General features: G+C 41.8%; 12 protein-coding genes across 19 annotated transcripts; 7 read left to right on the forward strand and 5 right to left on the reverse strand.

Annotated features, from left to right (window-relative positions):
- Positions 1–4,647: 4,647 nt before the first annotated feature.
- zgc:110222 (uncharacterized protein LOC550336 homolog) lies at positions 4,648–9,275 on the reverse strand. The gene is made up of 3 exons (XM_038288171.1): positions 9,122–9,275; positions 6,479–6,739; positions 4,648–5,166 (listed from the first exon to the last, which is right to left on the reverse strand). Exons 2-3 carry the CDS (start codon positions 6,735–6,737, stop codon positions 4,958–4,960), a joined length of 468 nt encoding a protein of 155 aa, XP_038144099.1. The 5' UTR covers positions 6,738–6,739; positions 9,122–9,275; the 3' UTR covers positions 4,648–4,957.
- A 16,704-nt stretch (positions 9,276–25,979) lies between these two features.
- Positions 25,980–36,649, reverse strand: LOC119785526 (wiskott-Aldrich syndrome protein family member 3-like). Of its 4 annotated transcripts, none has more exons than XM_038288246.1 (11): positions 36,500–36,649; positions 35,419–35,558; positions 33,483–33,617; positions 33,221–33,374; positions 33,007–33,124; positions 32,137–32,181; positions 31,933–32,057; positions 31,605–31,859; positions 31,397–31,527; positions 30,348–30,563; positions 25,980–26,573 (listed from the first exon to the last, which is right to left on the reverse strand). In XM_038288246.1, exons 2-11 carry the CDS (start codon positions 35,549–35,551, stop codon positions 26,410–26,412), a joined length of 1,476 nt encoding a protein of 491 aa, XP_038144174.1. In that variant the 5' UTR covers positions 35,552–35,558; positions 36,500–36,649; the 3' UTR covers positions 25,980–26,409. The 4 variants fall into 4 exon arrangements, with proteins under 4 accessions (XP_038144174.1, XP_038144171.1, XP_038144172.1 ...); XM_038288243.1 differs by having other exon boundaries at positions 31,388–31,527; XM_038288244.1 differs by lacking the exon at positions 36,500–36,649 and adding an exon at positions 35,821–36,189 and having other exon boundaries at positions 31,388–31,527.
- Positions 36,650–39,372: 2,723 nt separating this feature from the next.
- Positions 39,373–44,420, reverse strand: opn6a (opsin 6, group member a). Its single transcript, XM_038288169.1, has 6 exons — positions 43,871–44,420; positions 43,397–43,602; positions 41,133–41,232; positions 40,933–41,037; positions 40,630–40,853; positions 39,373–40,556 (listed from the first exon to the last, which is right to left on the reverse strand). Exons 1-6 carry the CDS (start codon positions 44,010–44,012, stop codon positions 40,053–40,055), a joined length of 1,281 nt encoding a protein of 426 aa, XP_038144097.1. The 5' UTR covers positions 44,013–44,420; the 3' UTR covers positions 39,373–40,052.
- A 1,440-nt stretch (positions 44,421–45,860) lies between these two features.
- LOC119785537 (serum response factor-like) lies at positions 45,861–52,437 on the forward strand. 2 transcript variants are annotated; one of them, XM_038288259.1, is made up of 8 exons: positions 45,861–46,635; positions 46,878–47,147; positions 47,222–47,408; positions 47,567–47,716; positions 49,081–49,191; positions 49,325–49,453; positions 49,537–49,616; positions 51,765–52,437. In XM_038288259.1, exons 1-8 carry the CDS (start codon positions 46,243–46,245, stop codon positions 51,849–51,851), a joined length of 1,407 nt encoding a protein of 468 aa, XP_038144187.1. In that variant the 5' UTR covers positions 45,861–46,242; the 3' UTR covers positions 51,852–52,437. The 2 variants fall into 2 exon arrangements, with proteins under 2 accessions (XP_038144187.1, XP_038144186.1); XM_038288258.1 differs by having other exon boundaries at positions 46,243–46,635; positions 49,268–49,453.
- A 4,569-nt stretch (positions 52,438–57,006) lies between these two features.
- eif4a3 (eukaryotic translation initiation factor 4A3) lies at positions 57,007–68,724 on the forward strand. Its single transcript, XM_038288287.1, has 12 exons — positions 57,007–57,266; positions 59,644–59,716; positions 59,798–59,864; positions 59,991–60,053; positions 60,137–60,269; positions 62,324–62,404; positions 62,493–62,634; positions 64,566–64,704; positions 67,499–67,614; positions 67,722–67,829; positions 68,325–68,452; positions 68,572–68,724. Exons 1-12 carry the CDS (start codon positions 57,113–57,115, stop codon positions 68,586–68,588), a joined length of 1,221 nt encoding a protein of 406 aa, XP_038144215.1. The 5' UTR covers positions 57,007–57,112; the 3' UTR covers positions 68,589–68,724.
- Positions 68,725–75,065: 6,341 nt separating this feature from the next.
- On the reverse strand, positions 75,066–80,359 carry soul4 (heme-binding protein soul4). 2 transcript variants are annotated; one of them, XM_038288283.1, is made up of 6 exons: positions 80,210–80,359; positions 76,593–76,791; positions 76,432–76,517; positions 76,083–76,224; positions 75,828–76,008; positions 75,066–75,741 (listed from the first exon to the last, which is right to left on the reverse strand). In XM_038288283.1, exons 2-6 carry the CDS (start codon positions 76,750–76,752, stop codon positions 75,567–75,569), a joined length of 744 nt encoding a protein of 247 aa, XP_038144211.1. In that variant the 5' UTR covers positions 76,753–76,791; positions 80,210–80,359; the 3' UTR covers positions 75,066–75,566. The 2 variants fall into 2 exon arrangements, with proteins under 2 accessions (XP_038144211.1, XP_038144210.1); XM_038288282.1 differs by lacking the exon at positions 80,210–80,359 and having other exon boundaries at positions 76,593–76,818.
- Positions 80,360–96,519: 16,160 nt separating this feature from the next.
- Positions 96,520–106,962, forward strand: tmem178 (transmembrane protein 178). Its single transcript, XM_038288251.1, has 4 exons — positions 96,520–97,145; positions 99,153–99,266; positions 99,663–99,800; positions 104,466–106,962. The coding sequence occupies exons 1-4, from the start codon at positions 96,632–96,634 to the stop codon at positions 104,705–104,707; spliced, it is 1,008 nt and encodes a 335-aa protein (XP_038144179.1). The 5' UTR covers positions 96,520–96,631; the 3' UTR covers positions 104,708–106,962.
- A 3,821-nt stretch (positions 106,963–110,783) lies between these two features.
- On the forward strand, positions 110,784–160,873 carry LOC119785500 (son of sevenless homolog 1-like). 2 transcript variants are annotated; one of them, XM_038288205.1, is made up of 23 exons: positions 110,784–111,467; positions 115,778–115,903; positions 120,770–120,901; positions 120,981–121,145; positions 121,240–121,449; positions 121,525–121,668; positions 121,737–121,847; positions 121,936–122,034; positions 122,934–123,061; positions 132,433–133,091; positions 133,223–133,304; positions 141,876–141,992; positions 142,168–142,271; positions 146,498–146,720; positions 146,795–146,914; positions 146,995–147,157; positions 149,562–149,679; positions 149,753–149,925; positions 150,015–150,131; positions 150,206–150,479; positions 152,682–152,726; positions 159,563–159,684; positions 159,993–160,873. In XM_038288205.1, exons 1-23 carry the CDS (start codon positions 111,381–111,383, stop codon positions 160,467–160,469), a joined length of 3,996 nt encoding a protein of 1,331 aa, XP_038144133.1. In that variant the 5' UTR covers positions 110,784–111,380; the 3' UTR covers positions 160,470–160,873. The 2 variants fall into 2 exon arrangements, with proteins under 2 accessions (XP_038144133.1, XP_038144134.1); XM_038288206.1 differs by lacking the exon at positions 152,682–152,726.
- Positions 160,874–166,597: 5,724 nt separating this feature from the next.
- gemin6 (gem (nuclear organelle) associated protein 6) lies at positions 166,598–168,037 on the reverse strand. Its single transcript, XM_038288226.1, has 2 exons — positions 167,811–168,037; positions 166,598–167,144 (listed from the first exon to the last, which is right to left on the reverse strand). Exons 1-2 carry the CDS (start codon positions 167,936–167,938, stop codon positions 166,742–166,744), a joined length of 531 nt encoding a protein of 176 aa, XP_038144154.1. The 5' UTR covers positions 167,939–168,037; the 3' UTR covers positions 166,598–166,741.
- A 1,869-nt stretch (positions 168,038–169,906) lies between these two features.
- Positions 169,907–176,698, forward strand: LOC119785510 (serine/arginine-rich splicing factor 7-like). Of its 2 annotated transcripts, none has more exons than XM_038288224.1 (8): positions 169,907–170,045; positions 171,386–171,566; positions 171,643–171,822; positions 171,891–171,959; positions 172,027–172,197; positions 172,281–172,310; positions 172,386–172,430; positions 176,495–176,698. In XM_038288224.1, exons 1-8 carry the CDS (start codon positions 170,018–170,020, stop codon positions 176,526–176,528), a joined length of 738 nt encoding a protein of 245 aa, XP_038144152.1. In that variant the 5' UTR covers positions 169,907–170,017; the 3' UTR covers positions 176,529–176,698. The 2 variants fall into 2 exon arrangements, with proteins under 2 accessions (XP_038144152.1, XP_038144151.1); XM_038288223.1 differs by having other exon boundaries at positions 172,027–172,191; positions 172,275–172,310.
- An 81-nt stretch (positions 176,699–176,779) lies between these two features.
- Positions 176,780–181,295, forward strand: LOC119785511 (reticulon-3-like). Its single transcript, XM_038288225.1, has 8 exons — positions 176,780–176,907; positions 178,450–178,600; positions 178,687–178,743; positions 178,811–178,949; positions 179,025–179,094; positions 179,390–179,436; positions 180,813–180,871; positions 181,169–181,295. The coding sequence occupies exons 1-8, from the start codon at positions 176,853–176,855 to the stop codon at positions 181,215–181,217; spliced, it is 627 nt and encodes a 208-aa protein (XP_038144153.1). The 5' UTR covers positions 176,780–176,852; the 3' UTR covers positions 181,218–181,295.
- A 3,853-nt stretch (positions 181,296–185,148) lies between these two features.
- cdk15 (cyclin-dependent kinase 15) lies at positions 185,149–197,826 on the forward strand. The gene is made up of 13 exons (XM_038288174.1): positions 185,149–185,371; positions 188,923–189,054; positions 189,142–189,236; positions 191,152–191,231; positions 191,320–191,414; positions 192,964–193,026; positions 193,110–193,233; positions 193,346–193,466; positions 193,547–193,640; positions 196,426–196,489; positions 196,565–196,613; positions 197,068–197,210; positions 197,633–197,826. The coding sequence occupies exons 1-13, from the start codon at positions 185,150–185,152 to the stop codon at positions 197,743–197,745; spliced, it is 1,395 nt and encodes a 464-aa protein (XP_038144102.1). The 5' UTR covers position 185,149; the 3' UTR covers positions 197,746–197,826.
- The last annotated feature ends 17,568 nt before the right edge of the window (positions 197,827–215,394 follow it).

Here is a 215,394-nt window from a genome sequence, read left to right on the forward strand (position 1 = left end):
AGGCTGTGGCTAGTCCCTTAACTTTATCAAGGGGTCTCTTTGTGTTTTCATCAAATTGGTGTCTAATTGTTTGGGTTAATAAAATTTGTTCCACCAGCAGATAATCTTTTTTTGAGTGGTTTCTGTGATCAGTTCTGGGACCTTATTACTAGAATTTATCCTGAAGTCGATTGAGCTGCTGGACGATGACTTCTGGGCCTTAATAATCTTAGGTCGGTCCCTGATATCAGGAAAGGGGTGGGCAGGTCTTTGAAACATAAAATGCAGGAATCCACATCTTTTTAACAATTTTCTAGCAATATATCTAAATGTAATATTAAACTGTAAATTTCTAAATTTTCAATGTTATTTGAAAGTCCTTTACAAAATGTTAATATTTTTGTGAAAATAGTCACATGTTAATCTAGTTTCAGTCAGGAAATCTTAGTTTTAGTCCCAATAACTGCTTTTAATTCATATTTAGTCAGAATTGAAAAAATTAAGCTTTTACAGGGTTTCCCAGGTCATTAAAAATCAAGTCATTAAATAATTATTTTTTTAATTAAGGCCTGAATTGGCATTATAATTCATTAAATGTCATTATTTTGGCATTTGAAATGCTTTATTTAAAAAAAAATAATTTTATAAAAACAATTTCTTATATGATATATATATATATATATGCAAATATATTGCAATATATTTGCGCAGAACTGCTTCCTGCTGATCGTCAAGCCGTATGTTCGGTAAAAGAAGCTCAAGGTGGAGAAAAAGCTGTAGAATGGGGGGGAAAATGCAAATTTCAACAAAAGTGGCTGGAAAGCGAGGGATTGCAGCCTGCTGACAGTAAAGATGAAGGAATTTGCTGTGTATACGGTATATGAGAGTCATCAGAGATGGGAAGTAATGAAGTACAAATACTTTGTTACTGTACTCAAGTAGATTTTTCTGATATTTTTACTTTACTACTTATTTTTATGGCGACTTTTTACTTCTACTCCTTACATTTTTACACAAATATCTGTACTTTCTACTCACATTTTTAAAAATTGGCTCGTTTAGTTTTGAATCATTTCAATGGAGTTACCGTTATAATTTTTCACGTCATCAATACCAAATTCAATCTAATTGGATGGGAATCTACAGGTGCTGGTCATAAAATTAGAATATCATGAAAAAGATTGATTTCAGTAATTCCATTTAAAAAGTGAAACTTGTATATTATATTCATACATTACATACAAACTCATATATTTCAGATGTTTATTTTGTTTAATTTTGATGATTACAAATGACAACAAATGAAAATCTCAAATTCATCATATCAGAAAATTAGAATATTACTGAAGACCAATAAAAACAAAGGATTTATAGAAATGTTGGCCAACTGAAAAGTATGAACATGAAAAGTATGAGCATGTACAGCACTCAGTATTTAGTTGGGCCTCCTTTGGCCTGTATTACTGCAGCAATGCGGCGTGGCATGGAGTCGATCAGTCTGTGGCACTGCTCAGGTGTTATGATAGCCCAGGTTGCTCTAATAGTGGCTTTTAGCTCTTCTGAATTGTTGGGTCTGGTGTATTGCATCTTCTTCTTCACAATACCCCATAGATTTTCTATGGGGTTAAGGTCAGGAGAGTTTGCTGGCCAATTAAGAACAGGGATACCATGGTCCTTCAACCAGGTACTGGTAGCTTTGGCACTGTGTGCAGGTGCCAAGTCCTGTTGGAAAATGAAATCTGCATCTCCAAAAAGTTGGTCAGCTGCAGGAAGCATGAAGTGCTCTAAAACTTCCTGGTATGTGGCTGCGTTGACCCTGGACCTCAGAAAACACAATGGACCAACACCAGCAGATGACATGGCACCCCAAACCATCACTGACTGTGGAAACTTTACACTGGACTTCAAGCAACGTGGATGAAGTGCCTCTCTTCTTTTCCTCCAGACTCTGGGACCTTGATTTCCAAAGGAAATGCAAAATTTACTTTCATCAGAGAACATGACTTTGGACCACTCACCAGCAGTCCAGTCCTGTTTCTCTTTAGCCCAGGCAAGACGCTTCTGACGCTGTCTGTGGTTCAAGAGTGGCTTGACACAAGGAATGCGACAGCAGAAACCCATGTCTTTCATACGTCTGTGTGTGGTGGTTCTTGAAGCACTCACTCCAGCTGCAGTCCACTCTTTGTGAATCTCCCCCACATTTTTGAAGGGGTTTTGTTTCACAATCCTCTCCAGGGTGCGGTTATCTCTCTTGCTTGTACACTTTTTTCGACCACATCTTTTCCTTCCCTTCGCCTCTCTATTAATGTGCTTGGACACTGAGCTCTGTGAACAGCCAGCCTCTTTAGCGATGACCTTTTGTGTCTTGCCCTCCTTGTGCAAGGTGTCGATGGTCGTCTTTTGGACAACTGTCAAGTCAGCAGTCTTCCCCATGATTGTGTAGCCTATAGAACTAGACTGGAAGACCATTTAAAGGCTTTTGCAGGTGGTTTGAGTTAATTAGCTGATTAGAGTGTGGCACCAGGGGCCATCAATTTTGAACCTTTTCACAATATTCTAATTTTCTGATATGATGAATTTGAGATTTTCATTTGTTGTCATTTGTAATCATCAAAATTAAACAAAATAAACATCTGAAATATATGAGTTTGTATGTAATGTATGAATATAATATACAAGTTTCACTTTTTAAATGGAATTACTGAAATCAATCTACTTTTTCATGATATTCTAATTTTATGACCAGCACCTGTATGTTGCATTTGAAGCACCACTACAAGATGAATCGACAGATTCGGCGGTATTCATTCGCGGCAAATCATTGCAGCTTGGTGGCGGTGGCGTTAGCATAGTAGTATGGACAACGAGATGATTGAAAATGAACACAACGGAGATCTAGTCCTATTGGCAGACATCCATTTAAAATGTAGGCAACGGCATGAAAAAAGTGGTTTCTACTTTTATACTTTAAGTAAATTTACAAGCCTGTACTTTGTAACTTTTACTTGAGTAAAGAAGTTTAATCAGCACTTCCACTTTTACCAGAGTATTTTTTAACACAAGTATCTGTACTTTTACTCAAGTACGGAAAGTGAGTACTTTTGACATCTCTGAGAGTCATGGATACTTGTTGCATTAAAAAGCATTAAATTAGAGTTGCTCATTCCTTTATAAACCCTGTTTTACAACAAGACATGGTGGTCCATTATATCAACCAATTTTTTAGCCTTTCAGTAAACACCAGTGTTGTGATATTTGCCTGGTAACGGGTGTAAACTAAGTACAGAAAGCTCTGATCTGGGCCAGGTTTTTATATGCTTACTCTTTATATAAATTGAACCGGAGCTGCACAAAACATGATGTAGCAAAGATTGGGGGGAGGACTGCCTGACGACTCTAATGGCAAAAATGGGCAGGACTATGAAGATTGATCGGGGAACAGTTGGGGCATGATGGGAGCTGTTCTGTTTGAAAGATGAGGTCCAACTTAGCCAGGTTTATAGACTAAGCTAGTTTTATGAAACATCCCTCTGGTTATTGCAGAAAAGTCCAAACCCTGACCTACCAGGAGAGGGTGTAGAGGTTGGTTCAGTGGCAGCTATAATTTTTAAATAGACATACAAAAAAAAACAAATGTATACTAAGTTATCACAGCAGGACATTTTTATGAATGGAAAAAACAAAACATACACTTTATAAAAAAAAAAAAAAAAAAAACTATTTCATGTACAGGTTTACTTTTTACACATAATTTTGCCCTTCTGGGGCTTTGTGAACGCAAATTTGTGTTTTGCATGGTCCAGTGTGGTGTCACAAACCTAATATAATAATGTACCAGCTGTTAGTCAGCCTTATATTTTGAGAATTTGTTTAAGAGCATCTACACAAATTACCAAACTAGAAAAGGTACACTTATTTTCCATGTGAATGCCAGATTGTTCATTCTTTGTCTTTTCTAAAAGGTGCTTTAAATCAGTCCTACCTGTCTTTATCTATCCTGGGTCAGATCCTGATGGTTTGAAAAAGATGACAGGCAGTCAAGGCAGCAGAATAAAGCGTTAGCCTTGCTGCATGCAGTTAGCCAAGCCTTGTAGCTAAAGATGGTGTATTGTCTTAAACTGTTTTTGGACTGCTGATTAATTTTGACGTTCGGCTGATCAGGTCCGAGCAATTTCACTTCCAGCTTCTCTTGGTAAGTTTGATTTAAGGGATTTCACTTCCACGACTGGACCTGTCAATCACCCGCCCTACGAATGTGAGGACAGTTCCTTCTAGCTCGGGCTGCAGCTCTCCTGCGCCCCCAGCCGTCTCATACTTCTGTATTGCAAAGGAGCCACTGTGCATGTACAACTTTTAATGAGAGTCTATGGCCAAAGATTTCTGCGACCTAGTTTGGAAATACGTCACCAATCTATCGAAAAACGAAACAGCTTTACTTGCAATTAAAGATTAAACATTAGTCTTGCACATCTAAAAATATTCATCAATACATTTCGAAATATTTTAACTTTAACATTTTTTTTATGTCTTAAGTTTGGGTGGGTGGGTCGGCTCCGTAGCGCCCTCTATTGGCCAGCTGCCACTAACCTTGCCTCTAATCTGGAGCGTCAAACTAGTCCTTGAAGGACATGTCAAGCAGCGTTCTTATGTGTAGAAATGATTCCAGTGTCCTCAACTACAATTTATTACAACCAGTTGACTATTTACATTTCTTAGAAAATAGAAGTTGTATACAATATAAAAAGAACAAAAACCCATTTCATTTAAAATACACATTAGATTAGAACATGTCGCAGAGACGGTAAGGTTGAAGCTTCTAGGCTCGAAAGTTTTAAACCAGTCTGCAGAATAAATCTTCCAGGGTTTACCCAACCCCATCTGTGTCCAAAGTGCAGTCCGGCCAGGTCCACTTCCTTAAGAACCAACTGTTCCTGCGGCGGAGCTTTGACAGGAAACCTGGCCTCCATGAACCGAGTTGTCATGGTAACAGCTCATTGGGGATTTCCACGGTCCAGAGGTCACGATTCCCTCGAGTTTTCAAAGGCCCCTTCAGCCAGCGGGGATTAGACAGCTGCGTCAGGTGTTTATCCTGTAGACCGATTAGAACGGCAGACCGCTCTAGATCCTGTAGCTCCGCCTCTGGCAAGGAAGCAGGACACACCCAGGTCTCGCCCACATCCACCAGTCCTTACAAAAACAGAAAAAAACAAAAACAGGTGATGCCTTCAGGGCCTAAATTTAGAAATGTAAATTTAATTGAAAACCGGACATCCTGGGTATCTGCTTGCAGCGAGCCAGGTTTCAGTTATCTTGAGTAGGATTGTTTGAGCTAACTCTGCGTTTGTTCTACCTCCTTAAGCATTACAATTTTTCTCTACAGTCAATTTTGTCAGACATTCTCACCCAGAACATCACTTTGTGTTTCTGCGATAGCCGAATGTCAAGGATGCTACTGTAGCATTTAGCCAGTTAGTTATAGTTGAGGCGCAAAGTGAGCTCCTTCGCAATCTTCTGGTCGTTCACAGCTTGGTGAGGTCTGGTTTTCATGTAAGTGGAGAATTTCCCCTGCTAGTCATGCAGTCATACTAAATAAAGGAGATGGTTTTATGTCGTTTTACATTTTTAAATCTGTTCAAGTAGGCCCGAAACTTTAATCTATAATTAATAATTGATTACAGCAGCCAAGCTGATATTTCACTCCAGGATGGAGTCACAGCCAAACAGGAACAGCCCAGATGAAGCTACTATGATGAGAAAAAGCAGATAAAATAAAGTTAGAGATTGAACTAACAGATTCTGCAGAATTGGAGAATAAAGACAGAATGAAGCAGAATGTCCTATGTCCTCCAGCAGTCTAAGCCTATAGCAGCATAACTATAGAGATAGCTCAGGATAACCTGAGCCACTCTAACTATAAGCTTTATCAAAAAGGAAAGTTTTAAGCCTAGCCTTAAAAGTAGACAGGGTGTCTGCCTCACGGACTAAAACTAGTAGTTAGTTCCACATGAGAGAAGCCTGACAACTAAAAGATCTGCCTCCCGTCTTACTTTTAGAAATTCTAGGAACCACTAGTAAAACTCCAGTAAATGTACTCTTTTAGGAACAATTGCATCCCTGATATAGGATGGAGCTTGGTTATTTAAGGCTTTATATGTGTGGTTTTAAATCTATTCTGGATTAGAAATAAATAATGGATCAACAGTAGTACAGTTTAAATAATATTTTATCAAATAAACTGATAATTTCATGATGATTAAAAGTTTTCTAAGTTTAATTTCTGTATTGCTGAAATTAAAGTTACCGGTGCTGTTTGCAACAATGCTGGAACAAAATTGACTCCATATATTTCCTGTTTCTCCTGGTTGGTTCTGACATGTTTTAGTGTGGCAGCTTCTTCTATCGTTTTACATAATATGAGGCATGTATGTTGTGCCAGCTTCCTGAAACAGGGATGAGGGGCACTGTGTAAGCTTCAACCAAGTTTGAGTTCATCACCTACCTGCCACCACACCACGACCAAACCGCTCCCCGGAGTCCAGCAGCTCCTGAATCCGAGCGTCACTGATCCCCAACACCCCACTCAGCACTGCCCGCCAGTCATCTCCCTCCCAGTCCCGCCAGGCGATGTGGATCGCAAGAGTCTGGTTCTCCAGAGGTGCCAGCAGAGGTCGCCAGCGGCTCTCAACAGTCTTTATTCCGTCCAGAACCAGACCGGCGTATGGCATCCGGAACGACAAGCACCACAGCTGGGTGGACATGCCTGCAGAGGAGCATCAGGGTAGGTCTTAGATGTCACACTTCAGCTGACCCATCCCCATCTTCCTGACTAATCCCAGGATGATCTGGTTCTGCCTCTGCAGGTTTTTCCTATTTTGGAATCTTAACAGATTTTAACTCACATGTGGCGATCCCCAAGGGTCCACCTTAGGGTCCGTCCTATTTAATATCTACATGCCCCCCCAACCCCAAACTAAAATTTTAATTAACAGTTCAGGAGCTACAGCAGGATCACAGTGACCTCCTGCCATAAGACCCAAAACTGTTTCCCAGTGTAACAACAAAACAAACTTAAGTAAGATTTATATTAAGAAATTGTATTTATTTGATATTCATTTCATGAATTAATTTAGCAGGTGAGAAGAGCTGTTTTGGTCATGAAAGCAAGCTGGTGTTATATGATCAGCACAGACTTAGGAGTCCTACAGTGTTTGTTACCTTGGAGCATTCAGAAAACAAACGTGTGTTCTCTGTAATACTAGCCTTTGTAAACATAACTTTGTGTCATTTATGTGAGTTATAATTTAATAATTTTTCTTCACATTGGATTTGATGCTTAAATATGAACTTAAAGCTTTCAGTAAACCTGTATGAAACCGCATGTGTCTGCTGATGCCTTCAGGGACGGACCCCCAACTGTGAAGCTCTATGAGGAGGAATAATAGTTACATACTAATATAATACTACTAATATAATATACTAATAACTTTTTTCCTGTTTTTCAGATTGATTTTTACACATATTACTCTTTTCCAGTTAGTTTTTTCAGATCATATCCTCTTCACTTCTGGGGGAGGGCTTTCCCTGGAGTGACATCCTCACTCGACATGTTATTGGTCAGTGAGCGTCAAAAGCGAGAGATTAAACTGAAGAGAAACGTGATTTATAACACGCAATTTGAAAAGAAAGCAATTTGTAAAACTTCATGTGAAAAAATTTTATTTGACATAAAAGTGAAGAAAAAAAAAAAATTGAAATATAAAAGCTGTAAAAACACATTCTTGAAATAATAGAATGTGGAAAATTCATTTGAAAAAAATCTAAGAAACCACTAAAGTTACTCTCAAAACCTGCTTTTTTTTATGCTTTTTTTTATTTTCATATGTAGATTGCATTTTTTCAGCTTCAATTTACAAAATAGATTTTTTACTAAACTTGATTTCTGTGCTTGCCACAATGTTGGAACATAATTCACTCCATACATTGTTAGTGTTTGGTTTGTCAATAAATGTTTCCTGTTGTTTAAACTTCAGATTTAGATGGCAATTTTTCTTATCAATGCGTCATTTTTAGAATCAACATGGAAAGAAAAAGTCATATCAGCCCAAAGAGTCGTTACTGGGGATCAGTTAGAGGGTCACAGGTGCAATGGCAGAGCACCAAGGGGCCCTCAGGGGCCACACTGGTGCCCTCTGCATCTTCTGAAAACAGCAGAACTTACTAGTGGACTAAGTTTGAACTGTTATTTCATTCTTAACCCTTCTTAAACCCCAGTCGGCCTCTGCAGATGGCCACTCACACTGAGTCTGGTTCTGCTGGAGGTTAATTCCTGTTAAAAGGGAGTTTTTCCTCTCCACTGTCGCTACAAGCGTGCTTAGTGTGAGGGATTGCATTGGAGTCAATGAGTCGATGCAATCAACTGGTTTTCCTTAGATTTGAATCAATCTGACTTGATGATCTGGTGATCTGTAAAGTGCATTTAGATTACACATCTTGTGAATTGGCGCTATAGAAATAAACTGAATTGAATTCTGTTGCTGTTCTTTTTAAATCATACCGCCATTTATAGAGATTTTATAACATCTAAAAGAAACATTAAAAATATGTTTATTATACATGAATTGAATGTGAAGGCTGACTCATCCAGTTCATAGGAAATTCTACCAATAATGTCCTATGAGTCAGAATCCATGAAGCCATTCTAAGTCTAAAATAGGTTGGTTTTCCCTAAACTGATGTCAAAATGATCCTCTATGGAATAATGTATCGGCTGATCTTTACCCAGTTTTAGGACCGATACTTTATGACCATCCATCTGTCCCCGAAGACGCCTTTTACTTAACACTTTAAAAAATTGTAAAATGACAGCTTCAGAACATTTTTAGGACTTATTATTTATCACCGAGACCATTTTTTAAAGTAAAGGTTCTGTAAAAAAAAAAAAAAAAAAAAAAAAAAAAAAAAAAAAAAAAATCTGGTTTCGTTTTCAGGTGTTTTACACTGAGATGGGTCCAGACTGGGTTAATTTAGATCATGCATTAAATTAGAACACCAACATCACCAGAACCGCCTGTAGGTTCAAGATCAACCAACCTGAGATGCTGCGGAACACCTGGACTGGTTCCGAACAGCGATAATAACTCACCTGGCCCAGACTTCCTGTGAGATTCCCACTAATGGTTCCAAACCAGCTCCAAAACAACGCGGAGGAAGAACCCAATACGAAACTTTAGGTTCAAACCGTTTAATTCTGTATGGCCTCTTTCAGCGGGTCTTCTTCTGGACCCGAGGTGCTGGATCAGCAGAACGGAGTCGCCCCCTGCTGGTCAAAGTGAGGAAACGCTTTCTCTGTGGTGAAAGCCATAGGGACGTTTTTGTTGGCGGTTGACAACAAACATTTAGTAGCATTACCGCTGTAGGTACCAGATTGACTCGGGATGCCAGATTGACTCGGGGGCCTGCGCCTTTTGAGATGCGTCAGAGCGTCCGCCATCTTAAATGTGGCAAATCTGCAGTTTCTCAGTCACTTAAACAGTATCAGAGGGACTTTAATCTCTGAATATACTTTGTATTCGTAGTATTTTTGGTTTTGTAATATTACAAGTTTATTTTTTGTATCCCTTTAGCTTCATTCTCCTGAATTTATTCTCGTTACAAATGCAGACCGCGGGCTCAATGTAGTTTGTTTGAGTGGCATTGCCATAATGTCACGTCATCGGGAGGCGCAAGGCCCATGGCGAATTCGGTGACGTCATCAGAAGGCGCAGGGACCATGGAGAATGTCTTCGTAAAATTGTCCGTTTACAAACAGCAATCCCGCTTTCGAATAAAACCTACACCCCGCTATAATTACTTTAGTAAGCTGTCCAGACCAATCAAAATGTTTTGCGCAATTGTGCAAACGTTAAAACAATTATGTATTGTGACGTCATCAAAAGGCGCAGGCCCCCGAGTCAATCTGGCAGCCCGAGTCAATCTGGTACCTACACCGCCACTTACTGGTATGGAGTGTGGTTCGTGATGGACTATCTACTAATAAAAACATATATAATTTCTAAGGAAAATAAATAAATAAAAAAATAAAAAAAAACGACATACTTTACATAACTTTGTACTCTACCCATCTATATCATACACACATTCACCCTCTCTATGATCAAATTCTATAAAATAATTTAGTTTTCTTTAAAAATCGAATAATTATTTGTATATGTTTACTCCCCAAATTTTTCCCTAAAATATCTAATAAAATAATATTTTCCTTAATACATTCAAACTCTCTCCTCATATATCTTCTCTCGCTTTCATATTTATGACATTCCAGTATAAAATGTTCTATTGTTTCATATTTTCCATAGTAATCACATTTGCCAGTAGTATGCGTTTGAATTTGCAAAAGTTTATAAGTAAGTCCTGTTTGCCCAAATCTTAACCTTGTAATCTCTATCCTCTTTTCTATTTCATCTTCCATTTCTTCTTTTCTTACTATCTTCTGAATTTCTTTAATAATAATACTCTTTCCCTCCGATTTACATGTTTTAACTGTAAAACTAATAGGATTTTGAATTGCCCTCTTTGCCATTTTATCTGCCCTCTGGTTTCCTTCTACTCCAATATGTGCTGGAACCCACACAGATACAACTATCAAACCCATATTCTTTATTCTAAATAATATATGAAATATTTCTAATAGAATGTCCATCCTACTATCTGACTGGTTATATTTTAAACCTAATAAATGCAGAGCTTGAATCTGAACAAATTACTGTTTTTAATGGTTTTATGTCTTCTACTCATTGTAAAGCAAATAATATTAGAGCTGGTCTTGTCTTGTTGCGTTTAATGGCTGTTGGCAAACAACTTTTCTTTTGTGCATTACCGCTACCAACTGGTGAGGAGTGTTAATCAGAATGGCCGTATTCATACAGATACTTATATTTATCTATATATCTATTTCTATAATATTACCTTACAATAATTAATCCTCCTAATTATTCCTATTATTAAATATTTAAATAAATATTGATAAAAAAAATTTGACTTTTTTTTGCAGAATATCTATAAAATCAAATTTACCTTTCTACTTATTTAAGTCTCTAACCAAATTTCTTCTTCCGGCTTCTTACAACACATCACCACATGTTCTACTGCTTCAGCTTGTCCATAATATTCACATTTGCCAGACACATGTTTCCCTATTTTGAATAGTGTATTATTTAATCCTGCATGCCCAAATCTAAGTCTTGAAATAATTGTTTCCTCTCTTCTGCTTCCTTCTGCTATCCTCATTTCTCCGACTTTCTGCTGAATCCTATAAAAACATCTTCCTCTCCTTTCTTCCCATTGTTTTTGCCACCTTTCCTTCATCCTTTGTTTAATGATTCTTTTAATTTCTGTCTTGCTTAAGTTAATCATCATATCAGTGATTTTATTTTTTGATGCTTCCTTACAATCTTAGCTGCAATTTCATTTCCTTTAATCCCTATACACTACCGTTCAAAAGTTTGGGGTCACATTGAAATGTCCTTATTTTTGAAGGAAAAGCACTGTACTTTTCAATGAAGATAACTTTAAACTAGTCTTTGTCATGATGGGTAAACGGAGGCAAGCCCGAGATGCAGAACACACACGGAGGAGGCAGGGAAAAAGTTCAAAATGTTTAATAAAAGTTCAGAAATACACAGTTAGTACTGGGACTGGAATGGGTCGGGGGCTGGTTCACTGGAGTCTTGACTGGGACTGGAGACTGTGGGTTAGCAGAGTTCAAGAGAAGGCTAGCATCTAGCTTCAGGCTTAGCAGGGCAGAACTAGATTTGAGCTTCCAGCTCACAGCAGAGATCAACGGGGGATTAGCACAAAGGGATCTTCTGGCTGAGCTTCCAGCTCATAGCAGGGAACAACGGCGAAAATCCACATATGACTTTTCAAGCTGATTCCACGTAGGTACCTCCAGGGTAAAACCACATAGGAGTCTTAGGAAAAGTCCCCGTAGGAATCTTCGGGTTGGCTCACCAGGGCAGATAGCAGGTTAGCTCACCTAGAGCTTCAGGCTAGAAACAGGATTCCTGTGATGCAGCTCTCCCAGAGCTGCAGGCCAGTGACAGGTTACCAGTGAGGCAGCTCATCCAGAGCTTCACGGGGAGACAGGAGGTTAAGCTCATCCAGAGCTTCACGAAGAGACAGGATTCCAACTAAGATCAACACTGCGGCGTTGAGGCAAGGTCTGAAGTCAGCTTATATAGGAGAGGTCTTCTGATGAGAGGATTAGCAACAGGTGTGCAGGAAGGTTCCAGCTCCAGAAGACCCACGGCGCACTCTGCTGGAGACAGAGGGTAGTCTCCAGATCCCCACAGTAACTCCAACCCTAAGGGAAAAACACAGAGCAGAAGAGGATCCTCGGCGCCCTCTGGAGGGCAAGCCTGAGGATCCTAACAGTACCCCCCCCTCAAGGGCGGATTCCAGATGCCCCCTGAAAAATTCCAACAAAAATAAACAAAAAAAACAACCCACCCAGGGTGGGCGGAGGGGGCACTAAGGCAAGGAGGGCCAGGAACAAAAAACAAAGTCCAGAAAACAAAAAACAACCCATCCAGGGTGGGCAGAGGGGGCACTAAGGCAAGGAGGGCCAGGAACAAAAAACAGAGTCCAGAAAACAAAAAACAATCCACCCAGAGAGGGCGATGGAGGAAACAGGCCAGGAGGGCAAAAACAAAAACAAAGTCCAGAACAAAAAACGATCCACTTACGGTGGACGAAAACAAAAGAAAACCCAGACGATATCTTGGGCAAAGTCTCAGGTGGCCGGCCGGGGAACCGGCAGCGGGACAGAGTCTCAGGTGGCCGGCCGAAGGACCGGCAGCGGGACAGAGTCTCAGGTGGCCGGCCGTGGGGCCGACTGCGGGGCCGGAGGCGTAGTAGATGCTCAGGAGACCGACCGTTGGGACGGAGGCGAGGCCGATTCTCAGGGGGCCTACCGCTGGGCCGGAGGCGAGACAGATGCTCAGGAGGCCGACCACGGGGCTGGGGACGAAGCAGCGTCTTAGGGGAACCACCGCCGGGCCGGAGGCAAGGCAGAGGTCCTGGAGGCCGGCCGAGGATCCGGTAATGGAGCAGAGTCTTAGGTGGCCGGCTGCGGTGTCGGAGGCGAAGCCAACGCTCTGGGGGTCTGCCGCGGGGCCGGAGGCGAAGTCGATGCTCCGGGGATCTGCTGCGGGGCCGGAGGCGAAGTCGACGCTCTGGGGGCCGGCCGCGGGGCCGGAGGCGAAGCAGCTTCTCAGGAGGATGACGCCAAACCTTCAGTAGGTACCCCCATGGGGTACCCCGTCCCCTGTTCGGCGGCTCAGGAACAGACTCTGAGGTGACCGTCGACAGCAGCTCACGGACTGGAACAGGGGAGCCCGCCGATTGTGGCTCCGGGTCTGGAGTAGGGGAGCCCGCCGATAGCGGCTCTGGAGCAGGGGAGCCCGCCGATTGCAGCTCTGGAGCAGGGGAGCCCGCCGATTGCGGCTCTGGAGCAGGGGAGCCCGCCGATTGTGGCTCAGGAGCAGGGGAGCCCGCCGGTCGCGGCTCAGGGGCAGGGGAGCCCGCCGATTGCGGCTCAGGAGCAGGGGAGCCCGCCGATTGCGGCTCTGGGTCAGGAACAGGAGAGCCCGTCGATTGCGGCTCTGGGTCTGGAACAGGGGAGACCACCGACAGTGGCTCCACCTCTGGAACTGGAGGGACCACCGACTGTGGTTCCACCTCTGGAACTGGAGGGACCACCCATGGAGGCTCAAGTTCAGTCTCTGAGGTGGCTTGAGGCGTCTGTAGAGGGCTCTTGGCGATTAGTGGCCTCTGCTGAGGGACTCTTGGAGGCATGTCATCACCAACTCTAGCTTCTGAAGCCCTCTTAATCTTAAGCTCCGGGGTCTCTGGACGGCACAGGGCAGGCTCAGGGGTCTCTAGACGGCACAGAGCTGACTCAGGGGTCTCTAGACGGCACAGAGCTGACCCAGGGGTCTCTGGACGGCACAGAGCTGACTTAAGGCGACGCCTCTTTTTACGCCGAGAGGTCCTTGGAGCTAAGCTAACGGGTTCACTGATTGAATCTGGCGACAAATTAACCGGTTGAAAAGTAAGAGTTCCAGAACGGATTACAAAATCAGTGGCTAGGGAATCGGTCATGGGAACGGGTTCAGGAACGAAAGTGGCTGGTTCAGGATCAGGATCTGACTGCCGTGGAGCTGAGGGTGGTGGCTCGAAAGGGAGGATATCCTCTCTATCCCCATAAAAGTAATGCCAAAGATCAGACTCATGGATGTAGGTAGCTAGATTATCTGGCGAGGAAACAGGTTTAGTTATAATGGTGACGGGTGCAGGTGTCTGATCAGGCTGGCGGGGAACTCTAACTGTTGGACGTGATACTGGTGGGCCAATTTTGAGTCCTTTAACGGATGGAGCTAAATGATGGTCTAGAACATGAGAACTGAGGCTAAACTGGCGCAGAGAGGAACTGAAACTGGTTTGTGATGCAGTGTCTAACCCAATGGCTAATTCTATGAGGTCATCTAGGTTGGCTGGCTCGACGTAAAATGAAAGTTCGTTTCTGATAGATTCGTTTAGAGCTTTGAGATAAGCGGACTTGAGCGCAGACTCGTTCCACCCAGAAACGGCTGCTTTACTCTGGAATTCGGAGGAAAACTCGGCGACGGACCTATTACCCTGTTTGGTATTCAGAAGATTGGAAGAAACGGAGAACTTAGAGACCTGACTAAAGGTTTTTTCAAACTCCTGGATGAATTTTTCAAATGTACAGTTTTCTCTAGTTTTAGGAAATTTGGTCTCCGCCCATTCAAGGGCTTCACCAGACAGAAGAGAAACAACAAAAGCTATCCTATCCTTATTATTAGTAAAACTGGAATCGTGAAAACCAAAAAATAACCGGCACTGAAATATAAATCCTTTGAGCTTACTTGGATTGCCAGAAAATCTCTCAGGCAGAGAAGGACCGGGTGATGAAAACGACGGGCTGTGTTCTGACCAGAAAGGAGGATTACTATCTTGACTTGGAAGTGACGTCTCTGCCGGTGACCCAGGAAACGGAAGTGGATTCGGGCTAGGACGAGGCGCTGACGTGGCGTTAGCATTATAGAAGTGATTAGCGAATGTTTGATTTAACAGTAATTCACGGAGGGTTTGTGTATGTTCATGAATCTGAGCGTCCCGTTTCTCAGTCCAACGACGGAGGTGATCTGCTGGGCTTTGTGTTTGGCCGCAGTGTTCTGTCATGATGGGTAAACGGAGGCAAGCCCAAGATGCAGAACACACACGGAGGAGGCAGGGAAAAAGTTCAAAATGTTTAATAAAAGTTCAGAAATACACAGTTAGTACTGGGACTGGAATGGGTCGGGGGCTGGTTCACTGGAGTCTTGACTGGGACTGGAGACTGTGGGTTAGCAGAGTTCAAGAGAAGGCTAGCATCTAGCTTCAGGCTTAGCAGGGCAGAACTAGATTTGAGCTTCCAGCTCACAGCAGAGATCAACAGGGGATTAGCACAAAGGGATCTTCTGGCTGAGCTTCCAGCTCATAGCAGGGAACAACGGGGAAAATCCACATATGACTTTTCAAGCTGATTCCACGTAGGTACCTCCAGGGTAAATCCACATAGGAGTCTTAGGAAAAGTCCCCGTAGGAATCTTCGGGTTGGCTCACCAGGGCAGATAGCAGGTTAGCTCACCTAGAGCTTCAGGCTAGAAACAGGCTTCCTGTGATGCAGCTCTCCCAGAGCTGCAGGCCAGCGACAGGTTACCAGTGAGGCAGCTCATCCAGAGCTTCACGGGGAGACAGGAGGTTAAGCTCATCCAGAGCTTCACGAAGAGACAGGATTCCAACTAAGATCAACACTGCGGCGTTGAGGCAAGGTCTGAAGTCAGCTTATATAGGAGAGGTCTTCTGATGAGAGGATTAGCAACAGGTGTGCAGGAAGGTTCCAGCTCCAGAAGACCCACGGCGCACTCTGCTGGAGACAGAGGGTAGTCTCCAGATCCCCACAGTAACTCCAACCCTAAGGGAAAAACACAGAGCAGAAGAGGATCCTTGGCGCCCTCTGGAGGGCAAGCCTGAGGATCCTAACAGTCTTAACCTTAAAGAAATACACTCTATACATTGCTAATGAGGTAAATGACATTTCTAGCTGCAAATGTCTGTTTTTTTGGTGCAATATCTACATAGGTGTATAGAGGCCCATTTCCAGCAACTATCACTCCAGTGTTCTAATGGTACAATGTGTTTGCTCATTGGCTCAGAAGGCTAATTGATGATTAGAAAATACTTGTGCAATCATGTTCACACATCTGAAAACAGTTTAGCTTGTTAAGAAGCTACAAAACTGACCTTCCTTTGAGCAGATTGATTTTTTGGAGCATCACATTTGTGGGGTTAATTAAACGTTAAAATGACCAGAAAAAGAGAACTTTCATCTGAAACTCGACAGTCTATTCTTGTTCTTAGAAATGAAGGCTATTCCATGCAAGAAATTGCTAAGAAATTGAAGATTTCCTTCAACGGTGTGCACTACTCCCTTCAGAGGAGTAGTGCATACTTAGGTTTACATGGAGAGGAAAGCGGCTCAGCTTTACAGATGCAAAGGAGGCAGAAAGTTTCGTACAAGAGCACATTGAGAGTGCGGAAAATGGCGGAACCACAACGGGAAGACAGACCGCGGGAGATGGCGAGGGAGCACCTGTTGATATCAACGAGTAGGAAAGCGGAGGAAACACGACATCTGACGGGGCATGGATGGTCACTGCGGTGCGGTCAGGATCAAGACGAAGGGATCAGCAGAGAGATCGTCTCCAGAACCCACACGGACCAGATAAGACTTGACTTTTTCATCAGGAAGGTTTCACTGCCATGTTCTTTTTTAGAGCAGTGTTTTATTTGTCCATTTTCTACTTTTATTTGCTGTTCCATTGTTTTAAAAAAAGTCAGGTAAGAAGTTATGTTATGCTTGCACCAACTTGTTCATATATGCTAAGTAGTGGAATCCAGGACTCAGGTCTGATACTGTTTCTGCTGGAGAATAATGGGTAAATTAAGTATAAATATTGTAACATGGAACATTAACGGCTGTGGTACACCAATCAAAAGAAAAAAGGTTCTTAGCTATTTGAAATCTCATGATACGGATATAGCGTTCATACAAGAAACACACTTTGAAAGCGAAATAGAAGCTTTAAAATTCAAGAAAGGTTGGGTTGGCAAAGTGTTTCACAATTCTGTGTCCAGGAAAAGCAGAGGGGTTATGATTCTTATAAACAAAAATCTTAATTTTGTGTTACTACAGGAGTTTAAAGATATAGAAGGACGTACACTATGCATACAAGCACTTTTGAATGATGTGAAGGTTGTCCTCTGCAATATATATGCCCCAAACAGGGAAGAGCCACTTTTTTTTCACTCCATCCTAAACACAATAAGCAATCTTGAAGGCCACATTATACTGGGAGGAGATATGAACGAAGTCCCAGATATCTTTATTGATAAAAGTATAATTAGTGCCAGTTCTAGTAGTGGTAGTAAATCCCCAACAGCCCTTTTTAAAGAAGAAATTGGGCTGGTGGACATCTGGAGACTAATACACCCTGTGGAGCGGGAATATACGTTTTATTCACATGCCCACAAAAGTTACTCTCGCATCGATTACTTTCTGATTCCCAGTACCAGTGATGACTTAGTAGCGGAGTGTGAAATAGGTGTAATTGCCCTAACAGACCACGCCCCAGTGAAGTTACAGATACATTTGCAGGGTGAAAATAACAGATCGGGCAGATGGAGATTAAACTCTAGTATATTACAGGATGAACAATTTGTAACAACATTAAAAGACGACTTAAACTACTTCTTTGACGTGAATATTGGGTCAACAGATAAATTGGCAACAGTTTGGGATGCTCATAAGGCCTTTGTTAGGGGTAAATGCTTAGGATACAGCTCTAAGAAAGTAAAAGAGGGGAAAGAAAAAGTCAAAACACTGGAAAAACAGATAAGTGAATTGGAAAAACAACTGGCAGAAAATCACGATGAAAACAAATCTAATAGAATATGCAAAATGAAATTTAACCTTCATGAAATCTACAATAAGAAAGCAGAATATGCATTATTCAGGCTCAAAACCAATTTCTATGAAAACGGTGAAAAAACAGGACAGCTATTGGCCAGACAAATGAAGCGGTTAGAGAATCAGAACGTAATCACAGCAATTAAAGAAAATGACAAATTCATAACATCATCCTCTCATATTAATAAAATTTTCCAAAGATTTTACGAAGATCTTTATACATCTGAAAATGTAGCAACTGCAGAAGAATTAGAATCCTTTTTTGACAAAATAAAGATACCCAAAATTACCCAAGATGGGAAAGATAGATTAGAAGCACCCATAGGTGAAGCAGAAGTAAGAAAAGCAATTGCTGGAATGAAGAAAATGAAATCACCTGGCGTAGATGGCTTTACAGTCGAATACTATCATAAATTTGTAGATATACTTGCACCAATTTTAACTGATGTTTATCGAGAAGCGTTTGAATGTGGTTCACTTCCTGAAAGCTTCAATCAGGCTATAATTACTCTCATACCAAAGGGGGATAAAGATCTTACAGACCCAGTCAATTACCGTCCCATAAGTTTGATAAATGTTGATTGCAAAATACTGTCAAAAATTCTAGCCACAAGATTAGAGACTGTGTTACCACAGATTATTCACAAAGACCAGGTGGGCTTTATTAAGCACCGTTCTTCAGCTGATAATATGCGAAGACTTCTGCATCTTTTATGGGGAAATAGAGACAACAAAAAACCCTGTAGTGGCAATATCACTTGATGCCCAAAAAGCCTTCGACAGGGTGGAGTGGGGTTTTTTGTTCGCTGCTCTGTCCAAGTTTGGATTGGGTGAAAATTTTTGTAGGTGGGTTAGTACTTTGTACTCGGGCCCAAAGGCCGCTGTTTTTACTAATGGAATATTGTCCAATTATTTCCGCATCTCCAGATCAACGCGTCAGGGCTACAACCTTAGTCCACTTCTGTTCACTATTTTCCTAGAGCCATTAGCTATTAGAATCAGGGAAGATGCTGGAATCCTGGGGGTGAGCGGGGGGGGGGGGGGGGGGGGGGGGGAACATAAATTATTTATGTATGCCAATGATATTCTGGTATTATGTCAGGAACCTGCTAATTCCATTAAAACATTGTTAGAGGTGATAGATGACTTTTCTAAATTATCAGGTTATAAAATCAATTGGTAAAAACTGCTTACTAGAATTAAATCAAACCTGGACAATTGGAGCAAGTTACATTTAACATTATGGGGTAAGATAAACACAATAAAGATGGTTATAGCACCTTTGATAAATTATTACACTGGAATGATACCAATTGGTATCCCAGCTCAAATTCTTCTGAAATATAATAATATGATTAAACATTTTCTGTGGGACGGTGGTAAACCTAGAATCAAGATTGGCAAACTATGTCAATCCAAAAAGAAGGGGGACTGGCCTTACCTAACATAGAACATTATAGCATTTCATTTGAAATGTCCAAGATGTGCAAACATTGGCCAGAAACTAAATCAGATTTAGACTGGGTTTCAATAGAGCGGGAACTTTCCTCTCCGTTCACCCCTATCGAGGTATTGACTCAAAAGATAGATAATAAACAGAATAAAACTGAAAACCCTATTTTAAAATTCTCAAAAATGGTGTGGCAATTGGTCCACAAAAAACTTGCGCTTTCTCCATATACCCAAAGATATGCGTCCCTGTGGCATAATCCTAAGATCAAAATCGGTAAACAGTCAATTTATTGGTCATATTGGTTAAAGAAAGGTATACGGATAATTGGTGATTTATTTGTAGAAGACACATTTATGTCATATAATGATCTGAAAGAAAAGTTTAAGTTAGAGGGACAAAGCAACTTTTGGAAATACTTACAAATTAGAGATTGTTTGAAGGACAAAACAAAATTTCACTTGGAGAAAAATTTGATAGAGAGTTTTTTACAACTTCCACCTTTACTTAGTAAAGCATCAAAATGGTATAACATATGTCCATGGGTTAAAAACAATACAAGTAAAAGTCTTAAAATAGTGTGGGAAAGAGATCTGGGTTGCACTTTTGAAGATGGAATATGGGACTCTATTGTTTCTGAAAGCGGGCATTATATAAGAGAGGCCCAAGGGAAATTTATTCAATATAAAATTTTGAACAGGTATTATCTTACACCAGTAAGACTGCATAAGATGGGTATTAGCAAAGATGACTTATGCTGGAAATGCCAAGGAGCAAGAGGCACATTGCTGCATGCTTTGTGCGAATGTCCGCTGATTTCTCCAATATGGAATAGTGTTATAAAATACATGGAGGGATGGTTAAAGAGTAAACTGCCTATTTCACCAAGACTGTGCCTGTTTGGGGGACAGAGGTTTGGTCCCAGGTGTCCATAAAGCAGCTTTCAGAGTACTGAACACTGGATTTGTTACCTGTGTCCGTCTCATTTTGACTCTATGGAGGATACCAAAGACTCCAGCTTTCAAAACATGGAGAGAGAAAATGACTGAAAATACAGCCTGTGAGAAAATGCTTGGAAGACTGAACAACTATTCTGAGGCTGTAACAGAAGAATGGGACAGTTTTAGTGCCTATGTTTCTACTACATTGCAACAGTGATAACTTGGAACAACATTTAGGTTGCGTTCGCATTTACACATAAACATATTAAATTAAGGAGTACCAAATTCTGATCTGAATCTGGACAAGACCAGGATCGGTCAAGCTAAACGGGACTTAATTAGGTGTCCAGTCTGTATTTAATTGGGTGGAAACCAGGACAACGTGTGATGGATGTGAATGCGGCTTTACAATCAACAATGTTTACCTGACTGGTTTTGTTTTTGTTTTTTGTTTTTGTTATATGTTCATAAAACAAAATAAAAACTTTAATTACAAAAAAAATATATATATATCTGTACAAAAGGAGCACAAATGGTCTCACCTACATTAACAAAGCAACCATTTAGTCTGTTTGAGTTTTTCCACGTGGATGGGGCGCCAGCTTCACGCAGCTCAAGCTCCACCTATTTTTTGACTTACTTAGTGATGAAAACACTGCAGTGCTTTCAGTACAGAGTATCACGATGCTCACAGACATCTGACCTCTGACACCCCGCTCGGTCTGAATGAACTTTAAAGGAAAAGTCTGGTCAGAAAAGAATAACCAATTATCTCTATCTAAAACTAATACATTCACAGTGTGCTAATGAATTTAATGTTAATCAGTAAAAAAGACTAAGTATTTGCAATTACTGAGTCTTGGAGCGACCGTTTTTGCCGAAATATAGTAACAACTCACTCCTGACATCTTCCAGCAGTGACGTCACGGTGCTGTTAAGCCTAACGCCATTCTCCCTGCTTTATGAGCAAAATCAATGTCGGAGGACGAAGCTGCCAGTATCGAACACAACCACTATTTATTTAAAATTTAAACTTTCTGTATCACTGTGAGGCCCAGACCTTCATGGGTACATTACGTCCACTAAACGGACTCTAGCGATCATAATGCGACATGAAATACAAGTTCCTATCCCAAAAATCAGTTCAAGCCGAAAAGCTCTCAAATAATCGAAATAAAATAAACATTATTCTTCTGTTTATGTCTCCCCAAAAAAAGACCTCTCGTTTTGTGATAAGTTCCAGTATTATAGAGGAACTTCTAACCTCCATTTTCCCGAAGCAAGGAGCTCCTTATGGAGACTACTGAGTCCAGATGTTTATTCCCAGTGGTTCTTGCTGTTCTTTCATTGGATCAATAAAACAAAACTTAAAGGTGAAAGAAGGATTTTTAATTTCCAGCTATCACAGAACAAAAATCGGGGAGCAGCTCCATCCCCTGTGTGGTCCCAGCATGGTTTAATGGTACCGGTAAAGGTTCTCACAGGGAAACAGCAGACATTTAAGAAACATTACAGAAGAACAGCACATTCAATAATGAACTGAGGTGAGAAAGCATTTCAGGAGTTCAGCTGTTTCCTTTTTAGTAGAAGACAAAAACAAAGATTGCATTTGGTTCAAACCTAGAAAAATAAGTAACTGCAACAAATTCATGACAAACTCCCTCTGCTGTTAACCATGAGTCACATATATGACAGGAAGCAACACAATAAAACAATAATCACAGCAAAGAAAGGACACACTGAGTTTTGAAATCAAAACTCCTGGATGATGTCATTACAGGAAGTAACAGACTCCTAGATGATGTCAATACAGGAAATATTAGTCAGACTCCTGGATGATGTCATTACAGGAAGTAAAACTCTTACTCCTGGATGATGTCATTAGAGGAAGTAACATTCTTACTTCTGGATGATGTCATTTCAGGAAGTCACATTCTTACTCCTGGATGATGTCATTACAGGAAGTAACACTCTTACTCCTGGATGATGTCATTACAGGAAGTAACACTCTTACTCCTGGATGATGTCATTACAGGAAGTCACATTCTTACTCCTGGATGATGTCATTACAGGAAGTAACACTCTTACTCCTGGATGATGTCATTACAGGAAGTAACATTCTTACTCCTGGATGATGTCATTACAGGAAGTAACACTCTTACTCCTGGATGATGTCATTACAGGAAGTAACATTCTTACTTCTGGATGATGTCATTTCAGGAAGTCACATTCTTACTCCTGGATGATGTCATTACAGGAAGTAACACTCTTACTCCTTGATTATGTCATTACAGGAAGTAACATTCTTACTCCTTGATGATGTCATTACAGGAAGTAACACGCTTACTCCTGGGTGATGTCATTACAGGAAATAACACTCTTACTCCTGGATGGTGTCATTACAGGAAGTAACAGACCCATTGACAATGTCATTACTGAAAGTAATGCTCTGACTCTTGGACGATGTCATTAAAGTGAAGTAACGGTCAGACTCCTGGATGATGTCAATACAGGAAATATTAGTCAGACTCCTGGATGATGTCATTACAGGAAGTAACACTCACACTCCTGGATGATGTCATTAGAGGAAGTAACATTCTTACTTCTGGATGATGTCATTTCAGGAAGTCACATTCTTACTCCTGGATGATGTCATTACAGGAAGTAACACTCTTACTCCTTGATTATGTCATTACAGGAAGTAACATTCTTACTCCTTGATGATGTCATTACAGGAAGTAACACGCTTACTCCTGGATGATGTCATTACAGGAAATAACACTCTTACTCCTGGATGGTGTCATTATAGGAAGTAACAGACTCATTGACGATGTCATTACTGAAAGTAATGCTCTGACTCTTGGACGATGTCATTAAAGTGAAGTAACGGTCAGACTCCTGGATGATGTCATTGTAGGTAATAATGAATGGATAATCTGAGAGCTGAATTATATATATATACAAGTAACACACCGACTCCTAGATGATGTCATCAAAGTCTCCTGGACTATTTTTTTAGAAAGTAACAAGCTGACATCTGGATGATCACAGGAAGTTACTAAATGACTGATGGACAATGTCATCAAATAAATGATGTCAGCGCACAAAGCACAACAGCAAGCTAAAAGAAGAAGAGATTCATCTGGTTACCTTAGCAACCACTAATAATTACTAAGCAATGCAGCAGCTGCTGAAAGAGACAGAATAATAAATTAACCAACAAGAATTTGATAGAGAGATTACAAATGAAACAAGTAATAAGTTTTTATCCTTAAAATAAATTATATAAAATCAAAAGTAAGTTTTATAACTTTCTATTTTGTACATTTTAGACTTTACTGAGTCCAGGGGCGTTGCTAGGCACAAAGCTTTACTGGGGCACTGGCCCCCTACCGCATATGCCCCTCCTGCCATACACAAATACAGACAAGCACACTGCCCAACCCTGATACATTCCAACCAAAATTACCAGTTGAGATATTAATAACTGTAAGAGCATATTTGTTTTAACAAACATGAACATTTTCAACATTGCAGCTATAAAAAATAAGACATTACCAACTTTAAAAATAAAACGTTTCCTTATACACATTCTGAAGTAATCATTAATTTCTAGGTTTCAGAGTTTTAGTTCGGGGGAAATGTTAACTCATCCTGAACTAAGTTCAGGATGAGTTAATTTTTTGAGCATTAAAGTGTACCTCCTATTTATCATTTTTGCAAAGCAGTCAATCACTTGACTGTGACTCAGCTTAGAAAGTTCTTCCTTTTCAACTGATAAAATAGCAAGATGATGGAGCCTGTCTTGTCCCATTGTGCACCTCAGCCAAGTGTGGAACCTTCTCAACACACTGAATGACCTTTCATAACAACAGCTTTTGACTGGGATTGTGAGGGAGATCTGGATGACCTGTGTTAGTCTTGGGAATATGATGTTATCAAGCAAGTTGAAAACACACTGCATATCCTTGATGACAAGGCTTTCTTTTTCAATCATAAAAAGCTTTCAAACCATTTTGAATTAAACAAACGTTTTTTTTACTCCAAATTTGTGCTGGGGATAGTGGGATAACTTCACTTGTTTAGGACCATCATGCTTTCCCCCTAAGTCACTAATGTCCCCTTCTTATTTGTGGAGGCTGGTTGTTGCTCCCTCATCACCTTCATGGTCCTGTATCTCCTGTCTCTCACCTGTCTCTTGCCTGTCAGTCTCGCCTCATCCTCCCTTTCCTACTCCAGCACCTTCATTCTCATCCTCTACAGCAAACATTAAAAAACGTAAATCTATAATTATGTAAATATCTATCATATTGCTTATAACGTCCCTAATGTAACTGCTTAGCTTAAATCACTAATTCATCACGGGACCTTACCTCCCTCTCTCATCTTGTTTTACTGCTTCCCTGTCTCTGCTTCGTGTGAGGAATTTCCTGATATCCATCTACAAACCAATGCAGTCATTTTCAGTTAGTAGCCTATAAATCATGTGGTTTCACTGGGAAAATAATAAAATTGACAGGTAAGAAACGTTACCAGAACTAAAAATGCGTCGCGGCCGCACAGTGTCCCATCCAAAACAGTTGAGAGCAGTGTGTTAGTTTACCTGCAGTTCATGCAGTGACATGCGCTGACGTGGGGGCGCTAATTCATCCTCAATTTGGAGTTAACAACACACTTGCTGCGCGTTGGAATTATCTAAATTGATGCATTAAAAAATGTAATACTGTTGCAAATATTCATGAGATTTATACTGGGGCACAGCTCATTTATACTGGGGCACGTGCCCCAGTAAATGGGGTCTGGCGACGCCGATGACTGAGTCACTGAATGAGAACAGATTAAAAGAAAACTTTATTCACAGCTGTCTGAAGTGTAACTCACCCCAAAATCTACTTTTTCCCCCCAAATAAACTGTATTAACTTGGTCTATGGGGTGGTATTATATCACCGTTTATTTTTTGCCATTTTCATGTAAACCTCTTTAATTCCACAATATTCAACTTAAAATATCTTAGTGCTGATCTCTTAGGGCTATTGCAGCTGAATTTGACTATCCAGTCAAACTGTACAATCTTACATCATCATATCCAGTGTTCGGGTTCAAAAGCATCTTACTCAAACAGACGCCCCCGTAGTGCATCATCCTGTCCTCCACTACCAAAGCAGCACAAACATCAGGCATTGCTGAGTTAATGACTTGAACAACAGTTCCCACTGATAAGGCTCTGGTCAACTGGACCAGACCTTCAGTAACCAGTTCTTATAATTAGAATAAATGAATTAAAATGAAGGTTTTACAGGTCAAAAGCCTCTCCTGACCTCCTTTGGTGGTGGGAGTGAAAATCCCCCTTAAAATATCCATTCGTGGTGTGACTACCAGCATTCCTCTGCTAACTCTCCTGCAATAATTTAAACTGAGTCAGATGCTACTTTACCTCATCCTGACCACCCTTCATTAACCTACTGCTCATTCCTACAATAAGCCCTGCCCCCCAGCGAGTTTTGGCACTTACCACTTGGGTGGCTTTTTTTTTTTTTTTTGTCTGGGGGCGGGGTTATGCATATAAATCATGGTGAGTTACACTTTAACTATTTTATTCCAGTCTGAAAGGAACAGCACCTCCTGGACCACAAGTAAAATCAAGTCCCCACTTAATGACCCCCAAACACGAAATACCTGAACAGGTGTGAGGCCTCTGCAGGCAGTTATGTTTATTACACCTCTGACATGAGGGCAGCAATTCAGTTTAGAGGTTGTGGAACTGCATTGGGCCTGCTTTGGGTAGAGCATAACAACTAACCAGCTCAATTAACAACAAGGTTAACCAACTAATGAAATAAAAGAAGAATGAAACTATTTCAGGTGTGGTTTATGTCAGTAGAGGTAACTGTTTCAGTTCCTGTAGTAGTCTAGTGCTAGGATTATTCGGTGGGTTAGCGCCACCTTAGTCGGACCACTCCTGGTCCTCCGGTTCAGACTCCTCCTCTGATTCGCTGTACTCCACAGCGATGCGGCGTGACAATATCGTAGCCACATCGTTTCCTGAAGGTTCTCTTTTCTTGGCCTCTTCCTGCTCACGCTGCTCCTGAACCTTCCTCAACTGGATCCCTACAGACCAGAAGACACCAGAAAATGTACGTTTTTTTTATATACATTACATCCCTCTGAAACTGAGCTGCTGCCCCTTTGGCTGCAATCTGAGAACATATCTCCACGTACCTCTACAGCTGTATTTTTAGTTTCACAGACCTCTCTGCAGCTTCTCTGCTACGCTACACACCCATTACTCTATTCAGAAATTGTCTTTTCAACGGCTAAAAACGTATAAAATTAAATCTACAACCAACCTTAGTCCTGAAAAACTCATATAACGGATTTAAGTTCCAACTTAAGAGGAAATTAAAACAATTGAATGTGATTTACTAAACATTAGATCTATCTATTTATATCCTTTTTTTAGTTTATTAATTGTGTGAGGGATTTACCCCCTTACTGAACCCCAGTCGACCTCACACTGAGCCTGGTTCTGCTGGAGGTTTCTTCCTGTTAAAAGGGAGTTTTTCCTCTCCACTGTCGCTACAAGCATGCTTAGTGTGAGGGATTGTATTTGAGTCAATGAGTCAATGCAATCAACTGGTTTTCCTTACATAGAAAACTTTGTATCAATTTGACTGCATGATCTGGTTGAACTGTAAAGTGCCTTGAGATGACATGTGTTGTGAATTTGGCGCTATATAAATAAACTGAATTGAATTGAATTACTAATTGGTTTTGTAAGCAGGCATTTCCTGTCTTTCAGAAAAATTGTGTTATTGGGGGAAGGTTTACGTTTTTGTCTTTATTGGTGTAACTTGTATATATATTTTTGGTTCTCATTACTCTGTTTTTCTTTGAGGTTGCCTGGTCAGGTGTTGCCATGGAAGCACGCCCATGAGCAGTGCTGACAAGGACCTGTGTATCCAATCAGCCTCATAAGGGAAATCCATACTGACTGAGAAGGAGGGGAGATGTTTTGGGTTTTGTTAGGACTTGAAGTATTGTTTAGCTTCAATTTGTTTAAGTTAATTGTAAAGCTGTGTTATTTATTTATTTATTGTTTTTCCTCTAGAGGTTTAATTTAGTTCACTTCTTCCCAAAAAGAAAATGTAAATGTTAAATTGTTTAAATGTGGGTGTGTTTTCTTCTCTGTTTTCCTTTGAATAATTAACTTCAACTTTCCCATATCTAAATTGTAAAGTGCTGAAAACCAGGCATGTTTGTTATTTTATATCATTCAGCCTTTACTGTCAGTGTTTATACCGGTACTCAAACTTCCCTGATTTAATGTTAAGTACTGATAAGATAACTGTCCTGGGGACTTTAATTCATAATAACATGGAAAGTAACAGCTTAAATGTAGCATTTAATGCTATTTAATGCTATTAAGCTCAAAATATCTGTACAGCTATCCATCTTTATGATCATACTTTGAACCTTGTGTTGTTGTATGGCATTCATTTTTAAGAAATAATAGCATCTCTTAATAACTACGTCTAGCCTCACTATCTATTGATAACCTGTATATTAGCTTAACCAAACTCCTCATCACGGAAAAAAAAATTCTATTACAGAGGATCATTTTCAGACATGGGATCTAACAACTTCTAAAGAATCTGCTTTATTCATCTTTATTTTCTCAGTATTGTGGGAAAAACACTGCAGAGGGGCTTATGTCTGTACAGATCTCAGTGTTGCATTAAATACAGTCGAGCAGAATATTCTTTTAGAAAGGTGTGAGTGTGCTGAGGGGATCCAGGTAACAGCATTAGGCTTGTTCAAATAGGATTCTCCAGCAAATTTCAGTGTCTCAATGTTACTGATAAATCTTCAACTCCAGCGATACCTGTGGAATACCACAAGTGCTTGTGATAAATATTTTCACTCTGCATATGTGCTTCCAGTGGGTAAAATTATCACACAGCAACTACTATGCTGATAAAACTTTGCTATGTTTGTCCATAAATTCTGTTGGATCCAATCGGTACCAGCTTGTCTTGAAGACATAAAAACCTGGATGACTTTAGATTTTCTGCTTAAAATAAGACAAGACAGCAATAGTCAGTTTTGACAAGGACAGAAGCATCAATGCTGCCCACCCAGCATTAACCCCACCCAACTTTATCAGCAGATGGGGTGGGACTTGTGGATATGTATATAACTAGCTGAGATCTTGCATCTGCAGATGTACTAGCATTGCTGTGGGTGAACTGCTGGGGAAAATGACGGAACGTGTGTTTGCCTAGCTCAGGGGTCGGAAACCCAAACTGCTCAAAGAGCCATATTGGACCAAAACAAAAAATCTTTCTGGAGCCACAAAAATGTAAAAGCCTTATATAAGCCTTGTATAGCACCACAGGCTCTAAGTGTTTTATCCCACTATAGAAAAGGACAATATGGGCTTAAATATATAATAAGCATTCATGATTAAATGTTTATCCTGAAGCAAATGTCACATAGTAGCCTGAGGTCACAGAGGAACAGTGAACGCTCCCATCGCGCACCGCTTCACCACCTTCACCGCGCGGTTTAAGTTTTCTTGCAGTGATGAAATTATAGAAACACAATAAAGAAATCTTTCTATGGTGGACGTGTTTCTGCTGGGAGGAGTTTATTGAGTCATGAGGAACCAAGCAGGAAGTGACATCAGAGCTGTGCTCTCTAACCCCGAAATCCCACATCCTCCGTCACCATCGTTCCTTTGTCTGATTAATATTTTTAGGATTTGGGGAAAAAATGGAAGAAAGTTCAGATACCTGCATCAAAGCGCTACCTGTTTGATCTGTGGATGGTTTTCCATCCTTGCAACAAAACCAGCAGCAGTAGTGGAGTTGGAAATGCAATCCACTTCTTAAATCTATCTTTGCGCTCCTCTAATTTATACTGCAATTGCACTTTTTATTTTTATTTTTTGACACCCTCTCATTACAAAGCAAAAACGCAGGCAATCCTTCTGCATTGATAATGAAAGAAAATGATTTGGTCTATTTGAATCCTCATTTCTTATCAACTATTTTACTTTTTTCCCTTTGGGATTCATATTCCGAGACACACCCACCACTTTGTTTGCCTGGCACCTTTCTACGGTGGTTCCAAGTTATGACCACTGATCTCTATGGCTATGACACCAATTATTATTTAAATTTATTTATAATACAAATTTTTACAGCATTGGAAAACATTAATTAATTTTTGTTTGACCTCCTGCACACCATATTAAAACAAACACAAAAAAAATAATCGATTTTCATAACACTTTTGAAAAAGCTCCAGGGAGCCACAAGGGGGAGGCTAAAGAGCCGCATGCGGCCTAGCTATATATTTTTATTTCAGGTTAAAACAATTTTTTTAGCAAACTTTATAATCCCAATTTTTCCCTGTAAACCATCTCCATCTATGCTTCTATACTAGAGTGTTTCTCATTTTTACCTAAATATGCTTGTTTTTAAATAATAACTTTTCTGTATTATTATTCCGCTGCACTACTGACTTCTGATGTTTTTTTATTTAATTTGATCTTGCGTGTAACAATGTTTTCTTCTATGTATTTCCTTTTTGCTACCCAGATTTCCTGTTGGATCATTAACAGAAAATTTGACCTGCAGAGGATTCCATTATGGAGATATTTAACCAATGACAATTATCTAGATCTTCCCAGCATGATGCTCCAAATTTAGTTAAAGCTTCGTCCAAAAAGTCCTCCCTCTCTGCCATTTTTACCTCTTTCAGTCTGATTCGATCCTCGTGCCAGACATGGGACAGTGGAAAAGAAAAATACCTGAAAGGCCCCCTGTAGTGTTCCTAAAATTACCAAGGAAAACAGACAATATAGCGGCCAGACTTCACCTCGGCGGATTGCAGCCAGCAGGTCACTCCGGGCGTCGTTCATTGGGATGTTCAGGATGCTCGACGGCTTCCTGTTTTCAGTGGCTTGAGGCAGTGGGGGCGCAGCAGCTGAGGCTGTTGCTTGGCCCCCAGGGTGGGCTGGGGAGGGGACATAGTTGGCAGGAGGAGGAGGGGGAGGAGAGGGGCTGTAAGGGCGGGAACTTGAACCAGTGCCACCTGCAGGTAAATGAAATATGGAAACGTTTCATTGGTTGATTTCTGCCAAGTAGGAGGTTTCGGCTGTTGCTGCCTTTTTGTTTTTGTTAAGCAAAGATATTTTTTATAGAAGCGATGAAGAAAACGTGTTTTGGAAGTGAAACTTTAAAATATCTATGGAAAAAATGTAAACCATATTTTCAGATTACAATTTTTTTCAGATTTTAAATTTTTAGACCTATTTAGACCTTTTTTTTCTCAAAGTATTTCAGATGTTATCTTTCCAATTTTTTTGTAGAATGCTTTTTGATAATTGCCCTCTTTCCAAATCCTGTGTTACAGGTTTCAGCCTCTACACTTCCTAGTGGTCTGTGTGTGGACCAATAAAAAATGCTGTTGCTGTTCACGCAGAGAAGGCCACTTTCTATTGGTCCACGCACAGACCACCTAGAAGTGTGGAGGGGGGAGTGTGTAAAAGCAGATTTAAAAATAATACAATTCATATAAATCCGTCTCTGGAAACATATAAGCAAAATTAAATTTGAAAAAAAAACTGAAAATAAGAATGTTTTTTTGAAAAAATAAAATGTGAAAATAAAAAAAAATAAAAAATCTCGTTTAAAACACTTCAAAAGTAAAATATGCAAAAAATCAAACTAAGTCTGAAAAGATAAAATCTGAAAAAAAATCTAATTTGAAACGAAAAATCTGAACTTTTGCAATACACTTCATAAATTATTCTCACAACCTTTCTTTATTTAGATTTTTTTAATTTCCTTTTTTAAAACATGTTTTCTGCTTTCAGTAACAATGGAACAAAACATCTCTCCATAGATGACTGTTACCTTGATTACCAGCAGCCACTGCAGGATGCTTTTGGGTTGCCACGGCAGCGCTGTGGGTGGAGATGCTGGAAAACACTTTTTGTCCCGCTGATGGCATTGGAGGAGGGGGAGGCGGTGGTGCTGGTGGGATCTGATGGTCACTATAGAGAAAAAAGTCAGCTTACTAGGTGATCCGGTCAAATTCATGTTGATGTTCTGCCTGTGTGCCTTTCTGTACCTGGAATCCCTTGCCATGTTGACCCATGCTCCTTTCTGAGTGGCTGAGCTAGCAGGCGGCACCTGGTGGTGATGATGTGGCTGGTTGCGTCCCAGGGAGTGCTGCCGGACGGAGGTGGCAGCAGCTGCCGAGGATGCTGCTGTGGGCCGCAGGGCACGATCAAGCGACTGAGTTTGGCCGCTGCTGTTTGTCACCATGGAAACAGGGTCCTTCCCCTCATGACAAGGGCTGGAGGGGTCATCGGACATTCTCGACCTGCGTGTATGAAGTCTACCTGTGAGATACGTGTAGATAGTGGGCATTTCGCTCCATTGTGGGCCGTGGTTACCTGTCAGGTGACACTGAGCCATCGGAGGTGTGGTAAGGTGATGGTGTCAGTCGAGCATCTGGACGGAGCTCCTTATCGTACGCCATCAGGTTCCACTCCTGCCGTCGGTTCCGAGCTTTGCGGACCTTCGTGGAAAGAAAGCAGAAAATTACGCCGATAGAGTTCTTAAATGGGCCGGCAGATGGATTCCAGCCAGACAATTACCTTCTTCACTTCCCGTCCTGAAGACTCCTCCACCTGCTTCTGCTCCTAAAAGGAGAAACCAGATGTGAAAAAAAAGGTTTTGGCATGGATGGATGGATGGATGGATGGATGGATGGATGGATGGATGGATGGATGGATGGATGGATGGATGGATGGATGGATGGACGGACGGACGAATGGATGGACGAATGGATGGATGCACAGACAGACAGACGGACGGACGGACGGATGGATGAGTGGATTGGATGGATGGATGGATGGATGGATGGATGGATGGATGGATGGATGGATGGATGGATGGACGGACGGATGGAATGATGCACGGACGGACAGACAGACAGATGTACGGATGGATGGATGGACGGACAAAGGGTAGATGGACGGACGGATGGATTGGTAGATTAATGGATGGACGGACGGTTGGATGGATGGACGGACAGATGGGTGGATGGATGGACAGATGAATGGACGGAAGGATCGATGGATGGACGGATGGATGGATGAAAGGACAAATGGATGGATAGATGGATGGATGGACGAATGGGTGGATTGATGGATGGACGGACGGTTGGATGGATGGACGGACAGATGGGTGGATGGATGGACAGACGAATGAACGGAAGGACAGATGGATGGACAGGTGGACGGATGGATGGATGAAAGGACAAATGGATGGATAGATGGATGGACGGACGAATGGGTAGATGGATGGACAGACGAATGGACGGAAGGATGGATGAAAGGACAAATGGATGGATAAATGGATGGACTAATGGACGGACTGACGGATGGACGGCCGGCCGGATGGATGGGCGGACAGATGGATGGATGGACGGGTGGATGGATGAATGGATGGACGGATGGATGAACCTTGTGTCTTCTCTTCTCCTTGCGTTTGTTCTCTGTTGCCTGCAGCATCTTCTCCTTCCACAGGCTGAAGAAGTAAGACGAGTCGGTGTAGAATTTCAGAGCATCCTTTTTATCATCCCTGAAAAAAAAACAGACCATAAACCCCTTGTTGGCATGGCGATGGTGCAACTTGAAACTGACCAGCAAGGTGTTGAGGGGTGGGGCTAAAACTAACCTGTAAGGTGTGAGGATGTTGAGGGGGGGTGGTTTATCACACCGGTGGTACATCTCCAACACCGGGTTGAGGATAGAGCTCCGGGACACCACCTGCTGGTCCTGGATGGTACTGCTTCTGAAAGCTTTCCGCATGTTGATGTCCTGCAGGGATACTGCGCCGCAAACATCACAAAGATGTTTGAGATGATGTACAAACAGCCAGTAGATGTTGAGATGAAACAGCAGGAGGAGTCTGGGTGACTGGGTGGAGGTTGACTCACCTTCCTCCACGGTGGAGTCCAGCTGAGTCACCTTCATGGCCAGCTGGTCCACTCTCTCCTGCAGGCTGTTCATCCTCAGGCAGAAGCTGTTGGCCTCCATGAAGAGCTCACCAAAGATATCCTCTGCATGACGACCTGGAAATCAGTAGGAGGAGAAACCTTCGCAACAGAACTCACTGATTTATTAGAACCACATCAAGGGTCTGATCAGTGGGGTCTGGTTTAGAGTCATAAGATCTCTTTGCCTGGTCAAAAATAACGGGTTTCTATCTGCAGCAGCTCCATGGACCAATCAGATCTTCTGTCAGGCCTCGTCTCTAATCGTGCATTTGAATCCTTTCAAAAAAAAAAATCTCAGAGGTCTTCCTTCAGTGATTCTCTAACATTTCAGCCTCTGACCCCAAAAATAACAATGCAACAGACTGGAGAGTCCCTAAAAATACTAATAACTACTGTTCATTTATGCCTATACAGTGTAGTAATTATATTTCCTTTTTATCTATGTTTTAATGGCATTTAGTTACTGAATATTATCTAAAATATTAAATGTACAATTAAATCCCTAAAATGCATTAATTAAATTTTTTTTAAAATAATTCATTAAATGTAATTTAAGGAGTATATTTCAACATTAAGTGGAAATTAAAAAGTTAACCAAGCTAAATTATTTAATGAGAGTGTGTCTTACTATTATCAATAATTATATTACAAATGTTAAAAACATAAAGTTAAGTACATGGAGTAAAGGTTCCGCCATGTACTCCATGTACTCCAAACGGTGATGTCACGGGGTTTGTTGATGCTTCAGTTGGGGTTTAAATACATTGGATATACCAGCGATAGATCACAAACATAAAATATTTAAAACATTTGGTATGATGGAAGATGAAGCTGAAAGGACACTCAAGCGATTTTAAATTTTAAATAGAGTTACCTGGTTTTATATGTATAAATTAAGTATAAAGTGAAGTGATTCATTGATTGTATAGCTTATAGATTATATAAGGGGATATATATAGGGGGTCATCAGTCTGCTGCATTGTTTTTGTTTGTTTTTTTGGAGCGATAGTCTGGAATATTTGAATTTATTGTGTATTTTATGATTTATTATTATATATATTGTTTTTATACATAAATACTACATCTACTTATGTCATGGGACACTTACTCCGCAGCCAAAGCACCTACCTGTAAAATCCTTGCAACAAACTAAATTATAATCAAACTAAATGCTTTCTTTAAACCAAACTACGATGGTCCTCTTATAATTGGCGAATTTATGTTCGAATATTTTGCAAAAATATGTTGCGGTGCATGATGGGGTTTTGCATCCAAAGAAGTTTCCCGTCTTACGTGCATTGTTGCCAGGTTGGGATGTTTCCCAATCTGGCAGTTTAGAATGGCCCTTTATGGGTAAAAAATGTTTTTCTTTAGATTTATAGCCTAAGAGATCAATAGACTTTGGTTCAAATTGGGTGAGATTTCATATATCCGGGCGGTTTATGAAAATCTTTTGGGCTGGAAAACGTGAGTCAGTGACATCTGACAACCCTGCTGATGTGGTGAGTGGCGTTAACGTAACCAAAGCCAGTAAAACCGCATTATAGAAGTCTTGGTGATATTTGTCGTGTGATACATGAAGATAGATCGCTTAATCCACAATGTGTATTCGTATTGTGTTTCACATTTGAGACGCACACGTTTGAATGTGCTTCTACTTTTTTTCTTCGGGGGCGGGGGGTCCAGGACCGAAAATCGTTCCCAGTCTGAGCCTTCCCATCGGTTCCCAACCCCCACTATGAGAACCCCTGTCTTACACAGAGAGAAACCAGAAGACATCTGGGTTCTGCCTGTCCTCTCTGTCCTGCTTTCTATTTAACCATGCAGAACCTCTGAGTGTAAGGAACTAGAACAGAACCAAGTCAGGATCACTCACTAAGTCCTCCCAGCTGCTTGATGACAGCAGCCAGTGTGCTGTTGGTGACGCACTCCAGTTCGCTGGCGACCCCATCAGGCAGAGCTCCGCGGCACAGGTACCTGGGCTCGATGATCCTCTTCACCAGCGGCATCCCTCAGCTGCAAAACCAATCAGAACAACAATCAGCCTGCTATTGGACCGGCTATCTACTCTTACTCCTTACGCACCCTAATTACTGCAGTATCAGGAATGTGCCTCTTGGTTGCCCAGGCGATGCCATCATCACCATGGCAACACAGAGCCAGCTTCACACCTTGGGCTGCTCCCCACACACTGAGCTTACTGTTGCTAGGAGACGTTTGGGGGGGGGGGGGGGGATGATGATGCAGCTGTGGAACCTGGAGTAATCAGATTACTTACCAAGTTCTGCTGCTAGGTGGTGCAAGGCCTTGGTCAGAACTCCTTCATGCCAACCAAAGGTCCAGAACCAGGAGTGTCACACCCACCATCAGGACCCCATCCTGCTGACATCCTCCATCATCCCAGTGGGGGTGTCACTCAGTATGGAAGACGTCCGCTGGTTCTCTCTTCTGAGATGTTCTGCTGAGCTGAGATTGTGATTCTGGAAGATCTGATGGATCACAGGCTAATGCAGAGCCTAACCCTCCAGATCGGCTGACTGGGAACCATGAGGGATGATCATCTGCTCCCATCCATGATGTTCCAGTCTGATACTGTTTCTCTAGATGGTTCTGGTCTGATGTATTTCAGATGGTTCTGGTCCTTGGGGTTCCACCGGTCTGACCCCCGCTCCCCTCTAGCTGCAGCCTAAAACATGTGACCTGTTCTGCCCCCACCCCATGATATTCAGAAAGCTGATATTAATGACGCCATAGCTTTTAAAGGTGATGCTTTAAAAATCCCCTCGCGCTCACTCACGCGCAGGATCAGCCATCGTCTTTCAGCTGATGGTTCTGCGGCCCATAAACCGGCGGTGCTGCCGTGGTTCTGATTATACTCTAAGCTGCAAACGGAGTCACGGCCCTAAAATCCACCTCTGCTCATTAGCTGAGCTAATTAGGGGTTACATCCATCTTACCTTGCTCTGAGACCGGCTCGGTTCTGGTTAGTTCTGTTGGATCCTCCAGCGGCAGCAGACTCTCCTCCTCCTCCGACCGGGAGGTGTTTTCCACTCGGTTCCTTTCGGCACCTTTCGTTTTCGGATGTTTCCGGCTCCTGTCGGCAAACCTCGGCAGCTCGAGCCGCTCAGCGATTTAATTCGTTTTTCTTCGTGATTGGATGAACTCTTTAAGCTGAGCTTCAGTTTTCCAGTGTCTCAACTGTGATCTTCTCAGAGGTCCACTTCTCCACCGAACTGTTTTTATTTATTTTTTATTTCAGTTTCCGATCATGTTCTTATCTGCATGATCTGTTTTCAATGCAGACGTTTGTGCTGTTAAACTGACTGTGATGCAGGTATCAGTCAACAGCACCAAAGAAGATGAAGGTTTTAAACTAGGAAACAGTGTTTTTATTTATTTATTCATATATTTATTTATTCATTTTCGAGAATAAAGTCGTTATATTATGAGAATAAAGGCGTAAAATAAAATAAAGTTGTAATAATACCAGCAGTGGCGGATCTAGCGGGTGGCTACTTGGGCTTCAGCCCCGGATGTTTCCCCAAGAGCCCCGGATCTAAGCTTCTAAGCCAGGGGTGCCCAACCTTTTTTAAAGCAAGATCTACTTTTGAAGTTGATGGCATGCCCATATTTACCAAGCCAAACACAAGAGATGGGCAGTATTTGTTTTTTTATTTGCACAGGTGGATAATAAACAGTAAGTCCAACAAACGGGGAAATGATCAATTCAGTCAAAAAATAGGTTGCAAAAACAGAATTTAACAATCTCATAAGAACTTCACACCATATCACTCACTCACTCACTCACTCACTCACTCACTCACTCACTCACTCACTCACTCACTCACTCACTCACTCACTCACTCACTCACTCACCAAAACTACAGAAAAGAGCAGTCAAGATCTCCAGACAACGGCTGTGCTGCAAAAAAATCTAAATACACCAATTGATACACACACAGTCCAGTAGAGAGGAAACAAAAAAACGTCAGAACTGTAAATTTACAGTCATATGTTTATATCACTGATTATGTATATATATATATATATATATATATATATATATATATATATATATATATATATATATATATATATATATATATATATATATATATGCTTATAACAACATATATATATATATATATATATATATATATATATATATATATATATATATATATATATATATATATATATATATATATATATATGATACTGGGATTTATAAGACTGTTGATATAAGCATCCTGCACCTTGTTAGCTTGTTCCCCACTAACATGTGCTGTGTACTTAGCGAGGCGTTCCCGTTATTTTAATGCTGTTTTGTGTTTTCTTAGTATTATAGTTCTATGTTCTGTTAGAAGAAGCACTTGGCAACGACACTGTCAAGGAACTCTATGGACAGCGGAAACATGCAAGAGGAGGAGAGTTTAGTGTCGGAGGTCGTAGATGAGTCTCCTTCATCATGTATTTTTTACTGAGAGGAGGAAAGCGGGGACGAAGATGTTGTGGAAGAGGACGCCAGGGCGGCAGAAGCTTGGTTTGGTGTAGAAGGCTTCCAGCCGTACATGTTTGATCCCTTGCCTCGCAACGCTGCCAGTTCTGTTAGCTCTACGCCTGCCGAAGACACAGACGTCCATCCCCGTGAACACTGGGACGGAACTCAATGGTAAATTAAATGATTCTTAGTTCTTATTTCAACCGTTGCGTATATTAGCTGCGACATATGAATCAAGATGCTATGACCGAAAAAATTTGATTGACAGATGACCGTTAATATATGATTGGCCGAATTTAGGTGTTCAGGGTGGCGTATAACTAACTGGCTTGCATAAGATTTTTTTTAATAGAAATTTTCTAAATTTTGGGACAATATAGTCTGATAAAGAGTACATTTATATGCATGTTTAAAGGAATAGTACACCCAAAACATGATTAGCCTTCATTTTCTACTCACCCCCATGCTGAACAACACCCTGGAGTACTTTTTTGATATCTCAAATTCATCTGGAGATCTGGGAGGCTTCTTGCTGTCTGCTGACATTCAAATAATGGAGGTGCCCGGCGCCCGAGGCAGAAAGGTCCATAAAAGTCCACAAAAAACGTTTCATTATTCCTCCATACTGCTCGTCCAATGTATTCCAAGTGTCCTGAGTGGGTAGCATCCAGAATTTACTCGAAACGAAGTCATTTAGAATGTTTTTAGAGCATAAACAGTAGTGTATAGGATTTACTGAAAGCGCGCACATGCGCGATCACGAGCCTACGGAAGCCGGCAGACCAAACCAGCGCATTCAGCTCGGCAAAGAACTCATGCTCTTCCTCAACACTGAAGTCCTCAGACATTTTTCTTTCGTTGTTTCTTTCTTTGCACAGGTAAACAGCACATTTCTTCTTCTACGCTTGCATTATTGGCAGAGCAGACGCTGAATGCGCACTTTCATCTGGTTTGGTCTGCCGGCTTCCGTAGCCTCGTGATCGCGCAGGTGCGCGCTTTCAGGAAATCCTATACACTACTGTTTATGCTCTAAAAACATTCTAAATGACTTCGTTTCGAGTAAATTCTGGATGCTACCCACTCAGGACACTTGGAATACATTGGACGAGCAGTATGGAGGAATATTGACACGTTTTTTGTGGACTTTTATGGACCTTTCTGCCTCGGGCACTATAGACCTCCATTATTTGAATGTCAGCAGACAGCAAGAAGCCTCCCAGATCTCCAGATACATTTGAGATATCAAAAAAGTACTCCAGGGTGTTGTTCAGCATGGGGGTGAGTAGAAAATGAAGGCTAATCATGTTTTGGGTGTACTATTCCTTTAAGCCAGAAAGATTTTACATTTAAATGTGAATTCCCGAAGACTTTAAGCTAGTTTAGCTCTTTTAACTTAGTAAGATGAGCATAGACACACTGTGAACCTATTTTGAATTTTCAGCTTTGATGTGTTTTTTATCTGTCTGATAATTTCCCAGTTATATTTGAGTTTATTGTTTTCCTTCTGGTTCCTGGCCCACAGGCTGCTGTTCGCTCTCCTCCTCTGATCAATACTAAGCTGTATTGCAATTTTAATTTACAGACCCTATTCTTCCCTTTCAGGGGATTCTGTACTACGGAGGCCACTCCTGAATGATTTCAGCAATACTTGTGAGGATATTTTGTGAAGTGACTGCTCCTTTGAAACCTACACTCTAAAAGACTTTAAAGAATACAACAGCTCTCCTAGAAAAGACAGCAGCACAAACAGAAAATGGAAGTCTCTTTAGAGATTTTGAGAAGTTGTTGAACTGTCTGCCTAGCCATTTTTTGGATATCTAAGTTTTAATTTTATTCTGATTTCTGTTTACAGTGAACTAAAAGACCCAAAATCAACTGCTATGACATATAAAGTTTAATGGGATTACTGAGGAACTTCAGTTTGATTTCACGTTGTGTCACAAGACAGAAAGTATCTTTTTAGAGTTTATAATAATCTGCTTTTAGCAGCAGAGTCTGTGACTTTGCTGTTAGAGTCTGACACATTCAAACTCGGAGCTGGCCTCAGATGGAAGGGGCATGTTGATGAAGTACACCTCCTCTGGGCTGGGTTTTATTGTCCCAGGTAATGGACAAGGCAGTGTGGTTTCCCTTGCAGGGTCTGGGGTAGTAGCCTGAGGGGTCTCCTTCATCGGCGAGTACTTTTTCACTGAGAGATTCAGAGGACCTTTGAGTCTGGCTCTTCCTTCTCCTCCACCACGGTGTCCATGAGCATCGGGCTTTGGCTTGAAGCGCTTGAGCCTAACAGCATCTTTGCCGTTTTGAGTGCAGGGAAGCAGGATGGCTACATCTTTGCGGAATTTGGAACTGAGACCAAAGTAGATCAGAGGGTTGTAGAAGCTGGCAGACTTGGCGAAGAGCCGGGTGAAGATACTGGTCAGGTTAGGCACATGAAAACCACAGGCAGACCACATGGAGACCACTGCATATGGGGACCAGGCCAAGATGAAGGCTGTGCAAATCACAATGGAAACCTGAAGAAGGAACAAGAAAAAGTTCTACCAATCTTTGAAGACTCTGGGCCTGATGAGACAGATAAAAACTCACAATTGTTACGTCTCTCTCAATCTTCCTCTGACGGTCTGTCAGGTCTCCGTCAGCAGAGAGGGCATTGCCTCTCTTCACCGTGTTAATGATAGACACATAGCAAAAGAGCATGATGAGCACAGGCGTGAAGAAGCAGAAAATGAAGATGGAGATGATGTAGGACCTGTAGATGCTTGAATAGCTGGCTTTGGACCAGTCAATCTCACAGGTACCGTACCCCCGATCTGCAGAGCAGCAACCGCAAAGGTAAAAGGCAGGATCAGAGCTCACTGAGTTGTACTGTATTGGAACCAGGTTTCCTACCTGTGTAGCTACCCCAGCCAAGCACTGGAGCTCCAGACCAGAACCCAGCGGCGACCCAGAGGAGGAGCAGACAGATCGATACACTGGTCCGGGTAATATGATGTGCTGAAAAAAACAGATGAAGCTGTAGATTCAGGACTGATATTACCTGCAAGGCGTTGCTTCTAAATGAATGGAGATAAGTTTAGTGTCAATCATACCTCTGTGTGGGTGGCATCCTTTGATGTAGCGGGTGATGCTAATCACTGTCAGTGTAAAGATGCTGCTCAGACCAAACACTAATGTGAAGAAACCATCCACCTGAAGAGACAAACAGTACAGTACAGATTAGTCCCACTGATCTCATTTATTTAATGGATTTCTAATAGGCCGGTGGTAGTACACAGTGCTGTGATGTCACCAGCCGCCATACTGGTACTCTCTAGTTAGACCAATGGGAAGGTAAACAATACGTGGCTACAGCATCAGAAAAAGATAATTTTCTCATTTTTAGGGGGGTTTAAGACTTTTAAAATAAAGTCACACATTTACTGTTTCATAGAATCAGTAGATAACTGTAGTTTATGGTAAAAAAATAGGCACATCACATTTCATATTCAGCATGAAGTCTATAAATCATGTAATATAACATATTATATAAATCCATAACAACAAAATTCATGTTTTAATGGAGCATAATAAGACTGTATCAGATATTAAGAATAGTACACAGACACACTATCTGATGATGTGCCAAAAGTGCTAAATTGAGGATGTATATGTAATATGTTTTGATTACATTGTTATGGTAATTACATTACAGGCATTTTTGTGGCACGAATCTGTGAAAGTGGGGAGTACCAAGATGGCGGCAGGTGACTTCAGTTTTTTCGGCCTATCAGCAATTCAGTAAATAAATAGAGATCAGTGGTGAGTCCCTCTTACTGAGTCTTTTTTTTTTTTAACCAATATATTTTTATTGAGATTTTTCATTTTGAAAATACAAACATGTCATTATCTCAACAAGTTCTCTTTGTAGTTATGACATGGCAGCAATTATTTTACTCAACTCAAAAAAAAACACACACACACACAGCTTCTCAAAAAACGTGGGTAAGTAAGAAAGTACTAATTGGTCAGATATGGATATACATATCTATACAACATCGCACACCACAGGTTCCAGTCAATTATAATTCAAACACACCTACAGTCAAGTTTAAGTCCTTAATAAAATTAATGAAAGGCCCCCATATCCTCTCGAAAAAATACCGTTTGGATTTCCTAATATATGTTATTCTTTCTAGCGGCAAATTAGACGACATCTGTTTTAACCACTGAGTGGCTTAGGTCTACTGATATTCTTACAAGCAAAGCAATGCCTTTTTTTGCAACTAACGAGCTTATATCTATAAAAGCACATTCTGATTTACTAAAGTTATGTTCCCTAGAGTATAAAGCTAACAGGAACAATTTAGGATCCAGTGAGACTTGTTTTAAAATAATTTTTTTTAATTATATCTTTCACCTCTGTCCAAAATGCTTTAAGTTGTTTGCATTCCCACATGCAGTGTATTAGAGTCCCTTTAGAATTAGATTTTACACAAATATCTGGGATGTTATTGTTGTATTTATTTCAATGCACAGGTGTAACATAGACACGCATTAGCCATTTAAATTGTAGAATTCTAAGACGGCTGTTTATGGACATTGTGTGAGTTTTAATGCAAACTTTTTCTCAATCCTGTTCACTAATGTTTGCTGATAGGTCCAATTCCAGTTCAGAAGCTTATTATTTGAGTTCTCTAGTGAGTTAGAGATCAGCACATTGTAAAAGTCTGAGATGATGCCCTTCCTTGATTTATTCTGAGTCATTAACTTTTCAAGTAAGGTAAGAAGGGTCTTTTTTACTCCAGGACAGCGCATGTGAGAACTTTATATTTCAGCATAGTACAGGTGAATTCTTTCTTTGTCAACCCAATACAGACATGTTCTTTCTACTTCAGAGCAGTATAGGCGAATTCCTACTATGGCAGCCCAGTACCGATGAGTTATCTTTACTTTTGCCCACTACAGGCGAGTCCTTTCTACTTCATCAAAAGCACAGATGAATCATTTCAATGTCAGCCCCTTAAAGGTGAGTCTTTTCTAGCTCAGCACAGGTGAATGCTTTTCCACGTCATCCCAGTAGAAGGGAATCTTAGCATGCAGAGATCCAGGTAACTATGTTCTAATTACTTACTTACTGAGGTTTTAGGTCCATAAATACTTGTTCTGTTTATGTATGATAGAACAACAAACCATCAGTTATCATCAAAGTGACTAATGTTTAGTATTATTTGGCGGAACACCAGTGACCTACTTAACAGCACAGAAACAGATGAGCCGTCCTCACCACTGCATTGTACGGATAAGAACCTTTTTCTTTACCATGGTACAGGTAAGTCCTTTCAATTTAAGCCCAGCAAAAACTACCTGTGAGTACCTGGCAGGTCCAAATGGAGGATATGAAGTAGCTGCTGTCCTGGAAAACATTGAAGATCTCTATGATGCCTCTAGAGTAGCCAAAAACAGAAATACTGGCATCAGAAATGGCCAGGTTGAAGGTCAGGTAGTCAGTGGGCTGAAGCGAAGCTCGCTGTCTGTAGAGAACGAAGAGGACGATGCTGTTTCCAAACCAGGAAGTCCATCCTGCAGAGAGAGGACAGTGATGGCTCACTTTTTGATATTCATAGCTCTGCTTCTGAATATGAAGCCGAGCTTACACACAGGGTCATCTGAGGAGGTCTAGAGGAAAAACATAAAGTTTGACAGATGCTGCAGATTTCTCTTCACACTTGAAGGTTATCTTGTAATGAAAGGTTTGGCTTAATCTGTCCCAGAACAAAACAGACAAACTCACAGAGCAGTTTGAGACTACCACCCTGTCCTAATCTATCCCCTACCGTCCTTTACCCACCAAGCAGCAGGAGATAGATTCCAATGATAGTCTCTCCCTGGTCGGAGAGGGGGGGGTCTCTTCCCCCCTCCATGCCGAAGCTTGGATTCTTCCAGGAGGGTCCATGTACCGCGGCGCTAGTCAGAGACATGCTGTTAGTCATGTGGAGTCTGGAGGTTCACTGAGGAACGTTTGACGTCTCCACTGATAATCAGAGGTAAATATAGAGTCTGATCCTGGTTCACAGTCAGATCAGCAGCAGGAGAGCTGGCATGGAACCATCAACCAGCAGGGGCCGGTTATAGGTCAGGTTGCCGTGGAAACTGATCTCTGAGCGACTAAATACTGGTTGTCTTGTTTACTTATTGACCATTGGTGGCTTGGGAGTCTTTGTCCAACAGTGCTTCCTGCACTGTGTCCAGAGGACACACTGTGGCAGATCTGTCCCTCCTGCTGAGCTTGCCTAACTGTGTCCTCTCAGCTGCAGATAAGCTGCTTCTGGCCTCATGCGACTCAATTTGATGGTTTCCACAACAGTTGCTCCACTGATGGCCTTCATATGCATAGAGCTTGCTTGTTAAATCATAATCAGATTTTGGATTTCCTCAGAATGGATTTGATCACAAATAAATAATTTCACTGTCCAGTCCAGCCGGACATCACACTGATGCTGTTTTTATCAGATGATTGGCTCTTTAGTCAACAAATAAAAACTCAACAAAGACGTTTGATTCTGCAGCTGATCTGAAATCAGCTCACTTTCTAAATCCTAAGAACTGGATTCTAATCCAGCTTCCAACTGATGATCTTCAGCTGTCTGACCTCTGACCTCTAAGATTACTGAGCTGGAGTATGGTCAGGTAGAGCTGCTGCTCCTCTGTCAGTAGCTGAGTGGGGGCGCTCTCTGAGGGGGGCTCCAGACCCTTTAAAAGCAGGCAGTGGTCTTATTTAACCTGTACCGAGTCATTGGGTAGAGGTTTGAAGAGGACCCAAACGCAGAGACTGAACCTGAAGTGGTTTCTTAGGGATTTAATAACAAAAAGGGTAATGGGAGCAAAAATCCACAAACATAAATACACAAAATCCCCCCAAAAAATAACTGAGAACCAGGAATATTCACAACAAGGGGGCAAAGAAATGACGACACACCAGCCACAGTGATTGAGCAGGAGGTGCATATATGGGGGAGAGAAACAAAGATCAGGCTGATGATCAGCAGATTGGGAGCAGAGGAGTCTAGAAAGGAGCTAGGGAAAAGGAGAATTACACAGGAGGGCAACAGATATCTAAGAACTCACATACAATCAAAAATAACTAGAATAACACAAAACGGAAATGAAACCAATAAAAACTCAAAGATAAATCTTAAACAAAACCAAAAACACGACAAATATGATACATATTTAAAATTCTTTAGATTGTATTTTCATAATAGTATTTTATTTTCATGTTTTATAAGTTCAGTTTATATTTTTACAAAGAAACTGGAAGTTGACTGAGTTTTTATCTTTAAATGCTTTTAAGTTGAAAGTGAAAGAATTTGAAGCAGCTGTAATGATCTGTAATTGTTTTACTTGATATGTTTTTTATGCACTTGTCTTTTATTTTTATGTATCTCTGTTTATTATGTAACCTTGCTGCCTCCTGGCCAGGACTCCCTTGAAAAAGAGGTTTTTAATTTCAAAGGGGTTTTTCCCCCCTGATTAAATAAAGGTTAAATAAAAATAAAATAAAAAATCTTAAAAGTAGGCCTAGGAAATAAGGGTAATGTATTTTTTTCAAGTAATTTATTATAATAAAAGAATTGTTGGAATCTAATATAAAATACAAGGAATAATTTCACCAAAGATCTTAAAAATTCTGGGTAATTTAACCATAATTTAATTTCCTTGATTTCGAATGACGTGCATACTCCGGTCCGGTAGATGGCGATAAGTGCAGTTTAAGTTGTTTTGCTAACTGGCTGTCAAATTCCAAAAGAAGAGGATAGAGGAGACGAGAAGAAGAAGAAGAGTCGGGGCTTCTGATCGTTGATTGATGCGGCCTCTCTATCGCACTTCTAGCGGCGTTATGTGCGACGTGTGTCCAGTCTGGAAGCCCTGACCGCCGGGAAGCTAACCTCTCTCAGTCCGCTCTCGGTACTCTGACCCCAGGGAAGCTAACCCATCTCTGTCCGGTCTGAGAGCTTCGAGCCCCGGTGAAGCTAGCCCAACCTGTCCGGAATGTGAGTTTTAAAGCCCAGTAGGTCTCCTGACGTCTTTCCGTTCGGAATGCTCTGTAATCCGGGGGAAATCTACTGATATCTGTCCGACCTTGGAGCTCCGGAGGCTACCTGGTCCGTACGCTGCTCCAGGGGTGTTGTGTCTCGGGGAGGAGGGCGGTCGATCGCCGTGATGGCGACCAGAACTGGGTCTGGGAGCGCAGGCAACGGGTTAGGCAGCCTTCCGATCAGCACCGCGGGACCCAAACCGGGCGCTGGGCACGGGACGGAGGCAGACCAGGAGTACAGCACCGAGGTGGTTTACAGCGGCTCGGATCAGGACTCTGACTCCGGTGACGATGAGGACGCCGGAGGGGACAGAAGGGGCGTGAAGCGGGAGAGAAGTGAGGACGGTCAGACCTCCGGGGGGCCGAACCGGGCCTGCAGCGGCGGAAACCCCGCGGTTTCTGGAGCAAAACCCGGGAAGAAGACCCGTGGCAGGGTCAAGATCAAGATGGAGTTCATAGACAACAAACTGAGGAGGTACACGACCTTCAGCAAGAGGAAGACTGGGATCATGAAGAAGGTGAGTGTGATAGGAAGACCTACTGCAGGAAACTGGACCCAGACCGTCCTGGATCACTGAGCTTAGCTCCTGCATGCTGGTCTGAGACAAGCAGACAGGGAAGGTCCGAATAGGGACACCCTCTTTGTGGTTTCAGCTGTGAAGGGATCAGAAAATAGATCTGAGCAGAAGTGGCTCATAGTAGAAAGTTGTGAATAGAAGCAGCAGGTTCCCATCTAAGTGGTTCTGTTCTGGTCCTGCAGGCGTACGAGCTTTCCACGCTGACAGGAACGCAGGTGCTGCTGCTGGTCGCCAGCGAGACGGGCCACGTTTACACATTTGCCACCAGGAAGCTGCAGCCCATGATCACGTCTGAGACGGGAAAGGCTCTGATCCAGACCTGCCTGAACTCTCCGGACTCCCCGCCCCGCTCAGACCCATCCACTGACCAAAGGATGAGCGCCACAGGCTTCGAGGAGACTGACCTCACCTACCAGGTGGTGGAGACGGACAGCAGCCCGGAAGGTCCAAAGGTACCAGTGGGGAGACGGGGTTCTGTTCAGGGCATATCGGGTCTTCTTCATGTCGTCTGCTCTTGTGTCTGCAGGATCTGGCCAAACCGACCTTCAGCCTTCCCGTCTCCATGCAGCCACAGCCAGCCTCCTCTTCATCAGCAACCCTGCAGATGCAGACCAGCACGTCCTCCTGGCAGCCGCCTGCCTCCTCCAGCAACGGGACGGTGCTGAAGACCTCAGCAGGTGTGGTGCTGCCTGGAGGGATCACCTTGATGTCAGGTGGGGTTCCCTGGTCCTCACATGGACGTAGGGTGGTTCAACTTCCTGCTCCACCTGTTGGGAAGAACCTGTCTGCAAAACACTGTTCTTGTTCTGCTCTCTGCTGTTCATATTCTCACTGATCTGTAGCTCCGCCCCCTCCTTCCACCTGTCCACAGGTGCCCAGCTGGCCCCTGGTGCCCACTCCATCCCCCTCAGTCAGCTGCAGGGCCAACCTGTGAACCTGCAGGGCCCCTCGCCGGCCCCCACGGCCACGCTTCAGGCTCCGACCACATTGCTCCGCCTCCCCGCCGCTTTGTCGCTGACAGGTCAGAACAAGCTCCGCCCCCTGCTCCATCTATATGGAGTGAATTTTGTTCCGTTATTAAAATTGAAGAACAGGTTTTATAAATTAAGATAAAAAATAAAAAATTAAAAAACCCGCAATTCATAAACTAAAGTTTTTGATCAAAAAAAGTGGTGTTGGTGTTTTCTTAGATTTTTTATTTTTTTTTTCATTATTATTTTACTTCACATTTTATATCTTAAATGTAATTTTTATAAACTTAAGCTTCTCAATAGTTTTTTTTTTTTGGCAGATTATGTATTTTTAGATAATTTCCACTACACGGGTTGCAGATGCAGAAATACATCTTTGCTTCTCACTCCAGAGGAAAGCCGCTCAGAAGTAAAAAGAATTTGATCTGGAAAAGGCAAATTGAATAGAATCCTCTTTTTGTAATTGAATCTGAAGAAGAAAACATATTAATATATAACACCTGTAAAAAAATAAAATAAAAATAATGATAAAAAAGTTGAAAACTAAAACTTTGAAAAATAAATTTTATTTTTTGAAAATTACAATCTGAGAAGATGCAAAATAAGTCTTAAAAGTTTTATTATTAAGACATTTTTCTAAGTTTAATTACTGGATTCCATTTTTGTTAAAATTGAATAAGATTCACTCCACACCTTCAAAGCGTCTTATATTTCTTGATCTAAACGTAATATCAACCAAAACCTGTTCAGCTGCGATCAGGTGAAGCCATGATGACATTAAGAGGGAAATGAACACGGACCAAGTGTTTCTGAGTTTGGATCAGAGCCACCAACATTATTTCTGCTTCGATTTGGAGAAAACGGAACCAGATTTTTTTTCCTCTGATTAAAATCTGTGGCCCGGTTCAGACCCAAGTCTTGGTTTCTTTCCCAGACTAACTTGGTTCTGTTCTAAACATTATCAGATTCAGGTTTTTAACAACAGTTTTGGTTCTTCACATCCTAACAGAGCAAACTCCACCAGTGTGGATCGACATTTTTCTGAGCTTTCTTTTTTTCCTGTGTTTTAAAGCTGCTTATTTTTTTATTTTATTTTTTCATGCGTGAAACAGATTGGATCATCAAGGTCCAACCAGTCCCAGTTCTGAAGAAGTTGGGTTCAGTTTGTTTGTCAGTTGGTTAAAGTCTGTCCGAGGAAACCTGCTTGATTTTAACCCAGCAGTCACTTTACAGCCATCTCTCCTCCTGACCAGCAGGGGGCAACACTTAAAAAAAAAAAATCTCTGAATGGGCAGAGTATAAATAAAAGTACATTTTATTTGGGATGTTAGAAGAAGACGTAGACTCCTGACCCGTTCAGCCTCTATTGGTTCTGGTCCTTCTGGGCTCAGGTGTGGTTCTGTCCGTTCTGCAGGAGGCGGAGTCTCTCAGCAGCTGCAGACCATCCAGGTTCAGCCCAGCATTCAGCAGGCATCCAATCAGAGCAGCGTGGACACTCTAAGCTCCACCTCCTCGTCCTCCACAGGTGAACCCACTGCCTCCAAAGACGAAGGCTTTTATTTTGACGGCGGCTCTGATCCACTTCCTGTGTCTCTTTGCAGCCAGCATCCCTGTCACCATCGTCTCCTCTTCCTCCCCCTCCTCTTCCTCCTCCGCAGTGGCAGGTCACATGATGTACCCCGGGGGTCACACGGTGATGTACGCCACGTCCGCACCCTCTCTGGGGGACCGCAGTCTGGCTGTCCTCAACGCCTTCCCCCCCGGCCACAGCCAGTCACATGAACCAGGTATCATCATTTGGCATTCGAATTGGATCAGAACCAGAACATCCTCATATTTGATTGCTTTGTTTGTGGTTTCTGTGGAACAGGTTCGGTTCAGCAGGTCTTCCTCACTCCTCTTCCTCCAGTCGCCGGTCAGATTCCAGTTTCTGCTGTCCAGCTGCACCCGGTAGCTAAACCTCGCTTATTCTCCTTCCTCTACATGTAGCGAGGATCGTTTGTTGACTCCTATTGATTATTAGTCATTTTCAACCATTCCTCCAAAGTTAGTGGATCTTATCGATTGGCCAATGATCAATTAATGAGCTGCCATTTTCTTATAACCTGAGTTCTTTTGTATTTAGAAGATATTTTTAGAAAATCAAAGGCTAAACATTTATGTACAATGTTGTGTAATTTGTATTAAATACTTTCTTCTAGAAAAAAAGCAAACTTTTCTTTCACCTTATAAATCTACACATATTTATAAGATAGAGGAGAACCTATTGAGTTTCTGAAGAACAGCCTCCTCAACCTCTGTTGGAGGAAGCACCTGCGCCGCCTCCTGGTGGTAACCTGACTCTGCCAGATGGATTTGCTCCGCATTTCCATCTGGAAACCTTCGGTTGAAGTAATTTTGGGAAAGGGCGAAAATACTGGTTAGCTGATTGGCCTATGTTGGTGATAGACAGGCCAAATAAACCAATCAGATCAACGAAGCATATGACGTACTAACAGCCAGGCTACTCTTGCAGAAACCAGTCGGGAGAAGAGCAAAAACATCTTTTCCTCTGAGAAAAGCCTCCAGAGCAGTGTTTTGCTCTTCTTTCAGTGAAGAAATACTCTGTAATTCCGATAAAACTTGCTCGATAGCCACGCTAACGCTAGTTTCATGGGCTAAAGCCGCCATGTTCTTTAGACTGAACTGTCACGCTTCTCGTTGCGTCACACCTCAACCCGCCTCAAAGCCAACGCTGATTGGACGTTCGTTTGGTGAACGGCTCCAAATTTTCTTCAACGGAGAGTCTCCAGACTGATTAGCGAGTGAAATCTTGAAAGCTTGCGAGATCAGGATGGTCTCACGAGGCTATGCTTGTGGCAGGTGTCCGGAATATCTCCCAAGAGAGGCGTCCAGGGGGCATCCGAAAAAGATGTCCTAGCCTTCTCGGCTGACTCCTCTCGATGTGGAGGAGAAGCGGCTCTACTCTGAGACTCTCCCAGATGACCCAGCTAAGGAAGTGCCCTTCCATCCTGCAGAGAAAGCTCATTACAGCAGCTTTTATTCAGTTTCTCGTTCGGTCATTATCCAGCTTTCAGGACCATAGATGAGTGTAGGAACGTAGACCGACCGTTAAATCGAGAGCTTTGCCTTTGCTCAGCTCTCTCTTCACTACAACAGACCAGTGCAGTCCGCATTATAGCAGCAGCCAAACCGATCGGTCCATCCTTCTCCTGCAAATCACTCATTTATCGTATTGTTTTTCATTTCAGTTTTAGATTTCTAGTCATGATAACAATTTTGATTTGTTGTCTTAACAATAAAACAGAATTATTTTTTTATTTACTGGTGAACATTCGCAGTCATCCAATGTTGTAGTCATTCCAAAAAAGTAAAAGAAAAAGAATCCACTAGACTTTTTTTTTTTACAAGTTTGAAGACGTTTGACTTCCCGTCCAGCAAGCTTTTTCAATTCAAAATGTCAGGGATGGCGTGGAGTTCGAGGCTGTATTGAGAGGACCAAAAACAAAAGCTGGTTTTGGCTCAGAAACATGCAAATTGAACCGGATGAACGGGTCCGCCACTTTGGAATGGGGGTCGTTTGGTTTCTTTGTAAATACCCCATACCTGTCTATGTCTCTGAAAGAGGGGTCTTTAAAGGGAATTGTCTTCTTTATTTTCTTCTCAATTCAAATGTCTGACATTTGAATTGAGAAAGCTTTCTATTTGGGCATGGCAAATTTGAAGAATTTAATTAAATGTGGTTACTACACATGCTTAATATAAATAACTTTATTCATCCTGTGTTCTCAAGATGTCTAGTTTAAATTTGTATATTTATTCAAGAGTAGTGTTTTTTTTATTGTGGAGCTACGATTGCTGTAGCATCTAAGAACGACTTCAAAGGGTCAATGAGGTATTTTTATCATCGATTTTTTTTTTTTTTTTTTTTTTTTTTATCGACATCAGATTGCACCACAAGTATATTGTGATAAGACCTAAGGCCATATTGGCCAGCCCTAAACAGCGGGATAAACCTGCCTAGATAAATGTTCAGTAAACCATGTCTATAACCATATTTGGACCAGAACCAACCCTGCCTGATGTCTGTCTGTCCAGATGGTGATCAGCCAGCCCAGCAGCAGCAGCAGCCTAACAGAGCTCCAGGTCGTCAGTATGGACGTCCACCCATCCAAAGATGATTGACGGTCACATGACCCCACAGACGGTGCCATCACGGGCTGCTGAGACCTGTTGACGTTTCCCGATGCTCTGGACATGTTTAATGAGAAGGAATCTTTTTTGGTGGGACCCAGTATCAATGGACACTTTCAAAATAAAAGCCTCTCGCTTCCTGGAAAGATTCCAGAAGAAAACGTCATTGGGATTACTAGAACTGAACATGAGCTCAACTTTATTCACACACTGCTGATGGACAGACAACAAATCGTTCCAAATGAATGGACCTGGACCCAGCTGGGGCCCAGTTCAAATTAGAACTGAATCAGTGAACTGAACCGGGTCAGTCTTTGCAATCATGGACCGTCTAACTGCCTGATGTGCAGCGGCCTAATAACGGCTGAACTTAACTAGTAGCTGGTATCAGTTTCCGACCCAGTGTCCCCGTTTGGTGACAGACTCCACCTCTGCAGAACGGAGCGCCTGTCAGGATGGTTCTGATGATGAACATGTCTCTAATTCCAGCTGACCGAGTCAGACCCGCGCAACTTTGTTTCTACGAAGACTGTTGGTGTTTGTATAAAAAGAAATAAAGTTTTTATTCAATCTGGAACGTTCATCTTGTGCCTGGTGTATTGTAACCATGGTTACCAGAGGGAAAGAAGTCACAACCTGGAGAGGTGCAACAACCAGCCCAGCCTGTAGAGCCAAAAGCACCCAAAGCGTGGTCTGCTCAGGTCCCAACAGACACTGTGTTCTGAAGCATTTGGCCAAGTTTTACCCAACTTGTTTAACTCTGTAGGTACCGATAGAGGTCAGGGTCACGTCTACAGCGTTTTCACTTTTCCCACGTCTCACGGATTCTCTTATTAGAATAACAGACTTAGAGTTTATGTTGTCATTTTGTACACACAAGTGTATACAAAGATAGATTTCGTTTAGCACTGCTCTCTAGACTTTTTTTCATTTTTTAAAGTGCATGCCTTGATAAAGGTAAGCAGCAGTGATAAAAACACTGATGGAAAAAAAAAAGTGCTGTAAACATACGACTTTATAGTTACAGTTCCAACATTCAGGTTTGTTTGTTTTTATTACCCATCTTTGTAACATCTAGCAGTCTAATGGCAGTGGGGAAGAAACTGTTCTGGAATCTGCTAGAGCTGCGTCGGATGCTTCAAAGTCTCCTTACAGAGGGCAGCAGGGAGAACGGTCGATGGTGGGGGTGTGAGGGGTCATTGACGATGTCACAGACTCGACACTGGGATGAAATATCTTTAATGGAGGGAAGAAAGAGGAGCCCCGATGATCCTCTCTGCTGTTCTCACCACTCTTCTTACCTTCTTCCAATCTGAGGCGCTGCAGCCTCCACCCCACACAGTGAGACAGCTGGTCAGAACGCTCTCTATGGTGCTTCTGTAGAAGGTGGTGAGGAATGGTGGGGGCAGGTGGGCTCTCCTCATCCTCCGCAAGAAGTACAAGCGCTTCTGGGCCTTTTGATCAGTGAGGTGGTGTTTACATTCCAGGTGAGGGTGTCTGTGGTGTGCACCCCCAGGAATTTGCTGCTGACCACCTCTACAGCTGAGCTGTTGATGACAAGTCAACACACCTGTATGATTGCAATATTTAGAGGCTTGATCTGAAGCAAAGTTGAAATTGAGTTTAGTAGATTTATTTATAAAAATTTCAGTTTCATAATTGATTATATTACATTATATGCGAACACTGGAAAAACAGATTCCCAAAGTAGAAGTCAGGACCCCTCAGAGCGTCATAAAACACGAAGTGAGCAGTCGTGAAAAAAATTAATCATTGTTGTGTGATACTTGAGGTATATGGAGGCCAAAATGTATCAAGAAATACATACACTATATTGCCAAAAGTATTTGCTCACCTGCCTTGACTCACATATGAGCTTAAGTGACATCCCGTTCCTAATCCATAGGGTTCAATATGACGTCGGTCCACCCTTTGCAGCTAGAACAGCTTCAACTCTTCTGGGAAGGCTGTCCACAAGGTTTAGGAGTGTGTTTATGGGAATTTTTGACCATTCTTCCAGAAGCGCATTTGTGAGGTCGCACACTGATGTTGGACGAGAAGGCCTGGCTCTCAGTCTCCACTCTAATTCATCCCAAAGGTGTTCTATCGGGTTGAGGTCAGGACTCTGTGCAGGCCAGTCAAGTTCATCCACACCAGACTCTGTCATCCATGTCTTTATGGACCTTGCTTTGTGCACTGGTGCACAGTCATGTTGGAAGAGGAAGGGGCCAGCTCCAAACTGTTCCCACAAAGTTGGGAGCATGGAATTGTCCAAAATGTCTTGGTATGCTGAAGCATTCAGAGTTCCTTTCACTGGAACTAAGGGGCCAAGCCCAGCTCCTGAAAAACAACCCCACACCATAATCCCCCCTCCACCAAACTTTACACTTGGCACAATGCAGTCAGACAAGTACCGTTCTCCTGGCAACCGCCAAACCCAGACCCGTCCATCAGATTGCCAGATGGAGAAGCGCGATTCGTCACTCCAGAGAACGCGTCTCCACTGCTCTAGAGTCCAGTGGCGGCGTGCTTTACACCACCGCATCCGACGCTTTGCATTGCACTTGGTGATGTATGGCTTGGATGCAGCTGCTCGACCATGGAAACCCATTCCATGAAGCTCTCTGCGCACTGTTCTTGAGCTAATCTGAAGGCCACATGAAGTTTGGAGGTCTGTAGTGATTGACTCTGCAGAAAGTTGGCGACCTCTTCGCACTATGCGCGTCAGCATCCGCTGACCCCGCTCCGTCAGTTTACGTGGCCTACCACTTCGTGGCTGAGTTGCTGTCGTTCCCAAACACTTCCATTTTCTTATAATACAGCTGACAGTTGACTGTGGAATATTTAGGAGCGAGGAAATTTCACGACTGGATTTGTTGCACAGGTGGCATCCTATCACAGTTCCACGCTGGAATTCACTGAGCTCCTGAGAGCGACCCATTCTTTCACAAATGTTTGTAAAAACAGTCTGCATGCCTAGGTGCTTGAATTTATACACCTGTGGCCATGGAAGTGATTGGAACACCTGATTCCAATAATTTGGATGGGTGAGCAAATACTTTTGGCAATATAGTGTATATGTAATTGTGCAATCAAATAAATGTATTATGAGATATGTAGATGTTGTTTACAACATTACCAGAGCCTCATGCCATCTGAGTGCGACAGTAGTTTCTTTACTGGAGTTTTTCCACAATGTGTTGAAAGCAAATATATTTAGGAGCTAACTCATGGGATGTCTCTAGATGTTTCCATTTACATAGATGATCGGGCTCCTCACCCTATCTCTCAGGGAGAGCCCAGCCACCCTGCAGAAAAATCTCATTTCCACCGTTTGTATCTAGGATTTCATCTTTGGGTCATGACCCAAATTTCATGATTGTAGGAAAGTAGACCGAATGGTAAATGGAGAGCTTTGCCTTTTCGCTCAAAAGTTTTCACTCCCAGAGAATGCGATCTGTCAAATTCAAATAGCAAAGAATGCAATTCATAAAACATATCTGAAAATTCGAAATTTGAAAATAAATTAAATAAATGAATAACAATTTTGAAAGAAAAAAAAAGAAAAACAAATATCTGGGAAAATAGCCAAGTAACTAACAAACCCATTTTTTAAGTTGAAAAATATTTCAAAGTATCATTACTGGATTGCATTTTTTTCATATTTCTATTTACAAAAGTTGTGATTTGCAAAAATGATGGAACAAAGTTCACTCCATGGAGTCCTGGCTGTTTCATTTAGACCAGAGTGAATCTGAAACCTAAATATCAATCTTATAACACCGATGCTAAGACATTTACCTAGTTTCCTCATCACTTCAATGGTTTCTATTATTAGGCTACTTTTCCCCTAACCTGACTCTGCCAGATGGATTTGCTCTGCATATCCATCTGGAAACCTTCCGTTGAAGTAATTTTGGGAAGGGGCGAAAATACTGGTTAGCTGATTGGCCTATGTTGGTGATAGACGGGCCAAATAAACCAATCAGATCAACGAAGCATATGACGTAACAGAGCGACGACGAAGAGGAGCCAATTGATAGATCAAACTCTTGCCGAAACCAGTCGGGAGAAGAGCAAAAACATCTTTTCCTCTGAGAAAAGCCTCCAGAGCAGTGTTTTGCTCTTCTTTCACTGAAGAAATACTCTGTAATTCCGATAAAACTTGCTCGATAGCCACGCTAACGCTAGTTTCATCGGCCGAAGCCGCCATGTTCTTTAGACTGAACTGTCGCGCTTCTCGTTGCGTCACACCTCAACCCGCCTTAAAGCCAACGCTGATTGGACATTCGTTTGGTGAACGGCTCCAAATTTTCCTCAATGGAGAGTCTCCAGACTGATTAGCGAGTGAAATCTTGAAAGCTTGCGAGATCAGGATGGTCTCACGAGGCTACTACCCACTGCCTCTCCTGATTGTTGGTGTTCTTGTTCTGCTTCTCAAACCAAGTCAGCTAAATTTCTTTTTCATTTTTTAACGGATGTTTATGACAATAAAATAAATAATCTTGCTATAGTAATGTGATTTCAGAAAAACTGTGAATGGACGTTCTCCTATTTTGCCAATTGGATTCTAGTTTTTAGTGTCCATGATACCTAAGGGATCAGGTAACCCCAGAATCAGAGTAACATCTGCTCGTGAAGATTCTCAGTCATCCAGGTCATAGTCATTCCAAAAAAGTAAAAAAAAAAAACAAACCATTGGACTTTGTTTTCCAAGTTTAAAGTTTCCAAGTTTAGTTCTGACATTTTGAATTGAAAAAGCTGGATGGGAAGCAAATTGTCTTCAAACTTGGGAAACAAAGTCCAGTGCATTGTTTTTTTTTTTTTTTACTTTTGCTGATAGAGTAACATTTCTATTTGGATGTAACTTGGCTGACGGATGAAACTTGTGCACTGATCTAAGGCCGGTGATTTAGATCAAATTAGAAGGATAAAATTAAGTATTTGGTTTAAAATTATTGCAGCTACAACGTTTTGCTTGTGAATTATTCTTATTTGTTCTAATCATCGCTCCTAAAATCAGCGCAGCAGTCCTACATTTTCACATCCACTGAAGTTAAACACTTGGTTAGGAAACAAATCTCCCTTTCCAATATGGCGGAGAAATGGACGCGTCGCAGGATTGTCTAACTACGTCATCCGGGTATGGCTACGTCATTTCGGCGACACGTGGGTTGGTGTTAGCGGTTATCTGAGCAGCGCGGTGGTTTGTAATTCTAACTAGATCTATCAGGTCGGAAACCCAGAAAACGATGGCTTCTGTCGGGACACAGGGCAGGAAGAGGCTCCTGAAGGAGGAGGACATGACCAAGGTGGAGTTTGAGACCAGCGAGGAGGTGGACGTCACCCCCACGTTCGACACAATGGGGCTCCGGGAGGACCTGCTCCGCGGGATCTACGCCTACGGTAGGTCCGGGCTTCCCTGCGGCCTCCTAGTGAGTTAGCTCTGGATGCTAATGCTAGCCCTCTTCCCTTATTGATTTGGTTGATATTCGGTTAATCAAAGCTCTGACTTCCACTCTAGATAACTAACTAAAGTCCTATTTAATGTAGATGCTCTTCAGGGAGTAGATGATTAAACTCTGGTTGCTTTTGAGGAGGAGGCCGGATGTTGTCAGAGTAACCCGCTCCTGTTCGGCCTCTAACAGCCGTTTACACAGGTTCGGATAAGAATCCGTTTTTGGTCCAAAAGCGGCGGTAAAAGTTCCGAGGACAGAACAGAACCGGTTTGTTAAGTTTTTATAAACGAAAACGAGGGACAGCCATGGCCTTTCACCAGACCGCTCTCTTCCCGGGGATCATTTTTTCTAGATGGAGGATTAATTAAAACATTCCTGAATAAATATAAAACTAGCTATAAAGTTATTTAACAGTTATGTATGTCTAATGTGGAACCAACCACTTGGCACCACACACACACACACACACACACACACACACACACACACATATATATATATATATATATATATATATATATATATATATATATATATATATATATATATATATATATATGCAGATCGAATGTGGCAGGGCAGGTTGTTCCAGAGCCTTGGTGCCTATCCTCCCTAAAACACACTTCTTCTCCCTGGCTTTTAATCAAGTCTAAGTGGACATCTGGCAAAAAAAAAAATATATATATATATATTTTTTTTTTTTACTTATTTTATTCAATTTTTCTATTGTATTGCATTGTGTTTATGTATCTTAGCTTTTTAGTTATTACCTTATTTCTTGTGGTATCTGTACAGCACTTTGGTCAACCCTGATTGTTCTAAATGTATCTGAATAATCTAAATAATTAAAGGTTGAGTTGAGATTTATATATATATATATATATATATAGATGGATAGATAGATAGATGGATGTATATAGCTATATAGATATGTCTAGATATATTAAATAGTCTGCTCTAAATGCTTATAAAACTGCAGTGTGAGAGCTACAAAACATCAGCAAACTCATCTGCATCCTTCATGACATAAAACTTTATGCTGAACTCAGCATCCATCTGTTATCTTCTATTAAATTTGTTTTTTTTACTCTCAGCAAAATGTACTCTTTATAATAGCTGATATAGACAATATTAAGTAAATGATCATTAACTCCACCTAAACAATCAAGAAAAGGACAGTAATATAATATTAAGTATCATATCAGTCTCTGGAAATGGTTAGGCTAAGAAGGACTGATGCTTGTTTTTTCTGGGTCTGTTGTGTTTCTGTTCTGGTGAAAAATGGAGCCAGCCAACTGGGAGTCCATAGAAAAGCCGTATTCGGCCCCCAGATTTTGGTTTTTAACTCTTCATCACCATTTAGCATTAAAAAAAAACTTGACATGCTTGTGTACTCTTTCACATGTCTTACCCCTAGTCCCTTTAAACAATATTTTAAGGGATGAGGGGCAGCAATGAAATGGGTATAAGGGACTAAGCAGCTACAATGTCTGTTCCATTTTTAGGGGGGGGCTAAAACAAAATGTATTTAGTAAAGATGTCCCGAAGAAACAGGAACGTTGACAGTTTAATTATTATTGTTATTATTAATAATAATTACAAATTTTTTTGCATATTAACTACTTTTTAATTTATGAAAATCGAGTCCTAGATCAAGACTTTTTCCTCACAGTTTAGGCAACAATTAAATAAGTAGGAATTTTGCTTAAGACCAGAGTTTTCTCTTGTATTAAGAGGTTCTTATAGTAACACAAAGGGCTAAATGTTTTTTGTTTTTACAATATGCTGAATTAAAAAATAGTACATTACATTTTAATAACTATATATTGTTCCAGCTGTGTTGAATACTTATTGAATAAACAAAAAAAGTGTTTTCCTACACATTTTTTAACTTTTAAGATATAAGAAAAACCAGGAACCTTTTGGCTGTTAGGATTATTGAATAAAAAAGGGGACCAAATTCATTCCATTTTACAAAGAAGTAAGACTGTCATTAACAGACAGGGTATGTCGGGCTGACGTCAGTCTGTTTGCCTCTTGCTAACTGATTAGATTTGTTTTTAGTCTAATCCATTAATCAGTGCAGATTGATACTCGGTTCTGGTTCTGTTTGCTCTCAGAGGAATGTTCAAACCTTGCTCCACAAAGTGCATTAAAACAAAAAGCTTCTCCTTCTATTATTCAATTGTCTTTCTCTAATATGTTCCAAACGAGCCAGAAGCTGAGGCGCTGTTGAAATATCTCTGGAGTGTAATGATGGATTCAGTGTCACCTGTCTCTGCTCTCTGATCAGTTTGAGGTTCTGATGAAGTTTTGTGTTCCAGGCTTTGAGAAGCCTTCTGCCATCCAGCAGAGAGCAATCAAGCAGATCATCAAGGGCCGCGATGTCATCGCTCAGTAAGCAGCCTATAGAAGCCCGCCTCAGATCGTCGCCGCCTGACATCACAGCGACTAACAACTGCTCTCTGATCTGTGCAGGTCTCAGTCTGGAACCGGAAAGACAGCCACATTCTGTATCTCCGTTCTCCAGTGCCTGGACATCCAGGTGGGTTAAGCTGCAGAACCTTCAGGTGTAGAACCTGTTCGGGGATCCAGCCCTTCTGCAAAATGTTTTCCAACCTGCTGCCCTGGTTAGCAGCTCATTACCCAGGACTGTTTTGTTTTTCTACAGGTGAGAGAGACCCAGGCTTTGATTCTCGCTCCGACCCGAGAGCTGGCGGGACAGATTCAGAAGGTAGCTCTTCACCCTCCTCCATCCCACCGGGACCATGTGGGTGTCTGTCTGTGTCTGATTAGTTGCTTGTCTGTCCGGTGCAGGTGCTGCTGGCTTTGGGAGACTACATGAACGTTCAGTGTCATTCCTGCATAGGGGGCACCAACGTGGGGGAGGATATCCGTAAACTGGACTACGGCCAGCACGTGGTGTCCGGCACCCCTGGACGAGTCTTTGGTGAGTCTGCGCCCATCTGCTTTTCCATAGCAACGTCCACGACCACACATAAATGGGGAAAGGCGAGGGCAGCGTCAAGGTGGAGTTTTAGCTGTCCCTGCATCAGTTGGTTATGTTCAGCTAGACCTGAGAGAGACCTGGTTCTGGCTCCTGGTACCAGGGTGAACACTAGGGATGGGGATCAAAACCCGGTTCTATTGAGGACCCGGTTCCACTTTTTTCAAAACCCGAAAATCAATAACGTTTGGGCTTATCGATACCACTATCGAGTCTGGTCGTTTTTTTTTTTTTTCTCCCGGGGTCCTGTAACATAATTGTGTGTGTCTCGAGTCGCGTCACAGCATTTAAATCTAATCAATCCCAATCACTGCAGCATGTACACCAATGTTTTGGAATTAAATTGTAAGCAAACAGATATTAAAAGTAAAACAAGTGAAGTCTGGCAGTTAACTTTGCTCGCGACTCGAGGATGGCTGAACGGACGAAAAGGTCTAAAGTTTGGCTTCATTTTACCAAGCTCAAAGATAAAGAAGAAGCGAAATGCAACTTATGTTGCAAAATCATCTCTTGTAAAGGGGGGAACACAACCTCAATGGCCAAGCACATTAGTATTGTGCATCAAATAAATGATCCAAATGCAGTACCTTCGACTGTCCGGGTTGAAAAGACTCCTCCTCCTGCTGCTGCTGCCGCAGCCGCACCACAGTCGGGCCCGTCTTCCATCATCCACTCAGAGTACCTCTGGTAAGCGCGCACACAGACTTTGTAGCTTGTCCGGTCAGTTAAAAATAGTAATTGTGAAATCCGTGTTGTAATCGGCAGCATACAAGCTAGCTAGCTTGAAAAGTAAATAAAGTTTCAGACGTGCTGCGTGATGATGTGTTCCATATTATATGTTTCATGTTGCACGATTGTACCATAAAAAAATTCCTAGTTTGTGAACTCCTTCACTTACAATGGCAATAAACCCGATTCTGATTCTGTTCAGATTGGCTCAGTAAAACGACAATTAGGTTATCATGATGCGTTCAAGTGTAACGTAAAGAAAAGGGAAATTGAGTTTTTGGCGAGAAACATGAGTAATACAGTTGTATATTGCTCTAATTATTTTAGAATATATAATTAAACTACTGATGCCAACATTTATTAAAAATTACATTTAATTTAAAATACAATTATTTATTTGCTAAATATTTTCCTAATCACTAAAAACATGATGAAAAGTGACAGTAGACAATAGATTAACCAACAATTGTGAAAATGTATATATTTTTTTAAACCAAAAGAAGACATTTCTTCAAAATATAGGAGATTTCTTCAAATAATTTTTTTCCCACTTCCTTTCTATCTGTTAAAACATATTGTCGCATCGTCTTTCCGCCAAATAACAGAAAAGTATCGATAAAGACTCGGATCGATAAGGAGTATCAATAAAGGTATCCATATCAATAAATATTAACGATCCCCATCCCTAGTGAACGCTGAAGTGGAGTCATACCGAACATCAGCCATTCTTAAAAGAAACAAAGGAAAACTTATTGTTCATAAAATAGCACTTTAGCCAGGATGAGATGTCGTCGGATCAGAACATCAGAATAAGTCTCTAAACACCTTGATTCTCTGGGTCAAAGTTGTGCTAACAGCTCATTATTTCTTGTTGGATCAAGAACCTTCATTTTAGACTCAAATCTGTTGGTCCTTTAACGTACCTCTAGTAGAGCTGACACTATCTGTTAAGGTCCAGTTTTCTAGCAACTGGTTCTGATAAGAGATTAGCTGTGGAGCGTTCTAATTAGAGATTCTCTGCACAAACTTAAGTTCTAAAACAAGATGATCAAACAATGACTGGATCATGTTAAGAAAAGTGAACCGGTTCTGTTACAGAACCAGTTAAATCTGATACTTTGAAGGAAAAGCGCTTGTAGACGGCCAGACAAATCATCCACAGAACTTTTGCTCTCAGGATGTTTTCACTGTGTTTCAGCAACAGCTGGTTTAGTCTCCTTGTGATGTCATCTGTGACAGTTCTGATTTGATCTGTTCTTCTCTTAAAGACATGATCCGGCGTCGTAGTCTGAGGACCAGAGCCATCAAGATGCTGGTTCTGGATGAAGCCGATGAGATGCTGAACAAAGGTGGGACTGAGGCCATATAGGGGGGAGCCCAGGACGGGTGAGGCTCCTCAGGTGTGTCCTCTGACGTCTCTCTCTCTGTCCTGCTCAGGTTTCAAGGAACAGATCTACGATGTTTATCGGTACCTTCCTCCCGCAACGCAAGTGGTTCTCATCAGTGCCACACTACCGCATGAAATCCTGGAAATGACCAACAAGTTCATGACCGACCCCATCCGCATCCTGGTCAAACGGTGAGTACAGAGCTACAGTCCATTCTAGTCTCTTATTTTAATTTTTTTTTAACAACCAAGATAAACATTTTAAAAGATAAAATAATACTTGAACCATGTCACAAAGACAAACATGAGTTAAGGTCGAGAAGAGATGAATTCATCGCCTCCATCAATCATTGTGGGCAATGTTAGAGCTTGGTAAACATGGCTGCTGGATGATATCCCCGACTCTAGCATCTCTGCTTTTTAACATGCAAGAAAAAGAAGAGAGGCAGAAGCAAGAGAAGTTGGTTAGCGGTGTTTTTTAACAGCAACTATTATCAACCAGGACATTTTACTGCAAACTTTGGATCTTTAACTGTTAGGCTACGTTCACACTGCAGGCTTTAATGCTCAATTCCGTTTTTTTTTTATGAAATTAAATTTTTTTGCGTTGCCGTTCACATTTCCAAATATATGTGACATGTATGTTATCTCCTGTGTGAACTGCATTCATACTAGGGGTGTGCAAAATAATCGTCATATCGATGCATCGCGATTCTAATTTTTGTGATCTACTGCATCGATTCTTGACGGCAAGTATCGATTCTTAATTTAAAAAAATGAACAAATAAAATACATGATTGGTTGGCGCACATCAGCCAAACCAAGTGAAATACAACTACCAGTCCAGCAGATGGTGCTGCGGATGTGTTGACGCCCGCTGCTGTGTGTCACAAGCTTTTCCGGCCACGGGATACTGAGACGAGTCATTCGTAAACAAAACATGGAAGACACTGAGAAAATTCGCCCCGCGGCTCCATCACATTTCAAGTCAGATGCTTGGATGCATTTAGGCTTTAAAAACAAAGAAGGTAAAAACGAAATTGATATGATGCACGTAATTTGCAAAAGGACCACTGAGGCCATGTAAACAGCACTGATTATCGTTATTTAGTTATTTTAAGTTTAATGAATCCTAAGATCTTTTTGTCAGTGTGTCCACGCCAGTAATAGTAATATTTCTGTCCAGTATTTGTTTTCATGGCAACACCTCCAAAAGTCGTTTCAATAAATACAGCTATGTATGAATTCAGTTGCTTTCAGTTATGTTTCAATTGAAGACACTATCCAGATCATACCCAGCCAGTCAGCCACTGGTAAGGGCTGTATCTTTTTCTTACAGTGTTCAGTGAAAATATCGCAATGCATCGCAATATTTCAAGTATCGCGATGCACCGTGATAGAATCGCATCGTGGCATGTGAATCGTGATTCGAATCGAATCATGACTTCTTTGCCGATACCCATTCCTAATTCATACAGCTTAAGTGTCCCGCATGCACATTAGAGGACGCAATGACGCAAGCCAGCGTGCTTCGAGTTTACGGCAGTAAACACGAATGTAGTGCTGGAACGCATCTTTCCGAACCTTAAAACCTCAATCTTTTCAAGATGGTTAAAAAAATGCTGCTCTCCACATCATTGTCCGCCATGGTGTTTGTTTCTCTTGCCGCTTCTGTGTGGCGTTCAGGTGGGATGAATGTGACCTGATCGTTGAGACACAGGTCGCATTTTAAAAGATCAGATTCGTATCGGATCCAGGACCACATAGCCAAGTGGCCTGGGTCGGATTGGAAAAAATCGGACCTGTGTTGTTCAGGCAGCCGTGAAAAGATCAGATCCATGTGAACGTAGCCTTAGTGGCAGGTTTATGTTCATATTTTTTACCCAGAGATCACCAGTGTTATTTTACTCTGTTGTTTTCAAGTTACAAGAGCTTAATGGTTTTTTTTAGCCGCTCTACAAGAGAAAACAAAACTCTGGACTTCCAGCTGCAGAGTTCTACACAAAGGAGCAAAAACGTGCAGGAGAGAAACTTTGATCCACAAATGGAAGAATTTAAGTGCTTATAAAGAACATGTAGGAATTAAATGAACAACTGGATGCTTCTTCCTTCCTCTCCCTCAGTGATGAATTGACTCTGGAGGGCATCAAGCAGTTCTTTGTTGCTGTGGAGAGGGAGGAGTGGAAGTTTGACACTTTGTGTGACCTGTACGACACTCTGACCATCACACAGGCGGTCATCTTCTGCAACACCAAGAGGAAGGTCAGTACACTCTCACATATGTATCTCAGGCTGGATCTCCCTTGGTTTGTGCTGTGCAGTCCTACCTGACCTGATTCTTCTTTTATATTCTGACTACCGTATTTTCACGACCATAAGGCGCACCGTACTAAAAGGCGCAGTCTCAGTTATGTGTCCCATTTCTGTATTTAACACACACATAAGGCGCACCGGACTATAGGGCGCATTTTTTATATACAGGTACATGTCCTCTACTACCTTTAAATAGCTCTACTGCGTATTTTAAAAATACAGCAGGCCCAAAACTGAGTATGACTGTGCTTTATTCATGTATTTATTACAAATTAATCAAACCTGCGTGCTGGCCATGAGACAGACACATCGCAGATGACACAGCGCTGTGATTACTCCTAAATTAACTTAAAATCCTGAAACCTGCCGACGGAATATGTTCGCTTTTATTGCCGGTATCCTGGTGCCTGCAGTTTAAATTATTTAGATGAAAAACACCTGCCAGCCACCGTGTGAGGCTGCTGTTGAAGGGATTTACTGTCGGTGTACCGCTGGTATGTGGGGGTCTGAGCGCCTCCGACAGAAATAGATAATCTGGATGAACTGACTGCAATTAAGTTTTCAGGTGGCCTTTCTCACTTAAAAACATATTAAAACTACTTTATTCCCACTGATCACAGCAAATATAGCTGCAAGATTTAGATTATTTAGATGAAAAAACACCTGCCAGCCACCGCGGTGAAGAGGAGGAGACGCGCCCAGAGGCGGCTGTTGAATTAAGTTTTCAGGTAGAAAAATAGAGCGGGAGCAAAACTGAGTATGATTGTGCTTTATTCATGTATTTATTACAAAGTATTAATCAAACCCATCAAAGTCATCATCCTCTGTTTCTGAATTAAACAGCTGCGCTAAATCAGACATGCCAGTTTCCCCTTCTTCGCTGTCAGAGTCACTTTCCGTGCAGCGCGGCTCCTCAGAAATAATGCCGGCTTTTGCGAAAGCTTGAACAATAGAGCCAGCAGACACGTTAGTCCAAGCATCAACAATCCATCCGCAAACGGTGGCGTAACTTGCCCGGCGCTGCCTTCCACTTATCCTGAAACTGTGCTCTCCGTCTGTCATCCATCGCTCCCACGCCGCTCACAGCCTTACTTTGAACGGCCGGTTCACACCGATGTCGAGCGGTGGAAGCTCCTTTGTCAGACCCCCCGGGATAACGCCGAGCACAGCGTTCATTTGATTCATCTTTTTTTTTCACATCGGCTGTGAGATGGGCACGCAGCGATGGTGATGCGTGGAAAAAAGCACCTGGTCTCCTCACATACACCTGCCTTTCATCATCTCCCCAGCCCGTTTCATTGGCGTTAATATCATATGTCATCAGAGCGCTGTGTCTGTCTCGCTGTCAGCTCCCAGATCAGCTTCTCTGATTGGTTGATGCGGCGCGTCCAGCAGCAAAACTTCAATTTTTCCATCTCGAGCAGCAGCAGCGCGTTGGCGGCGCGCTCCCGACGCGCTGCACCTGCAGCTCAAAACGCGCTGCAGGACCTTTTGCTGCACCTATACGCGCGTCAACCATTGACTTTGCATGTAAACTCGCTGCTTCTGCTGCACCTGCTGGGTCCGGTTCACACCGATGTCCAGCGGTTGAACAGCGAGCACAGGGTTAATTTGTTTCCCCATGTTTTTCACATCAGCTGTGAGATGGGCGCGCATGGAGTTACATATTAACAGACCCCCTTGCTAACCAGTTGCTAACTGGTTAGCAAGATGCTTCTGAGACACCGACCACAATCAAACTTGCTTGCGAACCTTCCGCCACAACAATCCCGCCCCCTTGATAAACGACCAATCACATTTACTTTATTCATTCGTGTAAAGTCGTGCACCACTCGGGAGACTTTGGAAATGCAACGGTTTGAAACAGCTGCTTCCCTACGACTTTAAATTAAAAATCTTACTTTAAAAAAAAATTTTGGTTAAATTACTATTCTAAGGGGAATTGTTAGCTAAAAGACTCGTTTTAGAGTCTACTTCAGTTAAAGCTACAGTGTGTAATAATTACAGGGATATACAGTCAGAAATGTAATATATTATACATAATTATGTTATTTATCATCATCTACGAGCTCAGCCTCTTAACCTTAATATTTGCGTTGCCTTAAAATTCATTATTTATAATTACATAGGAGCGGGTCTCGCAGCCATGGAGGCAGACATCTTTGCGCTACGGCAGCGCAGAGCCAACAAACTAGCGATCGCGAGATCGCCCATTACGCTCGAAAGTAACTACGGCAAGTTGTTTAAGTCTACATGAAATCTATACCCTACACAGACTAATGAAATACTATCTGTAAAATTATCTATGTAAACAAACCTCATCACTTGAGAAGGTAGGTGATGCGGACGTCGTGGAAGACATTTTGTCCCGTAACGCTCGCCGTACTGTTGGGGGGGAGAAGCGGTGGGGGGGAGATGTTCATGTTGCTGCGGTCTGCAGTCTGACCGCTAGATGTCGCTGAAAATTACACACTGTAGCTTTAACAATACGATTACCAAATTAGTCCACCATTTTTTCAGTAATCAATATTAATCTGATTAATTGTGTTAGTTGAAAATATTTTTCTCATTTCAACAAACGTGTTTTTCTGGAAGCTTTAAGTATTTTTACAAGATTTTGTCTCCAACCAAACCCTGGTGATGTTAGAGCCCATATAGACGGGATGATAGCTTTACACCCTGGTGCTCTGAGAACAGCCGCAAAGCCTCATGGGAAGTGTAGTCAGCGTGTCCGCTGTTTCAGGTGGACTGGCTGACGGAGAAGATGAGGGAGGCCAACTTCACGGTGTCCTCGATGCATGGGGACATGCCGCAGAAGGAGAGGGAGTCCATCATGAAGGAGTTCCGATCTGGAGCTAGGTAAGAGATTCTAAGACACACGAGGACTTGGAAGAAGGACATGGACTCAAAGACTTTAAGAGTTTGGAGACTCTCTCACAGAGACTTTCCTCCTTTCTGCCTTCTAGCCGTGTCCTGATCTCCACAGACGTGTGGGCTCGAGGTCTGGACGTCCCTCAGGTGTCTCTCATCATCAACTATGATCTGCCCAACAACAGAGAACTTTACATCCACAGGTAGGTTCAACCGCATGGTCTGATGTGAGCAGGCAGAACATTATGACAACTGTTCCAAAAAAGTAAAAACAAACAAACCACTGGACTTTGTTTTCTAAGTTTTAAAAAACTTCAAACTTGGAAAACAAAGTCCAGTGGTTTGTTTTTTAACTTTTTTGAAATGACAAAAGACCTGGATGACTGAGAATCTTCACCAGCATTATGAACACTGGTAGATGGAACCTCTCTTCTGTTGTTGGATCACGAAGCAGATAAACATATTGTCCTCAGGGCTGGTATTTAAAGGAACTATATTTCTTTTTATTTATTTATTTTTTATATAATTGGAGTCTGAAAAGATCTACTGCTGATTTTGCTGTCCTTTGGCTGGTGGTCATAATGTTGTGCCTGGTGGATTTGTGTTCCTGTAGAAGTTTTAGACTCAAAACAGAAAGTTTTTGGTCACATGACCTCCATGTGTGTCCTGACATGAGTCGACTTCTTGTGTTTGTCCAGGATTGGTCGATCTGGTCGTTACGGCAGGAAGGGTGTGGCCATCAACTTCGTGAAGAACGACGACATCAGGATCCTGCGAGATATCGAGCAGTACTATTCCACCCAGATCGATGAGATGCCCATGAACGGTAGGAGCTGACCATTTGGAGAACAGCTCTGTTACCTTGACAACCATGATTTCTTAGGCGTGGTGCGATTGACTGTTTCGACATTAACATAATTGGGGTTTTTTTTTTTCTCTCTGCAGTGGCCGACCTGATCTGACCTGATGACATCACAGCCCAGACCCCCCTCTGTTTTCTTTTTAATGGATCCTCGGTTCTTGTTTTACCTGTCCAGCGGGCGTTGGCTGTAAAAATGTCAGCTGTTTTTGTAAATAAAGTTTTTTTGGTTTCATGATTCTGCTGACTGAATTTTGTCATGTTTCCATGAAAACCATATGTAGCCCAATGGCAAGAAACATGCAGTAGACAAGCAGTGGCGCCCCCTGGCTCTAAGGACGTAGTAATTGCAGGTACATGTAGGTGGACTGATTTTAATTTTATTTTTTTCCCCCATTGTACGGAAGAGGATTAGGGCCACTGAAAAAAAAACAAAAGTTCACTGATTTTTTAATTTTATTTCAGTTTAACATGGGGAAAAAAGTCAGAATTCTGACTTTAATCTCAGAATTCTGACTGAATTCTGACAAAAAGTCAGAATTCGGACTTTTTTCCTATGTTAAACTGAAATAAAATTTAAAAATCAGTGAAATTTTTTTTTTTTTTTTTTTCAGTGGCCCTAATCCTCTTCCGTACCATTGTTATTCTTTCAAACTGGTTTTCTAAATGGGCATTTTGACAAGATAAAGGACGTAGCTGGCGCGACAGAAGCAGCGAGTTTACATGCAAAGTCAATGGTTGACGCGCGTCAAGGCGCAGCAAAAGGTCCAGCGGCGCGTTTTGAGCTGCAGGCGCAGCACGTCTGAGCAGCTGAAGCAGCGCGTCGGGCTAAGCATCTGACGCAGGGAGAGAGACACAGCGCTGATGATCAATCCTCTTTTATTGACGCCTAAATTAACTTAAAATGCAGAAATCTGCCGGCAGAATATGCAGTTTGGATTATTTAGATGAAAAACACCTACCAGCTGCCCGGTGAACCGCTGCTGATGAAGGGATCCATACTGTCGGCGCACCGCTGGTATGTGGGGGTCTGAGCGGCTCCGACAGAAAAAATATTGAAGGCAGGATAATAATCTGGATGAACTGACTGCACTGATTACGTTTTCAGGTGTATTTTCTCACTTAAACACATATTAAAACTACTTTATTCCCACTGATCACAGCAAATATAGCTGCAAGGCAGAGAAAGGATAGTGAAGCTCCGCCCAACGCGCGTCAGACACACTTTTGCACCACGCAGCCAGAGCGGCAAAGCTGTTTCAGCCACGTCAGAACTAACTGGTACAAGCAGCAAAAATGAAGCAGCAGATGCGATTTTGCTGCTTTTGCTGCGTGAACGTAGCATAACTGCACAAAGATCGCCACTGTGCTAGCAACGAGAATGCTTTTAACTGGGGGGTGTAGCAGTTCTCGCCGTAAAGCAAGACTGACTCTCACGAGACTTCTGAGCCTGTGGGTGCGGGTCGGTGCTCCTGCAGTTGCAAGTGCAGTATTTCCCCCACAGACCAACAGGGCGGCCGAGAATACCTTTGTTCAACCTGAAATGACTCATTTAATCATCCATAACGTTATAGAACACATTAATTAACTGAAAAATGTTGCATAGTGTGCCTTTAAAATTAGAACCATAGTATCACTGCTGCCATCCAGTGGTTAAAAGGAGAACTGCTTGTTCAGAAAAGTGGTGAAACGTTATCATTGGAAAAACAAACTACCAGTGGTGTCAAAAGTTCACGCATTTGTTACTTAAGTAGAAGTATAGATACTGCAGTTTAAAAACACTCTGGTAAGAGTTGAAGTTTCAACTTAACCTCTTTACTCAAGTAAAAGTAAAAAGTATGTGCTCCAAAAACTAAAGTATAAAAGAATAAAGTAACCTTTAAAAAAATTTGTCAGATGCCACTACATGAATTAAAAGCTAAATTTTTCAACTATTTCAAAAAATTCTTTGAGATAGGGCCAAGGATGAGGGAGGTCTTGTTGGTCTCCGTCTCCCGATACGCTCTCGCCTGTGTCCGACCTTTCAGACATTTCAACATCTTTTTCTGAATCCCACATCGTAGCATGGCATAGACAATTCACGTTTGCAGTTTGAAGAACACCTGCTTGCTTCTGATCATTTCCTTCAGCTAACCACTGAGTGTTTGCGTTCTATGACTCATCCAATTACAGTAGTTTTCACTAGATGTGGATGGCGCACATGAAGTGAAATAAATATATATAAACATTAAACTGAATCCAAGGGTAATGAGTAAGGTTTGTTTTAAAAATGTAAGGAATAGAAAGTACAGATCCGTACACAGACTGTAATGAGCTAGAAGTTTTTAGCCAACAAAACTGCTGGAAACTCATGCACACTGACTTCAACACAAAGGTGATTTTAATGTGTATGTATGTATATATATATATATATATATATATATATATATATATATATAAAAATAAAATATACAGTCCATCACCCACACTCATCTGTATGGGTACACACATGTTGCAGGGATGGGAAATTTGCGACAAAGATGGTTCCTGAAGCTGATCATTCTTTATAGAGCAGGGGTGCTCAAGTCCAGTCCTCAAGAGCTACTATCCTGCAACTTTTTAATGCACCCCATTTTTAACACACCTGAATAAAATGAATGGCTCGTTACCATGCCTCTGCTGGGCTAAATGAGGGGATTGAGCCTTTCTATTCAGGTGTGTTATAGAAGAGATGCATCTAAAAGTTACAGGACGGTAGGTCTTGAGGACTGGACTTGAGCACCCATGCTATAGAGCAGGCATCCCCAAACTCGGTCCTCAAGGCCCCCTGTCCTGCAGGTTTTAGAGGTTTCCTTGCTCCAGCACAGCTGATTTTAATTGAAAGCTGATTAACAGGCTTTTGGTCTACTGCAATCATTATAACCAGCTGTGCAGAAGCAGAGAAACCTCTAAAACCTGCAGGACAGCGGGCTTTGAGGACCGAGTTTGGGGATGCCTGCTATAGAGCAATGCTCTCTGACCATCCCTGTCCAGGTCAGTGGCACTAATCCAGATGGTTGCTGGGTGCGGTACAGGGTTCTAAAGAAACACAAATTAATATTATTTTAAAAATCTGTGGTCCATAAAAGAATTGAAATACATTATAGATGAATTATGTTAGATAAAACAAAGCTTTATGCCACCATCAGTTAAAAGTTTCAAAATAATGAAAGACCAGGAAGCAACAATAATATCTGTGTCCTAAACACGACCGTTCTCACCCACAGCATACCTTATAGACCAGTGTGCTGCTTTCCCGGTATCACTGGATCTTATAATGATGCTTGGTTTGTATAACATTAGTAATTGGTAAATGCATTGTTTGAGATATTAAAACTGGGTGTAGGCAGGAAGTTGGGAACAGGATGCTGAAAGGATGCAGTTGTTGCCGACACAAGATCCGGATTTTACTAGAGCACCCTGTGCAGCAACACCCCAACACAAAGTTGTTTGATAACATCATGTTATATCAATAGAAATACATAAAAGTGACATAATAAAGGAAATATAAGATAGTAAAGAAGAGTAGCACAGTGCTATAAAAAAGGTTATTCAAAGAAAATGAATATTTTAATATTAAAGGTCTATAGAAATTACTTAGAGCTGTCAAGATTACCTCAAATTACCTGAAGTGGTGTGAGAGAAATTAGATATTAAGCAGTTTACTGTGCTTTGTAACAAACAAACTAGAATGTAATCTTCGAAGTTACAACAATTCTACTACGGATAAATTAATGAGTGAATTATTCTAGATCCTGCTTAGATATTACGCTGCAAAAGTAATCTGAAATTAGGTAAAAATTTCTTAAATCAAGTGTATTTAGCCTTAATTTGAGCAGGTAAATAAGATAGTTTGCCAATGGAATCATTATTTTTACACTTAAAATAAGTTATTAGTTAATATGCACTTGAAATAAGACAATGCAAATTATTTTTCCTAATTCAAATGTAAATCGTCTTGTTCCATTGGCAAAGTGTTTCATTTACCTCCTCAACTTAGGATAAAATGCACTTATTTTAAGAAAAAATTACTTATTTAGATTTACACTTTTTTGCAGTGTAGTCCTTTAATCCTGGAAATGTTCTTCAGGTAATGAAAGGCATGACTTAGTAACTGCCTTTATGTGCCTCTGAAGGTTCAGGTCTGAGTTCTTCACGATACTAAGATTTCAGTGGTTTCTAGCTGTAATAGCCGAAGCTGTGAGATAACTATGGATCTTTCCTCCTTTGGTCTAAGGATAATTTCATCAGTTTTTTTATTCAGTTGGAGAAAATTGTCGCACATCTACATCTTCATCTGTTCTGCATCTAGCCAATACTCTGATGGGTTCATGGTCACACGGTGACATGATGTAAAGCTGTTTGTCATCTGCATAGTTATGGTAACTGATCTTGTTTACTATAATCTGAGCTACACTGGAAAAAATGATCTGGAAATAAAGTTAAAATTTCTTAAATTATGTGTATTTACTAGGGATGCACAATATTGTGATTTTGGCCGATATCCGATATGCCGATATTTTAAAACTCATGTAGCCGATATCGATACTGATGTTAAAGATGGACAAAAATAAGTAGTCATAGAAAATAGCAGGTCTGTTATCCATTTCTGACACTTTGAAAAATAATATATTCAAATATATTTTCATATGCTGATATCAAATAGATTTTTAAAAACGCGGTATCGATCTATTTCACATTCAAATTCTCGTGAAAATTCATCTTTCTGTTACAAACTCTCGTGATATTTTGCAAATTCTTGTGAGATTTTGTTAGTAAAATAGATCGATACCGCGTCAATATATCAACATATAAAAATATGGCAACATTTCGTGAATTTTCGGAGGATTTCGTAGCATAACGATGACATATACCGGTAGCAATATTTCATTAGTAAAATAGATTGATTTGGTGTTTTTAAATGGCAATATATCAGCATATGAAGATATTGTGATATTTGAATGTATCAATATTTTTTCCGTCGTCTTTAGAAGTTTTTAAGTCTGTAAAAAATAAGTTTTTTAGGAAGAAGTATTTCTTTGTTTTTTTTTTTGACTTTAGAAACTCAGAAGCTGATCAAATATCGGGTTAAATATCGGTGGGGTGGCCGATGTCTGATATTCAGTTTTAAGGCCGATACCGATAGGGGGCCGATTATATCGTGCATCCCTAGTATTTACCCTTAATTTGAGTAGGTAAATGGGGTAGTTTGCCAGTGGAAGGATTTTTACTCATCGAAATAAGATAATTAGATAATATGCACTTGAAATAAGACAATGAAATAGAGTTTTTTTATTTTAAGCGTAAATTGTCTTGTTCCATTGGCAAAATTTCTCTTTTACCTCCTCAATCCAAGAAAAAATGCACTTATTTTAAGAAAAAATGACTTATCTATATTTCAATTTTTTCCAGTGTAAGGGGAGCATGTAGCTATTGAATAGGAGGAGGAACCCTCGGATTTAAATTTCCATTCTGACACATAGAAGTCTCTAAGTGTCTCCTTTAGATAGGATTTAAACCAGTCCAGTGCTGTACCAGAAAGGCCAACCCAGTTTTCCAGATGCTCTAATAAATTTGTATGAAATGCAGCACTGTGGTTCTTCAAGAGTCTGAATTTATGTCATTGAACACCGTAATTAGGGCAGTCTCTGTAGTTGTAGTTAGCACAGAAACCTGCCCATAAGACATCAAACAGCTGGTCTTTTGTAAGGCTGTATATAACTGTTGAAACACAACTTTTCAATAATCTTACTGGTGAAGGGGAGGTTTGAGATGGGCCTGTAGTTCCGCAGAACCAATTTGTCCAAGCTTCTCTTTTTCAACAACGGTTTGATATTTGCTGTTTTTAGGGGAGGGGGGGGGGACACACCCAACATAAAGGTGTGTTTATGATTTGAATCAAATCAGACTCTAAAACAGGTCAAACCTTCTTAATAAAACCTGCGTTAAAACATCAAGACAGCAGGAAGAGGAGCTTAGTTTAGCTTAAAAAGGTTTCTTCTAATCTTTTGCAGTTTATTTGGCATAATTAGGGGATTTTATCAGAGTTTAACTGTTGACAGTTTTGGTCCTGGATTAGACATTGATGTACAGACTGCTTTTTTAATACCTTGTATTTTCTCAGTCAAGAGCTTTGAAAATTCATTGCAGGCCTTTTTAGATTGGAGTTGATTGACCACAGAGACAGGACTGTTTGTTAACCTGTCAGCATACACTTTTAGTATTGGATGTTTTTTTTTATCTGATGTGGGATTTAATCTAAAGGGGTGAAAACGGCCTTAATTTACCAGGAAGTCCATGACTTCTCAATCTGCTAGTCCAAAGTGGTCTGATATCAGATAGATGATGAAAGAATTTTTTTAGAAACAAATTTTTTTTTTCTGACTTTTGAATGAGAAAAAATCTCCGGTGTGTTGAATGTCTACAGGAATTGACAGCCCGCCCCCACCCCCCACACACACAATACGTCAGCAGCGTCAGATCTTTGGTCCTATTATCCCAATCTGCTTTTCTTTCCTGAAATTCCTGCTGCTTTCCTGAATCATACATTTTACGCTTCCAGTTGGGTCAATACAGGTCAGTTTATTCATTTGTTGTTTTTTTTTATACAGAAAGAGAAACGTTCAAAATGATGAGCTGAAAATCTAGTTTCTGGTTTCATTAAGTGACATTAAATACATCTTTGGCAGCGGAGGAAACAGGCTCCGCCTCCTGATCTACCCAGACATCCACAACACCACAATACAGATTACAAAACATTCAGTTGCACTAAAATAGAAAACTGTACATCGCAAAGTTCTATCTGGTATGTTCAGACAGGAAGTAACAAACAGGAAGTAGCAAGACACTGACATCAAACAGGTAGTGATGTTACTCTTTCAGGGATGAATAGGAAGTGATGTCATAAAAAACAAAACAAAAGGAGACTTCATTGTCAGGGAGGTGAACTCGAGTCAAGAAGCGATCAATTAGATGGCACTTCCTGTACATCAGAGCCAATGGAGGAGTTTGCAAAAATGAGGGCTCAATTGGTGAAGATAGAGGCGAGCTCTGTGGGCGGAGCCTACATGTTCCTGTGGAGGAACCAGATCTCGTTCCGGCGCCGCGGCGCCGCAGGGTTGTCGTACGCAGCCACCATGTAGCGGTTGCGGTGGAAGCCATCGCTGACGCCGAGGAGCTCCCAAAGGAGGCGGATCTGCGAGCTCACAGTCTGCTCTGTGGTCGTCCCATAGAACGTCCTGCAGCCAATCAGAGCCAGAGAGCAGTCAGGTGACGGGAAGCTGATCTAAAGCTCAAATCTCAGCTGGAGGGGGAGGGGCCTCACCTTGCGATTACTCTGAATGGTTCCCTGTGGGTGATGGTGATGTCAGAGTCCGAGGATTGCGGCACATTACTCTGGAATCTGGCAGGAAGGAAGAATGCCGTCTCAACTTTCTTCTCAAACGTCTCACAGTCCTGCATCTGAATGCTGCTGACGACTGGTACAGTCATCCCCAGGTACTGACCTGTGGACCACCATCAAGAGGCTCTGTGATGTCTTCCCAAACGCTGCGCTGTGAGTTAGTGGGCGGGGCCTTACCTGAAGAGTTCTCCTTGCAGATGAAGCGCATTAGCTTCATGAAAGCCAGCGAGATGCTCTGCTCGTACAGCTCCTCCCCGCGAGTCACGCTGACCCAGTTCCCTGCTGGGTAGATCCGCTCCTCGTACAGAACCTCGCCCATCTGGACCAAAAGCAGGGATGCAGACAGACCTCAGAGGGATGCATCCCCATGGTAACAGCAAAGCAAGCCGAACAGACTTTTGACCCATTAGTTTTACAAGATCCAGATTTGTTCTTGTTCTGATGCAGTAGTGATAACCAGAGGTTAGCCGCTGGTTTGGACTACAGGTGTTAGACAGAACTTAGAACTGTGGTTCTGTTGAGCTACCTTCTCATGGCGGGAGAGGACGCCGAAGGGGAGGGGCTCCGTCTGCTGGCTGTTTCGGGTCATTTCCTGGATGGGTCCGGTCATCTCTGGAACACGGTACCAAAAAAGTGAGAAACATTGGGTTCTGATTGGAGCAGCAGCATGTAGTCCTGATCCCTCACCTGCAGGAACCGACACCTGGTGGGTGCTGGCCACAGCCTGCCAGTGGCTCAGCAGCCGGTCTTGCTCCTCTTCGGCCATAGGCTCAGGGGCATCACTGATGTCATCATCCAGCTGCTCGTCATCTAAACCCTCGAGGTCCTCCAACGAGATCAAGGCCATCCTGCAGGCGATGTCGTTTAGGAAACTGGCTCTTTGGACCTGACAGACCATCAGAGAGCAGGAGAAACACTATGGATAATTCTGAAAGAGAATCCCCTCCTGACCAGCAGGGGGTGTGGGTGGTTTTGGAATTATTTGGATTATTTCTAATATTTGTAAGTTTTTCTTTTGTTTCTTTTTTTTTAGAACTGTGGAGACATTTCTAGAGGTAAAGCAATCAGGGACAGGGCCGGTACTGTTTTTTTTTAAGAGCCTGAAAGTCGAGATATACCAGATAAACATTGTTTTACTAAATGAAAACTGTATTATATACTATGGGTATTTGTTTCAGACTTTATTTATGCTGTAATTGATGGGAACTTAAATAAAATCCTTGTTTGTACCACAAGTTTGGCCAATAAACTCGTTTGTGGTCTGTGCTCAGGGGCGGGGACAGCAAAATTGCGTCCCTTCTAGGCGTGCGCATCGTCGTTCAATGCTGCAAGTATAAACCAAGCTTCAAGATAAGATGTTCAAATATCAGTCATACAGGATGAGAGAGAATAAACAAGACAGTCCTTCTTAAACATTTTAATGGCCAACAGAGATTAACTGGTGCTTTTAGGTCTTGGGTTTATCCTTCTCTGATGATTCTCAGATCTTAAACAAGTAAACATCTGAACCAGTTTCAGAAATAACTGCCCTTCTTCTCTGAGTAGGAAGTAGATCCTATGATACTTTTTACTCTTTTTTTTTTTTTTTTGCTTCAGAAGAGCAGAAATTAATAAGGTACCTTATTAAGAGGAGTTTTTCCTCTCCACTGTCGCTACAAGCATGCTTAGTGTGAGTGATTGTATTTGAGTCAATGAGTCGATGCAATCAACTGGTTTTCCTTAGAAAACTTTTATTCAATTTGATTGTATGATCTGGTTGAACTGTAAAGTACCTTGAGATGACTTGTGTTGTGAATCTGGCGCTATAGAAATAAACTGAATTGAATTGAATTAAACTTAGCATCAAATCACAAGCAGATAAAAAGCCCTCATCAATGGATACGGATAACATGATTCACCATGGCAACAGGACAGAAGGCTCAGTTTGTGGCAACACCCCCAGGGCAGAGGGAATGAAAGGAAAGTAGTTGTAGTTATTCAGGAATTGCTGTTTTCTTATCGGTTAAAGGGAGCGAATAGTTGGCGTTTCTTCCAAACTTTTGTCTCAGATTTTTCCGTTCTGGACACAATGGTTTTATGTGTGCATTAAATCCATGTGTAGGTTCAACATAACAAGCAGCAATTAAAGATGTAATCCCCCAAATGTAATGTGTAGCAGGCCATCTTCTTCTGCCATAATTTCGTACTTTGGGCTAAGGATGTCTTGATCCGATATTAATATTGGCAATCAGTCAAATATCCGCGAAAAAATACAAAAAAAATTATATCACAATATATTGGCCTGCCTCTAAAATAAAACATGTTTGTTTTTAAAATGTTTTTCGTAATTCAGTATTTTTTAAGTTTCCAGGTTCCTGGTGTGTATATGCATGCCTCAGATAATGAATTCAAGCCTACATTACCGTGTTAACATGCCTTTCAATCGTTCCTGTACATTCATTTCAAACTAAACTTTGCTTTAAACTGTTGTGTGCTTGGAAAAATATAAATTGTAATGTTAAAAATCTAAAAAAAACAAACTTGACAGGTTAAAAACTTAAGATAAATCACAAGATAGAAGTCAATGTCACAATGTCACTTATTTTAGAGTCACAGTATGTTTATAAGATAATACTATTAATATAATGTGACTTTTCTAGAGAATCAATATACAGTTATTTTATACAGGGTTTCCACAGTCTGACATCATTTCAGAATTCCCTGACTTTTAACTGACTCAGGATTAGTTTGACAAAATAAATGCAGCAACAAGACAATAAAAATAACATAACAGGTCACCAATTTAACATGTTTAGCTCTATAACATTTAAATGCACCTCTCCAATGTCTGAGACAGAAAAAATTAATGAAAATTTTTTAATGTATGACCACTGTACAGAAGACTGCCATATGATAGCGCTTTCTAGCTTGTTTGTCGTTTTGGTAACTACATCAAAATTACCGCTAGGTTGACAAAAATCACGCCATCTGGCGGAAAATCTCGCGGCTTTTTCAAATCACGCGAGAATGTGTACAAAACAACAAAAATGGCACCGGCTGGGTCGTTTTCAGCTAATGTCGGTGATTTTAAAGTAATTTTGAGTGATAAATATTTTTTTTTGCGATCACTGCACTTGCCCGGTGGGCAAATGCAATGAAATTTGTACTCTCCCGACAATAAAAAGTACTTACCCCGGGCGATCGGGCAATGGTTAACATCGAGCCCTGGAGCTGCTGTATTAGTATCAGAAATGACATTGAGTCTACATTAGACGTAACAGTAACATTGAAATGCTGATAAATCTTATTTAATACTGAAAATATTCAAATCAGCTGTCTTTATAAAGACAGAATTGTAGAAGTTATTCCTTTAGAAAAGATAAAACATCTAATTGCATTTTAATCATTCTCTCATGAGAGTGATATCTTCAGACTATTTGTTATTCAACCTCAACAGGTTCTTCCAGAAAAGGAAACACTATTCCAAACACTTCCTTGTTTAGATCTAAGCTAAAAAGTAGTAGTTAATAACCAAATAATCCTGCTATTGAGCAGATAATTTATAGTCATAAACTTATTCACGGTAATTGCATCCTAGAAAAGCCAGAGTAAGCAGGAACTGATCCCACAACTTACACTGGATCCCTACTAACCCTGCTTTATGAAATGGGCCCCTGGACCAGATATGAATCTGCTTTTTTTTAGTTCTGCAGGGGTTATCAAACCTGCATTAAGCAATAATAAAATACCATCTGATGAAAATTGATTGAGTGTTGGAGAAGTAATGGATCAGATTATACTGTGCAACTATTTGTAGTTCTTATGTTTTATTGTAAGAAAAACAGGTTACAAAGAGTAAATATTAAATTTCAGTTTGAGTTTTACTTATTCAATATACAATAAAACAGCAGATATAAAGATAACAATAAATGATAAAAATAGAACAACAAAATAAGAACACAAGTTTAAATCAGATCAATGTTGCTAATCAAAGTGCAAAGTAGTTGATTAGATTAACCTTTAAGCAAATTAAGAGACTCACAAAACATTTCAAATAACAATTTGGCTTGTTAAGAAAGAAAAAAAAAAACAATTTGGCTTGTTTATTTCCGGATTCTGAGGTCCTTAAAAGCCCCGCCCACAGAACACTATGTCCTGCCAGCACCAGTTAATCTATAACACCGGTCCAAACCCGACCGGAGCCGAGTCCGCGTTGCTACTGTCCACAGTTAGCATGGCGCGCGCCATATGTTAGCAGTTGGTTTGGTGACCCGCTGCTCCAAGCCGGACCATCGTCCGGTTCGGCCCCAGGTGGATTGTCTTACCGGGTTCTAGTCGAACCTCGAGTTCGGAGCTTCTACGGTGTGAACAAATCTGAGTCTTCTTTTCTTCTTCCGGCTGTATGTTTGATCCAAGCCTTTCAAAATAAAAACAGCGGTGACGTCACCGATTTCAGGGCACGAGTGGAACAGAGTCCTGTGAAGGCCATTTACAGAACGCAGACAAAACAGAACCAAAGACGTGACTTTAAAAAAAGATAAAGCGGGCTCATAAAGATTAAGTTAACAAAGAAAAAAACACAATCAGGGGAAACAGCCTTTAACATTGGTCAGAAAGTCCTGAATAAATAATATATAATATAAAAAACACTGGTAGTTTGTATTGCCTCTTGGTTCAGAGAGCCTTCAGATAAGATTCTAATTACTGCACATGCACTTAGAATTTGGACAGAATAATTGGTTGTCTAAAAACGTGAAAAATGTGTTTTACTATTTCAAAGTAAATCCTTACTAAGATTTCTATTCACAAAGGTTCAACTGATTGATTATATTGATCTCACAATGGAGAAATTTACTCGTTACATCAGCTCAGATAGTCAAAGGAGAATAATGAGCAAAAAGAAGAAAAAGATGCATGGGATATATATATACACTGTATACAGTGTATCACATATCACAGCTTTTTTATAGTTTTATCATTATACAGTGTTACTGCACAGGGTGTTTACATGTTTATTTATATAGATGGATATTTATTTATATAATTATTTCACTGGGTGTCAAATGTAGAAAAACAGGTTATTGTAAAGGGTATTAAATGGTAAATTGCACATTATATATTGTGCAAGTTATTGCTGTTGTAGTATTGCATTGTAGAGTCTGGTTGCAGCAGGGATAAATTACCTGCGGTAGCGCTCCTTTTTACAAACATGGTGTAAAAGTCTTTCACTAAAGGAGCTGCTCAGCTCCTCTACAGTCTGGTGCAGGGGGTAAGACATGTTGTCCATGATGGACGTAGGCTTGGACACACCTTACTTTCAACCACTTCTCCCACCGAGTCCAGAGTGCAGCCCAGGACATAAGTGGCATTTCTCACCAGTTTGTTCAGTCTCTTTCTGTTCTGCCCTGCACTGCCAGGGGCCCAGCAGACATTGTAGAGGAGGGCTGATGCCACCACATAGCCATAGAAGGTTTTAAGCGGGGGCCTGCTCACTCCAAAGGACCTCAGCCTCCTCAGGATGTAGAGGCGGCTCTGGCCCTTCTTATACAGGGTGTCTGTGTTATGCGTCCTGTCCAGTTTATTACTGACGTGAACACCTGGGTATCCGAAACTCTCCACAGTTTCTATGTCCTGCCCCTGGATGTTCACGGGGGAGTGAGGTGGAGATCTTCTCCTGAAGTCGATCACCATCTCTTTGGTCTTACTGGTGTTAGGTAGCTCTTCTCACAACAGTCCACAAAGTTCATGATGACCGATTGATACTCCAGCTCATTCCCCTCAGAAACACAACCTACAATGGCTGAGTCATTGGAGCACTTCTGGAGGTAGCAGTTATATGTTATAGGTGAAGTCCAAGGTGTAAAGGGTGAGGAGGAACTTTGTCCAGAAGTTCTTGGAGTCAGAGGCTCTACACAAAAAAAACAGAAAAAAAAGAACACCATAGAACATCATCCTTTATAAATGGAAAATTGAAATAAACACATACTTACTATAGACTTTGGTTAGTAACTGATTTTTTCTTAGATTAAAAATTTTAATAATGTTTTTTTATTATATTTTTTTAATTTAAAGAGTAACACAAAATTGCTAGATTTAAAATGTCTATAAAGAAATTCTACATCAACCAAATGCTGTTCTGAGGGTTCAAGAAGATCCAGTTTACAGTAGTTACATTTCTCCTCCATGGGGTGGCGCCATTCAACCAGAAGTTCCGGTTGAACTCCCTCTGCCAGGAATCCAAGTTTCTGTCTGATAGTTTGTTCTCTGGCTCAGAATGAGAAAGCCCTCCCCCGACTGTTCAACCAATCAGCAGCATCTGTTTAGAGCTGGATGAAATGTCTCTAAAGGTGGGAGACCTGTCCACCCTGACAGGTCCCCAGTCCTTCTTATGGACACACAGAGACATATAACAATATTACACAAACTCACACCTAAAGACACTTTGGCGAGACCAGTGGATCCAGGACCCAGTTGGTCCTGGATCAGTTCCACACCCTAAAATAAAGCTAGTTGGCTCATTTTACTTTTATAGCACTGTTAGCTTAAAAATGTCAATAAATACAAATTTATAACGACAGCAGACATTTACAAGAGAAAAAAACTGCAGTTAATAGCAAGAACAGAAGCAACAACGTTGGTAATATGAGGGTTCTAAAGTCTATTGCCAACTGGGAGGAAGAATCTGTGACGGCGCACCTTGGTGACCCTAGGAGCCTGTCATTGAAGAAGCTTTTTTTTTTCCTGGAAGTTCCTCAACAGAACCTTTCAGTCTGGTTCCTCTGTTCCATCAAGTCCCTAAAGCTACAGTTACCGGATCAAGAACTGGTCCTTAGCTCCATGTTTGTCTTGGTCATTCTCAGTCAGGGCACCCCTTCACTCCTTACAGAACCAGTCATTACGCTGCCTGGTTAAATTATCAGAATCAGGCGCTGACCTACAAAGATAAGGAGGACTTATTTTTAAACAAATCATTTCACAATTATCAGGCTTGTTACAGGTGGTCTACCAACACCTCCCAGCCTGACACATACTAGAATCATTATTTCTGATTACTGTTTTCATGCTGAAGGTCAATCACTGGTGAAACAGCTTTTCTTTCCAGCTGGTCTCCTTCTTTGAGCCTCTGTTGTTTAGAGACATGCTGCTGCCTTTGCATCTCAAAGCTCATCAGCTTTAATAATTTCTCCTTCAGTTTCTGCTCGGCTTTGATTCGTTCTCCCTCAAAATGTTCCTAAGAAAATGTATTTCAGTTGATCGGTTCATTTTTCTAATCAGTTTTAGGTTAATTCTGCTCAGTGCAATTTACCTCCAAGCCATTTAGCTGCACTGCTGAGTCTTTTGTTTGTTTATTACCAAATGAATAAATAAAACCTTCTAAGTTGTTTGTTGTTCTGAAGGTTTCTGAGTCTGGTCCTTGATCTGTCCTTAAATTCATGACCTTTTCTGTTTACGTGTTCCCAAAAAACAGCCTTTGCTCTGAAGCTGGACAGTAAACAGCAGCATTCAGAGGTCAGAGGTCATTTCCTCCATGCTGCAGCAGGAGGAATCGGACCAGCGACCTGAGCTCAGGGCGGCATGTGGAGATTTTAGCCTTTCAAACCATCCAGCTGTGTTTTCAGTGAGGAGAAACGCAGCATGTTTAAATTTTCATCAGATGCTTCCCTCTGAGAGCAGCATGAATAATTCAGGTGGCGTTCAGGTCGACTCTGCAGAGCTCAGCGCTCGCATCATCCTGCAGAGTCCACCTCAGCTTCACATGACGAGCTGCAGAATGCTGCGCGCTGCAGGGCTCTGATCCACTCTGCTCAGAAGGTTTGCTTTTGATCGGCCCAACATGCATTATGGTTATTTTACCAATCCTATTAATCCAGAACCATTGATACCAGAAATCCAAAGACCTTTACACAACATTAAATAACAGACGTTGTGTTAAAATACAGATATTGATAGAATACAGATATTGAAGGATTAAAAGAACTAAACGTCTCAAACAATTTATTTGATTCTTTGACCCAAACTGCTGTGAAGCAAAATCTCCAGCTTTAAAATGAACCTTCAGTTTTTTTTAAGCTATTGATCCACATATTAGAAGCAGGGAAACTATAAGCTGCTTAAGCTGGTTCAACTTCTGGCGCCGAGTCAACAGGTCTCATAGGAACTACATGGTTCCTTCCTCACCAGTAACCATGGCAGTGATTTAAGAAGCGGCTTCTGTTCTGTCCTGTTTGGACAGGAAAGCTTTTATTTTGGTGATGTCTTTAAAGATGGAGGCAGATTTAGAAATAGACCAGAGTCCAAAGAGACACCCAGGTTTCTCATCTCCTTTTCAGTATTTAGTCCCACTGTGTCCAGTGGTGAGCTGATGATTATCCTCACATTATTCACACATAAACTGATGATTTCTGTGCTTTCTGGAGGATGTTCTGACTGACCCACTCATTGATATCATTGAGTGGACCAGGGTCAAGCAGTGACATGCAGATGAAAATGTGTGCATCATCAACAAACAATAGGAGACAATGGGCCGGATTTATCAAAGGTTTGCGTGTATTAAAACGTGAGCTATTTCACTGCGCACGCTAAAAAATGTACAAACTGATCTATCAACAGCGTGCTAAAAGGATTTGGTCTTTAAAACGTGCTAAATAGCACCTCTTATCCATTTAGTTCTGCAATGAATATTCAATATAGGGCGTTTACACGCAAAAGTGCGTCTTGTGGGAGGAGAACATGCAAATATATTAATTTAGCACTCGCAAAGTGATTTATCAAACCTGAAAGCAATTTTGCTAACGGTATCTGACTCTATATTTAACACGTTTCAAAAGAAGGTGCAAATGGTCTGTATGCGTAATTGCGCACACATGGCAGCGGTTATTGTCGCAAGAAGGAGAAATCGAAATGAAGCAAGGAGACGCAGAGAACGCATTTTTTCACTCCGTGTGAATATTTTTGCAATGAACGAGGAAACGATCATCAAAACATATCGTTTATCCAGCATTGCCATTTTGGAGCTGTTGGGGGAACTCCGAATGGATTTGGAGCCAGCCACAAGGAGGACCCACGCAATACCAGATATCACGAAACTCCTTGCAACATTGCACTTTTTTGCATCTGGGATCTCCCAATCTCGTTTTTCAGAAGTGCTGTCCGACGTTCTAAATGCCATGTCGCCCTGACGCCCTACCGGAGAACCCCGACACCCTGCGCCTGTGGAGCAACATGCCAATGCAGTCATCTTATCCACAGTCACTTCTTGTGAGCCATTTGGTATGTGCATTTTTCTACAGGCCGATACAAAACACCTGTTTTTTTTGTTTGTGTGTTTTTTTCTTACTGCGGTGAAGTAGAAATTCAGCCACATACCACCTTAGGGAATAAAGGTTGCCAAAGTTTATATATATATATATATATATATATATATATTTTTTTTTTTTTTTTGGAGGGGGTGGTGTCACTGTAAGATTAAAATTTCTTAATGCACTAGTTTGCACAAACTACAAACTACTTTGCCGCAAACCACAAAACGCGCAAAACCATCATTTAAATAGGGCGTCTCCAACAGTTTTGCGCCTGCCACCAGTTACGCAATCGCTCTTGTTAAATCACCCGCAAACCATGGTTCAGCCCCTCGCGCAAAATTCCACTTTGCAAGCGCAAATTACTGCACGCAAAATTGGATCTTGATAAATCCGGCCCAATGTGTATTACTGTAAATATTTATATCAAAGTATTCCTATATGTTGTTTTTCCATATTTGTTATAATGTGTGTGCTACTGGCTGTCAACAGAGTTTTAGAGAACATCGTGGATCTGTTTTGTGTTTCCAAAGAGCAAAGGAACTGCACACAGATGGCAGGAGAGGATGAGAATATTAATCAGGATATTTCATTTATAAGAAGACTGAAAAGCTTTTGGTATCCAGAGGTCATCGTTTCAATTTCCAGAAGCAACATAATTTATAAAATATGTCGCTAAATCAGATTCTGTTATTTTACAAGAGGCAACATACAAGTTTTAAAATTTACAAAAAGGAATAGGAAAACAGATTGCCTGCAGAAGTCCTCGAAAAATATGGAGTGAATTTTGTTCCATTAATGTTACAAGCAAAGAACATGTTTTGTAAATGGAACATTGGAACCAGAAATTAAACTTTAAAAGAGATCTTAATCAAAAAGTTTTGAGAGTAAATTTGCTCTTTCTTAGATTTTTTTTTTCTATAATTCATTTGTTTCTTTTATTTCCCCAAATTTTATCTTTACAAGTTTCTGTTGTTTAGATCATGTTCTATTCATTTCAAGCCCAATACAAAGATTGTTGCTATGCAGACAGAAATAAAAACGTCTTCCCTCGCTCTAGAGAAAAACCTGAACCCCTGAAATGAAGAGAATCTGATCTGTGAAAAAAATAAGAAAAGACTGCAATATTTAAAATGAATCCTAAAAAGTATAAGTATAATAAGTATAAAATTAAATAAAAAAATAAAAATTTCATAAAATTAAATACAGAAATACAATAGAAAAAATTATGGTTTTAAAAAATAAACTGGGAATGTTTTTTTTCTATTTGTGGATTGTTTTCTTTTTAAATTTACAAAATGTGTCTTTTACAAAAATAATTGATAAGAAATCACTCCATAAAACATACATTGTTTTACAACTGTATAAAGAAATAGAAGAGGGAAGATTTTAGTTTTAATTCCTTCTGCCAATGGAAGAAGCTTTTCCAGACTGAGCAAAATGGAGCATTGCAATTTTGTCTATCCAAAATACATTTTTATGACAGATGATATGCTTCTATTTATTTTTTTTTTTTCATTTTTAGAAGTCCAATTATGCTGACCCATTCACTGACAGTACTGTCTCTCCTGTCTGGTTATTGCTCCCATTCCTCTTATTCTCCCATGTAGATATTATCAAGTTTAGGTCTGATAAATCGTCCTGAGGTTGCTAAATTTTTATATTTGTTATTCCAGTATCTTGCACGTTCTCACGATCAGCACATGTTCTGCAAAACACACCATATCTTTGCTCCTGCTGTTTTCCTCTGCTTACAGATGCAATCTCATGTGCACTTGGTTAGTAGGTTAGCTCTGCACACTCTACACCTTAGAAAAATGAAATCTTCTTGATCAGGGTGTTAGATCTTCATATATAAACAGAAAAGACAGATTTGTGTTGTGAAAATTGAAATTTGTATTTGTTGGGGCAGTAAGCGTCTTGCATACCTTTGCTTTTTGGCTGGTATAGTTCATGATAAAATGGATTAATACAAGAATGAATGATCAAATTTTGCTCAGAGAGCTAAAAACCCAGCTACTAAAATCCAATAAGGAGATAAAAACAGAGACTTTTGACACAGATATCACAGAATCACCACACTGTTATCCTATAGGAGAAAGGATACCCCATAGTCTCACACAGGCTGGTACTATGGAATCAAATGCAATGATGACCAAGCACTTATGGACATTGGCTACCGCTATAGAGCTGCACCTGATGTGCACCAATACAGGGGAAGAGGTTGTGAGCTCAGCAGAATCACGGCTAGGGGCTAAAGCCATGAAGGATAAAATGGACATGCTAATAGAGAACGGCACTTTGACCCAAACCACATTAGCGGACAGCCAACAAGTAGTTAAAGGCGCACGTGTGTTTAATGTCCCACAGCCCTGCAGGGACGATATATAGCTCCAAGTCTATGGCTAAAGGCTGGAGCCATGATGCTGACTGTGATTATTATCAAAACTGCTGGAAGGAAGGAAGGAAGGAAGGAAGGAAGGAAGGAAGGAAGGAAGGAAGGAAGGAAGGAAGGAAGGAAAGGAAAGGAGGTAGGAAGGAAAGGAAAAAAGGAAGGAAGGGAGGGAGGGAGGGAGGGAGGGAGGGAGGGAGGGAGGGAGGGAGGGAGGGAGGGAGGGAGGGAGGAAGGAAGGAAGGAAGGAAGGGAGGGAGGGAGGGAGGGAGGGAGGGAGGGAGGGAGGGAGGAAGGAAGGAAGGAAGGAAGGAAGGAAGGAAGGAAGGAAGGAAGGAAGGAAGGAAGGAAGGAAGGAAAAAAGTGAGCTAGGAAAAAGGAAGGAGGGAAGTAAGGAAATCAACTCAGAACTCAGAAATCAAGTATCTAGGACTAATACTTGACTTACAATTGAAATTTGACAGCCATGTAAAAAAGTGTCCAGAGTGACAAAAGCAAACTTGTACACTTTCAAACTGATTAGAGATTCCCTACCGTTTCACGCTGCTCACAGTTTTGTGCACTCCATGATCTTTTCACATCTAAGTTACTGCATTAGTTCTTGGTCACAGGCCACAAGCACTACTATCAAGCCTCTTCAGATGATCTATAATAGAGCTATAAAAATCTTAGATAAAAAACCAATCAGGTCCCATCACTGTGTTAGTCTGAACAATTTAAAAATGCTGAATTTCGAAAACTTTGTGAAATTTGTTCAGTTAAAACTGGTATATAAATGCTTGCATGATAAGGCCCCTAAGGTTTTGAGTGACTGTGTAGTTCCTCTCAGAGCTGTGGGCTCAGTCACAAGAGGAGCCCACAGTGGAAACTTTCAAGTTCCCAGACGCAAAACCTCTTTCGGTCAATCAGCTTTCATTGTACAAGGCACCAAAACATGGAACACATTACCTGCAGAACTGAAGGGAGAGTCAAACTGGGTCCTTTTTAAACATAAACTTAAAGACTTTTTATTGAGAGGTCAGTCATGTGAACATTAATAACCTAACTGACCTGATTTTATTTCTGTGATGTTTTAATGTGTAATTTGCTCTGTTGTTCTTGTGTACAGTCACTGTGTTTGTGTAAAAGCCTAACTGGGGACAGACATTGAGAATTAGCCTTAGCTAAAATGTAGTAGTGTGTGACATGATGCATGAAACATACTTGTCCCTATCAAATAAACGAATAAATAAATAAAAAATAAGGAAGGGGCAATGGTGGCCTAGTGCTTAGAGCTTGGAAACTTGGTTGTGAGTTCCCACAGATGGTCAAAAGACCGTTAACCCCACACTGCTCCCCAGGCGCCGCAAATGGCAGCCCACTACTCCCCAAGGGAATGGTTTAAATGCTGAGAGGGAATTTTGTTGCTCTGTACTTGTGACAGTGTGATGACAATAAAACGCTGGAAGGAAGGAAGGAAGGAAGGAAGGAAGGAAGGAAGGAAGGAAGGAAGGAAGGAAGGAAGGAAGGAAGGAAGGAAGGAAGGAAGGAAGGAAGGAAGGAAGACTTATTTATTAGTTGTTCTTGGAAAGTATAATTTTGTTACAATGTTCTAGGTTCTTTCTGGTCCAGAGGGTCGATAAGTGAAGGTTCTAGCTGTTCTGTTGGACCAAACAGCAGTTAAAAACATGGCTGCCATGGTCTCAGATGGAGATCAGGAGGAGGTACCATCGGATGACTCTCTGGTTCTGCTGAGGGACTTCATGTCCATGTAGGTGATGGACATGGACATGGTGAAGGATGGCATGTGAACCTCAGACTTGTTTCATCGTTGGACGTCTGTTTGAGGCACCAGAGGTCGAAGAAACACATCAGGTGGAAAGGCTGTGGCCGGTACCATCAACCATATTGGTCCGTGCATCCACCTTTCTGAGGTGCTGTGGTAGTGTGGCAGGTTGCCATGGCAACTCCCTAAAACACTACCAGGTTTGAGTGTAGAAGTGCTGCCCCTGCTGCCTTACCAGGAAAGTTCTGTCCAGGTTGGTGACCTTGATGCAGGAGGCTTTGCAGTACTGTTCTGGACACCATCAGCAGAACGGACCTCTGGGAGCTCAGTGTTGGCTCAACACCGCTGTCTTCCTGTCACAGCGGATCAATACGCTCATTATCAATAATCAGCTGCTGAGGAGGAAGAGGAGCGACCTGCATCTCATTTCAGCATCAGAACCAACGTCCTCCGAAGCTCATCTTAACACTGCTGTTCGAAACTACAGCAAAATTCTGCCGTGTTCTGGTGTCATTAACAAAGCTGCAAGACAGACAGACAGGGACAGGCGGGTGGACAGAGAGGAAGACAGACAGCTGACAAGAGTAAATTCATCAGGGAATATTCATTTTCAGCTACGTGAATCACCATGGTAACTGGTGTCTATCACTGATTACATTAAACACATCCCAGTTAACTGTGGGACTTTTGATTTGAAAGCGCCACAGGAAGTGACCAGGAGCTGTTATAGTTGGGTCCAGTTTCACACCTTATGCTGACCTCCATGATGTCGCTGCTTCAGCATTTCATTGCAGCGAGGATATTCACACCTCAGAGGGAGTGGCGCTCTGCAGCCCCTCTGACTGAGTGGTAATTATCCCCCCATACACATACACACACTGACTCAGGGCCCCCCACCTGACTCCCCTCAACCCTGTTCAAGGTGAGCCAGAGGCCTTGATCCGGCCAATCAATACAAGCTGATGGAGCTTCAGGATGTGATCAATAACTTTCATAAGGAGGAGGATGGAGGGGGTTGGGCAGCGTCTCCCTCGGTCAGTCAGAACTTGGCTCACATCTAGCCTCCATCTATACCAGGGGTTCCAGAGTGGGGTTGGGACCCCTGGGGATTTGGCAGACACCAAGTGTGGGGTCAGACGATGGTTTCTACAATCACTGAGGTATATGGAAAGATGTGGCTTATTATTGAGGGAGGTTAAACCTCCCCTGTTAATTTTGATGATGATGAATGATGATTGCCAATCTCTCCTCCCCTCTGGAGCAGCAGGACGCTCTATGACAGAGGTCACGGGTTAGTGGACCGCGGTCCGGATCCGTACCTACCTACTGGCTAATCTGGACCCCACCTGATTTAAAACATTTATAAATTTCTGCATGTTGTCTGACGGCAGTGTCTAACTTCACTTGTGTCGCTTCTCCTTTTAATACGGTAAAGCCCTCAGTGGAATCCGGGACCAGGCTGCACGTTATACAAATTAGCCAATGAGCTGCTGTCAGTCTGGGTCGCTGTGGCGAGCCACGACACAGCATGGAAACCTTTGGCAAGCTGGGCGATGGGAAAGCAGGAGAAGACGATGAGAAAAAGAGAGCAGAGAAAGCGTCGACTGCTGGAAGAACTGTTGCGAACTGGTGAAAGAAAAGGGAAATGGCGTGCTCAAAGATGACCCTGCACATTTAGAGGATGTTTGGCTCAACCTGCTGCTGTGAAGCAGGATTCTCCACCATGAACAGAATCAAAAATAAATATGGATCCAGGCTCAAAAATGAGCACCTTGATATGTGCTTTAGAATGACTTTGTCGCCATTCAAACCCAGGTTTAAAGCCTTGCGTAAAGCCTAAAGCGTAAAGTTCAAGTATTTTATAAAATATGTGAATCAGGAAATTGTCTGTATACCAAACTGAACGATTGTTGTTCTCTACTTTAAAATTTAGGGCAAGCCATGGAAGTGTCTGTCAAAAGGGAGTCCAGCTGGTTCTGATGACATCATATTTAAGAGGTGCAGGACCAGAAATGGGTTGAAGGCACAGATTATCTGGCGGACAACTAGCTCCAAAACCTTCAGAGAAACAGGAATTTTTGAGAACATCAACAGAAATTAAAGGTTTCCTGCTAATGTTTCCAAAAGGTAAGATATCCTTCAGGTTTTGCTCCTTCTGTGGAACCCTGCTGAGTTTTTTCTCGCCTTCCTTCCTCTTCTCCTTATAGACGGGTTTAATTTCTTGTGACATCGAGCTGGATGTTTGCAGCCTGTGGAGGCTCACTATGTCCGCTCCTCTCCATTGAAACCATCCTGTGATCATCACCCACTCTTTTCCGACTAACTGGCAGTATCTGCGGGATGGCTCTGCCTAAAGATAAAACAGCGTTTCAGCAGATATGAAGAACAGCATGTCTGCTAACTGAACCTGGAGATGCTTTGAGCAGCATGTGAAGAAAAAGCAAACAGCTGATTGGTTCTTTAGGAGAAAAACACTCCAAGCTGCACAGAACCTTTCCAGCGGAGATGATTGGGATTCTCCCAGGCAGCGGGACAAAATCCAGTCGATGCTGTCCTGCAGTCAGCAGCAGGCTGCAGCTTCCGGCCTCATTAGCATGCTGCAGCTCCCTCTCTGAGCCCAGACCAGAACCATGCTGCTTCTTGCTCTGCAGGAGAGGCCTCAGATGATGTGTTTACTGACTGCTGCAGCAAACAGATCCTCAAGTCCTTTAGGACGTTAAAGAGTGAGGAAACAGCACCAGTTGTATACTGGTTCTGATCAGATTTTCCTCTAATTCTAATTTATCTTACTTAACCAGACTTCAGGTGATTTCTGACCTGATCGTTCTTTGGTCCTGGTTTTGATTTTCCTCCAGGCTTATTTTCCTCTGCATCCTAATTTTCCTCATTCTGATTCCGATTTTCCTCTGGTTCTGATGTAAATGTCCTTCTGGTTCTGTCCGATTTTCTTCTTATTTTGATCCATATTTCCTCCTGTTTCTGGGTCAGATTTAGTTCTGGTTCAGGGCCGGGTTTTCTTTTTGATCATAATTCTCTCTGGTTCAGATCTTTCTGCTCTGCACCGATCCAGACAGGAAGGTGTGTTTAAAGAGAGGAGGTGAGAGGCTCCTGGAAGGGTTGGGGGGTGGTGGTGGGGGGGTTGAGTTACAGGAAGCAGCAGAGGCCAGCAGGGACACTGCTGAATTATTGATCCGCTCCATAGTTGAGCTTTTATTTTTCTTTCTGAGGACTGGAGCTGCTTTCACCTGAGATTTCCCATGAGGCCACAGTCCCATGGTCACCACGGAAACAAAACTGACAAGGACAAAGATGAGTTCAATGGACTCACATGACTCTAAGCAAGAAAATACCTCAACCCCCTGCATTCCTGTCTCTGCTGTAACCCCAAAGATCTGCTTTTACTACACCTTTTTATCGTAATCCCAACTGTCCACTGTACTTACACCTCTCTGTTTTAATCCCACCAGTTTCATATAATCCCACCTATTTGATGTAATTATTCTTGCTTTCTGTAATCTCACCCATTTTCTGCAATTAAACCCGTCTGCTATAACCATGCCTCTCTGCTGTAATCCCACCTGTGATCTGTATTCACACCTCTATGATGTAATCTCACCAGCCTGCTAAATGCATCTGTTAGTTGTAATCCCACATGTGTCCTCCAATCCCATGAATCACTTCATCCAACCTGCCTGCTATAACAAAGCCTGCATGCTACATCTGTCAGTTGTAATCCCTTATGCATTCTTTAACCGCACCTGTCTGCTACAATCACATTCTAACGGCTGTAATCCCACCTACATGATGTAATCCCACATGTTTTTTATAACCAAACTTGCATGCTTCATTACCCCAATAAGTTCAAATAGCAATCTGGTTGCTGTAATCCCACCTGTCTGATGTAAACTGTTGTATACCTTATATCTCCCCAGTAAACCAGGTTATGCTTTTATCCACAGTGGATTATATGAACTCTTTTTTTCTATTATACTTTATATACATGCTTAATTTGACTCTTTAAGGACAAAGCTTGGTGAATCTAACTTGAGAAAGTGAAAATCCTGCCTGATTTTCCTTCATCCTGTTCACTCAACCAGAGGACTTTAAACCAGGGTTTATTTACCCTGGTCATCAGGGCTCACTGTCTTTCATGTTTCTCTACTCAAGCACACCTGATTCAAATGATTTCTTTACCTCCTCTGCAGCCATCAAATGCTGTGAAAGCATATTGCACTTTGGATCAAGTGTTTCATAGAATGCAAAACCGAGTTTCCATTGTCATAGTGTGAAACGGACGTACAGAGAAGTTCAAACCCCATCGACACCTCCTTTCTCTGCAAATCTCAAAATTCTAAACTTCCACCATAAAACGGGCGAATCCAAACGAATAACCAAGGGGGTTATGAAGTGTCGACTGCTGGGCCGCTGACTGGACTTCAGCAGAGAGCCATGAGCCGCCCGTCCTCAGCCGGCAGAACAGACATCTCAAGTCTCCCGGAAGTCTCCTTGATATAGATAGTTGTTCACAGATTGCCGCAAGTTGAATAAATTGTCCCGGATTTTAGACAATGCGAGGCGGTGTTTTTTTAATGCAAGTGACAGCGTGCAGGCAATACAATAATCCGTGCATCATGTGCAGATTAGAACTACTTCGAGAGAGCGAGTGGGGTGAGAGCGGGGTGTGGGGAGGAGATTGCTTGTGAAACCTGTGCGTATCTGTCTTTATAGTCACCTAGTTACAACTCAATGCTGTGCATCCTGTGAAATAAGTTGAATCCAGTAAAAAACGAAAATATAAGACTCATTTTACGACGGCGGGGGGGTGGCATTGCACTGTAGTCGACCAAAATCCCTGACGATTTTGAAATTCCTTTTTTTAGGTATGAAAAGGAGCAGTGTATTCTCATTATTAGTTCGTATGAAATCGTACGAAAAGTTATGCACTGTAATACGTTTTTTTTCATCGCATTTCGTCGTATTTTTACACCTTGCCTCAAGACAAGATATCCTTGCGCATGCGCATCTTACGCACCATTAAATAACATAGAATTTAACATACAATTAACCCTAACCCTGACCCTAACCCTAAGATACAAAACAGCAAGCAACCTAGTTAGAGACCTGAAGAAGTGATTATTGCACTGTTTTTCCCATTTTTACGTCCGTCTGCGGATCTGCTTTTTTCGTCTGTCTGGCTGCGCATGCGCACTAATCTGTATTTTCAAGGAAAAATGCCCAAAACGTACGAAATACTGTGCATGACTTTTCGTACAATTTCATACGAACTGATAATGAGAATATGTTGAAAGGAGGACGTCTGGTCACCCTACCATATCAACAATCTCGATTTTTCAGTGAGTGTGTGCTTGTTGCTATGATGCGTCGTTGCTCAGCAGCTTCGCTCGTTGTAAACCAACCAATCAGCACGCAGTTCATCTAGACATTCATGATCAAACCATAAAAAGAAGTAAACCTGTCGCTTCTTTTAGGGTCTATAACCAGGCTTGCACTAGGGCTCATACTGTAGAACAGCAAATATGCTATTTTCAGCCCAACCAATGTTACACACCCTATTCAGAGACCTTAACGGCCAGCACCAAACACCCTATATAATCATTCTATGACCCCTTTAAGAAACCCTGGTTCAAACCAGTTTCAGACCCCAATCCCGCAGTGCTGTTTTCTAGCTGCTACTTCTAATTGTGATCTTTTTTCTTATTCATTCAAATAAAATGACTAAACTGCCTCACAAGCAAGCATTTAGGCTCTGCAGAGTTCCATCAAAGAGCTCCTATCGGAGTCAGGTCTGGTGAAACAACAGTGCATCAAAAATTTGTGAAAACTGTATTTCTTTTGTGCAAAATAACATTCAAAGGTGTTTCTTATTCCAACTGGAAAGGAAATAATTGAACTTTATTGATCTCACATTGGAGAAATGGATCTCTGCATTTAACCCATCCTCTTGGGGAGCAGTGTGGGTTTAAGGGTCTTGCTCAGAGACCCAGACTGCAGGTTGTGGGGATCGAACTGGGTACTTGCATCCTTCTCAGAGCACAAGCACACTGCTCTATCCACAAGGCCAGGGGTCTGTAAGCTGTGGCTCTAGAGCCACTTGTGGCTCTTTGGACCATGTGTCTTAATAGAGGCTATAAAGATTAAAGAACAAAGTAATATAGGAGTCTTATATTACTTATATATTATATAATAAAGGTGCGTTAGTGGTTTTTATAAAGAATATTTTAACAGAATTTTAACAATAAAATGACATATGAAATATGTTTATAAGCCATTTTCAATTACATGTTTTATCTTTATTTGTTTTAAAAGCTAAAAATAACAATAAACGTTTAGTTGTTTAAGATGGGAACAGATTCCCCACAACAGATATTTAACAAAAATAATGCGTTTAATCATGTTATATTTTGCTTTTAGCTGGACAGATTTGGGGGAAAATGGCTCTTTGAAAATGAAAAGTTGCACTAGGCAAACACTGTGTTGAAATAAATAGTTTAAGAATGTTTCTGGATGTTTTATTTACTTAAATGAGGTTTCTATGTTGGTTACTTCAATGCAGATGTCCAGCATTGCCACCCTGCATCTCAAATTCCTCCACTCCCTGCCTGAATTTATCACACTTAATCCAGTTGTTTCACCTGAACCTCTGGAATTAGAATAGAATAGAATAGTGCTTTTTTTATTAGAGCAGGAACAGTTGCTGAATCATGAAAAGGGTAAAGTAGTTTGATACAGTTCTGTAGGGAGGACCGGTGTTATGGCAAGCCGTTTTAACATAAATTCGGTTGTACCGCCTTTACATTCAAGATATCTCATATTGTTTTATGACTAGACGTTTTAGAGATTTAAGATATTTCTAATTATATTTTGACTAGTCAAAATACCTATTCGGGATATCTCTAATTACATTCTGACTAGTCGAAATGAAGTCAGATTTACCATTAACCTGTATATCTATATTCATTTATCATAAAATATAAAGATATCTCGATATTAGTTTTGACTAGTCATAATTCTGGTTAAAGATATCTCAAATGCCATCATAATTCAAGATATCTTAAAGAAGCGGATTTGAAACTTTGGATGACGTCATTCCAGGAGGAAAACAGGGTTTTGGATTCTTCGCTTTTATTCTGTTTTATTGTGAAGGGTCGGCTTCCGGTTGCGCAGCCCACCTGCGGCAGCATTGACTCAGCTCTGATGCCAGTCGGCATGACAACGCGCTCTCCAGGGCAAACCGGGAACAGCTGATGGAGGAAGAGGATGGCAGCTCAAGATGGCCAGTAACGGAACCAACGCTGAAAACGGAGCGGACGTTCGCCCCGGGATCAGGAGCGCCACCGGTTCGGTGCAGGTCCCGGCCATGGAGAGAGCCCGGCCTATCACGGTGAAGGTGTCCGCAGTGAGCCTGGCGCTCAGCTCGCTGTCCTTGCTGCTGCTGGTCACCGCCATCTCCACGGATCACTGGTACCAGACTGACACGCGCAGGCACAAGCAGAACTGCGACGGTTCCGACTCCAACGACCAGAAGAACCGGGAGATGCCCATCTACCACCTGCCGCTGGTGGACAGCGGCGGCGCCGCGGCCCGGCAGAGGGACGTGGCGCTTATGAAGCCAGTGCATGTGGGCAGCAGGGAGGAGGAGCTGCTGGAGAACTGGAGGGCCATCCTGGGGATGGGGATCCTGGAGACGGAGTGCGGCAGGCCGCTGTTTTCTACCCACTCCGGCCTGTGGAGGAAGTGCTACTTCAAGGGAATGGACCCGGACATCGACAAGCTGATCGATCGGGGTCCGCGGACACACACACACGCACACACACACACCAGATATACACACCCAGCCCTCTGTTTATATAATTTATCTGATCTGAGGAAGGAAGGTTGGATGGATGGATGAATGAATGGATGGATGGATGGATGAATGAATGAATGGATGGATGGATGGATGGATGAATGAATGAATGAATGAATGAATGAATGAATGAATGAACGAACGGATGGATGGATGGATGGATGGATGGATGGATGGATGGATGAATGCATGCGTGCATGCATGCATGGATGTATGAATGGATGGGTGGACAGATGGATGCATGAATGAATGAATGAATGAATGAATGAATGGATGGAATTGTGGATGGATCAATAAATGGATGAGATAATGAATGAATGGATGGGTTGATGGATGGGTGGACGGATGGGTGGAAGGATGGATGGATGGATGAATGAATGAATGAATGAATGAATGCATGGATGGGTGGATGGAAGGATGGATAGGTGGACAGATGGGTGGATGGATGGATGGATGAATGAATGAATGAATGGATGGAATTGTGGATGGATCAATAAATGGATGAGATAATGAATGAATGGATGGGTTGATGGATGGGTGGACGGATGGGTGGAAGGATGGATGGATGAATGAATGAATGAATGAATGCATGGATGGGTGGATGGAAGGATGGATAGGTGGACAGATGGGTGGATGGATGGATGGATGGATGGACAGATGCATAGTTTGACTGATGGATGGATGGACAGATGGGTGGAAGGATGGATGGACGGACGGGTGGAAGGATGGATGGATGGATGGATGGATGGACAGATGGGTGGAAGGATGGATGGACGGACGGGTGGAAGGATGGATGGATGGATGCAAAGACTGAATGATGGATATATGGATGGATGGATGGATGGATGGATGGATGTATAGTTTGAATGATGGATGGATGGATGGGTGCATAGTTTGATGGGTAGGTGGAGGGATGGATGGATGGGTGGAAGGATGGATTGATTGGTTGATGGATAGATTGAATCATGGACGTATGGGTGGATGGATGGATGGTTGGATGGATGAATGAACAGACAGATGGATGGATGATTGGATGGATGGATAATGGATTGATGGTTTAATGAATGGATGAAAAGGTGGATTGATGGTTGAGTGGATGATTGGATGGATGAAAAAGTTTGATGGGGGAAACATTAATGGAGTATGACCCATTCCTACAGACGGTCGATGTTTTTAGGAGTTGGGAGCAGGGTTTTTATTTGGTTTGTTGGTGTTTGTTAAGCTGGTTTTACTGGTTGCTATGGCGTTCGGAAAGATCTATGGTTGCTCTGGTTCTGGTACTGGCATTTTTATGTCACATCTACAAACTGAAAATGTATAGCAATCTTTGCAATAGGAACTAATTTCTCTGACAGCAGGACTCAGTCAGAGAACTAAAAGTGGCTTTTGATCTCAGACCAGCCAGATGAATGAATGAATGAATGAATGAATGAATGAATGAATGAATGAATGAATGAATGAATGAATGCAGGATGGATGGAGCAGTGGAGCAGAACCTATGGAACCGCTCTGGATCAGGAAGTCCTGTTTATGCGAGGCTGTCTGGGTTTTGTCGCAGGATCCTGGAGGTCAGAGTGGCGGGGCTGGACATTGGCAGCACTCAGACCACACATCAGATTACAGCACTTCAAATCACATCAGCCTCCATTATATTCCGGGTCATTACATCACATTAGGCCAGACACTGATCCCAGATCTGATTAGAACCATCGATCCCTGCAGGGCGGGCAGAGGGGGGAGAGGCAGGAATTATATCAGCCCACACTACATTTCCCATCATGCACCTGTCAGTGTCAACAGTAACTGGAGAGGTCCACAGTGTTTCTCTTATCTCTTTTATCTGATCGGCGCTGGTTCTGCTCATTTTCTGGTTCTGTGTGGTAAACTTCTCTCTGCAGTTGAATAGTGACATCATCCCAGGTGTCTCACCTGTGTGTCTCTGCAGGTATCGCAGATCGCTGCACAGCTGTGAAGTATCACTTCTCTCAGCCGATCCGATTGAGAAACATCCCACTGAATCTGACCAGAACCATCCAACAGGACGAGTGGCACCTGCTACGTGAGTCCCCCCCCCCCACACACACACACATGCAGGAAGTGAAAGTTACCTGCGAACGGATGACACCTGTGTGACATCACTCGGCACTGATCACAGCAGCTCTGCTGCCCTGCTGCTTCCTGCGTTGCCTGTCGTCATGGAAACATATCATGGCGGTTATGTAACAGAGGGGGTGAGCAGGACCCGTTACCATGGCAATGCTCTCTGTGTTTCTGAGCCTCATTAAACACGGAATCAGATGAAAAGATGTTTTCCTGTTTAACTAGAAACCAACAGAAAGAGCAGAGCCAGAAACAGTACTTTTCAAACACAGAACTTGTTTGATATTGTAGGTCCATACATAAGCGCTCAGCAGAACCACACAGATATGTAACTATCCGTGTTTGTCGTCCTCAGATCTGCGGCGCATCACAGCGGGCTTCCTGGGCATGGCGGCGGCCGTCCTGCTGTGCGGCAGCATCGTGGTGTCTGTGGGATTTTTCTGGGAGGAGAGCTTGACACAGCATGTCTCCGGCCTGCTTTTCCTAATGGCAGGTAACTGTCTGTGTCTCCCCCTGCTGATGGCAGCGTAGGTCTGCAGCACATAGCTGTGCCGAAGGTCACACTGAGGGGTTATGGGAGCTGCGTCCTTCTCTCTGACACACAGCTTGAACAGACTTCAGTACCACAGCTGTGGTTATTATTACAAATACATCAAACTCTAAGCAATTTTTTTCCACAAGGTGCCTGATATTTGATGCGACTCTTACACAGGCTGTGCTCCTGCTGCTTTTAAAGGCATCCATGACTAGTTGAACATGTTGGCTTAATTTGTTATAACTTACCTTCTAATATAAAAATCCATCCTTGTGATACCAAAAAAACTCATAATTACTTCAAGAATTATATTTCCTTGTTATATTTTCCACCCATGGAGGTTGCTATTTTTCTCACCTGTGCAACGCATGCTGGGTTGTTAGTTCTGGTCTGGTTAGTTCTGGATCCTACAGAGTAAACACAGGAGGGCAAAGATTAGCAGAGATGTTTTTCATCCTATTGCATTTGTTTTTCATTCCCTCTTCCACAAATTTGATTCATTACAGGACCCTGCATTACAGGACCTAGCATACGTGGTTTACCCAGAACACACTGCAGCCTAAACAACACCGGTTGTGTCAGAATGTCCGCCCAGAACCCTATATAGGACATTCCAAAAAAAGAAAATTAAAAAGCAATCCACTGGACTCTGTTTCCAAGTTTGAAGACGTTTCGCTTGCCATCCAGCAAGCTTTTTCAATTCAAAAAGTCAGGAATAGGTTTGAGTTCGAGGTTTTATACAGTAGCCCAACAAAGCCTTGTTTTTGTTTTGAAAACATGCAAATTGGAACAGACGAAGGGGTCCTTAATTTTCTAAGGGGTTTTTAATTTTCTTTTTTTTTTTTGGAATGACTATGACCTGGAAGACTTCACCAAACCATATAGGCCACTATACACTCACCGGCCACTTTATTAGGTAGCCCATGCTAGTAACGGGTTGGACCCCCTTTTGCCTTCAGAACTGCCTCAATTCTTCGTGGCATAGATTCAACAAGGTGCTGGAAGCATTCCTCAGGGAGTTTGGTCCATATTGACATGATGGCATCACACAGTTGCCGCAGATTTGTCGGCTGCACATCCATGATGCAAATCTCCCGTTCCACCACATCCCAAAGATGCTCTATTGGATTGAGATCTGGTGACTGTGGAGGCCATTTGAGTACAGTGAACTCATTGTCATGTTCAAGAAACCAGTCTGAGATGATTCCAGCTTTATGACATGGCGCATTATCCTGCTGAAAGTAGCCATCAGAAGTTGGGTACATTGTGGTCATAAAGGGATGGACATGGTCAGCAACAATACTCAGGTAGGCTGTGGCGTTGCAACGATGCTCAATTGGTACCAAGGGGCCCAAAGAGTGCCAAGAAAATATTCCCCACAACATGACACCACCACCTCCATTCTGACCCTACCATCCGAATGTCGCAGCAGAAATCGAGCCTCATCAGACCAGGCAACGTTTTTCCAATCTTCTATTTTCCAATTTCGATGAGCTTGTGCAAATTGTAGCCTCAGTTTCCTGTTCTTAGCTGAAAGGAGTGGCACCCGGTGTGGTCTTCTGCTGCTGTAGCCCATCTGCCTCAAAGTTCGACGTACTGTGCGTTCAGAGATGCTCTTCTGCCCACCTTGGTTGTAACGGGTGGTTATTTGAGTCACTGTTGCCCTTCTATCAGCTCGAACCAGTCTGGCCATTCTCCTCTGACTTCTGGCATCAACAAGGCATTTCTGCCCACAGAACTGCCGCTCACTGGATGTTTTTTCTTTTTCGGACCATTCTCTGTAAACCCTAGAGATGGTTGTGCGTGAAAATCCCAGTAGATCAGCAGTTTCTGAAATACTAAGACCAGCCCTTCTGGCACCAACAATCATGCCACGTTCAAAGTCACTCAAATCACCTTTCTTCCCCATACTGATGTTCGGTTTGAACTGCAGGAGATTGTCTTGACCATGTCTACATGCCTAAATGCACTGAGTTGCCGCCATGTGATTGGCTGCTTAGAAATGAAGTGTTAACGAGCAGTTGGACAGGTGTACCTAATAAAGTGGCCGGTGAGTGTATAGTGATTATGTCATTTTAAATGAGCGTCTGAATGTGTAGTGGATGAAAAATTAGTGGACTCAAAATTCTCACCATGCACCTTGAAAAGCAGTGATCATCCATGGTCACTAGACAAGCAGATATATCCTGGAATGCTTTGCGATGAGAGCTTCCCTCTTAAAGCATCATGGGATTTGTTGTCACAGCGGCATGCTTTTGATACCTGACAGTGGCAACAAATAACAAAGATGGCTCAGGAACCGTGCAGGGAGGTGGAGTCATGTGACAAATAGAGAGGGAAAAGTAGTGATCATCTGTCTGAACGGTCAGTTAACTGAGTTCACTATAAAGTCCACTATACAGTCGCCGTTCTATGTAGTGATTGAGGGATTTAGGGGTTAAGACGGACGTTCAGACACAGCCATGCTGATGTCTTTGTGACAATATTTTTTACAAATTTACAAACACTAAACAGCTAACAGTCATACTTGCCAACGCTCACAATTTTCATGGAAGACGATTTTTTGATGTAATCTCCTGCCAAACTCCCGATTTTCCAGTGAAGGAAAAAGGAAAGCTTGTGGGATATATGCATGGGTGGTACGGATGTGGGGTATGCGTTGGACATGTCCACTGGATTTTTTTTCAGCTGTTACAACAGTTAATCCCATTATCAGCATGGAGTAATTTCTTTTTCCGATTTGTCTTTGAATGCACCATGAGCATACGCATGCTAATGCAGAGGATCGAGACGTGATGCTTAGCGGAGCTAAACGTGAGCATCAGATTGTTTAGCAGCAGTTTTATTAAGCAAACCGCTTAAGTTGTGTAATGTTGTTTGCAAAATAGTTAAAAGATGACAAGGTAGAATTTGTAAAACAGGTATAAAAAAAAATAAAATTGGAAAAATAAATTTGGATAAAAATTTTGAAAAAAACAGTATACTGTAAAAAACATTTGCTGCAGTTTTGCATGCAGATTATGAATTACTCTCTCAAACCCCTTTTTTTATGAGAAGGTTTTTGAAAGTTCATATTTGGAAAACTATTTTCTTCAACTTTACTTTTTTTTTTACACATGTTCTTTGCTTTCAACAGTCGCCATAAAGAAAAACAATTACGATCCTACAGTTCTCTCAAACTTTGGACCAATTTTAAAGTTCGCTTTCTCTCCAAAACTTCATGATATGCATGAGAAGCTGTCGGATTCAGAAAATGTAGGTTTGCAAATAAATAGAAATTGAGTCTACACAGGAAACAGATTCAAGCAGCTTCTGCAGGAGCGGAAGGAAAAGCCCAACCCAACTTCAAGCTCTCCTTCTCCGAATCCCCTCCTGCAGCCGTCTTTTATTAACAGAACATGACACATGGTTACAAACAGAGTATTGTTCTGACAGAACAATTGATCAGTTCATGAGGACAGAATGCTCCATCAGAATGACAAGGCAGGATGGTCTCCTGACTGGATCATGAGACAGGAGTGGAGCATCCCCTTGCACAAATGTTTCATAAGCATACATTAATTCTATAATCATCATTGAATAAACCCAACAGAAGCTTTACTCCGTTTTTCAGTCTTGTTACTGAAACTCGTCCGGATGTGCAATCATCTTTTTATAACTGCTTATTCTGGTAATCAAACTTTTTAAAATTCTTCTTGATTTTAATGCTGCTTTTGAATCGATAGATCATAATGTTTATTTATCAATGCTGGACAAATGTTTTGGTATAAAAATCTAAATCTTTGATGATTTAAGTCCTATTTAACCAACAGAAATGTCTCCGTCAAGCTCTAATCTCATTTAGACCCTCAAGGCTCCAAAGTGGGTCTTGCTTTATACTCGTACCTGAAATACAACCTCTTGCATGCAGACAACCTTCAGGTCAACTTTTCTTTAAAATCTCAGTGGATTCCAGTCAGATGAGAGGCTACTAAATGTTTGATAGATGTAAAGTGTCTTCATCTAAACTGTTAAAAAGTAGAGGTTGATAAATCTGAGCTGCTGGCTGGATGGACTATTCTGGCTTTGTTGCCTTTAAGAATCTTGAGGGGATCTTTGATTTCTAAACTGATATGTGCTGTAGTCCAGTCTCGTGTTTCTGTTCAGCTTTTTGAGGCCCGTTGGTGAAATTTATGGATTATTGTCTTCGCAATGTAATTTCTTCTAGACTGTAGCACTGCAGCTGTCCCTATCTACTTATTCTTCCATCCCCAAAAGTAAAGAGCATGTGATCTGGAAAACAAAATTGGAATTGCTTAAAAAAAGCATTTTAAAAACTTAAATTTTAGACTATAAAATCTGCAGAAAAAAAAGAATTTGAAACTAATAACATCTGAAAAAACAACCAAGTGCGTTTTTTTTTAAAGATGTTAAGTAATGGGCACTATTTACAAGTCTCCAAGTCAGGAGTGGGATTACATTTCTGGGAGGGTACAAAACTTTGTAGGAAACCAAATACGGGTCCAGCAAGAAGAGTCTGGATGTTCTGAAGTTCTTTTAGAAACCAGCATCTGTCATCAGTGAGCAGAACCTAAGACCTCTGCCGTGCTTTCCTAGTCAGATCTGTTTTTTCTCTGTTCTCAGGAATCTTCTGCACCATCTCCTTGTGCACGTATGCAGCCAGCGTGACCTATGACCTTTCCAGAAACCCGCCTTTCATCTACGGTCTTCCGGCTGACGTGGATCATGGCTACGGTTGGTCCATCTGCTGCGCCTGGGCCAGTCTGGGTCTGACTGTGGCCTCTGGCTGCCTTGGAACCTCCTTCCCTTTTCTGAGTCGGGCCGGAGCGCTCAGATCCAAAACGGCCCGGGAATCCTCAGTGTGAGCTGCCAGCTGTCGGTCAGGAGATTCTGGACAGTTTAGGCTCAGCTGCAGACCTACAGTTGTGTGTCGGACATTCGATCTGAGGTGGATGGGGTCACCTGTTTCTAGAGCCTTTGTGCAGCTTGGCGCCCCCTGGTGGATGTAAAGAAATAACTGTATGGCAGTTTGTTTTGGCTCTGAACCAAAAAGATTTACAGGATTTCTGTTACGACATCCCAGCTGTGCATGGCCGCAGGTGACGTTATAAGCGTTTGAAGAACTTGATGAAATTGCTTCATCAGTATCTAAAAGTTTGGACTCCGTAACATCTCAGTTCTCAGAAAAGGTCAAGAGGTTGTAAACAAATTCAGGGTAATCATCTCTACCCAGATCCATAACCTCTCCCCTATCTCAGTGGTTCCCAAAGTGTGGGGGCACGCCCCCTGGGGGGCCTCAGTGTAATTTCAGTGACCTGCATTAATAGAATTTATCAGATTAGATGACCAATTTTAAGATGTTGTTAAAAAAAAAACAAAACACTAATGCCATGTTGAATTATTTTGTAAAGTAAAATAAACAAATCAAACAAAATCATTACACTTTGAAACTGATAAGATTGTAGTTTGATTTATTGTAATATGTTTTACTGCAGTACTGTCAAAATATGTATGAGGTGGGGCGTGAAAACTTTATTTTAAATTAAATAGGAGCCCACCAGAAACAGTTTGGGAACCACTGATCTATCTCATGATGACCAATCTAGGCTGTTAACCCATCTGAAAACATTAACCAATCAAAGTCGTTAACACATCCTAGAATGTTAACCTCTCTAAGTCGTTAAACATCCTAGACATTGACAAATCTAGGTTGTTTTACGCATCCTAGAATGTCAACCAATTCAAGTCATTCATCCTAGAAATGTAGGCAATCTAGGTCATTTACCCATCGTAGAAGGTTAACCAACCTAGGTCATTAATGCATCCTAGGTCGTAAACATCACAGTCTTTTAAAGAAGTTTCTCATGCTTCTTTTAACTTAACAGTTTGCATCAAGCAGTTAAAAAACTTAATGGTCTGAAGTTGCTGTGCTTCTGATGGAGTTCAAACTTTTACCTGCAAACTGAAATCTTCCTTTTTCTCACTCGGCTTGATGAACATTCAGTTTTCAGAAGGCGAGATCAGGCGACCTCAGCTTTATTATCTGATTGTTTAAAAAAAACAAACATCTGGTTCAAATATCCTGCCCAGAGCTTTAACATTCAGTGGAGTGAGAGGACTGTATAAGACCGATGGATGACTGGTTTCAGCACCTTTTTTTTTGTTTTTTTGTTCGGACAACCAGACCTGCAAAATGATCTTGAGACTGAGGGGGATTTATGCTCTCATCATCAGGATTCAGAGAGTTCTGATCAACATAACCTAAAGAACCAGAAGGTGTCACTTCACCAGAAACAGAAATATATCAGTCTGCATTGATATATACAATAAACAAATAAAAAATAGTCTGAAAAATCAAAAGTTCAACCGTCTGCTCCAGAACTTGGCTGTTCAGGTCTGGTTCCATCACTTCTTGAGGTTCAAACAGGATGGACACCTGGCCTGGTAACAAGCTGAAATGTTCTGTTTGGATGATTCCAGCAGCTTCAGGTCAGGAATATGCTGTCAGACACATTGGATCAGAACCCTCTGGAGATTTGGATCCCAGCTCAGACATACCTGTGTAAATACTGTAAATTTTCTGATCCTGTCAGTGAATATACCGAAGCCGTGTTCTGATTGTCGTGATTATTCAGCTGCGAGCTGAGCCACAAACTGGACTGAAGCGGACCGACAGGGTTTTATCCCTGTTTAGAAAGTTTATCAGTCAGACAGAGGACAAAGTTCTGTGTGGCTGACCCTGTAGCTGCTGCTCATAATGTTTTCTTTTCAGGTGTCCCTGAACAGAACCAAGTCAGTCTTACTGACCACTGTAGTTCTACTTTAGCTGAGGCAGAACCTGTGACAGTTGCTCCCCAGGTACTGCTGGATCTTCTGCTCACTGCAGAACTGGGAACTGAAGCCAGACTCCTCTGGTCCATCTCAGCTGTTAAGGTTCCTGCCCTCTGCCTCCCAATTCTAGCTGCAAACGTTCCTTTAAAGAACCACCCTACCAGCAGCAGCCTGCATTCGGGATCTTCGCCCGCTCCTGGATTCTGCAATGTCCTGTCCCCCCCCTGCTGGACTCTGGTCTTCTGGTGTTATTCTGATGTTCAACTGTAAATAAACAACGTAAACAGAACCAGAGCATCTGTCTCCTCTCTGCTTTGAGTTTAATTAATTTATTAAATGTATTTATAGAGGCATTTATTCAACCCAGCTGACTCTGGACTGTCGGACTGGGTCTGTTTTCTTTGAACCAGTGTCATGCTGCTCTGGTGAGGCCTCTTCCATTTCCACATCACACCGCTTTGCTGCAGATGGTCTGTTTTCACAGCACTTCATTGGTCTTGCAAACGTGTGAATTCAGTCAGTGTGATTTTAGAGAAACTTCCTTTTTAGAAGCTTTAGCTGCTGTGAAGATCAGCTCTACGGGGTGCCCTGACTCATCAATGTTCCCTTCTAAAGAAGCAGAACCACAGAAAGAATGATAACCTGTTTGTGACAATGTTAAAACTAGTAATGTTGGAAAATCCACTGGATTTTCATAGAATCTAATCAAATAAAGTTCTTTAAAGTTATGTATTAAAACAGGAGGCTGTTTTAATACATAACTGATAACAACCTGCTTTACAGGGATCACATTGTCCAATATAATATTGATATATGCACTACTATGTATTAAATAACTGATTTGTTAGGTCCTCAGGTATGCTGATCTGTAATAAAAACAGTGGAAAAGTTTCATTACAGGGTGTTCCTGCCTAAATAAAGAACTATCAATATGTAAAGATGAGATTTCCTCTCATGGGCAGTTTCATCCATTAACCTCAAAAGCACTTTATGGAATTATAGCTACTTGCTCAAGCTTGGTGCCATATGACAGCACAAGGTCCAGAATATGATGAGAAGAGCGTGTGGGTATGCTGATGTTTTGGACAAAGCCAGTTCATTTAGCATCAAAGGCTACATTTAGGTTATTGTTTTATAGGTAATGTGAGAATGAAATTAAGAGTAAGGTTCTGGTGAATGATATCAAACTGCAAACAGAGGTTGGTTTTAGACGGTGTATTTATCAGGATGTTTTTTCTACTGTCCAATTCATACCTGCTGTGTGGAGTGAAATCGGTTATTGATGCATGCAAAATATCGTTTTGTAAATGGAAATTAAAGAAATCAAATCAAGAAATTTAAACTTAAAACAAATTTTAATCAACATTTTTACAGAGTTAATAAGCTGTTTTCACAGATTTTCTTTATTTTCACTGTTTTGTTTTTTTATTCAGTCATCTCAAACTTTGGTTTTTGGATAGACAATGATTTTATTTGGATCGGCAAATCAGCTCTGTTGTAAAATCCACCTTTTATCACATCAGATGATTGGCCAAGCTCAAATATTTTCTTTCACAGCAGCACTTTGAAACAATGATTCATGCCTTTGTTGCATCTCAGCTAGATTACTGTTACAGCATTTATTCTAGGGTGAGCCAGTCCTCCCTTGCACGTCTCCAGTTGGTGCAAAATGCACCCGCACGCCTATTAACTGTACTATGTAAGAACGAGCATGTAACTTCCACCCTGGCCTCCCTCCATTGTCTGCCTCTGCATTTTAGAGTTAATTTCAAGATAATTTTATTTTCTTTTAAGTCTTAAAATGGGTTGAACCCTCCCTACCTTACTGAGCTTCTCCACCCTTATGCTCCCACTCGGTGCCTCATGTCAGCTGACCTTCTGCTGTTGCAAATACCTAGGTCCAAACGGAGGCTCAGAGGAGACAGAGCTTTTTCAGTTGCTGTTCCAAATTTTGCAATGAGCTCCCCCTCCTCATTAAGCAATCCTCTTCACTGTCTATTTTTAAAACTTATCTGAAAACCAATTTTTATTTGTTGGCTTTCAGCACAGCATGAGACTCTCTGCGTTTTTGTGTTTTGTTTTATTGTTTTAGATGTGGCCTTATTTGTTTTACTTAATTTATTTTATTTGTTTTATTCGTTTAAACTTTCATGTTGATTTTATACATTTTAAATCTTTCTTGGTATGTACAGCACTTTGGCAGCTATTGTTGTTTTAAAGAGCTTTATAAATAAAAATCTTTAGAAAATTGAAAACATTATGTACAAACATGATCATGCTCTTCATCAGACTATTAAATACCAATGTGTTCAATGAAAGACTACTTTAGATCTGTTGCAAGACAGACTGCAAGATCCTTCCATGTGGTCTTTGTTGAACAGAAGTTTGGATTGCCAGTATTATGTCGGACTGGTTCCTGGTGAATATTGGACTCCAGCAGGACTGTCCTCTGTCACTAGTCTTACTTGTAGCGTTATGGACAAGTTATCTAGAAGCAACCAAGGGTTGGAGGGTGTCTGCTTTGAGGACCAGCGTATTATGTCACTGCTTTTCAAGATTATGTGCCTCTGCTGACTCCTACCTGCCGTGACCTACACTGTGCACTGGGCCGGTTCGCAGTCAAGTGCGAAGCAGGCGGGTTGAAAATCACCTCCAAGTCTCAGGCCATTGTTCCTGACCAGAAAATGGTGCCTTATATCTTTCCTGTTGGAGGCTAGTTCCTGTATCAAGTGTTGGAGTTTAAGTATTTTGGGTCCTGGTTACGAATGAGGGTAGAATGGAACATGAGATTAAAAGACAGATCATCAATGCTGATGCTGCACCAGTCTGTTGTGGTGAAGAAAGAGCCGAGCAAATGGCAAGACTTTTAAGTTACTGGTCGGTCTACAATCCTACTGTCATATATAGCCATGAAATCTGGATCATGACTGAAAGAATGACATTGTGGATGAAAGCAGCTGAAATTAGTTTTCACTGCAGGTTGCCTCAGCACTACTTTGGTCATCCACCAGAGGCTCAGAGTAGAGCTGCCTCTATTCCACATCAAGAGGACTTAGCTGTAGAGGTTCAGCAACCTTTTTAAATGCACCTGTAACACCTCCCTCGTCCCATTTGGAGGAGACCCAGGGGACAACCAGAGACATGATGGTGGGAGTAAGTAACTTTGCTGGTCTGGGAGTGTCTCTGGCTTTCTGGGGAGAGGGCTCTCTGGTTATCCCTGCTGAGACTGCTGACCTTTTGACCCGGTCTGAGATAAAGCGGAAGACACAGGTATGAGACAAGGAGTATGAACTGGTTGATTTAAAGGGATAAGCTGATAGTACGGACTGGTTTATTTAAAGCAGGGGTGTTCAAGTACAGTTCTCAAGAACTACTCTCCTGGAACTTTTTGATGCGCCCCATTTTTAACACACCTGAAACAAATGAGTGGCTCGTTACCATGCCTCTGCTGGGCTAAATGAGGGGAGAATTTTGATTCCGGTGTGATAGGGAAGAGCTGCATCTAAATGTTACAGGATGGTAGTTCTTGAGGACTGGATTTGAGCACCCCTGATTTATATGGATAAGCTGAGGGTACGGACTGGTTGATTTAAAGGGCTAAGCTGAGGGTACGATCTGGTTGATTTAAAGGGATGAGGTGGGGTATGAAGAAATTGATTTAAAGACAAGCTGTGGAAACTGATCTAATCATTGCATCTCATTAGTTTGCACGGCCTTTTGGGGTTTCCAAAGGAGTTATTTCCAGGTTCAGTTAGCAAATAAAATATTTCTAAAACTGATCTAAAGTAGCTTTCAATAAACTGCTGAAAGAAAATATGCTTAAATGTCAGAAGAGTTTTGAGTCCTGAGCAAACTCTGAAGGGATTTTGCTAACAGATGTGAGGCATATACTAACAGATAACTTTATTAATAACATATAATTTTATTCATAAAGCATTAACAAACGGTTCCACGGGAAGACGGAACTGTTTGGTATTAGTTAAACCCGGGTATGAAACAAGCAGAACTGCAGAAACAGAAAACACGATCACTGCAGTACCGCGGCCGGCCACGCGCACTCAGGCGCGCACACCTCCCAGTACCCCACTAATGTACGTCAGGAATTTGTAGAGAGCGCATGCGCAGCAGTGTATAGTGTACGGTACCGCCACAGTGACAACAACCACGGCCGTTTGATCGGTGAGTGTCCACCCGCTTGGCCCCGGAGCCAGAGCCTGACAGAAACCCGGCCTGGCGCTCACATCCGGAAGAGAAGACGCCTCCAGGAACTGCGGTGTCTGTGGGACCCAGCAGTACCGAGCTAAGCCGACCGAACCGACCCAGCTGCTATTGGCGCCCCTCTGGAGGCTAGAGAGCCAGACACCCGCAGCTGCGGGCCGTCAGCCCGGAGAACCGGAGGGTGCCCGCCGCTAGCAGCCCCCATGCTAACAGGCTAGCAGTACCATGCCCTCCTCCCTCTGAACCGAGCCGAAACAACACCGCGCTGAACCAAACCGGGGAGCTAACGACCAGTGTAGCGTCCGGACACCGCTCACCCTCCGTGGAGCGGCCGAGGATGGTCACGGGGACAGGGTCCGCTTCGGAGGATCGTCCCGGCTCCGCCCGCCCTGCTGGACCCGGACACTGCCGGACTTGGTTTATGTAGCCCGGCTAACCGAGCGAGTTGGTCCCGCTGCGGGGCTGCTGCTCTCGGCCCGGGCTGCAGACATGCAGGCCGCCCAGCCGCAGTACGACTTCTTCAGCGAAGACAACGCTGGCAAGTGGAGAGGCCTGCTGGTTCCGGCCCTGGAGAAGGTGCTCAGAACACACACAGAACCAGACCCATACACAACCCTCACTTCTCTAACAGCCAAAGACCAAACAAAAAGGACATGGTACCAGACTAGAACCAGAACAACACAGTGACACGGTTTCTTGAATGTGCAGTGGTTGGATGAACTAAGTCCACCTTTTGGACCATGAGCCCATCTAAAATTTCTGTTGTCATGGTTACTCTCAGGTTGTACAATATTCAGCACCAGAATCTGTTCAAATGTGTGTGTCGTTTCCATGACAACCTGTGATGTCACATAGGAGGAGAGTGAGCTCCTGAAGTTCGCAGCTCCCTCTTTCCAACTAGAAGCTCCCTGATGTCCTGCAGGTTCCACATTAGGCTGATCCATGTAAAGATAGAACCAGGCAGTGGTTCTCTTTGGTCAGAAAGTTGAAAATAAGTTCTGACCCCGATGAGACCAAAAACTCCCCCTGGTTCTGGAGACAGATGATATCACCTACTCCTGATGCTCATCTCGCTGTATGTTCCTTCTCTGAGAAGTCCAGCTGCTTGTCTCAGCTTCCTACAGGAAGTAAGCTGTACTGACCAGATGTGGTCCAGCTGAGCGTGCACGTACAGCTGTGCAGCTCTTCTTGAGAGATTCAGCTGAGGCTACAGCTCCTAGTTGAGGAACCATCTGCAGCTGGGCCCTCTCTGTGAGCTGTAGGCTGATCTGTTGGTTCTCTGCTTCCTGTTTTTGTGATGTCACGGATACCTAGCCAATCAGCTCTACACAGCTGCTAGTTAGAGCTGTAGCTATAGAAGGAAATTTGTTCCAAAAACACTTTTTATTAATGGACGTTTTAAAAAACACATTTTGAAACTTGAAATGAGAAAAAAAGGATTCATTAATGAAATATAGATAAACATTGTTTATCAACAAGTTTTTGAAATACTTTTTTCGATTGTTTTCTACACATTTTCTATTTTCCATTTTTTGAAAATTCATATTCATGTTTTTCAAATTAAGTTTTATGACTTTTCAAACTGCGTTTTTACAGATCCCATTCTATTCATCTCCGGGATGGGGTTTCCTCTGTAGTGAGGTGTAAAAACGCATTTCGTTTGGAGAATTTTTTGTTCAGTTTCAAACTGGGGTTCCCTCAGCATATGTACCAGATCAGCTCAGGGCTCCACCCCTGCTGCTGCCAAAAGTGGACTACTAGAATAAAATCAACGGGTACTGTTGACACAGAGTTAAGTCCTGCAGCTTAATTTGGCTATCCGACTGAGCTAAAAGAGGATAACCTGTTAGCTACTGAGCAAAGCTAGCTAGTTTTACCGTTTTGCTGTTTTACCCTGGGGGGAAAAAAATCAAAAAGTAATTTAAAGTATATTTTTTTGTTTCATATTATATGCCTGTAATGAAAAAAGTTTTTGAGTTTTTAGAATAATTTTTTCAATTGTTTTCTACTTATTTTTCACTTTTTTATGCATATTCATGTCTATCCGGTTAAGTTTTATGACTTTTCAAATTGCATTTTAACAGATCACATTCTCTTCGGCTATGGGGATGGGCTTTCCTCTGTATTGAGGAGTAAAGACGTGTTTCGATTGGTCTGCACAGACGTTAGTAACCGCTTTTATTGGTCAAGAGTGAGCATTTTTGGGGCATTGGGCTCCAAATGAAAAGACTTTTATCTATGAAACCCATTTCGTAAAACAAAATCTGAAAAAAAGGAAAGTTACGGAGCCCCTCTGATGACATGGTCAAAAAAAATGTTTAATTGTGGCCACGAAGTAGTATTTCGTGCGCACGAAGTAGTATTTCGCGGCCACGCAATAAGTATAACGTGCGCACGAAATACTACTTCGTGGCCACGCAATAAGTTTAACGTGCGCACGAAATACTTATTAATAATATCAATAAATCTGCCCCTGTTTTCAGGCTTATGTTAACTGTAATGACTTATCTTGGACAGGCTGCTATGTAAACTGGCCTTTAGTCCTTCGTTTAGCTATGCTGCGGTTGTTTACACTACGCCTTTTCCACCTAAAATGAAGTACACTCCCTAAAATAGCGTCTTAGCAACAAATGTCACGTGACTGGCGGAGACCGACTGGGTAAGCAAATCGAGCGCGCCTTAGACCTTAGAGAAGGCGCGCTCGATTTGCTTACCCAGTTGTCCAGGAATGATATTAATGTTATCAATAAGTATTTCGTGCGCACGTTAAACTTATTGCGTGGCCACGAAATAGTATTTCGTGCGCACGATAAACTTATTGCGTGGCCACGAAGTAGTATTTCGCGCGCACGTTATACTTATTGCGTGGCCCAGAAATACTACTTCGTGCGCACGAAATACTACTTCGTGGCCACAATTAAACATTTTTTTTGACCATGTCATCAGAGGGGCTCCGTAGAAAGTATTAAATCTGTAAAAAAAAAAAAGAATTGGAAAAAAACATTACAAAAAAATGAAATCTGAAAGTTTTATTAAAAATTGAACTAATATTTTAGAAAACTTTATAATAAAAATGTTTCTAGTTTCATTTCAAAATTTAGAAAATACTTTTTTCCCCCCGTTTTTATTTACAAAACACGTTCTTTGCTAGCAGCAATAATGGAGCAAATTTCTCTTCATATATTTTGCCCTGTTCTAAACTTTTTTTTAGGTCAGATGATCTCAGTGGGTAAAGGTTATGATTGTTGTGGAGCAGGCATGTTTTCAAATCAAACATTCTTAGCATAATAACAGCTTGATGGTTCTTGTTCTGGTTCTGCCTGTTTCCAAGAGTTCTGCAGTTGGTCCTGCTGATCACAGATCAGACGCTGTTTTGATGGGTTTTGGTTTAGGATGGGTTAGTGGTTAAATCTGGATTAGTCAAAACCCAGTCCTGTAGGATTACTTTTGCCTTAGTGGGCGTTTCTGTGTCTGTGGAACTGAGCCTACCAACAATAAACCAATAAACCACACCAACATCATCTTAGTTCAGTTTAACTATGGTTTATACTCAGAATAAATGTAGGGCGCTAAACAAGTCATAGTAAGGTTCAAGAATAAAAAATAAATAACAATTTGACCAGAAAATTATTTGGAAACTGAAAAAAGCAGATGTGAAACGGAAAACTGTTCTTTAATCTAAAAAAAAAAAAGGATCTTTAATTATTCTATTTTTTGTTGTTATGTTCTTGGCTTTACATATTTGGGTTTTATCTATTTTGTCTCAACATCTTTTTCTTGTTTTTATACTAACTAACATAGCGCTTTGTGCACCAAATTAATAGTTAAAAAGTGCTTTATAAACACACTTTGAAAAAATGTTTGAGACTTAAAAAACATAAAACAAAAAATAATGGAACCAAAAATTATTGTTTAGGTTTCATTAGGTTTCAGCGGGTCATTAAAGGTCATTTAATTATTTTTAAAATTAAGGCCTTCATGGGCATTAAGATTCACTAAATGTGATTTTCATGGCATTTAAAATGCTTTATTTAAGAAAAAAAAAGTTTATAAAAAACAATTTCGTCAGATATATTATATCGCGATATATTTGCGCGGAACTGCTTCCGGTTGATCGTAAAGTCGTATGATCAGAAAAGATATGAGTCATGGGTTCTTGTTGATGGCATTAAAATTATTAAGATCATTAAAAAGCACTGAATTACAGTTACTCGTTCCTGTATAAACCCAGTTTTCAGATTTATTTATACTATTTTTTAACTTTGAGAATTTTTTATTCAGTTTCAAACTGGGGTTCCCTCATTATATGTACCAGATCCGCTCAGGGCTCCACCCCTGCTGTTGCCATAAGTGGACTACTAGAATAAAATCAACGGTTGTTGTTGACACATAGTTAAGTCATGTAGCTTAATTTTGCTAACTGACCAAGCTAAAATAAGATACACTGTTAGATACTGAGCAAAGCTAGCTAGTTTTACTGTTTTGCAGTTTTGCTGTTTTACCCTGGGGAAAAATATCAGAAAGTAGTTTAAAATATTTTTTTTAAATTTTCATATATATATATTTCTCTAGTTTTAAAAATGTGTTTTTAGAATTATATTTTATTTTAAGTTTTGAATTTTATTTTTTTTAGTTACAAAAGCACAATTCAGTATTTTTTTTTTTACCTTTAAATGTCAGTTTCAAATGATCAGTTTCTTCACTGATAATTTTTTTTGAGGTAAAAAAAAATTGTTTTGATTAAACTTTATGGCACCACTTCAGTTCCATATAGATGCCTTCTAATCAACTGTTGAAATAAATTCCTTTGTTTAATCCTATCAGTCATACAGCAGATCCAGTTCCATTCATTCAACCTGGTTAAGGTGTTTCTTGTGCTTACACAGGTGTTGTACCAGGTGCATCCAAGCCTGAAGTCCCAGCAGGAGGCGCTGCAGTACATCGAGGATTTGATCCTGCAGCTGCTCAGCATGTTGTGCCAGGCTCAGCCGCGCACCGTACAGGATGTGGAGGTGACGCAGCACCAGCACACACAAACACACATGTTCAGCTTGCTTGTAAACGGATTCATTTGACGGATTTACTTAAATAAAGTTGGTTTGAAGGCAGCCGGCCTGCAAGAACAAGCGTGCCCCCTGATGACATCACACAGTGGGCGTGTCCTGCTTCTCCCTTCCAGCTGATGGCGGCGGCTGTGAAAAAATAAAAACAAGGTGCTGTTTGAAGAAACACTGCTGATTGGCTGTGTTTCTCCCACTAACCCCGCCCTTCAAATTTGCCCCGCCCACCTCCTCTATACCTGCTGTTTCCGCTGTGTTCCTGTGTGGTGATGAGTTCGTTCCGTTTAGCCAATCACAGCCATGATGTCATTCCCATATGGTGCACATCATGGGACAGGACGTGTGACCTTTCAAATCAGCTGATTGGCTGCAGTCAGGGTCAGGTGATGTCTGGACCAGAGCCCTAGTGATAGGAGAGTTCTGCTAGCGAGAGACCAGGAGAGTTGGGTTGCTATGGCGTCCAGTAGTTTGGGCCATTTAAAGAACAGGCAGAACTCTTACAGATACTCATGTAATTTTTTCACAAAATTCTTACTCATAGTGAGAAAGTTTACTGAGAGGTTTTGCTCTATATAACAATTCTGTTGTTAGCCATGGGAAGTTTGTTTTTTAATCTACACCTTGTTTTAATAATATTTTGTTGACTTATATGTAAAGTTAATGTTTTTTTGAAATGATAAAAGATGAGGAGAAAAACCTAAATATGATTTTCTACTGCAATGCTATGCTAACATCTATCGTGATGCTAGCAGGAAGTACCAGCAAACTATTATGCATTGCTAGCCTGATAAACCAGACTAAATGTGTAATTTAGTCTGGTCCCGATGAATGAGACATTGGAATATTGTTGATGAGACCAACCCTTGTCTTTCAAACCATGTCTGTGTCTCTTGGCCAACGCTCTCACCTATGCGTGCAACTGACTGTGACGTAGTAAGCGCGACAGGAAGCTGGTGGGGGAGTGTAAACAAACAGCCTGTCGGTAAAACGGCGAATACGTCCTTCTTAAAAATTAATGAGAGTAGAGCCTCTTCCTGCTCACGTTTCAACGAAAACCCCAAGTCTAATCCTTCCAGAACTGATTCCAAAGCTGAGTCAAAAATCGCCATCAGAGCCAGCGGTCCTTCATACAGACTATGCTGAGAGAGGGCCACTGCAGACGGGCTGCGGTTAGCCCTGGATGCCGTTAGCCTCGGCAACTTCGGAAATACATTTTTTTTATTTTTTTTTATTACGCATTAAATCGGTAAATGGACCATATAGTGATGCTTTAAAGTATAATATCCTCCTCAAATTATCTTAAAACGTACTTTTATTGAACAACAGCAACAAAAGAGAGAAATTTAAACTTTCAATGGAGCGCTCCATTGAAAGCTGCTGCTGCCGCTGCATGCTACTGTTCAATAGTTGTTGCCATCTTCCTTGTTGTGCCTTCTCCAGCGTCGCGCAGCTTTGTCATCACACCCTTTAAACCCCGCCCACTTTGCATCCAAAAATTCTAAACACATCTCTGCGTTGTGATCGGCCCGCCAGTTCTAGGGCCTGGAGCATTGATTGAGGCTAGACCAAAATGATTTTGGCCGTTGGCGGGTGGGGCTAGTTTGTTAGACTAATGCGTTGCCATTTCTTTTTAAAATGTTGCGCTTTGTCATCAATTGTCATCAAAGCATGAGGGGTTCTACAGTAACCAAACTACTGAAAGGGTTTTAGTGCAGAATTGAGATTGAAACAGTGATTTCATCCATTAGTAACAGGACCGATGATCAGAGCTGCTGCCAAATATGGAGCCATGTTTTTTTTTAGAGAGGTAGGCAAAACCAAAACCAGAATTTCAGCCTCCAGCAAAGAGTCGCTGTGATAGAGCCATGCTAGAGCTGAACCGTGAATGGATCCAGATTATTTCAGAAGAATGCACTTTTTGTGGTTCTGTTAGTAAATATAATCTCTGTATAAACTCCTTCTGTTCTCCCCTAAATAGGCCCATCTAGTCGAGTGTGTTGCTTTGAAACTACAGCAGCGTGTCAGAGCAAGATATCCTGTACTTTGAAGATTTTATTTGATTCATTTGTTTTATTTAATTTGTGGGTTACGCAATAACAATTAATACAATTGAATTGTATCAGTATAATTTTCTCATTAGATGCTACAAATGAAAAGGAGCAGAAAGAAGGTAAACTTGTTAACCCTGCTAACGATAGTTTTACATCGCAGTAAATGAAAAAAATGTTTCCCATATTTATTGTTCTTATTTCAGTAGCCTAATAGGCAAAGGTAATTTATTTTTTTTTCTTCCTATAAATATTTGTAGTTCATTTATATGTACGAAAACCCTTTTTTTGTTTATCAGTCGGTATTTTATATAGCTGTACAACAAACAGTTAAAATATAGATTATTTTTTAACAACATTTTGTAAAAATAATTAGGCCTTTATTTTAAAGAATGATTGTTTTGATAGAAGAGAAAAACCTGTTTTTTTAGAAAATGGTTAATGGCTAAACAATTAAATTATTAGTTGATTGACCAACTAATGATTGATAAGATCAATCAACTTTAGAGTCATTTATTAATCAATTAGTTGCATCCCTAGCATGTAGGTTTTCCTAATTTAAGTTTGAAGCACCTAAAATTTGGTGGGTGATTTGGATATTTATTCATGTATAAAACCGTCAACCTCTGCCTCCTGCCGAGAGATCAGGGATATAGCTGAGCTTTGAAAGTAGAACTAAAATAAGACGCACACAAAAATAAAAACTGTATTTGTGTGATATGAAAAATGTCTGAAACCCTGCAGAAGAAGAAGAAATATAGTATTTACGCTGACACGGCACCATGAGTGGACCACCAGTGTGAAGTTGGTTCATTCTTTGATTCAATTTAATTGAGTTTATTTCTATAGCACATATTCAAAACACATCTCACCTTAAGACTCTTTAGAGAGACAATTCAATCAGACAGGGCAGACGAGTTACTATGAAGAGAAAGAAAGAGAGCACATAAAGATAAAAGCAAAATCATACAAAACAGGAGAGTCGTCAGAACTCTGGCTGCATGATTTTGGATCAACTGAGGGATTTCAAATGCATTACATGGAGTTCCTGATAGTAAAAAACAATAAAAACCTTGAAATAACAAAAGCATGGTCTCGTTTTTCAGCATCACGCCTGGATAAGATTGTTCTAAGAGCAAAGTCCGAACTATAAGGAGAGGTGTGATTTAAAGATCACCAGCAGGGGGCAGTAAGCATTCACAGCAGATCTCCTTATGTGTGAAGGAAGATTTGTACCATTGTTGTTACAAAAAAAAACATGATTTATAAATGGATGTTAGAAAAAAAAAAATTAAATTCATAAATAGGAAAATTGAAATCAAATCCTAATAAAACAAGGTTTTAAGAGAAAATTTGCACATTTCTCAAAAAAAAAAAAAGTTTTTAAAGATATATTTTTATTTTTTGCAGATTTTATACTTACAAATTAAATGTTTTCTAGTTTCTGTTTTTCAGATAGCATTTTAGGGATTGCATTCTTTACAAATTGCATTTAACTGATCACATTCTCTACCCTTCAAGTCCAGTACAAACTCTAACTTTTGAACAATGCAAATGTTGTTACTATAACATCCAGCAGAGCAATAGGAGTTTCCCCCCTTCCCTGATGGCTAATTATAATCCCACCTACGGTGAGTGGAGTTAATACGGAGTCAGTGAATTCCCTTGGGACAGACTTCGATTTCAGGACCTACTTGATTGTAAACATGGCGGCACCCTGCTACCTGCAGAATCAGTAAAGGCAATCTGGCTTGAAATTTGCCAGATTGCAGACTGATAAAGGATGAGTCTGTGTTCGGAGCCTCCAGGTACTTCGAGTATGGCACTCAGTCCAATCTCAAGCAGAGAGCAACATTTTACGGTTGATGGAGTCAAATCTAAACTCTTGACATTGGAACGCTGCAGGGATCCACTTTGGATCCACCGTTTTTCCAATATGACATGAATGACCTTCCTGACTGTGCCACCTTTGCAGATGATACTGTTGTGTATCCATCTGCTTTAATTGCAGCTTTGGTAGGGCACCAGTTGACACAGGACTCGATTAGAACAAGAACCTTTGAAATATACAGAGATTATCTAATTCTGAAAGAAGTCAAAGAAACTAAATGCTTTTGAATTTTTTTTTTATCATAACTTGGAAGTTTGAAAGTCAAACCCAGGATTTGTGTAAGAGTTTGAAAATAAATCTGCTTCTATTTTATCAGAACAGATGCGTCCCATGAAGCTGCATGCAGTGGTTCTGTCCCTCCCCCTCTATACTAAATCCCTTTTTGTTCTACAATCAGCCAACCTAGGTCTTAGAGACTGATGACATCACTGTGATGAATTTCTGTCTGACCTTTGACCCCTGCCACTAGAGCATCAACCTCTGGAGCTCTATGACCTGAAACGTTCACATCTTTAGTGGAGACATACAGCTGTGCAGACTTGCTCTGGAGAAATAAATAATTTTCTTAACATTTTTGATTTTAGTCGTTTTTCTACCATCATCTGCCGGTCGTTGAGTCTTAGCATGTCTGTGAATTCACAAACACTCACAGGAATGCGGTAAAACACCCGATGGCTCTTCTCCTTAGAGACTCTTCTTGTGGAGAAAAATCTGCTCATTCAGTTTATTTGGGCCTCGGGTTCTTGGATGTTAAGTCACCTTAACGGGTCTACAGTTTAGCACAGGCCGTCCCATTTACATCTCTGACCTCCATCGATATGGACTGTTGCATCTCGTTCGTCTCATTTACTCCCCTCGCCTTACTTAATTGTCCTCCAGGAGCGGGTCCAGCGGAGCTTTCCTCACCCCATCGATAAGTGGGCCATCGCAGACGCTCTTGCCGCCATTGACAAGAAGAAGAGGAAGAACCCGCTGGCTCTTCCTGTGGATAAGATTCACCCGCTGCTGAAGGTACCGGTGCTCCTCTCCTTCCTCTGATCTCAGCTCCTATTCCGACTCATCTCAGTCTCCCGTTATTCCTTCGGTTCAGGAGGTTCTGGGCTACAAGATCGACCATCAGGTGTCTGTGTACATGGTGGCAGTTCTGGAGTACATCTCGGCAGACATCCTCAAACTGGCGGGGAACTATGTGAGGAACATCCGCCACTATGACATCACCAAGCAGGACATCACTGTGGCCATGTGTGCCGATAAGGTCAGGGGACACTCAGCGGAGCTGGGTCGGGTCTAACAGGGGTCAGCTGGTTCCTCACTCATTTCTGGGTCTCTCTGTATATTTGTTCTTGCAGGTGTTGATGGACATGTTCCACCAGGACGAGGAGGACATCAGCCTTTTCCCGCTTTTAGACGAGGAGCCTTCAACCAATGAGGAGCAAAGTTACTATGATCTGGTGAGGAGCTTCATGGCGGACATTCGGCAGTACCTGCGGCAGCTCAACCTGCTCCTCAGGGTCTTCAGAGAGCCCTTCATCTCCAGTCCCATGCTCTTCTCACAACACGTACGTATCCAAAGACAGACGCACGGCCGTCGTCTCGGTGGGATCTGGTTCTGAAAGGTTGGTTTGGTCCCGCAGGATGTGGACAGCATATTCAGCCGGATCGTGGATATCCACGAGGTGACGGTGAAGCTGCTGGGTCTCCTCGAGGACACGGTGGAGATGACGGATGAAGGAAGCCCTCATCCTCTGGTGGGAAGCTGCTTTGAAGACCTGGCTGAGGTTTGTGCCATCATTGATTGGTTGGTCAGGTTTTCCAGGCTCTGGGTCATCTTTGATTTGATTGGCAGGAGCTGGCCTTTGACCCCTATGAGACCTACGCTCAGGACGTCCTGCATCCTGGTTTCCAAGAACATTTCCTTAGCCAGGTGACCAAACCAGGAGCTTCCCTCCACCTGCAGGTAAGATGGGGGCAGATGATGTGAATAGTGACAGATATGGTGATATGACTGTTGATGATGATGATGGTAAATTCTTCCTCTGTTTCAGTCCATCTGTGTTGGTTTCAAAGAGGCTGTTCGTTACGTTCTGCCCAGGCTGCTGCTGACGCCCGTCTACCACTGTCTGCACCTATTTGAGACGCTCAAGGTGAGGCACCGGTCCTCCATCAGTTTCTAAACATGCTCATCTTCGTCCTCACTAATGATGATGATTCCTCCTCCTTAAAGCAGGACTATGAACCTTAACCCTTCTTCATCCACATCTGAATCAAAGAACAACTTGTAGATCGGTTTAGACAAGTAGATTAGCTTAAAAACATATTTATAGAAGATGAAACGGTCCCTAGAAATCCCTCTAAGCGATAATCTGACCCCACTGGGAGCGCCGTCAAGCGGCCTAAGAACCATCGCCACAGCTTTATCCTCACAAGGAACCGAGAACCATCTGGATTGTTCTGTCTATTACAGACCTTCTCTTAACACCTGGTCAGGCTTTCGCCATGTTTCTGCCTCTCCTCTGTCCTCAACTCTCATAACCCTGGACATGTTATTGACCAGAGGTTAGATGGACAGTGATTGTCGAAGAATCAACCAATCAGTGGACGACGATGCTGGGATTAGTGTCGCCCAGCTGCTTAATTCATGTCCCTCATTTGGACATCGGCGTGTCTCTGATGTAAGCGGAACATTAAACAGAATAAAGCCTTCAAACAGCTGCTGGTTTCCAGCCAGACCCGTTTCTGGCCGGTCCGGGTCCGGTCTGGAACTTTCCATTGTGCTGCTTTAAGCTGCTTTGTTCCAGCTGAGCTGAAATCTCTGAAATTCCTTCAGTCATGTTTTGCAGATTATTGTCCGGCTGAACTGGTCGGAGAAGGGCGGGAGTATTAATCCTGATCCGTTTCTGATCCGAGACTCCAGACACTGGTTCTGAAACAGTCAGAGGCCCCCTGGTGTCCAAGCTGGTTCCTTGCGGGTTCCCAATGCTCATTAGCATGCAGCGTTCCTGTGCAGGTGGTGCTGATGCTCTGTTCTTCTGGGTTTCCATAGCAACTGGAGGAGAAGAGTGAGGAGGAGGAGGATAAGGAGTGTCTGAGGCAGGCTATCACAGCTCTGCTTAACCTGCAGTCCAGCATGGAGAGGATCTGCTCCAGGAACCTAGCAAAGAGGAGGCTTAGGTAAGAGCACAGCTGAGAACACCTTCGTACACCAGGAGGAGCAAACTGACCATCTCTGGTAGCTCCTCCTATCCCTGACCCCCACTGTCTCCTCAAACATATCCTAAGTAGATGTTTTCCTTCTAACTAACTTTTTGTCAGCCTTTATATTGGCCGCATAGTTAACTCCTCATTGAAGCAAAGGGTCTGCTACACACAAAAACATCACCATGATTAAACTGGCAAACTGAGACAACAACATCCGTGATCATGGTTAAAATTTCTCTGATCAGTTGGAACGTGTGTTAAAACATGATAAAATTATGAATGTGATCAGACTCAGAAAACTTGTGCAGAGAATTAAAGCGTTAATGAACAGTTATCACAGTTATGATTAGTTAAAACAAGTATGAACGCTTAGAACATGGGATTAGTTCGAACATGTATGATCAGAAACATCACCATCTGACCAAAGAAATTAAGTCTGAAACCAGGTTTTTGGATGGTTCTGGTTAGTTCTAGTGGTGAAGAAAAAAATCGATTTGAGCTCAAATCGCATTTCTAACGTTTAAAGATTCAGAATCGATTCTTATTTTCTTTAAAAACGATTTTTTTTTTCTGGGTGTGGATGTGCCTTATCAGGCACCGTGGTGTTTGGCGAAACCAATGAGCAGCGTGAGCTATGCACAGGCATGCAAGCGTTAGCCTAGCAGGCTAGATGTTTTGTGAGCTACTGTGTTTACTGCCGCTAAAGTATGGAGGACAAAGAAAAAGAAATTCAACCGCCTCCGCGGACTTTAAAAGCAACCATTTGGAAACACTTTGGATTTTACCTTCAACCCGGTAAGAAAGGGCTTGACATGACTCATGCTATTTGCCGAGATTGCAACGGTAAAGTTAAGCATTTTGGGAGTACTTCAAATCCCTGTTCTCATCACAAAAGACATCACCCAGAGTTTGTTTTGAATCGTAAATTAATTGTTTCTGAATCGAATGGTTTGGATTTAAAAGAATTGGAAAAAAATCGAATTGTGACCCCAAGAATCGATTCTAAATCGAATTGTGGGAATCCCAAAGATTCACGGCCCTAGTTAATACCGGAGTTCAGGTCTCTAGAATGACTCGTGGTCTTACAGAACCATCTCTCTAGTTCTGACCAAGCAGAACCCAGGAACAGCCTCAGGATCTGCAGCTGAGCAGCCAGCAGGGCCCCTCCCATCCTCTGTTTCCCGTTGGATCAAAATAAACCAGGAGGTGGTAGGGGGGTAGGAGGACAGGGCTGGGTGGTGCCGGTGTTGACAGGAAGCTCCGGCAGGCTGGGGGCGGAGCTTCCAGGCTGCTTATTGTTCTCAGTCAGAAAAGAGCTCAGAGGAGTAGAGAGAAAAACCTGCAGCTGGTCCAAAAGGTTTGAGAATCGGATCACGGAGGAGACGGGGACGAGGAGGACAGATGGACAGGTGGAGATGCGGACGTAGGTTGGGCTTCATGTTCTTTGTGTTTCTGTCTGTGGGCAATAGTGGGGGGCTGTTTAAACCTGTTGGGGTCAATTCAGAACCCTGAAAAGATCCATTCTGACCTGGGGTCATACCTGGACCTGGAGATCCTGAGTTCTTTATTTATCTCTCAGATCATTTGTTTTCCTCACCATCTTGTCTCGACCTTTAACCTTTGACCTTCTAACTGAGGCATGTAAAGTTTGAGGTGGAGCTCTTTGGGTTTTTGGTAATTTCTCTGAGCTTCTCACTCTGATTCTACTCAGAACCCTTCGATCCTGTGCCGATCAACTGCTGTCTGAGATGTAATTGACCTTAGGCACTTTGGAGATGACCTTCTGACCAACCAGAGGAAGTTTGATTCAGAGCTATGACAGCGGGAGTAATTACATCTGAATCAGAGGTGGTTCTGTAGGCTTCTAATCAGAACCATAATGGCGGATGTACTCTGTTTTGCTTGCGCTTCTGAAATCCTTTGCTGGCTGGACACACAAACAGCGTCATCAGAACTTCGACCCACAAAGCCGGTTAGTGAGCAGATGTGGGCCTGCGACTGCCTCCTCGCCACCGTATCTGTTATTTTTACAGACCGGCATCCTGATAGGAACCTGAATCATTCCCTAAACAGAACCTGTGCCTCTGATAAGATAATCAGCATTGTAATTCTGTGTCTGGGCCACTTTCTTTCCCTGGATGATGTCAGTTACGAGTCGGGTTGAGAAAATAATCCATATCTTGATATAATCAACGCTAAAAAGAAATCAAATATCAAAGCTATTTTTTTATTGAGGTGATTCACTTTCAAGAAGATGTTACCTTTAGCTCCATAAAAGATCTAAGAAATAGTTTCTTCTCTACATTATATTTCTGAGATTCAAGCCAGAAGAAAACCGTGAAGCAAAACGAGAGAAAACATAAAAAGTATATGAGGCCTTGTTTCCGACTTAAGACGCAGTTATGCATGATCCATGTACGTTTCCACACGGAGACAAAGGCTAGGTTCACACTGCAGGCCTTGATGCCTAATTCCGATTTTTTTCTTTTCTTTCTGAAACCTGATTTTTTTGTGTTGCCGTTCACATTTCCAGATATATGCGACTTGTATGTGATCTCCTGTGTAAACTGCAGTCGTACAACCCAAGTGTCTCGCATGCGCAGTAGAGGACGCGATGACGTCACAGGTTAGCGTGCTCTGTGTTTACGGAGGTAAACATGGATGGTAGCGCTGAAGCGCATCCAGCGATCTTTCCCAACCATAAAAAAAAATCACATTTTTAAGATTTCTTGCCGCTTCTTCATACCAAAACGCAGAATAGTGACCTTTGTCGGGTATTAATGACGTTCAGGTCGGATGAACACGACCTGGCCGTTCAGACACAGGTCGCATTTGAAAAGATCAGATTCGTATCGGATTCAGGACCACAGAGCCAAGTGGCCTGGATTGCATTGGAAAAAATCGGATCTGTGTTGTTCAGACATCCATGAAAGGATCAGATACAGGTTGCATCGGATACAGGTTGCATTGGATTTGGGTCACTTCAGGTTGCCGTGTGAACGTAGCCATAGTCTGCAGCTTTTGTCTCTGTGCAGCTTTTCTACTTTTCCCTAATATTCTGGCCGACTCCAGGGCTCCGTGTAGCACACAGACAGCAAGCTGACACCACCACACTCCATGAGGAAGATTTCCAACCTCACCCTGTCATCCAAGAGGGACAAAGGTTTCTTCCCACAAGTTTTTCTCAATGTGTTGATCGTAGTGATAGTTATCGGCTAAATCGAAATATGTTTTAGAAGTTTATTTAGCTAAACCCTCACTGGTTGGAGCTATTACTTATCCACCATGTTTTTCTATGCACTTACAAACATTCCTCGGAGAGTGGAGCAGAAATTCTGGCCATGGGGAGGGGAGTGGGATCTATAGGATGTAACTCTGCCCTCCTTCCTTTAAGGAAGCAGAGGGGCTCAAAAGTAGAGATCGACCAATACAGGTCGCTAGCGATTATTTTGCCAGTAGTCAAATCAATCACTGAATAATGCCAATTATTTGTGAGTGACGATTTTTGAATCCAGATTTCTCCATTTGCATGATAAGAATTATTCAATGATAAGAAAATTTACACAAGTTTCAATTGATGTCTCGCAGCTGACATCAAAGATGTTTGAATTTACATGTGGCTATATTGAGTACCCACTTTGGTTCCCTGATGGGTTGTGTATAAGATATATAGATCTTGAAAGGCACAATCTGGAAGCATTGACTTTTTTATGGATCGCAAACCAATAACTCAGATTTTCTCTGTGTATCTTTTAACCAAGCGGGAATATAATGATAGGAAGCGCCACAGAGCTAAGCTAAGCGTTTGGTACTCAAGACGGAGGTCGTAAGATAAAACCATCATGACGTCACACTTCTGAAATCTCAAAAAAAAAAAGCTTTATAAAAAAAAATCATACATAACATTAACAATGGATAGCATATGGAGGGAATGCAGTAGAGAATCTCTACTCTGAAGTCATTTGGAGGTCGCCACTTTTCTTCTGGTCAGATCAGTTAAATATGTGTTTAGCATTAGTGGACCTAGAAAAATGCTGGTAAATGATACGGAACGATGGCAGGCGAGCACAAGTGCGCCACTTACTGGCTGGGAGGAGGTAAACTTGAAGGTATTACCTTCAATTAGTCAAAACTCATTTGCATCAAATATTGCACTACTTTTTGCTGCAGTGCAGCGCTAACAGAGACTGTTCCTCTGTTCCCTCCAGCTCAACCAGACCATAATAATTCTGGACGTAAAGGCTCCAAAAATATCAAGAAAAGACTAAATTCACAAGCAACCCTCTTTGTCGACTAGACAACGATAAAAACATTGCAGGGAGGAACTTTCCTGTAAAGCAAATTAACAAAACACTGAGCAGTGCTACATGCTAAGCTAACACCACAGCCCTATTTTTTGGGAGAAACGTAAAGGAACAAAGGCAGTGGGAAATGAACAAATGTGAGTAAAGCTCTGATTTCTGCAGCCGTGGCATAGTAAACCTTCCAGCTAGGCTAACGTTTGCTGTTGTTGGGTACAGACGACTCACTGAGAAGATTTAGTTCTGAACCCAGCAGCGCTACGTTATGCTGTGGTCCAAAACAATGCAGGAACATGTTAATGAGCCGAGAGTTCAGCCAGATGATAAACAGAAAAGCAACAAACCAATGCACATCTTTGCACTCCTCCTTTTGGTTATAAAGTTACTGGAGGCTATGGGTCACCGGCAGCCTGATCCTAAACCTGCATTCCCACCCAGATTAACCCAATCTCATAAAGAATCCACAATAACAGAATCACTGTGCACTGCTGCAGTTTTCGCCTGTAGACTACCAGTCAAAGGAACCAAACCATTGTCAACAAAACCTGTTCCCATCATGGAACATATTAGTTGGGATGTAATGACCGGGGCAGAGCAGTTACTAGTTATAGAGCCGTACAGGAAGGCACAGAGGAAAATAACAGATTTTCCTTTATTGTCCCACAGTTGGAAACTTCAGGTGTGTCAATGGGAAAGCAGAAAGGTGAACGAAAGGAAACTTTCCCTCTTCAACAGCCTCCACAGCCACTCCTTTAATTCCTGTTGTGTTTCAACGGATTAATAGCAGTAGATGATCAGCTTTAAATTCAGTTACTTGTATGAATTATTATTATTATTGTTCTTCGTACTGGATCAGTAGATCTCATATCCGATAACTACGGCACAAACAGAATGTGTTTTTTGTCCACATTTTGTGAAAATAGAAAAGTAATAAAAATCAGTCTGCATTTACAGGGAATTACTAACTCCTGTCAATTTATTGGCAGATATTTATATTAGGTTAAAGATGATTAGGCAGTGGAGTCGATTGTAGGATCCTGCAGATGAGAGACCAGGGCCCAGACTCTACTTACTTGGATTATCATTAAAAGCATGTCTTAGAAATGCACAAGTGATAGTTTGATGATTTTTTTAATCATTAGTACTTTATTTAAATATTTTTATTACTAAACTGCAGCATATCAGTTTATAATCAGTATCAAACTAACTTAAAATGTTGTTTTATTTGAAAATCTCAGATTATATTTCTCTGTACATGCAGTGTTTACCACTTTAAATTCAATTTCAGCTGCAAACAGATATTTAGGTTAGCCTAGCTCTGTCAGCAGAGCTCTGTCGCTCTGAAAACTCCACATTTTGAAGCAAGGCAATAAGTTACATGAACTATCTGCACAAAGGCAGTAAAGGGACTTTCTTGCTTTTTTCCATCTTTCTTAAAAATATATTAAAACAACTTTTTTGTATTAAGGGAACAAAATGTATACATTTTCATTGGTGGCTGAATGTTTTGCTGTGCTGCTCACAACCCCACCCGTTTAACATAAATGGAGTTGAATGCTCCTACGTATGAGCAGGCATTCAATTAAATTATCCATGTAATTCAAACAGACCCGAAGCGTTTTCTCACATGCAATAAAAAGGGACTATAGACTTTTTCTAGAAGAAGTTCCAGCAGAGACTCTACTTCCTGAAGCGACTCCAGCGTTCCACAGGAGCTGCTGGTTTAACACCCAAAATTTCCGGCTGTGACCCCAAAAAACAAGGACACCACCTGGAGACCTTCTAAAAATATATTTAATTGTTCAACTCTGTATGTATTTATACAGATAAAATAAAGTAATTGAATTAAATGGAGTAATTTTAATTTAAAAAGTTTTTAATAAAAAAATATTAATTTAAAAAAAAAATTTTGTAATTACATTTAATTATTTTATACTTTTAAACATAAATCTGATGTCAAATGGGATTGCTGGTACTTGTATTATATAACTGTCTTATAAGGCAACATACACTCACCGGCCACTTTATTAGGTACACCTGTCCAACTGCTCGTTAACACTTAATTTCTAAGCAGTCAATCACATGGCGGCAACTCAGTGCATTTAGGCATGTAGACATGGTCAAGACAATCTCCTGCAGTTCAAACCGAGCATCAGTATGGGGAAGAAAGGTGATTTGAGTGACTTTGAACGTGGCATGATTGTTGGTGCCAGAAGGGCTGGTCTGAGTATTTCAGAAACTGCTGATCTACTGGGATTTTCACGCACAACCATCTCTAGGGTTTACAGAGAATGGTCCGAAAAAGAAAAAAACATCCAGTGAGCGGCAGTTCTGTGGGCGGAAATGCCTTGTTGATGCCAGAGGTCAGAGGAGAATGGCCAGACTGGTTCGAGCTGATAGAAGGGCAACAGTGACTCAAATAACCACCCGTTACAACCAAGGTGAGCAGAAGAGCATCTCTGAACGCACAGTACGTCGAACTTTGAGGCAGATGGGCTACAGCAGCAGAAGACCACACCGGCTGCCACTCCTTTCAGCTAAGAATAGGAAACTGAGGCTACAATTTGCACAAGCTCATCGAAATTGGACAATAGAAGATTGGAAAAACGTTGCCTGGTCTGATGAGTCTCGATTTCTGCTGCGACATTCGGATGGTAGGGTCAGAATTTGGCGTCTACAACATGAAAGCATGGATCCATCCTGCCTTGTATCAAAGGTTCAGGTTGGTGGTGGTGGTGTCATGGTGTGGGGAATATTTTCTTGGCACTCTTTGGGCCCCTTGGTACCAATTAAGCATCGTTGCAACGCCACAGCCTACCTGAGTATTGTTGCTGACCATGTCCATCCCTTTATGACCACAATGTACCCAACTTCTGATGGCTACTTTCAGCAGGATAATGCGCCATGTCATAAAGCTGGAATCATCTCAGACTGGTTTCTTGAACATGACAATGAGTTTACTGTACTCAAATGGCCTCCACAGTCACCAGATCTCAATCCAATAGAGCATCTTTGGGATGTGGTGGAATGGGAGATACGCATCATGGATGTGCAGCTGACAAATCTGCGGCAACTGTGTGATGCCATCATGTCAATATGGACCAAACTCCCTGAGGAATGCTTCCAGCACCTTGTTGAATCTATGCCACGAAGAATTGAGGCAGTTCTGAAGGCAAAAGGGGGTCCAACCCGTTACTAGCATGGGGTACCTAATAAAGTGGCCGGTGAGTGTATTAACACTAGTATTGATTTAACATTGGGGAGTGGCGGTCTAGAGGTTAGAGCATAGAGGTTCTGCCCCCCTCCCACAGACTGCCACTCTGGGTCCCTGAGACCCTTAACCCCCACACTGCTCCCCAGGCACCCCACAATGGCAGCCCTCTGCTCCCCAAGGGGATAGAAATTTCTCCAATGTAAGATCAATGAAGTTCAATTATTGTTCATCATCATTAAAATTAAGCAGCAAAAAATGAAGTAATAGTAGTTAATGGCGGCTGTAAGGACAGTGGAAAATGTTTTCCTAAAAATAGTAATTAATATGAGAGTTGATTTAGGATATTGACTCTCAAATTTCCAGAATTTTTCGATTCTGGAAAAATGATAATTTTATTACTTTAGCAACTGAAATGTCTGATGAGCACACAAATTCCGGACAGAGGTTTTCAGACCTTTACCTTGAGGACGGCGCTACAGAGCAGTTCTTCTCCAAGACATTCTCTATAATATAACTGTTGAATGTCTCACAGCCATTGAAACATTTAGGGTATTTGCACTATTACAAAATAAAAGCACAGTTAACATCCTACTGTCATCCTGTTTTTAATGGTGTGAGCTTACAAACTGATTCAGGGATGCAAGTTATCTATTTAGTTAATCTAAAAGCGACTTATCTTATTGATCGACTAACAGTTATTGATAAGTGGCAATTTTTCCTTCTTCTGTATCAAGATGATCTTTCAAGTTCTTACAGTAGTTAAAAACGGGAACCTCAAATTTTAAAACGTTTTAGTGCCATTTGATAAAATGCTTACCAAATTAACCAAAAAAAATTTTTTTTCGCCTATTATTCAACTTAAACATATTTTTAAAAGTAACTTATCAGAACTGTTCGGTTACCTAGTACAAAAAATAAGGGGAAGAGAATAAAATACGTGAAGCACATTTAATCCTAAATTCACAGAGATGTTAAACTAATTTAAAGATGGAGTAACATTAAAGCCTTACGTTAACTTAAACTTTTCAGGAATATTTGAAATACTATGGTTTGTTTTTTAAGAAAACTGTCACAGGTTCGGGAAACTGAACTGTATATTTTTAATGGACTCCTCTTCGTATTGATCCACCTTAACCCATGTAAAGAAGGTTCGCCTCAGTCTAATCAGACATCATCAGTTAACCAGTATTTAAAATTAATCATTAGTCAATCATTTCATATCCTCCCCGGTATAATGGCAAGTAAAAAGAACAATAATTGCATTAACACATAGCTTTGCAATCAGAAACCAGGAACATTAATGGCAGCTATTGGTGAAAAAGCAGACATAAGACAATAGGTTGATTCAACTGGAAAAAATATATATTTCCTTACATATAAACACTAAAGATTCAATTGAATCAAAATATATCAGGCAAACACATAAACACTGATAATTTTGACTTTTTTTAGTCCTTCAGTCTTTTTCCTCTAATTGTGGGTAAACTTCTAACTAACACTGGTTCTCTGTTTATGCTGCTAATTATGTGATTGAGCTTTTTCTAATTCAGAACTAAAAAAAAAAAGGCTCCTAGAAAAAACGGAATCAGTTTACAGAAGAACAGGAAAACAAAATTTCAAAAACAAATATGCTAAAATCTAACAGTTGGAAGGAAGGATTTGGGGGTCGCTAAAGGACGGAGCTCATTTTGAAACCTCTCAGCTGCTGCTCCGACTTAAAACGCCCCCGAAGGCATCTGACCCTCAGCTCCCACAGCTGGAGGACGAGGAGCAGTAGGGGAAACCAAGCTTTTCTCTGACCGTACCGTTTCATTTCTCTCCCCCCGCAGTGAGTCGGCGTGTCGTTTCTACAGCCATCAGATGAAGGGGAAGCACCTCGCCATCAGGAAGATGAACGAGATCCAGAAGAACATCGACGGATGGGAGGGGAAAGACATCGGCCAGTGCTGCAACGAGTTCATCATGGAGGGCACGCTGACCCGCGTCGGTGCCAAACACGAGCGCCACATCTTCCTGTTCGACGGACTCATGATCTGCTGCAAGTCCAACCACGGGCCTCCTCGGCTGCCCGGCGCCGGCTCCACCGCCGAGTATCGCCTCAAAGAGAAGTTCCTTATGCGCAAAGTGCAGATCAACGACAAGGACGACAAGGAGGGCGAGTACCGGCACGCCTTCGAGATCATCCTGAAGGACGGGAACAGCGTGGTGTTTTCGGCCAAATCCGCAGAGGAGAAGAACGGCTGGATGGCGGCGCTGATTTCGCTGCAGTACCGCAGCACGCTGGAGCGCATCCTGGACAAAGCTCTGCTGCAGGAGAAGGAGGAGCAGATGAAGCTACCGTCGGCCGAGGAGTACAGCTTCGCCGAGCCAGACTCGGAGGAGAACGTGGTGTTTGAGGAGAACATCCAGTCCAAGTCTGGGATTCCCATCATCAAAGCCGGGACGGTCCTCAAACTGATTGAGAGGCTGACCTATCACATGTACGCAGGTGAGACATCTGCTGGAGCTGGTATCCAACCAGTCCTCCGATCAGAACTTCAACTAGGAGCTCAGAGCTGAACCAGGTTGAGGCCAGTGCTGGGTTTGGCCTCTGATGAGTTCTCTGCCGTGTTTTTACAGATCCGAACTTCGTCCGGACCTTCCTGACCACCTACAGGTCGTTCTGTAAACCCCGGGAGCTGCTGGACCTGCTCATGAAGAGGTGAGTTCACCTGCGGAGTGCTAGGGGCCAATCAGACCAGGGGAAGGTTTCAAATGGTGTGAAGTCATGTTTCACTCACAGTTAACATCAGGTGACATTTCCATGGAGTCTCTTTCCCTTATGCTACGTTCAAAGCACGTGCAGCAGAGGCCGTAAAACTGGTGTGCTGCTTCATTTGTGATGCTTGTACAAGTTTAGTTCTGAGATGTGGCTGAAGCATCTTTGCTGCTCTAGCTGCGCGGTGGAAAAGTGGGTCTGATGCATGTTGGACGGAGCTATCCTATCCTTTCTTTGCCTGTAACAATGTCAGCTATATTGGCTGTGATCAGTGGGTAAAAAGTAGATTTAAAATGTTTTAAAGTGAGAAAGTCTGCCGGAAAACTTCATCTGTGCAGTCAGTTTATCCAGATTACCAGCCTGGTTTTAAATATTGTTTCTGTCGGAGGCGCTCAGACCCCCGTATACCGTCGGAGGTCTGTCACCTGTAACCCTGTTAAACAGCAGCCTCTGGCCTAGTCGCCTCTTTGCAGTTTTCCCCTAGTGTTCACAGCGACTGGAAGGTGTTTTTCACGTATGTTATCCAAACTGCAGGCACCAGAATAGTAAAAATCAAACATATTTTACCGACAGGTACCTTAAAAAACATTAAATGCTAGGCGTTAATAAACTGTTTCAGAGGAGTAATCACAGTGATATGCATGAGCAGCACTGTGTCTGTCTCTCGTACAGCTTTAGATCAGCTTCTCTGATTGGTTGATGTGGCTTGTTGAGCAGCAAAAGTTAAATTTTTCCAACTCTAAGCTCATCGCACGTGTCAGAAGCTCAGAAGTTAACAACACACTTCTTCAGCTGCTCAGATGCGCTTCTTCAGCTGCTCAGACGCTCTGCTTCATCTGCTCAGACGCTCTGCTTCAGCTGCTCAGACGCTCTGCTTCAGCTGCTCAGACGCTCTGCTTCAGCTGCTCTGACGCGCTTCTTCAGCTGCTCAGACGCTCTGCTTCATCTGCTCAGACGCTCTGCTTCAGCTGCTCAGACGCTCTGCTTCAGCTGCTCAGACGCTCTGCTTCAGCTGCTCTGACGCGCTTCTTCAGCTGCTCAGACGCTCTGCTTCATCTGCTCAGACGCTCTGCTTCAGCTGCTCAGACGCTCTGCTTCAGCTGCTCAGACGCTCTGCTTCAGCTGCTCTGACGCGCTTCTTCAGCTGCTCAGACGCTCTGCTTCATCTGCTCAGACGCTCTGCTTCAGCTGCTCAGACGCCCTGCTTCAGCTGCTCAGACGCTCTGCTTCAGCTGCTCTGACGCGCTTCTTCAGCTGCTCAGACGCTCTGCTTCATCTGCTCAGACGCTCTGCTTCAGCTGCTCTGACGCGCTTCTTCAGCTGCTCAGACGCTCTGCTTCATCTGCTCAGACGCTCTGCTTCAGCTGCTCAGACGCTCTGCTTCAGCTGCTCAGACGCTCTGCTTCAGCTGCTCAGACGCTCTGCTTCATCTGCTCAGACGCTCTGCTTCATCTGCTCAGATGCTCTGCTTCAGCAGCTCAGACGCTCTGCTTCAGCTGCTCAGACGCTCTGCTTCAGCTGCTCAGACGCTCTGCTTCAGCTGCTCAGACGCTCTGCTTCAGCTGCTCAGACGCGCTTCTTCAGCTGCTCAGACGCTCTGCTTCATCTGCTCAGACGCTCTGCTTCATCTGCTCAGACGCTCTGCTTCAGCTGCTCAGACGCTCTGCTTCATCTGCTCAGACGCTCTGCTTCAGCTGCTCAGACGCTCTGCTTCAGCTGCTCTGACGCGCTTCTTCAGCTGCTCAGACGCTCTGCTTCATCTGCTCAGACGCTCTGCTTCAGCTGCTCTGACGCGCTTCTTCAGCTGCTCAGACGCTCTGCTTCATCTGCTCAGACGCTCTGCTTCAGCTGCTCAGACGCTCTGCTTCAGCTGCTCAGACGCTCTGCTTCATCTGCTCAGACGCTCTGCTTCATCTGCTCAGACGCTCTGCTTCATCTGCTCAGACGCTCTGCTTCAGCAGCTCAGACGCTCTGCTTCAGCTGCTCAGACGCTCTGCTTCAGCTGCTCAGACGCTCTGCTTCAGCTGCTCAGACGCTCTGCTTCAGCTGCTCAGACGCTCTGCTTCAGCTGCTCAGACGCGCTTCTTCAGCTGCTCAGACGCTCTGCTTCATCTGCTCAGACGCTCTGCTTCATCTGCTCAGACGCTCTGCTTCAGCTGCTCAGACGCTCTTCTTCAGCTGCTCAGACGCGCTTCTTCAGCTGCTCAGACGCTCTGCTTCAGCTGCTCAGACGCTCTGCTTCAGCTGCTCAGACGCTCTGCTTCATCTGCTCAGACGCTCTGCTTCAGCTGCTCAGACGCTCTTCTTCAGCTGCTCAGACGCGCTTCTTCAGCTGCTCAGACGCTCTGCTTCATCTGCTCAGACGCTCTGCTTCAGCTGCTCAGACGCTCTGCTTCAGCTGCTCAGACGCTCTGCTTCAGCTGCTCTGACGCGCTTCTTCAGCTGCTCAGACGCTCTGCTTCATCTGCTCAGACGCTCTGCTTCAGCTGCTCAGACGCTCTGCTTCAGCTGCTCAGACGCTCTGCTTCAGCTGCTCAGACGCTCTGCTTCATCTGCTCAGACGCTCTGCTTCAGCTGCTCAGACGCTCTGCTTCAGCTGCTCAGACGCGCTTCTTCAGCTGCTCAGGCGCTCTGCTTCATCTGCTCAGACGCTCTGCTTCATCTGCTCAGACGCTCTGCTTCATCTGCTCAGACGCTCTGCTTCAGCTGCTCAGACGCTCTGCTTCAGCTGCTCAGACGCGCTGCTTCAGCTGCTCAGACGCTCTGCTTCAGCTGCTCAGACGCGCTGCTTCAGCTGCTCAGACGCTCTGCTTCAGCTGCTCAGACGCTCTGCTTCAGCTGCTCAGACGCGCTTCTTCAGCTGCTCAGACGCTCTGCTTCATCTGCTCAGACGCTCTGCTTCAGCTGCTCAGGCGCTCTGCTTCATCTGCTCAGACGCTCTGCTTCATCTGCTCAGACGCTCTGCTTCATCTGCTCAGACGCTCTGCTTCAGCTGCTCAGACGCTCTGCTTCAGCTGCTCAGACGCTCTGCTTCAGCTGCTCAGACGCTCTGCTTCAGCTGCTCAGACGCTCTGCTTCAGCTGCTCAGACGCGCTTCTTCAGCTGCTCAGACGCTCTGCTTCAGCTGCTCTGACGCGCTTCTTCAGCTGCTCAGACGCTCTGCTTCAGCTGCTCAGACGGGCTTTTTCAGCTGCTCAGACGCTCTGCTTCAGCTGCTCAGACGCTCTGCTTCAGCTGCTCAGACGCTCTGCTTCAGCTGCTCAGACGCTCTGCTTCAGCTGCTCAGACGCTCTGCTTCAGCTGCTCAGACGCTCTGCTTCAGCTGCTCAGACGCTCTGCTTCAGCTGCTCTGACGCGCTTCTTCAGCTGCTCAGACGCTCTGCTTCAGCTGCTCAGACGCGCTTCTTCAGCTGCTCAGACGCTCTGCTTCAGCTGCTCAGACGCTCTGCTTCATCTGCTCAGACGCTCTGCTTCATCTGCTCAGACGCTCTGCTTCAGCTGCTCAGACGCTCTGCTTCAGCTGCTCAGACGCTCTGCTTCAGCTGCTCAGACGCGCTTCTTCAGCTGCTCAGACGCTCTGCTTCAGCTGCTCAGACGCTCTGCTTCAGCTGCTCAGACGCTCTGCTTCAGCTGCTCAGACGCTCTGCTTCATCTGCTCAGACGCTCTGCTTCAGCTGCTCAGACGCTCTGCTTCAGCTGCTCAGACGCTCTTCTTCAGCTGCTCAGACGCGCTTCTTCAGCTGCTCAGACGCTCTGCTTCAGCTGCTCAGACGCTCTGCTTCAGCTGCTCAGACGCGCTTCTTCAGCTGCTCAGACGCTCTGCTTCAGCTGCTCAGACGCGCTTCTTCAGCTGCTCAGACGCGCTTCTTCAGCTGCTCAGACGCTCTGCTTCAGCTGCTCAGACGCTCTGCTTCAGCTGCTCAGACGCTCTGCTTCAGCTGCTCAGACGCTCTGCTTCATCTGCTCAGACGCTCTGCTTCATCTGCTCAGACGCTCTGCTTCAGCTGCTCAGACGCGCTTCTTCAGCTGCTCAGACGCGCTTCTTCAGCTGCTCAGACGCGCTTCTTCAGCTGCTCAGACGCGCTTCTTCAGCTGCTCAGACGCTTCTTCAGCTGCTCAGACGCTTCTTCAGCTGCTCAGACGCGCTTTTTCAGCCTCTCAGACGCGCTTTTTCAGCCTCTCAGACGCGCTTTTTCAGCTGCTCAGATGCGCTTCTTCAGCTGCTCAGATATGCTGCGGGACCTTTTACTGCGCTTTGATGCGTATCAACCATTGATTTTGCATGTGAACAAGCTGCCTTTAGGTGTGAACGTAGCATTTTTTAAATGATGAAAACAGACAGAAGGTAGCATCGGAGAACCGGACCTGAGTTTATCACAACTTTTGCCTTGAATCATTTTCTTCTGTGAGTGGGTGCTGTTTATTTAGGTCTTCTGGTGTGTTTTGTTAACTATTAAACAGCAAATAAAATAAACATTGTCCGGAGGCTGGTTACAGGAAAAAGTCAATTTAGTCCTTACATCCAGACAAAATCCAAGTCATTCCTATTAGGGATGGAACGGTTTATGAAAACCGTCCGAACCGTTCGGTTCGACTGTCTCGGTTCAGTTCGCGTGTGTTGCGTTCGGTTCATGCGCTGCTCCTTTTTCTCATAGGCGAAGCGTATACACTCCAGATCGACCAAAGCCAACCACCTGTAGTAAACAAGAAGAAGAAGAAGCGAAGCAGCGTAGCCGGGTGTAGCAGAAAAAAATCAGTTGTTGTGGAGAATTGTGTGGGTATGGCGATTGGGAAAGAACAGGAGTTGGAAGACGCGCCAGCAGCACTTTATAGGTCTGCTGTATGGGACCACTTTGCATTTAGAGTGACCTACGATGACGGCGGAAAGAAAGTTGTGGACAAAAGTGCAACAGTGTGCAAGCATTGTGCAACACGTTTTGTTTATGCTAACAGCAACATGACCAACATGTCAGGCTAACCCCGAAATCCCTCATACTCCGTCAGCACTCCGCTCCGCCGCGCTACAGACCGCATGCACAAAGCAAAGCCTACAGCCCCCACTGTGGCTCCCGTCCGCTCCGCTCTGAGTTCCTTGGAGATCGTAGAGGGCATGCGCGAGATGATTAAATTTAAAGCAGCAAAACATGCGGAAATGATCCAGCAGAGCTAGGCTGTTTAAACAGCCTTCTGCCTAAACTGTTAGGGAGATTTAGAAACACTGCAGAAACATGAAGGGAACACAGAAACACAGATCCACAGGTACTTTCTGCCTGAGAGAAATTTGGTTATTTGTAGTAGAAGCTTCTTTAGTGGCTTCATCAATGAGAGAAACAAAACTGAACCAGGGAGGATGTCACTGTAAAATTTCAGCCAGTAGAAAGAGGCAACCACTGAGAGACAGAACCAAGAGGAGGGAGAACGGGAAGCAGCGGTTCGGCTGATGCCATCCTCAGAACTGTGAAGAGAGGAAACAAATACCCCATTTACACTACCCTTGAAAAACCGTTCCGAGACCGGTCCGAGCTCAGTAACTGAGATAACTTATCATGTGTAAATGGAAAGCAAACTGAACAGAACCGAGCTAGACACAACCGAAACGAGATAACTGCAGACCAGTTCCAGAGGTGGGCTCGGCTCGGTTTTTCCCTGGCTCGGTTCTCCGATAACAAGAGAGCATGAGCAGAACGCATCATCTCCGTCTGGCTGCACATCCTGATTCACACTCCATTCCTGTAGTTGGCGGTAATGCCCCTCCGGAAGTTGCTTGCCAACCAAAACAAAACAGAAGTAGAACAACAACTATAAACAACAATCGAAATCTTCTCCACGCAACATTTTAAATAATGGCATTTTAAACAATAACACCGAAGTACAGCATTAATAATCAAGCATAACTTTCTGAATGTGACGGGCGCCGCAATTTTGATTTGCTTAATTCCCTCCTTTATCATCTTCTTCTTGTGTTTTATGGCGGCTGGCAAACAACTTTTGGTGCATTACCGCCACCAACTGCTTGATTTCCTCCTTCAGTACTGGCAGTAATACCGCAGAGGCGGTGTCACTAGGAGGCGAGGAACCGAGATAAAGTGTTGTGTAAACGGTCGTCAGAACCGAGCTCGGCCTGGTTAACTGATCCGAGCTTGGACCGGTATCGGCATTGATTGGTTTTGCAAGGGTAGAGTAAATGGGGTAAAAGAGAACATGAAGTAGAATTAGCGGGAATAACTGATAATAAGAAAGTAGTTGCTTCATCAATCTGCTTCTGTTGAGTCTTAAAGCCGCCCAGACTTTAAACAATGATGCGGTTTGGTCCTCAGTGGTTCCTGTGATCAGCGGTGCAAACTGACAAAGGGAAAGTCGATTTTTTTTAAAAACCACCATTCGCTTTGAGGCTCTCTACCCTGAAGTTCTCCCTGAACCGTCTCCAGTTGCTACTGCTGCCAACAGGAGTTGGTAAGAGGGAGCAGATCCCACTCAGAGGGACAGAGTTTTAGTGCTGCTGCCCCCTGTAGGTGGAATAATCCTTATTTAGAAACTAACAATGGACTTTCTACTTATTCTACTTAATCTGAGACTGTTTTTTTTATCAGTTTTTTTGTTCTCATTTTAAACCGCCTGTTCTTTGTGTTCTTTATTATTATTATTTTTTTTATTCTTTTCTATTTGCACCAGTTTTCATGGATTTTTAAAGTGCTTTATAAATTAATAAAGTATACCCAGTAGCCAGTTGGTTGCCAGTTTAAATCCCTGTTTTGTTTCATTTGTCATTGGTGGGACTTGGTATATTTCTATTTTTATGTATTTTATGAGATATCACTGTGGAGTAAAAAATGAGCACTGAGAGTTGATATGCAAGAAAGAAAACATTTTATTTTACTCTGCAGAGGAGAATGGCACAAACCAGCTGAATACAGCTGAGTGTGATTCTGAAGCATTCAGAAACACACCCCTACATTTAAAAAGAATCCACAGCATACACTAGGGGTGTAAATAATAACCGTTTTGTATCGATACATCGATCCAACAGCCGATGATACGATGCATTGACACGTCCGCAAGAGTATCGATTCATGTTTTTTTCCCCCTCTGGTCTATTTTTATCTATTTGCTCCTGGACGTAATTCTCCCTCCCGTGCTGCGGTGGCGCTAAACCTATTTTGCCCTCCTACCTCGCTTACTGGTTATACTCTTACAGAAGTGTGTTGCAGCAAGCTTGACACTGACATTTTTAAATGTCAGTGTCAAGCTCTGTATTGAAGCGTGGTCTGTGCTACAGGCTGTGGGTCTAGATACAGCTGAGGCGGCGAGGAAGTGGGGGCGAGTCTAGTCCGACGACGGAGGGACATGAGGGCCAAAAAGGGCGGAGATCCAGGTGGAAAAAGGGTCCCATCGTTCTCGTGCACCTCACTCTTCTAGCGGGTAAAATTTCACGAGTTGTTTTCCGCAATTTCGGTCATAAAAACAAACCAAGCCGGCCTCCTGTCTGCGGCACTCTCTGCGGTCAGCTAGAATTTGGGAGAGGAGCAGCGGAGCGTCTGTGGAGGGGGCGAGACGTCTGGAGCCGAGGTATTGAATTGCACTCATTGCACTGATATGTGCAGTATTTTTTAATGCAACTTTTCTACTTCTGTTATTTGCTGTTGTTTCTAAAAAAAAATGCATAACAATATTACAGCTTTCATTGATTTATCTCAAACTTGAAACTTTGTTTAGCCTGTAAGGTCTAAAAAAATTTTTTTTTTAATTAATCGATTAATCGAATCGAATCATGGTGTATTCTTGAGTATCGAAATAATCGAATCGTTGGGTCAGGAAATCGATCTTGAATCGAATCGCCATGATGAGTGTGATTTACACCCCTAGCATACATACACACATGAACATTGAATATTCCCAAGAGAAACACTTTAGTTCATCAAAGGACATACATTTACTCAGATAAACATTTCAGACAACTGTTTTCTGTTCACACCAGAAACAGGACGGGAGAACGATAAGGGCATACATTTTAACCATAGCATGAAGGAGGCTTTGTGAACTCATTATTTCTAATGACCTTCCCCTCACCCTTAGAGTAGGGAGGGGAGGCACCTGCTTTCTGTCCCCCGAAACAGTACAGCATAGTGAATGGTACAAGATTTCTCTATTACTTCTGTTCAAACATTTTATCACACAAAATAGGCCAAGGAAAAACCTTGATTCCACATCACATTTCTCATTTTATATTTCTTGTATCATATCTAGTGGTGGGATTCAATTAAAATGTTAAATTGCAGGGTCTGTAATTAGTTAATATATAACATTTACAGAAAACAATGTATTTATGAAATAAACTTTTCTTTTCAATTCAAAAATAATGTTTTGCTCCTAAAATTTGAGCCCAGCTACCTAGATATTTCCTGTTGGTTGAAAGTTATAACAAAGTTTTATTACAGTTGTGAAGCTGAGGTTGTACTGCAGCTGACTGAATAACGCCCAGATCTGCTGGTTTCTGACGTCTGTGTCTGTTTTCAGGTTTGAGATCCCAGAGCCAAGGTCGACTGATGCAGAGCAGATGGAGGGAGGAGAGCAGCTTCTTAGCGCCGACCTCAAACGTTTCCGTAAAGAGTTCGTTCAGCCAGTTCAGCTCAGGTACAGAGCGCCCCCAGCTGGAAGTAGCAAACCTCTGCATCTTAGCAGTCAGTGTTCAGTCCGACTATTTCTAGCATTCAGATCAGTACAGTTACAGTGCAGCTTGCTTTTGACTGTGAATCCATTGAGGTTTTAATTATAACTACTGACCTGTGACCCACATCTCCCCCTGCAGAGTTCTGAATGTGTGTCGTCACTGGGTGGAGCATCACTTCTATGATTTTGAAAGAGACCCTCACCTGCTGAGTCGACTAGAGGACTTCATCGCTTCAGTCAGAGGTTGGTACTTTGCTCAAACATCTGCATGAAGTTCAAACAGCTGCTCTGGGAGGGATGGGGTGGGGGATTCTAACAAATCATTGTCAAAGGAAAGTCACAGAACAACTTCTCCAAAACTTTTTTTCATTGTTGAGTACCGTAATTTGCGGACTATAAGCCGCGACTTTTTCCCCATTTTTCGACCTTGCGGCTTATATAACAATGAGGCTTATCTATGGACTTTTACAGCTAACGGCCACTAGCGTAATACCTAAATCTATGGATTTTACCATCCACCATGTTGACGTCACATTCAACACACAAGTACGGTAGCCGCTCGCACAGGAATGCGGAGGAAAGCAGACTTCTACCGCGAGTGGTACGAGACAGAATGACAGGGAGAAAGACGGACATTGCGAGCGCAAGACAGTTTGTGTGACACCCTCATTATGGAAAACAAACTTACCGGTTAATAAATGGGAGCTTTTATTGCACTAAACAGTAACAGTTAAGGTATGCAAATTGTGTTGAAATTAGGGCTGCAACAACGAATCGATAAAATCGATAAAAATCGACTTTTAAAAGCGTTGGCAACGAATTTCATCATCGATTAGTTGTGTTGCGCGATTAATGCGTCATCCGCCGCCGTCGGCAGCTGCTACCGTGGGGCGCTTCCCCCATCCCAACCCAGTTCTCACGCTCCCGCAAGAGTCCCTCTCAGTGCTGCAGTCAGAGCAGCAGGATGTTACCCTCAGCGTCCAGACTGCAAATGAAGCGCGCATGCGCCGGGATTGACGGCGCAAATTGATCACAATAATTAAAATAGCCTGCGCTTTGTAAAGCGAAAAAAGTCGTAACATGCAACTTTTGTAAAAACAAATTAACATAACACGGAAGCACCACTGTTATGATGCTGCACCTGAAAAGAAAACACATTGGAGCCTTCGATGGCAGTGAAGAGAGCTGATCAGCAGGGTGAGCGACCATGTTTGTTTCGTTTTAAAGTGGGGAAACGTTTAGGGCTGGGTATTGTTAAAAAAATTTCGGTTCCGGTACCAATACCGATACCTTCACTTCGATACCGGTTCCTGAACGATACTTTTTTCGATACCAGTTTTATAATATCAATTCGAAAAAAAAGAAAATTACACAACATAAAAAAGTACAAATCTTGAGTTTTATTTTAAGCTCTGTTTTTCCATTTACATTTTTCCTCTTACATAAAAAAATAAATAATTCAGTGTCTAATATTCACTGTTACATTGTGAGGACCTTTTTACTTAGCAGTTTTCCTTTAGAAAAATTACCATGTCTGACAAACAAGCCCGTTGAATGGGATCCTACTGACAGCGCACCGCTGGTATGGGGGGGGTCTGAGCGGCTCCGACAGAAATATTGAAGGCAGGATGAACTGACTGCACTGATTACGTTTTCAGGTGGATTTTCCCACTTAAAAACATAATAAAACTACTTTATTCCCACTGATCACAGCAAATATAGCTGCAAGGCAAATAAAGGATAGAGTAGCTCCGCCCAACGCGCGTCTGACCCACTTTGCGACCGCGCAGCCAGAGCAGCAAAGCTTCTTCAGCAGCGCGTCAGAAGCTGGTACAAGCAGCAAAAATGAAGCAGCAGACGAGATTTTGCTGCTTTTGCTGCGTCCAGTTTGAAAGCAGCATGATTCACTCCGCTCTGGCTTTGCTCTGCCCACGGGCTGCTGAGAGGAGGATGGTCGCGCTGGCTGCGGTCCGCTCTTCTTGCAGTCAAACACAGAGCGACTTTCTGCTCTTAAATTATTTTCGTGCACGATGTATTGCATTGTGCACTATTAGCATCAGTCTTAATAAAGTGAAGCCGCACTTTTGACCTGGGGGGCATTTTAAAGGGGTTCCGCGACGCTGCAACCAGTTCACAAAAGATACACATGAACCCTGGCTGTAGGCGTGACCACCTGTGTATTTTTCCTGGATGACGCAATCACCTTAAGTGTTCCAGCCAATCACCGAAACTTGGTACCGAAAGACGAGGCATGTTTCGATACTCTGTAGAACCGAAGCATTTCGGTCGGTACCATAAAAGTACCGAAGTTCGGTACCCAGCCCTAGAAACGTTACGTTAGTTTCTCAGGTAGCTCATCTGATGCTTTGCTTACAGTGTTAGTAGGTTACAGACAGTGATAAGGTTGGCTACTTATTTTACTTTTAATTTCATTTGAATTAGCTTAAGCAGCGTTTATATTTTCTTTATAAATAAATTAACTTGCAAATTATGAGGGCAAGGCTTTTAAAGTTTAAATCTTCTGGAAAAGATAAAGTAAAGAAGATCCTGCAATTTGTGGAAGTAAAGCAGAATAAAATCCAGCAAGATCAGTAATATGTCAATTAATTATATGCCACATTCCCATGTAAATATCTGTCTTTGGAGGATGTGTTTTTTAGCACCCCTAGTTCTCTAATTTTTATTCCAAATACAATTTATAATTTGAACCACAGGGCTATTTTTATCTCTATGGTTCAGTATTTTCTCAAGTAGCAACTTTAACTGCTATACTTTCCTGTCTTAAAAGGCAGAACTCTTCTAGTCTAAAAAAAACTAATTTGTTGAAATGGGGGGGCCTATTGTTTTAACCCCTTAGGGGCTTTTAAAAACAAAATGCCTGTCTTTTTTTTGCGCTTTATGAAACAAAGTACCCTATATTTTGTGGATGTACAGCTACATTTCTCATGTAAGTTTGCATAGTTTTAACACAAACATTTATTTTTCATATTGCACCAGTACAGTTAATGAGCAACCTGTACTTGTGTGCTTGTTTGTTCTGTCTAAAATGTTTATTTTGGAATAACGAGGTTAATATAAAAAAATATTTTTTGTCCGATTAATCGAAAAAATAATCGGCCGATTCATTGATTTTTAAAATAATCGTTAGTTGCAGCCCTAGTTGAAATGTTAATAAATAGGAGCTTCCCCGAACAGTTGCCTCTTTCCCGACAATCCTCTCTGTGCACGAACCATTTGGTAATTAAACATTAAAAAACCTGCGGCTTATAGTCCGGTGCGGCTTATAGTGCGAAAATTAAGGTAAACATTTCCAAACTTGAGGGCTCATGTGAAACAAGAAGTTAAGGAGATTTTTCACGCCTTTAAACGCTTTCATTTTGGCTATTGGGACTTTCCACAGTTATCAACAAAAACTGTCTATTTACTCTACTTTCTATTTTCTTACATTAGACACAATGTCAATGGCTAATTTAGTCAATATCTTTGAGTTAGTCCTAGATAGCCAGACTAATGTTACGCTACATAGTATACTATGGCATACATCGGCGTATATGTGGATTTTCTTGGTTAGTACATCCAGGGGCGACAGTGGCGTTGGATGTAGGAGTTTGCTCTGAAATCGAAGGATTGACGGTTCAAGCCCCGACTCCGACTTTCAGTGTTGTTGTGTCCTTGGGCAAGACACTTCACCTGCATTGTCTACTGATGGTGGTCAGAGGGCCCGGTGGCGCCAGTGTACGGCAACCCCGCTCCTGTCAGTGAGCCCCAGGGCAGCTGTGGCTACCATGTAGCTTGCCACCATTAGTGTGTGAGTGTGTGCGTGAATGGGTAAATGACTGAATGTAGCGCTTTGGTCAAGTCTCCTGACTTGAATAAAGGCGCTATATAAGTACATGCCATTTACCATTCACTGACTGTGAAATTACCTGTGAAACAACTTCCCACAGCCGGCAAACTGCTTGTTTTTGCAGCCAAATGCTAACAATTTTTACTGTGTCTCCCCATGGGAGTGGGGAGTACCAACATGAGGGACGGTGGCTTCACTTTTTTCCGGGCAATGGGCAATCCAGTGAATAAATAGAGATCAGTGGGTGTTACACGTTAACAACAATTTGTGTGATTGTTGCACACTTTGTCACATTTTATGTGTGGATCTGTGATGTGATCACTCTTTTAATCATTGGGGAGAGGAATGTGGTGTTGAGAAAACATTGAAATATTGTTTGGACTTTGATTTTAGATTCTAGTCAGCTTAGAGGCCTTTATTGATTTATCTGACAGTTCTTCATGTAAAGTTCTGCTTCAATACGATAAGCATATAAATGATCACATGCTGAGGGTGAAGTCTATCTATGATTAAAGTTTGATATGAAGTGAGACCGAGCATCACGGCGCCCTCTGCTGGGCATCAAGGTTTTCATCAGCAGATAATGCTAGCATGTGAATCTGATTGTTTCCTCTTGTTTCAGGTAAGGCCATGAGGAAGTGGGTGGAGTCCATCACTAAGATCATCCAGAGGAAGAAGCTGGTTCAGGTGAGCCTGCCCAATCACAGCATCACCTTCCAGAATTCTCCTCCGCCCATCGAGTGGCACATCTGTAAACAAGGGAACACTGAGCAGTTCGACCTCATGACTCTCCACCCCATCGAGATCGCCCGACAGCTTACTCTACTCGAGTCTGACTTCTACAGGTAACTCCTTTTTTTCCCCCGGCGAAGCATCTCTGCTGGGCTGCACCTGTCTGACCTCTGACCTCGCCCTGCAGGGCGGTGCAGCCATCGGAGCTGGTCGGCAGCGTCTGGACTAAAGAAGACAAAGAGCTCCACTCTCCCAACCTGCTGAGGATGATCCGACACACGACTAACCTCACGCTGTGGTTTGAAAAGTAAGACATGGCTGCCACATCAGCGGGTTGCCCCGGAGGCGTCGTCTGCTCAGGATCTGTCTCTCCGTCTCTTTCTGCAGGTGCATCGTGGAAACAGAGAATTTGGAGGAAAGAGTTGCTGTTGTTTCTCGGATCATTGAGATCTTGCAAGTTTTTCAGGAGCTCAATAACTTCAATGGAGTTCTGGAGGTCGTCAGCGCCATGAATTCCTCGCCTGTCTACAGACTGGACCACACCTTTGAGGTAACGTCTCCTGTCGTCAGTCAACCCTCTGATTCTGCTCAGGTTCACAAAAACAACCGAGAGCAGTCAACTAGCTAAACAGAACCTCGGCTTTTTATAGATGGTTGAACTGCTGCTGTCTGCGTAAGCATCCAGATTTTAGAGGAGACGAGAAATAGTGGAGGGTTTCAGGTGCATCAGCAGCAATAAAAATTAGGCTAATTAAATAATTCAGGTTCTCATCTAAAAAAGACCTAATAAAGAAGAAACTAAACGTCTGAATAGACTGGATTAAGGCTTTAGCTAATGGTTATTTTAGTAATCATCATTCTGACATTAGGTAATCAGATATAGAAAATTTGTCACATTTGGCAGATTTTTTTTTCAATTTAAGGTGTCATAACTTATTACTTAACTTATTTAATCCTTCTGAACTTGTCTTAGTCGTAAGGAAGTCATATTTAAATGTCAAATCATTCTGGCTTAAAAATGTATATATATGTAGTCTTTAGTAGACTATGTTGTCCTAAAATTTTGAAAATTTTTATTTAAAAAAATCCTGTCTTAAAATCTGTTTTTTTTTCGTTATCTTATGCAGGACCGTTATTTATACAGCAGCTTGTACACCTAAATTCGGTTAATCATATATCATATAACGGTCATGTGTCAAATTTTTTATAGCATCTTGATTCACATGTACAGATACAGAAACATCTAGGTCTACGCTACTGACGGGATCTACCAGATCTGCCATCTTGTTGGCAGCCATGTTGGATATCTGCAGTGTTGTGCCTGAACGCGTTCATTGAACGAAAGTTCATGAACTCGTTTATATTTTGGGCGAACGTGAACTGAACGTACTGCATTACTGCCTGATGAACGTTATTGTGAACTCGTTCATTCTGGTGTCTGTGAACGGCACGCTCTCTCAGTTCAGCTCCGTTCAATAGGTTGCCAGATTTCTATAGAGTCCTCCAGGCGAAACCCCGGCTAAATCAAACCGTAAACAGGCCTTAATATGTCGCGGGAAAAACACCCAATCTGGCAACACCAGCTACCAGTGTCGTAGCCTACAGCCGCGTGCGTCATCTAAACAAAATGCTGCGTGGAAGCCACAGCAGCGTGGAGGCGACAAAGCAGCAGTATGATCACTTAAAACAGTTTAATGACCAGGTGGTCGGTGAGGATGATGGCAACAAGTTTGCCCGCCGGCTTTCAGTAAAAAAATCCGCACTTCAGTAACCTTAAATTCCTACCTCAGCCTGGTCCCTCAGTTTGTGTTAGTAAAATCTTCTTGAGCGGAGGTCTTCAACAGGGGATCCGCGACCCCTAGGGGGTCTAAGGAGGTACTGCATGAGGGTCTGCATGGTTAGTTGATATTTTTATATTCCCCCCCTGCAATTTTTCCCCCCACTAATTGAAATGTCTTTAAATACTCATTAACATGAAATCAACACACTGTAGTAAACAGATAAATGGAGACAAAAGATGTCTTTCAGTCATCAATGCACACATTCAGCGACACACAGGAGCTCTTTCAAGCTGGGCACTGTTTCCTTCACAACAACCAGGAATCGGAATCAGAAAAACTTTAATAATCCCAGGGAGAAATTAATTTCTTTACATTACTCCATCTGTAATAGAGTGACTATAGGACACAATTTCATACAATATATATAGTTAGGGGGTCCCCGCTCCATCTCGCCATCAGTTTGGGGGTCCTTGGTCTGGAAAACATAGAAGACCCCTGTTCTTGAGGGTTTTACTATCCATGTAACTTGTTTGTTAAACCTGCCTGGTATAATTTTCCAGGATTCCAGTATTCCTTTTTAGTATGTATTGAAATGGAAATTCAAATGGAAAAAATTATTAAAATAAAAAAAAACATTTGCACCTTAAAGACTACTTTCCTATTTTTCTTTTAATAATTACTCATAAAAAAGACCATTCAAGCAGCACATTTTTCCTGATGTTTTTGAGAATATACTGTAGGGGTGAAAGCTGCAGCTGCTACTAGTGTGAAGTGAATGGACAGCAACAAAGCGTTAAAGCAACAATGGGGAAATCTGTCCCCTCAATGCTAATGTAAACCTTGGTTGGATAAGGATTCAAAACTGGATATGAAGATGAAATCTGACGCACAGTTTCAGAGTTACAACTGATAAAATAATTGCTGTCTGTGGTTCTACAGTAGGCTATGGTGTAATTGAGCAATATATGAAAAAAAAAAAAAAAGAACTATGAACTAGTTCATTTTTTGGTTTTGAATTATGAACTATGAACTGAACTAGTTCATTTTAAAATGTGTGAACTGAACTTTGAACTAGTTCACGTAGAAAGAGAACTTTCCCAACACTGGATATCTGCTGATATTGTGAACAGAACCAAATGTAAACGACACTGACAGATCTGGTTCTGTTTGCAGCAAATCCCAAGTCGACAGAGAAAAATCCTGGAAGAGGCTCATGAGCTGAGTGAAGATCATTACAAGAAGTATTTAGCTAAACTGCGCTCCATCAACCCACCCTGCGTCCCGTTCTTTGGTATGACTGGACCCGATCCTTTCGGTACTGGTACCAGCAGAATCTGTTTTAACAGTTTGTGCTTGTGCTGCAGGGATCTATCTGACCAACATCCTAAAGACGGAGGAGGGAAACCCTGACTTCCTGCGCAGACACGGAAAAGATCTGATCAACTTCAGCAAGAGGCGAAAAGTCGCAGAGATCACTGGGGAAATCCAACAGTACCAGAACCAGCCATACTGCCTGAGTGTCGAACCCGACATCAGGGTAAGTCTCTGCTGACGTTGCCTCACAGGGGTTTAAAGTTCTTTGTTTTGTTATTTTTTTAAAGCTGCTTCTGTGTGTTTGTGGAGCAGAAATTCTTCGAGAACCTGAACCCGATGGAGGAGATGTTAGAGATCGACTTCACCGACCATCTGTTCAACAAATCGTTGGAGATCGAGCCTCGAAACACACGATCGTTGCCCCGTTTCGTAAGTGATGCATCAGACACCGCCAGTGGCATAACTCTGAACTGTGAGCTAACGCGCACCCGCCTCCGGTCCAGGCGAAGAAGTACACCTGTCCTCTGAAGTCCCCGGGAATCCGACCAACATCGGCGAGGCTCGGCACCATGAGGCACCCCACGCCTCTGCAGAACGAGCCCAGAAAGATCAGCTACAACCGGGTCACAGACAGCGAGTCCGAGGGTGGCGCCGTCTCCGCCCCAAACTCCCCCCGGACACCACTGACCCCACCGCCGGCCTCTGCCGCATCCAGCTCCACTGATGTAGGCAGCGTCTTTGACTCCCCTCAGGGTCCCAGCAGCCCCTTCCATTCAAGTAAGACCTCCTCCCTGAGCATTAACTCCACCCACACACTGTAACCACGACCATACAATATAATCCCGCCCCTAATTGTGTTGTGCATAAATCTTTAACACCGCCGATAAGTTGTTACCCTGACCTGCAGAGACTGAGACTCGGCCCAAAAACTACCAACAGACTTGCTTCCACTGTTCCTAACCCTCATACCAAGATTTTAACTCCGCCCACATATTGTTACTCTGCCCATCAAATGTCACCCCCTCGATTACAACCCCTAACTGATACTGACATCCCCCACACACTAACCTCCACCTTCTGACAAGTGAGTCATACTAACTCCGCCACCAATACTCTAAAGGTGGATTCACACCAAACCTGTTCTGACTATTTCAGTGTTGACTGTTGCAGCTCGTTGCAGAGCGTCAACCAATCAGAGAAGCTGATTTAGGAGCTCTTTATGAAACGTGAGAGTGCTCTGATTATTATTACTCTACAAAACATATTTTCTGAAGTGTAGCGAAATAGGTTGTAATAAATACCCGCTCTGACATTGGATATCAAAACTGGCTGTCGTAAAATTTTCAATTTGATATTCTGGTTCTTTCAGTCTTTAATAGGGATGCACGATATTGGGATTTATCCGATACGCCGATATTTTAAAACTCATGTAGCCGATAACAGATATCGATACTGATGTTAAAGCTGGACAAAAATAAGTAGTAATTGAAAATAGCAGTTTTGTTATCCATTTCTGACACTTTGAAAAATAATATACTCAAATATATTTTCATATGCTGATATCAAATAGATTTGTAAAAACGCGGTATCGATCTATTTTACTTTCAAAATCTCGTGAAATTTCATCGTTCTGTTACAAACTCTCGTGATATTTTGCAAATTCTTGTGAGATTTTGTTAGTAAAATAGATCGATACCGCGTCAATATATCAACATATAACAATATGGCAACATTTCGTGAATTTTCGGGGGATTTCGTAGCATAACGATGACATATAGCAATATTTCATTAGTAAAAGAGATTGATATGGTGTTTTTAAATGGCAATATATCAGCATATGAAGATATTGTGATATTTTAATGTATCAATATTTTTTCCCTCGTCTTTAGAAGTTTTTAAGTCTGTAAAAAAGAAGTTTTTGAGGAAGAAGAAGAAGTAGTATTTATTTATTTTTTTAGACTTTAGAAACTCAGAAGCTGATCAAATATCAGGTTAAATATCAGTGGGGTGTCCGATATTCAGTTTTAAGGCCGATACCGATAGGGGGCCGATTATATCGTGCATCCCTAGTTTTTAATTACAGCGGGAAACAGCAGAAAGACTGGATGGTTTAGAGAAGAGTCCCGTGCTGCATGGGAGCAGGGCGCCACCATTTTAACTATCAATACTGGAAAAGCACACTGGAAGTCAGTCCCATGAGAATATTTGTCTTGTTTGAAAAAAAAACAACCTCTATTTAACTTAAGAGATTCAGATCTGTCACTATCATTTGGGCGCCACTTTACAGCAGTCTGAGCTCCTCCTAAACACCTGAGCTAACTAGCTGATCTCACCCTTTGATGATCATTTTTCTGGTTCTCTAATGGAGGATTTAATCTAGAAGGTTACTCGATGACTTCTAGATCTGGTGGTCTAACGAGGAAGCAGAGCACAGAGGGGGGGGGGGGGGGGGGGGGGGGGGGGGGGGCGGCTAAGTATTACACAGTGTTGCTTTAAGTCTACAGACCTTAGGTTTAGGTTTCCTTGCAAAATTTCCGATGTTAACTTTATATTTTTTTTCACTTTTTGCTTTAGCCAAAATTTAATGGGCAAAAATAAAGACAATCCAGTAATAAAAAATATCTAATCTAGTTAACTGACTTCCTGTATGTGAAAATACACTTTGAAAAACCAATAAATTGAGAATACATTTTGTTTTTACAAAAATCTTTTGGAAAAAATTAAGTTCGACAAAAAGAAAATCTAAGAAAACAGGAAGGTTATTCTTAAACCCTTATTCTCCCTGAAATGTTTTGCAAATGTAGAGCGAAATTCACTCCTTTTTAACATGTTTGGTGTGAACGCCTCTGACTTTCCTCCCTGATTGTAGCCGTAGCTTCCAGACTCTCCTGGACTGACCTTCATCTCAGAACCAGTTAGGACAGCTGACCGGGCTGGTTCCTTTGCTGCTCTGACTTGTTTGTTTTGTTCACCCTGCAGCCTGCGACAGCATATTTGCTGTTATCTCTCTGCCTCACGGCCCACGTTAGTATTACCCTCCCGACTGTCCGTCGTCGCCGCCTCAGCTGTTGGAGGCCGGCCAGTGCTGGGGGGGAACGCTTGAGTCAGAGTCCAGATATGGGCTCTGTGTTGAAACCTATGTTTATGTGCAGTAGAACCAGATATTTACATACACTTTATTAAAAAAAAGCGCCTTATTTTCACAATCTTACATTGATCAGACATTATAGTGACACTGTGGCTGAGAGGGTAGACTAGTCATCTTTAGTGAGTCGACCAGAAATGCTCTGAAATTCGGACTTTTAAATTTAGAGGAACTAAATATCTCTGCTGGAAAAACTTGTGAATAATAACAAATTTTCGCTCTTTCCTTGGTATTTGTTAGAATTTCCTTTAAACGTTTTGTCTTCGGCCAAATCAGACTGAACCGGTGTCTGTAATCTCTGTGACAGAGATCAGTACTTTGTCATGGCTGCTCAAGAAGAATGGACTCTGCTGTCCTTCAGCCGCCTCCATCAGAATGACTCGTCCGTGTCCACGCTTTGACTTCCTATCTGCGTAATGGTCCTTCCTACTCATGGCATCTATTGTGTGAAGTGACCCCGTCTTTTCTGCAGCAGAACCCTCCTCATCATGATGCTGCCACCCCTGTACTTCACTGTAGGGATTTTATTCTCCGTCTCCAAGTTTCCTCCAACAAAACCACTCTGCTGATGTCATCAGACTACAATACATCAGTGATAAAACGTTACTAAGTCATTTTCATGTTGTGAAGAAATAAGTTACACAATTAGCCAATGGAGTAAGATGGTTATTGTTTAAAATAAGTAAAATGGCCTCACTATCATTTTTTAAGTACATAATATGGATTATCTGATTTTAACGATAAAAAACTAATTTCATTGGCCATTGGGAGATTATCTTTGACTCAAATTAATGACAGATCCACTGATTATGAGACATTTTTGCTTATTTTCGATAATTTTTTTGTTTGTTTTTTATGAGTCCAGTCTAGTGAAGCTCTTTGTGACATTTTGAACTGAATTCTGGTTTCTAATTGGGTTTTGGGCGTAAAGCCTTCTTTGGCTCCCAGGGGCCTTTAAAGCTGAAGTCTGTAAGTTTTTAAAAATCACTTTTTTGTCATATTGGCTAAAACTGTCCCTATGCCCAGACAGCAGTACATGTGATATGTAACCTGTGAAAAAAACTGCTTCAATTGGTACCGCCTACTGCCTGTATTTCAATCTGGAAAGAATAATTCGGGACGAGTCAAAACAACCAATCACAGCCAGAGGAGCGTCTGATGGAGTGTCAATTAGGGGTGTAAATAATAATCGTTTTGTATCGATGCATCGATCCAAAAGCCGACGATCCGATGCATCGATACGTCCGCAAGATAATCGATTAATGTTTTTTTCCCTCCGGTCTATTTTTATCCATTTGCTCCTGGGCGTAATCCTCCCGTGCTGCAATGCCGCTAAACCTATTTTGCCCTCCTACCGCGCTTCCTGGTTATACTCTTACAGCAGTTTGTTGCAGCAAGCTTCACACAGACATTTTTAAATTATGCTCAGTATTGAAGCGTGGTCTGGGCTACACGCTGTGGGTCTAGATACGGCCGAGGCGATGAGGAAGTGGGGGCGAGTTTAGTCCGACGACGAAGGGACATGAGGGCAAAAAGAGCGGAGATTCAGCTGGAAAAAGCGTCCCAGCGTTCTCGCGCACCTCGCGCTTCTAGCGGGTCAAACTTCACAAGTTTTTTTACGCAATTTCGGTCATAAAAACAAAACAAGCCGGCCTCCTGTCTGGTGCACTGTTTGCAGTCAGCTACAATCTGGGAGAGGTGCAGCGAGCGTCTCTCAAGGGGGCGGTGACGCAACACTCTGAAGCCTTCTTCTTCTTTTTTTTTTAATGGCGGTTGGCAAACAACTTATAGGTGCATTACCGCCACCTTCCAGAATGGAGTATGGACCAGACAAACTATTATATTCTCCCTAAAATACCCGTTCTTCTTAGAAAATTAAAAATACTACCAAAAACTACATCCCCAGATGACCTTTGAAACAATTCCCTTATATCTAGTTTATTTTTATTCCTGTCTAACTCTCTACACAACATCTCTCTTTCCTGAATATATTTATTACATTCTAAAAAAATATGTTGGACAGTTTCTCTGGAGCCGAGTTATTGCATTGAACTCATTACACTGATATTGTGCAGTATTTTTGCAGTATTTTTTGATGCAACTTTTCTACTTCTGTTATTTGCTGTTGTTTCTAAAGAAAATGCATAATGATATTACAGCTTTCACTGATTTATTTCAAACTTGAAACTTTGTTTAGCCTGTAAGGTGTAAAAAAAATAAATAATAATAATTAAAAAAAAAATTAACCGATTAATCGATTAATCGAATCGAATCGAATCGTGGTGTATTCTTAAGTATCGAAAATAATCGAATCGTTGGGTCAGGAAATCGATACTGAATCGAATCGCCATGATGGATGTGATTTACACCCCTAGTGTCAATCACAGCTCCCCCCCCTCACTGCTTAACCTGCCGCTGCCGCAGTCAGGAGGACGCGCGTGGAAGTCATGGCGGAGCGACAGCCACCAGCGAAAGAGAAACTGCCCTTACTGCCCCTGCCGACAACTGCTTACACGGCAAACTTCGGTATAAGCAGCATCTTATATCTAGCTGCTTGGAGGTGAGTGTTATCGCTCTTACCGGTTCACACTCCATGCCGTGTTGCACGCTGCTTGGACGCTTCTGGTCGCATGCGGTAGCCGCGCAGGTGCTGTGAGAGGGGTGGAGCTTGGAGGTGGGGCATGAGTGAAGCAGAGAGGGTGGGGGAGTGGCGTGAAACCTGTTTTTCTTCAAATTTTCAGTCGAAGTCTGCTCTCTTCTCAATGTTACAGACTGCAGCTTTAAGTCGATGTCGGTTTCGGACTCCATTCACTCTGGATGCTGACTATACCGTCTTCTGCAGCTTTTTCAGAAGGCATTTAGGTTTGGTTCTAGGATTGATTCCCAGATTTTACACCAGAACCATTTTATCTCTCTGTACCAGAGCCCATCTCCTTCTTGCCTATGACTGTTTTTGCAAAGTGAAACGTGATGCCTTCAGCTGTCTGCACCCAAAGATGAACCAGAACATGGTTCTCCTTCTGACCTCTTGGCTAACTTCTTTAGATTATCCATGATGTCACACAAGCAAGTAAAGAGTTTGGCATGATGCCTTAAAACGCATCTAGAGGTTTTCCCCTCATTTGGACAGTGAACGCCTCACAGCCAGGCTAGTGACAGAGACTCTGCTGTAAATCATGAAGGTCTCTGGTTTTATTACAGCCTGCCTTCCCTCTATTAATTAGTAATAAAAGATTGATTGGCTTCACACAGATAGACAGATGGATAGATACTTCTATTATCCTGGTATCATCTTTTATCCCAAAGCGACTTTTCTACATACTTTGGTTGATGATGATTGAGTCAGATTCCTTGTTTGCTCCAATAAACTCGGCCATTTAATGGGATTCTGGTTCAACTCAGACTTAAATTAAGGAGGTAGCACATCATCTAAGCTTTCATATTTTGTTTAAAGTTTGCTTTTGCTTATCTTGATGGGGAGCCATTTTGTGAAAAATATTACAAATATAATAAACATTAAGCTTTATTTAAATATATAGTTAAGATTGATTTTAATTTGATTATATATTAATATCAATTTTTAACTTCAAAATCTATTATTTTATTTATTTTAAGATTTTTATTTTCAAATGTATTGCTTTATACAAACATGTTTTATTTATTTCCAGATTTATTCAATTCCAAATATATTTTGTATTCTTTTTAAGATTTATTTGTTTCTTTAGAGATTGATAGATCTATTTTAGAATAGAATTTGGGATGACTCTGGGTGACTCTGTCCTTCAGAACCCAAACAGTCCAGTAAAACTGCAGCCCCTGCTGACTAGCGTTAGCTAATATGTTACATAAGGCTAGGATTAGTGTGGCCCTGATGCCATTTTTTGGCCCCGATATCTGGCTTTGCGGTATCGGCTGATACGGTTACCGTACCGATACAGAATTGCATACTACGTGGATGTAAAATAATTGCCATCATGGCTTTGTCAAGCTGCTGCCTACCTTTGTGAAGAAGGAAAAAGATGAACACAAAGTGAATCCAGTAGAACGTTTTATTGCCTACCTGGAATAGGTGACAATAGTTGAATAAACGTTTGGCTCTCAACATGGTATTGTCAATGTCAAATTTATTTATATAGCACTTTAAAAACAGGTATAAAACTGCACCAAAGTGCTGTACAGGACAAACAATAGTACTAATTAATAAAAACAGATTATCAAAACACTTCAAGTAAATGCCAAAGAATAAAAATTTGTTTTAAGAAGCGATTTAAAATGATCCAGGCTGTGGGCAGATTTAATTGAAAAGGTAAATTGTTCCATAAAATTGGAGCAACAACAGAAAAAGCCCGATCTCCTTTCCTCTTAAGTCGGGTCCGAGGGACTGTCAGTAATAGCTGATTATTTGATCGTAAGCTTCTGGATACAGAGTGAAATTTTAAAAGGTCCCTAAGATAGGGAGGAGCTAATCCATTTAAAACCTTATAAGTTAATAAAAGAATCTTAAAATCTATTCAATAAAAGACGGGCAGCCAATGTAAAGAGGCCAGTATGGGCCTTATATGGTCACGCTTCCTGGTTCCTGTAAGAAGCCGTGCCGCTGCGTTCTGGATCATTTGAAGTCGCTGCATCTGTGTTTTATCCATGCCTCTATATAATGAATTGCAGTAATCCAACCGAGATGTGATGAAAGCATGGATAAGTCCTTCAAAGTCCTTAAAACAAAAATAAGATTTCATTTTTGCTAAAATCCGCAGGTGATAAAACCTTGATCTAACAACAACAGAACAACAGCACCGTATTGGTGCCCTGTTTGTCGCTACTCACTGATACCACCATTTTAGTGCTGGATCGGGGCCCTGTCCGATGTTGGTATCGGTGCAACACTAGCTAAGATACATACTTTTTAAAGCTGATTGATTTCATGTATTGCTTTTGTCAAGGACCTTAACTGTGCCACCATAACAGTGTGGTGATAAACATCTGTCAATAAACATCTAGACTATCAACAAACTGTAGTCACAAGCACCCACAGCTAACCGGTTGCTTCTCCTCATTATCCGAGCAATTAGCCGCCATGCTATATCCAGCAACTGTTTCCACAAACCCCTGTCAGCGTACCAACTTAGAACCAGTCTGTAAAGACATTCAGGGGCGTGGCCGGACCAGACTGAGCCGCCCCACAGAGAAAGCTCCGCCCCCTCGTTAAAATAGAACAACAAATAGAAGACACAAAAAATTAATGATCTTAAAATGCCTAAAACAGTCTTGTAAAATTAGTGTTAACCAATAAAACACCATTATAAAATACAATAATAAAATAAAATTAGCCAGTAGATGTCAAACTACAATAAATAAATCTTAAAATATTTTTAAACAAAATAAATCAATGTATGTGTATACATATATATATATTGATGTGTATAAACCTTAAAATAAACACATAATAAATAAATAACATATCTTAAAATAAATGAATAAATAACTAAAATGATAAAATAAAGTAAAAATATTTGTATAATTATTGAATGGAATTTTATTAATGATTTATTAATAGTTGTATCTATTGAATAATTTTGAATAAAACCTCTCTCCATATATCTTAATGTTTGCAAACATCCTACGTTAAAGCAAAAAAGAAAAAGAAAAAAAACTAATCCTTTTGGTGTTTTTAACTTTATGTGAAGATCTGGTTCCCGCGGTATTTGGTCCTGAATCGGTCAGAGAAAATCCACCATGGATGTTAAATAATGGATTAAAAACAGAAATCTTCTGACCGTTATTTGTGCTGATAGAACATATAAGATCATCCTGATCGATCAATCGAGGGTTTGATGATGAAAAACCTTCTAAATGATTTAAGTTTTTTTTTTTTTTTTTTCTCCATCAGAACTCACTGGGTTCATCCTAGAAATAAGAGTTTCTGGTTTGGACTGAAAGAATGGCACCACCCAGCACTGACCTGTCTTTTTTTTTATTATTACTCATCTCCATGGAAACCATCTGCTCTCTGTCTGTGATGATTGATGTTTATCCCTGGGTTTCATTTATTAGTCCCATTAACACCAGAATTGCTGTTTTCTTTTCCTGCGATATTATTCCTAATGGACTTGCCTGAGAGGATTCACTAGTTCCTCATCTTCTCCTGAGAGATGTCTCTAAAAGTGACCTAGCAACATAAGAAGAAACGTGCGATGTTCTTCCTGACAGAGGCCTAGCGATGTCTTTTTATGAATGCACAGACTTTAGTTGCCTTATCCTCTTAACCCTATAATGCCAAATGTATCATATTTGATACATACGGTTTCTGAAATGTTTTGCATAATTTAATGGTAAAAACTTTGCTCAAAATCCTATCGTACACGATCAGATATATGATAACAGAGGGCAGAAGACTACACAAAAAAAATCTTGACTTATCGCATAGTAATAAATTATTAATATCAAGAAAGTATTTCTGTTTTTTCTTTTTACATATTTTGTTAAAAGGGCAAATAAGGAATTCAAACCAAAAAAAAGTAATTTTCTATTTTGTTTTTTTCTTTGATTGGGCTTTAAAGGGTTAATTACATTGTGTTGTCAGCAGCCGGACCGGTTAGTCTGTCCCTAACTCATCAAACCATTAACTTTAAAAAGGTTTTTTGTTTTGTGTTGTCATTTTTAACGAACTGTTCTTTATGTGGTTCTAATTTGGTTCTGTACCTGTACTCACCCCCAGGGTCTTCGTCTGTCTCCTCAATAATGAGTTTCAGTCGGGTGTCAGAGGACACCCCCATCCCTCCTCCTGTTCCTCCACGCAGAAGACCAGAATCAGCTCCTTCCGAGTCTTCCCCCTCAAAGGTAACCAGTCACACAATAGAGGTTAGCAAAGCAAACAGTCCCCCAGCATTTAGCAAATTAACTCATCACTCACTAGTTAACCTAACCAGTCACTCACTAGTTAGCAAAACCACCCATCAGTCATCAGTTAGCAACTTAACCCATCACTCACCAGTTGACCTGACCTGTCAATCACCATGTCAATCACCATCACCATCAAATCACCATTTTTAATATCTTTATATCTGAATTAGAGGAATTCTTACGGACTCTTACACCTCCTCTGTGCTCCTCCTCTCTCCCTAACTCTGCCCCCTCTGCTCCTCCAGATCCAGTCCAAGTTGGAGAGCCCGCCTGCCGTGCCTCCTCGACAGCCCACATGTAAGCTCCCCACCCCTCGTTACTCTTCGTCGTTGTCTTCGTCTCCTCCAGACAGCCCCCCTTTGTTGCCCCCTCGAGAGCCCCTGCACCTCCTCCCTCCCCCCCAGGGCCGCTCTCGCTGTGAACTGTTGTCTCAGGCCTTCTTTCCCTCCAACACATCCTCTACTTCCTCCGCTTGCTCCACCCCCACAGCCTTGTCTTCCTCCCCACCCCTCCCCCCTGTGCCACTCACCCCCACAGGTAGAAAGATGCCCTTACCCTCCCCACCCCTAGATGGCCCCCCAGTGCCTCCACGCCACAGCGTCCCCAAACTGCCTCCCAAGACGTACAAAAGAGAATCTCTGAGCCAAGTCCCTGCTGCTGGTCCCACCCCCTGCTCTGTGATTGGACATCTTGTGAACGAGGCAGAGCTGGAAACACTATAGCTAACTGGATCAGAATGAACGAGAAGCTGACCCCCCAGCAGCTTCTGATCCTGTCAGAACCAAACTGAAACTGGACCCAACGGCGTGCTCTTACTCCAAAATTCTCAAGACTTTTTCTGTGTGGTCATTTCATTTCTGTTCCTCATCTGTGAGCTGGGACCTGTGGGACCCGGATCAGCGCCGACTGCATCTGATGGAATCTGATCAGTTCTGATTGGACCTAATGAAACGGATCAAAATTGGTTGGACCTGAGGCTTAACGGAGACTGTGGTTCACAGCTTGCAGGTACTGGTCCAGAACCTAAGAGGTACTGTTGTTGGTTCTGGTGGACCCGGTGTTGTTTGTTATTGTTGTAGTTGTTAATGATGTAAACAAAGAAGGGAATAAATGTTTCTGTCTATGATCTGGATTCCTGTTGTTACTTTTCTGCAGCTCTGGGAGGGGGATTCTGTGTCAACTAGTGATGTAAATAATTATCAACTTATGATTAACTGTTGATTAATGGTTTATTAGATGGAAATTTGTTTAATCAAATTATTGATAGTGTGTGCTTACCCCCAGATTCCACATCCTCCGCTCCCTACCGCTCACGCACATGGTGTGGAGCACTTCCGCCGTCATGTTAATGTCGATGAGAACTGTTGCATATCCGCCGCTACTCCTCTGCACATCGCCGTCCTCGTACGTCTTCTCCATCCTTAACCGCCAAAATACGGAGCCAAGCTATTTTTTGCTCCACTCAGTTGGAAGACTCCAGGTCAAGAGCCGCAATTGCAATGGCACCAAACAGGAAAAAGAATGTTGAGAAGATCTGGTTTGTCAAAATAAAATATGGTAATTACAGACCTACAGATAATAATTTAATATGTCGGTTCTTTGCTTTTTTACATAACAAACCACTAATTGTTTAAAATTACTTAATTCAGAATTGTTTGGGTTATCTATAAGTACTGAACTTTGCTGAATCGAGCCACAAAACTAATGTAAATAGCAGTTTCAGCTGACGCTCTTATAAGTGTCATAGTAGCACAGGCACACTCGGTAGGGTTAAACAAGCGCACCCTTTCCGAGGCTGTCGTTCTATTGGTTGGAAAGGTTGCTAGGCGACGATCCAGCTGCAATCCGAAAGAGAGCAAAAAAAATCTGCAAGCAGAGCCTATGGGTTTGCGAGCGTATCTGAGACTCGAACAGAGCGCGGTTTGTGCGCGAAGAGAAGGAGGCAAGCGAGAGGAGAAAATATCTGTGCAAGAAGCATTAAATCTGAGAGAAGAAACAAAGATTTGAGAGAGAAGAGAAAATATTTGAGAGAGAGCGCATGTTTTGAGTGTGAGCATTATAAGTTTTGAGTGCAAGAAGATGAAATTCTTTTCTTAAATTATTGGATGCAAACTATTGGTACTTCAACATACCAGGAAGCAGCTTTGTCATGTCGATCAAAATCTTTATTTTATACCCAGAGGCTGAAAAAGTTTAATCAAATCCAGTTAAAACAACTTCCAACAGCGCATTTCAAAACTTTAAAAGAAAATTCTTATCGCAGGCATGGATGAAGAGATGCTGAGTTGTAAGGAGAGCAAACCACTTTTGTATGCTCCTTATTATTCTTATTACAAAGATCCACAATTAACATAAAATGTTTGGGCAGAAAATGATAGATACTGATGGTGAGTTTATATTATCTCATTAAATTAAGGGTTTGTGACCTCGTATTGTTTTCCTTTGAATTCATAAATAAAACCGTGCATGCTCTCGAGCTCCAAGGAACTCAGTGAAGCAAGACAGGAAGAACCGCAGAGGCTGCAGACTTTTCTTAGTGCAGGCGGTTTAGAATGGAGTGGAACAGGTTATGCAGGTTGTGAGATTTCAGAGTTAGAATTTCTGTCAGTGTTGTAGTGCTGCATTTATCCACTAGAGGGCACTGCTGTTCATTTTTAGGTGGAGCTTTACTTGTGTTTGCAAGAGAAGTAAAGCCAGTTTGGAGGCCTGCTAGAGCAGAAGCCAGAATTGATCCAGAGTCTGAGTTTATTTACAGTTTAATTTAATCAAGAATGCAAAATGAACTTTCCGTGTTTCTGTTTGTAAATGTAAACATTTAAAACACTCCTAAAGTTAAGGCCGTAATAGCACCCATTTAGCGTAACTTCTCTGCTGTGATTGGAAGGATAGGATATGACGATATAAATGTGGAGGGTTTTACGTAAAACAGTTGCAACATGATGATAAAAAGACATGCTAGCAGTTAGCAAGGTAGATAAAGAAAGCTTTTGTGATTTAATGCACTTCGTTGAGCCAAGTTCAACATTCTTCTGGAAACAACCAGAACAACCTGTTAAAAGGCTTTGTCAACAGCATCTCTCCCTGCATTGATTATTGGATGACACTAAATAACAGCGCTATATCATATTTAGTTTCCACTTCATCAAAAATAAGTGGCAAATAGTCTGACATTATGTTAAAGTGACATGTTTTGTAATTTTTTAGTCAGGAACCTAATAGGTTCCTCTTTGTTCTCGTTAAAAATGGGTTTAATATGTAAAAAATATTTTTTGGTTTATTCAATCAGTATTTTATACAACAGTTAAAAATAAAAAAAATAGTTAAAATATAATGTTCTACTTTTTTTGCACACATAGAGCACGATATATTTAGCTCCTGATGCGAATGAAGGCTCCTTGATGAAAGCGAAAACTCAGGGTTTTTAAGAAAATGAAAGCTGATCAATCAACTTAAGTTTACTGGGAAAGCTGCAGGACTGGATTCCATCAGTCGCCGGCTGCTAAGAACCTTTGCAGACTCTGTCTTCAGCTACATGTGGAACCTTAGCCTCAGTCTGGAGGCTGAGGCCCATGTTTTGTGCAACATTTGTGTGTTTTTGGTTCCTAAACACTCATTTCAAGGAACTACAGGCCAGTCATCATGACCTCCTGTCTGATTACGACCGTGGAGTGGCCCAAGGTGAGCCCCACCTTGGACGCCCTGCAGAGGCCTGGACCACCTCACTGACCAGCCACATTATGCTTGTTGATCAGCTGTGAATCGGAAGCGTTATTCTGCACCATTAGGGCCCTGCAGGGTATTGTCCTGTCACCAGTGTTGTAGTACTCAAGATCGGTCTTGGTCTCGAGACCATTTTTTTGATGGTCTCATCTCGGACTTGAATGCATTCGGTCTCGGGCGCTGAGGACTCGGCATTTTATTTCAAGACCAGTCAAGACCACAACTGGAAATAACGCTAATTATCAGAATTTTATCAGTTTCTTTAAGATCCTTCTTTTTATTGGATGCTTGGATTCAAATCCAAGCAATAACCTGTCTCATTGGTAAATTCATGGTTTTTGTTTTGTGGGTTTTTTTTACGGCTGTCCCGCCCACCCCCTTTCACCTGCGCACGGGCTGCAGCACTTCGATTGATAGTCACAAGTGGTTGTCTGAGAACGGGATAAGATGTCGGCCAAATCATCGGTTATAAAATTCGGCTATTTAAATCACAAAGAATATATTTGTAAAGCAACATTGAGAAAAAAAGCATAAAACGCAATGTAAGTTCTGCAGTGCTTCACTATCTGAGACAGTAGGGACTACGTCCAACTTATTACTTAAGAGATGTTTATGTTTAGTCCAGTTTTGTGTGTTAAATATCTAGGTGTTTTTATGTGATTGTGGGTCTTTAATATCAATGTTGGGGATTTTGATCATGTTTCACATTGTATTGTCACATACTGGCGCTGGTCTTGGTCTTGACTCGGTCTCGACTTTCCTCGGTTTTGGTCTTCACTCGGTCTCGGACCCTAAAAGTCTTGGTCTTGTCTCGGTCTCGATACACTCTGGTCTTGGTCTTGTGTTAGGTGGTCTTGACCACAACTCTGCCTGTCACTACTTTCTTTCACCCTTTGCACCACGAACATTAACTGCAAAACGGAGAGCTCTCTTTACAGTTCATTGTACATTTTGCATATCAGTCAGTCGTGGACTTAATGGACTTCTGTGAAACTAGCCATCAGTGTTTGAATATTATTAAGATGATGGAGATGATCGACTTCAAGGATGCCACCTCATCCACAGATGAACATCCAGGGAGGGGTGCAAGGAGATGTTGAGTGGAAAGTTTGAAGTACCCGAGTATTCACCTCAACAATAAACTGGTTTGGTACAATTAGGATGCCAGAGTCGCCTCTATCATCTTTAGGAAACTGAAGTCATTCAGTGTGTACGGATGCTTAGGACTGTCGCACGCATCGAGGCTTGTGTCAATGATGCAGGTGATAATGTTCAGGACCTGGCTTTGAAGGGGCAGCAAAATGCTGCCTATTCTCCCTTCACATTCTCTTGTTTTATTTTGGTATGTCATGCCTCCACAAAGAGGAACTCAACATATTAAAAGCAGCAGAGGTCTAGAAGGTATAATCCCTGACAAATCTTTCCTTCCCATTTAATAACGAGGTGATTAGCTTCCAGTCTGTGTTGTGAAGCTAGAAATACAAATGTTGGGAACAGATCTCTGTACTAGCTTTTTACTTTTTGGGCCTGGATTATCCGCCACTGTATAGCAGTGAATCAAACACCTGTCCCTAGTAAAATAAACATATTTGAAATCAAAATCATCCCCTCCATTTGAAAAAGGATGGAAATTGAACTTTATTGATCTCACAATAGAGAAATTAACTCTGTATTTAACCCATCCAACTCAACCCTTGGGGAGCAGTGGGCTGCCACTGTGCAGCATCTGGGGAGCAGTTTGGGGTTAAGCTCAAAGACCCAGAGTGCTCAAAGACCCAGAGTGCCAGCTTTGGGGATCCAACTGGGTACATGCCTTCTCAGAGCATATGCGCACCCCCTGTTTGTTTCCATTTTGTCATCGATCTGTCATTACATCATAGATCTGATCATACTGGGGCCATATAAAAAAATCTTTATTGACATCACCCAAATATTAAATTGAAGCTGAAAAGCCAAAAAAGAAAAGAACAACTCGTCTATATTCATTTACCACTAGATGGCAGCATAGAGACAATGAAGGTTGCTCACATTACTTTTAAATTGTTTCTTCTGAATCTGATTCCAGTTTGACCAGTTTAAGCAACAAACTGATCTGCATGCGCAAAAGAAAACCAACAATGACGTGTTTTCCAGGACGCTTTGGTCCAGGAAAAACTGAAGCAATGGATGTTGTGGTTTTTGGCATCAAAAGAAAGAAACCCCATTGTGACTGCTGCGCTTGAAGAATAAAAATGGACAGAATCTCTGCATCCTGGCGTTTTTAATTGGGCTTTGGCTGCAGTTTAGCGTAGAGTTCACTGTGTTTGATTTTTTTTTTTTAACCAAATTGTTGATTTAGCAGGAAACTACGACAGAGTATTAGGGCCAGACCAGATTTTTAAAATTTGTTGAAAATTTGAGAATAAAGTTGTAATATAACGAGAATAAATTCGTATTCTCGTAATTTTACGACTTTCTCGTAAATTTATGACTTTCTCATAATTTTATGACTATTAGACTACTAAATGGGAGATTAAATGTGTAATTTAGTCTGGCCCCGATGAATGAGACATTGGAAGATTGTTGATGAGAACAACCCGTTGTTTTTCAAACCGTGTCTGTTCCTATTGGCCAACGCTCTGACCAATGAGCGCAACTGACTGTGACGTAGTAAGCGCGACAGAAAGCTGGTGGGGGAGTGTAAACAGACAGCCTGTGGGTAAAACGGCAAATTCGTCCTTCTCAAAAATGAATAAACGTAGAGCCTCTTCCTGCTCCTTCCAAAACTGATTCCAAAGCTGAGTCAAACGAGAACTGTTCAATAGTCGTTGCCATCTTCCTTGTTGTGCTTTCTCCAGCGTCGCGCAGCTTTGTCGTCACGCCCTCAAAACCCCGCCCACTTTGCATCCAGACTTTCAAAACACATCTCTGCGTTGTGATTGGCCCGCCAGTACAAGGGCCTGGGGCATTGATCGAGGCTAGACCAACTCGCAGGCAAAAATTATTTTGGCCGCTAGTTTACTAGGCTAAAGAAAAGTCACTTTTGAACAATCACAAGATGGCCTCAAGGGGGCGCTTTTTACCAATAGAGTAAAACATGACAAACGCTAATTAGCAAACACAACCGATTTATTAGATCTTCCAATCAGAACCACATCAAGAACAAAGAAAAAAAAAAAAAAGATACTATTGGTCCAGAGAAACAGAACCGGGACCCAGTGGGTTTCAGGGTCAATAAGGCCAGGTTCAGCGGGACCTGGATCAGTCTTTGAACCTGGTTCTGGTTGGACTTGTATCAGTGAATGGATGTAATTCCACTTTGACCTGGATCAGGCTCTGGGTGTGGGTCGGGCTGGGCTTGGATGAGTCTCTGGATTCGGTCCAAGATGATCTGGTTAGAGCTGCTGCAGTCCTCAGCTCCGTATGGAGCTCTGATGGTCAGAACCCCCGCCACCCTCAGCTCATTCCCGTCCTCTTCCACAGGAACCAGGTTCTTCTGGAGCCAGCCGCAGACACCGGACCTCCTCCTCTGTAGCTCCTCTGGGTCCAGGCTGAGGGTTTCCTGGGGGATGAAGAAGGAGCGGATCCGCCCCAACGTCTCCTGGTCCGCCTCCTGCAGAACCTCCACATGTTCCACAGCGTGGCCCATGACCACCCGGACCGAAGCACCTTCCGCCCGCAGGTCCAGCAGTACCACGCTGCAGAAAGAAGCGGAACCACATCATCCCAAATGAAACAGAACCAATGACTAATTTTCTCTACATCTGAGGACAGAGAGGTTCGACCCAAACAGGCCACCCATGTTACATCCCCAAGATGGATGTTATTTTGTTCTTGCATCCAATCGACACTTTGCTCTGTTTTAAGCTCCGCCTTTAAGACTGAGCTGTTTACTGAGTCTCAGCCCAATCAAGATCACCTGAAGCCTATTTAAGGCCGGTGCAGCTTTACTTCTGGGCCATTTGCCTGCCATACACCTCTGTTCTCATTGTAGAATCTAATGGGCTGTTAAGTTACTGCCATGTAAACCTGCTTGGATGGTTTTTTTGTGGGAGAGCTGCCTTTTTGTTTAACTCATTTTCTCCTGTTTATGTGTTGGTTAGGTAGGTTATTTCATAGGTTTGTATATTTTGGTTTTATATTGTGTAAGGTAAGTCCACTTTTCTTTTTCTTTAGGGTTGTTTTGTTTGTTATTTTGCAATAAAATGGCAGAATAAAACTTTTTTAATGCCTTTTTGACTCCTTCATTCACCGTCTAAATGTATGTTGGTCCCTTATACCCCATAGACCCAGCCAGGGGGGCGTAACACATGCAAGAAACCAAACAGAACCGCAATAGAGATGTTCATCTATTTCTGTCTCACCTGCGGGACACCGGATCCACGGTCAGCAGCCACCCACGGTGCTCCTCCCCCTGCGCCTTCACCATCACCTGTCTATGGACGCAGCGGAGCCACAGCTGCGGACCTGACTGAAGCCACCCACACTGCATCACGCTCCTATGATCATTGATCGATCATCAGCCTGCTACTGATTAGTTATACCGCCGCTGCGGCGCTGCACCACCTCAGCAGTCGTCCGGGTGAAACACAGCAAATGCAACAGTTCCGTCTTATACAGCACAGTGAGCCTCTGCTGCCCCCTGCAGGTCGGGAGCGGCAATACCAACCAGTTTAGATTTTTTTCTTTTGGATTGAAAATGAAATTCAAATGGCCCTGTGATGGACTGGCAACCTGTCCAGGGTAATCCGTGTATCATTCGTTCTTTCTATTTTCAATTGCCAATCAAAAAACAAAAAATCAAAAATTGACTGGTTATTTTGTTTTTTGTTTTTTATCGTTAAACCAAAAACGAAAAAAGGATTGGTTTTTCATATTTCAATTCTAAGCTCAGATCAAGAATACGAAATGGAAAAACGGACAGCAACGCAGAATTTGATTTTAATATTTAATCGGTACAGTTTACATGACCCGGAAGTTTGGTGGAGCGTTAGCTAAAAAAAACAATTGGCTTACTCCCACCACGTTCGATCAAACTGCACCAGATAAGGCAGTCGGACCTATCAGCCATGGACAGTTACGTTTTATTTCGAGGATCCAAGCGTGTGACTCTTGAGGAGGACATGACAACGGAGAAAATTTGCAGGATTTTCCAGGTATAACTTTTTTCTTGAAACTTTTCTGTGCACTGTACTTTTAACTAGCAACAACAAACAGCTTCTCGATCAACATAGTGTGTGGTTCTAGCGTCGCCATGGTAGCCACTTCATTACCCCAACTGCTGCGCAAAGAGCTATTTCCGGGTCACGTAAACTGTACCGATTAAATATTAAAAACAAATTCTGCGTTGCTGTCCGTTTTTCCATTTCGTATTCTTGATCTGAGCTTAGAATTGATATATGAAAAACAAATCCTTTTTTCGTTTTTGGTTTAACCATAAAAAACAAATAACAAAATAACCAGTCAATTTTTTATTTTTTGATTGGCAATTGAAAATAGAAAGAACGAATGATACACGGATTCAGGGTGTACCCCGCCTCTCGCCCATTGACTGCTGGAGATAGGCACCAGCACCCCTCGCGACCCCAATTGGGACAAGCGTGTAAGATAATGGATGGATGGATGAAATTCAAATGTTCGGAAGAGAATTAGGGCCACTGAAAAAAGCATATTCGAATCCAAATCAAAAAGTTAACTGATTTTTACATTTAAATTCAGCTTAATATGGGAAAAAAGTCAGAATTCTGACTTTTATGACTTCCCCCCCCCCCATTTTAAAATCAGTTAACTTTTTAAAAATTTTTTCAGTGACCCCAATCCTCTTCCGTACAAACAAAATATGTTCCGTTTAAAAAAATTGTAAAATCACACTTACAAAGAGAACAAGCTTTTGCATGGACTCCAAATGGCTTAAGAAAAGCATTTATTTTAATTTTGATATGCATTCACATGCATTTGTTGCATTTTTCATAAAGAACATTTCTACTCATCATTGAAAAATATGGAAAAACAAACTGCTGTAAAATTTCTAAAGTAAATAAATGAGCCTAAACATGTGGAGAATCCCTAACTGTATACTATTTATCTTTCTTTACTGATTCTTATTGCTCTATCCATTATTCATTAATTTTTATTATATTCTTTCCTTTTATTATATTATTACTCTCTTTGTTTAAGAAAAAATATGTGATTTACTATAATCTGTACATGTTAATTTCAACATTTTGTTACCTGACTGTAACTACAGTTGTGGAAAACTTATAAAAATTAGAAAATATTTTTATATGTTTACATAAAAAATATAAGGACATAATCACATAAGTCACAATAAGGGTTTGAATGGATAGATATGATTAAATCTGAATAAAGTAATTTGAAACAAACATAACTTCCAATAAGCACAACACCTGCTACAACTACAAACATTATAAAATAAAAGCTTATTCTATTCAGACTCTTACTCTGGAAATCCAACCGGAAGACCCATGCCTTCTTTCCTGTGCAAGATCAGCGAGCGGCTAACAGGGGAGCTAACTCGATCCCGCATCGATCGGAACCAACCTGCGTAAGAATGTCCCGATCCGGGCGTTATGGAGGAGGTAACCTACCCTAACTTCCTTTCTGATCGGTACCTGCTTGTAGAACCTCCTGGTACAAACCCATTGCATTCAGCAGAGTTATCGGAGCTAGCGAGCTACGCGCGGAGCTAATGGCTAATCCTCTTCTATGACGTCACTGTAGTACCTGCCGCACGTGTCCACAGGTGTTCCTCGCCGTGCTTGTTTTAATCGATTAGGAGTACCGATCTATGAGTTTGATTGGCAGAAGCAAGTAGTTAAATTTGCAGGAATTAGAACGGAGTCTGGTTCAGTTTATAGCCAACAGGTCAGGAGATACTGCCACCTACAGGCGGACTGGAAATTACAGCAACAAGCTAAGATAGTCACGGAAATAGCTGCTTGTTAGAACGTCTACCTAAACGGAAACGCATTATTCATCATTGTTTTGTTACAGTAGCTTATCGGGATACATTTATTTATATTTGCCCGAATATTTATAGATTGCTTGTGGTGATGGAGTTTTGGTTTAGAAGCAGAGAACGTCTGTACATTCTTCCTTTGTTCTGATGATGTGATTTTTGCTCAGAGGAAAGTTTTCCATCCCCGGCCTCAGCAGTTTTCCTTCATCCAGTGATTAAGTTCTGGATATTCTGCAGTGATCCTGGGGTCGTGATGGTGCGTTTAGTTGCGACTCATAAACTTCATAAATAAGTGATATAACCTGAATTTAAAGTATTGGCCCGGAAATCAGTGATAAAACATTAGTGAAATATCCGGATTTTTCAGTTTGTTTGTTTTTTGATCATCTGTTTGATGAGATAAAATTTTAAGGTAGGAGATCCAAATTGAACGGTTTGACCCAACAGAGTGCCAAGGATGAAATCAAGTGATTCCCACTGATGGGATCAAGTTTTAAACGGCTGATTGGATGCAGGACTGTTACCATAGTGACAAAGTACCACAGGTTTGATGAGACACTTGGAGACTCTCTGGACCTCAGCATGTCCTGGTTCTGTTCTCCGTCCACAGTCTGAATCAGTCCTGCTGGTGGGGAGGAGTTGGAGCTAGAACAACTGCAGGTGATTGATTTAAGAAAGGTGTTTACATCTTTTCCCAGCCTTGGATCTGACAGAGAGCACCGGGTAGAAAAAGCTACAGAACTCTAACAGTCAGTAAAAAGCTGTTCTTAAAAAGGAGCCGGTACAAATAACTTTCCTTTAATGAAGACTGATTTAAAATGAACTTCGGTTTTAGGTGACCCGTTACTTTGTAACAATCAGCATCCTGGTCTGATGCGATCATGTTGAGAATGTTAGTCTCTGATTCTTTTGTCTGATTGGCTGTTGAATCTGTTTGCTCCTCTCAAATGTCTTATGCAGAATCAAAGGTGTACGTGGGGAACCTGGGGACAGGGGCAGGAAAAGCTGAGCTGGAGCGAGCCTTCGGGTACTACGGGCCCCTCAGAACAGTCTGGATCGCCAGGAACCCTCCAGGCTTCGCCTTCGTCGAGTTTGAGGACTCCAGGGACGCTGAGGATGCCGTGCGAGGACTGGATGGAAAGTCTGTATCGCAGACACGATCACAGGTGACCTCCGGATCGCCTTCCGCTGACTGACTGGATGCTGGCATGTTTCAGGGTGATCTGCGGGAGCCGGGTGCGGGTGGAACCGTCCAATGGGATGCCCCGGCGCTCCCGGTACGAGAGGCCGCCGCCACGCAGGCCGTTTGATCCCGACGACAAGTGTTACGAGTGTGGACAGAAGGGCCACTACGCCTATGACTGCCATCGCTACGGCCGCCGCGGCCACAGGAGCAGGTGCTGCATCACAACTGTGATACCTCAAGATCTATCTGTTCCGCTTCTCACGATGTGATCCGCTTCAGGTCCCGGTCCCGATCCCGTGGGAGGCGGTACTCTCGCAGCAGGAGTCGCAGCCAAAGCAGAGGAAGGAGGTAAGTTCTGCTGAGCTGTAGGTCCCGGGCCCAGAAGGTTGGACTCTAATCTCTGTGATGTCTTCAGATCCAGGTCCTCCCCTCGCCGATCCAGGTCTAGCACACCCAGAAGATCCAGGTCTGGGTCACCCAGAAGATCTAGGTCTGGGTCGCCTAGAAGATCCAGGTCTGGGTCACCTAGGAGATCCAGGTCTGGGTCACCTAGAAGGTTCCGTTCTGGCTCCCCTGGGAGGTCCCGGTAAGTTTTTTTTTTTCTTTGATGTTGTCATGGTGATATTACAACCCCCCCTAAAAAATCTTTTCTTTTCCCTTCAGGTCCAGGTCTCGGTCTGTGTCTAAGCGCCACAGCAGGTGGGTGTGGCTGTTCTGATCATGCTCGGTGAGCCGTTCACCTTTGCAAAGTTTGATGATTTCATCTCTCTGCAGGTCAGGATCGATGGGTCGTTCTCGTTCCGGATCTCGCGCCAGAAGGTGAGACCACAGGTTCTGGTAAAGAGATAAGACCGAACACCAAAACAGGAACAGCTTCGGCTATGCCTACTTTTAAAAACTGCCCAAACCCAACTGATCATTTCACATTTGATGTATAGCTTAGAACTGAACCGGGTTTATAAAACCTGGATTATGTGTTTCTTTAAACAAGTGAAAAAGGAATGATAATATTGCCTGTTTTTCAGTCCAATTACCAGTTTAACAGTGTAATAGATTTCCAGTTTTATGCCCATATTACCAGTTTATTGGTCAGATTACTGGTATGACAGTTAGATTAACAGTTCCACAGTTAGACTGCCTGTTTCAATCAGATTACCAGTTTATCAGTGAGATTATCACTTATAACAGGCAGATAACCAGTATAACAGATTACTGGGTTATGAGTCAGATTACCAGTTTATTGCCCAGATTATCATTAAATCAGTCAGATTACCTGTTTATCAAGCAGATTATCAGCCTATTAGTAGAGTTATTGGACAACTCCACTGGGGTCACGGGAGAAAACTGGGTTAGATGCTGAGGGAGACTTGGGGCGATATTGTTTAAAAATTTAATCTAATTTTTGTCCTTACAAATCCAGTTAATCTAATTTTATATATATATATATATATATATATATATATATATATATATATATATTAATAGAAAATCTATTTATTGATTTTTATTGATTTATTGCCTCTGGTTGGGCTCTGGTACGAGTCGACACCTGGATAGGTGTTGAAATGCCTTCGGTTGCCTTCCAATTTAAGCCTGTTTTTTCTTGGTTGACATGACACAGATGGGAAAAAAAACAGGTATATTTTATGTTATAAAATCTAATAAAAATAACAGAAAAACAAAATATTTGAACTCTCTGACCCACGATAGATCCAAATAAAGAAAGGTGAGGTAATTGGATAAAGAATACGTGGGTAGTACTGACCAAATAACCACCTTACTGGTTTATTTTTCCATTTAAAGCCTGTAAGTTCACCACTTTGGCGTGATGATGCAACCTTAGTGTGATCCGAGTCCAACCAGAGCTGCTGTGCTCCGAAAACGATTCACGTTGAATATAGTGACTGGCAGAAATGTAGTCCTTTTGTTCCTTCTTGTGGATGTTTTTTCTTTCTCTCAGATTGGAATTGAATCATCGCCTAGCAGCCGTTGAAACCAACAGAACAGCAGTCTAGCAGCCTTGCGTTGATACCAACAGTTTTTTTTAGTGTCAGGTCAGTTTGGGAGTTGGCCTTGAGGAGCGTCGAGAGGTCCAGTGGTCCGATTTGAGCATCGGGTCTTGCTGCGTTTCCAGCATCTAGAGTGGCGGACGCTCGAGTTGGGACATCTAAAGTTTTTTCAGCAGGACGCTGAGCGTCAACCAGTCAGAGAAGCTGATCCAGGAGATGTCACTACATGCAAGTCGTGATCTCTGCTTCTACAGAGCTCCCAGCATAAAAGTGAAAAGTAAATAAATATATCAATGGGTTAAACTCCATTGTTTTTACATAGAAAGCCAGGAAAATGTTTTCTTTATGTGCAAAAAAAGTGAGAGTGCTCTGATCATTATTACTCCACTAAAAGTGAGGTGAATAAAACTGCTTCAGAGTAAGCTATTCAGAGGGCAGATGCTAATTCTACTTCTTACAGGGCATTAGGCAATTTTTCATTGATGATTTTAGAAATACCTTTTATGTTTTCCCTTTTTCATATCTTTTTTTTTTCTTGGCTTCTAATTTGAATTTGATTTTTAGCTATGTTACGTAATGTAAAGTTTACAGCACGTTTGTATCAACATTTATTATTTCTATCAATATTTTCAGACATTTTTCATATTTTTTACACAGTCATTTAAGCAGAGCTATAGGAGTAACACAAGCACACTAAGTAAAGGGGAACAATGTACCCCACCTACGTCTGTCGTTCTATTGGCTGAAACGGTTGTCTAACAATGATTATGCTCCAATCTGAGAGAGAACAGTTTGCAAGCAGGGAAGGTGAGTTTGGGAGCAGGCTTTCTTCAGATTTCCATGCTGTCATTTTATCAATGGGAACTGTTGGTTAGCAAATTAATAAAAATAAATCCACAAGCAGGGTTTACAAACAGGCCATTTCTGGCTCAACCAGAGTTTTTTTTGTTTTTTTCTTTTTGTATGAAGTCAGCAACAAAAATGAATGGGGGAAAAAGACAAATATTTCAAAGCATTAAAAAAGTGTTCATTAACATGAAGAACTAACCCTAACCAATCTTAACATGTAGCATTCTTTCTCAACACAATGTGATACCGTCTATCTCATGTAAACCAGAATTTGAAAATAATGCATTAGAATGCGTGGTAGAAACTTATCAAAAATCCAAGTATGCATATAAACACAAAATAAACTACAATACAACACAACTTGACAGTATTTTTAGGTTGTCTGAAGTATTATTTTTTTAAGTGCATGTATTCCAAAAACCTTAAATTAACCATAGCAAAATTATGCAAAAAATCATTTGCCTTTAGTGTTGATACCAAGCTGGGTTATATCAAGATACAGCATTACAGTATCTATAGTTTGCGGAGTATCTTTTTTTTTACAACCTAAATCAGAAGATATATATTGAATAAAGTTTTAACTACACTACTTTAAAATTTAGCTGTGAATATCTGCGTGCTACAGATTTGTTACTTATATCTGATATAGAAGCCGTTTGTAGAGGTAACGCCTCCTTAGAAGGGGAAGATTAAGCTAATGATTTTACAGGCTTATTTCTCTGTTAAATGTAAGTTGAAATAACCTTACTTATATAGCACTTTAAAAACAGCAGTCAGTGACCAAAGTGCCGGACAAAAATAATGATTGAATTGGATGAATAAGACTCTACGATTTAAGTTAATGAAATGATTCACCTTAGAAATAAAATCCATGTAAAAGTTGCAGCAACAAAATACAACATACACAGCAAGAACAAAAATAAACTGGAAAATATATAATACAAAGTTTTAAGGAAATTTGTATACATTTGTATTGAATTTAAGTTTAATAGAAATGATTTCTTTTATAATCAGGGTCCAGAGTATGAAGACAACAGTGAGTAGGTCTGGAGATATTTTGAGCAAGGTCAATTCAGTCTAGGATAACATAAAATTCTACAATGAGGCTATCACTTTCAGTGTCAACATGAATGCTAGAATCACTCCATTATTTATGATATATAAATCCAAAATTACTTTAATAAAAACAACAAACCTTTCTCTCCTTGCATCTGAATGGCTTCCTCTCTGATTTCAAAATACTGGAATAATATTTGCTTTTGAAATTAAGAAACAACAAGAAAAACACTATCTTATTGTAAGTGCGTAATATTCTTTTATGTTATTTGGGTGAACATCTTTTGACCTGCTCAAATTGAGTAGCCTGGGTGCCATTCCGAACTTAGTCCACAACGTTTGAGGTCGGGAAGTTCGGTCTGGCATTGCTCGCCCAATATCTGATTGGGCCAATCAAATTGTCAGGGCGGGCTTTATACGATGATGGACAGATGATTATCAGTAACGTAATTAACCACGTCACCAAAGCGCGCTTGGGTGACAACAACAATGGCTGCCGCTGGAGAGTTGAGGTGTGTAGATTCTGCTATTAGGTCTGTTCTAGAAGATATCGACAGCAAATTAATTTTAAAAGAGGAACAGAGAAACACGATCAAGGCATTTGTTGAAAAGAAAGATGTTTTTGGCGTCCTTCCTACGGGATTCGGCAAAAGTTTAATTTATCAGCTGGCTCTCTTGGTCGCTTAACATACGTCACGCACTCCGTTGCTCTTATTGGTTGTAGGTCTATCCAATTGAGTGCAGAGGCATTTTTTTTCCTGGTTCGTTCGAAACACACCCCATAATCACAGCTCTATAGAGCAGTATCAGACTTATATTCTGACTAGAATTGAGTAGGACTATGTCAGGCTACAAATTGAGGGCAAATGCGCTTATTTTAAGACATTTTAACTTTTTATCAAATCAGTTTTTGTAGTGTGTAACCAGTCTCTACTTGATGTAACTGAATCTCTCTCCCTCTCTCCTCAGTCGCTCGGCTTCCAGGACCCCTGCTGACAACTGACTTCCTCTTTGTTCTCTGATGTTTTGTATGAACTCACTTTGTTGTGTAGCAGCTCTGTGATTATTGGTTATTAATTAGTGATTATTGATTATTGGTTTCTGATCCGCCTGTTTTGGTTTGTCAGCAGTTTTCTTCCTGCAATGATCTGTAATAAAGGTTTACCATTCAAACCTGTGTTAGTGTTTTTTTTGCCTTCTGGGTCAACATATCAAATAAATTTGGAGAGCTGAAGGATCAGCTTAAATCTTGTGACTGTTGAAGCTCCGCCCCTTGAGCTGTTGCATTTCTTAGCATCTGAGAGTTTTGATCCTTTACAACAAGAAGATGGAGGACTCATCACCCAACAACAACTCCTCACTGAAAGAGCTTTTTCAGGCAGGTAAGACAGCCGAGCATTGTCTCCTTGAAACCTTTACCATGGAAACTGGCTGTGTTCTATATGATGATAAACAGCTGATTGGATGTTTGTGATCCAGTCTCTTTTATCGATGAAACCACCATGAATTGAACTTTTAGTTTAATCCAAAGCAGAATGCAGTAGAACCTGAATTAGTTGATGCATGTGTTTTATAGACCACTGCTTTACATAGACCTGTGAAATAGGGAACTTGGTTGCTATGGGGCCAATTCAGTCTACCAGTTTTACTCTGTAAACCAACAGAACCTTGGACCTGTTAATCTGCTCCATGTTGCTGGTCATCTGACCGATTAGCTCAATGGTTAAGTAAGAAGTTGATCTGAGAACAAAACAAAAATTTTTGTGCCATTTGTTCAGGGTTCTTGCACATGGTTTATCATCATCATATAGATTGTTTTTTGAGCTGCATCAGCTGACAGCAGATCGATCAGGAGAGCAGTTTTTTTTCATCATGAAGGAGGCTTGGGAAAGTTCCCCCAGGCCAAATATCTCCTGGAAATTATGTTGGTTTTAATTAGTTTTAACTTCATTCATCTGTAGCTGTTATTAATGCGGACTATGGTGCACATCCTTAGGTCTCAAGAAATAAGATATCAGGTCTCAGGAATAAACTTATAAGCTCTTATGTATTCTCAGGAAATGCTGGAACACTTCTTAATTTCAGTGAAATTTTGACCAACCACACAGATATTTGAGTTTAACAAAGCTACAGTCTCATTAATAAAACATGCAGCATTTCTTTGTTTCCCATGATTTATGCTGGACTGGTAATTGGATGAAGATGGCTGCAAAAATAATGATTAAAACTTATATATTAAGCTTTATATGGCCCAAAATCAAATTTTAATGTTTTAGGTCAAATGTAGCTTTGTTAAACTTGAATATCTGCTCCTTTCCTGAGACCTGAACACTTTTTCGTTGAGGGCTGAGAACTTTTTTGTGTAACCTGAGACCTGCTCTATGAGAACTCAGGATGTCCAAAAATGTACTTCTTTGGTGATGCTAAATATTTCTACAAGTGCAGGAAGAACGGGAATGCTGCTGTGTAATGGAATATCACAGTTTCTCAGGGGAGTGCACCACTGCCTCGAAGAGTGAGTGGACATGATGATTAAAGGGAGCATTATACCGAGAGACTAATATCTCAGAATAGAAAGTGGACAGAGAGGTTCTGTCACTAAGAGGCCATTGTCTGAGTTTATGGGTCCTACACTTCATGTTAAACTGGAATAAGGAGAACCAGACTAGATCTGACTTTTTCTACTTTCTGATGAAACTTCTATGAAAAAATAAACTGTTTGCACCAAATTGGTTGCTGGTACTTATAATTCCAGAGACTCATCTGAGTTCTGCTCTGACTAGAACATTATAGCTCTTCTTGAACTAAACTGAGTGCCAGGTACTTCAGGGTAATATCCAGTCAGTCATATCAAGCTGTTGATTACTTTTCCATCATCACCTATAATGCTAAGCAATTGACATGTTTTCCTGTACTTTTTGCAGCAGTAGAGCTCATCCACTGGAGGGAACCCAAGAAGTCCATGGCAGCGTTCATTTTGTCCCTGATTGTCCTTGTATCCGTGGCGACACTGTCAGTCATCAGTGTGTTTTCCTACTTGTTGCTTGCTTGCCTCTGCGTCACAATCACCTTCAGGTTTGTGGGGTTCAGTTAAAAGTAGGGACGAAAACAGGGAATTTGTCACCACAGTATCAATACAATAATCTAATTCCTGCTGACAGGGTTTATAAATCTGTGATCCAGGCCATCCAGAAGTCCAACGACGGTCATCCTTTTAGGTAAGTGAAAGAATCGATGGGCCTTCTAGAAACACACCCTTTAAATTTAACCTTTACTCTTTGTCAGGTCTCAGCTGGATCGGGACATCTCAGTGTCCCCAGAGTGGGCCCAGCAGCTGGCCGAGCAGTGCAGGACACACTTGAACTGGTTTAGCATCCAGACCAGAAGACTATTGCTAGTGGAAGACCTGGTGGACTCTCTAAAGGTTGGTCACACCGGCTTGATTGCTAGTTCTTTAGTGCCATCATTGGGTTTTAGCTGGATTCTCTTTCTGTTGCAGCTGGCTGCAGTCATGTGGCTAATGACGTACATTGGTGCAGTGTTTAACGGTGTCACCATACTAATTCTTGGTGAGCTGTTTTAGTTCTGTTTACCTTCTTTTTGCTGATCATGAAGCTAACATGTGGCTGGTTGTCACTGTAGTCAAAGTGGATCCAGTTTTCTTACTAACATTGACGCTTGATTAATAAATCTACTTACAGATATTATTAAAGTGACCTTCAACCTTCCTTAGGCCTCCAGGATTCTTATCCAATCACTTTTAGAGCATCACTCTCTGGCCCCACACTGTCCTCAAAATATGGTCACTTTAGGTTACCAGTAGTACTTTAGTCCATTCACAGAGTTACATTTCTGTGTCTGCAGCTGATGTCATCTTCTTCACCACGCCTCTGATCTACCAAAAGAAGAAGGTACTGCCCAGATAAACCCTCCTTCATGTCTGCAGTAATTGCTGCAGCCAATGCTATGCTTATTGCATTATTCTACAATGTGTTTAGGTTAAAGGGGTCATAGAATGATTATATAGGGTATTTGGAGCTGGTCTTTAAGGTCTCTGAATAGGGTATGTAACATTGGTTGGGCTGAAAATGGCATATTTGCTGTTCTATGAGCCCTAATGCAAGCCTAGTTATAAGCCCTAAGATGAAATTACAGGTTTTCTTCCTTTTATGGTATGCTCATGAATATTTAGATAAGCTCTGCGCTGATTGGTTGGTTTACAACGTGCAAAGCTGCTGAGCAAAGACGCATCATAGCAACAAGCACTCACTTACTGAAACATCGAAATTGTTGATATGGTAGGTTGACCAGTCGTCCTCCTCTCAATTTACCAGTGGGTCTACGTTCCTACCCTTACCTACGGTCATGAAATCTGGATCATGACCAAAAGAATAATATCTTGGATACAAGCAGCTGAAAAGAGCTTCCTTTGCAGGGCGGCCATGTACTCCCTTAGAGATAGGGTAAGGAGCTCGGTCATCTGGGTGAAGGGAAGCTTCTGCTCTACATCGGGTCAGCTCAGGCAGTTTAGACCTCTGTGTAGCATGTCTCCTGGAATGTAGGATGTCTCCTTCCTGGCCTCAGCCTCTCATCAGAGAGCTGGGGAGGTGTTTTGGGAAAGAGAAAAGTGGAAGTCTCTGCTGAGTGCTGGTCCTAGATAAGTGGAAGATGACAAGTTTGAGTAAAGATACAGGCTAGATTTTTAACTGCCTGTGGAGTACCAGCTACACTCTATGCTGTATTTTTTTCCCCACCCAGACAAGCTCAGACTAAAAGTAAATGCAGCTTCCTCCCCAGTACGGCTTCACCACCACTATACGCCACATTTTGCACAGAAGAAAAGACTTTAGAGGTTCTTCTTCTACTGTTCCATAGAAACATGACGGTTGTTTAAAAACAAGTCAGGGAACCAAAGCGTGTTTACAGATGACTCTGGTGCAAAAGAACAAATGACGATCCATTAGGTCCTGGTTTTCTGAGACAGTCAGTTAATTTTTATCTGAACAGAAATCTTGCCTTGTTCCATTTGTCTTCAGATACTTGACTCACTCAGGTTAGCTATCAGTCCTTGAAAGCATCTCAGGGTTGACTGCAGTAATACTATTCAGAACAATTCTGAGGACTCAATGCAACTTTATTATGTTCACACCTGTTAAAACATGATTGCATCGCTCAGGAAGCAAGTCAGCAGTGCCGGCTGAACAGTAGACCTGAGTATTAGAACCAAACCATTACCCAGCAAGAAGAAGACCTATTTTTTCTCACTGGAGTATCTCTGTTTTCTCAGAGTCAGATCGATCGACATGTGGAGCTACTCCGATCCAACGTAGAGAAGATTCTAGAGAGGTGAGTCCAGTTTCATTGTCTAGATCAGGCGTCCCCAAAGTTGGACCTCTAGGGCCACTGTCCTGCAGGTTTTAGAGGTTTCCCTGCTCCAGCACAGCTGATTTACATTGATAGTTGATTAACAGGATTCTGCTGAACTGCAATCATCACAATCAGCTGTGCTAAAGCAGAGAAACCTCTAAAACCTGCAGGACAGCAGCCCTCGAGGACCAACTTTGGTGATATCTGGTCTAGATGATCATCAGCTGGTTTCCTTTTTCATGGTAAGGCCATGACTGATAGTGTCCCCTGATTCAGACTGCAGGACAGGCTACCTGGAGCTGTAAGGAGGACCAAAGCTGAGTGACACCTGAGAATCATCTCTCTTCATAGGAATAGTCCAGTTCTCAGTTAATCCTAAATAAAGAGTTCTGATTAAAAAAAATGCTCTGTTGTTTTTATTATGCTAAAGATACAAGAAGACAAATGTTGATAACAGATTCTTCAGTTAAACTTGGGGTTCTGTACAGTTCACTCTTAGCCCCAAAGTTCACATAAGTACCATTTTCTGGGTTAGAAAACTTCTGAAAGAAATGCCTGTCAACAACCAGCTAATCAGAACAGGATTCCTTTTTTCAACATTGAGGATTTTGACAAACCTATACAGAAACTAGATTCTATGAATATTTAAATCCATTAGCTTTTAGTAAATGTGGAAGTAAATGCTTGAAAGCATACAACTCTGCAAGTCATTTCAAACAGGGTCAGCCAGCCAACAAACAGAATCTTGATGGAAAATCTGGAAGATTACCTGCAGCCTTGGGGCAGAAACATCAGGGTAGACGGCTAAAAACAACGGCGGGCTGTTCTCAGAGCAAATGATAGGAGTGTACCTCCTGGAAATATAGGAATTCTTCTACTAAACAGGTTTTGCTCCATTTCAACATGACACAGACATAGCACAGTATTTCTTTCTAAACAGTTTTCTATAGCGCTTCCAGTGAAGAAGTCAGCCACTTGACCACAAAGTTTAAGGTAGTGCTGCTGTAGATGACATTAGAGGTTTTTGCCACAATGAAGACACAGATATGGTAATCCATGTCTGTACCCTGGTGTCTGATATCTCAGAGAGTACTCCATCTAATTAAATTCACTTTATTTATGGAACACCAAAGCACAACACATTATGTCAAGGTACTTTACAGAGCCATTTCAATCAAATCAACCAGACAGACGATTTGACCAGCTACAGCCCTGAGCTCAGGTCCAACAGAAACCTGAAGCTGCCTAATGACCACAATAATAAAAAACTGTCGACATCATAGGAGTTTTCTGCACCACTATGGCTGCGCTTTCAATTAAGCTCATATATTAAATATTGTCCTATCAGTTTCCCAGCATGCCCTCTAGGTGTCACTGACGAGCAAATACCTGAACAGCTTTTTTAACAGGCTTGGATGGACCGATTGCTTGTGCTGCTGTAACAGCCATTATGTCTTTCAGGAGGTATTTAATTAAAATACATTTTAATACAAAAATCCAACCAGCCAATGGCACGAACAGTTCCACTCCGGTTCCGCCCACTCCATGGCAATGAAACTGCACTCATCAAAACCACAGATGACCGCCTCATGGCATCTGACTCTGGATTACTCATCCTCCTCGACCTGATACCATTTGTCACACCACCCTCCTTAGCAGGCTTTCCTCCACTGGCATCACCATCATTCTTTGGACTGGTTTGCTTTGGACAAGATCCTCAAATCTCCACCCTCACTTCAGGTGTTTCCCAGGGCTCTATCCTGGGGCCCCTCTTCTTCCTCGTCTACCTCGTTCCCCTCTGCAATATCTTCCTCAAATTTAACTTCCACTGCTATGCCGACGACGCCCAGCTCTACCGCACCATGAAACTATCTTCCTCTCTCCCGCCCACCTCCCTTGCAGATTGCATCTCTAAAACAAAACAAAACTTCCTTAATTTAAACAGTAGCAAGACAAGTTCTCTTTGTTGGCACTAAATCAAGTCTGTCTAAAAATGACAGCTTCCCACTTTGTAATATCTCAATCCCGTATCAAAAAAATTACCCGGTCTGCCTATTTTCCACTTACGAGTCGTCGCCATACTTGTCCACAGCCTTGTCACCTCCGACTGGACTATTGCAACTATGCCCTCTTTGGCCTTCCTCAAAAAATCACTCTTTAAACTTTAACCGATTCATATATCCACTACATCACCCAGATACCAAAAGCTTCACTGGCTCCACTACAGTTCTACATTCAATATAAACTTCTCCGGTCCATCCCTTTCGCCCGTCTCACTAACACGGGGAACAGAGCATTCAGCTGCTCTGCTCCCTCCTCTGGAATGCTCTACTTAGAAACACTAGCTACGTTTACATGCGCAAAATTTCCCCGATCCGATCCAAACCTTGGTTGATCGGAAATTCAAAATCTCAGTTTACATGGACACTAAATGAAATGATCCGATCATGACGTGTGTATACATGTACCAAGCGTTGGATCAGATTAAATCTTTTAAGCATGCGCAGAACTTCCTGCCAAACTTGGCAGTTCTGTCTGCGTCTGGTTTTTGGGAGGCCTGACAAACGATGCGCTCGGAGCGAGCGGAAAGAAAAACGGAGAGAGGAGGAAAAAAGCGCTTGGCAGCGAAATGTACGAGAGAAAATGTAGAGAATGAGCGATTGAACCGGCGTGGGAGAGCGAGTGGGCTGTGGAGAGAGAAAAGAGGAAGAGGAGGAGGATAAATTCCTGCTTCCTGCAGCTTTAAATGAACTTGAGTGTATAAGTCGGCGTTCCTAGACTCCCCCCGCCATGTTGTTCACAACAAGAGCGAGAGCGACCGGTGGTTTCCTGTTGTTGACAAGGCGGAAAAACGTCACGCTGACGTCGCACACATGCGCAGTGAAGATTATTTTACTCTTAAGATCCGAATGGGTGTTTACATGGACGCCAATCGGAATGGCGATCGGCAAAAACCACCTCTCTCATTCGGAATTAAATTTAGATCCGATCGGACCGAATCGGATTAGAATCTTCAGTCTGACATGTTTACATGAAACATTTTTGATCTGATCAGGCCTTCAATCCGATTAGTTGTGTCCATGTAAACGTAGCTACTGACTCACTTCTCCATTTTAAATTACATTTCAAAACTTGTCTGTTTAAGACTGCCTATTCCATTTGATGTCAATTTCCCTGTCCCAGCTTGCTGGTGAAGATTCTCGGTTAAAAGTTAAAAAAAACAATCCACTTTGTGGATTAGAAAAAATGCAAATTGAACCGGAAAAACAGGTGTACTCCTTAGAAATGGGAAGTCGTTGTTGGCCTGCAATACCGGATACTGGCCTATGCCACTTAAATGGATGTCGTTAGGATGACAGTGGCGTTGGATGTAGGAGTTTGCCCTGAAATCGAAGGATTGACGGTTCAAGCCCCGACTCCGACTTTCAGTGTCGTTGTGTCTTTGGGCAAGACACTTCACCTGCATCATCTACTGATGGTGGTCAGAGGGCATTGTGGCTACAATGTAGCTTGCCACCATCAGTGTGTGAGTGTGTGCGTGAATGGGTGAATGAATGTAGTGTAAAGCGCTTTGCTCACGTCTCCTGACTTGAATAAAGGCGCTATATAAGTACATGCCATTTACCATTTATTGTTCGAATTGAAAAAGCTTCCTGGATGGAAAGTGAAAAGTCTTCAAACTTACAAAATGAAGTCCAGTGGTTTGTTTTTTTAACTTTTCTGTCCTTGCTTTTGTATCTTTTAAAACAGTCCTTATTCTTTTTTTTTTCTTTTCTTTTTGACATTGCTGTTTTTTTTGTTTTTTTAGGTTTTTATAGTAAAGTGGGTACAAGGGGGGAGTGGAGAGACATGCATCAAAGGACCACAGGCCGGATTTAAGCCCAGTTAGGCGACGTCAACTAAGGCCTCCATACATGGGTTTTGCGCGGTAACCACTCGAGACATTGATGTGTTTTATCATCTTTTCCACGGTGACCGTCAGGGTTCAGAAAGGCACATTCCAAATAAAATGCATTATTATTTTGGCCCAGCATGAACTAAAGATCAAATATAATGAAGTCAACTAAATATGTTGGATTTGGGTAGCTGCAAGGTCAATCGTGCTGCTACTAGAACCAGTGTAAAACACAGACCTGAGCCAGAGACCACGGGAGGGCAGTCTACCAGTGTTGAATGGAGACTGTTGTTATTCTCACAGGGAATGAAGGGGTGGGGGGGTCATGGGACTCTGTTTGCTTCTCCTGAAACACGTGAGTCATGAGAAGGAAGAAGAAGCAGGGATTGAGAAAAGAAGACATGGAGGAATTATCTCGCTGTATGAGGGAGGCAATCTGCTGGCTGAGGAGCTGCTGCTGTGGTGAGGAGGAAGAGGAGGACAAGGAGGTGAAGCAGTGGAGGGAAAAGGATGGTGGACCAGAGGAGGAGGAGGGCGAAAGTCCAAGGAGCTGCAGGAGCTGGACTTCCATCCCATCTTCTGGGGTACCGGTTTCACTCATCCAGTCTTTCAGATTCAATTTTGAAAAACAAAATTCTTAACTTCCACTCAGATGGTTCCTAAATCTTTTTTTAGCGTTTCGGTTGTCTCATAAAATTTGTCTTTATTCCTAACTTCAAGGATCCATTTGGTCATTGTTAACTTTGTCTGCAGACAACAACAAGTAATCTGTTTGTCCTTTAAAAAGACTCAAAATATCCAAAGTGGTACCAAGTCTGTTCAGTGGCTTTAAGGCTGGATCCAAAAACATTTGGGCCCATGTTTGCAAAGAATCCTCAGCCTATAAGTACCTCTTAAGGATGCCATTTTAGAAACAATATTAGAATTTCATACATATTTTCTTGAATTTGACCTTAGTTTTTTTTTTTTTTTCACAAATCCCCTCAGGTCTTGAGAGAACTTAAGTGAACAAAAATTAGAACAGAATGACCTTTAAAGAGTGTCTGAAGCAGCGAAGATAGAGGGAACAAAGAGCTGATTGGCTGATCCTCCATTTAAATATGGAGTGATTTTTGATTCGTGAGTGAGGGAATAGGAACTGTTAAATATTTATTAGAAGTTACTGTTTTTTTTTTAATATTTAACCAAATTAAATTAACATAACCTTAGATGTCCAGAATAACAGTATAATAACATATTCATAGCCATACCTCAGCCGTTAAATTATTAATTATTAATTGAGATCACTGTGTTTAAATTCATGACATATACATAATAATTATCTGTATGGTTTAATAATTAATATGTCAGTAAAACCCTTTCTATTCAGTTATTATAAATACGGACATGGTATAGAAAAAATACCAAAGTTAGTAAGTGATCTTCAATAAAACTCACTGTAAATGTATTAAATGGCCAATTTCTCCACCGTAAAAAAAAAAAAAAAAAAAAAACAGTTTAAACTAAGAAACTGACCAAATACATGTTGGTCATACATTTTAAAGAAGAGATTCAGATTTTAAGGAGATCAATTTGTTCAATTAAAAAGGAAAGAATTGCCTTTATTTCCTGTATATGAGGTATTCTTAACTTACATTAAAGAACTGATTATTCCAATTGATAATAATAGTTGATAGCCAACTTTGAATTAGCTTATAAACTCTACTTGGACAGTCTAAGTTGGTGCTTTTGATTTTCAAATATTTATTGGTGTAAATGGAAAGAAGTCGCACCTTATTTAAAAAGTTTTAGATAATTCTCCTATACCAAGATCATGGAAATATAAAAAACTAAGTGAAACATGTTATTAGATGTCAATACTTTTTTCTAAAATGCCTTTATTTTTTAACTTCTTCCTTCTCCCGTTTTGATCCAGTTAGACTTCATTCTCACATAGATTTTACTTGTTTATTGTGTATTTTCATACCATTTCCTCACTGAGGATGTCTTGTGCATGGCTAATATTTTTATTTGAATTTTATTTAATTAACGTTGAAAATTAAGGTTATGGTTAAAAAAGTTACCTCCACTTCCAGTGCCAGAGAAAACACTTGTTTTCTAAGTTTGTCAGAATATTTCATATTTTACTGTATAAGTGTAAATATTCTTGTTGCAGTTTAAACATCTTTTTTAGCAGAAAAGTAGCAAAGGTAGAATAAAATCCGGTTTAAAAGCCAAACGGTGCCATCATCCAATCAGCGAGGTTGTAGATTTTCCACTTATTTCTAACTCTTCTTCTTCCTCTCACTTTCAGTGGCTGAATCCTAAACCAGCCTCTAACAACTAAACCTCCGTTTGTGCATTGCGACAGACGGTCCGCCACATTAAGTGCTGCACATTAATCCCTAAATGGAACATCCTCTTAAAAACAGTTTTATTTGACTTGATAGATTTATTTTTAAGAAAATGGCAAATATCTGACGGGATGTTAACCTGCACCACAGATCTACAGCCACTAACAAGCAGCATCACGAAGGAATGCTTTCCCTTTCCGCTAGAGGGAACAGGCTGCCCCCTTCATATTTATATCCCCGCATACAATCTAGTGCTTAGTGCTTAGGGGCAGGTTTGGGATTCAGCCTTAGGGCTCAGGGTTAGTGTAACATTAACCCTTAACTATCAAGTGTCACTCATAATAAAGTCACACTCACAGCAGTGGAAGACGCCTTGATTCATCTCAAAAATAGGGCGGGGTTGGAGTTAAGGATATCCATTACAAATTAAAATAATGACGAATATTTTAAATGCGGTACACTCAAACATTTGGATGCTGTCTGACAGTTTAATTTTGGGTTTTTCTGTAGATAACATCACACCTAGCAACAGGGTGAAACAAACCTCCTAACTATGGAGCTTTTTGTTGACTGCTTGGTTGGAGTTGCTCTAAGAAGCAACAGTTCCCTCTAACAGTACTGGAACCAGGTGACAAACTCCATTTTATTTTTCTAAGACTTTTCTCGACATGTTTTCACAAAGAGCAATTTTTAGCCCTCACATAATTTGTGGAGACATAGGCATATGTTTTTTTTTTTCTTTTAGATGTCACAAGCTGTTTAAGGAGAAAACAAGGCGTCGGATGTTGTGAAAGGTAGAACTATTGCTGCTAGCTGGTGTTTAAAGGGAAACCAAAGGTACTATGTATTTCTTTAGCATAAAGCAGTGGATTTTGAATTTCTATTGTTTCTATTCTATTTTTTTAAATTAATATTTTATTGGGTTTTTTTTCCAGTGAAAGGGGGAGAGGGGAACAACACACATTAGGAACAGAACTATGTACCTACAGGGAGTTTGTTACATACATATTCATACATTAAGAGACATTTTACATTATAATGCATAGTAAAAGTCGGGCTGTTAGGCCACTTGGCTGGAGCAAAGAAGCACCATTTCAAGCATCGCTCTAAGAAGAGTTAAATTTTTTTTCTAAACGCTTTGATCAGCTTTTAGAAGTTAAAACAGCATCTTTAGCTGTTCTGTAAATCTCTGTCCACCATATTATGGCGAAACCAACAAACAGTAGACCGGATGAGGTAGAGGAGAATATTGCCTGCCATGGGAATTGCTTTTGCTGGCCAGGCATATTTCAAAGAGAGCAAAAGCAGACAAAACTTTTGCAGTTTTTCGTTTGGTGTGAACCCAAAGGTTGATACAATTAGTAAACTATAGACAAGATTTTCTCAGTAATATTAAATCCTAAAATAAAAAATGGATGGAGACCTGGCTCTGAGAAATGAATGCCTGGGAGGTTTGTTGTGATAAATAACATCTGATCGGCCTGCTTTGATAAATTTTTAGGTATCTGATCAATACTGATAACGGTGCTACTGATATTGGTTGCCAATAGATAGGTGCATCTCTTGCTGTTAGATGACCTTTAAGGGGGAACCAAAGCTTTCAGGTAAGGTTTAAGGTGGAACTAAATCTGTTAGGTGATGTTTAAGCTGGAATGTGCTGGTTTATATGAAAGTTTTTTTGGGGTGGATTCTTTCCTCTGTATTTCTTTAATCTCACCCCACTTTTGTGCAGTGCCAATATGGCTTTAAAGTTACCTACTTTCATCCAGTTCCATAAATTCAGTTTCTGCCTGCTTCTTTAGGTGGATTCTGACCCATCTGGGTCTCAGCCTCACTGGTTCCACACCTTACAGGCCCGACGGCTTAAGGTCCCAAGAGGACGGAGCAACAGTGACCCGCTAAGAGCAGGGACGGTGCAGGAACTCTTCACCAGGGTCAGCAGATGATATCATGTAGATCGTGATGTCATGACGGTATTATGTCCTTCAGCGCCCAATATTATGCATTTGTTCTGTGTTCAGAAAGCAGGCCTAGAGTTCGGAGCGGCGCACTCATACCTGAGTCTGGAGAAGCTGGGAGAAGGAGCTTTTGCCTCCGTCTACAAAGGCATCAGCAGGTCTGACAGTCCACAGGTTTCTCATGATATGAAAGACCAATTATTAACAATCACATTAAATTCACTTAACATTTATTTTATATTTTTTTGTCTTTTGACCGTCTTTAAACGTAAAAGTTTTGCACTTTCAATTGTTTGATCATTTTGATCACCTGGTCCAAATCCAAGCAGGAATGTTTCTCAGACTACAAAAAGAAGTACAAAAGGAGGGAAACATCTTTAATGTCAGGGTTTGGTTATTGAGTGTTGACCCAAAAGCAGAGGCAGGAAGGCAGAGGTGAATTTCTTTAGATTTAATTAAAAAGGGAAACTGAAAACAAAGGCAGGTTATCATAAAAATCCAATAATGTAAACGAAGTCCGAACAAGCATCAAATCAGGAGTCCAAAAATCCAAAAGAATCAAGCATAAAAACTAGTCAAAACGAACCAGAAACCGTGGAGACATCAGGGGAATCACTGTCACAACGAGGAAGACTAAGGAAGACGGAATTGGAGGAAGTTTGACAAAATTTGGCAGTGTTTGACGAGGACCCAGCAAAGGGGAACTGAAGAGAGAGGGCTTTTAAAGGAGACAGAGACAACGAGGGAGCTAATGAGGAAACTGGGAGCAGGTGTGCACAGAACAAGAGGGAAAGAGCTAGGGAAGAAGGAGAACACAAGAGGGCAGCAGAGAGCAAGAAATAGAAACCTGGAAGACTGGAAATAACACAATGTTAAATTACTAGGACTATAAAACATGGAGAAAAGAAAACTAAACACTAGAAAACAAGGAGTGAAGTAAGACTTAATACTCAAAAGAAAAACATAACAGAAACAGAAACCTGACATTTAAGCATTAACAGAATTTATTCCATTCATGTTTAATAAAATCATTGATATAAGCGCAACTTGCATAGGAAGTCTACATATTCTTTGTGTCGGGCTTGTTTTCTTGACCAAAGATGTCTGAACAGCTTAATTGCCCAGAACTTCTAAATGTTTGCCACACCCGGCTCGATGGGGCCTCTTCCAAAGTCTCAAGGGTCAGTACCGTGCCTTCTCCAGATCACAGCATTATCATATAATGTGATTGTACGACCTCTTGGAATGTCATTCTAGCTGACTTACACCGAAAGTGGACAGACATACAGAATGAGTAGTTTTTTTAAAACAGAAAAGAAATAATTTTTCAACAATATTCAAATGCAAACATATTTAAACTGATTTCAATCTTGGGAAAGTATAACTTTGGGTTTTCAGAAATCTTAGCATCTCCTTTATGTAGGAAAAATATGATTTTTATTAACTGATCTAAAAAAGACTCACTATTTTAGGACATTTTGTGGTTATTTATTTATTTTTTTTTTGCGATGTGAAGGAAGTGTTTTGAGTGACGTGAATTGGATGAATAGAGGGAAGTGACACTGGGAATCAAGGCGGACACACAAATAGACCAAAGAGACATTTTGCTGGAATTTAACAATCTGAATTTTTTTTGTCAATTTGCAGTGCTTTGTCTAGTCTGAGACTGGATGTAGATATGATAAAGAGCAGAAGACCATACAGGAGACAAAACATAAACTCACTAAAGCTTGATCCGTTCTCTGGGTTGGAACTCAGGTCCTGATAGGGTCCTGGACAGACAAAAGTATGGCTTGAGGTTACCATCGTTCAGGTGGCACTGGCTGAACTGGGAGAGGATCTGATGGAACCAGAAATGCCATCACATTATGCCCAGCATTAACGCCCAGCTGACATTTCTCTCCAGGATTGGTCACAGATATTTTCCTTTAATCTTCTGAAATCAGTCTTACACTCATTTCATTTTAATTTGAGTCATCCGGATGATAACGATCCATTGAGGATGACGAGGTTCCTAGTGATCTATGAAGAAGGCGTCAGGTTTCATTATACTTCTTCTCTTCTTCTGCGCAGGATAAACGGGCAGCTGGTTGCTCTGAAGGTGATTCGCATGAAGACTGAGGAGGGCATCCCGTTCACCGCCATCAGAGAAGGTGACCAATCACATTCACCCATCATCCTGACTTAATCTACATATCCGGTCTCTGCTCTCACACCTTTTATGTGTTTGTGTGTGAGCAGCATCTCTCCTGAAGCATCTAAAACATGCAAACATTGTCCTCCTGCATGACATCATCCACACCAGTGAGACGCTCACATTTGTCTTTGAATATGTGGTAAGTGACCCCTCGCTCTGCCCCACCTGAGGGGGGCGCTTCAGATACTGTCCTTTTTCACTCAAATTTGGGCCTTAAGTTTGAAACAAGCGGCTGAAGATATTCGTGGTGTTTTTGGAGTTCAAACACAAAACTGTGTCAGTCATGTTCTAATGGAAGGACTACCAATCCTACTCCGTGAGGCAGACACTGTGTCTGTTTTTAAGGGTAGGCTTAAAACTTTCCTTTGTGATAAAACGTATAGTTAAAGTGGCTCAGGTTATCCTGAGCTATCTCTATAGTTATGCTGCTATAGGCTTAGACTACTGGAGGACATAGGGAACCCTTTTCATCATTCTGCTTCATTCAATCTCTATTCTCCCACTCTGCAGAATTTTTTTAGGTAAATCTCTAACCTTATGCTCTCTCTGTTTTTTTCTCATAGTAACTTAATCTGGTCAGTTCTTGTTTAGTTGTGACTCGATCCTGGACAGAAATTTCAGCTGTGCTGCTGCCATTAACACCTTTGTTTATAGATGTTGGAGCTTGGCCTGTTTTTCAGTGTAGTCCTGTGACTATAGTCCTGTGAGTGTAGACTATAACTAACTGTATGTGTTCTCTTCATCCTCTGGCATGGGAGCTGGCTTGCAGCTCGTCTGCCTGGCTGTGTGTTTCCTGGACGGGGCCGCCCGTGGAGCTGGTTGACAGTTTCCCTTGTTATCTCTGCTTCTTTTCCTATGTCTGCTTCTCTCTTCTTGAACCCCAGTTGGCCTCGGCATATGGCAGCTCACACTGAGCATGGTTCTGCTGGAGGTTTGAGGTTTTTCCTCTCCACTGTTGTTACATGCATGCTCGGTGTGAGGGATTGCTTAGTCGACGAGTCAACGACAAAAAAGCAGTCGAAGCAAATGCAAGTGAATTGGGGCATGGATTTCACACCAGTGATTCCAGGATTTAGCTCCTACCTGGACATTTTTCCTCTGCCTCACAGATTAAACCAAGTTTATGGATTTTCAAGCTGGCCTGTTTTTCAGTGTAGTCCTGTTTCTCTGACTGTGACTAAATGTATGTGCTGTCTTCATCCTCTGACATGGGAGCTGGCTCGGAGCTCGTCTGCCTGGCTGTATGTTTCCTGATCGGTGCCGCCCGTGGAGCTGGTTGAAAGTTGCCCTTTGTATATCTGCTTCTTTCAGTGTGTCTGCTTCTGTCTCCTTGAACTCTAGCCGGCCTCAATGGCCAGTCACACTGCGCTTGGTTCTGCTTGAGGTTTCTTCCTGTTAATAGGCAGTTTTCCTGGCCAATGTCGCGTCAAGCATGCTTGGTGTGAGGGATTGGCTTCGAGTCGATGCAATCAACTGGTTTTCCTTAGATAGAAAACTTTGAACCAATTTGACTGTATGATCTGGTTGATTTGTCTCTTTAAAGTGCCTTGAGATGACGTGTTGTGAATTAGTGCTATGTAAATAAACTGAATAGAGTGTTGGTGTTGTAGTGGCTGTTTTCGTGCAGGGGGCAGAGCCTGCCACAGCGCTAAATTGAAGTGTTCAGTTTCCTTTCGTTGTCGCTGCAGCAGACGGATCTGGCCCAGTACATGACGCAGCACCCTGGGGGACTTCACTCCCATAACGTGAGGGTATGTTCACACATAGCAGGAAGCACTGCAGGAAAACATATGCAGCTGTTTACATTGGCAATGATGATGATGGTTTCGTGCAGATCTTCATGTTCCAACTGCTCCGGGCTCTCAGTTACATCCACAGTCGTAGGATCCTGCACCGAGACCTGAAGCCTCACAACCTGCTCATCAGCTACCTGGGAGAACTCAAACTGGCTGACTTTGGTGAGGCTGCCCCCTACAGGCCGGGAGAACATTGGCATTTTCTTCTTTCTAGTCAGACAAAAATAGAAACTTCTGCTGCCAGTCGTGGTAATTGAAGGATTCTATGTTTCAGGCCTGGCCCGATCCAAGTCTGTTCCTACTCAGAACTTCTCCTCAGAAGTAGTGACGCTGTGGTATCGGCCACCTGATGTTTTGTTGGGATCCATAGACTATTCTACAGCTCTGGACATGTGGTAAGCGACACCGTCCGACACAACAGGAACCCGACAGCTGCAGCTGTGATGATCAACGATGTTTGCTATGTTTGAATCAGGGGGGCGGGCTGTATCTTCATAGAGATGCTGCAGGGGTCCCCGGCATTCCCAGGAGGTTCTGATGAGCTGGAGCAGCTGCAGAACATCTGGACGGTCAGTTTACTGTTCACTGAGCTCTGATCAAGTAAAGTCAAGCAAGGGGGAAAATGGCAGGATCAGGAAAAAGAAATACAATACAATTAAACCCTCAATAAAAAAAAATAAAATAAAAAAAACATTACTGAATAAAACCCACTCTCCTAGTCAAACTTGAATATGACATACATTTTTTTTTTCCTGATAGATCCATAATTACATAGATCCATAACAAGTGCTGCAAATGGACCTGAAAAATCCTTTAATTTATCTTAAATTTAGTATTTAAATATTTGCATCAAAAGTTACACAGTGCTGCTTTAAACACCCTCACAAGAAACCACCCACAGAAGAAAATATACTTGACAAATTAGAGGGAAAACTGAAATTATGAAACACCCCCAAGGTAGGATCAGGGTGGTGGTGGTGGTGGTGGGGGGGGGGGGGGGGGGGGGGGGGGGGGGTGATTTGTTGTTCCGACTGTGATGTAATTCACCAATTTTTGAGCAAGCAGTTATTTTCTACATCAGAGGGTGGCGGCAGTGACACCATCATCTGGAATCTCCTTGGGAGTGGCGGCCTGATTCTTAGGGCTTGGAATCCTGAGGTTGTGAGTTTGAAACCCACTTCCACAGACTCTGAGCAAGACCCTTAACCCCCGATTGCTCCTCGGGTGCTGCACAGTGGCAGCTCACTCCTCCCCAAAGGGGATGGGTTAAATGCAGAGAGTTAATTTCTCCATTCTGAGGTCAATAAATAAAATTTATTCATTTACTTCTATTTTAAAGTCAGTCTGTTAACTTAGGGGTAGAGTTTATCTCTGTTGTCAACTGCAAGTCTTCTGTGTAATTAAAGATAAAAAAAAAACAACAACTGCTCAACCCATTTATTGTATATATTATGTTGAACCACAAATTAATTTAAACAGTACAATGTTTAAAAGTGGGTAGGTCTTTAATAAGGGCCTACTGTAAATCTGGTCCACCTACAGCAGGCATCCCCAAAGTCGGTCCTCGAGGGCCGCCGTTGCAGTTTTTAGAGGTTTCCCTGCTTTAGCACAGCTGATTCTGATTAATACAGTTGAGCAAAGGCCTGTTAATCAGCTTGTAATTAAAATCAGCTGTGCTGGAGGAAGGAAACCTCTAAAACCTGCAGGACGGCGGCCCTCGAGGACCGACTTTGGGGATGCCTGCTCTACAGTGATTTGGTTCAATGCCATTTTCACATGGCTTTGAGCCTCATCTTTCTTTTACATTAGCTCTAAAACTGCCAAGTAGAACATGCAACTTTCTCATTTCAATGAGTGGAATTAAACTGGTTTGCATGTTTTAAAGGCACACTATGCAACATTTTTCAGTTAATTAATGTGTTCCATAACGTTATGGATGAATAAATGAGTCATTTCAGGTTGAACAAAGGTATTCTCGGCCGCCCTGGTGGTCTTTGGGGGAAATACTGCACTTGCAATTGCAGGAGCACCGACCCGCACCCACAGGCTCAGAAGTCTCGTGAGAGTCAGTCTTGCTTTACGGCGAGAACTGCTACACGCCCCCAGTTAAAAGCATTCTCGTTGCTAGCACAGTGGCAATCTTTGTGCAGTTATGCTACGTTCACACAGCAAAAGCAGCAAAATCGCGTCTGCTGCTTCGTTTTTGCTGCTTGTACCAGTTAGTTCTGACGCGCGGCTGAAGCAGCTTTGCTGCTCTGGCTGCGTGGTGCAAAAGTGTGTCTGAGGCGCATTGGGCGGAGCTTCACTATCCTTTCTCTGCCTTGCAGCTATATTTGCTGTGATCAGTGGGAATAAAGTAGTTTTAATATGTGTTTAAGTGAGAAAATACACCTGAAAACGTAATCAGTGCAGTCAGTTCATTCAGATTATTATCCTGCCTTCAATATTTTTTCTGTCGGAGCCGCTCAGACCCCCACATACCAGGGATGCGCCGACAGTATGGATCCCTTCATCAGCAGCGGTTCACCGCAGCAGCTGGTAGGTGTTTTTCATCTAAATAATCCAAACTGCATATTCTGCTGGCAGATTTCTGCATTTTAAGTTCATTTAGGCGTCAATAAACTGTTTAAGAGGAGTGATCATCAGCGCTGTGTCTCTCTCCCTGCGTTAAACGCACCCGACGCGCTGCTTCAGCTGCTCAGACGTGCTGCGCCTGCTGCTCAAAACGCGCCGCGGGACCTTTTGCTGCGCCTTGACGCGCGTCAACCATTGACTTTGCATGTAAACTCGCTGCTTCTGTCGCGCCAGCTACGTCCAGTGTGAACGCAGCGTTAGTCATTCGCTGCTAAGCTCAAAACAACCGCGCCTGGCTTGAAAGAGAAACCAGGAGAACAGCTGAGCATATTTACGACAGTGCACTTTTACTTTCGCCCTCTGGGGGGAGCCTCGCTGGAAAATCAACACCGGTTGCATAGTGTACCTTTAACATATTTCTGAAGATCAACTGCAACAGGCTCACTTAGTGAACATACTAAAAAAAAAAGGCTTGTCAGCAACTGACCACCAGCCCCCTGACCCAATCATTTAAGTGCATTTTATGTATATAGTTTCATATGATTTCATGTAGTTTTCTAGATTTTAGCAAATGTTTTAGAATGACATCCAACCAAGCCTTTAGTACACAAGGCCCTGGGTCTGGAGCCTAACTTCTTATGCTTTTGGATAACTGAAATTTAGCAACAGGAAGGACTAATAAAACCCCTTTCCAGTGTTCAGATGTTTTCACATAGTGTTCAGTGAGCTTTAAAGGTTTTAAAACTCTTTCGGTGATCTGATGTTTCTAAACACAAACAGGTTTTTGGTGTCCCTTCAGAGTCCAGCTGGCCTGGAATAAGTCTGCTGCCTAATTGCAGACCAGGTGAGCTCATCTGTCCAATTATCCATATTTTGAAGTTAGAAATGATTGTAATTAACCCTTATGTTCTCTTCTTAGAGTGGTTTGTTCACTGCAAGCCGAAGCAATTTAGAAACATTTGGAAGAGGTAAGTTAACCAAACGAGATCAAATCTAAGCATTTAGCCACCTGTCTGCAGTCTGTTAGTCTTATGTACACTCGGACTGGGTTCCTGTCGCCCTTATGTGCGAAGACACCCCCCCATACAAACACAGCTTCTACAAATCAAACAAAATTGTTGTAAAATATTTATGCAGCTTAAGCAGCAAAGGTTTTGGTTTGTTCCATTCTTTATAGTACTGTGATCATTACATGTTTAACTAGATACAGGGGTGGAGCAGGACCTCTGCTTGTTTCAAACAGGACCTCAGAGAAGCAGTTGGAAGACGTGCTGGTGCAAAGGCTGGGCCAGCTAGCAGCAGTCATGGTTACATAGGTGTTTTTATCTACAAACCAAGGCTAACTTAGACTCTATAACTGCTGAAAGGTGCAGTTATCAGTTTGTGGTATGTCTCCAATCAGCCTCTGTTTGTCTGGGTCAGGTTGGACCAACTCTCCAATAAGACGGAAGATCTGGTCCAGAAGATACTGAGACTGGTTCCCACCGAACGGATTTCTGCTCAGGAGGCTTTGCTGCATCCGTATTTTAGCATTCTTCCTGCTCCCATCATGCATCTCAGAGACAGTAAGACAATCACGCACTACTGAGCTACAAAACAGCTTTTATTTAGATCAGTTTTTATTCCTGAAACACAATCAGGGTAGAAACAAAATCAACTGTCAGATTATTTGATCCTGCCCCTTTAAGCTGGAATTACTAAAAGGGTGTATTTGGCCATTGTCTGGAAACCTGCAGAGGGGTAGCATCTCATATCTGTTAGCTATGCAATCTGAGGTTATTTGAATAGCTTTAAATGAGCCACCCTGTTAGCAGCAACCTCAATAAGTTTTAAGATATTAGTCGCCTTTTCCATATACAGACACCTGCACACATTCTGGGCCTTTATTGTTTGAATCGTAATAAATTAAAAACCACATTCTGAATGAAATGAACAATAAAATTAAATGCAATTCATTACGTTTAAATATTTGTTGTGTTTTTTTCAGCTGTGTCCATCTTCAAAGTTCCTGGAGTTTCTCTAGAGACAGAGTTTAGAGACATCTTCAACCCTGGACGAAAACAGAAATCTTCACTGCTTCCTGCTGCAAGTTGTTGGTGACCAAGCTGTCAAATCAATTTAACCGGACCTGACAAGAACAGAAAAAAGGGGTGACATCATAACGTTTGGATGTGTCTGTTTGCCTACGTTTACACAAAGTAAATACCACAAAATATTTCTGGTTCAAATTGATTGAATTCTGCCTTCTTCTTTCTGATGTTTCCTTCAAACTCAGCTGTAATCGCCAAGTTGGTGCTTACAATGATTTTGGTGAGAATAGATACATATTATTTTGTAAATTTGTATACATACAGGTTTAAATATAATAGGTAGAGTGGGTGGGAGTGGTATAAGATAAGAATAGAATGCATCTAGTACTCAAACTGTTAAAGGCAATCCAGAGAGACACTCTGGGGGAAGAAAATCCCTCTTTCCCCAGCATGTGTGGGGTCTGCAAAGATGGTGGTTTCCCTTTTTCTGACCCTAAACCTGTACGGATTCTTGATTAAGTGAAGGTGACCCAGGATGACTTTCTCTGCAGAGCTAACTCTTTGCTTTGTTTAAACCTGTCCTCTCTTGTGAATGTAGCAAACCACAGAGAGATGTATGAAAGACCGTGTCTTACAGCGTCCATGTGAGAGGACCAGCTCAGGATGGGGTGTTTGTTGTAACCGGTGGTGATTCACAGCAGGAACCGTATTTTTTAAGGATGGAGATGAGAGGCAGTGAAGGCGGTGTTCTCCAAAACTAAACCTTCATCTACACAGTCCTAAGTAGATGAAGGTGTTGGGTAGATGAAGGTGCACTTCTAGTTATCAAATATGTAAAGTCAGGAGGGAAGTTGAAGCTTGATTGGCTAAAGTGTTTGTGAGTTAGCTACCCCACCCCGTTATCTCATAAGGATGCCGCTTTATTCATCTGGCTACTACTCTGTGTAGCTCTTAAGTTGGGTGGCCAAGGCTTAGATTCTGTGTTTGTCAGTTTCCAGGGCCTCTGGTTTGAGCATCTGTTATATTTTTAGGATATTCTCTCTCTGAATAAAACCTCCTGGAATTCTGACAGTTGGCTAAATATTTTCCATGTTGCCTGTATTTGTGTAACCGTCTCCTTCATGATGGACATTGTCTGTTGTGGACACTCCTAATGTCACTTTTGCCAAACATCTCAATGATCACTAATGCTGTACTGCTTATGGGCTCATAGGTTCTTCCACTGTCACAGTAGGGTTTGTACTTGGTGCTGTATTCACATCATCTAGGACAGGGGTCTTCAAGGTTTTCCAGGCCAAGGACCTCCAAACTGATGTCACGATGGAACTGGGTCCCCTAATTATATATCTGTATGAAATAGTGTTATAGCAACCTGGTCCTATAGGCACTCTATTACGTATGGAGTATTGTAACGAAAGTAATTTTGTCATAGGATTATTAAAGTATTTCTGATTCTGATTCCTGGTTGATGGGACAGGTGTTGTGAATGAAATGGTGGCCAGCTTGAAAGAGCTCCTGTGTGTCGCTGAATGTTTGCATTGATGACTGAAAGTGTAATGATCTCAGGAAGTTGGACCTAGAATTCATGGCGAGACAGGCAGTGGGAAAGTTCAAAACATTTAATAACCAGCAGCAACAGAGTCCAGAAGGCAAACCCAAGGCCGAAGTCAGAAGACAGTTCCAGGTTCAGAAGCCGGTAGAATCCAGGACCAGATGCGACAAACAGAGCAGACAGGGGCAAGGCAAAAACTCGAGATCCACAGGGCAGAAAACTGGTCATAATCAGACAGACTAAAGCAGGCATCCCCAAACTCGGTCCTCGAGGCCCGCTGTCCTGCAGGTTTTAGAGGTTTCCTTGCTCCAGCACAGCTGATTTGAATTGAAAGCTGATTATCAGGCTTTTGCTCTACTGCAATCATTATAATCAGCTGTGCTAAAGCAGGGAAACCTCTAAAACTTGCAGGACAGCGGGCCTCGAGGACCGAGTTTGGGGATGCCTGGACTAAAGAATGCTCGGAAACGTCTCACCAAAACACACGAATAACCTGGCACTAATGGGAGGCAAACACACAACTTAAATAGTAGAGGAACCAGTTGAAAATGATCGGCGATAATCAGCCGCAGAACCAATTAGACAGGGGGGCAAGGAGCAAAGGAAAAAACCAAACCATCAGCGCCAAGATCATGACAGAAAGACATCTTCTGCCTACATTTATCTGTTTACTACAGTGCGTTGAGTTAATGTGTATTTAAAGACATTTTGGTTAATGGAAAAATTGCAGGGGGGAATATAAAAAAAAGTCTAATCAACCAAAACTTTTGCGACCCCCATGCAGTACCTCTGTGGACCCCCTAGGGGTCGCAGACCCCCTGTTGAAAACCTCTGATCTAGGAGATCCTATGTAGACACTTTACATTGATAACCAGTGATGGAGTTAAAGAGCTCTTGATTTTGCTGTGATCTTATTTCTAACGATGGTCGTTCTCGCATTCAGCTGTTCTTCCATCATTGGGGCTGGGTTCCCACTATCAGAGGGGCTGACATTTTCTCCACCATCTTACATGGTGTCTTGGCTTCCCCTTGCTATAACATTTATGCGTTTCTGACACTCGAGTAGTGAAAGCAGCTAGGCCAACAGATGTTTAGTTGTTAGTTTAGACTGTGGGTGCTTAAGCATGTGTGGGGTCTGCTCTAACTTGTGTTCTCTTGTCCCACCTGTTGCCACAGTACCTTGATTTTGTGACGCCTGGCCTTTTTTGAGTGGACGTCTGAGCCGGTATGGTTCTGTGTGTCTCTGGTCTCATATTATGAGGTCGGCCGTGAGCCTTAATGCTGTTCCCCATTCTCCAACACTGGATGATGTTATAAACCCACTATATGTCCCTGTGATATAATGGGAGAAAAATTGAGGGGCACAAAACAGACATAATGATGGCATAATGATACTTTGCTTTGGTTTCATATCCAAATTCAATGAGTTTTATTCTGATTTGTGTTCAGGTTCTGGGAAGAGTGAGTCTGAACTAAATATTAATTATCTGTAATGTGTATCAGTTCAGTCAACATGCAGCTGATTAGGAGCAGACATTGATTTTCTTGGCCGTGTTGAAACATGTTTTTGTTGCCGGTTGATACAGAGCGTAACAGTCTGTTTTGTATTTCCTGTTAAACCTCTTTTCACTGCAGGCTCTAACAGGTCTCCCTCTGCATGCTTCAGGGTTTAACACTTTCCCGGGTTTAATTCATGTCTGTGTGTCCTTACAGCTCATTGACATTATGCATCCTTTTGTCTTTTCTTTCCGTGTTTATCACATTTATACAGCTACAAACCATCATGATCACCCAGACAGGTTTGGTACGTATGCCTTTTTTAAGTGACAAAACAGTTTTCCCTCCAGACTGAAGTTTGCTGTGCTCATACACTTTCTGCATTATATAATAATTGGAATGAAGGTTCCTGGGTACCTTCTAAAAGGATAAAAAAAAACTTTAAGCTGGTAATAAATCTATTTTTCATTAAGATTTAAATTCTGTATTATTCTTTGATTTTATTGGTCTGATATTTTATTTTAATCCTATATATGTTATCAGCTGTAAGAAAATAATAATAATTTACTGAGATTAAAGCTTGAAAACATCTGTGTTCAATCTACATAATATGGTTCACTTTGGGATTGAGTAGGAAGAATAATAAACTTTTCTTCAATTTTCTTATACTGAAGTAAAGGGCCTTGATCCTGTCTGGGTTGAAATAGATGTGGACTTATCTTAGGAGCCTATGTCAGTAAACATGCCAGTATTTTTATTTATGGACTCCAGTCTTTGAAAACTATTATAAATTCACAAACTACAAAAATCCTGATTTGTTGATTGATTGGGATGAAAAGTTTGAGAGTTTTTGTCTGCTGGTTGTTGTCATGATGTGAGTCTGTGTTTAATTATTCTGATCTTTCTCAAGGATTCAAACGTGTGGCACAAAAAAGTCTGAATTTTAGCATTGAAATTGATACTTACAGCTGAAAGGGAAATTGCTTAAACTTTCAATGCAATAAAATTCCAAGGCAAATTAGTTCAGTTTCACATAATTAAATAAAGTTTGGATTTAATGAAATTCAGTTTCAAAATTTTCCCTATACAAATTCACTTTACACAATTTAAATTTATTTTCTGATGGCAAACGTTTCTGAGCTTAAGAAGACACCATAGTGAGCCAAAACACAAACACTAAGGGGATGTAACACCTTTAGAGCACAAGCTTCTGTGTGTGTTTAGGTTTTAAGTGTTAGAAGAAAGACCTCTGGTGTGGCTTTGTTAAACGGTGTCGGCATAATGCAGGCATAGAGGAAAGCTCAGGGTAGAAGATCCTCTCTGAAGATCGGGATCTTCAAGGTTTTCCTGAATATGGACCGACACACGAGTGAGAAGTGCTTCCTTTGATTATTCCACCACACTCAAATGACACAAGAAAATTCTAGATGGAGGGTGTTCAGCACCGCTAACTGACCGTAGGGATGTGAGCCATTTGGAAAAATCAGACATAGGAGCAGATGACATCATCTACCTGCTGCATTGAACTATAATACACCTGGAAAAACCTGGAATCAATGTAAAGATCATGTTCTTAGATTGTACCTGTGCTTTAACACCATTCAGCCCATCGACAGATGCTGTGCATCAAATAGCTTATTTCCATCTTTTATCTTGATTTAATGCTACACTGTTTATGCGACTTCTAGGATTACAGCTAGACACATATTTAGATGCACGCACACAGATTATTATTTATGTTAAATAAGATTAGTTTTGAAGATACAATTTAAATCACTGTCGCACATTGATTTAGTCTGTGCAACAATCTAAATACCATAACAATGGAAAAGTAATTCAATTTAATTCAGTTTATTTCTATAGTACCAATTCATAACACATGTCATCTCAAGGCACTTTACAGTTCACCAGATCATACAGTCAAATTGATTAAAAGTTTTCTATCAAAGAAAAAACTGTTGATTGCATCGACTCATTGACTGGAAGGCAACCCCTCACACTAAGCATGCTTGAAGTGACAGTGGAGAGGAAAAACTGCCCTTTAACGAGAAGAAACCTCCAGCAGAACCAGGCTCAGTGTGAGCGGCCATCTGTTGAGGTTGACTTGGGTTTAAGGAGACAGAAGCAGAGATACAAAAAGCAACTGTAAAAGGTGACCCCGTCCAGGAAACACAGCCAGGCAGACGAGCTCTGAGCAAACTCCCATGTCAGAGGATGAAGAGAGCACATCCAGCCAGTCACAGTCAGACAAACAGGACTAAACTGAAAAACAGGCCGAGCTTGAAGCAAAGGTGTTTATGGCAGCAGCACACCTGATATTTCTTTGCAGGATGAAGCCACAGCCAAACAGGAAATAATTGAACTAACAGATTCTGCAGAGTGGGAGATAGAATGAAGCAGAATGATTAAAAAAAGGGGTCCCTATGTCCTCCAGAAGTCTAAGCTTATAGCAGCATAACTATAGAGATAACTCAGGATAACCTGAGGCATTCTAACTATAAGCTTTATCAAAAAGGAAAGTTTTAAGCCTAGCCTTAAAAGTAGACAGGGTGTCTGCCTCACAGACTAAAACTGGTAGTTGGTTCCACAGGAGAGGAGCCTGATAACGAAAAGATCTGCCTCCCATTCTATTTTTGGAAATTCTGGGAACCACTAGTAAACCTGCAGATTGAGAGTGAAGTGCTCTGTTAGGAACATAAGGAACAATCAGATCTCTGATATAAGATGGAGCTTGGCCATTTAAGGCTTTATATGTGAGAAGGAGGATTTTTTATTCTATTCTGGATTTAATAGGAAGCCAAAGAAGAGAAGCCAGGATAGGAGAGATATGATCTCTCTTTTTAATTTTCATCAGAACTCTGGCTGCAGCATTTTGGACCAGCTGAAGGCTTTTAACTACAGTTTGTGGACTTCCTGATAGTAAAGAATTACAATAGTCCAGCCTTGAAGTAACAGATGCATGGACTAGTTTCTCAGCATCAACCCTGGACAGGATATTTATCATTTTTGCAATATTCCGCAAATGAAAGAAGGAAATTCTAGAAACCTCTTTGATATGGGATTTAAATGACAGATCCTCATCAAAAATAACACCAAGATTTTTTACATTATTATCTGAGATGAATTTAATCCCATCCAAATGACTGACTAATCAGCTTCTTTTTCAAAGACTCTTGTCCAAAGACTATAACTTCTGTTTTGTCTGCATTCAGGAGCAGAAAGTTAAGAGACATCCAGGTTGGATGAATAGGATTGCTTTTAAAACTTCCAGGTCAGTCAACAAAGACAAAGTAGGGTGAGTTAATTTGAATTAGAAAATTAAATAAAACATATAATGACAGGGATGTTCTTCTCTCCTAAGGTAAACAGAAATATAATGGGAGACTAACTGAAACAATTAGAGGAGTTGGGAGGAGAGAACATGTGCAAAACTATAAAACAAAGATTTTTATCTCAGTTATTAAAGCCGGTTTATGTGATTCTAAAACCAAACTTCAATAATAAACAACATAAAGTATATATAAAAAAAATAATAATTGGGAGCAGCATGTTTTAATAAATTCATCACATTCTCCAGCAGGTGGCAGCAAAGTTAGCCTTCTTCCTCGAAGAACTCCTCCATCACACAAGGCTCAGCTGCTGGTACTGCTGCTAGTCATGATGATGGATGGGCTCCGATGAAGAACTAAAGGGGGAGAACTTTAGAACAAATATTAAATTTCAGAGGAGACCCTAAATGCACCAGTAGTTAAAAATCCGAGCGGTAAGTGAAGGTGCCGCGAGCCGAAGCTCCAACCGGAAACAGCTGAGAGACTTTTTCCAGACGGGACCAGGGAGCCGAACTCGGAGCAGTTTTTTCCCCGAGACCAGTAACTCTGGGACCAGCAGGGGATCCTACCGGAACCGGGCCAGGTTCGGTTTTAGGAGCCAATCACGTCAGTGGTGAGTTTTTCTGTCGGACCTTTAGTCTGCGTGTAGTTCGGTCCTGATGTAAGTTCTGGCGCCTTTGGACCCGTCTTAGTTCGGAGATAGTTTGGAGAACAATCTGAGTTTGTTTTTGACTGCAGAACACCTAGAAACTCCTAACCTTATGGGAAACTGTTTTCAGCTTCTCCCAGAACTCCTGCGGAGTCCAGCAGAACTCTGAGCAGCAGGTTCTGATGTGTTCACGTTTCGCTGGTAAAAACAAGATTTCTCACTAAATCTGTTCCTGTAGCTGCCTGTCGGTGGCGCTGTTTACAGATTGCAGTTTGATTTAATTCGGTTTTCTTAATCTTTTGCGGACCAGTTAAAAGGTAGATGTTCTGATCCAGCAGCTTCCTGTAGATGCTGCGTGTTTTGGGCTGCAATGGAGCCAATTAATGGAGAAAATTTTTTAATATGCCCCCCTGTAATTTTTTCTACTTATTGAAATGTCTTTAAATACACATTAACAGGAATTCAACACTAGGGTTGGGATTGATACGATTTTCAAGATTCTCTTATCGATTCTGTGAAATGATCCGATTCCTTATCGATTCCTTTAACGATGAACTTGGTAAGTGCACAGTGACATTCGTCTACCTTTGCCTGGGACTTTCTATTTCGGCACTGCCTCGGCTTCTATGTTCCTCTCATATGTCTGCTTCTAACTCCTTGAATCCCAGTCGGCCTCGGCAGATGGTCGCTCACACCGGTTCTGGTTCTGCTCGAGGTTTCCTCCTGTTTAAAGGAAGATTTTCCTCTCCACTGTCGCTGCATGCATGCTCTGTGTGAGGGATTGTTGTAGAGTCAACAACAAAAGGAAAGTGAAAGTCTTCTGTCACCACATGTTCATCCAGGAGAAGCAAATCCTGCGAAGTCAATAACTTGATCCAATCAGCTGGTTTTCCTTAGATAGAAAACTTTTTACCTGACTGACTAATCTAATTGATTTATCTCTATAGCCAAGGCTTGGTACCATACTGGCTTTGGCCCAGTTCTGGTCCAGCTATGATATGATGACTGGTTACTTTCCCTGTTGCTGCTTTGCCTCCCTATAGAACAGCGGCAGTTTTCAGGTTGTGTTTCTGCATTTCTCCTTACTGGAATATGTTTGGTTGAAGTTTTTTTTAATTCTTTTATTCTGTAACCAGAAAGAGGACAAAATGTTCGTAAATCTTTAGAATCAAAATGCCCAGGTTTCTCAAGTGTTTCTTTAGAAAACCATCAGTGTCCACATGGTCCCCTGGGTCCTGTCTGCAGGTCCTCCTCTTCCATTATTTAATTATTAATGAAGCTTCTTTCTGTATATCTTTTATCTCAAACCTTCATATATAGCTGAAATGCTTTCATGGGGACTTGTAGTCCTCAAAACAAATTGATTTCAACCAGAAATGATAGGATGTTTCTGCCTGGTTTTCCAGCATGAATCAGTGTTTGCGTGAGTAGCCTATCGTTGTAGGGCTCCACTCATGTAGAAGGACAGATGAAGAGCAGCTTGAGAGGCTGAAACAGTGTTTGGTTGAATGACTGCTCACTCAGAAAGAGTTCATTTTCACTTAGAGCCAGTCTGGAGGCCCAACCTGAACCTTTAAACTCAGAATGTCTCATCATGAACAATTTATTAGGGAGACGATCTAACAAACATTCATCAGCTTCATTAGCTCAAAGCCTACGGCTCTTCAGGCTGACAATGGCTGATCAATAGAGCCCAAACCTTTCTGCCCAGGAACACATTGAATTTTGTGGAATGATTCAAAGGTTGTCTCAGCTGCGGGCAACGATGAAAGGCCCATATTTGGTTTACTGAAGAGTTCACACAGAATCTGGAGAGTAAGGGGAGCATTCAGAAATGGAAATGATTCAAAACAAACAAACTAGACAGAAGGAAAACAGAGTTTACTCTCAGTGGAGCTGTTATAGTCATGTCTTATGGGGACTTTACAGCTCTGTTACTGTCACCCTCCAGCTTTGTTACAGTCGCTTTACAGCTTTACCACACAGCCATGTTACAATAGTCTTACTGCGGTGTTACAGGGACTTTGCCACTGGTAATCTAATGCTATAGCCTTGTTGCAGCGATGTTACAGTCTCTGCAGTTGAGGTAGAAATGTCACTGCCATGTTACAGGCATGTTACAACTGTTAGGCAAGGCAAGGCAAATTTGTTTGTATAGCACAATTCAGTACAAAGACAATGCAAAGTGCTTTACATGATTAAAATATAGGAAAATAAAACAGAATCAAAGTACCGGTAAGTAGGAAAAAAATAAGAAAATAAATAAAAAATTTAGAAAATGCAGACTCCAACAATGACGTCTTTACCAACTTCTGTCAACCCTGTTGACTTTATAGGTCCCGGACCTATTTATTTCAAACACAACGTTGTTTTTTTAAACCTCAAGATCCCTGACCTTGACACAATATGATACACACAAGACCTGTTACGGTTATTTCACAACCATGTTAGACACTTTACAGCTATTCAGAATCAGACATACTTCAATAATCCCAGAGGGAAATTACTTTTGTTACATGCTACAGATACAAACATTTTTATTTATATATATATATACGTACATAAAACAAACCACACAAAATGATATAAATATGCATGTATGTATATGTGTATATATATATATATATATATACACACAGTCCATAGTTGCGCTTTGCTTTATGTAGTTGTGATTTCCTTAATGTAGTTAGGCTTTTAGATTTGTAGTTGCAGTTTGCACTTCAGGGCCACCGTACCTTCTACTTCTAAAAACAAGCTGCAGGATCTTTTGATGCACCTTGATGAACATCAACCATCGACTTTGCATGTAAAACGGCTGCTTCTGCTGCCCAAAGCTCGTCTGGTGTGAACGTAGCATTACAGCTGTTTAACAGCCACACTACAGCTGTGTTACAGCTTTCATCTCACTTTACAGGTGAGTCTTACTCACTTTAAAGCTTTGCTGCAGTCATGTTAAAACCATGTTACTACTACTCCATATGTCATGCAAATCAGCAACTGGATATTTTCTCTTTTAATATCAGGACATTTAATGTCCTGATCATGCATTAGCAGTGGCACCTCCATAATGTTTTTATGGAGGAAGGCCACATGGGGAAATTAAAGATCTTAGGTTTGCACACTAAAACATGCTGTGATGATTTACTTTTACTATGTTGTATTATAGAGAGAGCTTTTCTCTTATAGATGACGAGAAAAGGCTGAATGCATTAATATTACCTTGCATTATGTAGCTTTTGTTTGCCAAACTAAATTTGTAAGCCACAGTTACATTCACAGTAATAAAACGATTTATTTTAAAATAATAAAGCATGAACCATAGAGATGTCCTCACTTATTTAGCTTGTGAGTTTCTTATAGATGACAGGAAGCTTATAAAAATGCATTATAACAATGAAAAGCATCTATATTTATTTCTAAAAATATTTAATTCTATAAGGAGACCATGTGTTGGTGGCCTAAGAGCAGAATTTCCAAATGCTGTAAGGGTGAGATAAATACATTTTAACTAAACCTGACCAAGCTTATTGTGACTCATAAAGAAGCAAAAATTGAAAAGAACATGATTCCTCTCGTAAAATTGAGGATCTGCTGTTTTAAACAAAATAATAAATTTAGTATTCTTTTGTCCTAAACTCTGGTGCTTTGCAGTAATTGGTATAAGTCAGTGCGTTAACAGCGAGCGTCAAGCCTGGAGATCACGATTGATGCAATGGACACGCCTGATCTGTAACATGACAAACCTCACTTTGCCTGCCAAGAGTCCAAAACCTTTGCAAACATGTAAACAGTGTAAAAAAACACTGGAGAGATAAATACCACATGTATGCACGGTGTAAATAAACATATAGATGGTTTGTATCGGTTACAGAGCAAACAGAGTAAACCCGGCAACATAACTGACAGAAACCATCAGACCTTAAACTAACAGAAAAGAATAAACAAATGACTTCACCTCAAAACCTGGATTGTGGCCTGTGGCAGCCCTCTGCAGTCATCCAGAGTTTGTCCTGTAGCCTCTAACGCCTTCTCACCGTCTATTATGTTACCTGGACGACAGCTCAAGTGCTGGTTATTAAAGTATAAACTAGTATTATAAAACATTTCATCTTGTACAAGCACAACAAAATCCAACTATCATTGGGTGCTGTGTTCAATGGTCATCGCAAAAGGCAGTTTTGTTTGATGATGGGTGGAAAAGTCTGTTTTGGTTGTTAAACCAAGAGCTTCCCACATTTATTTAGTGGGGCCACCGAGGGGGAATGTTATTCAAACGATTGGACCCCAAGCCCCACTTGGTTACAGTTCTGACCAGTTTCATAGTTTTCATCGTCATACTGACAGATAAATTCTGTGGTTATCGGATCAGTTTGCTCCTTCCTCCCACAGTGACATACAAAAGATCAGTGTTCATTGGAAAAAACGGTTTTCTGACAGATTAAAGGTCCATAACAACATGTGTTCAGTACTTTACAGCAGACGAGGGCCGTTTCTCAATATGCGTTCTTGAGCGTTCTCGTGTGCTCGTGTACTCGTGATACGTCATCAGCCTCAGCCCGAGTACCGTTCCAATTCTCAAGAATGCCAGATCGAGAACGCATAAAATCCCCGGATGTTGTTCTCACCCCGCCCTCTTTATCGAGCATGCATCAGAGCAGACTTGTGCGTTCTTCAGACTGACCGCTTCCCCAGAATGCCCCGCGGCCGCAGCTTGATTCGAGACAGCGCTCACAGTGTTAAGTTAAACATTCCCTTTTCTGCTGCTGTTGTTCTTCAAAAGTACGTTTTGAAATCGTTTGAGGCGATAACATTATACATTTAAGCCTCCCTGTGTGGCCTGTTTAGAGTTAGTGCGAAATAAAAAAAAAAAGTCCGACGTTGAGCGGACCAGAGTGACCAGCAGACCTCCGAGGGTAACCGCAGCCAGGGCTAAATTTACCCCGTCTGTAGTGCACTTCTCTCGGTCTAGTTATGTGTGAACTACCACTCGTTCTGATGGCGGTTTTTTGCGGTTCGGTAATTTTTTTAAATGTTTTTTAAGCTTTAGAAATTAAAAATATTGTTTTCAACATGTTTTGTGTAGGGAGTAAATAGTTTTGACTGTTAAAGAAATGCTAAACAACGTTGCATGTGATGACGTCACGAGTACACTTCTGCTCCAATACACATACGTGCTTGCGTGCTCGCGTTCTCTTCAAGTCCGCTCTTCCTGCGTTCTCGCCAAGAACGGACTTGACGAGAACGCGAGTACGTACTCGCGTTCTCGTGAATTGAGAAACGCCCATAGACCTAGAATCATGAAATCATCAGCCATCTTTCATACTGAACTCAAGGGGTAAATCCAAAATCAAACAAAAACATATTAGGACCTTTCAAAATAAAACAGCTTTTTTATTTTTATTTTTTAGCTGTGGTGCAGGTGTGTTTCATGTAACAGTTACAGTACAGATCTCAATGCTGTGTGGATTCCTCAGGCACCATGGGGACCAACAGCACCCTCTTTTCTGGTAATGAGGAAGAGGATTTCCTGAACTTTAATCCTAAAATGCAATCTGCCCTTCCCAGCTCAGTAATGTCTGTACAGGAAGTGATGTAATACAGTAATCAGCTGATTGGCATCAGTAAAGGGGAAGCTCTTTGGCTGATGTTGATTGAGCTTTGATGCCTGAATCTTTTTCGTATCTCGTGAGGTTAGTTAGAATCAAAGTAACTCCTGGTTGAGCTTTCAGCAGATTCTCAGTTTTCCAGCTCCTCTCTGGGGCTGTCCATGGTCATCTGCAGACTTTACTGTCACAGTGGAGCCAAGTCTTAACTCCAAAATAATAAAAAAAAAACTCCCTGAAGACTCTATTTTAGCAAAATATATGGTGATTTGAAGACTGACTGTTTTGGAGATCAAACTGAGCAGCTGATGCGTTGCTTCAGGAGCATGTTAGCTTTTCCACAGGTATGTGCTATCCAGATTTTTATTTTTTATACTTAATCACCTTCCTGCTTAGCTGAGAATACAGCTAATTCAGGACCGGTTTGACTCCAGTCCAGGTTCCGTCCTCTTTCAGTCTGTTTTATGTCAGACTTGGCTCCAGGTTTGGTATACCTCCAGTTCAGATTCATCTGGATTTATTTTGAGTTTGATCAAGCTCCACCCCAGGTTTAGTCTGGTTTAAATCCAGTTTCTGTCTTGTTTTAGTCTGGGTTTCTTCCAGCTTTGGTCCAGCTTAAGTCCACCTCTAATCCAAATTCCATCTGGATTCAGATCTTTTTTTTATTCTGATTCAGTCTAGATTCTATCCTACTTCTGTGTAGACTCCTTCTAACTTAGAGTCATAGGGAAATCATATTTAAATGTCAAATCCTTCTGGTTTAAACATGTATATAAATGTACTCTTTATCAGACGATACTGTCCCAAAATTTAGAAAATTTGTATTTTTATGAAAATCTGTTTTTTTTCCCGTTATACGTCAGCCTGTACACCAAAATTTGGCCAATCATATATCAACGGTCATCTGTCAATCAAATTTTTATGATCATAGTATCTTGATTCATATATTGCAGCTAATGTATGCAACGGTTGAAATAAGAAATAAGAATCATTTAATTTCCCATTGAGTTCCGTCCCAGTGTTCACGGGGATGGACGTCTGTGTCTTCAGCAGGCGTAGAGCTAACAGAACTGGCAGCGTTGCGAGGCAAGGGATCAAACATGTACGGTTAGGGGGCGGAGTTAACGCGAATCAAGTCTCTGTAATCGATTTGCTTCGCCTTAATGTGCAGGGTGACCAATCAGGTGTTAGATAACCGCCCCCTAACTTTGATTGGTGAGTTTGACAGATTCTTTTAATGGTTTCGATGCACTGCGACACAGGACCATGAAATAATTAAATGCACACTGAAATAATTATATATATATTTTTAATAAAATGAAGACGTATTTTATTAAATTAATGACACATTTATATATTTAATTCCTTATTTATTTAATGAATTACACATTTAATTAATTGTTTATTTCTGTATTTCTTTATTTAATTGTGGCACTTTATATTAGTGACGTGGTTTTAATGAATTACACATTTATTTATTTAATTCCACATTTAATTAATTATTGACACATTTAATTATTTATTTAATTTTGGCACTTTTTATCCTCCATAGTTTAACTCCTTCAAGCCAGGAAGTGGTGCACCCGTTTTCCATTCTGTGTTGTTTGCTTTTTCAAAAACGTGTTGACAGTTGAAAACAGAAAAACTCAATTACCCAATATAAAGAAAAACAGCTTGCTTGTTCTCTAATGTAGGCCAGTGGTTACCTGGTGAGCTAATGCTAATCTTTGGTTAGCATTAACAATATTATCTTACTGTACCTGTTAAGGAAAAGGGCAGCCTCAGCATGTCTTCAAAGCCTCTTTGCTTTCTTCAGTCTGCACAGATATCTAAAGCCTAACCAATGCTCGCAATGATCTTTCTCCTTCTTTGTGTTTTTTGCTTAAACCCGATTTAATTTAATTAATAACCTGACTCCGCCAGATGGATTTGCTCTGCATATCCATCTGGAAACCTTCCGTAGAAGTAATTTTGGGAAGGGCGAAAATACTGGTTAGCTGATTGGCCTATGTTGGTGATAGACAGGCCAAATAAACCAATCAGGTCAACAAAGCATATGACGTAACAGAGCGACGACGAAGAGGAGCCAATTGATAGATCAAACTCTTGCCGAAACCAGTCGGGAGAAGAGCAAAAACATCTTTTCCTCTGAGAAAAGCCTCCAGAGCAGTGTTTTGCTCTTCTTTCAGTGAAGAAATACTCTGTAATTCCGATAAAACTTGCTCGATCGCCACGCTAACGCTAGTTTCATCGGCTGAAGCCGCCATGTTCTTTAGACTGAACTGTCGCGCTTCTCGTTGCGTCACACCTCAACCCGCCTTAAAGCCAACGCTGATTGGACATTCGTTTGGTGAACGGCTCCAAATTTTCTTCAACGGAGAGTCTCCAGACTGATTAGCGAGTGAAATCTTGAAAGCTCGCGAGATCAGGGTGGTCTCACGAGGCTAAAAAATTAAGGCATTTATCCTGCAACAGTCTAGGCACTCTGTTGAGTATTATTATTTTTTAAATAAATTGGTTGTATTAAAGTTGTAGATATGACCTTTTTAGAGTTTCTGCTCAGAAAAGTGGTCCCTTATTCCTGCGTCGCCACGGATCAGCCCGGCTCCAGACTCCATGCAGAGGTTCCCTGGAAAAGAACAGTCTTACCAAATAACAGATTTTTGTTGTAGCAGAAAATGTAACGCCTGTGAATTTTTAAAATACTTTAAACAACTACAAAGTTCTATAAAATATCACAAAGTGCTGTAAAATACTGTAAATAATTACGTGACTGTTTGCTTTAAATAGAAACCAGGGCACGCTCAGATCAAACTTTGACCCAGAGACTCTGATGCTTTCAGCTGTTACCGCTGAACATGACCAGACAGCTGCTGAGAGCTGATCAACCCAGAGGAACCATGGCAACACCCCTCTGGGTTTTTACTGCTGCTCCGCTCTCTCCAGATGAGCCGGAACCATTTGGATCTAAATTTTACCCAAACCTCTGAGCTGTTTGGGTTGGAAGCTCAGCGGTCTGGTTTAAACTGGGATCTTTCTCACATTATGACACCCAACTTTATTTATGCATAGCTTTAAAACAACCTCAGCCAAAACAATGTGCTGCTCACACCAGTAAAAAAGAAATATGCATTTTATAAATTATTAAATGAAAAACAAAATATAACTAAGACGTTAGAACAATTATTAGAACCATGAGTCCCAGTAAAACAAACAAAGTGAAACTAAGTGTCGCTAATGCTGAAAGGCTAAAGAATGAAAATAAGTTTCAAAGAAAACGTCTGTTCATATTCAGATTTAAAACTTCTGAAAGTACTTTAAATATGAAGTTATTACATACTATTTTTAATTAAGAGTAATTTTCATTTGAATGTGCTTTACTGGAGGCATCCATGTTTGTCAAAGAACACTACTGCCACCTACTGGTTTGTGACGTCACGGTGCGGTATCGGCTGTTGATCAAGTCCCAGTGCTGTATCTGGTGTTTGTCCCAACGCGCTATTATCCAAGTCATCTTGAAAACATTCTTCTTCGAAATATTGGCTACATGTTAGGTGTTTTTTTCTCTGGCCAGAATTTCGATGGCAAATCCTCCCTCTTCAAGTTGGCGATACAACGATAAACCCTTCTGTGGAGGGTCAGGAATCGGAAAGGTGAAATAACACTTTTTTTCCCCCCACTTTTACCCGATGTTTTACAACATCCAACTGCCATGCACGTGGACATTTAACTATAGCTCTGGTGAATTTCAATGGTGAAGTTCTCTGGAAATCTTGAAAAATGTTGTTTGCAGATGTGTCTAGTAGTTCCCATTGATTTTGCTTGCAAAGCGAGGAGAATGGCGCTAGGCTTACCGCACTATGGCATCACTGCCGGAAGATGTCAGGAGTGAGGTGTTATACTATGTTTGAGCAAAAATGTCCAGTTCTGGACTCAGTGATCACAACGAAAATCATAATTTTTCCTTTTTTACTGATTGACACTAAATTCATTAAATCACCATGAAAGTATTAGTTTTAGGTATAGATAATGATCCATTGATCATTCCTCGCTGACCGGACTTTTCCCTCGAAACAAGTTTTAAAAGTAAAAGAAGGAGCCTCTCTAATGGCATTGGAGCGCCTATACCACTGTCTAGGACAGGGGTTCCCAAACTTTTTAGTCTGTGACCCCAAAAATTACAGTGGCAACCCCCTAAAAATATCACTATGGTACAGTATTTGTAGGGGGCAATTGTATTAATTATTTAATACTTTATTAAATTTTTTTAATTGTTAAGGACACTTAATGCACACTGGAAGTGCATCTGCGGTCTCCATAAGTGCTATCCAAATAGTGCTGGAAACAGATAGCCTCGTGAGACCATCCTGATCTCGCGAGCTTTCAAGATTTCACTCGCAGATCAGTCTGGAGACTCTCCATTGAAGAAAATTTGGAGCCGTTCACCAAACGAACGTCCAATCAGTGTTGGCTTTGAGGCGGGTTGAGGTGTGACGCAACGAGAAGCGCGACAGTTCAGTCTAAAGAACATGGCGGCTTCAGCCGATGAAACTAGCGTTAGCGTGGCTATCGAGCAAGTTTTATCAGAATTACAGAGTATTTCTTCACTGAAAGAAGAGCAAAACACTGCTCTGGAGGCTTTTCTCAGAGGAAAAGATGTTTTTGCTCTTCTCCCGACTGGTTTCGGCAAGAGTTTGATCTATCAATTGGCTCCTCTTCATCGTCGCTCTGTTACGTCATATACTTCGTTGATCTGATTGGTTTATTTGGCCCGTCTATCACCAACATAGGCCAATCAGCTAACCAGTATTTTCGCCCCTTCCCAAAATTACTTCTACGGAAGGTTTCCAGATGGATATGCGGAGCAAATCCATCTGGCGGAGTCAGGTTAGGAAACAGGAGGTAGGAGCTACAATTTCATATTCAGATTTTCGGGCTGAAATCATATTTCCTAAGATAAGGTTGCACTACTGTGTGTTTAAATTCAACAATACTGGGAGAGACCTCTTTAAAATATTGTTAAGGGACAGGATCCAGTGGGGAGGCTGATGACTAAAGATGCCTCATCATCCTTTGGAAAAGTGACACA

This window comes from Cyprinodon tularosa, unplaced genomic scaffold (genome assembly GCF_016077235.1).
Source record: "Cyprinodon tularosa strain WSP-4 unplaced genomic scaffold, ASM1607723v1 ctg25, whole genome shotgun sequence".
NCBI lineage: Eukaryota > Metazoa > Chordata > Actinopteri > Cyprinodontiformes > Cyprinodontidae > Cyprinodon > Cyprinodon tularosa.

What these genes read in the sequence shown, in the direction of transcription:
- zgc:110222 (XM_038288171.1), bottom strand. Translation starts at nt 6,737, where the DNA reads ATGTCCACCCAGCTGTGGTGCTTGTCGTTCCGGATGCCATACGCCGGT. An exon ending in TGGTCGTGGTGTGGTGGCAG is followed by an intron (nt 5,167 to 6,478) that starts GTAGGTGATGAA and finishes TGTTTTTGTAAG; the next exon opens with GACTGGTGGATGTGGGCGAG.
- LOC119785526 (XM_038288243.1), bottom strand. Translation starts at nt 35,551, where the DNA reads ATGCCGCTGGTGAAGAGGATCATCGAGCCCAGGTACCTGTGCCGCGGA. An exon ending in AGTGGCTGCTGGTAATCAAG is followed by an intron (nt 30,564 to 31,387) that starts GTAACAGTCATC and finishes ATTTACCTGCAG; the next exon opens with GTGGCACTGGTTCAAGTTCC. An exon ending in GCTGGCTGCAATCCGCCGAG is followed by an intron (nt 26,574 to 30,347) that starts GTGAAGTCTGGC and finishes TCTGGTCTGTAG; the next exon opens with GGATCCAGTTGAGGAAGGTT.
- opn6a (XM_038288169.1), bottom strand. Translation starts at nt 44,012, where the DNA reads ATGACTAACAGCATGTCTCTGACTAGCGCCGCGGTACATGGACCCTCC. An exon ending in AATCTATCTCCTGCTGCTTG is followed by an intron (nt 43,603 to 43,870) that starts GTGGGTAAAGGA and finishes CTCTCTCTGCAG; the next exon opens with GATGGACTTCCTGGTTTGGA. An exon ending in AGGATGCCACCCACACAGAG is followed by an intron (nt 41,038 to 41,132) that starts GTATGATTGACA and finishes TGTTTTTTTCAG; the next exon opens with CACATCATATTACCCGGACC.
- LOC119785537 (XM_038288258.1), top strand. Translation starts at nt 46,243, where the DNA reads ATGGCGACCAGAACTGGGTCTGGGAGCGCAGGCAACGGGTTAGGCAGC. An exon ending in AGGGATCACCTTGATGTCAG is followed by an intron (nt 47,409 to 47,566) that starts GTGGGGTTCCCT and finishes ACCTGTCCACAG; the next exon opens with GTGCCCAGCTGGCCCCTGGT. An exon ending in CGCCGCTTTGTCGCTGACAG is followed by an intron (nt 47,717 to 49,080) that starts GTCAGAACAAGC and finishes TCCGTTCTGCAG; the next exon opens with GAGGCGGAGTCTCTCAGCAG.
- eif4a3 (XM_038288287.1), top strand. Translation starts at nt 57,113, where the DNA reads ATGGCTTCTGTCGGGACACAGGGCAGGAAGAGGCTCCTGAAGGAGGAG. An exon ending in GGCCGCGATGTCATCGCTCA is followed by an intron (nt 59,717 to 59,797) that starts GTAAGCAGCCTA and finishes TGATCTGTGCAG; the next exon opens with GTCTCAGTCTGGAACCGGAA. An exon ending in AGAGAACTTTACATCCACAG is followed by an intron (nt 67,830 to 68,324) that starts GTAGGTTCAACC and finishes GTGTTTGTCCAG; the next exon opens with GATTGGTCGATCTGGTCGTT.
- soul4 (XM_038288282.1), bottom strand. Translation starts at nt 76,803, where the DNA reads ATGGTCTGTCAGGTCCAAAGAGCCAGTTTCCTAAACGACATCGCCTGC. An exon ending in TCCTCTCCCGCCATGAGAAG is followed by an intron (nt 76,225 to 76,431) that starts GTAGCTCAACAG and finishes CTTTTGGTCCAG; the next exon opens with ATGGGCGAGGTTCTGTACGA. An exon ending in CCATTCAGAGTAATCGCAAG is followed by an intron (nt 75,742 to 75,827) that starts GTGAGGCCCCTC and finishes GATTGGCTGCAG; the next exon opens with GACGTTCTATGGGACGACCA.
- tmem178 (XM_038288251.1), top strand. Translation starts at nt 96,632, where the DNA reads ATGGCCAGTAACGGAACCAACGCTGAAAACGGAGCGGACGTTCGCCCC. An exon ending in CGACAAGCTGATCGATCGGG is followed by an intron (nt 97,146 to 99,152) that starts GTCCGCGGACAC and finishes GTGTCTCTGCAG; the next exon opens with GTATCGCAGATCGCTGCACA. An exon ending in CCTGCTTTTCCTAATGGCAG is followed by an intron (nt 99,801 to 104,465) that starts GTAACTGTCTGT and finishes CTCTGTTCTCAG; the next exon opens with GAATCTTCTGCACCATCTCC.
- LOC119785500 (XM_038288205.1), top strand. Translation starts at nt 111,381, where the DNA reads ATGCAGGCCGCCCAGCCGCAGTACGACTTCTTCAGCGAAGACAACGCT. An exon ending in CTTCATCGCTTCAGTCAGAG is followed by an intron (nt 142,272 to 146,497) that starts GTTGGTACTTTG and finishes CTCTTGTTTCAG; the next exon opens with GTAAGGCCATGAGGAAGTGG. An exon ending in GACTGGACCACACCTTTGAG is followed by an intron (nt 147,158 to 149,561) that starts GTAACGTCTCCT and finishes TTCTGTTTGCAG; the next exon opens with CAAATCCCAAGTCGACAGAG.
- gemin6 (XM_038288226.1), bottom strand. Translation starts at nt 167,938, where the DNA reads ATGCAGTGTGGGTGGCTTCAGTCAGGTCCGCAGCTGTGGCTCCGCTGC. An exon ending in GTGGATCCGGTGTCCCGCAG is followed by an intron (nt 167,145 to 167,810) that starts GTGAGACAGAAA and finishes TTCTTTCTGCAG; the next exon opens with CGTGGTACTGCTGGACCTGC.
- LOC119785510 (XM_038288224.1), top strand. Translation starts at nt 170,018, where the DNA reads ATGTCCCGATCCGGGCGTTATGGAGGAG. An exon ending in GTGCGAGGACTGGATGGAAA is followed by an intron (nt 171,567 to 171,642) that starts GTCTGTATCGCA and finishes GGCATGTTTCAG; the next exon opens with GGTGATCTGCGGGAGCCGGG. An exon ending in TCCGGATCTCGCGCCAGAAG is followed by an intron (nt 172,431 to 176,494) that starts GTGAGACCACAG and finishes CTCTCTCCTCAG; the next exon opens with TCGCTCGGCTTCCAGGACCC.
- LOC119785511 (XM_038288225.1), top strand. Translation starts at nt 176,853, where the DNA reads ATGGAGGACTCATCACCCAACAACAACTCCTCACTGAAAGAGCTTTTT. An exon ending in GAAAGAGCTTTTTCAGGCAG is followed by an intron (nt 176,908 to 178,449) that starts GTAAGACAGCCG and finishes TACTTTTTGCAG; the next exon opens with CAGTAGAGCTCATCCACTGG. An exon ending in AACGACGGTCATCCTTTTAG is followed by an intron (nt 178,744 to 178,810) that starts GTAAGTGAAAGA and finishes ACTCTTTGTCAG; the next exon opens with GTCTCAGCTGGATCGGGACA.
- cdk15 (XM_038288174.1), top strand. Translation starts at nt 185,150, where the DNA reads ATGAGAAGGAAGAAGAAGCAGGGATTGAGAAAAGAAGACATGGAGGAA. An exon ending in ACTCAAACTGGCTGACTTTG is followed by an intron (nt 193,234 to 193,345) that starts GTGAGGCTGCCC and finishes TCTATGTTTCAG; the next exon opens with GCCTGGCCCGATCCAAGTCT. An exon ending in CATCATGCATCTCAGAGACA is followed by an intron (nt 197,211 to 197,632) that starts GTAAGACAATCA and finishes TGTTTTTTTCAG; the next exon opens with CTGTGTCCATCTTCAAAGTT.